We start from the raw sequence: 288,358 nt of genomic DNA on the forward strand, positions 1-288,358 counted from the left end.
ATTCACAACACGTCTTTAAACTGAGGCATTATTTTCAGAAAAACACTGTTAAAATGTACAATGTGCTTCAAAATGGAAGAAAGAATTTCAACCCTCTCCATGGTCATATCACCACAGGGTCTTTTGTGAAATGAGCTGAACACAGCTTAGAAAATTCAGTTATTTATTCAACAAGTATTAATGCCTATTGTTGGCCTGTGTGGCAAACACTGATAGACTTTGAAGTGAACAAGATAGCAATGCCAAAGCACTTCAGTATGGATTTCTCTCACTAATACAAAGAAACAGACAAGTCAATAAGCAAATGATAATATAAAGAAAAGTGAAAATGAAGTCGCTCAGTTGTGTCCGACTCTGCGACCTCACAGACTGTAGCCTACCAGACTCCGCTGTCCATGGGATTTTCCAGGCAATAGTCCTGGAGTGGATTGCCATTTCCTTCTCCAGGGGATCTGCCCAACCCAGGGATCGAACCCAGGTCTCCTGCATTGTAGACAGACGCTTTACCATCTGAGCCATCAGGGAAAGGTTATGATAAATTCTCTGAGGGAAATAAACAAAATTATGAACAATGAGTGTGATAGAAGTTACATCAATAATCCTCAATGAACCACATCTCCTTATTCATGTCCTTGCAAGGTCCGCTTCCATAATAACTCTGAACTTGGCCATGTGGCTTGCTTTGGCCAATGCAACATGGAAGAACAATGTCAGCAGAGGCTTCAAAAGTGCTCGTGCAAGTTGTTGGAGGTGAGGTGGGGGGGAGGTATTAATATTTAAGATAATATAGTCACAGAATACAGGGAACCCTGGAACAACACAGGTTTGAACTGTGCAGATCCAGTTATAGGTGGATTTTTTTTTTTCTTCCAATAAATACGTACTACAGTACTACATGGGCTTCCTCAATCGCTTAGCAGTAAAGAATCTTCCAGCAATGCAGGAGATGCAGGCTCAATCCCTGGATCAGGAAGATCCCTGGAGAAGGAAATGGCAATTCATTCCAGTATTCGTACCTGGGAAATCCCATGGACAAAGGAGCCTGGCAGGCTATAGTTCATGGGGTGCCAAAAGAGTCAGATACAACGGAGCAACTAATCAACAACAGTACTACATTATCCAAGGTTGGTTGTATCCATGGATGCAGAACCTTGGGGTACTGAGGGCCAACTGCAAAGTTATATCAGAATTTTCAACTCCATGTAGGGTGGGCATCCCTAACCTCTGAGCTGTTCAAGGGCCAACTGAATGCAGGAAGTGATAGTTAAATCAAGACCTAAGGATGTTAACCCTAAGAACAGAAATTTCAGAAGGAAGATGAGTTACAATGCTGAAAAAGGAAGGACTAGAGCAAGCTTAGCCCTGAGGACCAGGGAATCTAGGCTTGGAATTTATGGACTCAGGAGAAATTTTTGCATAATTTCTGCTTGGACTGGCCTTATCCAGATACCAAACAAATAAAAAGAAATTATTAAGGTCTAAGAATTTTCTAGACAGATTCTTCACTTTATATAGAAATATAGAAAATTGCTTAGTTGAACATAAGCAACAATTTTAAAAAGGTCTGACAGCTTTTACCTTTGTGTCCCTGGAATCCTTGGCTGCTATATAAAAATCTGTTTACCCTGCTGGAGAAGCCACATAGAAAGAGTGCTCTACTTTCAATTTTTCATTATACTGAGAGACCATGTGCGGGGTAAAAGGATGAGAGATGATCTTATAGAGAGAGAAGACCCAGCCACCTCAGTATCCCAGCTGAGGTCAGCCCCACCTACCTCACCAAATAAACACAGCCATATGAATGACCACTGGCAAGAACAGCAGAGGAACTGCCCAACTGAGCCCAATCTAGATTTCAGAATCATTAGCAAATCAACTAGTTGTTATTTTAAGCCATTAAGTTTAATAAAAAAATATTAATAAGTAATAAAAAAATATCTCGGACTTCTGTGGTGGTCCAGTTGTTAAGAATCCACCTGCCAGTGCAGACAACATTTGTGCCCTGGTCCAGGAAGATGTCACATGCTGCAGGGCAACTAAGCCTGTGTGCCACAACTACTGAGCCCAACTCTAGAGCCTGCAATTTGCTACTACCGTTCCCCCACACAGCAACTGCTGACGCCCATGTGCCCTAGAGCCTGTGCTCCACAGCAGGAGATTAGCCCCGACTCTCAGCAACTAGAAAAAGCCCCCAGGCAGCAACAAAGACCCAGCACAGCCAAAAATAAATAAAATTTAAAAAAAACCTTCAACCAGTGGGTCTTGCCAAAGGGAAATTTTGTCCCCCAGTAGATATCTGGCAATATCCAGAAGCAATTTTCACTGCCACCCTGGAGGGAGAGGTACTATAGGCATCCAGTGGGTGAGTAGAGGCCAGGCCTGCTGCTAAATATCCTGCAATGTCCAGAATAAGAATTCTCTGTTCCCAAATATCAATAATGCCCAGGCTGAGAAACTCTGACTTCAAAAAGGGTATATGCATTTATGATTTTATAGGTAATTGTCAGACTATTTCATAGAAGCTATGCCAATGTATTTTTCCAGGAGCAATGTATGAGAATACCTATTTCCCTATTACCTCACTGGCAGTATCACTATATATATATATGTAGATATACATATAGATGTAGAAATATGTACCCATCTTTGCCATAGGAACAATATCATAACTTTAACGTATATTTACCTAATAATTACCATGGATTATTGCTCAAACTACCACACAATTGCACTCATCTCACATGCTAGTAAAGTAATGCGCAAAATTCTCCAAGCCAGGCTTCAGCAATATGTGAACTGTGAAATTCCAGATGTTCAAGCTGGTTTTAGAAAAGGCAGACGAACCAGAGATCAAATTGCCAACATCCGCTGGATCATGGAGAAAGCAAGAGAGTTCCAGAAAAACATCTATTTCTGCTTTATTGACTATGCCAAAGCCTTTGACTGTGTGGATCACAATAAACTGTGGAAAACTCTGAAAGAGATGGGAATACCAGACCACTTGACCTGCCTCTTGAGAAACCTATATGCAGGTCAGGAAGCAACAGTTAGAACTGGACATGGAACAACAGACTGGTTCCAAATAGGAAAAGGAGAACGTCAAGGCTGTATATTGTCACCCTGCTTATTTAACTTCTATTCAGAGTACATCATGAGAAACGCTGGGCTGGAAAAAGCACAAGCTGGAATCAAGATTGCCGGGAGAAATATCAATAGCCTCAGAGATGCAGATGACACCACCCTTATGGCAGAAAGTGAAGAGGAACTAAAAAGCCTCTTGATGAAGGTGAAAGAGGAGAGTGAAAAAGTTGGCTTAAAGCTCAACATTCAGAAAACTAAGATCATGGCATCTGGTCCCATCACTTCATGGGAAATAGATGGGGAAACAGTGGAAACAGTGTGAGACTTTATTTTTGGGGGCTCCAACATGACTGCAGATGGTGACTCCACCCATGAAATTAAAAGACGCTTACTCCTTGGAAGGAAAGTTATGACCAACCTAGATAGCATATTCAAAAACAGAGATATTACTTTGCCAACAAAGATCCGTCTAGTCAAGGCTATGGTATTTCCAGTGGTCATGTATGGATGTGAGAGTTGGACTGTGAAGAAAGCTGAGCACCGAAGAATTGATGCTTTTGAACTGTGGTGTTGGAGAAGACTCTTGAGAGTCCCTTGGACTGCAAGGAGATCCAACCAGTCCATTCTAAAGGTGATCAGTCCTGGGTGTTCTTTGGAAGGACTGATGCTAAAGCTGAAACTCCAATACTTTGGCCACCTCATGCGAAGAGTTGACTCATTGGAAAAGACTCTGATGCTGGGAGGGATTGGGGGCAGGAGGAGAAGGGGATGACAGAGGATGAGATGGCTGGATAGCATCACTGACTCAATGGACGTGAGTCTGAGTGAACTCCGGGAGTTGGTGATGGACAGGGAGTCCTGGCGTGCTGTGATTCATGGGGTCGCAAAGAGTCAGACATGACTGAGCGACTGAACTGGACTGAACTGAACTGAACCATGGATTTGGGAAGATCCCCTGGAGAAGGGAAAGGTTACCCACTCCAGTGTTCTGGCCTAGAGAATTCCCTGGATCCATGGGGTCTCAAAGAGTCGGACATGGCTGAGCGACTTTCATTGCGCTTCACTTCAACCATGGATTAGTGTCTTTTCACATATATGAGAGCCATTTGTAGTTCCTTGTCTGTGACTTTTATGTTCATATCCTTTACTTATTTTTCTCTTTAGCTGTTTCTCTTATTGTCATTAATTTGTAAAAGCTCTATAAGTATTAAGGAAATTATTCTTTTGTTTGCTATTTGAGTTGAAACTATGATTTCCCAGTTTAGTAGACTGCTTTAGAGATGGTAAATAGCTAAAAACCAAACAATACCAAAAAACCACACTTAAGTGAAAAAATATGTTTGTAAGCTGCAGTTTAACCAGTGTCAGAAACTAACAAATGATGTGTTGAGGAAAGAAAAGTACCATTTGCTGCCAAGAACCACACAATGGGGCACAGAAGAACCAGCACATGTGAGCAGGGGGCTGAATGGACAGGGATCTGCATTCAGGGAAGGAGGGAGCCTCCTCTGAGGCTAGACTGTGAATCCAAGACTAAATTTCAAATTCTAAGCAATCACTTAAAAAGGTAGATGATACCACAAGTCAAAGATCAGTTCAGTCTCAGCTCCACTTCACCTTCTGGACCATTTGACTCTTGTCCCTCTCCCAGCCCCTCCCAATTTAAAAATAGCTACCGACCAAGGACCCTTAAACAAGGGTCTGGAGTCATACTGTTTCAAACCCTTAGCGATACCACTTACAAGCTGTTTGGACAAGGTATTGAAGCTCTCTGTGCCTGTTTCCTTGTCTGTAAAATGGGAATAATCACATCCACCCCACAGAGCTGTTACGACAGTAAATGAGATAATAAATGTGAAGCATTTAGAAGAGTACCTGCATATAGGCATACCGTTAAAGTTATTTAATGTTATTAATATGTACTAATATACACACACAATCTATTTCAGATAAGTAACACAATATCTTAAAATTTCAGTCACCTTTTGTGGATAATTATCTTCATTTCACAAATAAGGAAACTGAGGCTTGGACAAAGTAAATAAGACCCACTTTTCTCATCACCTTTGAATCACCTTCCAATATTAAAGAAAGCAGTATCTTTACAAGGAAACGTGGAGGGAAAAAGTCTTAGTTACACAAACGACTGGAAAACTATCTTCAAGTATATGAAGGGTTACTGTAGGGACCAGAAATTAATATTGTTTTGCTGCTCTAGAGGGGAAAGTGATATATCAACAGGTAGAAAGTCAAGGGATGCAGAATCTGGTCCAGTCTTATGAAGAAACTGCTGTCCTGACTTTCCATTGTATCCCTAGTCCCTAGCTGGTTGACAACAGCTCTCAATAAATATTTATAAATAAATAAATGAATAAAATAATAAGTGTATCCAGAATGAAACAGGCTACCTCAGAAGCACTCCATTCTGGTCACATGTAAGAAGAAGCTACAGCTAAGCATCTGATGGAGAGTTAGAATAACCTATTGGTATCTAATTATCCTGGGTTTCCCTGATAGTTCAGCTGGTAAAGAATTCTCCTGCAATGCAGGAAACTCCAGTTCTATTCCTGGGTCAGAAAGTTCCCCTGGAGAAGGGATAGGCTACCCACTCCAGTATTCTTGGGCTTCTCTGGTAGCTCAGATGGTAAAGAATCTGCCTGCAATGCGGGAGGCCTGGGTTTGATTCCTGGGGCTGGGAATATCCCTTGGAGTGGGGCTTGGCAAACTACTCCAGTATTCTTGCCTGGAGAATCCCCATGGACAGAAGAGCCTGGCAGGTCTCAGTCCATGGGATCAAAAAGAGTTGGACACAACTGAGCAAATAAGCATAGCACAGCACATCTAATTATTCTAGCTGAATCTTCAGGAAGAAAAATGACCCTAGTTCAAATAAAGAATATTTTCAGAACCACTAAGGGACTGACTTTTGACTTTAAAACTTTTTGTACAACAGAAGAAATCAACTTGAAAAGGGATTCTTGTCAAATACTTCTCTATCTGGCGAGTCATTGTCTCTGTGGACACTGGTGACTGGAGCAGGACTATGCTACTGATATTTCATTTAGGTAAAACTTAGTAAGGAAGGCGTGCATGCTCAGTCACTTCAGTTCAGTTCAGTTCAGTTCAGTCGCTCAGTCGTGTCCGACTCTTTGCGATCCCATGAACCGCAGCACACCAGGCCTCCCTGTCCATCACCAACTCCTGGAGTCCACTCAAACCCATGTCCATTAAGTCGGTGATGCCATCACTTCAGTCATGTCCAACTCTTTGCGACCCTATGGACTGTAGCTCTCCAGGCTCCTCAGTCCATGGGATTCTCCACAAGAGTACTAGAGTGGGTTGCCATTCTCTTCTCTAGGGTATCTTCCCCACCCAAAGATAGAACCCTGGGTCTCCTGCATTACAGGCAGATTCTTTACCACTGAGCCACCAGGGAAGCCTAAAGAAGGCACAACGTGGTAAATCAACTCTATTTCAGTTGAAACAAAAGGGGTGGCAAACAAAGAAACCTAGTAAAGTAGATGTTGTAAGCAGCCTACCTCAGCAAGGAAAAAAAAAAAAAAGAGGGAAAGAATGGTTCAAACATATAAAGTATTAATGTAACTTAACAATGATAATTCCTATCATTTGAGAACTTAAAAACCAGAGTCTTAATGGGAAAAGGGCAGTTACCTTCCAATAATTAAAGATATTGAAGCCCCTAAGAGGCCCAAGTTCAAATTCTGACAGGATCATTGTTTAACTCTGGGCAAATTTCTTAAACCCTCTATACTTCAGTTTAGTCATATATAAAGCAGTAAAACGAGGATAAAAAATTCCACAGGACCTAGTACGTTTGGGGTACTACCTTTCTCTTCCTCCCCCCACAATATAAGGAGCTTGTACATGATAGTTGGAATAGACCAACAATTAAATGACTTGCTTCATGAAATAGGGAGTTATCCATCCCTGGAGGTGTTTGTACAGAGGCTGGACAGCTTCATATAAATTGTTAACACATATAATGCTTCCTATGAGCCAGGAACTTCTGTGTATGTTTTACAGGTATAGATAGATAGAGACAGAGATAGATCAGATCAGATCAGATCAGTCGCTCGGTCGTGTCTGACTCTTTGCGACCCCATGAATCGCAGCACTCCAGGCCTCCCTGTCCATCACCAACTCCCGGAGTTCAGTGATGCCATCCAGCCATCTCATCCTCTGTCGTCCCCTTCTCCTCCTGCCCCCAGTCCCTCCCAGCATCAGAGTCTTTTCCAATGAGTCAACTCTTCATATGAGGTGGCCAAAATAGATAGAGATAAATTCAGCTGATCTTCATATAAGAACCCTAGGTAAATGCTATTATTATCCACACTTTACAGATGAAATGACTAAGAGCAACTCAGTAATTTGTGTGAGTATACAGCTAGTAGGTGCCAGGAGTTTGAATTCAGGAAGTCTTGCTCTTCCAACCTTAAGTATACACAAGCAATCGTATGATGGACCTTTAACTATTAATTGGGTGGGTGCTGGCATCAATGACCTTGACGTTCCTTCCATCACAGAGATCCCAGGAGCTCCTAATATTAGTATGGGGTGAGCAGCTAAAGGGAGTCACCCTGGACAGACAGGAGAAAGGAGTGTAAAATGAGAAGCAGTGGATGCCCACCCAGTGGTGGGGGCCAAAGGCAGCATTTATCTTCCAAGCTCGGGAGAGCACGCCAATCACTCTGGCTCAGGCTTTAGGAGACAGGGCAGTGAACCAAGAATGTTTCCTAAAGCCAAACCCTAGGTGTTATCGTGTGACAGGGCGACCAGCCATCCTTCCACTCTTCTGCACTTTTCAGTTCACACAGGAAAATAACAAAGTCAGCAGCGCTGTGGCTCCTGCTTGCGCTGCGGGGCGCTGACGCACGCAGGGCGGAAAGGAAAGGGAGTAGGTGAGAGAGAGGCGGTTTGTGCCGACACGTTTCAGTTGCATCTCTCTTCCAGTCCGGGGCCACTTCTGCCGGCTGCTCCTACAAGGCTCGGGCTGTTTGGAGGGGAAGTTGGGGTGCCCACATTACATATTTGAAACTATGGTTTGAAGAGTTATTTTCATGGATTTAGATTTGGGGTTTGGATTCTGAAAGGATAAGGAAACAGGAGGATTAATGGGTCATAAGAGGACTTTTCTTCTTTTTTTCTCCTCTGCCTGTGGCAGCATTTAGAATTAATGTCTCCTGTTAACTCTCAAGTTAAAAAGTCATTATGCTGGATAAAATAATAATGATAATAATCCGGACTTACATGCACATGCTTGTGAAAAAAAATGCTTTCACAAACTCTGTCTTGTTTGATCCTCACCACACCTATGGAATAGACATGACAAGGATTATCATCCCAATTATATAGATGAGAAAAGTGAGGTTCAAATATTAGACTACTCAAATCAGTAATCAGTTTGTCTCTAAGAAACAAAAACATCACCTGTTTGTTTGTTTTTTAATTAAATTCATCTCTATGATTAGCCCATATTGTATACAAAGACAGCCTTATTCAAACTTCTTAATTAACACTCCCCCCCAAGATTATCTCTGCTGGACACAAGAGGAAAAAGATTACAACGCAGAGCAAGAAAAGAAACAGTTATAGATTAAAAGAGACTTAAATAATAAGCAAGTGTAATGACTGGATTCTGATTTGAACAAATCAGTGAAAGACACATTTGGGAGTAAATGAGAAAATCTGAATATGGACTAGAGATTAGGTGATATTTATTGCTAACTTTGTGAGGTGTGTTAGTGGTGCTGTAGTTATAAAGAAAATTTTTTTATTTTTAGAGTCTCTCACTGAAGATTAGGCATTAAATGTTAAGACATCTCTTAAAAATTTAGCAAAAAATAATAAGGAAGCACATGTGACACTATAGTTATAATTGTTCTCTCTAGCTTATGGATTTATAGGTGTTTATTTCACTTATTCTATTTTTCTATGGACTTACATTTTCGTAGTGAAAGAAAAACTGTTGAGGAAAAGTGACACATTCTCCTTTACATGTAAATATCTTTTTAAAGAGTTTTTTTGTGCTTTTACCTTTTCCTTGGCTCCCTTTCAGTGTATAAAAACTGTGTGACACCTGAATGGAGGAAAAAGCCTGACCTCATATTTGACTGAAATTTTACAGTTATAACTGTCTTTGGACACATCCCACCCTGCAGAATTCCAGATTACAACTGGGAGCTTAATACATTGAATGTGAAAAAGATTTCTCAGAAAAGAAAAAAAAAAGATCCTCTAAAGGGTTGTTTTTTTCTTTCTTGCTTTTCATTTTTAATTTCAAATTTACAGGAGTTGCAAGAATGCTAGGAACCACCCCTGCGTATTCTTCATTTATGTTCATCAGTTATGAACACTTTGCCACATTCCTTCATCTCTCTATCTACAGATTACCTGTATTTTTTCTGAACCTTTTGAAATAAATGATGTGTTGTCATGCCCTTTTACCCCTAACTACTTCATTGTATATCTCACGGAAACAGAGACTTTTTTTTACAGAACAACAGTGTAATGATCAAATTCAGAAATTTTGGCATCAGTTCAGTTTAGTTCAGTTGCTCAGTCATGTCCAACTCTTTGCAACCCCATGGACTCTGGCATGCTAGGCTTCCCTGTCCATCACCAACTCCTGGAGTGTGTTCAAACTCATGTCCATTGAATCGGTGATGCCATCCAGCCATCTCATCTTCTGTTGTCCCCTTCTCCTCCTGCCTTCCTTCAATCTTTCCCAGCATCAGGGTCTTTTCCAACGAGTCAGTTCTTCACATCAAGTGGCCACAGTATTGGAGTTTCAGCTTCAGAATCAGTCCTTCCAATGAATATTCAGGACTGATTTCCTTGAGGATGGACTGGTTGGATCTTCTTGCAGTCCAAGGGACTCTCAAGAGTCTTCTTCTCCAACACCACAGTTTGAAATTTTGGCGTACAGTCTGTATGCTAATTTCTCCAGCTAGGCAAACAATGTCATGTACAGAACTCCACCCCGCCCCCCAATCTGAATCCAGGATCCAGTCTAGAATCATCCATAGCCTGTCCTTGCCACTGGTTTCTTTAGTTTCTCCTACTCTGGAGCAGTCCCTTAGTCTTTCATTCCTCTTTCTGGATATGAACAACGAAGAGTACAGGTGAGTTGTTTTGTATAATCTCCCTTAATATAGGCAAAATAATAATAATGATAACTCTCATTGACTGATACCAAGTATTTTATCAATTCAATCTCTATCTTCTCCAGGAAAAGCTAGAATTACATTTATAAGAGAAGAGAAAGTTTTAACTGTTAAACCTTGAAAGTATATATAATGAGCATTATTCTTTGACAGACGGTTCAGAGAGGCTCCACTGGTGAATAAATTTATTTAAATAAATTTGCATTGCAATAGGGACTTTCCTGGTGATCCAGTGGCTCCACTCCCAATGCTCTGGTCCTGGTTTGATCCCTGATCAGGGCTGCCTAGGTGGTGCAGTGGTAAAGAATCTGTTTGCCAATGCAGGAGACCTGGGTTCAATCCCTGGGTCAGAAAGATCCTCTGGAGGAGGAAAAGACAGCCTATTCCAGTATTCTTGCCCAGGAAAATCCCATGGACAGAGGAGCCTGGCAGGTTACAGTCCATGGGGTAGCAAAGAGTTCAACACAACTGAGCAGCTCAGCACAATAAAATACCATACAAGATGGGGAACTAGATCCCACATGCCACAACTAGGAGTTCACATGCCTCACCAAAGTTCGAAGATCCTGCATGACATGACCAAGGCCTGGTGCAGCCAGATAAATAAATTAGTATTTTTTAAAATTTTACATGGTAATATCAGGTTTAAACTAGGCAAAAAGATAACCAATGACTATAATAATTAAGCACTAAAACATATTACTAAGGGAATTTCTAGTGATCTCTAAATGTTGAGGTTTCTTTTCTTTTAATTGAATCAATTTTAATTATCTTACTTTTAAAAATAGTGGAAATATTTCCTTACCTGATATGTGTAAGAAATGTTTATGGAAAAGCAAGAAATCACATTATAACTTAAGATATTTTTCAGAATATGAATTCTTAAAAAGAACCTTAGATATCATCCAATTCCGCTTCTTGTTTTACAGAAAAGGAGACTAAAACCCAAAACTACATCCAACAGAAATAATCAGACAGGTGCACATGGGTGTCTTACAAGGATATGCATCCAGCACTGTTTAGAATAAGGAGAATGCTGGGAAGGAAATGATCTCAATGTCTATCAATGAGGAGTTGTTTTTTTAAAATTATTTTGTCAATACGTTAGATTCTTTCTAGCTATTAAATAATAATGCAAATATATATTTAATGGAAGATGGCCATCATATATGAAATGGAAAAGCAAACTCTAAAATAGTATGTGTAGTATATTTCCAGTTTTGTAAAAGTAAATGTGTATGTGTGTGTTTCTGAGAGAGTTGAAAATGTCTGGAAATAAATATACCAGAATATCACTAGTGATGGCCTCTAAGGAAGACTAGAACTGATTTCAACTGACTTTTTCATATTTAGTAAAGTGTGGCTATTTGCAAAATAAAGTTATTTTCATTGCAGGAAGAAGTAAATATCTTTTTTCATTTTCGCTTTTACTAGTGAACATTCACCACCAGCAAAAGTGTGTTGAACAATGTTACAAACTTCTTACTGGAGCCATTATTCTTAATGTCCAAGATCAGAAAAGATAGCAGGGAAGAAAGTTGTACCAATAGTGTATTTGAAAATGGAATTATGTCATTAGGGTTAGAATCTGAAGAGAAAACAGAATGTGTCTGTATCAATTGAGAAATGACATGCCATTTGGAAATTTTGGATGGATGGACTTCAACATGTATAAATGTGCATGGAATATTATTCCATAAAGAACTAGAGGTCAGTGGGAGGACAGATGGACTGCTAGATTTGATCCTAGGCTTTTAGACTTTAGTATTTATAGCCAACTTTACAGTCACTCACCCTGCTTATTTAACTTGTACGCAGAGTACATCAGGAGAAATGCTGGGCTGGATGAAGTACAAGCTGGAATCAAAATTACAGGGAGAAATATCAATAACCTCAGAGATGCAGATGACACCACCCTTATGGCAGAAAGTGAAGAAGAACTAAAGCGCCTCTTGATAAAAATGAAAGAGAAGAGTGAAAAAGTTGACTTAAAACTCAACATTCAAAAAACTAATTTCATGGCATCTGGTCCCATTATTTCATGGCAAATAGATGGGGAAATAATGGAAACTGTGACAGACTTTATTTTGGGGGGCTCCAAAATCACTGCAGATGGTGACTTCAGCCATGAAATTAAAAGACACTTGCTCTTTGGAAGAAAAGTTATGACCAACCTAGACAGCATATTAAAAAGCAGAGATATTACTTTGCCAACAAAGGTCCATCTAGTCAAAGCTATGGTTTTTCCAGTAGTCATGTATGGATGTGAGAGTTGGACTATAAAGAAAGCTGAGCACCAAAGAATTGGTGCTTTTAAACCATGGTGTTGGAGAAGACTCTTGAGAGTCCCTTGGGCTGCAAGGAGATCCAACCAGCCCATCCTCAAGGAAATCAGTCCTGAATATTCATTGGAAAGACTGATGCTGAAGCTGAAACTCCAATACTTTGGCCACCTGATGTGAAGAACTGACTCGTTTGAAAAGACCCTGATGTTGGGAAAGATTGAAGGCAGGAGGAGAAGGGGACGACAGAGGATCAGATGGTTGTATGGCATCACTGACTCAATGGACATGAGTTTGAGTAAACTCCAGGAGTTGGTGATGCACAGGGAAACCTGGTGTGCTGCAGTCCATGGGGTCGCAAAGAGTTGGACATGACTGAGCGACTGAACTGAACTGAACTGATACTCTCTTTGGGCTTCCCAGGTGGCACTAGTGGTAAAGAACCTGTCTGACGATGCAGGAGACAAAAGAAACACAAGTTCGATCCCTGGGTTGGCAAGATCCCCTGGCGTAGGAAATGGCAACCCACTCCAATATTCTTGCATGGAAAATCCCATGGACAGAGGAACCTAGTGGACTACAGTACACAGCAAGCTACATGTCCACAAAGAGTCAGACTCGACTGAAGCAACTTATCATGTATGCACACATACTCTCCTTAGGAAGAAAAGAGAGAAATTCAGGCCTCTGCTATTCCTCAAGCCTCTGCCCAAGCAATAGTCCTATATTGGCAACAGAGAGTGGATAAAGGCATGGTGTATGGTGATAACTGTCATGATATGAGGAATTCTTAATCTCTGTATGAGGCATTAGATCTCCCTTAAAATCCAGAAAGATGCACACACAATTCTGACTTAACTCCAGGAGATTCTTGAGTCCCTAGAATCCCATCCATTAATTTAATCAAAGTTCAGCAACTCCATGTGAAGAGTCCCTTATCCAAGTTGTAGCAGGAGGTGACCAGACCTGGTAAGAATAGGCAGAATTGACAGTAAAACTTTGGAGGTCAAGCCCTTGTTTCTGTTTGGAATAGGGGATCTTGGTTGTTTTAAATGTAGCCAGAGCAACTGGACCTTAAAATTAAAAAGGAAGAAAATGGAAGTTTATACATTTTTCTGGTTAATATTTTGAGTTAAAATGATGCCTTTCAGAATAAATAATTCAGCATAGTCCCAAGTGGTGAATTAAGGACAAGAGTTCATGATTCCTTACAAAGAAAAAGAAAGAAAACTGAAGATGCATTCATTTATTCAACAAATCTATATTGAGTTCCCACTATATGCTAGGCCTTGTTCCAAGAGCTGGAGACATAACAAAATAGAAAAAGTGTCTGCCACATGGAACTAGCTTTCTTGTGGAGGTGGGGGAAGGAGACGATAAACAAGTAAACAAACAATTACATGCTATAATGTCACACTGTGCTAAGTACCAGAAAGAAAAACTGCAGCAAAAGAAAGAAAGCAGTGGGGAGGTTGTTTAGCAGACGGCAGTGAGGGAAGGCTGAGAAAGCAACACTTGAACAAGTGCCAGGGTGGAGTGAAGGAGCAAGCCACACAAGCATCTGGGGAGTTTTCCAGGAAAACAGAACAGGAAATGCAAAGGCTCCAAACGGGAATGTACTCCATGTGTTTGAGAAACAGCTTGGAGGCCACTGTGAGGTGAGTAAGGGAGGGAGCAGTGGGAGGTCCGGGAGGCATCCTGGAGTCAAACCTCATAAAGGCTCGGAGGCCACAGGAGGGGCTTTGAGTTGCGTCCTAAAAGTTGTGGGAAGCCACCATCGAAAGGTTTTCAGGAAGGCAGTATCATGATTTGACTTAGTTTATGATATGTCACTCCAGCTGCTATGTGGAAAAGAAAAAGTAGGAGGATGAGTGTGAAGGCAGAGAAGAGGAAAGGAAATGCTTATTTTCCAATTCCACACGGTACCCAGGGTTTTATTTTGGGCCTAGGAATAGAACATAGGTACAAAGATTATTGGGATCAAACTGTATTCTTTATGTGCTAAGTCGCTTTGATTGTGCCTGACTCTTTGCAACCCTATGGACTGTAGGCTGCCAGGCTCCTCTGTCCATGGGATTCTCCAGGCAGGAATACTGGAGTGGGTTGCCATGCCCTCCTCGAGAGGATCATCCTGACCCACGTCTCTTGTGTCTCTTGCATTGGCAGACGGATTTTTTACCACTAGCGTCACCTGGGAAGCGCCCAGTTCCTTCTACCCAGTATGTCACTAACATCTAGCTGGTGGGTCCTAGGAGAGAGACAGCAATCACCCACCTAACATTAGCTGTGATATTATGATTTATAATAAAAAATAAATATTTGGTCTTCATCCCCATGCCTGGCATACAGTTCCAAAAACCCTTAGAGTTCCTAAGTGATGAGAGTTAAGTATCTTTTGTTGTGTTAATGAGCTGCCTTTGGGACCAAGCCTAAGGAGAGCCAACCACAAGATTAGAGGATTGAAACTCCCCTGTCTTGGGGAAGGGAAGAGGGGCTGGAGGTTGAATCCGTTATCAATGACTAATGCTTTAATCAACCATGTCTGTGTAATGAAGCCTCCATAAGAACAGACAGGGATCAGATTTGTGAACACATGGGGATTCAGGGAGCATGGTCAGCTCAGGGGGGAGCATAGTCAGCTCGGGGAGAGCATGGGAGCTCTGCACCCCTTCCTCACACCTTCCTTATGCATTTCTTGCATCTCGCTGTTCCTGAATAGCATACTTTTTTATAATAAGTTAGTAACCTAGTAAGTAGAATATTTTCTGTGAGTCCTGTGAACCCCTCTAACGAATTAACCCAACCGAAGGGGGTTGTTTTGGGAACCTCGCATCTATAGCTGGACTGAAGCTCTGAAGACAAACTGGACCTGCCATTAGCATCTGAAGTGGAGGGTGTGGAGCAGTCTTTTTAATGCTTTTTAAAAGAAATATATTTTTATTTGTTTATTTATTTGGCAGTGCCAGGTCTTGTTGCAGCATACAGGATCTTTAGTTGCAACATGTGGGATCAAGTTCCCTGATCAGGGATCAAACCTGGGCCCCCTGCTTTGGGAGTGCACAGTCTTAACCACTTGATCACCAGGGAGGTCCCAGGGGATGGGCAGTCTTGTAGGACTGCACCTTTAACCTGTGGAATATGACATTATCTTTAGGTAGATAGTGTCAGAGTTGAGTTGACTTGCAGAACACTCACGTCAGCATGTCTGAAAAGTGCTTGGTATTATGTGAGAAACCACTCCTGACATTGGTTACCAGAACACTGTTAGCTTTATGCAAATAATGCCTTGTCTTTTCCTCAGTCTTCCCTTGTACAGGGCTTCCCTTGTGGCTCAGCTAGTAAAGAATCTACCCGCAATGCAGGAGACCTGGGTTCAATCCCTGAGTTGGGAAGATTCCCTGGAGGAGAGAAAGGCTACCCACTCCAGTATTCTGGCCTGGAGAATTCCATGGATATATAGAGTCCATGGGGTCTCAAAGAGTTGGACACAACTCAGCGACTTGCACTTCCCACTGCAAGGGAGATATGGTAGCTAAGACACAGCATCCAAAGTCCTGGACTTGGGATCAGAAGACCTGGGTGCAACACTTCATAGGACCTGCATAGTTTAGGTAAGTCACATAATCTCTCTAGACCTCAGATTCTTCATCTGTAAGATGAGAGTAACACTAGCTTCTTCACAAAACAGTTATGAGAAGTAAAATTCCAAAATGTATTTGAAAGGGCATTGTGAATCCTAGGCAAATGTAAGGAATTATTTTTAAAACCTTACTCCTCTCCAATTCAGTCTTAACCCAGCTCAGACTTAGAAGCCACTAAAAGAAGGACGTGACAAAACAAAGAAATGGTTCTTGGATTCCACTCTTGGAGATGGGGGAGGGGGTTTGGGGCATGGAGAGGGGTGTGGGAGGACAGGTTAGGATTTTACAGAGTAAGAAGAAAAGAGAAAAAGTGAATGGAAGAGAGAAGCTTGCAGGCAGTGCATGAAGAAAGGTGAGTCTGTGTAGCAGAGAGTCACTGCTCAGATTTTCCTTCATGTCTGGCAATCAGCAGACACAGCCTCTGCATATCAGTCCCTCTGGGTCTGCCTTGGCTGCAGAGAGCCTTAACTGAGGGGCTCCTTATCTGAGGGGCAGCTTGCATCTGGTGACTGACAGACAAGTGTTATAAAGGCCTACCCATTTTTGCTCACTGATGGACAACTGTAACAGTAACTTACTCCAACATTGCCAGCTGAGTTGCTGGAAACTTTGTCAGGCTTACATCAAAGATAAATTTCTCCCTCTGCTTCCCCTTCCTTACAAAAGTGTTAACCGCAACAAATATCTTGCAAGCCAAACTGTCTCAGCATCTGCTTCCAGAGAACCTGGGCTGTACCAGAAAAGTTCGGAAAGAACAGATGATAAAATGGGATTTAGAGCCAGATCACTCACTGCCCAGACTGGAGATAAGGACTCCATCATTGGAGCACAGATAATCTCTGTCATAAACTTTCACCGGTAGTGAATCGAGAAAGGAACGCACTAGCAGACGTGATGAACCAGGCATATGAGACATATGGAGGAAGTAGAAGCTGTAAGGGTAGCCATATTGAAAAGCTATTGCTAAAAACTATTGTTCTATAGAAAGACAGAATAACTGAAGGTAAGAAACAAGGCATTGGAAGTCAGATGTGAAAGGAGTAGGGCCTCTTGCAGAGAAGTTCTTATCTCCTGAAGCTGGAAAGTCTAGAAAGTCAAGGTCCAAGCATCGGTCTTAATAGAGTGCTTGAACATCAGAGATGATTAAAAGCCTAACCAAGGAAACTCTGTTACACTAAGGTCAGAGCTCTGTTTGGGGAACTAGGGACTCTGACACATGAGCTGGAACATCTGGGCAGACATCCCCCAAAATTTTGATTCCTTAGATTTCTTTGAACTTCCTCAGGCTGCAGATGTTGCCTATATCCTGTTATTAAGAAACAAACAATATTGCATCTTGGGCTTCCCTGGTGGCTCAGACAGTAAAGAAGCTGCCTGCAATGCAGGAGACCCGCATTAGATCTCTGGGTCAGGAATATCCCCTGGAGAAGGGAATGACAACCCACTCCAGTATTCTTGCCTGAAGAATTCCACGGACAGAGGAGCCTGGTGGGCTACACTCCATGGGGTCGCAAAAAGTCATACACCACTGTGCTATATTGCATCTTAGGACCTACAGTACTTAAGGATTGTAGTCTTTATCACATTTCATTAATTCACTGGTCTGTCACTTGCAGAATGGATCCAGTAGGATAATTGTAGACCACTAACAACTCAACTAAATAATAGTCTAATCACAGATGCCAGGCCAGATGTGATAGTTTTGATTGAGGAGATAATATGGCCTCAGGAATATAGACTGAAGAGGACCTATCAATAGATTTTGGTAGACACTTCTGTTGGACACATGTACTCAGCAATATCAATTGTGAGCACAGATGATGATCTAGCTTGACGCTGAGACAAGACCTTTGAGGTCTAAACCAATAAAACCTTACTTTGGAATGACAGCTGAGTCAGCAGCTAAAGTCTCTTTTTCTCCCTCTAGTCTGGAAGAATATCAAAATATCTTTGTGTGGATCAAGCTTAAGTGCTTGATTGTTTTTGTATTACTTTCATAAATATTCCTGTCCACATTTTACTTCAGTGTTGGCTGTGGTTACCAAGTATCCATAACCCTTGAATTTCTAGACAGTATCATCCTTTTCCAAGACAGCTGTATACCCAAAAACTTGTGCTAGAGTGTATAACATCTGTACACATGTTATATTGGCTATCTGCAAATATCCCAGAGAAAAACACTACTTGTGAGATTTCCCTGGTGGTTCAATGTCTAAGACTCCTTGCTCCCAATGAAAGAGGATTGGGTTCAATCCCTGGTCAGGGAACGATATTCCACATGCCACAATTAAGAGTCTGTATTCCACAAAAAAGATCAAAGATCCTGAGGGCCACAACTAACACGTGGCACAGCCAAATAAATAAACGGGGGACTTCCCTGGTGATCCAGTGGTTAAGGATATTCCTTGCAATTCAGGGGACACAGGTTTGGTCTCTGGTCAGGGAACTAAGATCCCACATACTGCAGGGCACCTAAGCCCTAATGCCTCAACTAAGACCCAACAGAGCCAAATAAATAAGTGTTTAAAAAACATTTCTATGTACATTACTGTAAGCTTCTTCAATAGTTGGGACAATGGCAATTCAGAAATTGACTTTGACTTTGCAAATGTGTTTTTTTCTCTCAATCAGAAAAGAAGAAACAGAAAGTTTCAATTCTCATGTAATTGGCAAAAATACATATATTCAGTTTCTCCCCAGGGATATATTAACTCTTCTTCTGTTACAATATAGTCCAAAGGAATCTGGAGAACCTGGGCATCTCACAGAACAACACATTGATCCATTATTACTGGTGATGATGTGTTGATTGAACTGGGTGAGCGAGAAATGGCTAGCACTTCAGAGGGCTTTGTAAGATACGTGTGTTCCAGAGAAAGAAACCCTGTGAAGATTCAGGGCTTGCCATATCTACAAAATTTCAAGGAGCCCAATTGTAAGGGATATGTCAGAATCTCCCTCCAAATTGAAAAGATTAATCATTGCATCTTCTCTCCTACCACTGGCTGTTAAGTGTCTCTTCTGTAGATTCTCTCTGGTAGATGCTAACATTTGATACACTTCATGCCCACTCCTATGTCTATCCATATGCCCTACTCCAGACCTCTTTGTCTGCAAGCTTCCTAACTTATTTATCATTCCATCCAGATCACTGGCCAACTGGCCACACTATTTGCCACTGCCCTTGAGTTCATATATATTCTAACCTCAGATTACTTTTCTTTCTGTATAAAATGAATGTTCAAGTGTACCACTCTGCACTCCATGTACTGGAGGATTTTCTATTTACATTGTCTTTCAAGGCCACTTCTGAGGGAACTACAGAGAAGCCACCTTCCATTTCCAGCTTGCATTCACATATGCAAAGCAAACCCAGACTCTTTTCTCCTCCTTCAGTTGGTCATGCCAAATCCCCCATACAGCTTCATGTGTGAGCTACGAGGCAGTATGGAAGCAACAGTGGGAGGTACCATGGGGATGTTCAGGCTACTGTTCATGCAGCTTGCTTGTGCCCTCTGGTCTTGCTTATGCTCAATCCTGGATGTAGCACCTTTTTTTGTGAGGTATTGCTTCTCTTATGACTTGGTTGATCAGCTGCAGTGCATGATAAGATGTTTCACTATGTCACTTAGTGACCGCTGACAGACTTTCTGTCTTTACTAGGGCCTGAAAGCATGGCAGGATACTTTTTTAAAGGCATGTGATTCTCTACTGCAAATAACATGGCCTTGCTCCCAATTCCCAAGGCTCTGAATTGTGATTCTTTGCCACAAAATCCATACAGCATCTTTTCCTGCTGCTGATAGATCCAAAACCACGGAGACTGTAGGGTCCTGGGGCTCAAGTGACAAGGCTGCTCACACCTCAGCCTGGACCTGCTGCAAAGTGATTTATTGCACAAGGTCCCCAAAGCCCAACATGCACATCACCGAGCATATGAGCTGGAGAGGTAACTAACACATACATATGCCTTCAAGCATTCATCTGTTTTTGATAAACATGACAGTGAAAGTAGTTGAACACCAGGGGACCCAGCAGAACAATTTCAATTTGTATATAGGAAGCCAGCCAGAGTAGGTAAAAACTACAGAATACAACCCCAAGGTCATCTAGGACCTTTTTTTTTTCCTTCCCAAGACATGCAAAAATCAAACTTTCTAGTTGATTAGCCAGGTGTGAAAGGTCTACCTTGACAAGAAAAAAGTACATCCTGTTGTCTTCATTTTTTTTTTATCACAAATGGGGTCTTGTCAGATACTAATACATTACAATTCTTTAAACACAGGAAGTGGCAAGAACAAATTTTCTCAAAGGCTCAGAATGGTACAGTGTTGTTCCTCCCCTGCCCCTAACACACAAAAGATATCTGAGAATATACCTGTCTGTTATGTGTAAATTTTCATTGACTCAAGTCTGCTAGAAGGGTCTAAGCAGTATATAGCATTGTTCTATTATAAATAAAAGCTCAGGACTTATTTGCAGTTATTTTAGGGGCATTCACTTTGGAAAGTATTCATAAAGTTCAAGAGTAGTTAGTGCCAGTCCTTGGTACCAAAAAAGTTGGAGATCAGTGTTCTATACTATGTCTTTTAACTTTTTTCTGTATTCAGGCACTATTATCCATTTTTAAATATATTTTGCATTTTCAAACTTTTATTTTTAAATACTATTTTACTTCTATATTTAAAATATTTATATTTTATTTTTATACTTAAGCTATCAAGTCATTAAAAATGTGGAAATCTTAAACACACATTATTAAATGGAAGAAGCCAATCTGAAAGGCTATGTCCTATATGACTCCAATTATATGACATTATATGACATTCTTGCCTGGAAAATCCCATGGATGGAGGAGCCTGGTAGGCTGCAGTCCATGGGGTCACGAAGAGTTGGACACGACTGAGCAACTTCACTTTCACTTTTCACTTTCATGCATTGGAGAAGGAAATGGCGAGCCACTCCAGTGTTCTTGCCTGGAGAATCCCAGGGACGGAGGAGCCTGGTGGGCTGCCGTCTATGAGGTCGCACAGAGTTGGACACAACTGAAGCGAATTAGCAGCAGCAGCATATGACATTCATGGAAATAGTAAAAAAGATCAGTGGTTGCCAAAGGTTAAGGGAGATGGAGGGATGAAAAGGCAGAACAAAGAGAATTTTTATGGCAGGGAAACTAATTTGTATGACACTACAAAGGTGAATAGGTGTCATTATACCTTTGTCCAAACTCATGGAATGTACAGCAGCAAGAGCTAACAACAGTGACTTTTGAGTGATAATGATGTATCAGTGTAGGTTCATTAATTATAACAAATGTATCACTCTGGTTGGGGATGTTGATAATGTTGGGGGCTATGAACATGTAGGGACAGAGGGTATATCAGAAACCTCTGTACATGCTACTCAATTTGACTGTGAACCTAAAACTGCTCTAAAAAATAAGGTCTACTATATATACTCTAAAGAAAAATCAGTGAGTGAATGCATGCTTAATGAATATGTTATATCAATAAACTAGTTATAAATTTTAAAAATGATATATGAAAGAAAAGTAAGGAAATTCAGTTATGCGGTTTTGTTTGCTAGTTTCTTTGCTTCTTTGTTTTTATTTTCTTTTATGAAAAAAAGTACCAAGTAGAGGCACCAAAAAGAAAGTTCCCAGATTGGGAATCTTTTACTGCTTTCCATTAAAATGTCTTTGCTACTTTTCAGTAGAGGAAAAAGAAAGAGAGGTAATGGATCAAAACCTGTGTATGAGAGGCAACTCTCTTTCAGTTTCATCACAGGACTGAAGGAGTCACCCTCTGAGTCATAGCACACTAAGTGTTTACAGGACCAACAAACATTTGACTTTAGTAGCTTCACATGGGAAAAATCCCTGACACGGCTCTCAGGTTGAAATGAATGAAGAAATAACATACAAAAGACACAAAAATAAGGTCACCTGTAAGAGCCCTCAGGTTGAAATGAAGAAATAACATACAAAAGACACAAAAATAAGGTCACCTATAAGAACTGTTTCATGGCTATTAAAGCACAAATACAAAAGGATAAACATATTATCTTTTTTAAAAAAGTTCAATCTACTCTTACTTCCTTTTACAGTGCAAAGAAACTACTTTGTAGCACGGTCTACACAGTACATCCTGAAAGATTCTTGCATTTGATTTGCATGGCAGAAAAAGATGTTCTCATAGAGCATTATTTACACAACAGTACAACAAAATATTTGATCAATTAACCAATCCAAATAAAATTAGAGCCCATTCACGATTCATCTCAGTCTCACTTGTTTCCCATCAAATTATAGAAGCTTTGTATAAATGAAATCAAGTTTACACTTAAGGAAGGAAGTCAGTGGTTATTTCAACCACCTCTTAGCCCCTATGTCCTTCCTTTTGTCTCCCCAAACAATGCTTTTATAACCAACATCCTGCTGTAAGTCTCGCTGAAAATTTCAGCTTCTTAATTTACAAATGAAGTGAGCTTTAGCAAGTCACTTTAACTTTCTGGGACTTAGTTTCTTCATCTGTAAAATGGAGATAAGAGTAATACTCGTCTCATGACATGGCTGTAAGGATTAAATAATACAGTGCGTGTTAAGCTCTCAGCATACTTCTTAGCATATGAAAAATGCTCAGTAAGTTTTGTTTTTCATTGTTGTCATAAGGGCCATTCAGTGATAGATGACAATCCTTTTTGAACTGTGTGTAATCTATTAGGACAGATGTTTTTTGTTTCTTTTTAACCAAGAGCATTTATGCAATGCTAGCATCATTCTTATCTATGGAGCCTGGATATTGAGAAAGTCATGGGGAAAACCATGTGACACCTTTGGTGCCAAATGTCTGGAGTATTGGGATCCACCTGGGACTTTTCCAGTGCTCATGGGTGACAGCTGAATGTCACAGGATGCCAGGAAACAAGGAGACTAAACACCAGTTGAGATCCTGGAAATAATTTTGGAACTAGGAATGGGGGTTCCATTTGCTGGCACTTTCTTACAAGCTTTCCTGATAAAACTTTTGCTTATTTGTCAAGTGGGTTGCTACGGTGATGGGATGATGGGAAGGAGTTATGCAATGGACAGTCCTAATCTATGTAAACTTTTCTAACGTATATTCCTTAGAGGTGAAACTGTGACAGCACATACCTAGCTGCCAAAATTTTGGTGAGCATCCTGAGACTACACTTGCCTCTATCTCTCCTTCCTTTCCTTGTGACCCAGGAAGGCCACGACTCAGGCCCACTAGAAGGGTTCAGTGAGGGGTGATGGGTGTTGGCAGCAGTAAGTTTCCTTATGAAAGTCTCTAGCTTTTTATTGTGAGAATCACTTCACAATGTATATAAATATCAAATCATTGTGTTGTACAACTAAAACTAATACATGTCAATTATATCTCAAGTTTAAAAAAGCAATCCAGGGAGATACCTGGTAGTCCAGTGGTTAGGACTCTGTGATTTTACTACCACAGCCCAATTTCAGTCCTTGGTTGGGAACTAAAATCTCTCAAGTGACGTGGCAAAAAAAAAAAAAAAAAGGAATCTAGAACCTTTTACTCTAAGGTTGTAGAAAGAGCTTGAGGTTTGTAGTCACAAAAATTAGGAGTTGAAAGCTTGCCTCTACCTCTTAATAGCTCTGTGTCCTTGCATTTGTTAGCTTACCTCTGGAACCTTATAAAACAGGTCAATAGTGTCTATTTTCGGAGAAGGCAATGGCACCCGACTCCAGTACTCTTGCCTGGAAAATCTCATGGACAGAGGAGCCTGGTAGGCTGCAGTCCATGGGGTCGCTGAGGGTCGGACACGACTGAGCGACTTCACTTTCACTTTTCACCTTCATGCATTGGAGAAGGAAATGGCAACCCACTCCAGTGTTCTTGCCTGGAGAATCCCAGAGACGGGGGAGCCTGGTGGCTGCCGTCTATGGGATCACACAGAGTCGGACACGACTGAAGTGACTTAGCAGCAGTGTCTATTTTCACTACTTTAGAGTTGTTAAGAGAATCAAATGAATCAACAAATGTGGAAACATAAACTGTCACATGTTATAATAATATTACAGCACTATCTAAATGACAGCTTTAGAGTGAAGTTTATTGCAGTCTTTTCAGAGAAGGGAATTTTCTGCCTCCCAGAATGAGCTGAATGAACTGAGTTAGAAGATGACACTCCCTAAACAATCCCCCAATTTATGAGCACCCTAAATGAGAATGCTGGAAAAGTACTACATTCAGTATAATTTCTTTTAAACCTGTTATTTACCTCTTGTCAAAAATTTCTCAGTAGGAAACATTACATTCGAAATTAAACTACAGAAATTAAAGTTCACCTGAGAGAATTCTCTGGAAGTCCAATGATTAAGACTCCACTGCAGGGGACAAGGTTCATCTCTGCTTTGGGAACTAGGATCCCATATGCTGCATGGTAGGGGTCATGGTGCAGCTCAGGCCGCGCGCGTCCCGCGCCCCGGCGTCGGCCTCGGCGATGGTGGACGAGGGCCGGCCCGCTTCCGAAGAGGAGGCGGGGCACGGTCTCCTGCTCGGGCTTATTTAAAAAAAAAAAAAATTTAATAATAATAAATAAATAAAAATTAGAAGTTCACTTAATGTTTAAAATTAGTCACAGTGTGGTCATTTCTTTGTTAAAAAAATAAAACAGATTGAAATGAGTACAAGTCCCTTCATATCTTACCTCAACAGAAAGAATCAAGCTGTGAAATTTAGTGACAGTTTGAAATAGGATTTGTAGGAGTAATAGTAGTATCTGTAAGCCCTTAGACTTCCCTCTATGAAAGGGAAATATAGGTAAGGTTACTAACTATTTTTTTCAAGCTGATTTTTTAAAGGTTTGACAGGCTATGCCTCAGTCTTTTTGCAGTACATGTTTCAAGTTGTTAACAGGCAAAGCTCAAGAGTTTTGTACTTGGGCTTTCAATTTTTAATAACATTAATAATTTTTAAAATGACATTAATAATTTTTGGTAACATGTCAATAGCTTTGAGATTTTTTTCAAATTAGGATATTAGGGGCTTCCCTAGTGGTTCAGGTGGTAAAGAATCTGCCTGCTATGTAGGAGACCCAGGTTTGATCCCTGGGTCGGGAAAATCTCCTGGAGAAGGGAACGGCAACCTATGCCAATAGTCTTGCCTAGAAAATCCCATGGTCAGAGGAACCTGGCTGGCTACGGTCCATGGGGTCACAAAGAGTCAGACATGACTGAGAGACTAACACTTTCACTTAGGACAGAGAGACTTATTTTTATTAATATTATTAGTGGCTTGTCTTTGAATATTTATTCAACCATGTGAGATATTTGCCTGAGCACTTTAACAAGAGTAGAGCAAGCCAAATTTCAGCATACGTGATACTTGTAGTTGCCTCAGATCATTTTTTTAAACATATGCTTCCATTTTCTATCTGTTCTATTTTTGAAGATACCACATTCTTTGTACAGAGCATAAAGAAAATAGAATGCGTGGCATATTTCCATCACTGTAAAATATTTTTTACTTCATTGACACCTAATATATAGACTTGTAAGATTGTTAGTGCCTATATTAAGCTTTAATCTTTTTTAAAAATTTTTTTCATTGAAAAGAAACAGTATTTTTCATCATATGCTATATTTTACAAGGCTTGCAACATTTTGCTTATTTATTAAAAATGTTCTGGGGAAATCAAACTATTTTACTGAGGTGCTTTGGGGGAGAGTTGAAGGACTTGGAGGGGAATGAGATCTGAAAGTGAAGACAATGAGATCCAAAAACAGAAACAACATTTTTAAAAGAATTTTCTTCTCAGAGTGAATAGCCTTTTTTCTTCTTAGTTATGCAATACATAGAACTATACAAAAGAAGCCATTAGTATAAAAATACAGGGCAATATAAAAGCCTTTTGTTTTCTCTTGCTTTAGGGAAATTCAATATAGTGTTTCAGCAAGGTTGGCAGGGGTGCCAATAGAGAGGGCGCCTTGCCCCACTTCCATGTGTTTGAAACTGCATTTGCTTTCTAGGCCATCTACTATTGTGGCAGGTAAGCCCTTGAATTAGAATATTTTACTCGATAAAGAGAATCCTTGCTTATGGAAATGTTTCATGACATGTATGGGAAATTAAAAAATAAGATGGAAGCAATTCTTCCCACACAGCGACATCAGGCTACTTGCTGCAAATTCTTCATGTCTCAAAATGCGGTAGTCCTCAGTGGTGGGCTGTGGGATCATGGCAGGCCTCTGTTGGCAATGATATCATGAAAGGAAAATACAAAGTGGGTATGGTTATTTTGCTGCAGTCTAGTCACGAATGGCATGCAGATTGCCTCTTCAAATCTGGTTCTTTGTCAAATGACTCATCAACTTTGGCTATTATGCTAATACATGTCTATACCAGCACAAAAGAGCTAGGTATTCATCATGATTAAGAACAGAATAGTTTAATTTATAAAATAGCAAATGGCATCTATTTTTTTGTGTAGAATACAGTTTGAGTTGTCGCATCTTAATTTGTAGCATCATTCAATTTACTCTGTAAATAACTGCAGGTTCAGAAGCTAGCGTTGTATAGGTGGTCAACTAATAACTCAAGGTAAAGCAGGAGATTTTTCCTCTCTGAAAGAGCTGTCTGGGGTGCCTGTTGCCCTAGCATCAGAAGAGTCTGTTGGTCCACTGGGTGTACTAATATACGTCATTAATATTGTTTGGGAGGAAGAACACTTTATTTTCTCCTTCTAGATTCTTCTAACTAGTCTAAGAATTAATTAAATTGACATGAGACAGATTAACAAAAGAAAATAAAATTTAATTTTGTACATATGGGAATCCAACATACATAAGAGTCAGAGACTTCCACACATGAGAGTTTTTAGACAGAAAGGTAAAATGAAGTATATATGCCATCCTGAGCCAAGGAATGGAATAGGGGCTTGGGGCTTCCAAGGCCAGGAAGATCATGCAAGGGATGATAAGGCAAGATGGGAACTTCCCTGGTGGCCCAGTGGTTAAGACTCTGCCCTTCCAATGCAGTGAGGCACAGCTTTGATCCCTAGTTGGGAAACTAAGATCCCACATGCCACTTGGCCAAAAAAAGAGCATGTATTTGGTAATTAGATGTTTACCTTGCCATGTAGCTGGGGCCACTTAGATAAAATGCATTTCTGATAACATTTTTTCTGGAAAAACCCCCAATTAAATTAAGAGCAGTAGTTTCTCTCGAGTTCACAGAGTCTTCTTTGCCTTTAGCTCAAAATAATCCACATGCCAAGGTGGCACATCTTGGGGAGGCCTGTTCCAAATGCCTACAGTATCTTATAAAAGAACTAATAAAACATTACAAGAATGGATACCTTCCTTTTAAATATGTGAAGAGATCGAACATGCATGAATATGTAAGATTTCCCAGCAATCATCCTGAAAGTTACCACTTTTTTTTTTTTTTTTTTGTCTGCTTGGCTTGTAGGATTTTAGTTTTCCTGACCAGGGATAGAATCCCGGACCACTGCAATGGAAGCCTGAGGTCCTAATCATCGCACTGCCAGGGAAGTCCCCCCAAAGCTACTATTCTCCCATGTAGAATAACTTTTAAAAACACATTGACATAGATCTTAAGAATTACTCATATTTTTGATAGGAGTGCTGAATAATTACAAACAGTATGATGCATTTGAAAAGAAAATATAAAGAAGCTGGAGGAATAGACCTGTATTTTGGAGGTAATGACCCTCTTAACAGATACACACCAGCATTTGTCCTGCACAAAGGAATAGAGGGTGGAGTCTAGCACATGTGGATGGTTTCACCTTTCCAGCAGCATCCCTCAACTAGTTTTGTATATGATGAAGATGCTGTTTTAGAACTGAGTTAAAACTGTAAACTGCCGAAAGGTTTAATGCATGTACAATAAACTTGTGGATCCACCATACATATGAAAGAAAGAATTTGAAGGGGATTGGAGCAAACTTCTGCTTGAATAAGCAGAATACTTTTTATAAGAAGTAGATGAAGTTCAGAGAGGCAGTGTGATGAAAAACGGCGGATTTCTAAAATTGTCATTTTTAAAAATCCAATATCCATATGTTAAACAAATGCTTATTTAGAATGTATCTATTTTACACTAGTATTTATGAGTTAGCTTTCATGACTGATCAGACATTTATTATACATTGTTGTTACTATTGTTTAGCCACTAAGTTATGTCTGACTCTTGGTGACTCCATGGACTGTAGCCTGTCAGGCTCCTCTGTCCATGGGATTTCCCAGGTAAGAATACTGGAGTGGGTTGCCATTTCCTTCTCCAGGGGATCTTCCTGACCCAGGGATCGAGCCTGAGTCTCCTGCGTTGGCAGGTGGATTTTTTACCACTGAGACACCAGGGAAGCCCTTATCATAAATAAATATCTTAATTACAAATAAATACTATTACACATATGTTAGAGACTATGAAAAAGCACAGAAGTGAAATATCTGAAGTATAATAAAATTTAAAAGTCACTTTAAAGGTACAAATTCTGTACCTCAAATACTATTTAAGATATAACTCCAGTGACATAATTTATTAGGTGTATAATTTTTAATTATATGAAGACACTCCAAGCCTTTCAGGTATTAACTATTACTGCAGACTTTTGGAATGAATCTTTACATTTTCTGTGCATTATATGCAAACTTTTTCTACACAGTTGCTTTAGTCATCTTTCTACAATGGCATTTGGACATTGAATATATTGTTGGTAAGGGAAATCTGAAGATAGTACCTGAAAGTATAGTTTATGTCTTTTTGAAAAGTATAGTGTGTATTTGGCTTCATCTTCTTCTTTAGCAATTTTTTTTTTAGTTCTACCAGTTTATTGCCACCAACCCATCTCCTTCCACCCTCATGCACGCAAGCTCAGTCATGTGCATGGACTGCAGCCCACAGACACCTCTGTTCATGGACTTTTCCAGGCAAGAATACTGGAGTGGGTTGCTATTTCCTTCTCCAATAGCATTTTTAAAAGAAATGTGTCCCTAATATAAATAGCTTGGTTTTTATTAGCTTTATACTAACATCACACTAAGCAAATTCTTCTGAAGAAATTTATGATTATTGTTAAACTTCATAATGATTAACTTTATTCCTTTTCTATGTTGAAAAATGTCTAAAAGGATAATATGATGAAGTATACATAAAAGGAATATTGTAAATTATTTTAGACTGCTATAGAAATTTGCATTTTAAATTACAAATATAAGTATATTGCTTTCCACCTAACTCAAATAAAATTCATAATAAATACAGAGGCAGGTGGAAGATCTTAGGTGCTATAGAATGATTTATTTGAGTACCCAAAGCCATCAGCAGTCAGATTCTCTATCCCCTTTCTGGAAATGCTCTGCTCTGCCAGGAGAGGGCACCATTGCCTATCAGGCAAAGAGAGCCAAAGGCTTATCATTCAGTACTTCTGCTTCTAGCTCTTGGTTTCTTTCTCTCTGAAGTAATAACCCAGCCAGTGTGGGTATGATTGAGGGTAGGTTGCTACAGCACCTGTGTGGAACTTTAAGCTTTTCTAAAAATGCCCCTGATCTTTTCAACACCCAGAAGATCCTAAGTTCAGCCTTATCCCTGCTGAGAAAACAGAATATAATTATAATTGAATTACTGTTTTTAGGGGCTGCTGACAAAATGGATAAAGAGTGAGAGTTGAGGACATATCTTTGAAGTAGATCACACAACAAAAGTCAGACAAGGCCTGGGGTCAAGAGACCTGGTTCTCTTTTCAAGCTAGACCAATTCCTGAGTAACTTTGTACAAGTGAGGGAACCAAGTTCTATATACTAGAAGCTTTGCCTTGGCTTTTAATATTCATGCTCAATATGAGGACTCATATTTTTTTTTACTTTGCTGTTATAATTATGAAAATTTGTATTTATATCATTTAAATATTCATTAAATATTTGATCTGGAAGAATACATTCATACTTTTTATATTCATAGCATATTTAAAGACTTAACTACAGCTACCATTCACAATGTAATATTAATATAATACAGAATTACCTAACTGATTTTTAATCTGGCAGAAGACAGATAGCAATGGCTGAATATTACAGAAATTTGCAAACTTGTGCATATTCGATTCAATATTTCTTTGAGACTCTCCTAAAAATAGGCATGCAATGCCTCAAGATAAAAATGCTCATATTTCCAGAGGCAGAATTTTATATGAAGGGGAAAAAAACCACATTGTTGAATTGTTCAAGATATTACACAAAATGTATATGAAAGGGCTGGTACATAATAAAGGATTTCCTTCCTATTTATTCATAACATTATTTTATGAGTGGTGGCTGCAATTGAAGTAACTCTCTCTAGCTCGTAAGTCTAACCTGAAAACAAAGAGACCATCTCCTGTCCTAGTTCATTACACTGTCATGTCTAAAAGAAAGACCAATCCTGCTCCAGCGAGCAACCAAGAGTTATATAGATTTTAACTCTGGGTCTCATTGCACAACACAGAGCAAAACTTTATAAACATTTTCCTTGGTAAACACCCACCTATTCTTTCCTTTTCCCCAGTGTCAGTTGCTTTAACTTCTTGAATCATTGTCCTTAAAACACTCACCATTCCAGCCTTCCTTCTCAATTCTCCTCTTCCCTATTTTTTCTTTCTTTGGGTAGTTCCCTGTGCTTGCTTCTATAGCAATAATTCAGTTTTTTCTTCAGCATTGCATCTTTTCCATTCCCTCTCTCAGCAAAAGATGTCCCTTGGGAACTGAAGAAAAGGGAAAGACTGTATTTCTATCTATACCACCTAAGAAGTGATGGGGGATTCCTTGGTAGTCCAGTGGTTAGGACTCTGTGCTTCCACTACAGGGAATATGAAGACTCATATTTCTTTTACTTTGCTGTTATAATTATGGGGCATGGGTTCGATCCATGGTTGGGGACCTAAGATCCAACAAGCTGCTTGGTGCAGCAAAAAAAAAAAAAAAAAAAGTGATGGAAATAGCGTACTGCCAAAAAGAGAAGGGAAAGAACAGAAGAAAAAGAAACTACTTCTATAAAGAGATACTTTGCAAAATGATGTTTGCTTTAGTTAGATTTGACATCAGCCAAATTTGGTACCACCTAGCTAAACTGCTTTATCAAAATCACAAATAGAGTCAGGAACTCCTTGACATGAAAGAGATCAATAAGTCCAATCCAACATTTTACAGATCAGAAACTGAGACTCAGTATTGGGTTGTCCAAAATTCCCTCACTGGTCATAAAGGTGGGATCAGAATTTAGATCCATTGATCCCTCCCTCTTTTGTCCATTTCAACATATTTTCTTCAGCTAAGGGTTTAGGTGAAGAATTGCCAACATTCACTGTATTATAGAGAAAGCAAAGGAATTTCAGAAAAACATCTATCTATATTTCATCAACTATGCTAAAGCCTTTGGCTGTGTGGATCATGACAAACTGTGGAAAGCTCTTAGACAGATGGGAATATCAGACCATCTTACCTGTCTCCTGAGAAACCTGTATGCACGTCAAGAAGCAACAGTTAGAACCCTATATGGAACAACTGACTGGTTGAAGAGAAAGGAGTACAACAGGGCTGTTTGCTGTCACTCTGTTTGTTTAACCTACATCCTGAGCACATCATGGGAAATGCCGGGCTGGATGAGTTACAAGCTGAAATCAGTATAGGCAGGAGAAACATCAACAACCTCAGATATGTGAATGAGTGAATGATACTATTCTAATGGCAGAAAGCGAAGAGGAACTAAAAAGCCTCTTGATAAGGGTGAAGGAGGGGAGCGAAAGAGCCAGATTAAGACTAAATATTAAAAAATCTAAGATTATGGCATCCAACCTCATTATTGCATGGCAAATAGAAGGGGAAAAGGTGGAAGTAGTGACAGATTTCCTCTTCTTGGACTCCAAAATCACTGTGGACAGTGACTGCAGCCATGAAATCAGAAGACGATTGGAAAGTGACTACAAACCTAGACAGTATGTTGAAAAGAAGAGACATCAATCACTCTGTTGACAAAGGTCTGTATATCAAGACGATGATCTTCCCCCTGGTCACCTACGGTTGTGAGAGCTGGACTGTAAAAAAGGCAGAATGCCAAAATATTGATGCCTTTGAACTGTGGTGCTGGAGAAGGCTCCTGAAAGTCCCTTGGACAGCAAGGAGATCAAACCAGTCAATCTTAAGGGATATCAACCCTGAATATTCACTGGAATGACTGATGCTGAAGCTGAAGCTCCAGTATTTTGGGTATCTGATGCAAACCGATGACTAATTGGAAAAGTCCCTGATGCTGGGAAAGATTGAGGGCAGAAGGAGAAGAGGGCATCAGAGGATGAAGTGGCCAGATGGCATCACTGATGCAATGAACATGAACTTGGGCAAACTCTGGGAGGTGGTGAGGGACAGGGAGGCCTGGTGAGCTGCAGTCCATCAGGTCGCAAAGAGTCGGACACAACTGAGTGACTGAAGAACAACAACAACAAAGTGTTTACCTACAGTATTTGTATTATAGTGAGATCTTCCATAACACAAGAAAAGCCAAATTCTTAAAACAAATAAAATCATCTTTCTTAGGATTTTCTCCCCTTGTTGCAAGTATAGAAAAACTTTTCTATCTATACAGAGAATAAACATTCAATATTAAATAAAGTATTTATTAATTGCAAACATTTTTCATCCAAGTGAAAACTATAAATGCTTTGGAAATATAGTGCATATATTTTTATAAAAGATGATTTTGCAAATACTGGGGAAGCCAAAGGTAGCTAACATTACATGAGTTTACTTAAAATAAAATTTTAATTTAATCATCTCCTTTTCTTTGATATACAATAAACTTTTTTTCTCCTTTACCATTGATGGTTTTGTTTTCAGATCAAGTACCAGCTTTCATGAGAAGTAGTGAATTCTGAGAACATGTTTTCCAGCACTAGGAATATGAAGATGAGTATGTCATTCTCTTGAGCACAACAACCTAGCCATATTTACTCCTGACTATTGAAACCTCCAACCAACCAGAATGACTTGTTCCTCTCTAACAACTTATAAATAATTCCACAAAAATGTTTCAAGTTTTTCTTCCCAGAAAGTGAAAAAAAAGTCTACTCCAACAATACCTCTACTGTATGAAACATTTCATTCTTATCAAACTATTGCTACACAGAATTTACCCTGACTTTACTGGCAGCCTACTTATCATACTCATGAAATAAATATTTGTTGGAATATCCTTATCATAACTGCAAAAGGCAGAATAACCACTTTTCTTCTCCAAAAAAAGAAAAAGATATAAAACTTTATCTACTCCAAGATGAGTATTATTAGCTGCAAGCTGAAAAACTGAGTCTGGGATGGCATCATGACTTTTGTGCAAGGAACAAGAAAAAAAATTATGCATATAGAAGTGGCTCAGCTATGATTGTCTCTGGGAACAAACCTGACTGTGTATGAGTCTTTGTAACTTTTGTTGTTGTTTAGTGATTGAGTTGTGTCTGACTCTTTTGCGACACCATAGACGGTAGCGCCTAAACTCCTCTGTCCATGGGATTTCCCAGGTAAGAATACTGGAGTGAGTTGCCATTTCCTTCTCCAGGGGATCTTCCCAACCCAGGGATCAAATTTACATCTCCTTCATTATTAGTAGGCAGATTCTTTACCACTGAGCCACCAGGGAAGCCCTCTTTGTAAATTTAGCTTGGTTTAAATTAAGGAAATGTATTGTGGTCAACTACCCATATTTAAGTGTAAAGGTAAAATGCTAACATTTTGCACTTATCATATCGGCAAAGATTGTACAAGCTAACTCCCTGTGTTAGTCGCAACACTGAAAAACTGGCTCTCTAATACACCATTGGTGGGAATGTAAATTGGCATAACCTTGCTGGAAGGCAATTCAGCAGTAGATAGCAAAGCTTTAAAACTAGAAACTAGTCGTGCTATGATTCAACAACTGTGCTTTAAAGACTCTGCTTTTGAATACAGTCACAGTTAAGGTTTATCACCACATTACATTAAAAAAAAAAAAAAGCTAAAGAGCATTTAAATACCCAGCAATAGAGTTATCAGCATAAAATGACTATGCAAAACTGCTAAAAACAGTGTTAAATAAGATTTAATGGTATACAAAAATGTTTATGATGTATTTTAAGAAAAAAGAACATAATATTACATGTAGAATCCATATATATATGTTTTAAAATCTGTAAAGAATATATATAATATGGAATTCCCTGGCAATCCAGTAGTTAGGGCTGTGTACTCTCATTGCCAAGGGCCTGGTTTCAATCCCTGATTGAGGAACTAAGATCTCACAAACTGTGTGGTGTGACCAAAAATAAATAAATAAATTACATTTTAAAAAAGCACTTCCTGATTATTCCCCTGGAATAATAATCTAATAGTTGGCATTTATTTTCTTCTTTGTATTTGTCTACACTTTCTAAATTTTCTATAATAATAAAGATGTAGTACTTTTGTAATTCAGAAAAAAATTGTCTCTTTTCTTTAAAGTCTGGTCTTTCTCAGTTGGTTGTCCCAATGTGGTGACATGTATTTAGGAGAAAGTTTGCAACAGTGTGCAATTCTGTTCAGATCATAACTTCCTGTTGCACATTCATGCGAGCCATTTGTCACCCCTGGCTCTGGAGCTCAACACAGAATTTCCTTTCCTTTAGCAACATGTGATCAATCCGAGGAGCAGGAGTGCCTCAGTGGACTGGCCCTGAGCCACGTAGCCTTCCAAAACCCTGTTGGAGGAAGAGAAATGGAAATTCCCCCCCTAACAAGCAGATGGTGAAACATCCTCTTGGCTCTTGTAAATCCAGCCATCTTGGTTCAGACACAGCTGGAAAAAAGGCAAGCAAGTTCTCCAAGGCCAGGCAAAATTAGTTCTCTCTCAAAGGAGTTTTGTTTCATGCCAGCTGGCATTTCCTGCTATGCCCTCAGCTTTTTTCAAGGATGGACAATGGGCAAAAAAGTAGAGGTCATAAACTTGAGACCTGAGCATCTCAGCTGCTCAGGAGATAGGCATTGAATACACTGTCAGGAAGCAAATGATTCATATTGCAACAAAGTAGAAAGAACTCTGGATTGCTTAGGTGCCCTGGGTGCTAGTCACTGCTTCCTTATTCCACTCTTCAAATTTCAGTTCCTTTTATAAAGTAGTAGGGTGGGAGGTAGATAGATTAAATGAGCTAGAAAGTTGCTTCTAGCCTAAAAACCTTTATAATGATTTATAATGTGGTTATACAATATATTTCATTCAATAAAAATTTACTCAATGCCTATTATACCAGGCAAGCGGGAGCCAAAGTAAAAAAAAAAAAAACCAACAAATTGCCTACCCTTGGGGTTCACAGTCCAGAGCATTGACAAATTTCCCAGTTCTGATATGTACAGTTACTCACTATACCATTTATTTTAGAGAATATTTTTCAGAAAGATTGAATTTTCTCTGTTGCTAATACAGTTCCAACCTGTCAAACCTAAAGGAAATCAGTCCAGAATAGTCATTAGAAGGACTGATACTGAAGCTGAAACTCCCATACTTTGACCACCTGAGTTTGAACCAACTCGTTGGAAAAGACCCTGATGCTGGGAAAGACTGAAGGTATGAGGAAGGGGATGACAGAGGATGAGATGGTTGGATGGCATCACCGAGTCAATGGACACGAGTTTGAGTAGGCCCAGTAGTTGGTAATGGACAGGGAAGCCTGGTGTGCTGCAGTCCATGGGGTCGCAAAGAGTGGGACATGACTGAGCGACTGAACTATACCGAATATAGTTTCACTGTCGATAAGCAATGTGTTTACTATGTACTAGCAGTCAATATAGACGTGGGTTAAAAGCATGAGCTAGAATCAGAATTCCAGTTAAATCTAAGCTTTACCTTTTGCTAACTGGATGACCTTGGAAAATAACTTAAATACTCTCTTCAGCTTCCTCAAGAAGGAATCTACTACTTTCCCCAAATTTTTAGAATTTTAGATTAAAGGCGACCTTCAGCCAGTTCAGTTCAGTTCAGTCGCTCAGTCGTGTCCGACTCCTTGCGACCCCATGAATCACAACACACCAGGCCTCCCTGTCCATCACCGTTTCCCAGAGTTCCCTCAAACTCACGTCCATCCAGTCGGTGATGCCATCCAGCCATCTCATCCTCTGTCATCCCCTTCTCCTCTTGCCCCCAATCCCTCCCAGCATCAGAGTCTTTTCCAATGAATCAACTCTTCGCATGAGGTGGCCAAAGTACTGGAGTTTCAGCTTCAGCATTATTCCTTCCAAAGAAATCCCAGGGCTGATCTCTTTAGAATGGACTGGTTGGATCTCCTTGCAGTCCAAGGGACTCTCAAGAGTCTTCTCCAACACCACAGTTCAAAAGCATCAATTCTTCAGCGCTCAGCTTTCTTCACAGTCCAACTCTCACATCCATACATGACCACTGGAAAAACCATAGCCTTGAATAGAAGGATCTTTGTTGGCAAAGTAATGTCTCTGCTTTTCAATATGCTATCTAGATTGGTCATAACTTTTCTTCCAAGGAGTAAGCATCTTTTAATTTCATGGCTGCAGTCACCATCTGCAGTGATTTTGGAGAAGTAATCAATTTCATTTCAATTCTCTCATTTTACAGTAACTCAAAGAAGTTGAGTAGGGCTCTTGGACCTGTTACTCTCTTTATACATCTCACAAATTATTTAAGAAACGTAAGTTTCCTAAATTATGCAGAAATTATTTCTATAATTTCTATTATTTTGAATCTTCCATTTGCCACTTACTGAAATTCAACTGCTGTTTCAGAAAGTCTTTCCAAAAAGAATTTGGCATTTTGGCTTAATAGCTCACTTGATCCTTGCCCCAGCTTCTCCAGGTAAACTTAGAATCTCCCTCTGTATGTGTTTTGATGCAGCCTGTTTTCTCTCTTGGTTTTTCTAGCCACTCTTTACTAGTTAGAGAAAAACAGTTTCAGGTTTAGATAAGCCAGGTTTGTTTAATTGACTCCAATCAGACAAAAAGACCTTCTCTGGAAACCAAGTCTCTGGATATTCAACAGTGTCTGCAGGACAATAAGATAAAAGAAAAGGGAGCTGATAGAAAATAGAGAAAACAAGATAACATTTATCCCATGCTTTCCATGCGGCCAGGGATTCACTTAATCCTCACAACAACCTTATGAATTAGGTATTACTATCCCCAGTGCAGGTGAAAAATCTGAAGGCCAGAAAGCAACTTGCGTGAAGTCACTCAGACAGGAAATAATGGAGTCTGAATTTGAACCCAGGCCAGTCTGTTTCCAAACTCTTTCCAGTAAAGCAGCCACATTCTCTCCTATCCCTGATCTTTATGACATGCAATTGATAGAGTATTTCTTAATGCAAACAATAAAAATAAATAAATAAAGGATCTCTGCAAGATGGTATAGTCACATATTTGGGAGAAAGAGATCCACTAAAAGTATGTTTAAGGTCTAGAAGCTGTTACTAAGGCATTGTACTTCAATCACTAAGACTTATCCGAAGTCTGAATGACTCTTTGGTCTTTCCTAATAAGATGTGCTCGTATTATGTATATGATTCTAATAGTATAAGGAGAGACTTAATGGGTAAAGACATAGAATTGTATATATTTTATTTCTATAACGTTTTTTCTCTAAATTCAATCTCCAATTGATTGAATCATTTTCCACGGCCTTTGGAAGGCAAAGGTTTTGTGTTTTCCTTCACCTCCCTCTCTGGCTTTTTTTCAAAGCATTTTCCCAGTCCACTTACAGTTCAGAACAGATGTAGATGCTGGCCTGCTCCCAGAACCTTGCTGCTGTATCATGACTCCACCATTCCCTGTGGACGTAGTCGTGCCAAAGTAGAAAATGACTTCAACCCATAGCAGTATCTGTGTTGCAGGCAATCCAATATAAGCCCAAAGGAATTGATTCTGTTTGCAGTTGTTGTTTTTTTTTATTTTTCATTTCAGTTTATGCTGAGAATATGTAGTACATTGCATTTTGATGATTTATAGACTACTTTCCCCATCCCCTACCCCATCCCAACATTGTCATTTGTTAATTCTTCAGACTGAAGAGAAGCAAAAAAGACAAAAAAGTGTTCAGAAAATCTGAGACAAGCAGATAAACAGGAACTTGACAAGAAAATAAGAAAATAACTGCAAATTATTTAAAATGTGAATAGAGTATATGCACCAAAAGACTAATACGATATAACTTTGAGTTACTTGATGTATACTAATGTTAGCAGTAACATTTTCCCAACACTGACAAGTATAGGGAACTGTATAATGTTGACAAAGACAAGATGACTGTCAGTAATTCAGCCTTTTATTACAGCAAAACTACTCTAGAAAACCCTGACTCAAAAATTATAGTGTGCAACAAACAGCAGGAACACAAAGGGACCAAAAAATATTGCTACCACCTTCAATTCCAGAAACATTTGGAGAATATCCAATTGAAAAGCCCTATGCTGGTTACAACTGATCATCTTTATTATAGATCAAGCAGAATCATCAAGTGGCTTCCAAACGGGAAAAATTTGAATCTCAAAGAACCTGTCTCTTCAGAGGTGCCTTCATTTGCCTCAATATATTTAGGTTCTTTAAATTCTGACATTCCCCGCAATGAGCTTATTTACCTCATTCACTTATCCATTCACCAAATATTTGCTGAGCTCCTACTAGGTTTGTTACAACAGGCAGGTAGATAGATATGAGGAGAGAAAGGGGCGCAGGGGCCAGGTGGCAGGAAATTATACATCTTGTGGACAGCAGGGGTCCCTGGACAGAAAGTGGAAAGCAGGAACCAAGTGGCAGACAGAGAAAGGTGGGAAAGGTGGGAATATCCTGTGTCCAAATGTAATCCATTGTTCATTATGCTCTCATTGCAATAAAATTAGTCTTACGGATAACAAGTACCCATCAGGCACCAATGCCATGAGACTTCTGATCTAAGCTGAATAAGGACAAAGATCCCTCCTCTCCTCAAGAAATGGCAGCTGAGATGAAAAATCAGAGAATATGATCCCAAAACTCCTCCTTCCCCAGTAATTATTCCACCCCTTCATCTGTATGTTCCTTATAGCCAGCTTGTCAAGGAGGCCTGGGGCTGCAGCTCCGCACCTGCCTGCCCACTCTCCCTCTGAAGCATATCCTTATTAAATAAACCTTCACTTTACCCCACTCCAGTACTCTTGCCTGGAAAATCCCATGGGTAGAGGAGCCTGGTAGGCTGCAGTCCATGGGGTCGCTAAGAGTCTGACACGACTGAGCGACTTCACTTCACTTCACTTACTTTCTTAATCTCTCTGCTTCATCTCCAGTTTCTTTCCTGACAAAGAAAGAATCTTAAATTCACAGGCAGCAGGGTCAGGCACTGTCTGAGGCACCAGAATCAAGTGTTGAATAAGAAAGACACGGCGTTCATTCCAGAATCATACCTCTTACGTTCCCAACAGACAAAGTTTAAGCATGTGATCTATTTTGTCAGTGTAGAAACTACTCAATCTTCACAAGGATATTTCAAAACGAATGTGTTTTTACTGCCAGTGTCCATGTTTTTCTTCTTCAAGGGATCCCTGCATTTTTTAGCCACAAAACATATTGTCTTAAACAGTAGTAAAAACAAGCAATGAAAATATGGAACTTTTAGAATAAGAGTCATTTATAGCTGTAAACTGTGCTAAGCTTACCCTACTCTAAACTCTCCATAGAATGAAAACACAAAGAATCCAAAGGAGCACACTGGTCTTTGACTCATATAATGCTCAAAAAATAACTTAGTTTTCTACTGATAACTGATGAACTTTGACAAATTAGCATAAAGGACTAAATGAAATGACCTCTTTTAATAGAAAGCCTAAGCAAATGGAGTAGAAAATGACATGTAACTGAAAGGGAATAGAATTTGCCCCACCAAAATATACCTCTTTGGCATAAAGATTATCTTGAGAAGCTGTAGACAGTGGAACATCTCTGAAAGCAGAGCAAAAGTTGCCCTTTTGTGAAGGATATTTACATGTACAGGGAAATCTCCATTTGTAAGGATTTTTCCCTTTATCACTAGGAAGAGAAGGATAAGACTTGTAATCTCTAGAAACTCTTTACCAGTAGACAGGATTTCATTTAAATCTGCATAACAACCTTATTCTTGTTTACAGTGTTTTTCTTTTGTTCTTGCTCAGGCACTTTGTCATGTCCAACTCTGCAACCCCATGGACTGCAACACTCCAGGCTTCCCTGTCCTTCACTACCTCACAGTTTGCTCAAACTCATGTCCATTGAGTGAGTGATGCTATCAAAGTATCTCATCCTTAGTTGCCCCCTTCTCCTTTTGCCTTCAATCTTTCCCAGCATCAGGGCCTTTTCCAATGAGTCAGTATTAGAGCTTCAGCTTCAGCATCAGTCCTTTCAAAGAATATTCAAGGTTGACTTCTTTTAGGACTGACTGGTTTGATCTCTTTGCATTCCAAAAGACTCTCAAGGGTCTTCTCCAGCACAATTCAAAAACATCCATTCTTTGGCACTTAGTGGTCTTTATTTACCCCCAGGATTCTTGCCTGGAAAATCCCACAGACAGAGGAGCCTGCTGGGCTACAATCAATGGGGTCACAGAGAGTTGGACATGACTGAGAACTCATGCTTTATGCTTTTTTTTCACATCTGTAGATGACTACTAGAAAAACCATTGCTCTGACTATACGGACCTTTGTTGGCAAAGTGGTCTCTCTGTTTTTCAATATACTGTCTAGATTTGTCATGGCTTTCCTTCCAAGGAGCAAGCATCTTTTAATTTCATGGCTGCAGTTACCATCTACAGTGATTTTGGAGCCCAAGAAAATAAAATCTCCCACTGTTTCCATTTGTCGCCTTCTATTTGCCATGAAGTGATGGGACCAGATGCCATGATCTTAGTTTCTGAATGCTGAGTTTTAAGCCAACTTTTCCACTCTCCTCTTTCTCCTTCTTTGTGAGATCACATGGGATTTTTCTTTGTGAGATCACATGGGGTTCCCTGGTGGCTCAGAATGGTAAAGTATCTGCCCGCAATGCAGGAGAATGGGGTTTGATCCCTGAGTCAGAAAGATCCCCTGGAGAAGGAAATGGCAACCCACTCCAGTACTCTTGCCTAGAAAATTCTATGGATGGAGGAGCCTAGTGGGCTACAGTCCATGGAGTTGCAAAGAGTCAGACACGACTGAGCGACTTCACTTTCACCTTCTTTTTCGTTCATCAAGAGACTCTTTAGTTCCTCTTTGCTTTCTGCTATAAGGGTGATGTCATCTGCGTAACTGAGGTTATTGCTATTTCTCCCTGCAATCTTGATTCCAGCCTGTGTTTCATCCAGCCTGGCATTTCACATGATGTACTCTGCATATAAGTTAAATAAGCAGGGTGACAATATACACTCTTGACATACTCCTTTCCCATTTTTTAACCAGAATCTGTTGTGCCATGTCTGGTTCTAACTATTGCTTCTTGACCTGTATGCAGGTTTCTCAGGAGACAGGTAAGGTGGTCTGCTCTTCCAATTTCCTTAAGAATTTTCCACAGTTTGTTGTGGTCCACACCGTCGAAGGCTTTTGCATAGTCACTGAAGCAGAAGTAGGTATTTTTCGGAAATTCCCTTGCTTTTTCTATGACCTGACAAATGTTGGCAATTTGATCTCTGGTTCCTCTGACTTTTCTAAACCCAGCTTGTACATCTGGAAGTTCTCAATTCATGTACTGCTGAAGCCTAGCTTGAAGGATTCTGAGCATAACCTTATTAGTATGTGAAATGAGAGCAATTGTAGGATAGTTTGAACATCCTTTGACATTGGAATGAAAACTGACCTTTTCCAGTCTTGTGGCCACTGCTGAGTTTTCCAAATTTGCTGACATATTGAGTGCAGCACTTTAACAGCATCATCTTTTACTATTTTATCCATGGAATTCTCCAGGCAAGACTACTGAAGTGGGTAGCCATTCCCTTCTCCAGGAGATCTTCCCGGCCCAGGGATAGAACCTGGATCTCCTGCATTGTAGCAAATTCTTTACCATCTGAACCACCAGGGAAGCCCAGAAGGTCTTTTAGAGCTTCATAGAACAGACAACTTTAGCTTCTTGGCCTTAGTGGTTGGGGTATAGACTTGGATTACTGTGCTGTTGAATGGTTTGCCTTGGAAACGAACAGAGATCATTCTGTCATTTTTGAGACTGCACCCAAGTACTGCATTTCAGACTCTCTCATTGACAATGAGGGCTACTCCATTTCTTCTAAGGGACTGTTGCCCACAGTAGTAGATATAATGGTTATCTGAATTAAATTCACCCATTCCCGTCCAATTTAGTTCACTGATTCCTAAGATGTTGATGTTTACTCTTGCCATCTCCTGTTTGACCATGTCTAATTTACCTTGATCGTGGATCTAACATTCCAGATTCCTATGTAATACTGTTCTTTAAAGCATTAGACTTTACTTTCACAACCAGACACATCCACAACTGAGCATCTTTCCACTTCTGCCCAGCCTCTTCATTCTTTCCCAATTGAAGAATGGAATTCTTTCATTTTTTCACTCTTACTCTTGTTTACAGTGGTTTTCCTGGTAACCTTTCATTTCAGGCTCCCCCAGGGCTTCCCAGGTGGTTCAGCAGTAAAATAATCTCCCTACAGAGCAGGGAGATTTGATCCTTCCATTGGGAAGATCCTCTGAAGAAGGAAATGGCAACCTACTTCAGTATTCTTGCTTGGGAAATCCCATGGACAGAGGAGCCTGGTGGGATACAGTCCATAGGGTTGCAAAAGTGTCTGACATGACTTAGCAACTAAACAACAAAAACAATACTCAACCCCAAATGTCTTTCTTATGTCACTAGCTGAAGATGGCATTTAAGATGGGCTTCCCTGATAGCTCAGCAGGTAAAGGATCCACCTGCAATACAGGAGACACTGAAGATGCTAGCTTGATCCTTGGGTCAGGAAGATCCCCTGGGGAAGGAAATGGCAACCCACTCCAGTATTCTTGCCTGGAAAATCTCATGGACAGAGGAACCTGGAGGGCTACAGTCCATGGGGTCACAAAGAGTTGGACATGACTGAGTGACTTAGCACTGGGCCATTTTGAAGAGTTAATCAGATTTCCTGGGTTTCTCCTATGTATACAGGAGGTATACATGTTATTCATGTTCTTTGTTTTTCTCTTTGTAATCTGTCTTTTATTACAGAAAGCTATAGGGGAGAAAAAATAATTTTCCTTCTACCTTTCTAGATTCTTGGCCAAGAGCCCTCATTAAAAAACTATCTTCCGCTAAAGACAAAACAAAGATGTTAGGAGGTGGAGGAAGCTGGTTATGGGAGTTTACCAAGAAAACCATGGTAAACAAGGGTGTGCTTATTGTGTAGATTTAAGCAGAAACTTCTGCATTCATAGTTTCTAGAGACTAGAATCTCATCTTTCTCTTCCTGAGAGGGAGACATTCTCACAAATGAATATTTCCCTTATAAACGTAAATGTATCTTACAAAAATGTAACTTCTAATACTTAGTTTTCTGAGCTTTTCCTATGTCTGCTCTTTCTTAAAAATCACCTACTCAAGATAATCCTTATGCCAAAGAGGCATATTTTGGGGTAGCATATTCTACTCCCCTTCAGGAGTCTCAGCCAAGAATGCAGAAGGGTAGAGGAAAAATTTTTCTCCCTTATTTTATTCTCTTATAAGAGATATTAGACTAAAGTGTACCCTTTTTATAGATGGCAAAATTGAGACTTCCAAGAGATAAAGTTTCTGTCTCCTAGTAAAGGACAGAGGTCACTAGGGTGGGGAGATCTTTACAGTAAAATGATGACCACTGGCTTTCAGCTCCTCATCAGTAAAGGTTCACTTCCTTCTCATGGAGGAAGAAAAAAAAAAAGATGGACAGCAGCCAGGAGCCAAGTTTTAGCTAGGAATAACAGGAAGCAGCAACACATGAAGAGTCACTGTGGCTACTTCAAAAGGCAAAAGGTGAGGAACCGGCATGGCCTAGCAATTAAGTATGTATCTCTGAGCACAGGAAGACAGAAATCAGGATTTCAGAATCTGGAGTGCAATAATGAATAAGACATGGGGGGAATCTGTTCTCCAAGAACTCTAAGTTTAATAGCAGAAACAGATACCTTGTGAGTAAAGAGCATGTAAACTTAAAAAATATTTATGACCTAAAAGTTGAGAGTTATTTTTTTATATATATAAACAGGATCTTTTAAACATTTTTTATTTATTTTATATTTGGCTGTGCTCGGTCTTCATTGCTGAATAGGCTTTTCTCTAGTTGTGGCAGGCAGGGGCTACTCTCTAGCTGTGGTGAGCTGGCTTCTCATTGTAGTGGCTTCTATAGTTGCAGAACATGGGCTCCAGGGCACTCAGGCTTCAGTAGTTTTGGCTCCCAGGCCCTAGAGTGCTGGCTCAATAGTTGGGGCACACGGCCTTAGCTGCTCTGTGGCATGTGGGATCTTCCCAGTTCAGGGATGGAACCCATGTCTCCTGCATTGGCAGGTGGATTATTTACCACTGAGCCACCAGGGAAGCCAGAGAGTTATGTTTTATTTGGTAGGAATTTTTTTTAAGACTTCAAGACCAAGAGACAGCATCTCAAGTAACTGAGAGAACTGCTCCGAGGAGGCAAGGGGAGGAGCCAAGAGGAAGAGCCAGATTACATATAGAAATTTTGCAACAAAGGGCAGGTAGTCAATGTCAAAAGATTGCTGTAGATTAAAGTCAGATAACCCAAGTTAAGGAATTTAGAACTTTTCTATATATGGGAAGATGCAAGAGTCTGGACTCGTTGAAGTCATTCACTTGATTTTCATCTCAGCTATTTGGGGCCAGTTTCCTCAGGGCTCACTGTGAGAAGTGGCTGTAATCTGAGATTTGCTGCTGCTGCTGCTGCTGCTAAGTCACTTCAGTCGTGTCCGACTCTGTGCAACCCCATAGACGGCAGGCAGCCCACCAGGCTCCTCCATCCCTGGAATTCTCCAAGCAAGAACACTGGAGTGGGTTGCCATTTCCTTCTCCAATGCATGAAAGTGGAAAGTGAAAAGTGAAAATGAAGTCACTCAGTCGTGCCCAACTCTTAACGACCCCATGGACTGCAGTCTACCAGGCTCCTCCATCCATGGGATTTTCCAGGCAAGAGTACTGGAGTGGGGTGCCATTGTCTTCTCCGTGATATTTGCTGGATGACAAGTATTCTTTCCTTCCTGAGATCCCTCAGGGCTACCAGCTCACCATCTGTTGTGGCTGCAATTGTCGATGACTGTGACATCTGTTGTTGACTAATATGGTGGGAAATATTCCATTTCTCAGGCACAAGAGTCAAAATGAGAAACACAGTCCAGGAAAGTCAGGTAATTAAGTCTGTCAAATAACATAGGCATCAGACAAGAGGGATTATATACTGGGTATGAAAGTATAAATAGGAGTTTTCTAGGTAGAAAGTAGATGAAGACCGTAGCATTCTAACTTAGAGAACAGCAAGTGTAAAGGTAATGAATTGAAATCATGTATTAAGGGCTTCCCAGGTGGCACAGTGGTAAAGAATTCACCTGCCAGTGCAGGAGAAGCAAGAGATGCTGGTTCAATCCCTGGATCAGGAAGATCCCCTGGAGTAGGAAATGGCAACCCATTTCAGTATTCTTGCTTGGAAAATTCCCTGGACAGAAGAGCCTGGTGTTCTACAGTCCATAGGGTCACAAAAAGTCCAACAAAACTGAGCAACTGAGCAACTGAGCACACACACGTATTATGACTGAAGCTTAAACACCAGAGAGAAAAGTAGCAGGAGGTGAGTCTGAAGAAGTAGGTAAAGACCTTGGACATTATTCTGAGGAAGCCAATGATGTTTTTGCTTTGATTGCTTAATTTCATTTTTAAAATTATTTCAAACTTATAGAAAAGTGGCAACAGCAATAAGAAAAGTAATAGAACATCTGCATATCATTTACCAGATTCATGCTTAACATTCTGTCCCATTTGCTCCATCATTCTCTCTCTCTCTCTGAAGAACAGGAAGGAATAGAATCCAGGTCTCTCTCTGAAGGACAGGGAAGAATAGAATCCAGGTTTTGAAAGTGGGTAACTAAATAGCGGAGGTGCTGCCAAGACAGACAGCAATCACAGTGGAATATTACTCAGTCATAAAAAATGAAATATTCCCATTTGTAGCCATGAGGATGAACCTAGATAATATTATACTAAGTGAAGTAAGTCAGACAAAGACAAATGTATGATATCACTTATATGTGGAGTCTAAATCATAATACAAATGAATCTATATACAAAACAAACAGACTCACAGATGTGTGAAACAAATCTATGGTTTCCAAAGGGGAAAGGGAAGGGAGAAGGGATAATATTCTAATTTATAGGATTAATTGATACAAACTACTATGTATAAAATAGATAATCAATAGGACTTACTGTATAACACAGGGAACAGTTTTCAATATCTTGTAGTAATCTTATTGTATCTATATTCAATATCTTTGTTATAATGGAAAAAAAATCTATCTATCTATATATATGTAAAACTGAATCACTCTACTGTACACCAGAAACTAATACAATATTGCAAATCAATTATACTGCAATTAAAAAAAAGAAAAGGACAAGAAAAATGTGGGGGCCATGGGTCAAGAGACTATCTTAGAAAATCTGGAATAGTCATCCTTTAATAACATCAGGAGATAGCTTGTCACTCTCTAAACCTCCAACCTTAGCTTGAATGCTAACGTGAAAAGTTAAAGTGAAAGTAAAAGTTGCTCAGTCATGTCCAACTCTTTGGGACCCCATGGACTATACAGTCCATGGAATTCTCCAGGCCAGAATACTGGAGTGGGTAGCCTTTCCCTTCTCCAGGGGACCTTTCCAACCAAGGATCGAACCCAGGTGTCCTGCATTGCGGGCAGATTCTTTACCAGCTGAGCCACAAGGGAAGCCCAAGAATACTTGAGTGGGTAGCCTATCCCTTCTCCAGCAGATCTTCCCAACCCAGGAATCGAACCAGGGTCTCCTGCTTTGCAGGCAGATTCTTTACCAACTGAGCTATCAGGGAAGCCCTTGGATGCTAAAGATTACATTAATTCTATATGTTTGTAATACTGGAAATTTATATATATATATATATATATATATATATATATATATATATGGATAATAGAGTTTCAGCTCACATAGGAGAAAATTAAACCCAAAATACCAAAAAGTAAGAAATGCTTTCAACCACAAATTTATTTCAAATTATGAAATAAAATTAGATATGGAAATGGAAAATCAATTTTATTTGTATTTTAATATTCAAAGTGGCTTTAAATCATTGAGATGTAAATCAGTATCTCCCAGGCACCACTTTTTGTCTTGGTTTAGTCAATTCTAAATCGACCCTGATGGACAGACTTTACCAGGAGAACTTTATGGAATAGTTTCCAAAGTTGCATCTATGATTAGAACAAGGTAGGAGAAGACCCATATTTTTATAAAGCTCTCCAAAGTGATTTTGATGACCAGCCAGCGTAAAAACTGACAGCTTAAAAATTATCTTTTTTGTTGCTGTTGTTTACCTGAAACAATTTTAGATACAGTTTTTAGAACAAGAAGGAAACTTAGAAATCATTTTGTCCAGTGGCTTCATTTCACTTGTGAAGAGACTGAAAATAACGCTGTAAAATGACTTGTCCAAGGTCACAGAGAAAGTAAGTGGCCAAACCCAGAGCAGAACATAACATTTCCTGGCTCTAAATTCAGCATGACTACTTGGAACAATGCAGTCTAATTCAATCCATCTCCACTTGTTTACCCCTTAACTCCCGAGAGTTCAATAGTACCATCACCCTCCGCAGCACTTCTGACTAAGGAGAGCGTGGGCAAAGTTGCTAACAGACATTCGTTGAAGAGAAATTCTTTCCTTTTTAATATTTGGCATATTTTAAAGATTGATTTCTAGGAGGCAGGGGAAATTAAGCAGGATAAAATATTCCCTATAAGACAAGCCACCTCTCCAGGATTTATGTCAGCTTTGAAGGACTCAGCAGGAACCCCTTTCCTCAAATACCAAAGTATTGCCTCTTATTCCACGTTAAAGCTAATTGTTCTTTGGGTCTTGAAATTTGAAACAGCAGTTGAAAATACAACTTACAGGGAAAGTGAAGTTGCTGAGTTGTGTCCGACTCTTTGCGACCCCATGGACTGTAGCCCACCAGGCTTCTCCATCCATGGAATTTTCCAGGCAAGAAAAGTGGAGTGGGTTGCCATTTCCTTCTCCAGAGGATCTTCCCGACCCAGGGATTGAACCCAGGGTCTCCCGCATTGCAGGCAGACGCTTTACTATCTGAGTTTACAGGGAAGGGTAACTGGAAAAACCACCTTCTAGTCTGCCCCTAGGCGAGGATTAGTGAGTTAAACTGAAGAAAGATGGACTGAGGCATGGGCAGGTGCTGAATGAGAAAATAATTTGCAAAGTAGGGAAATAGACCTGGCAAAGTTTGTCTACTTCATCATTTCCCAAGAGTTAGATCTGTTTATCCCCAACATAATTACATTTCTGGGATTCCTTTTGGTCCTTTCCCTCTGGTCTCTTTCAGAATCCACATCAACTTTGAGAAGTTCTGGGCTCATCTAAAACCTTGCCTTTTCAAAATTCAGATGAGCAGCCTGGGTATCTCCTGGGAGCTTGCTAAAAATGCAGAATCTTGAGCCACACCCAAAACCTACTGAAGCAGGACTGGCATTTTAACAAGATCCCCAAGTGATTCACACTCATATTAAGGTTTAAGAAATACTGTTTTAAAAGATAAATTGCCAAATACAAATACTGTGGCTGGAAGAGAAACAAAAGTTTTCCTAGGCCAGTTCAGAGTTTTCTCAACTGTATTAAAACCTAGGGTTTCATGAAATGTTTCCATGTTCCAAGAAGCATAATTATGTTTTGCTGAAATTGTTGAATGTATAAATATTTTAAGCTTCAGGACTATATCAGAATCCAGTTTCTCTCTTCCTTTAAATTATACTCAGCTTCTTTTTTGCAGTGGGGCATTTGATTCTAAATGCAATGGAAAAGGATTCAAGCATTGTCATTCGAAGTAGACACTTCAAGAAGGTGACAACGGCTCTCAGCATGTAATGAGTTATGTGGACTTCAGCAAATTACATGGTTTTCTTGAATATCAGTCACCATATCAGTAAGATTGAGACACTATTGTTTACCCTGTATACCTCCCAAAAGAGTAAAAGATCAAAAGAATTCCTAGTTTCTGGAAATAGTGGTTCAAATCAGAAATGTGGAAGCTATTTTTTACTTTGAGATCCATCATCAGTTGTTCTCAAACTTATGACTTCCCCTCCACCCTTCCATTTCCTTTTCTCACCGCAACTAATCAAGACCAAGCCATCACCTATTTTTTCCTAAATCATGGCCTCCTCTGTGTGACCCCTGACCCTACTGCCCTTCACATTATCATTTACTCTGAAACTGGAAGAGTTTTTCAAGAAGCACAATTTTGATTACAAAATTTCCCTACCTAGAACTCTTTACCAGCTTTCTAGGGCCTAGAAAGGCCTTTCCTTTATGAAGTGAAGTAGCTCAGTCGTGTCCAACTCTTTGTGACCCCATGGACTGTATGTAGCCCATGGGATTCTCCAGGCAAGAATACTGGAGTGGGTTGTCAGTTCCTTCTCCAGGGGATCTTCCCGACCCAGGGATCGAACCCAGGTCTCCCACATTTCAGGCAGACACTTTAACCTCTGAGCCACCAGGGAAGCCCTTTCCTTTATGGGAAAGTCCCAAATCCTCCTATGACTCATTCTGCCTTCAGATCTGGCCTTTGCCACCTTCTTTACAACCTCTTCTCTTGCTGCTCTCTAGTTCTATCATTTTTGAAAATCAGAACATCATCTGGAAACAGTATCTGTCTCCCACTGTCTCTTTAACCTGTTTCTTCTCTCATGCTTGGATGAAAATGCCTGCAGTATCAATAACTTTTCAGTTCCCTATTGGGTAATAGAAAATGTTATGGTCACTTCCAGTGTCAACACATTTTCAGTTCAATATTTCAAAACATCAAGTTGCATATAACACTGAAAACACTCAACTTGATTTAAAATTGAATGGTGCCCCTCCCTCTTGCTGGATTCCAGTGTGGGCTGGCTGCTTATGAAGGAAGCGGGTGGGTCATAGTTGCTTCTTTTTTTCTCCCACATATTGCTCCCAACTCTCACATCCCCTCTTATGTGCTAAGTTTGGTTCGAGGCAGGGAAGAGAGGAGAGGTAAGAAAAGGATTAAACTTCTTTCCCAGCTCATATTGTCTAAAGACGCCATACCAAATGCAGACTTCAAGCTGATGCCTGTTGACCTCTTTCCTGTCTCCATAACTGCATTTGACTCCAGTTTTTAAAGCATGAGTTGATGTCAGTTCACCATGTCTCCTAAACTCCTCAGTGTACGTATTAACTCTACTTGTCCCACTGAAGTCTTCCTCTCTAATCATGCGGTGAAAGGAAGCATCCCATCTGCCTCTCCCTGGGAGGGAGTGGTGGAAATAACTCTCTCTCCAGTCATTTCCACAAGTCATTTCCTCACTTGGAATTCATGAGTTAAATCACTAGTTTCTGGATATATACTTTGAAATTACTATAGCCTAGTCTGTTTAGAACTTGCTTCAAATTAAGATCTCTCTTACCTTAAAGTCAAAGCTTCCATTTTAGCATCGTATAGCACGGATGTTCTATTGGCTTCTCAAACACACCACATTTTCAGTGATTTCTGGCCTTTCAGTCACGGTGTCTTCTCTTCTTGGAACATTCATCATGCCCATTCCTTTTCATTTGCCTCAGCACTACTCATGTATCTCCAACTCCTCACCTACATGTGGATATAAAAGGATTGAGAAAGTAAAGAGAGATATGAACTGTATTTACTTCATAGATAAGGAAATCAGAAAAGCCAATAAACACATGAAGAGATGCTCAACCATATTAATTATGTAGGAACTACAAATTAAAATTAATAGATAGCACTTTCCACCCAGCAGACTGGCAGACATAAGAAAGGATGACAACATCAAATGTTGGGAGGATATGTAAATACTTAGCTCTTGCTGATACCAGTGTAAACTGGTCCAAACTCTAGAAAAGAATTTATCATTGCCGTATCAAGGTGGACATGTGCATACTCTGTGACTCAGAAATTTATATACTTCTAGGCAGTTATAGGGAGAAGGCAATGGCACCAATACTCTCGCCTGGAAAACCCCATGGACGGAGGAGCCTGGTAGGCTGCAGTCCATGGGGTCGCTAAGAGTCAGGCATGACTGAGCGACTTCATTTTCACTTTTCACTTTCATGCATTGGAGAAGGAAATGGCAACCCACTCCAATATTCTTGCCTGGAGAATCCCAGGGACGGAGGAGCCTGGTGGGCTGCCGTCTATGGGGTCGCACAGAGTTGGACATGACTGAAGTGACTTAGCAGTAGCAGCAGCAGCAGCAGGCAGTTATAGAGTGATCAAGAGATATGTATAAGGATGTTCAGGATAGCAATATTTGTAATGGTCAAAAATGGGGAACAATCCAAATGATCACTGACTCAGAATGGCTGCGATCCAAAAGTCTACAAGCAATAAATGCTGGAGAGGATGTGGAGAAAAGGGAACCCTCTTACACTGTTGGTGGGAATGCAAACTAGTACAGCCACTATGGAGAACAGTGTGGAGATTCCTTAAAAAACTGGAAATAGAACTGCCATACAACCTAGCAATCCCACTGCTGGGCATACACACCGAGGAAACCAGAATTGAAAGAGACACGTGTACCCCAATGTTCATCAGGACACTGTTTATAATAGCCAGGACATGGAAGCAACCTAGATGTCCATCAGCAGATGAATGGATAAGAAAGCTGTGGTACATATACACAATGGAGTATTACTCAGCCATTAAAAAGAATACATTTGAATCAGTTCTAATGAGGTGGATGAAACTGGAGCCGATTATACAGAGTGAAGTAAGCCAGAAAGAAAAACACCAATACAGTATGCTGCTGCTGCTGCTAAGTCGCTTCAGTCGTACCCAACTCTGTGAGACCCCATAGACGGCATCCCACCAGGCTCCTCTGTCCCTGGGATTCTCCAAGCAAGAACACTGGAGTGGCTTGCCATTTCCTTCTCCAATGCATGAAAGTGAAAAGTGAAAGTGAAGTCACTTAGTCCTGTCCAATTCCTAGCGACCCCATGGACTGCAGCCCACCAGGCTCCTCGGTCCATGGGATTTTCCAGGCAAGAGTACTGGAGTGGGGTGCCATTGCCTTCTCAGTATACTAACACATATATATGGAATTTAGAAAATGGTAACAATAACCCTGTATGCGAGACAGCAAAAGAGACACAGATGTATAGAACAGTCTTTTGGACTCTGTGGGAGAGGGAGGGGGGGGGGATGATTTGGGAGAATGGCATTGAAACATGTATAATATCATATAAGAAACGAATTGCCAGTCCTGGTTCGATGCAGGATATAGGATGCTTGGGGCTGGTGCACTGGGATGACCCAGAGGGATGGTATGGGGAGGGAGGTGGGAGGGGGATTCAGGAGTGGGAACACGTGTACCCCCATGGCGGATTCATGTTGATGTATGGCAAAACCAATACAATATTGTAAAGTAATTAGCCTCCAATTAAAATTTTAAAAAAATGATCACTGGCTCAAAGAATAGATTAAGGTATATTCATATAATAGAATACTATGCAGCAGTAAAAATAAATGAACCACAGCTGTATATGACAAAATGGATTTGTTCTCAGAAACATAACGTTAAATTGAAAAAAAAAGCAAGTTGCAGAAGAATACTAGAAGTATATATAATAGCTTACATATAAAGTTTAAAAACAAAGTTAATAATATATTTTGTACATGCATATACATAGACTTGTAATAAAGCCATAAAGAAAAGCAAGAGGAAAATAAAAATTAAGATAGTAGCAATTTCTGGATAAAGAGATACTTTACATATAGTATATACATGCTGCTGCTAAGTCGCTTCAGTCGTGTCCAACTCTGTGCGACCCCATAGATGGCAGCCCACCAGGCTCCCCGTCCCTGGGATTCTCCAGGCAAGAACACTGGAGTGGGTTGCCATTTCCTTCTCCAATGCAGGAAAGTGAAAAGTGAAAGGGAAGTTGCTCAGTCGTGTCTGACTCTTAGCGACCCCATGGACTACAGCCTACCAGGCTCCTCCATCCATGGGATTTTCCATGCAAGAGTACTTTTGATATATAAAGAAATTTTATTTATATGAGTAGTGGGCACATAATGTTTATTTTATTATATTCTTTATAACTTGTCTATATTTTATTAATATTTTATATATAAAGGACACCCATAAATTATTTTTTATCTATAAAATATTTGATTTAAAAAGTATGGTTTTACTTATTTCTCCACTTATCTGCCATAATCAGTTGTCCCTGTCTGTTATTTCAAGGTAGGACATATGATTCTCGAACATCAACCTATTTCAGGGCTACAGTCTGAGCCCCGGTTCTGAGGAGACATTTTGCTCCATACTAAGAACCTGTCATTCTCCATCATGAAAGCAATAGGTAAGAGTCTGTGTTCAAAATGGTGAGCAACCATCACTGTTATTTACAAGCTAAATTGAAGTCTGGGCACTGCTTTAGTTAACTCACTGTTTCATTTGACAACATTCATTGAATGATTACCTGCACCAGACATTTTAATGATGATTGGTAGCTTCAATCCCACAAGTGAAAAATAGCATTTGTTCTAACCTTAAGGCTAGGCCTAATGAGGAGGTTTCTGACCCAAGTCATGAATGGAGTTATAGGGACTTAGGCTGTGAGCAAGTAAAATATTAAATAAATATGAAAATACAACTCTTGGTGCCAGCATGGTACTCAAGGCCATTCATACTCAACTGCCATCTGCTGAGTCATTGCTAAGCTGGGGAAACATGAGTTTCTGAAGCTACCCAGAAGGCTGGCTATGTCATCTCTTGTTGAAATGAATCCCAAAATACATGTCACCTCCTCACGTGGTGGTGGTAGGAGGAGAGGTTTTAACTCCTGGCAAGTGAGATATTACTTTGTTCCAGTTTGCAAAAATGACCTATTAGACTCCATTCCCAGAAACTGTCTCCTGAATGACTTAAAGCAAGACTGAAGAAACAGAATGCATATTTTTAATTGATTCTTTCTTTGAGCTGAACTCCAAGTTGCCTAATAAATTTTTTAATTCCCAAAGAGCTAGATGCATTCAGAGTGACTCCAAAAAAGATGTTCTATTTTGGAATGTCACAGGCATTACTTCCTTAAATCATCACAAATAAAACTGCTGCTTTGACTAATTGGGGGCTATATGAAGAGGGCTGACTTCTTTGTCCTCTTCTGCCTTCTCCTTCCCTTTATTGGATATCAGTTCTTAGAATTAGGGATATGAATCTGATTTATCCACCTATTAATAATTCAGGTGTCAGGTCATAGAAGGACCATAGACTTTCAGAACTGGCAACTGGATCTCAGAGTTCTTACCTTACTTCCCGAGGTTACACATCTTAATACAGTGGTTCTCAAGCTGTAGTGTATAATAGAATCACCTAGAGGGCTTGTTAAAAACACAGATTGCTGGGTCCCATTCACAGAGTTTCTGATTCAGTATGCATGGGGTAGGGCCTGAGAATCTGCATTTCTGACAATTTTGAAGATGTTATTATTGATCTTTCTGGTCCAGGCCAGAGTTTGAGAACTACTGTCAGCTAACTGAAGGACAAGATATAGAGGCCACCCCTCAAGCAGCCAGTACTTTCTCCTAAGTGGCTTTCCTGTGTGTGTGTGAATGTATATCCTGTCTTTTATAAAGTTACAGAATTTATAAAGTTATAGAAACCAGAGTTCTTCTTCTGAAAGGGGAGAACCGCACTGGATGGAGAGCTAAAAGCATGAACTTTGGAATCAGACAGGCCTGGGTAAGAGAGCAGCTATTCCACGGTTTAGTTTTGTGATTTGGGGCAAGTTACTCAGCTTATTTGAGTTCCAGTTTTTTCATCTGCATATTAAAAATTATTAGTTCTACTAATGATTGGAGACTTCTGAGTGAACAGTTCAAAGACTATTTGACATAGAGTTATAGGATTAAAAATCATTAAGAAAGCATCGAATTTAGCTTGTTCACTTTCTAGATATGGAAGCAAAGATCCAGGGAAAGTAAGTGTCTTAACTAAGATCTCACAGCATAAGGCAAAGGAGGACCATGAATCTCGGACTTTTAATGAGTTTTGTTTTTCTTTAATCCATCACAGGATTAAATATGTCTCCAGATTTGGGGCTTCCCGGGTTGCTCAGTGGTTAAGAATCCACCTGCAAATTCAGGGGACATGGGTTCAATCCCTGGTCTAGAAAGATTCCACATGCCACGGAGCAACTCAGTCTATGCACCACAACTATCTAGCCTGTGCTCTAGACACCAAGAGCTGCAATGACTGAGCCCAAGTGCCGCGGGTACTAAAGCCCCTTGCCCTAGAGCCTGTGCTCTGCAATAAGAGAAGCCACTGCAATGAGAAGCCTGCCTATCACAACTAGAGACTAGCCCCTGCTTGCTGCAATTAGAGAAAAGCCCACACAGCAACAAAAATGCAGCACAGCAAAGAATAAAATAAATAAATAAAATTATAAAAAATAAGTCTCCAGATTTTATTTTATTTTTACTTACAGTGGAATTTCAATAAAGAGCCTTCTTGTGACATGATGGTGTTTTGCAAAAGGGGTGTGGCTGTTTATAGAATTCTGGCCTTTTGTTAAAATTGAGTACATTTGAAAAAGGAGAATTAGCAGTTGGGAAATCAATTTCCACATCAAGGAGAAAAAAAGTTTTAAATGTATTAGGAAAATTATAGTGAATGTTTAAAAAGGAAATACAAAGCAACTCAAAGAACATCACATGCTCAAGCTATACTTGTTGGGGATGTATAAAAATTCGAGTGAGGGCTAGCTTAAACTCTTCACCTAGTGGACATGCAACCTGGGTTGCAATTGTGCTGACTTGCTAAACTGAACAAACAGCTTTGGCAAAGAGGAGGATGGAGCCCAGTTCAGTGCTTCTGGCAGTGACCAGTTCATCATCACTTTCATTTTTAAAAATAGTAATATTTTCTAAAATATTAATATTTTGGTGAAGCCAGAAATAAAGGGTCAATGTTGTGGATTAAGAAACCAGGGTGTGCTTTGGTGTTCTCTTGTTATTTGTCTTGATGTGAGCCAACTGTTTACATCTAAATCAGACTTGGCTTACAGTAAGACTAAGACCAACATATTTTATAAAGCTTATTTGTTCTAAGGAAATTAAAGCTCTTATTCTGAGAAGAGATATACATCCACTTAGCGGCCACTAACTGTTTGGTTAAATAGGCAAATGCTGGGCCTCTTCTCACAACTCTTTAGTTTCCTATTTCAACCTTCGGTATCCAGATTTAATCAGTGCTGCAGCCATTCAAGATGGCAGAGATATCCAATTACCCTGGAAGCATATACTAATGTGTCCCATGATCAGAGCAGGTAAGGCAGAGGCTTTGTTCACAGCTAAAGGATGGGGGACTGTGTCTATCAGAAAGCCTAGTTTATCTGCCCAGCATCTAATAATGAACAGTCCTCACTAGCAGGAAGGTGCAGTCCCAGGAAGATAATGGAAATCCATTTAAAGAGCCAGTTTGACTCTTACCAAAATTTGCAATGCACCCTACCTCAGATGATTTAGAGCTCATTTTAAAAGGCCTGAAAATCTGAAAACAAATTATTTTGAAGTGATGAGATAAATTATGTATGAGTATCAATTGAATATTCAAGTATAATGAGTTTATGGAATACAAGAGAGCGTTTCTTTTGAGATGCTGCAATACTGCTATTGTTAGATTCAGAACCCAGCTGATTGCTTATAGGGAGCCTTTGTGCAAGTTTGAAAAATGCACCCCCTCTGAATGATGCAGCCCTGTGGGTACATGGTTTGGCAAGAAGAGCCTCGGCTGGATCCTAGCTCCCTTTTGTCCCATTGGCTGGGTGCCTTCATGCAATGTACAAACTGCAGTTCCTTAAGTGGCAATCCCAATTGCTATTTGAAATATGTGCCAGCAGCAAGGATTTCAAGGCTTGAAGTGCTTGCACTGGTTATTAGAGAGTACATGTGAAATGTTAAAAAGTGATGGTTCCTTCTCTTGTCCCAGTGCAGAATTTATTTGCAGAGATGAAATGTCAGTTAAGTTCTAAAATGCCACAAAAGCAGGTAAAGTCTTCATGATAGAGAATAGAGATCTTGTCTTGGCAGCTATGTTCCCTGAAGAAGCATAGCTAGTGAGCCACACTTTCCAAGCCAGAGGCAAACAACAACACCTGGGAAATTTAGATTTCTGGCACCAGAATTGTCTCATTTCCCACCTGCTGCGCTCACACTGGAAGCAGAAAGCTGTTGTGTTGGGTTCAGAGGTAAAACCTTTTACATCCACGCAGATGTACTGGGACTCAGGGGTAGTGAGCAATAAAAGTATACAGGCTCAAATGTTCATTTTCCTTCTTGGAACAGCTGCCTTACAATGCCATGGCAATGAGAATAGAACTGTAGGGATTTAATATTGAGTTTCCAATTCCAGGGCAAAAGAGTAAACATATATCTCTTTGCTCCTCTGAGCTGGCTAAGGACAGCTAAAGGCCCTGAACATTGTATATAAAACAAATATAGCCCAGACTGGGTTCTGGAGAAGCAGGCAGCCTGGAAACAGGTATAGGCAAAAAAAAAAAAAAAAAATCTCCAAGAAAAAAATCATTTATCTGTAGCTACTGGAAAAGAGAAGGGGCAGCCTAGCAAAATAAAACTTTTAGACAATAACTGCTCTTCTTCAGCCAAACTCCACAGAAAATTATGAGTGGAAAGCCTAGACATATGTCCTTGCCCAGCTATATCAAGGCACTTCTCTTCCCTTCCAGAAGGGAGTTGAGACTTTTATCCCCACCATATGGGAATGAGACTACCCCCAACCTCTGCCCCAGGTTGTCAGTAAAGACCAGGTGGGGAGCCAGAACATTCCACTGCCACCCAGAGGGCTGGGTGGAAGCTGGGACCTTTACCACAGTCCAGCCATAAGTAGGCTTCCCAGTCCCCTGTAATGTCAGCACAGGTCTAGTGGAGAGTCTGAACTCCCACTCCTATCCAGCAATAATGAGAAGCCCCTCTGCTTTCCAGGGTTCAGTACAGGCCAAGTAGGGACTATAAGCATCCATGTGACCTGATAGTGATACAATAAGACATCACCATCCTTCCTAGTGCTGTGCTTAGTCACTCAGTTGTGTCCAACTCTTTACGACCATACAGACTGTAGCCCACCAGGCTCCTCTGTCCATGGGGATTCTCCAGAATACTGGAGTGGGTTGCCATGCCCTTCTCCAGGGGATCTTCCCAATGCAGGGATAAAACTCAGGTCTCCTGTATTGTAGGTGGATTTTTTACCCTCTGAACTACTAGGGAAGCTCCATCCTTCCTAGCAGACCTGCTAAAATGGAAGATTTAAATATGATCCAGAATCTCACAAGATAATAGCAAAAATGTCCAAGATACAATTGAAACTCACTCATAAGGAACCAGGAAAATCTCAAATGAGAACAGATAATCAACAGATATCAGTTCCAAGATTACGTTTATGCTGGAATTACCTGACAAGGATTTTAAAGCAGCCATCATAAAAAGTGCTTCAACAAGCAATTACAAACATACTTAAAACCAATTAAACAAATTAAAAACCTTGGCAAAGAAATGGAAAATATAAAGAAGAACCAAATAGAAACTTCAGAACAGAACAAATGCGAGAATCAAAACCTTCATCAATGGGTTCAACAGTAGAATACAGAGACCAGAGGAAAGGATCAATGAACTTGAAGAGAGAATAACAGAAATTACCCAATATGAACAACCCTAAAGAAAAAAAACAGAAAGAAAAATGAACAGAACCTTAGGAACCTGTAGGACTATAACAAAGGATACCATATTCATGTCATCAGAATCCCAGATGGAGAGGAGAAAAAGGGCAGGGCTGAAAAAAAGTACTCAAGGAAATAACAGCAAAAATTCCCCAAGTTTGGCAAAAGACATAAATTTACAGATTTAATAAACCTAGTACACCACAAAGAGGAGAATCTTGTACTAAGTTTTGTCATTAGGAAAAGCTCTAAAAGAGAAATCAGTTATACAGTCAGATGAGTCACATTAAAAAAAAAAGTTTAAGACCATTGTTTTTATAGCATCCCTGTCATAGGGTTAGGTTTAGTAGACATCAAAATATTTGAGGATTAATGGCTTAGTTTCAGAGAAGTTTGTAACTTCTCTGACAGTAATGTAACTCATTCAATCAGCAAGACACTGAAGTGGTTTCAGGGGGTGACTTTTGAGGGGAGACTTTGTTTCATAAGCCACCAGTATGACTTGTTTTTCACAACTATCACAACAAAAAATGTTTTCCATTCTCTAACTAGGTTGAGAGCAAACAGTATGTGAGCATTTAAAACTAAATTGTTGCTATTTATTTAATGTACTATTTTAGTACAGGCATATCTTGCCTTATTGTGCTTCATAGATACTGCGTTTTTCACAAATTGAAGGTTTGTGGCAACCCTCAGGGCATATGCAAAAGATTTTCAGCAAGGGTTCGGTTGTTTCTCACCTTGTTCACAAGAAGCTAGTCTAGGAGATTTTAGTCCCTTCCAAGACAGTGTGACCTGAATCTGCTAAGGGTTGTGGCAGACAGTTTGATTTGAATTTGATTTTAGTTTTTCATATCTTCTTCAGAATCTTCTCATTCTCTAAAGTTTTTTATTTTTTTCAAAAAGGCTAAAGCGTGGACATGACTAATTGTGTTTGAATTAAAAACATGATGTAACCCCATGTCATATTGGACATGATAGTGACAGGGAATGTCCTGTCATGCCCTCTTACTTTATTCACCAATCAAGCTGAAAGCATGATAATAGGAAAAAACGTATTCTCTCTGTACTGTTTCTACCACATGCTTCTTAGACACACTTTTTGAGGGGTCCAAATTCTAATCAGCTAATTTAAATAAACAAAGCTGGCCAGCCCTGCCCCACCAACACAGCTGCGTTAGAACAGGTTGGACTCTGTTTAACCTCACGGTGAATAAACAAATCAGTCATTTCCTGATACAAGAGATTTCACTTTTTGCCACGAGATAATAAACATGGATTATTTGGTGGTTACTGTTTATTTTTATTTTCCAAGTAGGAATGATATAACAACTTGGTAAAATGTTCCTTTGTTAACTTAGGAGAGACGATTTTAAATGGGATTCAAATGAAAGAGAGGAAAGTGAAGAAAGAAAGGCAAGACAAGTGGTAAAATTAAAAATAAAACACATTTCTTCATGTGTTTCAAGGGGAATGTGGAAAGAACACAGCTATAGAGAATAATATAAAAGTTAAGTCAAAGGTTCTTTGATATAAATTTAGTGCCTTTAGCAGCAAAAATGTGTTTCTTTTTTATTCTGATTAAAAAGCATCAATGAGGGAACTCCCTGGTGGCCCAGGGGTTAGGAATCTGCCTGCCAATGCAGGGGACACAGATTCAATCACTGTTCTGGGAAAAGTCCACATGCTGCAGGGCAACAAGCCTGTATCCCACAACTACTGAAGCCTGTGTGCCTAGAGCCCGTGCTCTGCAGCAAGAGAAGCCACTGCAATGAGAAACCCACGCATCGCAACTCGAGAGTAGCCCCTGCTTGCCGCAACTAGGGAAAGCCCACATGCAACAATGAAGACCCAGGACAGTCAAAAATAAATAATCTCAAAAAATGCCTCTAGGTAGCGTTGCTGGGTTTAACAAATCATATCCAATATTATGTTTTTATATATATTTATACTAAGAAATGATTCGCTATGTGTGTGAAATTCAAATTTAACTAGGTATTCCGTATTTTATCTGGCAACCTTACTTCCAGGCAGAAAATTGAGGGCTCACTTCAATTTTTTCTCTTCTCTTCGAACCACAGTCTTGAGTACACTGTGATCCCAATGTCTGAAAACAGTCTTTTCACATGTGTTGTCCAGTTTTCTCGGTGCTGACTGTGGCAGGGCAATTCTGTACCAGTTACTCCTTCTTGGCTAGAAGTGGCTGTGTACGGTCCACCTTTAAGGAAAGCAGGCAAACAAACAAATAGGACAGCCGCCCTGACGGGAATTGTTCAAGAATCACTAAGGAACAGTGAGTAAATGTGTCACTTCTACCCACCCTGGAGTATGTCACATCAAGTTGCGTATGTGAGAAAGAGCTCAATTGTAATTCAGAGTATCTGCCTTTTATCCAAGGTTCTTATTTGAAATCCCCATTTCTTTTCTGCTTTATGGTCTCCACAGGCTTTAAATTTACCTCAGTCTTAGCTGCTACAGACCATGTCAACCTATCTCTTTGGGATGTCACAAAGCATCCCGGAAGGTGAATTCTGGGGACTTCACACATCCTAAAACCCCCTCTAAAGTAGTGAGATGCTGTGCAGCCATCTCCACATGAGAGAGTTCATTTTATTTGCATAGATTACAACAATGACTTATCATTTCTTGGGAAGTTCAAAGAGATGGTGTTCATCAAACAACAGTCACACAGATAGTAGAAAGAACCTGTGCCTTGTGAGGATGAGAGGGCAACCAAAGCTTATTGAGTATCTATTATATGCCAAGTATTTCATATTCAGTGGTGTGCTGGAGCCAGCCTGTGCCAGCTCATATGGGCTTGTGAGAGGCAATTGTTAAATATTCAGGAATCTTGCCAGCCATTTTTTAAACTGTTGAAATCTTGAAACTGACACCAGGAAGAATATTTATACCATGGAAATCATTAGATGGTACAAATTCTAGCTCCTTCATCAACTCCAAGAAATAATTGTTATGCATTTACCAGCACATTACTGTAATTCCATTTTTCATTTTATCTTATTCTCTGAACAACTCTGTAACGTATTTATTAGAATGTGAAGTTTAAAGATGGAAAGAAGACACAGGTTCAGTTCAGTCACTCAGTCGTGTCTCTTTTTTGCGACCCCATGGACTGCAGCACGCCAGGCTTCCCTGTCCATCACCAACTACCAGAGCTTGCTCAAACTCATGTCCATCGAGTCAATGATATATCACCCTGCCATCCCCTTCTCCTCCTGCCTTCAATCTTTCCCAGCATCGGGGTCTTTTCCAAGGAGTCCATTCTTCACATCAGGTGGACAAAGTATTGGATCTTCAGCCTCAGCATCAGTCCTTCCAATGAATATTCAGGACTGATTTCCTTTAGGATTGACAGGTTTGATCTCCTTGAAGTCCAAGGTTACTTAAGTAATATGCCCCAATTTTCCCAGAAAACGTACAAAGTCAATTCTGTGTAACTTCATGTTCTTTCTGCTTTCAGCTCCACACCTTTGAGCCAGGAGACTTAGACAGAGTTGTTGCCTTAACACTAACTGACTTTATGAGGGCAGGACTAGTACCTGCCCTCTCTGGATTATCATTTGTTCATCTGTGAATTTGGGAGTAATGGCCTAATTAATACCCATGGTCTCTTTTGGAAGTAGTTGTGTTTGTTGTCTACTAGTTCTACCCCTGCCCGATAGTGGCAGAACACTAAGAACAAGTTCCTACCAACTGGCTGCTAGAGAAAAAAGTTTGTAGCAATAGGGGCATCCTGAGATGCCCTATTAAAGCTATGATGCTACTAGATTTTCTTTGCTCAAATGTCTACCATTAATGAGATGTAATAGAAGCTTTGTGAGGTTTGAGTAAGAATGATTGACTCTGATCTTTCAGTACATTCTGATGATATAGACCCACAGCCACCTTGGGCCAAATTCAAAGCAATTCTGCCCAGCAACCAGAAGATCCTGTGTAGTATGCACACACAGCATAGCCCCCAGAGTAATCTGTGCTACACTCCCTTGAAGGAATCATAGTGTGGCATTTTGGGGGATGGCAGGCTGAAATTCATACCTGTCTACCCACTGCCTCTGGCTGGCCTTCTTGCAGTACTGGGTACCCAAGGAGGGTGGGGAATTGTGGACAAGGAAGAGCCAGTGTTGTCCTCTCGACCCCTGTACAAGCAGTAGCAGCTGCACCAGGGCTTTTTAACTTCTCCCCAGCCTCCAGGGGTCAACAGTAGCATTCTCCATAGTTGTTTTCAGTTTGGTAAAGGAAAATAGCCAGCCCTGTGGGCCAAGAGGCAACCCTAGGAAAAGCCCCAGGTAATAAGGACCTCCCTAACAAAACAGAATGAGGACATTTTGTCCAAGTTCAGGAAAAGGCACTGGGGAAACCCGAGTGCGAAAGGATCCCAAGGTAGGTATGCAGGGGGTGACTTGACCTCTTCCAGTGAGTGCTAGTTTCTCTGAAGTGGGCTGGGGAGCCCACTGAGCCACTCATAAGACTAGGAACCCCATTAGCAGGAAGATCTGTGAGCTGCTGGCAAGAACAGGGAACATACTCTGCCTGATCTTCTCTCCTTTCTCTGCTTGTGAGGTGAAGCTTGGGTGATTCTTTATTGACTGAGCTCCCAAGGGCTCTCCCTAGCAAACTGGAAAGTATCCCATGGGAATCCCTCATGCTCTTAGCTCTCACTCAGCAGGAAGTCCAAAAGCCCCTCCTTTTTGGAGCAAAGGAGGAAAGAGAAAATTCCCACCTTACATAGCTGTGGCACTCCTTAATGGACAAGTTGGTCAGGAACTAAAGTGACCAAGTTGCTCTGGCCTGGAGGCAGCCCTGTCTAACCTCCTGTGGGAAGTTCTGACTGAGGAGGGACTAACTATCTCAAGCACAGGCCACTACAAATTCAAGGGGGACCGTCGGTTATATCAGAGTCCATTCCATTTGGATATTTCCTATTTTGGTCTTTTGAGGAATCCATTAACAGTTTAGTGCTGGTTCCAAACTTCATAAATGGGAAATCTTATTTGGGTCAAATCTTTCGCCATTTGTGTGCCAACAAATCAATCACCAACAAATCCAATCACCCCTCTCAGTAGTTTGAAACAAATCCAAAACAGAACATCTAAGGTTCACCATACCAAAGAAGCCCATTAGGGTGCATTATGCAGACCTGGTAGTTTTTTCGATAGGTATAACCTTGCAGGTAGGTATTCAACAGGTATCACCTGCCCATGCTAACTGCTAACAGAAACTCTTCGGTGAGTGAAGAGGCGAAACATTTAATCTTGCTATGTAATACAGTCTAGCCTCAGTGCCAGTTGGGAGACTGGGAAATCGGACAGTCAATGGAAACCCATAAATCTCTAAATTAAAATATCATTTTACAATTGGACATGCTATGCCAGAGACAAAAGAAATGGGATGAAATTCTGTGTCCAGTTTTTTATGGCCTTATTTCAGAACATGACCTTCAAATCAGATGTGGTAATCCAACAACCCTCCAGGAAAAATATTCCCTTTAAGGCAGATCCCTGATGGAGAAGGAGGGCTCATCTAGGTTTTCACGTCTCATTTGCACTTCTCCCACCACCCCCCACCCTGCCCCATCCCACCCCCACTGACTAGGGATTGAACCTGTGCCCCTTGCAGTGGAAACTTGGAGTCTTAACCACTGGACAGCCAGAGAAGTCCCCCATTTTCACTTCTGATCTATATAATTGGAAAAATCATGATAAGAGGTAGAGGGAAGATCCAGAGGGATTCCTGAATAATGGTAATCTATCAGACCCATGACCCAACCTGGGCTGACATCCAGAGCCTTCTCAGTGTACTCTTAACAGGGGAAGAAAATTTAAAAGCCTGGGAGGAAGCAGACAAAAAGAACAGAAACAATGCAGGTCATGCTATTTTCAGAACAAAGAATCAAGTGGTCCCAGATTACAAACCCACTTGGGATCACCAGGACCATGGGGAAGGGGTTGGAAGACAGAGGCTGACTCATTATAAAAATATCATCCTAAAGAGAATAAACTCAGAAACTGGAACTAGACCCAGATACCTATCTCCTACCTGGTCAAGGGTACCTACCAGTGTTTAATAACCAACATATAGAGGAGGAAAAATCAGAATAAAAGGCCCAATGGCCAACCTATCTACTAGTTGTTGCCCTCCAATGTCAACCAGTTGGCAAGGGAATCTGTACTAACTGCCCACAGAGACTCATGGGTGAGTGATTCCTGGCATCCACCATGGGATAGCAAATCAAGATACTAGGACCTAATCATTGCACCATATGTAAGCAAGAAGGACACTGGAAGAGAGGATACTCTCACTACCCTGAAGGGGGATGGAAATAGCAGATCCCAGCTACCACCCTTGAAGACAGATGGTCCAAATAGTTGAATAACAGGGCCAGAAGGCTCCTAAAATGTCACTCCAGTTGATCCCCAAGGAGCCCTGACTGATATTGGACATAAGGGAAAGCCTGTCAAATTCTTAGTTGACACTAGAGTTGCCACTTACCCAATTCTGAACACCAAGTGAGGCAAACATGGTAACAAAAATTATAACTCATGGGTGTGTCAGGGAAGGCAGGAAAGTGACACTCATAGAGACATTAGAATGTAAATTGAATGAACACACTCTCAACCATTCCTTCCCGAATGTGACGAAATGCCCTATACCTAGGGTAGGACGACATATCCTACATAGATGAGGGGTACTAGCCACCTGCTGCTGCTAAGTCTGCTGCTAAGTCGCTTCAGTCATGTCCAACTCTGTGTGACCCCATAGATGCCAGCCCACCAGGCTCCCCGTCCCTGGGATTCTCCAGGCAAGAACACTGGAGTGGGTTGCCATTTCCTTCTCCAATGCATGAAAGTGAAAAGTGAAAGTGAAGTCGCTCAGTCGTGTCCGACTTTTAGCCACCCCACGGACTACAGCCTATCAGGCTCCTCCATCCATGGGATTTTCCAGGCAAGAGTACTGGAGTGGGGTGCCATTGCCTTCTCTGACTATCCACCTAATGGGAAATAAATTGGAGATCAGTGTCCCCTTAGACAAAGGGCACAAGATGATCATGTTAATGGCTAAGGACAAACCTCCTTGGACAAAGTACGTTGCTCTCCCCAAAATAAATCCCAATATCTGGGCCCAGGGACAGGTGGGACAAGCTGTAAGAGCCATCTAAAATCTGGACATAGGCTTCCCTGTTGGCTCAGTGGTAAAGAATCCGCCTGCCAATGCAGGAGGCATGGGTTTGATCCCTGATCTGGGAAGATCCCACTTGCTGTTTAGCAACTAAAGCCATGCGCCACAACTATTGAACCTGTGAACCTGTGCTCTAGAGCCTGGGAGCTGCAACTACTGAGCCCATGTGCCCTAACTATAGAAACCCGAACATGCTAAAGCCCATGCTCCACACAACCAAACCCACCTCAATGAGAAGCCCTCCCACCGTAACTAGAGAGTAGCCCGTGCTCACCGCAACTAGAGAAAAGACTGCACAGCAACAAAGACCCAGAATAGTCATAGTGAGAGTGAAAGTGAAGTCGCTCAGTTGTGTCCGAGTCTTTGCAACCCCATGGACTGTAGCCTACCAGGCTTCTCCATCCATGGGATTTTCCAGGGAAGAGTACCGGAGCGGGTTGCCATTTCCTTCTCCAGAGGATCTTCCTGACCCAAGGATTGAACCTGGGTCTCCTTCATTGTAGGAGCCACCAGGGAAATAAATAAAATAAAAAGTGAAACCTGGACACACATGGCCCAGTAGGAAACAGTACCCTTTCTGTCAGGAGATCTTTTGGGCACTGCCCCTGCTAAACAAGGCCTGATTGACCAGGGCCTTACTAGACCATGCCACTCAGTTTTTAACACCCCCATTCTCCCTGTGAGGAAATCCAATGGGGATACCAGATGGTACAGGACCTAGGGCAGTCAAAGAAGTCCCAAGGATATGAAGCTAGGAGTCCCTAACCTCTAAACCCTGCTGGACCCTCTACTGTCCACCAGAACCTAGCATTCTGTATTAGATTTAAAAGATGTCACTTTCTTCTGCATTCTATTAGCTCCAGAGTCACAAGAAATTGTTGCTTTTGTGTGGCAGGACCCAAACTCACAATAAAAACAATACTGCTAGACAGTTCTACCCCAAGAGTTCAAAAATTCCCCTGCCATTTTGGGGGAATTTAGCTAAAGATCTAGAAAATCTACATCTGGAAGACAGATTCCTTTTCCAGTTGTAAATGACATTCTGATCACCAGTCCTACTAAGGAGGTCTCTGACAAAAATACGGTCACTACACTGAAACACCTAGCTGATAAACAATATAAAATGTCCACAGAAAAGGCCCAAATATCTCATACTAGGCTGACCTACCTAGGCTTCATTCTCACAGAAGGTTAGAGAAGGCTACCCCAGGAGAGGGAAGAAGCCATTTGCAGCCTCACTACTCCTAAAATGGGAAGATAGCTTAGGGGTTTCCTGGGGATGGCCTGTTATCTGGATCTCTAACTACGTATGGACTAGTAGCTAAGCCTCTATGGGAAAAGTTGAAAGGAAAGGATGACGATCCTTTTGAATGGAATTCAGAATGGAATGAGGCCTTTCAAGAATTGAATAAGCAATTACTTTAGACCCCTGCCCTGACCCTTCCAGAGTTAGCTAAACACTTTGATCTTTACATTCAGGATCAAAGGAAGGTAAGAGCCTCTTACATTCAGAAGAGAAGGGCTATCACCCCTGGGGTATTAGCTCAAAAACTGAGACCCCTTACCTGGGTGGTTGCTTATTTCTCTAAATAGTTAGCTCAAACTGCTAAGGGCTTCCCTGATGGCTCACATGGGAATGGCAACCCACTTCAGTATTCTTGCCTAGAGAGTTCCATGGACAAAGTATCCTGACAGGCTACACAGTTCATGGAATCTGAAAAAGTCTGGCATAATTGAGTTTCTAACGTAACACTAAGTGGTTGGCTTCTTGACTATGGGCAGTAGCAGCTACTGCAGCCCTGCTAAAAAAGGCTGAACAGTCAACATTTGGTCAGCCAATCACTATATTGACACCACACCAGACTTTAATAAATTCTAATAGCTATCAGAATAGCTATCCCCTGGACAGTTGACTCACATTCAGGCTATGCTTTTAGAGAACCCAGTGTCTACCATAAAAACCCTGCCGTGTACTGAATTCCACCACCCTGCTACCTACTGAAATGGGACCCCTGGAGTATGATTGTATAGAAACCATGCTGCTGCTCCTGCTGCTAAGTCGCTTCAGTCGTGTCCAACCCTGTGCGAACCATAGACATGATCTATTGCAGTCACCCTGGGGAAACAGTCTCTTGGAGGGCTCAAACAAAACCTTGTATGGACCATGACCCAGGAGAAAGGAGCAGCGACCCCACAAGAGATTGACCCAGACTTGCCTGTGACTGTCCAGGAGTCTCCAGGGGAGGCATGGGTCGGTGGTGGACTGCTGCAGGGCTGGGGGTACTGAGTGAGTAGTGCCTGCATGGGAACTTTTGAAGGAGGCCGCCATTATCTTCATTACCTCCATCATAGTTTGGCCTCAGGTCAAATAACAGGGAGGGAAAACAGCCCCTCCATTCAACAGAAAATTGGATTAAAGATTTACTGAGTTCAGTTCAGTTCAGTTGTGTCTGATTCTTTGCGACCCCATGAATCGCGGCACGCCAGGCCTCCCTGTCCATCACCAACTCCAGGAGTTCACCCAGATTCACGTCCATCGAGCCAGTGATGCCATCCAGCCATCTCATCCTCTGTAGTCCCCTTCTCTTCCTGCCCCCAATCCCTCCCAGCATCAGAGTCTTTTCCAATGAGTCAACTCTTCGCATGAGGTGGCCAAAGTATTGGAGTTTCAGCTTCAGCATCATTCCTTCCAAAGAAATCCCAGGGCTGATCTCCTTCAGAATGGACTGGTTGGATCTCCTTGCAGTCCAAGGGACTCTCAAGAGTCTTCTCCAACACCACAGTTCAAAAGCATCAATTCTTCGGTGCTCAGCTTTCTTCACAGTCCAACTCTCACATCCATACATGACCACAGGAAAAACCATAGCCTTGACTAGACGAACCTTTGTTGGCAAAGTAATGTCTCTGCTTTTGAATATGCTATCTAGGTTGGTCATAACTTTCCTTCCAAGGAGTAAGCGTCTTTTAATTTCATGGCTGCAGTCACCATCTGCAGTGATTTTGGAGCCCAGAAAAATAAAGTCTGACACTGTTTCTACTGTTTCCCAATCTATTTCCCATGAAGTGATGGGACCAGATGCCATGATCATCGTTTTCTGAATGTTGAGCTTTAAGCCAACTTTTTCACTCTCCACTTTCACCTTCATCAAGAGGCTTTTTAGTTCCTCTTCACTTTCTGCCATAAGGGTGGTGTCATCTGCATATCCGAGGTTATTGATATTTCTCCTGGCAATCTTGATTCCAGTTTGTGTTTCTTCCAGTCCAGCATTTCTCATGATGCCAGGCTTCAACAGTACGTGAACTGTGAACTTCCAGATGTTCAAGCTGGATTTAGAAAAGGGGAACCAGAGATCAAATTGCCAACATCCGTTGGATCATCGAAAGAGCAAAGAGAGTTCCAGAAAAACATCTACTTCTGCTTCATTGACTATGCCAAAGCCTTTGACTGTGTGGACCACAACAAACTGTGGAAAATTCTTCAAGAGATGGAAATAGCAGACCATCTGACCTGCCTCCTGAGATATATGTATGCAGGTCAGGAAGCAACAGTTAGAACTGGACATGGAACAACAGACTGGTTCCAAATAGGGAAAGGAATATGTCAAGGCTATATATTGTCACTCTGCTTATTTAACTTATATGCAGAGTACATCATGAGAAATGCTGGACTGGATGAAGCACAAGCTGGAATCAAGATTCCAGGAGAAATATCAATAACCTCAGATATGCAGATGACACCACCCTTATGGCAGAAAGCAAAGAACTAAAGATCCTCTTGATGAAAGTGAAAGAGGAGAATGAAAAAGTTGGCTTAAAACTCAACATTCAGTAAACTAAGATCATGGCACCTGGTCCCATCACTTCATGGCAAATAGATGGGGAAAGAGTAGAAACAGTGACAGACTTTATTTTCTTGGGCTACAAAATCACTGCAGATGGTGACTGCAGCCATGAATTAAAAAGGCGCTTGCTCCTTGGAGGAAAAGTTATGACCAACCTAGAGAGCATATTAAAAAGTGGAGACATTACTTTGCCAACAAAGGTCTGCCTAGTCAAAGCTATGGTTTTTTCCAGTAGTCATGTATGGATGTGAGAGTTGGACTATAAAGAAAGCTGAGCACCAAAGAATTGATGTTTTTAAACTGTGGTGTTGGAGAAGACTCTTGAGAGTCCCTTGGACTGCAAGGAGATCCAACAATCCATCCTAAAGGAGATCAGTTCTGAATATTCATTGGAAGGACTGATACTGAAGCTGAAACGCCAATACTTTGGCCACCTGATGTGAAGAACTGACTCATTTGAAAAGACCCTGATTCTGGGAAAGTTTGAAGGTGGGAGGAGAAAGGGACAACAGAGGATGTATGGTATGGTTATGATTGGATGGCATCACCAACTCGATGGACATTAGTTTGAATAAACTCCGGGAGTTGGTGATTGACAGGGAAGCCTGACGTGCTGTGGTCCATAGGGTTGTAAAGTGTCTGACATGACTGAGTGACTGAACTGAACTATCTCCTATCATGAATTACTTAATGAGCCTCCCTGATGGCTTAACCATCTGCAGATTGGGGAATGAAGAATTGCCCGTGTTTATTAACTATCCACCGAGGGCCTCCTAGATCTCTATTGGAGTCCCATTTGGGGGTTTGTGTATACTGGAGAATAATCGGCTGGGTGTGAGGAGATGTTGTTGGTTTTAATGTTGTGTCCTTCTGGCAACTGTGTTCAGCTTATTGTTTCCCTTTATTCCCTCTGCATCCCTCATTTGGTGACCCCTAATATGAGTCACTGCCACATTTTTTGGAAGCTGTCCTGCTAAGAGCTACAGTGTGTTTTGCTTTGGTAGTTTTATTTTTGTTTGTATTTTATTTGGCTGTAGTGGGTCTTAGTTTCAGCATGTAGGATCTTTAATTGTGGCATGCAGGATTTTTTTTTTTTTTTTAATTACAGCATGTCAACTCTTAGTTGCAGTATGTGAACTCAGTTGCAGCATGTTCAGGATCTACTTCCCTGACCAGGGATCCAACCTGGGCCCCCTGCATTGGGAGCATGGAGTCTCAGCCACTGGACCACAGGGAAGTTCCCTAAGAGCTTCAAAATGTTCAAGCCATGTTTCACCTGTTTATTCTTAGCAGTCAACATATCTCTTCCCTCCCAAGTAGTGCTGTGTACGTGTAGGATGGCATATCAGGAATCTGTACAAACAATGAAGATCTTCCCTGACCTCCAAGATTTAGAGGGCTATCAGTTCCATCTTTTGGGAAGAAGTCCCCAAGGGTAGATTTCTTGCTTCAGAGACTTGAGTCTGAGTCACTCTGTGTCGCACTAGGCTTTTCCCCTCTCCCATCTGTGGATCATTTTTCTCTTCAGTGTTTGGGAGAGGCTCACTTCCTAGGTGAGTTCAGTTCAGTTCAGTCACTCAGTCATGTCTGACTATTTGTGACCCCACGGACTGCAGCACACCGGCCTCCCAGTCTATCACCAAATCCCAGAGTTTACTCAAACTCATGTCCATCAAGTCAGTAATGCCATCCAACCATAACCATACCATACATCCTCTGTTGTCCCTTTTTCCTCCCACCTTCAATCTTTCCCAGCATCAAGGTCTTTTCAAACTGGTCAGTTCTTCACATCAGGTGGCCAAAGTATTGGAGTTTCAACTTCAGCATCAGTCCTTCCAATGAATATTCAAGGCTGATTTCCTTTAGGATGGGCTGGTTGGATCTCCTTGCAGCCCAAGGGACTCTCAAGAGTCTTCTCCAACACCATAGTTCAAAAGCATCAATTCTTTGGTGCTCAGCTTTCTTTATAGTTGAAGTCTCACATTCATACATGACTACTGGAAAAACCATAGCTTTGACTAGACAGACCTTTGTTGGCAAAGTAATTGTCTCCACTTTTTAATATGCTGTCTAGGTTGGTCATAACTTTCCCTCCAAGGAGCAAGCACTTTTAAAATTCACGGCTGCAGTCACCATCTGCACAGTTTGTTGTGGTCCACACAGTCAAAAGCTTTGGCATAGTCAATGAAGCAGAAATAGATGTTTTTCTGGAACTCTCTTGCTCTTTCGATGATCCAACGGATGTTGACAATTTGATCTCTTGTTCCTCTGCCTTTTCTAAATCCAGCTTGAATATCTGGAAGTTCACGGTTCACGTACTGTTGAAGCCTGGCTTGGAGAATTTTGAGTATTACTTTACTAGTGTGTGAGATGAGGGCAATTGTGTAGTAGTTTGAGCATTCTTTGGCATTGCTTTCTTTGGGATTGGAACAAAAACTGACCTTTTCCAGTCCTGGGGCCACTGCTGAGTTTTTCAAATTTGCTGGCATATTGAGTACAGCACTTTCACAGCATCATCTTTTAGGATTTGAAAGAGCTCAACTGGAATCCCGTCACCTCCACCAGCTTTGTTCATAGTGATGCTTCCTAAGGCCCACTTGACTTTGCATTCCAGGATGTCTGGCTCTAGATAATCATCATGATTATCTGGGTCATGAAGATTTTTTTGGTATAGTTCTTCTGTGTATTCTTGCCATTCCTTCTTAATATCTTCTACTTCTTTCTGTCCTTTATTGTGCCCATCTTTTCATGAAATGTTCCCTTGGTATCTCTAATTTTCTTGAAGAGATCTGTAGTCTTTCTCATTCTACTGTTTTCCTCTATTTGTTTCCTCTATTTCCTCTATTCTTATCTCTCCTTGCTAGTCTTTGGAACTCTGCATTCAAATGGGTATATCTTTCCTTTTCTCCTTTGCCTTTAGCTTCTCTTCTTTTCTCAGCTATTTGTAAAGTCTCCTCAGATAACCATTGTGCCTTTTTGCATTTCTTTTTCTTGGTCTTGATCCCTGTCTCCTGTGCAGTGTCATGAACCTCCATCCATAGTTCTTTGGGCACTCTGTCTATCAGATCTAATCCCTTGAATCTATTTGTCACTTCTATTGTATAATTGTAAGGGATATGATTTCAGTCATACTTGAATGGTCTGGTGGTTTTCCCCTACTTCCTTCAATTTAAGTCTGAATTTGGCAATAAGGAGCTCATGATCTGAACCACAGTCAGCTCCTGGTCTTGTTTTTGCTGACTGTTTAGAGCTTCTCTATCTTTTGCTGCAAAGAATATAATCAATCTGATTTTGGTATTGACCATCTGGTGATGTCCATGTGTAGAGTCTTCTTTTGTGTTGTTGGAAGAGGGTGTTTGCAATGACCAGTGCTTTCTCTTGGCGAAACTCTATTAGCCTTTGCCCTCCTTCATTCTGTACTCGAAGGCCAAATTTGCCTGTTACTCCAGCTATTTCTTGATAAATATTATCTTATCTCCTCAAGATAAGCCCTGTATAATTGATTAGTTGATGCTATAGTATCTCCTGACATGAAAAGTATCATCAGTAGGATAGTTGAGACATACCCCATATGCACAATGAACACCAGATGTCTTAGAGGCCCAAGAAGGCCCATTCAGACCAGGGGAACATATCCTGGGAAAGACTGGGAGATTGATTTTATTGTCCTGCTGAGAGTACTAGGCAATTTCAGGTGGTGCTAGCAGTCATATTTTCCAGATGGGTAGAAGCCTTTCCTGCTAGAACTGAACTATCAGCTGAAGTGGCTAAGGCTAAAAGAAATAATTCCCAGGTTTGGACTCCTAGGATCCTGACAAAGTGATAATAGTCCAGCATTTGTGTCTCAAGTGATGAGGGGATAACAAATACCCTGGGCGTAAAATGGACCTTGCTCTCAGCCTTGAAACCCCAATCATCCACTGGGGAAATTGGAGAGATACAATCAGATCTTGAAATGGGCCTTAGCCAAGCTACATCAGAAAACTCAAGAAAATTGGATTACATTGCTTCTGATTGTTCTTTTCTGCATGGGGTTAGCCACAAAGGATAAGTTAAAGTTAAATGCATTTGAACTGATGTATGGTATACCCGTTCCATAAGCCCAACAAAAGGAATATCTTAACCTCCTTGGGCCATAAAGAAAGCTGAGCATCGAAGAATCGATGCTTATGAACTGTCGTGTTGGAGAAGACTCTTGAGAGTCCCTTAGACTGCAAGGAGATCCAACCAGTCCATCCTAAAGGAGATCAGTCCTGAATACTTACTGGAAGAACTGATGCTAAAAGCTGAAGCTCCTCCAATACTTAGGCCACCTGATGCGAAGAATTGACTCATTAGAAAAGACCCTAATGCTGGGAAAGATTGAAGGCAGGAGGAGAAGGGGATGACAGATGAGATGGTTGGATGGTATCACCGACTCAGTAGACGAGTTTGAAAAAGCTCTGGGAGTTGGTGATGGACAGGGAAGCCTGGCATGCTGCAGTCCATGGGGTCTCAAAAGTTGGACACGACTGAGTGAATGAACTGAACTGAACCCCCTTGAAATGAAACAATTCAAGTATGCCCTCCAGGTAGAAGAAATCATGAAAGCCCTCACTGAATATGGCGACCAGCTGTTGCACCTGGTGCTTTACCCATGAACTGGCCCTCCACTCCTTCCATCCAGGAGACTGAGTGAACCTAAAACCTTGGAAAACTATCAGCTTGAAAAACCAGCTCACCCTAAGTGGGAACAGACCCTTGGTGATCCTTAGCAGCCTTTCTACCCTGAAGTTGCAGGTACTTCTTGGGTACATCACACTCGAGTGAAGAGGGTCTCCAAGCCCCAACCTCCAGAGAGACAGTCTGTGGCAATGGACTTGCTTGACCACTCATGTGATCTTCCTTTAACCTGAAGTTTCTCTTCTAAAAAACAACAAAAGTGTGACAAGAGAGATTCAGTCCTGGCAGTAAGCCTCAACATCAGGGCACACTTGCCTTTAGGAAAAAGACATAGAGACTTCTATTTTAGGAACAATTTGATGTGTGACCATTATTCTCTTGCTAATATTTGGGCCATGTATCTTAAATTGTCCCTTGTCTCTGAAAGGTTAAACAAATGGTGGTCACTCAGGGATACAAACAGCTAGGGCTGAAGCCTGGGGACAATCAAACAGGTCTAAAGGCAGCTGGGGGAGAAGCTCTGCCTTTCTGCCTGGGGTTACTAACAGCATCCACTCAGCCAGAAGTATTACTAGTAACAGAAGCCAGACTTGAACCCCTCAGTGCTCCTCAAGAATGAGGGGAAACACAGAGGGGAGATTTGTCTCCAACAAAGTCCATTAACAATTCCCAGGAAATAAAAATAGAATCTGGGTAACAAAATTTAACCTATTCTTTTTCCTTCATCTTTAGTCTAGTTTCATTTGCTCATAGGGTGCTGCGTGCAGAAGCCTCACCAGTACTTAGAATTTGAATTTACTTGAATTCTCAGCCCAGAATTTCAAATACAAAACAGATGCACCCAACACCTCTGCTTGGCAGATGGTGTGCAAAAGCAGAGCTGTGCATGGTCTTGTAATTCAAGATGGACACCACTGACCAGGTGAGGAGACACTTTGGTCTGGCGTTGGAACAGCTCAGCTGTGCCTGTGCTGTGAGAACTCAGCCCCCACCTGTTTTTCCTCCCCATGGTCGAGATCTAATGAGGCAGCTATGCCCACAGCTTATGGGGAGAGCCTGTGCTCCAGAGAGAGAAGTCCCACCTCTCCACTCTTTGATTAGAGAATAATGCTTTTCCTTTGCTTCTGATACAAGCTCAGTCTCAAGCAATACCAAGCAGGAGGACCCTTGTTGGGGACTGACTCAGGAGGGTCAGTAATACCAGCATCCTCTGGTCCTAGCTGGATAACCAAGACTTTGTGTCACTGATGGGTTTTATTCTTGAGGAAAACTACATAGATCTTTGTTTTTAAAGGTTGAGGGCTTCTCTCATGGCTCAGATGGTTAAGAATCCACCTGCAATTCAGGAGACCTGGGTTTGATCCCTGGGTTGGGAAGATCCCTTGGAGAAGGAAACAGCCACTCACTCCAGTACTGTGGCCTGGAGAATTTCATGGGCAGAAGAGCCCGGCAGGCTACTGTCCATGGGGTCACAAAGAGTCGGACATGGCTGAGCAACTCTCACTTAAGGAGATTGAAAATGGAAGAAAATGAAGGATGAGTACTTCAAAGGTAGAAGAGGAAAATAATCTTTTTTAAGAAGATGGATATATTCCTAAAAGCTGGGAGAAGAACTGAAGGCTTGTAAGGTTCAGAAAACTAAGTTTATGGGTTGTTTATGGGAAGGACTTCTGGGTTGCCCACATGGAGTAGGCACTGAGAGCCTTGGCCTAAGTATTCTAGCAAAGTTTTAATAGCAGGGCACTGACAGAGTAGAGCCTCTAGAACCACTGAGAAATGGACTGAGAAATGACTTCTGAAGTGAGCATAGACAGAGCTGCTAATTTGGCTTCAGAGAGAGGAGTAAGCTCTCAAGATTGGCTATTACTCGACTTTGGTGTTTGGACCTTAGACCAGGTTTAATCTAGTTGTCATGGACAAATGAAATCTGTTATGTACAAATACATATGCCATAATAGCCAAATATCACCAGCTGTTGGAGGAGGTTATCGAGATGTGACTGCCAGTTTGACCTGACTGGTGGACTTGGACAATTAGATGCTCCTTACCCACTTCCCTGTCCTTGGATTATGTACTCTGATTGCCTTCCCCATCCTAGTAGCTGCCAAGGACACAGCCTCACAAAAATGTTGTGGTGTTGAGATAGTCAGGTCTGTGTGCGTGACTGAACTAGTTAACATGACTACAGATAATTTTAAGGTTTGGACGGTGGGTGCAGAGATCTACTCGTCTCTCAGTGACTCAAGATAGGCCTGGTAAATAAGTTCCCTTGCTTATTGAGGGTTTCCCTGGCTGGCACTAGTAGTAAAGAATCTGCTTGCCAATGTGAGAGATGTAGGCAATGCAGGTTTGATCCCTGTGTAGGGAATATCCTTTGGAGAAGACAATGGCAACCCGCTCCAGTATTCTTGCCTGGAAAATCCCATGGATAGAGGTGCCTAGCAGGCTACAGTTCATAGGGTCACAAAGAGTCGGACCAACTGAGCCTGCATGCACGGTTGCTGATTGAACCTGCCACCTACCAGTCAAGAGTGGTCGACCTTTTTCTGCAGTCTCTTCCTGCCCTCAGCACATGGCAGGTAGTTTCAGATTTCACCCAGGAAATTCTGGAGGGGGCTCATGAGCCAACATCAACGATGAGATTCTAGGATTATACCTAGAAACTAGGTGTAGCAGAATGAAGAAAAATGATCTTAAATGTTGGTATCATAATTCTTAATTCTTTCTAAGAAGTATCTTAGTTCACGTTCCAAGAAGCAGATAAAGTTATATATGTAATAGATTTACTGGGAAGAAAAATGTGAAGGATAAAATGGAGAAGGGCAAAGTAGTCAAGGAGAGCCTTCAGATTGTGATGAAGATGCAAAACCTGTGAGAGTAGACCAGAAGAAATAATTTGTAGCATAAGCCTTCAACTGAAAAGTCTTGACCAAGTCAGCAGGGGAATCCTTGGTCAAAGTTTCATGGGACTCTGTGGAGAGGTCCTGTGTCAAGCAAGAATGCCTCACTCCAATAGATTCACTGTGCACTCACTGGCTCGAGACATCTTAGAGGAGCATAACCTCAGTGTGTGTAGGTATGTGTATGTGTGTGTGTAAATCAAGGAAAACAATCTAAGCTCCATCTCTAGATCAACAAGATACAAAACAAGGGTATTATGCATGGAAAAGAAAGACAATTTATAACTGAGTCAATTCTATAGAAAGAGGAATTTAGAGCCAGGTTGGTCACTAGAGAGCATAATCTCCCAGAATTCCCCAAAAGCTTGGGGAGAGCATTGGAAATCCAATAGATTGTGCAGTGAGAGCTTTGGATTGATCATGTCTGCCACAGTCCAGGAAGATTGACTGCAAGGGTAAGGCCCTCATGCTTAGCCACTACCAGGAGATGTATGAGATGTGAAAGAGTGGTAAGATTAAAGAAGAGAAGCCAGGAAATTATGCTGCTCTGCAGGTTTCCCTTGCCTCTCTGCTCCTTGTCTTCTAGGCAATTTCTAGTGAATCTTGCTAATATCTCTCTTCTCCTTCTGTGTACCTCTTCTCCAGCATAGAATGGCATCCATAATCTATCACATAGAATCCTACTCTTCAGACTGGGCAGGGAAGAAATTGTGCAGTCTGTAAGGTACTATACATTATTTTTCTGATTCTGCAAGCAAATTCTTTAATTCTAGCTGGTCTAATTAGCACTATCCCATAACCAGTTGCCTGCTACAGACCTGAATTGCCTTCTTTCTCACTTATTCCAATTTCAACTGGTGTTTTGAAGTTTTCCTGAATTAATTACAACAATAATAATCTTTGTATGAATATCTATCTATCTTTTTATGTGTATTATCTGATTAGATCTTTGAGAAGACCCAGTAAAGAAAGCTGGACAAATGTTATATTGCAACCACTCACTGATGAGGACACTGAGGTTTAGAGAGGACTGCATAAAGTCACAGAGCTACTAAAATCATTTTAAGTTGGACATTTCTTGCTCCAAACTCCTCCTTCTTTCCATTGTACATTTTTCGAAGTTTCCTTCTATGTAGGTGATTTCCGTGATTCCATGGAGGTACAAATATATTTTAAGCAATGACAATATCTTTTTAGGAATATCCCAGATGTAGACTCTGAGACAGAAAGTTGAGTGCAAGTTGTTTATTTTGGAGATGAAGGAGAACCACAAGAGGAATGGGGAAGTGAGGTGGAGGGTGGGGAGGAATATGTAGCCAATAAAGTCTATGAAATCAAGTCAGCTAGGACTGTGGTGACTGGAATTTAATCCCTTAACCTCTCAATGGAAGCATCAATAGAGTATTTCATATACAGTCATCATACTCAATATTATAATCATCATTCCAATTTCTCTAACTGATATTGTAATCTCTAACCAATATTATAATCATTATCATCAGAACACAAAATAGCACAACAAATTTAAAAGTCTTTTCACATATTCTAAAATACTTCTTTGATGAAAGTAACATTGTGCCGATGAAAAATCTAGGTAGGAAAAGTAACTTTGCCAATTGTATTGAACACCTTAGGATGATTACATTTTATCTCCTTCTTGAGTATTTCTTATGAATTTAAACATGCTTTTCTTATACCTAGTTGATTATTCCAAGTTTTGGTTTTCCCTATTTTGTGAATTTGCAAGCTTTTTTTGATGGGGCAGCATGGAAGTAGGGAAATTGAGGAAGTATGGGGAATGAAAAACATTCTTTGGACCCCCGATCTAAAATCCTCTTCTCAGAACTAGATAAGTTAGAACAGTATATTAGAACCTCATTTAAAAAAAAAAAGAAAGAGAAAAACAGGTATCCATTGTAATTGGAGAAGACAAGCCATGTACAGATAAAGTTTAAATCAAATAAAATTTGTTCACTTATGTTATGTCTATGTAGTAGAAGAAATACTCACTGCATTAAATAGTTTAAATCAGAGTGTTCCTCCTTCCTCCTCCTTTGAGTTCTGGGGAGATGAGCTTATTTAAATAAAGTCACCACTGAGAAGTATTGGGAGAACTCTAGGACAGCTGAAAGGAGAAGACTTCTTATTCATTAGCTTGTATTCAGGGTAGTTAAGTGAACAGTCACTTTGCCTGGACAATTCTTTTAATGGGATTGGCCCTTCTGGGTAGAACTGCTGTTTCAAAAAATGCTGTCATTCAAATCTGTTGGTTCCCAGATAATGCAGAGGAGTTACCCTGCTGCTAACACATTATAATGAGAAAACAAAGGACACAGATTAGGAAAGGAACTTGCAAAGTTTCTTGTAGGTCACACTTTTGTTTCCTTATAAAGGGAAATATAATATTATTTTTAGAAATTATAGGTTTATATCTCAATCATCCATAAAAGAGATGAAAACTTACTGTTTATTAACATGTTAGTAACTTACTCAAGTTAAACATCAAATCGCTAACAAATTAAATTTGAATACTTAATTTTTATATCAGTTGAGAAGCACTAGGATTTAAAAGATGTATTCAGGATTTTTTTTTTTTTAAGTGAGCGCTAAGAATTTACCATTATGGAGTAAATCTTTTCCAAAACCATGAGATTTTATTTCAGCTGACCCAGTGTTGTTTGTCTTGCTTCCAGCCTTTCTAGTCTAACACTCAAAACTAAGAACACAAAGGCAGCATGTTTGGGGACAATAGGACACTTTGGAGCCAAAGTGTCACAAGTGCAGGGAAGGATTGGACAGGACAAAAGGTGCATTTGCTCCCATTTCTATGGTTCATCCAGCTGTTGCTGCCTTCCTGGCAGGATCATCATTTTAAAGCACAACAGACAGTAACTTGGTTGCCTTAGATTCTGTCAGTCATGTAAATACCACCGAATAAGAAATAAGCTAGCTTTTATCACATTGCTGCCTGGACTCAGAGTGTTCTCTGCAAATTCATTAGTAAACTGGCATATTATCAAGAATAAAAATTCCCTAAAAATTACCTATAAGTTGTTCATGGCCTGACCTTCTTCATTGCTAGACAGATCCAGTTAGAACATAACCCCTTATATTTTTATATTTCTGTAGAGCACTAAATATATTCCCACTTAGGATTATTATTTAACCTTCATACGAAACCTCCAAGGACAATAGACTGAATATTATTAACATCCCCTTTGACCGATGATGAAACTGGGGGCTCCAGGAGATTCATTAGTAGGTCTGAATTTTCCAAATCGACCTACGCTCTCTTCTCCCCTTGTACTGTTAATTTTGCTAATTTCTTCCCTTATTATAATAAAGACAAAAGGAAAATATGAAGTCATAGCTCTGAATTATGAGGCTATTCTATAAAACTTTCAAATGAAGAAAAGGAAAGTTTTACTTCTTCAGAACCTTTCCTTCCTTCATATTAATTTAGAAGTCAGGAAGCTTTTAGTGACCAAGGAAAAGGTAAAGATATATAAACAGGGAAAGAGATGGTCTCAGCCCTTCAGAGACTTTCAGTCCAACAGATAAGAAGGGAGAAGATAGCTTCTTTTAAGGCAGATCAGTGTCTCTGGGAAGCTCCTTTCTTTTTTTTTTTTTTGACAATCCTCTGCATAACATGCTGTATAGAGAACTACCTAGAACTGGTAGGAATAAAAGGGACGGTGTTCAATATGTATTCTATCTCACTTCAAGTGTTCTTAGGAACTTAGATGACTTCTGGAACACACTGGAAAGGATGTGAAATAAGGTGCAGCCACAACAGCTATTGTTATGCCTTCCTTACAAGTCCTTTTACATTTTTTTAATCATTATTTTTACTTATTTCTCTTAGGTTCTGAAGCACAAAAATACAGAGACAAAATGTGACCAAAATAAGGGCTTAATGAACACTAAAGAGGTAATGTGCTGTGCTAAGTCACTGCAGCCTGCCAGGCTCCTCTGTCCATGGAATTCTCCAGGCAAGAATACTGGAGTGGGTTGCCTTGCCCTCCTCCAGGGGATCATCCTGACCCAAGGGCTGAACCTTTCACTAGTGCCACCTGGGAAGCCCTCTACACTATTACTCACATTCAAATTAATTATTTACCCTTTTTCTTTTTGTCAACTACAAATTGGTGCTCACCAAGGGCATTTGCCATCCGTAGAGGTAGAATTCCACATGGAGATGGAATTCTTTGTGGAGATAGAATCCCGTGCTGCTGCAGCTGTTGACTTTAGACATGCCCTAAAGGGAGTTCAGGGTAGAGAATGAGACATTCTGTGCTCCAGGAAAACTGGTTTAACAGGTCTTTGGATAGTTAAGATCTTTTCAGGAACTGATTTTATGATCCCAATCCTTACATCTCCTCATATCTAGAAAAGCACTAAATCCTTTCATGGTGATATCAGCTCCTTGCGACTAGCAGAAAATCTTTTGTAAGGTAAGCACTTGATTGCGTGAATTCCCACTTCACCAAAATCATATATATTGTTCTTTCCTGCTACCTCTAACTTTGGAGTTTTTCAGAGCTATCTGAAGTGCTGTCTCCTGGATTGCAATCCTCATTTTGCTCCAAATAAAGCTCAACTTGCAACTCTCATGTTGTGCATCCTTTTGTAGTTGACATTTTTTTTTCAGTGTTCTTCAGCTATCTCATGAATTGCAAAATATTTATTTATTGGGCTTTCTCTGGTTGCGGCAAGCGGGCTTCTCATTGCACCAGCTTCTCTTGTTGCAGAGCACAAGTTCTAGGGCACACAGCTTCAGTAGTTGTGATGCTCGGTCTTATTTGCCCCACATGTTGAATGTTCCCAGACCAGAGATTGAACCTGTGTTCCCTGAATTGGTAGGCAGATTCTTTAACCACTGAACCACCAGGGAAGTCCATAAAATATTTAATTGACAGGATATTTGGACTCTACTTATACTTACCCTGCCTTGCTCCTGATTATGCAGCTTTGTTTGGAAGGAAAGTTCTATTCCTTATTCCCTGATGTTTTATTGCTTAACTTTTTGTCTTCATGCTTCTAAGAGAGTACTTTCAAATCCATCATCCTAGTCAGTGATGGCTATTAAAAAGTGCTAAGCTCAAGGCTGGTTGATGCATGCTACCACTTCTTATGGTCTCTTCAGATTCTCAGATTGGTAATAAGTTATTTAGAAACTACTGTTTCAACATTGGCAAATGTTGGAAATGGTATTGCTGCAGGAAGGTGGACCCCTTCCAGGGCCTGAAACTGGGCTCTTCTCTAAATTGGAAATGAATTGTCCGAGGAGACACATGTGCTGACAAAGCAAGAGATTTTATTGGGAAAGGGCACCCGGGTGGAGAGCAATAGGGTAAGAGAACCCAGGAGGACAGCTCTGCCATGTGGCTCGCAGTCCCCGGTTTTATGGTGATGGGATTAGTTTCCAGGTTGTCTTTAGCCAATCATTCTGACTCAGAGTCCTTCCTGGTGGTGCGTGCCTTGTTCAGCCAAGATGGATGCCAGAGAGAAGGATTCTGGGAGGTGGTCAGAGATGTGGTGTCTCCGTTTAACCTTTCCCGAACTCTTCTGGTTGGTGGTGGCTTATTAGTTCCGTGTTCCTTACCAGGACCTCCTATCGTAAAACAACTCATGCAAATGGTTAGTACGGTGCCTGGCCGGCGGGGGGTGGGGGTGGGGGTGGCGGTTTCAGTCAGTGTGCTTCCCCTAACAGTATGTCGCTCTGTTTCTTGAAAATTCATGATTTAGAAACATAGAAGGCAACAGCAGTAACATTCACCAGAGAGCAAGTTTTGCCATAAGCCCTAGAAATCTAGATCTTCTGGGTAGAACCCTATCCCCAAGGCAGCCAACAACTAATTGTTACCTCAGAGTGGGGAAAGACTCAGTCTTGACTGTCTGGCTGTAGCTCATAGCATAGTCTTTCAGGGTCTTAAGCAGAGCCACGTTGCTCTTAATTTAGACATAATTTAATAAGTTCAGTTACCTGTTTTTCTAGGTCATCTGAATAGAAACACCAGAAAGAGCAAGTTAGAGAAGAAAAAACAAACTCACAGTAGCATGCAGTGACAGTTAAGAATGTGAAAGGACAACAGAGGAAATTGGAAAGCAAACACAGAATCTAAAAAGTAAAGCAGCCTGGGGCGCATTAACATAAGAGCAGATGACTAATTCTGTAATCTTTGCAGCCCTTGAACTGAGAGTACCAAGAGAGGAGGGAAGAAAAAAAACAGCTTGAAAAATGGCAAAAATTTCCCATGTTTATTGAAAAACCATAATCTCCACATCCAGGAAATTCAACTAGCTCCAAGTATAAATGCAAATAGACATATCATAGTACAAAACTCTGAAAGGCAAAGACAAGGAGAAAATCTTGAAAAAACCTAGAGGAAAGCTGTGCATCACTTAGAACAAGAGAGTTTACTTCTGGATTATTAAGAAAATGGTAAGAAAGAGAAAATACACTTACAGTACTATCTTTATTGACCCCATAAGTTTGTACTGTCTGTTTACAAGATGAATCATCTTTCTGTTAATACCTACACCAGTATTGTCTTATACAATATAAAACATGGTAGATGGTATATGTACTACTAACACTAGGTATCAAAAATGAAAAGACAATGTGAAAAAGAAATTCATATTTATTTACAGGTATAATGATTCATACACTGATAACAAAGAAACAGCAATGTGATTGCTTTATGGTGGTCTAGTGTAATTGGCACAATTGCTTCAAGGTAGACCAACCTATCAAAAATCACTGCAGATAGTGATTGCAAGGATGAAATTAAGACGCTTACTCCCTGCAAGGAAAGTTATGACCAACCTAGACAGCATATTCAAAAGCAGAGACATTACTTTGCCAACAAAGGTCTGTCAGTCAAGGCTATTGTTTTTCCAGTAGCCATGCATGGATGAGAGAGTTGGACTATAAAGAAAGCTGAGCATCAAAGAATTGATGCTTTTAAACTGTGGTGTTGGAGAAGGCTCTTGAGAGTCCCTCGGACTGCAAGGAGATCCAACCAGTCCATCCTAAAGGAGATCAGTCCTGGGTGTTCATTGGAAGGACTGATGTTGAAGCTGGAATTCCAGTACTTGGCCACCTGATGCGAAGAGCTGACTCATTGGAAAAGACTCTGATGCTGGAAGGGATTGGGGGCAGGAGGAGAAAGGGACGACAGAGGATGAGATGGTTGGATGGCATCATCGACTCAATGGACATGGGTTTGGGTGGACTCCAGGAGTTGGTGATGGACAGGGAGGCTTGGCGTGCTGCGGTTCATGGGGTCGCAAAGAGTCAGACACGACTGAGCGACTGAACTGAACTGAGACCAACCTATAGACTAATGAATAAACATTATACAATTTTTATGGCATATAGTATTATAGTCATATATCCATTATACAGTATTAGAAACAGTTACTTAAAAAAAAAAACTCCACTTACCTGTGATAAGCTGATATGCAGTTTCTCCAATTATGAGAGAAGTATAAGAACACTACTGTACCGCAGCATAATTCTTTGAAAGCAAAGTCATAAATAAAACAGTAAGAAAACTGTTAATAATTTTATATTAAATATCACTCACCTTATGCCTATGTAAGGATAAGCTACCCACTCACTTCAGTACAAATCTTGCACAGTGTCCTACATGATGGATACTTAGGCAATGAAAATGATGACACAAAAATATCTCACACAGTTCTTATCCTACAGTTACTAGACTTTCACATGAAGACACTCATATGCATACATAAGTTTATAAACTGTATGACTTGGTTATTTACTATTCATTAAGAGGAAGTGAACAATCATAAAGGTCTTCATCCTCATTGTCTTCTTTTCTGGTAGGCTGAGGAGGAGGACCGAGAGCAATGGCAACCCACTCCAGTACTCTTGCCTGGAAAATCCCATGGACGGAGGAACCTGTTGGGCTGCAGTTCGTGGGGTCGCTAAGAGTTGGACACGACTGAGCGACTTCACTTTCACTTTTCACTTTCATGCACTGGAGAAGGAAATGGCAACCCACTCCAGTGTTCTTGCCTGGAGAATCCCAGGGACGGGGGAGCCTGGTGGGCTGCCGTCTATGGGGTCGCACAGAGTCGGACACGACTGAAGCGACTTAGCAGCAGTAGCAGCAGCAGAGGAGGAGGAGGAAGAGGAGTTGGTCTTGTTTTCCCTAGGATGGCAGAGGCAGAAGAGGTGGAGGTGGAAGGGGAAGCAGGAAAGGGAGGCACATTTGGTGTAACTTCATGAAAATACATTGTAATTACTGATTTTTGCTGTTTCTTTATAAATGTTTCAATGTGGCAGCAGTCCCCAACATTTTTGGCACCAGTACTGGTTTCGTGAAAGACAATTTTCCCACTGACTGGTTAAAGGGGGAATGATTTGGGGATGGTAGCTCAGCTGGTAAAGAATCTGCTTGCAATGCAGGAGACCCGGTCCAATTTCTAGGTTAGGAAGATCCACTGGAGAAGGGATAGGCTACCCACTCCAGCGTTCTTGGGCTTCCCTGGTGGCTCTGTTGGTAAAGATCCCCTGGAGAAGGGAAAGGTTACCCACTTAAGTATTCTGGCCTGGAGAATTTCACGGACTGTATAGTCCATGGGGTCGCATAGTCCGACACGACTGAGCTACTTCCACTTCTCGTGCATTACATTTATTATGCACTTTATTTCAATCAGCTCCACCTCAGATCATCAGGCGTTAGATCCTGAAGTTTGCGGATCCCTGCTACATGGCACCAATCCTTCTTCTACCATTTGCTTTAGTTTCAGTGCCCATCATAGAAGGTCCATGTTGTAAAAGAAGTCAAAACCATCATGAATAACCAGAACTCTTCTGACAATTTGTTTTCTGGCACTGCTTCTTCTACTTCTTCCTCATTGTCTGGCACTGGTTCAGAAGCACTCAGCCCCATCAAAGTGTCTTCTGTGAATTCCCTAGGTGTGGTGTCTATTAGCTTTTGAATTTCTCCAAGATTCATATCTTGAGAATTTTCACCCCCACTTTTTTGCAATGGTCACAGTCTCTTTCATGATTTCCATGACTGGTTCTCTCATAAATTCTGTGAAGTCATGCACAACATCTGAACAGTTTTCTCCAGCAGGACTTTGTTTTGGGCTTGATGACTCTCATGGCTTTTTCTGTGATGATAGCATCTTTATGGTATAATCTTTCCAGACTTCCATGATGCTCTTTGGACTTCTTGTCCATAGTGTTGACAATCCTTTCCATAGAGTACCTTATGTAATGAGCATTAAAAGTCCTTATAACCCTCTGATCTAGAGGCTGTATTAGAGATGTTGTGTTTGAGGACAAGTAAACCACTTTGAAGTCTTGAATTTATTGGGTTCTGGATGGCCAGGGGCATTGTCCAACATCAAAAGAACTTCAAAAGCAGCTCCTTACTGGAGAGGTACTTTCTGACTTCAGGGACAAAGCATCAATACAACTAATCCTGAAAAAGGGTTCTCATTGTTCAGGGTTTCTTATAGTACAATCAAAAGATTGGCAGGTGGTATCTATCTCTTCCCTTCAAGGTTGGGGGTTCAGCTTTAGAGATAAGGGCATCCTGAAACATAAACCGGACTGCATTTTCACAAAACAGTAATGTATCCCTTCTTGTCTTAAATCCTGGTGATCATTTTTCTTCTTTACTAATAAATGTCCTCTGTGGCACATTTTTTTCTCCTTCCATAATGGGGTACTTTGGTTTACATGAAAGATCTATTCAGGCAGATATTCTTTCTCCTCACTGATATTCTTAATGGCATTTGGGAACTTGTGTGCTGCCTCTTGGCTGGCAGGAGCTGCTTCTGTTATCTTGACATTTTTAAAGCCAAACCATCTTTCTAAAATCATCAAACCATCCTTTGCTGACATTAAATTCTCCAGCTTTAGATTCTTCAACTTCTTTTTGCTTTGTCGTATATTAACTTTGCTTTTTCCTCAAATCATATTGGAGTCTCTAGGTACGCCTTTCTTATAATAATCCTTCATGCACATAAAGGCTGTATTTTTCAACACGAGATAAAAAGATATTTTGCACAAAGTAGAGGATGTTCACGCCTGCTGGTGTAGCCACAGCATGTTTTGTGAATTTCCTTTTCTGCTTTTATGATGGTTCTTATGCTGAAACAGCTGCATACCTCAACCTATAGTTAATGGTACATAGCAAGCAACTCAATTTTTTCTTGTAATGTCATGACATTTTTCTGCTTTTTGGGTGCACTTCATATATGTCCCAGAGTGTTAGTCAAGGTTTACAGTATTGTACAAACAAGAAAAATATGTGAGAATGACAAGTGATCAATTTTTACTGCTCTATGCAATTCACTGGAGAGATGAACTGCTGACATAGCAACTTAAGCAGATGCTCACTTTAGCTCACAATATCAACAGGAGGTGGCTACAAAATTAATACAGTAATAGTGCATGCATTGGAGAAGGAAATGGCAACCCACTCCGGTATTCTTGCCTGGAGAATCCCAGGGACAGAGGAGCCTGGTGGGCTGCTGTCTATGGGGTTGCACAGAGTCAGACACTGAAGGGACTTAGCAGCAGCAGCAGCAGCAGCAGTGTGTATTATGAGTTTACTACATTTTATATTTACATTTCTCTCAATGAGAATGGCACCGTGGATGGTCTGTTTAACTTTTGATAAATTTTAAGTTTTTATAATAGATTTATATTTTATGATAGTAAAAGATAAAAGACTAGTATTTACATATTTATATGCTTTTATGACATACCTCTTTCTTTTTTAATTATTTCTAAGTTATGTGGTTTGTGTTTTCAAGTTGTCGCAAAGCTCCAAAAAATTTTCAATATATTTGTTGAAAAAACTCTGCATATTAAGTGGAGCTGTCCAATTCAAACCCATGTCACTCAAGTGTCAACTGTGTAACAATGTGTAACTTTATAGTTTATAAAGTTTGCTTTATAAACTATAAATATATAACTAAAATACTTTAGACTTGGTAGAAAGTTTCAGATATTATACAATTTGTAACACTCCCTGACTTCACCCCCACTCCCATAGAACAAAACAAAACTGGCAATATCTGCATATTAGGTAGAGCTGTGTAATTCAAACCCATGTCACTCAAGGTCAACTGTTTAACAATGCATTGTTGGGTTCGCTTTATAAATATATAACTAAAATACTTTAGACTTGGTAGAAAGTTTCAGATATTATGCAATTTGTTACACTCCTGACCTCCCCCCACTCCCATAAAACAAAACAAACCCGTCAACATCAGGCATTACCCAAATACGAGGAATATATTTGCTGTTCTGAGAGCCAGGCTAAAAACATTTGAGAGTTACTCTAACTGGTTAATACTGGGATCCTAGGATTTCTTAAAAAAGAATCAGTTTTTCCCAGTGAAAATAAAAACCATTAAAAATCATAAAAGATAGCATAGCAACACAAAAGATAACTTTCTAAGAAAAGGAAAATATTCACCCATAATCCTACTGCTGCAACATAATAATTTTTCATTTTATTTATTCCCTTCTGGTTTATTTTCATAGGCATTTACATTTTATTGAATATAACCATTTATATTTTTCTTTTTACAGTTGATATTACAGTAGCTACTAAAGTATAAATATCATTTTTGATAGCACTACATGTATTCAGGGATATATATATATAAATATATATATATATATTTTTTAATTTTCTCATGTCTCTCTCCCACCTGCCTATTCTATCAGTGAACTTAGAAAAACTGCAACACAAGATTTTCAGACTCAAACCAGCTAGGAAAAAAATACCAAAATCTCAAACTTTAGAAATTAAAAGTTTTGATTTATAGTCTGAAATCCATGATACTTTGCAGGTAACCTGGAAAAGAGCAGTACATTTAAAATTTTTGACTCAGATGCCCTTATACTCATAAACCTATTTGCTACCTTTATTACTTCAATTAATATACTGTGTTAAGCTGTAACTTGGGGGAAAAAAGTTTAACTATTAAAATTTCTGTCTAGAAGCATTATAATTGTATTATGCCAGTTCAGTACATGGTGGCCTACAAGAGGAAATAAAGACAGAGAAAAATAATTTCAGGACCATCTGGCTTCTAATGTAAGAACCAGTTTAACAGACTTTAGCTTACTGATACTTATACTCTCATTATTTCCTGCTCCTCCCTTTCTGTCCCCCGACCAACTAATGTCAAGTGGGTCATTTCCAGGATAGAGGTATTTGCTTCCTTCCTTTGCATTACTCATTCAATTAATTCAGTCAGAGGCATAACCATTTATAGATGTAGTAGACATCTCTCTATTCTGCAAATTATAACTCAATTTCAGCTGTCATATGCATAGTTCCTTTTTTGATTACTCAACATTTGGGATATACATTGGTAAAATGTGATATGCTATCATGGTATATTGCCTGTTTTAAACCAAAGCAACAAATGTAAAAGCCTGTTCCGTCACCAATTAGCAGTAACTGCTTTGATGCTTTTTTTCCCCAACATTAACTGCCTATTCTTGGCATGTGATATAATTTGTAGTAAATGTGCTGCTGAAGGAAGTATTTGTTTGTTCATGTGACTATAGTTAAATTGTTAAATCTTCATCAGGTTTTAACACAACCAAATAGCTATTATTGAGCCTTGTAAAATGAATTAGTATTAAAGACAGAAATCATTAGAGGAATGTTCAAGGTATAACCTACCAATTTACTATTCAATGAATTAACTAGCTGAAAGAGAAATGTAGAAGCCTCTTTAAAAATGCTTATGATTAACACTGGAGAACAAATAAGTTTATATTGTATTACAGTTCAAAAGGACCATTGGCATAGTAGTGCAGATAAATTTGGTCAAGAGAAGATAATGACAGTACAACTCCTGACAATTAGATTGTAGACCTTGCAAAGTAACTTCTCATGTTTGGGCTTTCTCACCTGTAAAATGAAGGGATTAGGCTTTATGACACTTAAAAGTTTTCAAGATTTAAGAGTTTATCTGGCTTCTCATAATACCTGTTCTTGAAGTTTTTGCCATAATGTCTACTTGCACCTAAGAACATCCTATTTACATGACAAATGTCTTCAGTTTACAACTTAAAATTTTTTTTCATTTATCAAGTTTTCTTAAAGTGAGCAACACCTATGTATTTATAGAAATCACCAAGAAAAAAACTACTGTGGAATATATTCTTAGGTGGAATGTAGGACTGATGAGGAGAAGTGTGAAGATGACATACCAATTTAACTTCTGATTCTTCTTTTTTGTTATGTATACTGCTGACCATTTTCTCAGAACCCAAGACTACTATCCAAACTGTACAGTGTAGATATGCATAAAAGCCACATATCAAAATATGCTGTTTGGTGCTCCTGTTTGTCAAGGAAGGTTAAAAATTGATGAGACATTAGATATGAGTGGCGCTAAGAGGTTTTCACATTTCATTAGGAATGTAAGGGATCAATCTGTGGCATCTTTTCATTTCTAGTAGTAAGCTATGGTCCAGTGACTTTCCAAGGTCACGGATCTATTAATGTCATTTGAGAAGAGCGCACAGATATGATTGCCAATTCTACATCATACTGTCATTCTTCTAGATGTCAGAGCAGGAGATGCTCTGATTAGGCAGAACTCTAAATGAAATATAATATCTTAAAGACACTTTACAGATGGGCCATCTAGCTCAATTTCTCATTTAAAATCTGAAATTTCTTCTGTAGCCCTGTGTCAGATGTCATTCAGCTTCTGTGCCAATGGTTAAGATACTCACTTATCCTTCAGAGGTGTTCCCTTTCCTTAATGGACACAGAACCATAAATTCTTACACTGAGCTCTAATCTGCTGTTTCGCAACTTTCACCTAGTTTTACGGAGTCAAAAAGGATAAACTGTACATGCCTATCAAATATTTGAAGACAGCTATCATTCCTTAGTCATGTAATTCTTTGGTTATTCTTTGGGTTTCGGTTTATGAGACCCTTCCCAACTTGGTAAAACACCCCAGGATTTGCTCTAATTTGTGAATGTCCTTTCACTGCATCTTGAAATTAGTATTGCAGATGTGGTTTAACAAGCATTTTGTACATGAGATTATTTCTCCATGATCAATTTTTCATTACCATGAACTTACTTAAGGTTGTAATCAACTGGCTCACATGTTATTTCTTGCAAGCTACAATCTCCAGGTATTTTTCCTCCATAAGCTCTTTATAAGTATAGTTTCATATTTCTATCAGTGGCTTTCTGTTTCCAGAATAATCATACCATGTGCAATTGTGCCCCTAACTAGCTTGCCAGCCTCATCCTTATGACATCCTTTCCCCTTGACCTCTGACCAGTCTTCTTAATTTCAAACACACCATATCCTTCGTCTAGGCTTCCACATACTGTTCCCCTCAGCCAGGAATGTTTTTTTGGGCCACTCAGGTCTAGTCTTTTCTTAAGTTATCCTTCAAAGCTCAGTTCAGATACCACTTCTTTGTGGGACTCCTCGACTTCTCCCTCCCCATGTTCCCTCTCAAGAATGCCTTTTACCTATTCTAATACCCTATAAATCTTCTTCAGTCTTACACAAACAGTAATAATACTCATGCAATAGAGTATCTGTCTCCTCAGTTATACTGTGAAGTCTCTGAGGACAAGGTTGATGTCTACCTTTATTTGGCATAGGGTTTTGAATGATTTAAACATTCAGTAAGTACCTGGTGAATGAGTGAGTAAATACTGAAGTAGTATGATCAATATTTTGATTTTCCCAGGTGATAATATATATAGATATAAAAAAACCCACTTAGCCAAACTCTGGGGTATGTTGTACAAATAAGGAACTATCTAGGCTTCAAGACAATCATAAGAAGGAAAAAGTCTCTTTAAAAGAAAGCAATAATAATAAAATTTAGAAAACTATAGATCTATATACTATAAAGATCAATGGTATTTTTTTCCAGTCCTTATTTTAAGTAGGAAGTGAGGAGCATGGAAGAAGGAAAACAAGCACAGCTGAGTGGCATATTTTTGTTTTACTATTAATTCGACACATCTGAACCAAAGCATTCACAATACTTGATATACTTTGAAGAGAATCATATACTATAGTCTTAGACATAACCACAGAACAAGCAGAACAATTAAAACTACATAAGGCCTTAAAATATATCCACAGTGTGTATATTCATTCATTTACAAATTAGACTACATACCATTAATTTTAATTTTTCTTTCATTGTTTTATTCAAGCAGTATTCATTCAAGGAAAGGCAACTTAGTTTTTGTGTGTGAGCTTTATTTTTTTTTTACTACATTGGTTATTATAAAAGTTATGAATTAAATGTTTTCTTATCTCCTGCATCCAGGAGTAAATCCATGAAATTCTCAGAAAGTAATTCAAAACAACAGGTCTTATTCTTAAAAATAGTCAGAGTGAAAACGGATTGAACAGCCAGTCTGTGTGTAGTCTTAAGGAACATCTAATGGACTTTCAGATTTTCTAATAATGATAGTATTGCATTTCTACGGGATTAGTCAAAATTTAAAACATTGTGTACAAAATCATTCTTGAAGCTCTAAATGCCTTTTAAATTACTAATTTGAAAATTTTAAGTAGTTGCCTCATAGTACCAAACTTAAAACTCAAAACTAGTTCAAATTCAGTTCTATCGTGACTTCTCATTTAAAGGTAACTAGTTGGTAAATTAACAGATGGCATAAAAATTAAGACTTACATCATTTTTTTTTTTTAAGGAGAAAATGTATGATAACCAGGGAGTACAGAAAATTCAATGTATTTTACAATAAAAATAACCTTTTAAATCTCTATCCCTGTACAACAGGGTTTAGGTCATCTTTAGTGAACTTGCATGTTTTCATATAGTTTATTATGAGTACTTGAACTGTTTTAGATATACAGCTTTTTATTGAAAGAATATTACATTTTTATACCAGGATAAGATTTAGTACATTGAGATGTTTTAAAAATATTTATAAATTTGTTTCTGATATGCAAAAGCATTTGGCAATACTTTTATAGCATTTGATTTTATAGAATTAAAATTTCATACAGTACTCATCTTGATGTTTAAAAAAAAATTCACAGAAAAAATATAAATTACATAGCCTGACTGCATGATACTGTTATTTCCAGTTTTTAGTTTGGTAATTAAAACCTTCATTAAGTCTGTTAACAAATCATTACCTGTACATTTATGAAGGCAACTGACATGATTTGCAAACAAAACCTTCAGGTTTTATGTTATTTACCAAAGAGTGCAGTTCAGCAAGAAAAGAAAATCCAATATGCAAATTTACAGAATATTTTACAAATTTACCAGTTCCTGTGACACAAACTGTTTCAATCTTTCAAGGTATTGTCCATAAAGTTCCACATCATTGTGACCTGCCCCTTCAACCCACAGAGGCTCCACAGGTCTTTGGCAACGCTCAAACAATGCGAGACCATGTGAAAAGTCTATTACTTCATCTTCAGTCCCATGAATTATTAATACTGGAGAGGTTATCTTAGAGATTTTGTCAATGCTGTAGGAAAAGAGAAGGGGGAAGAAGTCAACAAATTAAGTATGAAAAGGAAACATAAAACAGATTTTCTTGTGTTATATTAGATAATTCAAACATCAGAACCACCTGTAAATCAATTCAGAGGGATAGATACCTTTTAGATCAGAAATAAGATTCAAAAGTCATCTTTACATTACTCCCTGCTTTAAGATTATCTGAAGATGTTAATTTCATGCACTTCTGTTTGAGAGAATGACTCAATTATTACAGTCACCTTAGTTTGCTTTTCTACAGATATTTTTTCTTTTTGGCTGTTCTATAGCATGTGGGATCTTAGTTCCAGAGCAATGGGAAGTGCAGAGTCTTAACCACTGGACTGCCAGGGGAGTCTCTCCTTTCTACAATGTTGGTATTTAGAATAGAAACTTAGGTTGCAAGGAGAGGAGGAAATCAAGGGCTATTTCAGCTATGTGCTAACTTAATACCTCTCTGCACTCATATTTTTTTCTCCCTCCTAATCTCTTACTAAAATGATAGCAAAATATATTTTTTTAGGGTATTTACTCACAAAAATTAAAATAAAATACAACATTTTGGAACAGGAAAGCAGATGAGTATGTGAGAAAATAGATTAAAAGTGTAGGAGAAAACACAATTTTAAGAGGATAGAAGGGTAAAGTGAAGAACCAGCCCAATTTGTACTACGGAATACTCCAGAAGGAACTGACATGGGGATGAAGGCAGGTGATTCAAATCTATAGAATTTGTTCAAAGTCTCTTTAAGAAGTAGTTGGCCACCCCTGCCCCAGTTCTGTTCTTTCCCCTCGCTTTTGCAGCTGGGTGACTTCCCTGTACCTAGTGGACTAGGGGATTACAGACACAGTTTAAGGCAGAGATATCAAATAACAAGTAAACATATACATGCTGGCATCCAGGCCTTCATTCCTAAGGCATAGATGTAGGAAGAGTCTTCTTTGGAGACTATATATTTGCCTTAAGAGGAAAGATAAATAAATTCTGATGAGCAGCATGGGAATCCCCAACTAATCGGCTTGACCAGATCACTGGATAGTGAAACTCAGTCAACAAGTCTTAATCACCCACTTCAGGTCAGCTCTTTAATTCCTTACTTTTCCATATGAGCACATAACCAAGAATTATCAGACATCAGAGGAGAATACTTTAAATGTAACACAAGGATCAAAATAAACAATAAAAAAAGGGCAATTTGGAAGAGACAAACTATACAAAGAAGGCTTACAAATAACAATTCTTTAAAAATTTCCTGAGAGAGAGAGAGAGACGCCAAGGCATTTAGGTATTATAAGCATAAAATGAGGATAGAGTCTTGAAAAAGAAGACATCAATGAAATAATTCAAGGCAACATTTGGTAAGGAGAAATGCTTGGGTATATTATTTGCTGCCAACTATTCCATAATAGAGGAATTAAACAAAAAAGGAAATGTATGTTTTTCAAACAGTTTACTGTTAGTGCTTCTGTTGGTGTAGCTAAAACGAAAGAGGGTGTCAGACAGACACATAACTTGGCAGTAGTTTACCCCAAATGTCTCCCTATCATTCCAACCATTCAGCAAAACAGTATAACACATATACCCTCCAATCTACCATTTTCTAAAACCAAAACAAATCCCCAGTAAGTGTAAAAACCAAAAAACCCCATAGGCTTGCTCTGGTGATAGGATCATATGCTCCCATAAGCTTGCCTACCAAAGTAAGCCTTTAGGCTAATGAAGAAAAAATGGTTTTGAAATGACCCTTGCTGTTCTTATAAATAATTGAGTGATGTTTTGGCCTTTGGCCCATCTATCATTCACAAAAAACCTTCGTATTGCTGCCCATTTGAGAAAGAAAGTAAGACTGAAATTTGCCAGGCTCTCACTTCTTGCCTTTTCCTTTTATTGGGAAAAACAGGCCATCAATTTTTTTGTAATGATGAAGAGGAGCTAGCACGAACTATCATTCTACGTTGAGAGACATGAAGAAATGTAGTCCTCCTTTTAAATCTAACACTTATGTTTGCAGACTTATGGGGCAATAATTATTCTGGTTCATTTAAGACAACATTTTTGCAATTCATTTCTTTTGTAAAACATATCACTAATGAGACATCATTCACTTATTTTTATGCACATGTATCTCCTTTTCCTCTACTTGGTCCTCTTCTTCAGTATTATGCACCTCACTGGATGGCACTATCACCCATTAGCAACTCAACAGAAATCTGGGGGGACCTCCCTGCTGGTCCAGTGGTTAACTCTCTCAGCTCCCAAAGCAGGGGGCCCAGGTTCGATCCCTGGTCAGGGAACTAGATCCCACATGCTGCAACTAAGACCTGGTGCAGCCAAATAAATGAATAAATATTAAAATAAAAAAAAAAAAAAAGAAATCTGGGAATTATAGTCAATTTCTTTTGTTTATATACAGTCTAACATTTATTCTATCAATTTTACTTCTCAAATTCATTCTCTTGTCTCCAATACGAGTGCCACTGTCTGGGGAATAAGGCTCACAGCACTTTTCACCTAGGTTACTATTGCGCAAACATTTCAGCCTGTTGACTGGTGTCCTGCCACCACCCTCTTCACAGATTAATTATTTCACAATTTCGATAATATATGTAAAATATTAATAGGAGTTCAAGGCTGAGAGAACTGTATCATGAATACCTTGAGCGATGGAAAAAAATTCCTTCTAAAATTTTTTTGAATTAAACTACTTGCATATTAATACTTACTTTGGGAATGCATCAAAACAGTAGGTCTTCTTGGTATCAGGAAAAGCAACTCGCATTCCTGAGGTCAAAGGAGAATGAAGAATAACAGCAGCACTCTCATACCGAGCAGCAAGATCCACAGATGGTACTGTCCCTATACTCTGGCCATATATAATCACATTTTCAGGGCGAATGCCATATCTACATAGTACAGAAGTTTAAAAAAAAAAAAAGGGTTGTAGAGTCAGACTGGTATGAAATGTTCAGTCACTAGTAAGTACTTAATCTTACAAAAGAATGACTTAGAATGAGACAATGCCAACAAATTTATATTTAAAATTTAAGTTTCTTAGTCACCACTACCATATCTAATGCCATAATAAAATCTATATTCATTTATTTCATCGGTTTCCATTCCATCTTTTGAAAAAATAGTAGCTGAGGTCTCTAACAATGTTAACCGTAAAGAATGAATTTATTAAATCATTTATACAATTCAATGTAGCTTACTATTAAATATATTTGGAACATACTATGTCACTAATATTTTAATGGAGATTCAGTTTTTATATTCCATTCAATGTAACAGAGGTTCTTTATTTCTCTAGGTATTAAAAGTGGCTCTTTTTATTTTCTGAAGTTGGTCATAGTTAACAGTAGGGAATGAATAAAATATATGTATTATAGCCTAGCGCAAACTACTTATTTTCTTGAGATTTGCATTTATTCACCCATAGAAATGGACTAATGTGGAAAAAGATCAACAGATGAATGGGAATTTCAAATGCCACATGGTTTGGTGATTTATGAATAGACTTCATGACAAAATCTCAAGAGAACTACCTTAATTCCTTTAAAAATGCTTCAGTAATACTGGATACACACTATGTTTCTACAATATAATTGTCCTAACTATAAACTACTGGCAGTGTAAGTGAGGTACTGTGGGAGCTTATGAATGTGCGATTAAGGGCTAGAGTCACATCAAGTACACTGCCTTTCCACTTTAGTGGTCTGACAGCAGTCATTTCTGGATGCTGACAGTTATCTGCACAACAGTTTTTAGTTTTGTGAAAAGGTAAAAGAATCTGAATATTTACCAGGAAAAAAGTAAGATAAACCCTTGTGCTTCCTATAGCTCTTGCCAGGGGCACAAGACTATTCGAACTATCTAGGTGGTGACGTACCGCCTTACAATTTCTTCAAATCAGTTCTACACAAGAATTTGGACCCTGGCCCAGAGACTGGGTTCGAGTTACTCCAGATTGACTCTAAATGTAACAAAACTAAGAAAAGTTTTTTTTTGTTTGTTTGCAACAGACTTAGCTTTATAGGAATGAAGGAATTAGGAAAATGAACATTTGGTGGCAATGACGGGTTTTAGGCTAAAGCTAGCAATGGCAAGGCTCCAAAGTAGCAGAAGCAGCTGCCAATTTAGCATCAGAGGACTTGAGGCAGAAACAGAATTTCAGAATAGTACATGTTGGAAAGGACTTTAGAGACCATCTAATCTAGGTCAGCTGCTTACTGAGCAGATGTTCAAAGTCAGAGTAAGTTAATGACAGACCTATAATTAGGCTCAGGTATACTGACTCCAGGTCCAGTGCTTTTTCTATTACAGCACACAGATAAGGAGCTCAGAGACTGTGGGGGAAAGGCCACAGAGTGAGTATTAGTCCCTTATTTTCTGTTGATCCATCAGAAGTTCAGTAATGTGGGTTATAAATATTCAATTACCCTTAAAAGGAAGTTACTCAAATAATAATTAAGCTCATTAATTATTTTTTCCCTTCCTGTTACTTAAACCCTAACTTTTTACTTTAATCCAGTAAAGGAAATGAAAGGCATGCATTCTAATTACACATATTTTATTAGATGATAGAATTCAAGAACTGGAAAGAATCTTGGAGATGATTTAACTCAACCTCTTCATTAAGCAAAGAAACAGAAAAGTTAAAGTTTTCAAGACTTCCTATACTTACTAAGTCCTCTAACCATATTTAGGGTTCAATGTAAGAGAAATTACAAGTCTGAAATTCTATGGTAAACGAGTATGTGAGATAATTTACCTATTCTGTTCCTGCTCTTCCGTCATACTGGTCAAATGTATAAAAAGATTAACCAAGATAAGAAATCATTTTAGAACGTTTCTTTTAAATTGATATCAGAGAAAACTTAAAAAAGAAAAATAATAAAGCTGACCACTTACAAGAGGGGATTCTTTTACGTAAACATAGAAAGAGCACCTGCTAAGTCACTTCAGTTGTGTCCGATTCTGTACAACCCCACAGACGGCAGCCCACCAGACTGCCTCGTCCCTGGGATTCTCCAGGCAAGAACACTGGAGTGGGTTGCCATTTCCTTCTCCAATGCATGAAAGTGAAAAGTGAAACTGAAGTCGCTCAGTCGTGACCGACTCTTAGCGACCTCATGGACTGCAGCCCACCAGGCTCCTCCATCCATGGGATTTTCTAGGCAAGAGTACTGGAGTGGGGTGCCATTGCCTTCTCCGAGAAAGAACACCTAACTGGATAATAATGTTTTACTTCAATAAATTTATACTTTTGTTTTACTTAGCACTAGTAAGGAAGGCTTTCTGCTTTTAGCACTATACTAATTCACTGAAGTTGATTATAGTATGTGAATTATATTGCAATAAATCTGTTATTTAAAAAATTATATTTTCCTGACAAGTATTATACTATATTCAACTGGCTGACTCTGAAAGGAGGCACTCACTTTTGTTTGTATGCCTGAGGGGATTGATACCAGTGTAACTGAAGCAGATTTTGCAGTCATTTACGGTAGTTTGGATGTTTATAAATATTTACCCTTCTATGCCTGCCTCCCTCCCACCCCGAAGCTACTTAATTACTACTTACCATCTCTTTTTTTTTTACTTATTAGAAATATGTTCTCATATCATTTCAATTGACTTAATCTCCTTTATACACTTCTGTCCAGTTCTTTCCCTGGACAGAACTCTGCTATGAGACCATAATTCTATTATACATCTTGGGGGAGGGGGGTAAATGTTTCTAAAGACATTTTCTAAAAAGATTATACCTACTAATAAAATTGAGGAAGTTCTTCCCAGCCAACTGAAACCATTAATATTAATATTTAAAGATTAAATTAGGAATGGGAAGTTTTCTCTATGTACTCTAAAATACTCTGGAATTCAGGCAGCTTATTAATGTATAATGAGGAATAATTTGTACTAAGGTATTATTTCTATTTAGTGTACATTATCTGTCTGATGAGAAAATGCACTGAAGTATACAAAACTGCAATATTTTTCAAGAAAAAATTGTAAGTATCTTGGCGACTAAAAGATGATTAATGTAATTTCTATTTATTTTTAATTATATAAAATAATGCAAATCCTGCTTAGGATCTGAACAAAAGCAATCTAGTCTCTTATTCTGTTAATGACAGATGAAGTGAATGATTATTTAAATCACTGTTTTTTCTCTCTTGAAATTCTGCAACTTTGAATAAACATTTTAATACCACAATCCAGTAAGTTTTCTTTTTCTCTAATAAGTTTCTAAAGCCAAACATTTTTCATTGGCTTAAATACATTTTTAAGAATCTCTCTCTCACACACACACATAATTTATCAAACTCTTTTATGCTATTATACAAAATTTAAAATTATAATCTAAAACTGTAACTATTTATAGATTTATACAGGTAAATATAATCTCTACTTAGTACTTCAAGGTGTATTACAAAAACATATTATTCTTACACAAGACAATTTCAGCGTGTGGAAAACAATTTCCAATCACTATTTACCTTGTCCTAAGAGCAAGCCAAGCAGCTTCTATGTCTGCATAGAGGTTCTTCTCTGTTGGTTTCCCAGAACTTGCACCATATCCAGAATAATCATATGAGAATATATTACAATTAATCCGTGATCCCAGTCCTATGTAAAAGCTGCTCATCTGACCAAGATCAACAGCATTTCCATGTGAGAAGAGTAAAGTATATTTGGCATTGGGTGAGCAACGCACAAACATGCAGGCAATTCTGTTGCCTTTACTGGTTCTAGTCATGAAACATTCAATGGCATCTTTTTCTCTAGAAGAATATTGCCAGTCTGCTCGTTCTGATAGGTGTAAAGTCCAACGGCTTCCACTTTCATCACACATCAGCGTATAAGTTGGATCAGGTGGCAAAAATGCTAACTTTGAAGCAATTTTCCCTGGACAAGGTGGACAGCAGAAGAGGCAACATAGCTCACTGAACGAAAGATTATTCATCTTCTGAAAAAGAAAATAGTCAATGTTTTAATCACTGAATGTGCATTCTGCATTTACATACAATAAAAGTTAAAACAAAGACACCAACCAGTAAATTCTACTAGTGGTCAGTGTCTACTACTGTTACATGAAGTATCCTTGCCCCAACAGATTTTTGGCATCTTTGTAGAAACACATTAAATCCTGAGGTGAGGCAAATACTCCTGAGCAGAAAACAGATTCAAATACTACATGACACATTTCAAATAGTAGTGATATCTTGTAATACTTAACCAAAATATGAAAAATGATATTCATACCAGAGAATAGGGGTATAAATTTGATATTTCTCCACAAAAAACAACAAAGGAGGTATGAAATATCTTTAGTTTGTAATTTCAGTGAAAATTTTCAGAATCTCAAGAGAAGTTAGGGATTTAACATAATAAACATATAATAATAGCACTGATGAAGCACTTACTGTCTATCAGGCGCTGTGCTAAGTGTACTATGCCTTTTCGCATGTTTAATCCTCTAAGCAGTCCTCTTTGGTAGTCTGAGAAAGAAACCTGCACAAGGTCAATCAGCTGCAGAGCCAGGATTTTACACCAGGCTCAGGCATCGTCCTACATCCCTAGGTCATACTGCCTCAAAGGCTGAGAACACTACTTGACTCAGAAGCCTATTATTTCAGCCATAGTGCCAGCGGCCTAAATAACCTATAAGACATTAAAATCAATATATGTTATGTATGTAATTATTGCCCAAATCAAGAAGGCATTATTATGGAAAAAAAGGTAAAATCTGCTCAAGGAAAACTTTCAAATGGTTGGACAGAAATAAGTGGAACGTTTGAAGTCAGAGTTGGGGGTAGCACTTGTTAACCATATAACCTTGAGCAAATTATTTACCTTTTTGACCCTTATTGTCTTCGTTAAGTAAATGCCTACAATGAACAGACTGGTCGTGAAGAACAAATACAATGATATTGTTAAAGCATTTAACATGGTAATAATGGCTATAGTCGACACTCAGAATGGTCCACTTTCTCCTGTGCCTTTTTCATCAATATTTTAAAAGTATCCACAGTTCATATTAACTCAGGAACATAAATAAAGTACTACTTGTTTGCCCTACCAGCATTTCCTTCTAATTATCCTTTCTTAAATTCTTATCTCTTTTTATTGGCAGACCATTACTTAGTTCCAGTAAGAAGGCATTCAAAACAAACACCTTCCAGAGTAACCAGAGGTCTCTCTGGTCTGGTCTAATGTCATCTAATTTTCTCTAAAAAATCTAAATAAAGGATAGGAAAAAAAGTACTTCATTATACCAAAAAAAATGAAAAAAAAAAAATCACTCAGAAGAGTGACTAAAGTGTTGAATACATAAAGAAAGGGATGCCTATTTCATTAATTACTGATTCAAAATCTAGTTTATATTGCTTAATACAAATGTGTTAATTTCCATGTATAAATTGAGTAGGTAGAAAGAAGCAGCAGAAACATCAGAGAAAGAAGCAAGCAAGGGTAGGAGTGATATGAAAGCCTTTAAAAGATGAGTAAAGTAAAGGCAGAAAGGGAAGCATTTTACTTGCATTTCTATCTTTATTCCCTTTCAGCCTTCAAAATGAATACAACCTGAGTAAGTTAATGTCTTACTGTGGTTGGAAAGAGTCAGATAGAGCAGAAATGACAACTAGTTGTCATCTATGATGATAGAAAATTCTAATTGGTTCCATGAAGGGTTGTGCTGAGAAGGATTCTGAGGGGATACCCAGGGTTTGCCAGACAAAGAATGTGCGACAAATTAGTGATGTCTACTGCAGAATTTGGTTACAAATCTATTATCCTGGCCAGGTGAACAAAAGATCTGGCAGGGATGGTAGAGAAAGAAGTTCAAAGGGTCAGTTACAAAGAAGATGATCTGGAAAAAGATGAGGTAGAAGATACAATATATCAGTGCCATCTGTTTAATACTCTGCCTATGGTTATTTCTCACTTCCAATTACCTTACATGCCACCAACTGCTCACTCTGAACAGCCTATTAAAAGCTTATTGGCTATACTATGTTCCTGTAATTTACTTCTTGAACATGAAGACTTTTATATACTATAGTAATTTTGAAATAAATCTGGCTGACTGAACACACACAATGCTGCAGAGATGCTTCTGAAGATAAACACCAAAGAAAAGATGAAGACGAGAAAAATCTGCTGTGCCACGGTCAAGTCTAATGAAAGAACCTAATTTTTTCTTAATGGTGGCAGAAGAAATTATTCCCACCTCCACTGCCTTGAATCCACATAACTAGTATCCACTTAATAACAAAACCTTGGAAATTATTGCTTTCCTAATAACAGCTCTGATAGGGCAGCAACCCAGACTTGCTTAAAAGTTATTCTCTCCTTTCCTATAAATGTGAAATTTTTCCACAACAGAAAATATAAATAAAACAAACCTAAGTTTTACTATGATCAGAACTGAGCAAACTACTGAGGGAGAATATCTTATTCTTGATAAGTCACTGAAATATCTTGTTAAATTTAGATAATTTAAACCCAATTTTTTTATATAACTCACTTGAATATAAACATGTCATTTACCAGTTATTTCTTGGCAACAAAATAATCACAGGTAGAAAACAACAGTTATGACCAAACAAAAATAGGGATTTAAAATAAGTTATAATAAACTTATTTACAGAGAGAGAGAGAAGAGAAAACTTAAAGATGAAGCAGAAAAAAATGTCAGAAAGAAAAATCCAACTGGAATCTCTGCAATAGAAAAATCAGTATCTGAAACAAAGAATTACACTGGTGGATGGGTACAAGTATCAATAAGAGTTTAAGAACACATTAGTGAACTGGAAAATCAGGATGAGGAATTCCCAAGTACAGAAGCTTTCAGGAGGATAAGAGATGGAAAATAAAGAAGAAAATTTAAGGAGGATGTAAGTAGAAATAAAAACTAATATCAATATTATATAAGAATCCCTCCAAAAAAAACAGAGGATAAAATAAAGACAATCTTAGTAATTTTTCAGAATAAAAGAAAATTCAGACCGAAATAGCTCAGAATGCCAAGAAGGTATTTAAGAAAACATTCACAGTTAGACAAATTACAGTTGATATTAAAACTGAAACAAAAATCTGAAAGCTTCCAAAAAGAAGAAATTACTTACAATGGAACAAGAATCAGATGAACATCTAACTTGTCAATAGTGATGCTAGAAACCAGAAGACGCTGAAGGGATAGGTTTAAAATAAGTTAAAAACTTTGAAGCTAGAATTTCACAGAGAGACAACATACCAATTTAACATGAGGACAAAATAAAGATATCTGCAAGAACACAAGAACTCAGATTAAACCGAGATCCTCTTTGAAAAATTTTAGTAAAAAGGAAAAGAAATCCAAGAGAAGTCTGAGATATGAGTTAATATAACATCTGTTTCTTTTAGTAAATAAGCAGTGAAGGAAAAAAGCAACAAAGTATATCCCTAATAATCCAGAATCAAAACTTCAGAGAAATACCAATATGGAGAGGATTGGAAATAGTACAAATGTGCAGGGGCACTGTCATCTGAACTGATCAGAATATTAATATTGATGAGCTTAAGACACAGAAGAAAAGCATGAATATAATTTCTTTGGGGAGTGCCCCATCACAGGGCATGCAGGATCTTAGTTCCTTGACCGGGGATTACACCCATGTCCCCTGCAGTGGAAGCATGGAGTCCTAATCATGGGCTGACAGGGAATTCTGAAATATCTGACAGTTTCTAAGAAACACCTGAAGTAATTATAGTCATTTATTACAAATGTTTAGCTTTATATATTTATCAGGATGTTAAACTTCAAGAAGGCATATAAACACAAATAATTATGGTAAATTAATGGTAGGTATCAACAAAATAGAGAACAAAAAGCAACAGAAAAATTAACAGACCAAAAAAAAAAAAAAAAAAGATTCTTAGAAAAGGCTTCCACTACTTCTAACAGCAACTAGCAGTAACTGAGGGTTTCCCTTGTGGCTCAGCTGGTAAACAATCTGCCTGCAATGTGGGAGACCTGGACTCGATGCCTGGGTTGGGAAAATGCCCTGGAGAAGGGAAAAGCTACCCACTCCAGTATTCTGGCCTGGAGAATCCCATGGACTGGATAGTCCACGGGGTCGCAAAGAGTCGAACATAACTGAGCGACTTTCACTTTTCATAGCAGTAACTGAGCACTTACTAATCCTAAAGTGTCAGGCACTGTACTAATCCTTTTCACATATTAATTCACTTAATTCTTTCAATAATCCTCTTACATAAAGACTACCCTTATACTTGTTTTCCAATTGAGGAAAGAGAGGCACAGAGTAGTTATAAACCTGCCAGGGGTGACACAGCTAGTAAATGGTAGAACTAATAAGTGGCAGAATGACTCTGGAACCTGTATTCATAATCATAGTTTTATGGAAAGAATATTCAGACAAGACTTATCAAGAGAAAAAGATGTGCAAAATCTAAAATGCTAAATGAAAAAGAAGACAGATTTATAGACAAGCTTTAAAAGTAAAAAATATCATGAATAAGTTAAATGACTGGTGAAATATATTAATTTCTTGAGTAACAGAACAGCAACAACAAAAATACCCAATAAAAAATGAACAAGATCTGAAAAGACATTTTCCCAAAGACGATATCCAAATGGTGCATAAACACATGAATGGATGCTCCCCATCATTACTCATTAGTGAAATGCAGTTCAAAGCCACAACATACCAGTTCAATCCCACTAGGATGGCAATTGAAAAAAAAAAAAAAAGGTTGACAAGGATATTGAGAAATTGGACCCTTCATAACACTGTTGATAGGAAGTAAAATGGTACAATTATTTGGGAAACACTTTGGCAGTTCCTCAAAAACTTAAAACACAGAGCTACCACTTGACTAAGCAATTCTAATCCTAGGTATACACCCAAGAGACATGAAAACATATGTCTACACAAAAACTTGTAAATGAACGTTCACAGTGGCATAATTCATAATAGCTAAAAAGGCAGAAACCATCCAAATGGTCATCGTCTGATAAACAAAATGTGGGATATCCATATGATGAAATACTGAATAAAAACAAGAGCCAAGTATTGATGCATTCTACAAAGTGGATGGATCTTGAAAGAAGCCAGTCACAAAAGATCATTTTATGATTCTATTTATATGAAACATCTAGAATAGGCAAATCTATAAAAATAGAAAGAGATTACTGGTTTTCAAGCACTGTAGAGCATGGAAAGTTGGGGAACAATGGCTATAGAGTATGTATGGGGTTTCTTTTTAATGAAAACACTCTATACTCGACTTGGATGGTGGTTGCACAGCTTCAGTAATAGTAACCTTTAAAAACTGTATTAAAAAAACCCAAAAACTAGTTGTATCCTTACCTCTCGGTATGTAGAACACAAACTCCAGATGGATTATAACTCTAAAAGTCAAAACTAATACAACTCAGGAAAAAAAAAATCCATAAAAGAGAAAACACTAGCAAATTTAGCTTCAACCAAATAAAGAATTTCTATTCAGTAAAAAAATGCTTTGGGAAGTATGATTTCTTCATCCAAAACCATCCAGTCAGAGGGTTAATATCTAAAATAAGAAACTTCTACATAAACAAGAAAATAACAAAAAGCTCAAGAGAGGAAATGGACAAAACATGAATAGACAGAAGGATACACAGGCTAACAAATATATGAAGAAAGGTCATTCTGTACCACTAGTGCCATGCAAAGTATCTTACACATAATGAAGTCTCTTAACATAATTTTTTAGACGAATGAGTTAATAAATTATTAGTGAAGTGAGGTGAAAGTCGCTCAGTCCTGTCTGAATCTTTGTGACCCCATGGACTATACATATACAGTCCATGGAATTTTCCAGACCAGAATACTGGAGTGGGTAGCCTTTCCCTTCTTCAGGGGATCTTCCCAACCCAGGGATCAAACCCAGGTCTCCAGCATTGCAGGCGGATTCTTTGCCAGCTGAGCCACAAGGGAAGCCCAAGAATACTGCAGTGGGTAGCCTATCCCTTCTCCAGCGGATCTTCCTGACCCAGGAATCAAACTGGGGGTCTCCTGCATTGCAGGTGGAATCTTTACCAACTGAGGTATCAAGGAAGCAATAAGTTTATTAAGATTAACTCAATTCTCCTTACCTCAGAAGTTCCCACAAAAGGCAAAAAGTTTACAAATCAACATGTTAAGAAAGCAAGCCAGCATATTTTGTGACAATTACTTAGGTGTTCTGTATGGTGGCAGCATAGAACCAATCAAATAAAAATGTATGAATCTGAATGAGGCAGGAAAAGCATTGCTAGTTACTAAAATCGTTCAGTGCATTATAAAGCACAGAATATTAACAGTCTCCCAGGGAGAAGGAAATCTTGCCCCTTTGGCAATCAATTCACAAAATGAAAGGTCAGCTCAATGTTAAAACAGATGGCCCATTGTGAAAATTAAGGTTTTCCTTTTGGCGGGGGACTCAGTTACTTTACTTTTATAGCAGAAGGAAGTTCCAAAAATTGAATGAAATAATAATTTAAGAACTTGCTTCTCCTGGTAACTTTTTCCTGCTCAATGACAATGGAAAAAAGATGAACACCTGAGTCCTTTCTCAGCAAAACAGTAAGACTAGTAGTGTTAAAGATCGTTCTTAAATAAAATGACATACTATAATCTCCTTCCTTTCTTCTGACACAAGAAATAACTGAAATGACTTGTGGCAATTCCTGATGTAATAACGTGTACTGAAAAAAAAATCTTACTTTGATCTCTTTTGTAATAGTTATGCAGACTGTAGACTGTCTCATATTACTACCATGTACAAAGGATAATTGATTCTTTTAGGGTTCAAGAGTTTGTTGTAATGAACTGAACTAGAAATTAAAGACTTATATTTTTTCAAACTGCCAGAAGAAACCCGGAAAAGTAAAAATTAAGTTAGAATTATAGCAGAGCCTGCCTAACACCAGAGATGTATAAACAAGGTAGATGTTTGAATATTAAGAGCAAGAGGTAGCAAAGATCAGAATGAAGTCAGAAGTGATGGCACAGAAGATACTCAACTATGAAAAAGAAAGGGAAAAAAAAAACAAAATAAGATTTAAGGTTGGTTCTGTGCAAGCAGGCCATGATCCCAGCACACCCCAACTGACTAATGCAAAGGAAATTACCATTAATACTACTATACCGAGGGGGTTAATCACATTCAGCTCAGTAGCCTAGGGGTGTGTCAAAGTAAGGCAAATTAAGCTCACTTCAGTCTTCCTGGAGGGCACCAAGTGACTGAGGCACTGCCGCCCTAACATCCAGCATGTTATCTGTAGTAACATTTACCAAACTGCAGCAAAAAGGAAAATATGTGTTACGGTTTTTTAGGGAGCCATATATATTACAGAGTTCAATGCATAAAGAGAAATGGAATATTCATCATTAAGGAAATTTGGCAATATACTTATTTTCCAGTCAAGACAGAGCACCCAGGACTTCCCTAGTAGTCCAGTGGGTAGGAATCCGCCTATCAATGCAGAGGACTCGGGTTCAATCCCTGGTCTGGGAAGATTCCACATGCTGAGGGGCCACTAAGCAAACCACTGACCCCATGTGCTGCATCTACTGAAGCCCATGCACTGAGAACCTGTGCAACGAGAGTTCATGGTCTGCAACAAGAGAAGCCACCGCAAGGAGAAGCTGTGCAGACTAGCCCCTGCTCGCAGCAGCTAGAAAAGCCCTGGTGCAGCAGTGAAGATCCTGCACTCCCCCGCCCCCAAAAGAGCATCCAAAATACTTAGAATGATCAAAATTTCTGCTGTTACTTAGAAATAAGGTGCTTACTATATGTTGTTTTAATTGGAGTGTAATTGCTTTACAAGTTGTGTTGGTTTCTGCTGTACAATAATATGAATCAGCTATATGTAAAAACATATCCCCTCTCTTGTGTATATGTGGTTTTTAACACATTTTCTTATTTGTATATATAGTACGTAGAAACACAGCTTGTGTGTGAGCGTTAGTTGCTCAGTCATGTCCGACTCTCTGGGACCCCATGGACTGTACAGCCCATGGGGATTCTCCAGGCAAGAATACTGAAGTGGGTTTGCCGTGTCCTCCTCCAGGGGATCTTCCCAACCCAGGGATTGAACCTAGGTCTCCCGTATTGCAAGCAGACTCTTTATCATCTGAGCTACCAGGGAAGCCTGAAATACAGCTTATGCAACTGTTATCTCTTTGAGGTAGGTTATGTTTATTTCTTCTTTTTGATCATTATAAGAATCAACAGGGCTTCCCTGGTGGCTCAGAGGTTAAGAATGTGCCTGCCAATGTAGGAGACACAGGTTCGATTCCTGATCTGGTAAGATCCTACATGCCATGAGGCAGCTAAGCCTGTGGGCCACGACTCCTGACTCCTCAACAAGAGAAGCCACCACAATGAGAAGCTCATGCACCGCAGCTAGAAAGTAGCCACCACTGACAGCAATGACCCAGCACAGCCAAAAAAAAATCAATAACAGAAGTACTCCACTGTATATGAGATCAAAAGACTTGATTGAGTGACTTTACTAGGGAAAAAAGACTTAGGAAAGGAGTTTTTCAAAGCACTGTATTTTTTTACTATTTCAAATTGAAAAGAAAAATTTCACAAAACTATTCACTGAATCACATCAGTTACTTTCTAAGACAGAGTTATATAATTTTTAAATATGAATAAGATTCTAGAGAAACTTAATAACTGGACCAATGTATCATTTGAGAACACCTATGAAATGTGGTTTTTGTTGGTACAATTGAACAGATGCCCTAATAATTGTTATGTTTTAAAAATTTAGGAGTTTCTCAAATAGGCAATGGAGAAGGCAATGGCAACTCACTCCAGTACTCTTGCCTGGAAAATCCCATGGATGGAGGAGCCTGGTAGGCTGCAGTCCATGGGGTTGGGAAGAGTTGAACACGACTGAGCAACTTCACTTTCACTTTTCACTTTCATGCATTGGAGAAGGAAATGGCAACCCACTCCAGTGTTCTTGCCTGGAGAATCCCAGAGACCGGGGAGCCTGGTGGGCTGCCGTCTATGGGGTCGCACAGAGTCGGACACGACTGAAGCGACTTAGCAGCAGCAACAGCAGCAAATAGGCAAAATGTACTGGGCAATGTCAAAGTAAGTTTCCTTTCCTGTTGGTGAGAAAAGTTCAGGTTAGACACATAAAAATGTTGAGGTCTACCAGAGATACCAAAATAATCTCCCTCCTAGTGTTAGTATGACGGAGAGGGCATTGGCACCCCACTCCAGTACTCTTGCCTGGAGGGTCCCATGGATGGAGGAGCCTGGTAGGCTGTAGTCCATGGGGTCACGAAGAGTCGGACACTTACTGAGCGACTTCACTTTCACTTTCCTCCATTGGAGAAGGAAATGGCAACCCACTCCAGTGTTCTCGCCTGGAGAATCCCAGGGACGGTGGAGCCTGGTGGGCTGCCATCTGTGGGGTCGCACAGAGTCCGACACAACTGAAGCGACTTAGCAGCAGCAGCAGTGTTAGCATAATTTATTTTTTTTAGTAAAAGAAAGTTAAACTGTAAGAATCAGAAGTCAGGAAACTGGATCTATGGCATGATTATAGACAACGGAAATTAAGGCTGAGGAGCCTATAAAAGCTACGCTAAGCAAATTAATGTGCTTCAGCAGTCTTACATACAGGTCAATGCAGCCATTTCTGTAATTCTTATGTTTTCCTTTAGTTTTAAAATTCTTACTGCACTAGTACAGGAGCCACTACCTATCTATGGCTACTTAGTAATTAAAATTAAACATCCAGTTCCTCAACCACACTAGCCACATGTGCTTGTTGTTGTTCAGTCACCCAGCCATGTCTGACTATTTGCAACCCCATGGAAGGCAGTGTGCCAGGCCTCCGTGCCCCTCACCATCTCCTGGAGTTCGCCCAAGTTCATGTTCATTCCAAACCCCACAGTGCAGAATGAGGATTTCCATCACTGGAGAAAGTCCTAGCAGGTAGTGTTGAACTAAAAGAATTCAAACCCAGGCAATGCAGAACCACAGTTTACATGCTTAATATCCATACTAGCTTTCAATGCTGGTGCTCCTTCCTCACCAATCTTCCCATCAAAGTACATATAAGCAATTTTTATAGATTGTGTTGAACAAGTAACCATCTAGAACTAAATGAGACTACCTACACAACAGACTGGTTCCAAATAGGAAAAGGAGTATGTCAAGGCTGTATATTGTCACCCTGCTTATTTAACTTATATGCAGAGTACGTCATGCGAAATGCTGGGCTGGAAGAAGCACAAGCTGGAATCAAGATTGCTGGGAGAAATATCAATAACCTGAGATATGCAGATGACACCACCCTTATGGCAGAAAGTGAAGAGGAACTCAAAAGCCTATTGATGAAAGTGAAAGAGGAGAGTGAAAAAGTTGGCTTAAAGCTCAACGGTTCAGACAACTAAGATCATGGCATCTGGTCCTGTCAGTTCAGTTCAGTTCAGTCGCTCAGTTGTGTCTGACTCTTTGCGACCCCATGAATCGCAGCACGCCAGGCCTTCCTGTCCGTCACCAACTCCCAGAGTTCACCCAGACTCATGTCCATCGAGTCAGTGATGCCATCCAGCCACCTCATCCTCTGTCGTCCCCTTCTCCTCCTGCCCCCAATCCCTCCCAGCATCAGTCTTTTCCAATGATTCTCGCATGAGGTGGCCAAAGTACTGGAGTTTAGCTTTAGCATCATTCCTTCCAAAGAAATCCCAGGGCTGATCTCCTTCAGAATGGACTGGTTGGATCTCCTTGCAGTCCAAGGGACTCTCAAGAGTCTTCTCCAACACCACAGTTCAAAGGCATCAATTCTTCAGTGCTCAGCCTTCTTCACAGTCCAACTCTCACATCCATACATGACCACTGGAAAAACCATAGCCTTGACTAGAAGGACCTGTGTTGGCAAAGTAATGTCTCTGCTTTTGAATATGCTATCTAGGTTGGTCATAACTTTCCTTCCAAGGAGTAAGCGTCTTTTAATTTCATGGCTGCAGTCACCATCTGCAGTGATTTTGGAGCCCCCAAAAATAAAGTCTGACACCGTTTCCACTGTTTCCCCATCTATTTCCCATGAAGTGATGGGATCAGATGCCATGATCTTAGTTTTCTGAATGTTGAGCTTTAAGCCAACTTTTTCACTCTCCACTTTCACTTTCATCAAAAGGCTTTTTAGTTCCTCTTCACTTTCTGCCATAAGGGTGGTGTCATCTGCATATCTGATCAGATCAGATCAGTTGCTCAGTCGTGTCCGACTCTGGTCCCATCACTTCATGGCATAGATGGGGAAACAGTGGAAATAGTGTCAGACTTTATTTTTTGGGGCTCCAAAATCACTGCAGATGGTGACTGCAGCCATGAAATTAAAAGACGCTTACTCCTTGGAAGGAAAGTTATGACCAACCTAGATAGCATATTCAAAAGCAGAGACATTACTTTGCCAACAAAGGTCCGTCTAGTCAAGGCTATGGTTTTTTCAGTGGTCCTGTATGGATGTGAGAGTTGGACTGTGAAGAAAGCTGAGCACCGAAGAATTGATGCTTTTGAACTGTGGTGTTGGAGAAGACTCTTGAGAGTCCCTTGGACTGCAAGGAGATCCAACCAGTCCATCCTAAAGGAGATCAACCCTGGGTGTTCTTTGGAAGGACTGATGCTAAAGCTCAAACTCCAGTACTTTGGTCACCTCATGCGAAGAGTTGACTCATTGGAAAAGACTGATGCTGGGAGGGATTGGGGGCAGGAGGAAAAGGGGACAACAGAGGATGGGATGGCTGGATGGCATCACCAACTCGATGGACATAAGTCTGAGTGAACTCCGGGAGTTGGTGATGGACAGGGAGGCCTGGCGTGCTGCAATTCATGGGGCTGCAAAGGGTCAGACATGACTGAGCGACTGAACTGAACTGATACAATAATAATAGAAGATTATCATCTTAACAAAAATTTTACGTCTAATCCAATCTTAACTTAAAAGCCATTTTATTTAACAATGTTATTAAACGGTTCCTTGTATGTTGGAGTTGCAGGTAAACCGTAAGAAAATATTAAGAATGTTTGTGACTACTGGCTAACTGATTTCTCTGAACACAATCCATACAATATTCTAAACATTTAAAGATCCTGATGATACACTCAACCAATGCCTGAACAACTCAATCAAGTCTTCCTGTTTAAGCAGAAGGACAGTTTGATGACTTGAATATGCTAATATTACAGATTCCTATAAAACTCTTGGTGACTATAAAGTGCAATTTCAAAGTCATACCTCTACATGTTGTTGCTGCTGCTGCTGCTGCTGCTGCTGCTAAGTCGCTTCAGTCATGTCCGACTCTGTGCGACCCCATAGATGGCAGCCCACCAGGCTCCCCTATCCCTGGGATTCTCCAGGCAAGAATACTAGAGTGGGTTGCCATTTCCTTCTCCAATGCATGAAAGTGAAAGTGAAGTTGAGCATATGCTAAAATATGAACAGACACACATTTTCCTACCCATAAACATGGCATTTTGGGCACTTCTAATGAAAAACTTTCTAAAACATGCTTATCTTCAAAGTTCACAATGTACATTGGTGAAGATATTCCACAAATAAACATTATTTTCTTCATATTTATAAGAAGTAACATCTGTTTCTGGGACATTTTCCAGGTGAACACTTAAACACACTACATACCTTAAAACACCCATCCACAGCACGATATAATCAAAGTAGTTAATAAGGTTCAGAAAATACTATATTCAAATAATTATTAAATAGGCAGCATAATTGAGATGACTATGATATTAAAAAGTAACATTGCAATTTAAGACATGGTTTAAAAAAAAGTCAAACAACAAAGTTTAAAAAATAAAAAGTAGTCTCCTTCCAGGCTAAATAAAGTAAGTACTGGTTGAAAGTCAATTTAAGAATTCAGTTCCCTAGATAATTCTTTCCAATTCAGAAGACCAGAGGTTTACATTGGAAGAATCTTCTGAGGAAGCAGAATAATCTGAAAGATACAATGACACTTATATGGGAAGGGTACATGGGGAAGTTGTGGGAAGGAGAATGTAACAGTTTGGGGCCTTTTGTAAGTGGGATGTCAACATATAAGAAGTAGCAATATAATGTTATTTAGGAGGTAAATACCAAAGAGACAGAGCAGGGCTCTGGCTTGCTAATTTTTACAACAAATCTTGTAGAATCATTTGGCTCTTTAACCATATGCTTGTGTGAATTTGACAAAAATAAAGATATAGACATGATAGACAGATGCTGGTTGAATGGGTGGATAGATAAAAAAAAAAAAAAAAGCCTCTTCCCTTATTCCACCAGAAACTGAAACCCAAACCAGGCTCCATCCCAGAAATTATGATGTTGGGTCATTTGTTTTTAGATCTGATGTTTAATACCACACTCATATGTTTATCCTCCACCATCATGTTTATCATGAAAAATTTAGAGAATCTACCCTTTCTCCATTCTCTGCTCATTTTGATGTTACTTTTTAAGTTTTTATAGGTTATTTTTATAACTTTCAACATTATACTTGAATCTTCACTTCTTGTTCCACCAACTTCAGGAAGTTTCTACTGGCTTCCCATATAATCAAATACCATTATAACTGGGTATAAAAATACATTCACATTAAATTTTATATCATTTGCAGTTTGTTTTTTATAATTATTAAATTTCTGTGTTATCTATAGGATGATTTTTTTTAAACAGGTAACAATAAACATTATCTGCAGTGTTATCCACTGCCATCCAGGTAGTGTGATGTTTTAGGTCACTAAACTCCAAGTGTTAAGGTGCTTTTATAAACTCTGATAACTGCTTAAAAATAAGGCACATTTCAGTTTGTTTCATATTTGGACTTTCTGAAGAACCTTTAATTCCCTCAGACCTGTGCCTTTTTTTAGTCTTTACAAAATTCAGAAGCTTTCATAACATTTAATATATTCCATCTTCTTATTCTGAGAATTTGTGCAATAGAATCTGTGTTGTTTCTGAAGACGTTCTTAGATCCCAGTGAATTTTGTTTTAATTTGAAACAATCATGTTCTGGGACATTTCCCAGTCCAGCTGTGTGTCTATCCAGGATTTCTTTTCATCTTTCTTCTACTGTTTCATACCATGTTTTAATCCTTTTGTGGGATTATTTTTTGTTTGGTTTTGCTAGAATACACCTCCAAGCATTTGCCCTCCCTCCTTCACAAGGGCCCGGGGAAAATAAAGCATATTTTAGCGAACACTTTTAAAAAGTTCTTATTTAGATTTCACACCTACGGCAAATTAGGCATGCTTTAGAATTACAAATTCAAAAAAAATTTCCACCCCAATTTAGATTATTTGCCCACATGATAATGTGGGTTAGCATTCAATATTGATTGCTAATACCAGTCTGATTTTTTGTTCCTTTAAAACAAAAACTCTTCCCTCCAAAAAAAAAAAAATCAGATTTTCCTCTATCCTTAGCTTTGAAATTCCAGGAGACTATGTATATCTAAATGTGTGTTGTTTTTATTCATACTGTTGTATATTTAACAAGTCCTTTTGATCTGAAGCCCCAAGACTTAAATAATTTTTCTTCTACTGTTTTTTAATTCCCTCTCCATCTCCTTTCCTTTCTACCAGGAATTCCTATATAGGAATCCCAGGACTATTATACTTACAAATTTTTTCTTTTTCTCCTTCTCTTTCAGTTCTATTTCCTAGGGAATTTCTTCTTGTTCAGTTCAGATTGCTACTTTGGTACTCTAAAGTACAAAAACAATTTTTACTTAAAAACCTTTTGGTTTAGGGGTGCAATACCCTCTCAAATCTCTTAGAATACTGAGCCAAATTTTTGTTGTTCTGTCCAACTGTGTTTTTGAGATGATGCTTATTCCCTTTGTTTGTTCATCTTTTATTTTCACGCCGTTAGACTGCTTCTTCACTTAATTCATATTCACGAACAAAGAATTAAAATGAGTATCCTTTATATTTGTGTAAGCATGCTGACACAGGAGTCACACAGAAGTCACTCAAAAGCCAATGACAGCTGAGCTGAAGTTTGTAAAACAAATCAAACAGTACTATCACTGTTCACATTTAGTGATATAAATCTGCAGGTATGGTATTTTGCTAGGTTATAAAAGCCAAACTAGTGTTTATTTATCAAAATACTTATATAGCTAGATCCTGTAAAAAGAAAAAAAAAAACTTCATAAATAATCCTCATAACAACCCTATGAAAGAGATGCCTTTATCCTCCCCACCAGCCCAATTTACAGATGAGAAAACTGAGAAGTTGGATTTCCCCAAGATAACTATAGTGAAGCCAGGATTCATACTTAACAGTTTGACTCAGAGTCCATGTTTTTAATCACTGAGTTACGATTAGTCTTGGGAATGAAATGTTTTGCTATGTATGGTGTAGACATGGAAAGACTATAATGAGTCTAGTGGACGAAGAAAAACAATGAGGAAAAGACCTTCCCATTTCATACACAAAACCCAAAATCAAACCACATAAAACTTAAAAATTTAAGACTATGTGAAAAAGTTTTTTGGGGGTTCAGAAGGTAAGAATATGTACCTGGGGCAAGTAGGAAGTAGTCTTCACCACTAGATGGCAAAAAAGTACAACCTGAATTGGCATTTATAAATTGACAGCTTTGATGTTCTTTTCTGAAGATTATGAGTCACTGTTTAAAACAGGAAAATTTTACTTGTTACATGAAAGAAGTGATATAATTTAGTTCAGTTCAGTGGCTCAGTCGTATCTGATTCTTTGCAACCCCGTGGACTGCAGCTCACCAGCCTTCCCTGTCCATCACCAACTCCTGGAGCTTACTCAAACTTATGTCCGTCGAGTTGGTGATGCCACCCAACCATCTCATCCTCTTTCATCCGCTTCTCCTCCTGCCTTCAATCTTTCCCAGCATCAGGGTTTTTCAAATGAGTCAGTTCTTCGAAACAGGCTGCCAAACAATTGGGGTTTCAGCTTCAGCATCAGTCCTTCCAATGAACATTCAGGACTGATTTCCTTTGGGATGGACTGGTTGGATCTCCTTGCAGTCCAAGGGACTCTCAAGAGTCTTCTCCAACATCACAGTTCAAAAGCATCAATTCTTCGGTGCTCAGCTTTCTTTCTACTCCAACTCTCACATCCACACATGACTACTGGAAAAACCACAGCTTTGACTAGATGGACCTTTGTTGGTAAACTAATGTCTCTGCTTTTTAATATGCTATCTAGGAGAAGGAAATGGCAATCCACTCCAGCACTCTTGCCTGAAAAATCCCATGGACGAAGGAGCCTGATAGACTACAGTCCGTGGGGTCGAAAACAGTCGGACACAACTGAGCGACTTCACTTTCACTTTCAGGTTGGTCATAACTTTTCTTCCAAGGAGCAAGCACCTGGTAACTTCATAGGCTGCAGTCACCATCTGCAGTGATTTTGGAGCCCAAGAAAATAAAGCCTCTCACTGTTTCCATTGTTTCCCCATCTGTTTGCCATGAAGTAATGGGACTGGATGCCATAATCTTAATTTTTTGAATGTTGAGTTTTAAGCCAACTTTTTCACTCTCCTTTTTCACTCTCATCAAGAGGTTCTTTAGTTCTTTGCTTTCTGCCATAAGGGTGGTATCATCTGCATATCTGAGGTTATTGATATTTCTCCCGGCAATCTTGATTCCAGCTTGTGCTTCATCCAGCCCAGCATTTCACATGATGTACTCTGCATATAAGTTAAATAAGCAGGGTGACAATATACAGCCTTGATGTACTCCTTTCCTGATTTGGAACCAGTCTGTTGTTCCATGTCCAGTTCTAACTGTTGCTTCCTGACCTGCATACAGATTTCTCAGGAGGCAGGTCAGGTGGTCTGGTAGTCCCATCTCTTGAAGAATTTTCCAGTTTGTTGTGATCCACACAGTCAAAGGCTTTGGCATAGTCAATAAAGCAGAAATAGATGTTTTTCTGGAACTCTTTTGCTTTCTTGATGATCCGGCGGATGTTGGCAATTTGATCTCTGGTTCCTCTGCTTTTTCTAAATACAACTTGAACATCTGGAAGTTCATGGTTTACGTACTGTTGAAGCCTGGCTTGGAGAATTTTGAGCATTACTTTGCTAGCATGTGAGTGAGTGCAATTGTGTGGTAGTTTGAGCATTCTTTGGCACTGGAACGAAAACAGACCTTTTCCAGTCCTGTGGCCACTGCTGAGTGTTCCAAATTTGCTGGCATATTGAGTGCAGCACTTTCACAGCATCATCTTTCAGGGTTTGAAATAGCCCAACTGGAATTCCATCACTTCCACTAGCTTTGTTGGTAGTGATGCTTCCTAAGGCCCATTTGACTTTGCATTCCAGGATGTCTGGCTCTAGGTGAGTGATCATGCCATCGTGGTTATCTGGGTCATGAACATCTTTTTTATATAGTTCTTCTGTGTATTCCTGCCATCTCTTCTTAATATCTTCTGCTTCTTTTAGGTCCAGACCATGTCTGTCCTTTATTGTGCCCATCTTTGTGTGAAATGTTCCCTTGGTATCTCTAATTTTCTTGAAGAGATCTCTAGTCTTTCCCATTCTACTGCTTTCCTCTATTTCTTTGCATTGATCACTGAGGAAGGCTTTCTTATCTCTCCTTGCTATTCTTTGGAAGTCTGCATTCAAATGGGTGTATCTTTCCTTTTCTCCTTTCCATCTTTTCTCAGCTATATTTCAGTGGCCTTCAGATGTGTAAGGACTCTAGGAGTCTTTGGATACATTCTGCAATATTGTCAAATTTCTTTCTTAAAATGTACCCAAAATGGACTGCCAAACTGCTTTCAAAGGTGGCATTAGTTTGCAGGAACATCTCTACAATCACCCATGGAGACTGTCATTTTGATTAACTTTGATACTTAATATTCTGTTGAGATGTTTTTGAGTGGCAGTGAATCTAGAAATCAATTTGGGAAGAACTGAAATCTCTGAGTGTTTGTATTCCTGTATTCTATATTTATTTAATCTTTAAAAAAATACCATGTTCTAATTCTTTGTTAATGTATAGAAATGCAAACATTTTTCTGTACTGAATTAGTACGAACAACAAGCTAGCAATAGTCCTTCGTGCTCAGGTTGAAGGCATATCCCCAGGTCAGGAATAAATCGCTACCAGAATTATAATCTGGATTGTGTGCACTGCTAAAATGGAAAAAAGAAATTAAAGTCAGTAATATAAAGTAGAAATTCTCATCTAGAGCTGAGAATACTAATTATATAGAAGTGAAATTTGTGATAGAATGAGCATTTATAGAACCAAGGGGTATAGGTAGGTTATAAGACTTAAAAAGCATAAAATGACTATGTAATAGAAATTCTAACTCGAGTACTACCAGATTTTTGAGAAGAGAGATTTCAGGTCATTCTGTAATTTAATGTTTTAGATCCCCTTTTCTAAAAATTTTACATACAGATTCAGGGTTTATAGAACCACACATAGTCTTAATAGTGCTATTAGTATCCAAGGTAATTTTCAGGTTTGATCCCAAGTTGATAGCACATTAACTGCTTTTACATGAGATTGATTAAATAGTACCTAGCTCACAACCATCCTGATAAGGGTTTGTCTAATATCAATTCCTAATTTTTTGTGAGTGTGGCTGCACCATGAGGCATGCTATGGAACTTCCCTGACCACGCATCAACCCTGCACCCTCTGCCATGGAAGCTCGGAGTCTTAACCACTGCGCCTCCAGAGAGGTCCCTGTCCCATGGTCAATTCTTAAGAGAAATACATTATTACATGATCCAGATACACTGCCATTTGGGGGTAGAAGATGTTAACAAGAAACAGTTCTACCTTGAAACACTGAAAGGTGGCATGACAGGCACTGAGAGCTTGACACATTCTTCAAATTGAAAATAGAAGCAGTCCAAACTTGCATATATGTATTAAATATCAATTCCCAAAATGACAGGCTATTCCACTAGATCAGCTCTAGATTTAGCGTCCTAAAAATGCTAATTTGGTGAAGGAGTGAAATTTAGGTTATTTAAATTAAGTTGGTTTTATCCTACTTATTTAATAAAGCAGTACAGAGAAGTAAAACAGATATAAATCTGTTTAAGCATGCAAGGCGGAGAAGGCAATGGCACCCCACTCCAGTACTCTTGCCTGGAAAAATCCATGGACGGAGGAGCCTGGTGGGCTGCAGTCCATGGGGTCGCTAAGAGTCGGACATGACTGAGCGACTTCACTTTCACTTTTCTCTTTCATGCATTGGAGAAGGAAATGTCAACCCACCCCAGTGTTCTTGCCTGGAGAATCCCAGGGACGGGGAGCCTGGTGGGCTTCCGTCTGTGGGGTCGCACAGAGTCGGACCTGACTTAAGCGACTTAGTAGCAGCAGCAGCAGCAAGCATGCAAGGAAAAAACAGAAAACTACATGGTTTCAGGGTGGATCAGAGTACAATTTTAAGTGTTCCTACAGACACTATTTTGAAAGAGGTGTTTTTGTCAAGCATTGGGACAACCTGTGGGTTTCCCTGGTGGCTCAATGGTAAAGAATCCATCTGCACTGCAGGAGACGTGGGCTCAATCTCTGGGTCAAGAAGATCTGCTGGAGAAGGAAATGGCAACCGACTCCAGTATTCTTATGTGGAGAATCCCATGGACAGAAGAGCCTGGGGGGCTACAGAGCCGTGGGGTCACAGAAGAGTCAGACATGACATTGGGACTAAACAACAGCATTGGGACAATAGAAACACATTATTCCTTGTATCAATCCCTGATGGCTGGGAGAAATATTAATAACTTCAGATATGCAGATGACACCACCCTTATGGCAGAAACAGAAGAACTAAAAAGTCTCTTGATGAAAGTGAAAGAGGAGAGTGAAGAAGTTGGCTTAAAACTCAACATTCAGAAAACTAAGATTATGGCATCTGGTCCCATCACTTTGTGGCAAACAGATGGGGAAACAGTGCAAACCGTGAGAGACTTTAATTTTTGGGGCTCCAAAATCACTGCAGATGGTGACTGCAACAATGAAATTAAAAGACACTTGCTCCTTGGAAGAAAAGTTATGACCAACCTAAATAGCATATTCAAAAGCAGAGACATTACTTTGCCAACAAAGGTCCGTCTAGTCGAGGCTATGGTTTTCCCAGTGGTCATGTATGGATGTGAGAGTTGGACTGTGAAGAAAGCTGAGCACCGAAGAATTGATGCTTTTGAACTGTGGTGTTGGAGAAGACTCTTGAGAGTCCCTTGGACTGCAAGGAGAGCCAATCAGTCCATTCTGAAGGAGATCAGTCCTGAATGTTCATTGGAAGGACTGATGCTGAAGCTGAAGCTCCAATACTTTGGCCACCTGATGCAAAGAACTGACTCATCTGAAAAGACCCTGATGCTGGGAAAGATTGAAGGCGGGAGGAGAAGGGGATGAAACAGGATGATATGGTTGGAGGCCATCACTGACTCAATGGAGATGAGTCTGAGTAAACTCTGGGAGTTGGTGATGGACAGGGAGACCTGCTGTGCAGCAGTCCACGGGGTTGCAAAGAGTCAGACACAACTGAGTGACTGAACTGAACTGATGTGGGGAATTCTGGCATTTAAGCAGCCTCAGTGCGAGTACAATATTTCTTAACAAATATCAGTACCTCTCTTTACACAGATTGGGTAACAAGCCAGTCAATCCTTACTCTTATGGCCTTCAATTTGTCTATCAATATAAACTGCTACTTTCACTTCCTTTTTCCGTGGTTGCCAGCTGCTTTTCTTTAGCTATACTCATCCATAAGTAAAGGTTTGAAGAAATACTACCACTCCTAGAAAATGTGTAATAAACACTCAGTCACTAGAATTTGTCAAAGTCAAAATAATTTGTGCTTAATATCTTTCTGGCCTCAACAAATCAACATTTTGCCACTGTTTCTTCAAACATGGAAATTTTGTGCAACTAGAATAACTATGTCAAAGAAGAAATGCTCATATGTCTAATAAATGAAAATAAGAACAACACATTCAATAGGCTAAGAGTCAGTTTTAATTCTCTAAGATCTTGGACAAATCATTTAACTGCTTTGTTTCTTCATTTGAGAAATACATGGTAATAGGGCTAATGTTCATTCAAGTCTGTTAATTCTTAAACTCCTGTGCTCTTTTGTAAATTGGTCATCAGAATTTTAATTGTATTATAATGAATGATATATATATTCATTATTAATAAACTGATGTTCTACATCATTGAAAAAGATTCTGATGCTGGGAAAGATGAAAGGCAAAAGAAGGGGGTGGCAGAGGATGAGATGGTTAGATATCATCATTGAATCAATGGATATGAATTTGAGAAAACTCTGGGAGATAATTAAGGACAGGGAAGCATGGTATGCTTCAATCCATGAGGTCCCAGAGTTGGACGGGACTTAGTAACTGGACAACAAAATGTTCTACGGGGTCTTTTCATCTTATCAAAAGTAAGTGCTATGTAATATGGGGTAGACTTTAAACTTCAGGAATCAGATAAAAGTAGATAATACTTAGGAAAGACTTTATGAAGAAGTTATAATTTGATAGTCAGTAGATATGATTTCCAAAAGGACAGGGAAAACCCTCCAGGCTAGGAGAGCACTACACATAAAAGTATCACAGTCAAGAAACAACTAAGGCAAAGGGTACCTGGTGGAAAGGAAGAAAAGACCTCAGAGAAGGAGGAGGGTTAGACAAACTTAAAAAATAAAGCTCTGTTTAACAATGTGTAGAAAACCATTGTAGTTCTTTACACATCATTTAGGCAACCGCATATAGACCGACAATGACTTGGATTTACATTAGAATCTGACAATACTGATGACTTTGGAGCACGGTAAGTTGTGTACTATATAAATCTTAAGCTTTCAAAAACAAATATCATGACAGGCATACCCTTCAAACTGCTACATGGAGGTATGTCAAACACACTATTTAGAAAGTAGAAAATTAATAAACAAATGGCTATATAGTGCAAAATGTATAAACCACACATCATTTAATTAAATATCAATATGTGACTACATTTAAAAGTAATTGTTTATAACTTTCTACCACACAAAATAAACTAAAACTAATCTTGATTTACTGGATATTTTAGTTAATATAAATTTTGTCTTGGACTTCCCTGGTGGTCCAGCGGTTAAGAATCCATCTGCCAATGCAGGGGACGTGGGTTCCATCTCTGGTCTAGCAAGATCTCACACCCTACAGAGCAACCAAGCCCGCGCGACACAACCACTGAGCCCGTGCTCCAGAGCTTGCAGGGTGCATCCCAGAGTAGACCCCGCTCACCGCAACAATGAGAAAGCCCGAGGACGGCAACGAAGACCCAGAGCAACCAAAAAATAAATAAGTAAATATTTTGAATAATTTGTCTTTAATTCTCCTTTTAATGAGGCAAGCAGCAAGTAAATATTGCGGACCTTTTTGTTGTTGTTGCATTTTCTTTTAGAGATAATTTCTAGAATAGGTTTGAAAAGTATTTTAGTCAAAACTGATAAGAGAACAACGATGTTTCTGACACTGTACGCCAAGTAATGCAGCCGGAGAAAAGTAGGACAGAGGGAAGAACAGAAGCTTGCAAAAACCAGTTGAGGCAAATCCTTGACATCTGATTTGAGAAGAATCTGATCGCTAGTTTCAGATATATGTCTAGTGTACCTCCAGTGTAAATACTTTTTTGGGAGGAGAAGAAAGCAAGCATTAAAGATGGGTAATCCACTCACCCTTTCAAATGTCATCAATTGGGTTATTAAATATCACCTTAGGCATGAAATAGTAAACTCACCTAATAATTTTTGGCATTTCATACAATTTTTACCTTTTGAAGAAGTCTTGTTTCACATTATATGTACCTCATTTTTATAAACTAAACGAATGGTAGAAACAGCACCAACTCAGGAAATTAGGAAACTCAGGTTCCAGTTATAACTCAAGTGAGCTCTTGTGCTCCCAACTATCTCAGTTTTAATGTGAGAAGATTAAACTAAAAGATCTGGAGCTTTTCCAGCAAGAATATTTTATTATGCTAAATCCTAGATCTCCTGTGTAACCTGCCTGGATTTTGGGGGCATCATATCCCATATTCACACTGTTGCTCCTTATGCAACTGGATATGATTCCTTTAGTCTCCTTGACCATACAGAAGGAAAAATCTGATTGTATATTCTACTGCTGCTGCTGCTGCTAAGTCGCTTCAGTCGTGTCCAACTCTGTGCGACCCCATAGATGGCAGCCCATCAGGCTCCCCGGTCCCTGGGATTCTCCAGGCAAGAACACTGGAGTGGATTGCCATTTGCTTCTCCAATGCATGAAAGTGAAAAGTGAAAGTGAAGTCGCTCAGTCGTGTCCGACTCTTAGAGACCCCATAGACTGCAGCCTACCAGGTTCCTCTGTCCATGGGATTTTCCAGGCAAGAGTACTGGAGTGGGGTGCCATTGCCTTCTCCGTATATTCTACTAAAAAAATACCAAAAATGTAAAAATAGCCTTTAAAACATAACACTTCTAAAGAGAACACAAAATGTGAAACCTGCGGGAACATTACTGAAATTAAAACAGTATCAAACAACAGGTAGTTTTCAATGAACTTGACCTCAATTATCATAAAATCTTTATACTAAATAGAGTGTTCAATTGGGAAAAACAATCATTTGTTGTCACCCTTAATTGTAGACCACATGCAATTCTTTTGATTTACTGAGGTTACCTTTCCCACTTTTTTGTAGTAATTCCAAGCTTTTACAAATGAAAGGACAGACCAGAGTTACCAAGAATAAGACAACAGAAGGAACAACTCAGAATGTGTGTGTAAACAAATAGAAAATATTTGAGAGTAAATGTGAATTTCATTCATATATTCTCCTAACCTACAATTTCTTTTCTACATAGCCTACATGACCAGATTACCTTGGTCAAGAACTCCTTGATAGCTTCACTCTGTACTTGTAGTAAAATCTATTTTCTCCATAGGTCCTTAAAGGCCTTGCGTGATCTGGCCTTTCCCTACTTGTCCAAACTTATCTTGATACCTTCACCTCTATGACTGTGGTTTTCCGCACCCTCTTTCAATTTCCTGAAAGCTGTATCCAACTGTACTTGCACACGTGCATCGTTCGCTTCCTCTGACCTCTAGCATTCTGGTCTCAAATGCCACTTTTTCCAGAAATCTTGTACACCTCAAATCTTAATCATGCCATTCTTTTTCTTAGCATGCAGTTCTTTTTCTTTACAGGTGAATACTGTGCTTAATTGATTAATGCCTACTGTCTTTACTATGAGGTCAGTGACCATGTATTTTCTTCAGTAGTATACAGGCAGTACCTGATCAACAGCAATATACTAATGCAATGAAAAAGATATAAGATTAAAGAAAATAAGAACTTGCAGCTATATCTAAAGACCTGACAGAATATAAACTGAGATAATGCTAAATATAATTAAAATATGTTTTGTTATTTTGAACCAGGATTCACAACACCAGTGTATGTAATTTATGGCTTGAATCTTTCTGGAAACCATAATAATTGACAAATTATGTTTCTATTTACATTGTACTCTATGCATTAAAAAAACACCTTCTGATATATTTAAAATCCCTGTGAGAGGCAGTTAAATAAACAGACCAGTAAGTTAAGGATAATTACTACATGTACAATTTACTAATGTGCTAATGTTCTATCTGGCTAATAATCATTATCTGGAATAGCAAATCCATTTACTGATTATAAAGCTGCAACACTATATTTTTGCATATTAAGCTGTTATCACCAGTGTCCTTGGACAAGGCTAGAAAATCCTTTTTCAAAAGACTTATTTGAACGGTGGCAAAAGAAAAAGAAAGTTGAAATGCTTCCCAGTTGATTAATTTGGTAACCACGTTAGAGAGCCTAGTATTCATGAATTACTCTGAAGAGTTAATTTAAATTTTGTTTTGGCAAAAACTGAACATTCTCTTCTATTGACTGAGAGTTTCTTTTAAAATGAAATGTGTGCTACTAGGAAGGATTTATACTCTTATTCACTTTTAAATGATTTGGGACAAGAGTGATTTGCTATTGCAGTCCCCAGGTAGAACATACTGCCCCTAAGTGATAAGGTATCAGTTAGTGCCCCACTGTAAGCCCTTGAACACTAATTTTCCCCCTGTTATACATACTCTTCCTGCTTTCCAGTGCAATCATGGGCAGCAGAACCTCAAACTTAAAGAGAAGATGGAACTTAGCTCAGTTCAGGTTGGTAGAAACTCTAAGACTAATGTTAAGTTACACGTGTTGATTAAAGATGTACCATCGTAAGTGAAAGTGAAAGTGAAGTCGCTCAGTCGTGTCCGACTCTTTGCGACCCCATGGACTGTAGCCTACCGGGCTCCTCTGTCCATGGGATTTTCCAGGCAATAGTACTGGAGTGGATTGCCATTTCCTTCTCCAGGGGATCTTCCTGACCCAGGCATCGAACCCGGGTCTCCCGCATTGTAGACAGATGCTTTACCGTCTGAGCCACCAGGGAAGTCCCACTGTAAGGCAATATTCTCTCTTCTACAAGCAAATGAATTTATGTATATAGGATAATATTCCCAAAGTAGGACAAGGTAGGTAAGCAATGGTACAAGATCTGTTAGAGCAATTTGATTTTCTGATTCTTAAAGTATTTAGATTTACATTGGCTTTTAGCACTTCAAAAAATAACCTCATAAACAAATCCTAGAAATATCTAACAAATTTACAAAACAGTTTGTGAATTAATGCTTTGAATTTCTTGGAGTTTATCGGTGATTTTATTAACTTCTTAAAAGTTTGGAAGTGAAAACCCATAGAGATCAATTTGCAGCAAACCAAAATATGTTTCTAATATGTATAAGTTTCTAATATGGAGGAAATATTTAGTTCTTTTGAACACAAAACATTCAGCTATAATAACTAAAGCTTGTTATAAAATGATAACACTGTACTTTATTTTTGTATATAAAGTTTCATTTCATGAATCTTTGTTGGCATGGGTAGTGTGAGGACTGGTGCTACCCTATGATGGGCTTCCCAGGTGGCTAAGCAGTAAAGAATCTGCCTGCAATGCAGGTAATGTGGGCTTGATCCCTGGGTCAGGGAGATCCCCTGGAGGAGGGCGCAGCAACTCATTCCAGTATTCTTGCCTGTAGAATCCCTGGCACGCTTACGGTCCATGGGGTTGCAGAGTTGGACATGACTGAAGCAACTGAGCACGCACGCACTAGCCTACACAAGTTTTTATCATTCTTCAGCAAAATGAGAAAACTTAAGGACAAAAGTAGTGAGTTAATAAATTAAGATGGTTGCCATCTATTTGGAGATTAAATCCTTTCGACAATTTTCTAACAAAAACATCTTGTTTCTGAAAGATGAAAACTCTTGTAAGAAACAAAAAAATGGTAATAGGTACCAAGTTTTTATTTTTGAAGTGACTGTACTGGGTGAAACTTACATTGGAAGCCTCTTCCCTCTTTTTGGAAATTTGGTTTGTTCTTTCAAAAATAAAAAAATTTTAGAACTACTGGGCTTTAAAACTAGATATAAATGCAATCAAATCCCAGCTCAGTTACCTTCTAAGTTGTGCAGCTTTAGATAAATTACAGTACTTCTCTGTGCCTCAATCTTGTTAATATTTGTAAACTGTGCAGAGTTGCTGGGAACAATAAATGAGACATCTAAATTCCTGCTATGCTAGATGCAGAAACAGATGTTCTTCACTACTTGGAGAATGCAGGCATGTATCTGATCTCTTTCTGGACCCTAGAAATCAATCACATCCTGACTTCCTTCTCACTGCTAAGTTTCCTTTTTCATGAAGAACTTCTCCACACATATCCTGGAAAGTTCAATGTATCTGTTCAGAGACCCTGCCTTATCCTTGCTGATGTTTCCTTTATCTTCAGCTTCTCCTGCTCTTCTATTTATTTCTACTATTTATAAACATATTTAAGAGTCTCCTCTTTAAAAAAAAAGTATGTATCTATATCTAGATTCTACTACTTCTCTGACTGTCTTTCAGAATCTAACTTCTCTACTCATTTTCCACTATTTCCCATGAGGCCCAAAATGAATTGTGACCTAACATCTATCATGAAGTTGTTGATTGTTTGGGATTACTGGTAACTTCATAATTTTAAGCGCATTAGGTATTTCTTAGTCTTCCATTTATACAATCATTTGTGCAATTAAACACCATTGTGCTCTCTTCTCCTTGAAATTAGGTTTTTCTGGTGATCTTTCAAAGGTTGTACTATTATTATTATTATTATTATTATTATTATTAATAGGCCTCCTAGGTAGTACAGTGGTAAAGAATCTGCCTGTCAATGCAGGAGACATGAGATGCAGGTTCAATCCCCTGGAGTAGGGAATGGCAACCTACTCCAGTATTCTTGCCTGGAAAATTCTATGGACAGAAGAGCCTAGCGGATTACAGTCCATGGGGTCGCAAAGAGTAGGACACGACTGAGCACACACTATTATTATTATTACTATTATTTACAGGTCAGCTTCTTTTATCCTCTTCTTATCTTTTGTTTAACTCACCCAAATCCAGGATTTATCTACCACTTTGGTCTTCCTGTCTGTTGTTCAGAGCCATATCCCTGGCTTCAACTATCACTTATACGCCAATGGTGTCTAAACCTAAATCTTTAGCACAGACCTCTCTCTTAAGCTATAGACCCTGAATATCTAAATCCATACTCTCTTCCCTCCTCCTCCCTTTCCCTTTTATTCTTCTAACTCAATCAAGGCCCAACTCCTACGTATCTCTCCATCACCTAAGTTACATTTTAGCTAAACTACTTTTCAATTTAATGTCATAAAGTCACTCAGAAATATCTTATTTCACACTCCTCTAATGCACATGCTACACTGCTGTCAACAAATTTCACATTTTTATTTAAAATTCTTCAATGGGTCTTATATTGCTCTTGGATAACCCTAAATTCTTTAGCATGTCATACATGATTGTCCCACCCTCTTCCCTTCCTTTTTTTAACTTAGCAGTGGCCACAGGATTGGAAAAGGTCAGTTTTCATTCCAATCCCAAAGAAAGGCAATTGCCAAAGAATGATTAAACTCTCGCACAATTGAACTCATTTCACATGCTAGCAAAGTAATGCTTAAAATTCCCCAAGCGAGGTTTCAACAGTACATGCACCAGGAACTTCCAGATGTTCAAGCTGGATTTAGAAAAGGCAGAGGAACCAGAGATCAAATTGTCAGCATCTGCTGGATTATAGAAAAAGCAAGAGTTTCAGAAAAACACCTACTTCTGCTTTATTGTCCATGCCAAACCCTTTGACTGTATGGATCACAACAAAACTATGGAAAGTTCTTAAAGAGATGGGAATACCAGACCACCTGACCTGCCGCCGGGGAAATCTGTATGCAGGTCAAGAAGCAACAGAACTGGACATGGAACAACAGACTGGTTCCAAATAGGGAAAGCAGTACGTCAAGGCTGTGTATTGTCATCCTGCTTATTTAATTTGTATGCAGAGTACATCATGTGAAATGCAGGGCTGGATGAAGCACAAGCTGGAATCAAGACTGTCAGGAGAAATATCAATATCCTCAGATATGCACATGATACCACCCTTATGGCAGAAAACAAAGAGGAATTGAAGAGCCTCTTGATCAAAGCGCAAGAGGACAGTGAAAAAGCTGACTTAAAACTCAACATTCAAAAAATGAAGATCATGGCATCCGATCCCATCACTTCCTGGCAAATAGATGGGGAAACAATGGAAAGTGTGACAGACTTTATTTTCTTGGGCTTCCAAATCACTGCAGATGTGACTACAGGCATGAAATTAAGACGTTTGTTCCTTGGAAGAAAAGCTATGACCAACCTAGACAGCATATTAAAAAGCAGAGACGTTACTTTGCCAACAAAGGTCCATCTAGTCAAAGCTATGGTTTTTCCAGTAGTCATTTTATGAATGTGAGAGTTACATCATAAACAAAGTGAGTGCCAAAGAATTGATGCTTTTGAACTGTGGTGATGGAGAAGACTCTTGAGAGTCCCTTGGGCTGCAAGGAGATCCAACCAGTGCATCCTAAAGGAGATCAGTCCTGAATATTCATTGGAAGGCTGACGCTGAAGCTCCAATACTTTGGCCACCTGATGCAAATAACTGACTCACTGGAGAAGACCCGGATGCTGGGAAGATTGAAGGCGGGAGAAGAAAGGGACCATGGAGGGTAAGATGGTTGGATGGCACCACCAACTCGACGGACATGAGTCTGAACAAACTCTGGGAGTTGGTGATGGAGTGGAAAGCTGTGGTGTAGTCCAACGGGTCGCAAAGAGTCGGACATGACTAAGTGACTGAACTGATACTTCTCTTCCTAATATCTATCCTTATTTCTGAGCAATTTCCTTTCCATTCATTCTACTAAACATTTAGATAATCTCTTAGGGGCAACTTTTGTGTGAGTGCATACGCATGTATTAGGTCATAAAAGCAAAACTTCTCATGGATTTTAACAAATAAAAATTGAAAGCCATTACCCTAGGGAATTCTATCAGAATGTCCTCCATGTATATTTAAAGGTCCTCCTACTCACATTGACTTCACCGCCCCAAATCTTCATTAATAAAAGTGACATTGAGGTCTGTTAAAAAGCTGTGAATGAAATGTAACTTGTAGTGTTTCAGATTTATAAGCTTGCCAAACCAAGTTACTGAATGGCATTATTTTCTTCTTGATAGCTGATGTGGGGAAATTAATTTTTTACTTTTAGAAGTGAAGATGGCAAAGCTAAAGAGTGAAAAATTATCAGTACACCAAGCAGGATACTAAACAGAAACAAAATATCTAGGTCGTCTGCTAATGCCATTTTGGGGGAAATTTTATTACAGGAATTATTTCAATTGATTTTAATTTTCAAAGCACATTTAAGAATAATCTAAAATCAGAAGTCAAACAAATTTGTTGCAATTGGTAAACTGATAATGTCTTCTATTTTTGTTCCTGGAGGCATTTGCTTTTATTTCAGGTTTGTTGGGATTGGAATGCAGACTTGCCTATACCAGGTTAATGACGTTTTCTTCAACCCCCACTCTTCTTCATCCTGACCTACGTCAAGCATATACTAATGCTCTTAATCCTATTCTTTTACTGTGGGTATCTTCTAAAAATAAATCTTAGTTATGCCAAGACAGACATAATGAAAATAATTTCTTTGCAATATGTATTTTAAGGGTAAAAACCCCTAACTCTATTGCCAATTCTAGTACCACCTCCTTACACACTGTAAGAAGCTATACAGGGAAAACTGAAAAGAAAGTCATAACTAAAATAGCATTTGCATCTAATGATTTTCTAAAGGCCACTAATTTAACAATATAACAAACTACATATTTTTGCTTTTATGCTTTAAAGAGAGTCAACTTAGCAATACTGCACAAAGAAAAAAAGAGCATAGAGAAAACATAACCATAATCAGATTTGGCCCAGATTCTCCTTGACTTTTTGTGTAACTTTATGCCATTTAGCAGTTTCAATTCCTTCAGGTACAAGATGATACATTTCTACCACCTCCATCACAAAAATGATGTGTGGTGATTAATGAGCTAATGCCTATAATACAATTTGAAGCTCTAGCATAAAGACACTATAAATAAAAACACTTTCCAACAAATCTGAATGAAATAATTTTCAAATTAAAAAAAAAGTTTAAAGGAAGGTACAGATGACTATATGTTAATGGTATATATTATTGGGTTGGCCAAAAAGGTTGTTCGGGTTTTTCCATAAGACAGTATGGAAAACTTGAATGAATGTTTTGGCCAACCCAATACTACACTGACTGGCTCTTCTCATTATTTCACAAGAGGTGAGATAAAATTTATCAACTGACACAGATTATTATATATACTGTGACAAATGCTATAAAATAAAGTACAGAGTCACACAGAGTTGGACACAACTGACGCGATGCAGCAGCAGCAGCAGCAGCAGCAAAATACAGAGTGGTACATGAAATCTACATGGTGAGAGATGAGGGAAGGAGGTAGGTGTTTTCAATTGTTATCTCCTTTTATCTTTTTTAAAATTTTCAGTTGAGTTCAATCACTCAGTCATATCTGACTCTTTGCGACTCCATGGACTGGAGCGCACCAGGCCTCCCTGTCCATCACCAACTCCCAGAGTTTACTCAAACTCATGTCCATTGAGTCGGTGATGCCATCCAACCATCTCATCCTCTGTCATCCCCTTCTCCTCCCGTCTTCAATCTTTCCCAGCATCAGAGTCTTTTCAAATGGGTCAGCTCTTCGCATCAGGTGGCCAAAGTACTGGAGTTTCAGCTTCAACATCAGTCCTTCCAATGAACACCCAGGACTGATTTCCTTTAGGATGGACTGGTTGGATCTCCTTGCAGTCCAAGGGACTCTCAATGAGATTCTTTCTCCAATACCATGGTTCAAAAGCATCAATTCTTCGGCACTCAGCTTTCTTTATAGTCTAACTCTCACATCCATACATGACTACTGGAAAAACCATAGCCTTGACTAGATGGACCTTTGTTGGCAAAGTAATGTCTCTGCTTTTTAACATGCTGTTTTAAATTTTATTTTTATTTATTTATTTGTCTGCACTGGGTCTTAGCTGAGGCGTGAGGAATCTAGTTCTCTGACCAGGGATCAAAGCCAATTCCCCTGCATTGGAATGGGGAGGCTCACTCACTGGACCACCAGGGAAGTCCCTCTCTTAATCTTAATAATACTTTTCTCAGAATATCATCTTTCTATATATGAAGAAATCAGGGCTTCAGGTTGTTATATCAATCAACTTGTCCAAGTTCATCCTCTTATTAAATGGGAGAGCCAGGAACACAGTTTTAACTTAACACTATATTCTGTCCACTCTTCCAAGACTATGTGCATGGTCAAGGCCCTCACTGCTATCTCATATTTCCGCTTATTCTCCCCTTCTGAAAGGTCAAAACCGCCTCATTTGATTCCCCCTTACCACTCTCTACCTTTTCTTTAAAAGTATTTATCACTTTCTAACATATTAGATATTTATTATGCATATTGTGTATAATCCTCTGCTAGGTGGTAAGCTCTAGGAAGTTAGGGATCTTTGCTTGTTTTGTTTACAGATGCAACCCCTCAAACCTAGAACAGTGACTGATACTCAGTAGACACTGGCCCATTCTTCCTTTCCCTTTTTTCATCTTTAACAGTATGAGGATGTGTTTAACCATTTTCACCTTTAATTCCTGGGAAAACAAAACAGTTAGGACCTATATCAGAGCTAAATTAACATTAAAATAATATTTGAATTTTGTCTGAAATTATGTTAAAAATTAGGATCATAAGTATTATTTAAAATATTCTAGTCAGAATAAAAAGAGATGACAAGACACATTAAACTGTAAAATGTAGAGATGCAGATGATGAAAGATTAGTACCTAAGAGTACCTGATCATTTTCAGTGATGTTTTAGATGATGAATGTGAGGCAAACATAAATAAAAAGGAATCAGAGTACTCTAAAAGCAGTAGTTCTCAAACCTTTTATTAAAATCCAGTCAAATTTTTTTTAAAAAGTTGGAATGACAAGAGTTATCAAATTTATGTTACAAACTAAATATAATCTAGTATCACTATAATTTCATAAGAGCACATTAACATAAAAATAATTTCAGTATAAAGGGTAGTCATTTTTATTAAGTAAATTTAGATTCACAAATATCTCATTATATATAAACAGCTCCACACGTATTTAACATCTAAATGTGAAAAAGTAAAACTTTTACAACAAACTATAACAATCTTTACAATCTCAAGAGACTTCCTTTACAGAGAAAAAGTACCATCATGAGAGAATAAATTTGCCATTAAAATTAAGAATGTCTAGTCATCAAAAGATACCGTATTTAAAATGAAAAGGCATTGTAAAGACTAGAAAATATTTCTAAAGCCTACTAAGTACTATTATCCTAAATACATAAAAAGTACTTACAAATCAATAAAATAATCTCAAAGAAAAACAGAATAGGCAATTCACAGAAAAGGAACATGAATCGCTGAAAACCAAGTTAAAGTGTTCTTAACTACACAACTAACGGGGGAAGATATATATGAAAATTACAATGAGGTAACATTTCATATTCCTTAGAATGTCAAAATTTAAGAAGTCTTAAGTATTTGGAATGGTGAATTTAACTCAGATGACCATTATGTCTACTACTATGGGCAAGAATCCCTTAGAAGAAATGGAGTAGCCATCATAGTCAACAAAAGAGTCTGAAATGAAGTACTTGGATGCGATATCAAAAATGACAGAATGATCTCTATTTGTTTCCAAGGCAAACCATTCAATATCATGGTAATCCAAGTCTATGCCCCAACCAGTAACGCTGAACGGTTCTATGAAGACCTAAAAGACCTTCTAGAACTAACATCTCCAAAAGATGTCCTTTTCATTACAGGGGACTGGAATGCTAAAGTAAAAGTCAAGAAATACCTAGAGTAACAGGCAAATTTGACCTTGGAGTAGAGAATGAGACAGGGCAAAGGCTAACAGAGATTTACCAAGAGAATGCACTGGTCATGGCAGACACCCTCTTCCAACAACACAAGAGAAGACTCTACACATGGACATCACCAAATGGTGAACACTGAAACCGTATTGATTATATTCTTTGCAGCCAAAATGGAGAAGCTCTATACAGTTAGCAAAAACAAGATCGGGAGCTGACTGTGGCTCATTCATGAACTCCTTATTGCCAAATTCAGACTTAAATTGAAGAAAGTGGGGAAAACCACTAGACCATTCAGGTATGACCTAAATCAAATCCCTTATGATTATACAGTGGAAGTGACAAATAGATTTAAGGACCAGATCTGATGGACAGAGTGCCTGATGAACTATGGACGGAGGTTTGTGACAATATACAGGAGACAGGAATCAAGACCATCCCCAAGAAAAGGAAATGCAAAAAAGCAAAATGGGTGTCTGAGGAGGCTTACAAATAGCTGTGAAAAGAAGAGAAGTGAAAAGCAAAGGAGAAAAGGAAAGATATACCTATTTGAATGCAGAGTTCCAAACAATAGCAAGGAGAGTTAAGAAAGCCTTCCTCAGCGATCAAAGCAAAGAAATAGAGGAAAACAATAGATTAGGAAAGACTAGAGATCTCTTCAAGAAAATTAGAGATACCAAAGGAACATTTTATGCAAAGATGGGCTCAATGAGGACAAAAATGGCATGGACCTAAAAGAAGCAGAGGATATTAAGAAGAGGTGGCAAGAATACACAGAAGAACTGTACCAAAAAGATCTTCACGACCCAGATAATCACGATGGTGCGATCACTCACCTAGAGCCAGACATCCTGGAATGTGAAGTCAAGTGGGCCTTAGAAAGCATCACTACAAACAAAGTTAGGGGTAGTTATGGAATTCCAGTTGAGCTATTTCAAATCCTAGAAGACAATGCTGTGAAAGTGCTGCACTCACCATGTCAGCAAATTTGGAAAACTCAGCAGTGGCCACAGGATTGGAAAATGTCAGTTTTCATTCCAATCCCAAAGAAAGGCAATGCCAAAGAATGCTCAAACTACCGCACAATTGCACTCATTCACACACTAGTAAAGTAATGCTCAAAATTCTCCAAGCCAGGCTTCAGCAATGCATGAACCATGACTTCCAGATGTTCAAGCTGGTTTTAGCAAAGGCAGAGGAACCAGAGATCAAATTGCCAACATTCACTGGATTATTGAAAAAGCAAGAGAGTTCCAGAAAAACATGTACTGCTGCTTTTTTGACTATGCCAAAGCCTTTGACTGTGTGGATCACAACAAACTGGAAAATTCTGAAAGAGATGGGAATACCAGACCACCTGACCTGACTCTTGAGAAACCTACATGCAGGTCAGAAAGCAACAGTTAGAACTGGACATGGAACAACAGACTGGTTCCAAATAGGAAAAGTGTCACCCTGCTTGTTTAACTTATAGGTAGAGTACATCCTGCGAAATGCTGGGCTGGAGGAAGCACAAGCTGGAATCAAGAGCGCCGGAAGAAATATCAATAACCTCACATATGCAGATGACACCACCCTTATGGGAGAAAGTGAAGAAGAACTAAAGAGACTCCTGATAAAAATGAAAGAGGAGAGTGAAAAAGTTGGCTTAAAGCTCAACATGCAGAAAACTAAGATCATGGCATCCGGTCCCATCACTTCATGGCAAACAGATGGGGAAACAGTGGAAACCATAAAAGACTTTATTTTTGGGGGCTCCAAAATCGCTGCAGATGGTGACCGCATGCATGAAATTAAAAGACGTTTACTCCTTGGGAGGAAAGTTATGACCAACCTAGATAGCATATTCAAAAGCAGAGACATTACTTTGCCAACAAAGGTCCGTCTAGTCAAGGCTGTGGTTTTTCCAGTAGTCATGTATGGATGTGAGAGTTGGAGTATAAAAAAAGCTGAGTGCCGAAGAATTGATGCTTTTGAACTGTGGTGTTGGAGAAGACTCTTGAGAGTCTCTTGGACTGCAAGGAGATCCAACCAGTCCATCCTAAAGGAAATTAGTCCTGGGTGTTCATTGGAAGGACTGATGCTGAAGCTGAAACGCCAATACTTTGGCCACTTGATGCGAAGAGAGGACTCATTTGAAAAGATGCTGAGAAAGACTGAAGGCAGGAGGAGAAGGGGACAACGGAGGATGAGATGGTTAGATGGCATCACTGACTCAATGGACATGAGTTTGGGTAAACTCCACGAGTTGTTAATGGACAGGGAGGCCTGGCATGCTGCGGTTCATGGGGTTGCAAAGAGTTGGACACAACTGAGTGACTGAACTGAAGTACTTGGAAGGTGGAGAAACAGATCCTTTCATTCATTACTGATATACTCTGGAGAGAAAACTGATTGTATCTAATGAAGGTGAAGAAGCAGCTCCTATCCTATGTTCCAGCAGTCTGATACTATTGATAGATTTATATCCCAGGGCAATCTTTCTCAATAATGGCTTTTTAGTTGTAACAAATGGGGGGCACTACTCAATAGATGCCAGGGACACGACACACTTGTGGTATGTAAAGATAATGCTGCCCCATGTCCAGTGACTTCTGAACATTCTGCTGGACACTCATTTAAGGGACCAGAACGAAAAACTAAGGTCAGATATTAATAAATAGGACTTAACACAAAGTATAGTTGCATTGTTTTAACAAAGATTAAGATGTAAAAGAGTGCAACCCCCGTGTAAAGAGAGAAGACTGCATTTTTATTTCTGTTCAAACTTTACTGAAATTATAGTTATTTCAGAAACTTATCAAATCAAATCCCTCTATCGCTATTCCAGTGGCCAACTAAACACATGTGTTTAATCTACTTTTGCAGCTGTCCTAGTCAAGGTGATCCCATCTGTTTAAAGTATCTGACTACTACTATGTCTTCTAGCAGCGCTTCTTAGACTTCTAGGTACACTCAGTTCACCTGGGAATCCTGTTAACATTCAGCATCTTAGTAATTAGGGTAGGACCTGAGGTTCTGATTTCTAACCAACCCCCAGAATTCTGATGTTTTTGGTCTATTATTACACTTGGTAGCAAGATTACAATGTGGGTGAACCTCAGCATTTCACAGTGCAATACATTACTTTGTTATAAATTATTTCTTTATTTTAGTAAGCATATTACTTTATTTAAAATACCAACTGAAGTTTATTATTATGAATTTCATTTAGGACAGTATTGGGGAGGTTGTAAAATATTTGTATAAAAATGAGATATAGGTTCAAGAGCCACTCTGCAGGAAGTCTTCCACTTTACCTAAATAAACATATACAAGAATATTCCCTATGCTGTGTTTAATAAGAAAACAACTGGAAACCACTAAAATCACTAACAGAAACGTGATACAGTCACGTAATAAAACACATACCAAATGACAGTAATAATAAACTAGAGCTACCAGAATCAGCACAGATAAATCTTGGCTTGTTCAGTGAAGAAAGCAAGCTACAGATATAAAAACCATACTTAAACAGTCTTAAACCAATAAAAGAAAAACCATATAATGCTCATGGATATAAAGGAATGTAGTAACGTATAAACACACGGATAGGAAGGATACATGTCAATTTGGGGTTTGTTGTCGGGAGTGTGGAAATAGGATTTAAGAGGGGTACCAAGTATAGGGGAAGCTTTGTTTTGTAGTTATAACTTTCCAACTGAGTAATGAGTGCATGAATATTCATTATGTTATAAGTTAACAGTACTTCTAGTACTATCTTATTTTTCACTTCACCTGAATTGGCAAAAACTTCCTAGACAGAAGTTTGGAAAACACTGCTCCAAAGGAAAGGACTCAGAATCAGAAGTCAGGAGACCCAGATTCAAGTCTCAGTTCTGGTTCTTAAAAATTGTGTAGCTTTAGACAATTCAAATAATTAAACTTCTCTAGGCTTCATTTGTAATAAAGTCATAAAGCATCATTTTTCCTCTCCGACTCAGAAGTCTGGGTTTGAGAGGCATATTGGTATGCGAGAAATCTTTAACAGCATAGGAAAAGTAGGAGTAATTTTTGAGAATTAAGAGCAAAACCTTGGATATAGTAGAAATAAAATCTATCAGTAAATCAACCAACTCAATCTATCACCCTACTTTCTTGTCATCACTGATTCTAAAGATATGACACCAAATTATATATTCTTAACACTGGAGAAAATTAGAGTTTATCATTCCTAAGTGATAGCATATGGATAGAGCCTCCCTATTATAACTATGTTTATCCTAATTCTTCACCAAGAAACTGAAATTCATAATACGAAAACAAACTTAGAGAATTGCATTAAAAAGTACTGTTATTCACGAAAACAACCAATGTAACATAACCAGAAGAACTGTTGGTTCTCACTGCCCTTTCCTCACAGTGAGCAGGTGGCACATTTTATTAGCCCTATATCACAGATGGAGAAACTGACTCAGATGTGAGATAGCATGCCTGGAGTTGTAGACCAATTCAGTGACAAAACTTGGAACAGACACTAATTGCCTAGTTCTTCTGTGTTCAGTAAATTGCCCAAAACATTACATTGCCATGATGCTTTATGGTAATTCTGTTTGTCACAGGAAATAGAATATTCTTTGTCAGAGGTCATACACATTTCAAAACCGGCAAAGATACTCAAGGAGCAAGCCACTGATCAACTACAGTACTGCACAGCAAGAGACAAAATTAAAACTGCCTAGCCTGCTAAAAATCTAATCCTATCCTTGCCAATTAACCTTATTAATACTAGAGTAGGAGAAAAGCGAGGTCAAAATATGGGTGAGAGTGCTATTTATTTCTTCCTGGATCTCAAGTAATATAGTAATTATTGCCCAACAGGGACCTTAATTCCTTTTTAAGTTGAAGCATGGCTATCTCCACTGCTCTTCTCTAAGTCAGCCTCCACCCCTACTTCCAACAAGCAAAGAACTGGGTACCCAATTAGAACACTGTCAATTATGATAATTACCAAAATATTGGCTACGATTAGATATTAGATAAATCATCCAAATGAGTTTATGCTATAAACATATGAGACAAACTCTTTACCAAAAAACCCTCATTTTATTACGTCTTCTTGTTAATGTAAACAGATGAATGTTATTACAACATGTACCTGACTTTTTACTCAGATTCATTAGGTAGTTTTAAACGCTGACACAAGAACTCCAAAATTCTTTTTACTTACTGGAGCCTTAAAAAAAAGAATCAATGAATTATCTTGCGGATCAAGAACTGTATATCACAAAAAAACTATTAAACATGAATACCTTTTCATAAGCTAAGAGCAAAAAATTAAAGGTCACCCTCCCTGCATTCCGTTACTCACTCTTCTGCTTAACAAATACAGTTCACACTGACTTTGATAAATCAACGTGTCGTTTTAGAAAGTTGTGTCCTGGCATTGGCAGAAATCACCATGGATCAAAGCTCTGAACATTTCTTTAAAAAAAAAAAAAAAAAAAAAAGCCAGGGTTAAACTCTCTTTAAAACACCTCTTCACAACAGTACAACCTAACTTGACAGAACTTTTCGTTTCAGGGTTCAAAAAATTTCAACAAAACACTAATTTTTCAATTCAAAAACAATTCCTGGTGAGCTTATCCTAGAGTTCGAGTGAAGCTCGATCACCGAGAGAAAAAGACCCTAGAAAGGCCGGACCAGAACACACAAATCACCAAGGACCCGGCATGATTCGATCTAAAAATGAAGGCTGGCACATTCGAGGACATTCAGGAGACAGTTTTCAGGCGACGCGAATTTCACAATGAGCGAGGGTGGGAATGTGAACCTGACCCCATCTTTCCGTCCAAGGGAGAAGAGCAAAAAATGAAATGAGACTTCTCTGCAAGGAGGACCCAAAACCTTCCCCAATCGATCTGTCCGTCCCTCTCCCGCCCTCCGACTCCCGCAGCCTCATCGACCGCAAAGACTTTCCTACCTCTCCCCTTCACCGAACCAACAGACAATCTTCTCAAAATCCCAGATCCGATCGGGAGTGGCTTCTGAGCCTTTCCCAGCGCCTAGAGGAATCCCGGTCGCCAACAACAAAGACGCCTCCCGTTCCCCTCCCCCCGCCCGGCCCCGGCTCGTCCCTCCCGCGCTGCGTCTCCCGGCCCAGCGCCCCCTCCTCCAGCCCGGCCGCAGAGCCCAGGCCCCCACCTCCCCGCCGCGGCCCCACGCACCTGCACCTGAGGGCCGCAGCCAAGGCGTCAGGCTGAAAGGGCCGGGAGGGAACCTCTGCCGCCGCGCTGTCCTCTGCGAGGCGCGATCCACGCTGCTGCTGCTGCTGCCGCTGCCGGACTCTGCCCGCCTGCGGGCGGGCCCGGCCGAGAAGCCGGGAAGAGGGCTGCAGCCCCCGGCGCCGGGACGTGGAAGGACGGCGGCGCCCGAGGGGGCCGGCTTAAGCTCCTGAGTCTCGCCTCGCGCCGACCCTGTTCCTCCACACGGGCTCGCGTTCTGCTGACTAACGGCCCCGGCGCGAGGCGCTGGAGCGGCCGCCTCCGCCGCCGCGGTCGGCTGCTCTTGGGCCTCACGTCCCGCGCGGCCGTGGTCGCAGCTGCCGCAGCCGCCGCCACCTCCCTTTCTGGCACTGCAGACACCACCCAGACCCAGCCAGATCTTTTCTTTTTTCTAATTCTCTTTTCTTCGCTCCCCTACAGCCTGATGGCCGCGGGGCTCGCTCTCGTGGCGGGAGGCTGGAAGGGAAAACCTGGGGTTTGCGGAGAGCTCACTAAGCTAGGAGTTGGTCACTGACTGTAGGAAGATGCCAAAGCTGACCCCGGCTCCAGCCTGCGAGCGGGCAGGGGGAGGGACGGAGTCTAGTTTAGCCCGACTTCCACCAATCACAAGCAACCCGGAGGTGTAGCGCTCCGGAGAGGCTGAGCAGAGTCGGCAGGAGGCGGGGATTGCGGAAAAGGAGAGCCAATAGAAGCAAGGCCTCCCCGCCCCTCGACTTTGATGGACTGCCACATTCGGACCAATGGGGGAATTCTCGCTTCGAAGACAGCGGGATTTTTACGCCGGGATTGAGAGAGAGAGGCTGAGCGAAGGGGGAAGGATCGAGACTGGGCGGTTTTAAAAGGGCCTTGAGGAGGCTGAGAGGCCTGAGGGTGTCCTTTGACCCCCTCGAGGAGTCACGTGGGTAGGCCGGGGGCGGGGACAGACAGGCTGGTTAAGTTCCTTCCGGGTCAGTAGTAGAAGCGTGAGCTCCGTGGGATAGTTCCTCGCAACTTACTCTTGCCTGCACCTTCCTTGTCCCAGAACGAGGCGATTGTCGTTTCTGCGATGAGCTCACAGAAAGGGAACGTGACTCGTTCCAGGCCTCAGAGGCACCAGAATACTTTTAGCTTCAAAAATGACAAGTTTGATAAGAGTGTTCAGACCAAGGTAGGAACCTGCCTGTTGCACTAAATCTGACTCCAGGGAGGAATGGTTCAGTGGAGGGGAGAGAAGGAGGAGTTGGCGAAGCCAAATGTGGACCGCAGCCCGGAGTTTTGGCTGCACTGCAGCCCTTTCTAAAATGATATTCCCACGTCCTTTCTTTGACCTGCATGTGTTGTCTCCTCGTAAATATTTATATTTGGCAGTCAACATTTAACTAATTGTATAAAGTGAACGGGACCCTCATCAAATTTAAAATGCAATGGGAAAATCGCGTCGTTGAACGTTCCCAATCTGGATTACATATTTGCAGTAGGAAAACGACGTTTATGGCGCGAGTGTCTTTTTTCAAAGGATGCACCAAGTCTATGCAGTCACTATTTCTTTTTGGAAAACCCCAGGCCCATAGGTTTGTAGGGAGAGTGTCAAAGTTCTTAAGGGCTCTTAGCCCTAGTATCTGCACCAACACAGTGGGAATTTCTCTCTCATTTGTAAGATTGTTTTGAGAATCAAATTATTTGATCAATGTAAAAATGCTTGTTTTGCTGTTTATATTTCTTTAGAAGATTTCTTTAAGCTGGAAGCAAATTCAGACTGAATAGATAGCCAAAAGTCTTGGGTTATATGCACCTACTGATTTGCTGTTAAGTATTTCCCCCTCCTCCCTTAGCTGTAAGGAGTGGAGATAATCGAAGACAAGAGCAGCTTGGGGGCAGCCTCCAGTATATCAGGTAAACCTGATATTAACATAAACTGGAGCCCAGATTTGCTAGATGTATGGCTTAAGCAAGTTATGTAATATTTAGTTTCTTTGAGTCTTACTTTGATCACAAATGAGAAACCTGCCAGTATTATTGTGAAGTTAAAGTAAATCCATGTATATGAATAATCTGGATCATAATTAGTGTCCGACAGGTGATTAATTTCTCAACATTAGCTGCTGCTGCTGCTGCTAAGTCGTTTCAGTCCTGTCCGACTCGGTGCGACCCTATAGACGGCAGCCCACCAGGCTCCCCCTTCCCTGGGATTCTCCAGGCAAGAACACTGGAGTGGGTTGCCATTTCCTTCTCCAATGCATGAAAGTGAAAGTGAAGTCCCTCAGTCGTGTCCGACTCTTAGCGACCCCATGGACTGAAGCCTACCAGGCTCCTCCATCCATGGGATTTTCCAGGCAAGAGTACTGGAGTGGGCTGCCATTGCCTTCTCCCAACATTAGCTACAAAAGCAAAATGACTGTTTAGGGTACCCAGGGACTTCCTTTTCCTTTCCTCTTTCTATTTTCACTATACAGATATTTAAGGGGCATCTCTCCTGTTCAAGGACCTATTACATGTGTATACAGTGTTCAAAAGAGTTGACTTCAAGGAACTTACGGTTTTCTGGGTCATGGGACAATAAGCACAGAGATGTATAATTATAAATTCTGATGAAGGGAAGCACAGTTGAGTGAAGAGTAGGGGGGATTATTTTTGATTGGATGCTCAGAGGCCCTCTCCTTGCTCTTAATTTGGTTCGAATTCAGAAGGAAAACCTGGAGCAACATTTGGGAAGACTTTACCAAGTTTGTGCCTGTCATCAATAGGTAAAACAGAGTAAAAAGCTGTGCTGTTCCAAATAGATGTCTGTCTTGTCCTGTATTCTTACTCTAAGTTTTTGTACAAGCATTTACTTCTATTGTTTTTCATCAGGTGATAAAAAGCAGTTTGTTTAATAAGTGAAAGTGTTACTGACTCTTTGCAACCCCATTAGCCTGCCAGTCCATGGGATTCTCCAGGCAAGAATACTGCAGTGTGTTGCGATTACCTTCTCCAGGGGATCATCCTCATCCAGGGATTGAGGCTGATTCTTTACCATCTGAGCCACCAGGGAAGCCCTGTTTAATAAGTAGCGGCAGTGTAGCTTACTGTGCTTCTTGTCCTTGTAAGTACAAGGCTTCTGGAACTTGTACTTCTTGTCCTAGCACTTCTTCCTGGACTTCCTGTACTTTTCATTGTGTGTTTTCTAGTATTATCTAACAACCTTGTCATTATGGTTTCAAATCTTTTCATGCATCTCAAGTTCAGTTGATAAGTTTCATTCTGTTTATTACTTTTATCATTCATTGCTTTGTCTCTATTAAGTTGTGAGGAAGTCTCATTTGTACATTGGTGGAACCACCAGGTGCTTTGTTATTGAAGGTGCTAACAAAAACAGCAAGAAATATTTTACTGAGAAAGGATCATCAGGTTGATTGTTCCTGTGTCTTACGGAGGTATAGTAAGGAATGCCACTGTATTCATGGCAAATTCTTGAACCAGCTATGTTCAGCTGTCGAAAGCCAGGATTTTTTTGTAAGCATCTGACGGTGTCTTCATTCCTGTGCTTTACACCAGAAAGGTGTTTGACTCTAACAAAGGAGTGCTAAGATGTGCATGGTTCTCTGTAACTCTCCATGGAGGATTATAGTAACAACTGACTACTTTGTACCTCATTATTTTGTGGGAGTCTTGCAGGATAGTTCCCCTTTTCCTCTGCCAAGTAGTTTATCAAGACTGAAGTTAAAAGTTGGATAATGAGATGTTTTATTGAAGAACAGCTTATAAATTTCAGACAGTATCCCAAAAAGACACAGATGATAGTTGTCTTAAATATATTCTCAAAGAGGAGAGAAGCTTGGCATTCCAAATGCCAAACTTGAACCAGTGAGTCAAAGTAAAAGAGACAGGTTTCAGCTCAACATAAGGGAATTGTCTAATAGTGATTAGCATGCACTAGAATTTTATAACCTCCCTTTCTCTGGGGTTATTAAAAGAAGCCTCTATGGCCATTGGTCTGCAGTACCCTCTCGTGACTTGCAAAGGTGGGTGGAAATGGGAGTAGTTTCATATCTCTTCTAGTCCTTGGTACTAAAACATTGATTATATCAAGACAGGCTTGTGTCCCTTACTGGAAAGGCACTGATGTGTAGTGGAAGGAACCTTGGACCAAGAAAACAGACCCACATTGTAGCTCCTGTTGTGTTTATTTTGCTCTGTGATTTAGACAGTTTACATACAGCTGTTAACCTATGCTACAGGGGCTGATATTATCTTTTGTGTTACCTTCCTCTCTCAGTTTCTGCGGAGATGATTACAAGAAATATTTTTAAGAAATAGTGATATAAATATGCACTAAACATCAGTGTATGATCATTTATATGGACTTGCAGTTGCTCAAAGCATAAAAAGTTGATTAGAAATGTTTGTTGAAAAATACTGAAACACAGAAATGTGTAAAGTAAGTGAAAGTACCTTTTTCCAGGCCTGTTCGTCTTCAGATGTAGTCATTGTTAACAGTTTGATGTGTGTGTTTTTAGACATCTAAGCACAATATAGTACATATGAAATAAAATACATTTCTCCTTTTTCATTAGGAAGATTGGGTATGTCAGAACATAGAGATTAAGCTCTTTCTTTTTTAATGGTTGTGTACTATTCTGTCTTACATATGTAGAAGCTTAATTACTTTTCCTATTAGTAAACTTTTGAGTTGTTTTCAAATTTTCACTGTGACAAATGAAGCTGCAATGAAATTCTTGTATTCATGTTATTTGTTCCACATCATTTATATGGTACGAAACATTGTGGTAGATACTAGGGGTATAAGGTTGAGTGTAATATACAGCCAGGCCTTTAATTGAAGCATATAGTTTGGTGGGTAAGGTGACAGGCATTAAGTAATCTTTTGAGTATGTTAAATATGAATGGAAGTAAGAGCTGTGAAGGAAAAGTCCAAGGGAACCTTGAGAGTGTCTAGCAGAAAGTCTTGATTAAGTTAGGAGGGTTTAAGAAAGCTTCCCTGAGATCTGAAGGATGGATAGCATTTAACTGAGTGAAATGGGAAGAGCATATATCATCTTCTTAAGGATGCTATTTGTTTCATACGTGTAGTCAACATTGTTTTCACTAGCATGTTCGAAAGCCTTAGAACCCCAGGATCACATGATCTTATTGATGGGGCAGGAGTCAGTTTTGTGGTCAGTACTAGATCTCACTTTTAGGGGGTAATAGTGCCTGCAACACAGGAGATCTGGGTTCTATCCCTGGGTCAGGAAGATCCCCTGGAGAAGGAAATGGCAACCCTCTCCAGTATTCTTGCCTGCAGAATCCCATGGACAGAGGAGTCTGGCAGGCTACAGTCCATGGGGTCGCAAGAGTCGGATATGACTTAGTGACTTAAACCGCCAGTGTACGTTACTTAGACGTTTTGCAGATTAAAAAAAGTGATTTAGCCAAAACTTGCTTGGCTGTGCACTTTGGTTTACATAACGCCAGTTGCACTTGAATTAATTTGGCGGGGAACACATTTAACGTGAAGTAATTTGGAGCAGGGGAACACATCCCTTTCAGGAAACTCTTGTTATTACCTTGAAAAGGAAAAGGAAAATCTGAGGCTATATTCTGTAATTAGTTTTGGAAATGAGGTTTTGTTAATAATAGCTAATGCTTTGTACTTAAGTGTATTAGCAACTGTGAATACTTGATCTAGATTATCTAATTTGATCTTCAAAATAACCCTAAGACAGATGCTACAATTTTCCCAGTTTTGCCTATTGGGAAATGAGTGCCCAGAATTGTGTTACTAGTATGTGGCTATCCATTGATTAGGTGAGGTCTGTGCTGGGAGACCGAAAAGAACAGGTAAATCAAAAGCCCCTTTTAGTGTATGTGTGTTGGCTGTTGTTTTTTAAGACTGTGTTTTTGTCTGTAGTAGGGGCATTGTAACATTAGATTAGGGTTGGAACAGAGACGAGCTTTAGTGCCACTGACCCTAAACACTGCCTGTTTGAAATGTTCCAGGGAAGGCGTCTCTCCTTGCAAAGTGTTGCCCCTGGAGTGTCACATAACACAGGTGTAGGCTGGTTGGATTGGAGTGGGTCCCGTCTAGTCAGCCAGGGCTGTGGAGCAGGGATAGGGCTCTTCTCACTCATTTTGTGTGGAAACAGATGCTAGTTCTGTCAGGTCCCTCAGCTTCTGGTTTAGACAGAAGTTTAAAGGTGATATGATTACATTTATACAGCAGAACAGGATTCTATGTTTACAAGCACCTTTATTCACAATAGCCCAACAAATAAAAAAATACAAATATCCTTCAACAAGAGAATAGATAAACAGATTGTGTTTATCTGTTTAACAGAGAAATACTACTCTGCTGTTTTTTAAAAGCTCCTGATAGATGGCAGACATGTAGATAAGTCTCAGAAACATTGTGTGAAGGGAAGGAAGTTGGGTATTTCTCACATCTATAGAAATCTGAACAGTAGTTTGCCTTGGGTGGTGGGGGAATTGACTGGAAGGGGCTCAAGACAACTTTCTGGAGTGATGGAAACATGAAGATCACAAAGCACTTATTGAAGCGCATTGAATTGAGCCTTGAAGGTCTGTGCATGATACATAAATTTTACATCAATTAAAAATAGATATTATAGTAAAATGACTGATTAACCACTCAAATATTGTAAAGTTCTGTTTTTGTTGTTTGCTTTTTTGTTTGGGCACATTGTAGAAACACTGCCTATTATCAGTATTTTTTTAAAAAGAAAACTATTTTATTAACTTCTCTATAAAAACAAATGACAGGTCAGCATTCTAACATACTGAATATCTTAGCTAACCACAAGTCAAAATAATTCTAGTAGTTGTCTTCTAATATTTTGTAAGCTTGTAAGCTTTTATTTACAAACTCCAGTCATGACACTTAAGTATTGTCTCTCTGTAAGAGGAATTCAGATGATCGTTACAAAGTGGATCTTGGGAATTCCCTGGTGGTCCAGTGATTAGGACTCTGTGCTTGCAGTGCCGAGGGCCTGGATTTGATCCCTGGTTCAGGAACTAAGATCCCAAAAGCCATGTGGTGTGGCCAAAAATAAAAAACAAACAAAAAACCAAACGAAAACTGATCTTGTTCATAAGATTACTGAGTCTGGATCTTATTGAACAGGGTCGAGTCATAGTAATTTAGTTGGCCATGATGCCTGCTCTGTAAGATGAGTGAATAAAACCCTATTGTGGAAAAGGGGACTAGTGGTAAGGCTCGTTTTGTTCAGGGTAGCTTGGGCTCAAGTGATATGGGATCTTTGTCTTATCTCCTCTAGCCCAAATATGCTGTGCTTTAGGAAACGGTCTCATATTGGTTTAGGTAATCTCTGGTGTGAGTAATTTTGGTATGAGAGATAAAGTGCCAGTATGAGAATAAATGTTATTTCCTAATCTGTGAGTTTCAACAATTAAAGTTTAAAGAAGTGAGTAGCCATTAAATAAATCTTCAGCTTGGCAATGGTTTCCATTATAGTTGTAAGGTAACCATCTTTGGCACTCTGGAGATCACCTGGGACTCCTTTTGATCTTTTTTCCAAATTGGGAAATGTTCTTGGTATATTCACCAATGCTGTCTATTACATGTTGTTTAGTTGCTAAGACGTGTCTGACTTTTTGTGACCCCATGAACTGCAGTGTGCCAGGCTGTCCTGTCCATTCGCTTTCTCTCGGAGTTTGCTCAGACTCATGTCCATTGAGTCAGTGATGCCATCCAACCATCTCATCCTCTGTCACCCCCTTCTTCTCCTGCCCTCAGTCTTTCCCAACATCAAGATCTTTTCCAAAGAGCTGGCTCCTTGCATCAGGTGGCCAAAGTATTGGAGCTTCAGCTTCAGCATCAGTCCTTGCAATGAACATTCAGGATTGATTTAGTCCTCCAACACCACAGTTCAAAAGCATCAATTCTTCGGTGCTCAGCTTTCTTTATAGGCCAACTCTCACATCCATACATGACTACTGGAAACACCATAGCATAGCTTTGACTAGACAGACCTTTGTCAGCAAAGTAATGTCGCTGCTTTTTTAATATGCTGTCTAGGTTGATCATAACTTTTCTTCTAAGAAGCAGACATCTTTTAATTTCATGGCTGCAGTCACCGTCTACAGTGATTTTGGAGCCCAGGAAAATAAAATGTCACTCTTTCCACTTTTCCCCTCTATTTCCCATGAAGTGATGGGACCAGATGCCATCATCTTAGTTTTCTGAATGTTGAGTTTTAAGCCAACTTTTTCACTCTCCTCTTTTACCTCATCAAGAGGCTCTTTAGTTCCTCTTTGTTTTCTGCCATTAGTGGTATCACTGGCATATCTGAGGTTGTTATTTCTCCCGCAATCTTGATTCCAGTTTGTGATTCATCCAGTCTGGCATTTCACATGATGTTCCCTGCATAGAAGTTAAATAAACAAGGTGACTGAATACAGCCTTGATGTACTCCTTTCCCAATTTTGAACCAGTCTCTTGCTGCATGTCCAGTTCTAACTCTTGCTTCTTGACTCACATATAGGTTTCTCAGAAGGCAGGTAAGGTGGTCTGGTATTCCCATCTTTTTAAGAATTTTCCACAGTTTGTTGTGATCCACACAGTCAAAGGCTGGAGTGTAGTCAATGAAGCAGAAGTAGATGTTTTTCTGGAATTCCTTTGCTTTCTCTATGATCCAACATGGATTTAAGTTAAAAGTATCCTCCCCCAGTTCCCTTCTTATTATATTCAGCATACTTTTTTACTTGACAAGGTAATTTAATCTATGATGTACTGAGCATTATAATATGTAGGAATTTTGTACTAATTAAAAGTCTTTAAAATTTTTTTAAAAAGTCAGTGCTAGTGAGTATTCACTACTTTGAATATTTTTAAGTACTGTGTTCTCTATCTTTTACACAAAATAATCTCATCCATGTTTTGGGATATTTGATTTACCTACAATTCCAAGGTGCCTACACTTGGGCAGGATCAATAAATCGATCCTGCAAGTTCCTTAGTTTTAATGCCTGCTACAATATAATTTTTCTACATCAACTGTATGTTTTAGACATTTCACTTTATGCGTAATAAATGACAACTAAAATGACTTTGTTTTGATTTGGTCTATGTGTTAAGGCATAGTACTGTACTCACTGTTGGATTATAAAATTTTATAATTACATTGTCAACACTTGTTTCTGCTGCTGCTGCTAAGTCTCTTCAACTGTTTTCTACATGAAGGTAAATACTGCAGTGTTAGAAATACAGTATTCTCAGAATTCTTCATCTAGGTAAATTAGTTCACCTGAGAGAGAGAGAAGGAGTCATAGTGGATATTAACTCTTCCCCAAACGGGGTCATTTTCTGTTTAGAGAAAAGCTGTGTAGTTGGGGTGTCACCATTGGACAGAGAACCTCAGGGCTGAGAGGTACGGGCTGCTGCAGCATTCATTAGGCATTTGTTATTTTAAGCTGTGGGACTCTTTCCACACCTGCAGAAGTGTTACTGTGAGGTCACAGGCAAGTTTACAGAGAACCTTGCTTATCCTCAGAACAACCTTGCTGTCAGCTCACTCCATTCTCAGTTGTTATTGGTCTTTTGCTCACCACTGACTTTTGTGAAAGGAAGAAATGAAATGAGAAGGGGATAAACGAATAGCTAGCATGCCTAAAATTCCTTTCTGAAATTTTCCCTATCACTCCAGGGCAAATAGCACTTAAATACATTGAATGAATTAAAGAAACATTCCTCTTCTCACCTTGTCTGTGTGTGCAAGGCCCTCTACATGATCAGATCAGATCAGATCAGTTGCTCAGTCGTGTCCGACTCTTTGCGACCCCGTGAATCGCAGCACGCCAAGCCTCCCTGTCCATCACCAACTCCAGGAGTTCACTGAGACTCACATCCATCGAGTCAGTGATGCCATCCAGTCATCTCATCCTCTGTCGTCCCCTTCTCCTCCTGTCCCCAATCCCTCCCAGCATCAGAGTCTTTTCCAGTGAGTCAACTCTTCTCATGAGGTGGCCAAAGGACTGGAGTTTCAGCTTCAGCATCAGTCCTTCCAAAGAAATCCCAGGGCTGATCTTCAGAATGGACTGGTTGGATCTCCTTGCAGTCCAAGGAACTCTCAAGAGTCTTCTCCAACACCACAGTTCAAAAGCATCAATTCTTCGGCGCTCAGCCTTCTTCACAGTCCAACTCTCACATCCATTCATGACCACAGGAAAAACCGTAGCCTTGACTAGACGAACCTTTGTTGGCAAAGTAATGTCTCTGCTTTTGAATATGCTATCTAGGTTGGTCATAACTTTCCTTCCAAGGAGTAAGCGTCTTTTAATTTCATGGCTGCAGTCACCATCTGCAGTGATTTTGGAGCCCAGAAAAATAAAGTCTGACACCATTTCCACTGTTTCCCCATCTATTTCCCATGAAGTGGTGGGACCGGATGCCATGATCTTCGTTTTCTGAATGTTGAGCTTTAAGCCAACTTTTTCACTCTCCACTTTCACTTTCATCAAGAGGCTTTTGAGTTCCTCTTCACTTTCTGCCATAAGGGTGGTGTCATCTGCATATCTGGTGATTATCATTAGGATTCTTTAATTGCTAAGCCAAAAGGGAGTTTATTGAAAGATACCGAACTGCTCTCATGAAGCTTAGAAAAGGTATTTATTAGTTTGTTTTGGTTGATTTTTTTAGTGATCAAGGTTCCCAGGTTGGCCATTATTGCTGGGAAATTTTATACTCATTTGACTTCGTGTAGATTCTAATTTGCAGTCTTTGAACTTTTCAATGCCGTCTTCCCTAACCATTCCAATTTGCCTTCTGGAATTGATAGTTTACTATCATCAGAGACATAGTGTTGAAAATAAAATTTCTTTCACTTTCTTGCCCTGACTTTTCCTGGGAACTCTGTTTCCATGTAGTCTTTAAGTAACGATGTTTTTTCACTCTGTATCTTCAACCCATCCTTTAGAACCCTTTTTCCCATTTACTTCTTCAGTTCAAGTTTTCCTTGCTCAAAACCCCACCTCTTCTGAGATACATGGTATCAGACTGTTGATCTCCTCCAGATCTATCCTTATATCCTCTTGAGTATCTAGCTCACTGCCTTTCCTCATTTTCCTGCCATCTTACTTAGTGATTGCTACCGTCACATGGATAATCAAACATCTGATCTCTCAGTTTCTATATCCCCCACCTCAGAAATCTCTTCCCGTGTTCAAATATTAAACCCTCATTGCTGGTAACTGCTCCTCTTACAAACTTGAACAAACAACAGAAACTGACCACCATCTACTTATCTGGTTTTCTTATTCCTCAAATAATTTTTTAAAATTCCACTGGGTACTCAACGTGCATTAGCTTTCCCACTTTTCACTGTACCTCATCCTTGCCCTTTTTCCCCTCCTTATCCAGCATGGATACCATGTTCTATCAGTACAACTGCTCTTTTGCATATTCTTCAAATCCCTTATTTTTCTTCCCTTCTGTGGTACTTGCCTGACAGAATCCTAACCTTGCTTAGATCCAGCTTTCTATCCACCATTACATCTACCAAACTACCCACATCTGTACCCTTACACACTCCTTCCTGGTATAGTGGATGAAGTGCCTGGCCCTCCCAGAGACTAGTCCCTTTACTTGCACTGTGGAGCTCATGTATTCTAGCTTACCTTGTGATTTAAAAGGCTTAAGACTCCTCAGTTGTCCATGTTCTGTTGTGTCATTAGTCTTTCCATCTGTAATGGGTTATTTCTGTTTGTTTGTTTTTAAATCCTCTTTAGATAGAATCCCTGTTCTTTTCTAGCTCCACCCTATTTCTTTCTTCTTCTTTATAGAAAAGTTCTTGATCTCCATTTCTTTACCTCCCATTTTTTTTCAATCCCCATTTAAATAGTTTTTGCACACCTGCGTTCTAAGTTGCTTCAGTTGTTTCCGACTCTTTGCATGGGATTCTTCAGTCAAGAATACTGAAGTGGGTTGCCACGCCCTCCTCCAGGGGTCTTCCCAACCCAAGGATGGAACTTGTCTCTTATGTCTCCTGCCAATGCAGGAGAGTGCTTTACCTCTAGCACCACCTACACCATTGTGAAAACCACTCTTGTCAAGGGTCATTGATCTCTGCGCTGCCAAATCCTTGTGATGCTCAGTACTCACCTCACTCACTTGACTGGCAGCATTTGCTTCTCTAGCATTCTCCTGAAATAATTTTTTAGTTCAGTCCATGACTTTAAATACTATCTTTATGCTGATGCCTTCCAGATTTGGAACTCCAGGCCAGCCTCTCTCCTGAGCTGCAGAGTTGTTGTATATTTAACTACCTACTTGACCTCTATTCTTGAAAATCAAAAAGCTTAACATGACAAAGAAATAACTCAATTTTTGTCTTGCTCAAACCTTTTTCTCCTTCTGTATTCCCCAACTCTGTTAACAACTCCACTATTTACTGAGTTCCTCAAACCGAAATATAACAATTACCTTTGACTCTTGGCCTTTTTGTACATTCTGTGTTTCAGGTTTGTCAGTAAAACTGTCAACTGTTTAAATTATGTTTAACTTTTATAACCTTCTTATTACTTTTAGTTAAAGAGTATGATTGACTAAGACCTTTTTACCAGAAAGGATAGTCAAATAGACTGATTTCAAGCTGTGACTTAGAACTCTAGTACTGTCAATTTAGGCCATCATTCCTATAAGTGGATGCAGTCTGTTTTGGTTTTGATCATTTTACTTTGAAGAATAAAAACATTTTGAAGTGTATATATTGGATAGGAAAAAAAAATTTTGTCAGTTTTCAAATATGTGTTTTTGGGCTTTGGCCAAAGGTGCGTGCATACGTGTGTGCTAAATTGATTTAGTTGTATGCCACTCTCTGCAACCCTATGGACCGCAGCCTACCAAACTGCTCTGTCCATGAGATTCTCCAGGCAAGAGTACTGGAGTGGGTTGCTGTGACCTCCTCCAGGGGATCTTCCCAACCCAGGGATCGAATCTGTGTCTCTTATGTCTCTTGCATTTGGCCAAAGGCATCCATCAATCTCTTATTCAAGATAGTGGCAACGTGATGTGGTAGGAAGGTATTGATATTGGAGTCCAGAGATTTAGGTCAAATTCCCTAGTATTTACTTGTTCTGTAATCTTGGACAAATTTCTTAAGTAGTCAAGATTTTAGTAGGTCTAGTTATATTGTGAAAGTTAGGTAAGGTTTATTCAAAGTTTACCTCACGTGATACCTGGCATGCAGTGTTAAGCATTCTGTAGATGCTATTCTGTAGATGCTAGTCCATTCCTTCAGTTTATAGGATGTTCATCATGCTCACATGCTACTCCTGCTCACATGCTACTCCCTCATTTATGCACTTCCTGGTTAATCCCACTGGAATGTCTCCCTCCTTCCTGGTGGCATTTTTTGCCCTCGTGACATATATGATGCATGTCTTAGTAAGTATTGGTATATATGTCTTGGCTTCTTTCTCTTACACATACATCACAAATGCCATCTGTCTCTGGCAGGAGGGGCTCAAGTATTTTTTTAAACTACTAATGGTGTAATATGTATGTCTAGTAGCAGTTCAGTGCTGTGGGATGAAGGAATGGAAATCAAGTAGTTCTTACTTACATTTTGCAATTAATTGTTGGTCTGTGTTAACTCATCTGTCTTTATTGACATCTGTTTTATTGTTATATAGCAAGCATTTGCAAAAGATGAGTATGATATGAATCCTTCATTCAAGAATCTCATACTAGTAACTACTCTAAAAAGTGAAAAAAGATAAATATGGGGCATTTTCATTTATTAAACTTTTGTTGAAGTATAACATACAATGTGTGCTGCTGCTAAGTCGCTTCAGTCGTGTCCGACTCTGTGTGACCCCATAGATGGCAGCCCACCAGGCTCCCCCGTCCCTGGGATTCTCCAGGCAAGAACACTGGGGTGGGTTGCCATTTTCTTCTCCAATGCATGAAAGTGAAAAGTGAAAGTGAAGTCACTCAGTTGTGTCCGACTCCTAGCGACCCCATGGACTGCAGCCTACCAGGCTCCTCTGTCCATGGGATTCTCCAGGCAAGAGTACTGGAGTGGGGTGCCATTGCCTTCTCCGAACATACAATGTGTAGAAAAGTGCAAAAATCATAATAGAATTAAATGAATTTTCACAGACTGAACACAGTCATGTAATCACCACTCAGATCAAGAGAATGTAACTGGCCCCTCCTAATCACTACAACTCTCTCCTCTAATAACGATTATCTTGATGAAGATGAAGTATTTTTGAATAACCTTAAAGTCATGGCTTTTGGAGTCAAAGGAGAGGTTATAGGTGCCTGGATAACCAGCCTTTCTTTACAGAAATAGTATTAGTGGGTGTAGACAAGCATCCTGATGGATCATATTAACTACTTAAATGTACAACAAGACTTCATATAATCCTTCTTTGAAATGTAAAAATTGGTGTGATTTGATTTTCTGAGTGATTGATTTAGTCCCTATAGGATTCCTGACTTCTAAAACTATCAAGAGTAAATTTGAACTTTCCTTTAGGTTTGGAGCTGGTTATTTCAACCTCATCCTAAATCTCTTCCACTTGATCTACTTCCTCATGAGGTTGAATTGCATTTTAAGAACTTTATGGTGGACATTTTCTTAGATATTTTATCAGGTTCACTCCTAACTGGAATAGTTGTATTCCAAGTATATTAGTTATATTCTGAAGATAATGTGATTCAAATTGTCCTTATGAAACTGAGTTGTAACACATTTTGTTTTTGTTTTGGCAGAGTTATATGTTATTAACAAAGAAATATTCTTGTAGGTGATAGAACTATGTAGGTAGAATAATGTTCAGTGGTGATTCATTGGCATTAGAATTCTGTTATAACTTTATATTAAGCACACCTGTTTTGAAGGCCATTTTCAACAGGGATGTGAAATACCAAGCTAAATTAGGGATTATTTTAAATGTTTGTTGTCCTATAAAGATTTATATATTATTAAATGCTCCGCCCTGTCTTACCAGGTGGCTGACTTATTTGTTTTGACATTACTCATGACCCTGAAGTCATCACATTGAGTAATATATTTGACATCATGGTATATACTTGCAAATGTGAATATTCTATATACCATCATTAGGCTTTATCACAAGACATTGTGGTAATATGATATCATGTTTCCTGTAAACGTGAATACTTGTAGGACATAATGCTGGATCTAATTTTTAATAAACTTAGAATAGTCATGTGGGATAAGTTGTCATTTATCATCCATATAAAATGATATTAGGGTTACTTTTACATATGTGATGCTTTTGCTCTAATTTAAACTCCTCATTATCGAACCGTGGGTGGTTCTTTGACCCTCATATGATGATTTCAAGGTCAACTGTTTCCTAGTATATTTAAATAAAAATCTCTGGTTTCTTGTGATAGTTAATTCTAATCTTAGAGATTCTCTAGGGACACCTTTATTAATGCCTTCATTCTCTACCCAGTAAGAAAAAAATCAGTCAAATTTTACTAAGGCTTCTAATTCAAAATGACTGACTGAAAACATGCATTTATCTTTCTGTTTTTAAAATGAAATGACTGAGGGAAAAAATAAAGTTGAAACATTAGAAAAACTGAAAAAACAAAAAGAAATTTAAGATATAAAGTAGATGAGATTAGACTGATTCAACTAAGCATTTTTTGAATCTGTGTTATAATACAGATGGAAGTCAAGGTTTTTCCAATAAAACTCTGGAACAATGTCAGTGTCAGAATTAATAAGATCTGTACCAATTTTTTGCATCAAGTGGCTTTCTCTATCATTTACCCTCAAGATAAGGTCAGAAGAGCAACTCTCTAAACTGGAGACATGCCATGAAAGACAAAGTCAGAGCAATATTCTTGATCATTTCTAGTCTCAGAGCTTAACGAGGAATCCCTAGGCTTAGAGGCAACATGCTTCCTGTGCTGCTAAAGCTATCAAGCGGTTAAGTTTTTTCCTGTCAGCCAGAGGCAGAGATTGTATAATGTTTGGATTCCAGAACAGTAGCATTTCTCAATTCTGCTCTAGTAACCCATTCTATATCTGTTGATTATACTATAATAGTACTGTCCAGAACAACTTTCTATGATGGTAGAGATATTTCAGAACAGTTCTACCCTGTACGATAGCCATTAGCCACATGTACCTGTTGAGCATTTGAAATATGCCCAGTGGAACTAAGGAACTGAATTTTAATTGAAATTCCATTTTAATAGTTACATGTGGACAGTGGCTACCATACTGGATAGTGCAGATCTAAACCCTCAGTTATAAATACGAGCAGACTACTGAGCAGCACTAAACTTTTTAGGAAAACCAATAGACTGGAAACCCTACCTCCTGTGCCTGGTTAACAAAGGTAATAGAAGACACAGAGGAGAACTTCGAAAAAGTGTAATTGGTATCCACATTTAATGACTCAGAAAGCTCTCAAAATCCATAAAACAAAGATAGATTGCTACTAAAAACAGCAGCAGCAGCTGCAGAAGCCTATGACATTTTGTAAAAATGACAGTTGTGGTTACAGAAATGTAAACATCTTAGGTGGCTAAATAGCAGTACGGACAAGACTGAAGACTAAATTGGCAGTTTGAGAGATCAAGCCATTGGATCTGTCTAAAACCTAGTATGAAAGGTCAAAATGATAAAAATTCTGAAATGAAATTTCAGATAAGGAGGATCAAGTTAGGAAAGCTACTATCTGAGTAAAAGAAATCCAGAAGATGAGGAGGGTGAGGAAGAAATGTTAAAAAGTAATGGAAAAAAACACAAAAATTTTCCAAAGTTGACAAAAATCTTAGGCCTTCAGGTAGCAGAGTTCTAGACCTATCACGGTTATATTTTGGAACGCCAATCGTAGAAGTGCAAAGAAATTCTACAGGCTTTCAAAGAGAGGGGAAAATGAGGTTACCCATAAAGCAACTGTGATCCTATGAGCATCAGACTTCTCATCTGCTACTTGGAAAAAAAATAAAAGGTATACAAAGTGTTATAAAGAAAGTATTTTAGAATTATTATTTTTTTTTAATATTTATTTATTTATTTGGCTGCACCAAATCTTAGTTGCAGTATGTGAGGTCTAGTTCACTGATGAGGAATCAAACCTGGGCCCCCTGCCTTGGGAGCACTGAATCTTAGTCACTGGACCACCAGGGAAGTCCTGAATTAAGAGTTCTTTATAGAGCTAAACTATGGCTTGGAAATCAAGGCAAAAGAATCATCCAGACTAAAAGTTTGTCAAAAATAGCTATATTGTAAGTAATGTACTCCAGGGTATTAGGAAGATACATGGCAGAAGAAACAGCAGTAAAAGGAGACCTCAGTAAAATTAAGTTAACTTTTCAGTAAACATTCAGTAAACATAAATACTGTTATATGTGAATCATAAAACAGAAGAGGTAAACTATTTGGAAGACAAAATCTATACTCATTTCAGCCACACTTGGGAATTAAAAACAAAAGCAAGCTAAAGGTCTTGTCTTAGGGTGGTAGAAAAGCCATAGAGAAGAGAAATCAGTATCATTATTAAAGTCTAAAATGCCTGTTATTTGTTTGGTGTCTGTGCTGAACTACTGGAGATGAAAATAAGACCTTGTTCTAGCGTTTATGGTGTTGCTAGTGTAGCTGGAGAGTTAAGACCAGTGTACAAGAAGTAATAGTGAGCAAACTGGAAGTTTTACTAGCAATTTTTGGAAGGGCTGAAAAATATGATCTGTGTGAATATCTGTAGATAATCTCTCCTGCTTCTGCTTGCAGTTGAACCCAACTTCTGGTTCTAATACTCAACTGGTAGAAGTACAAAGAAGGAATGAAAGAAGATGAGTTGCTATTGTTTTAAATCAAGCCTGTGTGTCACGTTAGACTTTGATCTGCAACCTTTTGAGGACTTATTTTACAAGATTTTAACAGTGGTCTTTGAAAACATAAGATGTCTTTTTTTGTAACAAACTTTGCAAATTTGTCATGAGTAGTAGGGATATATATCTTCCTCTATGTTCTGTTGGGTTGGGACTGAATGAAACAATAGAGTTTTTGAATCTGCAAGGCTACCAGTAAGCCTTGAGTCTCTGATGACTCCTCCACCTCCCAGTCTGTGTGTGCTGTGTCCTAAATCGCTTCAGTTGTGTCTGACTCTTTGCAACTCTATGAACTGTAGCCTGCCAGGCTCTGTCCATGGGATTCTCCAAGCAAGAATACTGGAGTGGGTTGCCATCCCCTCCTCCAGGGGATCTTCCTGATCAGGGATTGAACCCACATCTCTGATGTCTCCTGCATCTGCAAGCAGGTTCTTTACCACTAGTGCCACCTGGGAAGCCCCATCCCTCAGTCTAAATCCTTCCAAAAGCCACCTTTGAAGAAGCTTGCAGTTAATCTCTTATTTTAAACACCCTTTTAACTCTTGACAGTATATTGCTCACTATTCAGATTTACATCATGCCCTTTACTTTTGTCTCCCAACTAGATTTGAAGCACTAGGAGGAAAGAACTGTGTATTGGAAATCTTCTGAATCTTTGTGTTGCCTAGCATGGTACTGAGTAGACACTAGCTCGTACTTTTTTTCAAATTGTTCCTGTAGACAGCAGAGATGTGGTCATGATACATCCTGTACTTACTTCTAAGCTGTGATACATTTTATAATTTGACTGTTTGAAAGAGTCCTAAATTTGGAGTCAGGGTAGCACAGGAGTAGACACTTCGGATTCCTCCCTGTGTGGCTGTGGAGTCGCTCTTTGACCATAGGTAAGTTATATCAATGCTCTATAAATTAGAATAGCAATAAATAGCAATACCACTTCTTTCCTTCCACACAAGGCTGATGTGAGAATTAAATAAGAACTGTAGGACAACTTTAGATTAAAAAAAAAAAACTATAGAAATAAAATAGAGTAGTGTTTTGTTGTAGGTGACTTGTATCTTTCATTTCAGAACATACTTTAATTTTAATACCTTAGCTTGTTCTATTTTTGTCATAAAAAATACCTTTCTTTTTAAGAATGAGAAAATGCTCTCAACTGAAGTTAAGTAAGTCACATGTGAATAGCTGGACTAAACGAATCATGGCACAAACCTAATTTTTTCCTGATGTGACTTGACTCCTCAATCAATCGTCATCAGGTACAGATTATTCTTAGGACATTCTAATGTGACCAGAACAAGGCAACTGTCTTTGAAGAAGTTAACTAGCTTCAGTATGGCAATTGCCCTTGTATCCTGTCCCCAAGTAAATGATGTACAATGCTGATTTATTTTAAAAGATAAAATCATTTGGTTTGTGGCCACTGCCAATTATTATGCTTGGAAGAGTTAATTCCATAAATTCCGAAAATATGCTATTAGAAGGAAATTAATATCATTGTTCTTTTTTGTTTAATACATGTTAAACAATTGTTGGTTAGTAGTTTTGTCTCTCTTAAGATCACTAACTTGGGGCATACCATACTGGTTGGACAGGATCTCGAATTGTAACTAACTTTTAATGAGTGCTTATAAAAACACATGTGTTGCCTCATGACACTACATGACTGCTGATTGAGCAGGGCTTTTTGCATTCCAGTTGGATTGTACATAGTTGGCCCGTGTAGCGCACTACTTAGTTTACCTTTTATTATTCAGGGTTCAGTGTGCTGAGAATCTGTGAAGAACAAGGTAGAAAAGTAAATCCTCCTCTTTCAGAACATGGCTTAGCAAAGATAATATTTTCTTTCCTAAATGAATTTTTCTAACTTAGGGATGTTTTGTGCCTTTTAAACAAATGATATATAATCCTGCAAGGTTCCTTAGGAACAAGCCAGCAGGTTTGGCCCTATTTGCAAAACAATATACCAGTGTTAGAATTTGAGTCAAAACATAGGACAAAAACGTAGACAAATTTAGCAAAATTTTGTGCTTTTACTTTTTTTTTTCTTTACTATTTAGAAAACCTTGAAAGCTATAGGGGAACACTTTCTTCTTCTAACTTTAGTAGAATGCCCTCAAATATAAGGCATCTTTTTATGAGTTCTGCCTCTGCTGTCCTGATTAATTGTGTGACCTCGAGCAAATCTCTTAATTCTCTAAGCCTCAGGTTTCTCATCTGCAAAATGAAGATAATTATGCCTGCCCCTAGCCACAGGAATGTTCTAAGAATAGCAGCAGGGAGAATTTTTATGAAGGATTAGATGTGTGATTTATAGATTTATGATAGCAGTCTTTTATGTAAAAAATATTTAGTTTGCTATTATTTTTATAATGAAAACCAAAAAAGACCTGTTTTATAGTAAACCACATAGATAAATAACTTTTCCTGAAGCATGCTTTTGTCCAGACACCTGACCAAAGTACAGACATATCCCATAGATATAAAATCACTCAAGGACTTGCGTAAGCAAAAGAACATTGACCATAACTGTAAACAACCAAGCAGGGAATTAAATGATAAGTATAGTAGATTTCTTGAGAAGATAGAAATACACGTATTTAGCTCTGTCTCCTCTAGTTCTGATAGAGACATCCTCTGTTGGAAAAGAATGTATCAGGATCTCTTTTCCCTGTCCTTCCCCAAAATGCTCATTACTTTCCTGTTAATTAAGTTGTATTATTTTCTGTATTTGATGATGAGAGTAACATGGGGATGTGAATAGTGGCAGGAGAAACAAAAGTTGATAATTACTGATCTAGAAATTACTCAGATTTCCCAGCATGTTCAGTAAAAGCATCTGTCTACAATGCGGGAGACCTGGGTTCCACCCCTGGATTGGGAAGATCCGCTGGAGAAGGAAATGGCAGTCCACTCCAGTACTACTGCCTGGAAAATCCCATGGACAGAGGAGCCTGGTAGGCTACACAGTCCATGGGGTCACAAAGAGTCGGACACGACTGAGCGACTTCACTTTCCTTTCCTTTCCTAATATTAGATTCTGTAGCTAATTGAGATTTAGTCTGATGTTTAAATTTTATTAATAGCTAAGGCAGGTAGGTGTTCTTTGGAAGGAATGATGCTAAAGCTGAAACTCCAGTACTTTGGCCACCTCATGCGAAGAGTTGACTCATTGGAAAAGACTCTGATGCTGGGAGGGATTGGGGGCAGGAGGAGAAGGGGACGACAGAGGATGAGATGGCTGGATGGCATCACCAACTCGATGGACATGGATTTGAGTGAACTCCGGGAGTTGGTGATGGACAGGGAGGCCTGGAGTGCTGGGGTCACAAAGAGTTGGACACGACTGAGCGACTGAACTGAACTGAACTGAAGGCAGGTTTAAAACACAGGGAAGAGCGAAGAAGAATTTCCCAGCTTTCAGCATGTTTAGATCTGGCCTAAATTCCAGAAACAGCAATAAAGGCCAGAAACTATTTCTATAAATTCTGTTTTTCCTGACCATGAGGAAGTCAGAGTAGAAAACAGATGGTTTCTATACAGTGCCGTAGCAGTGTGAACCATGTCTGAATTAAGAGACTCTAAACATACAGGCTGAGAGTCTAGGATAAATTACATTTGGTATGATGTCTTTTGATATTAGACTTTGGAAAAGCTTCTTAAATAATAGGTCTTCTGGATTCTGGATATGTGTCTCTAACATAGCTTTTCCTGTCAGTTTTGAGGCTATTCTGGAGACTCAGATATTTGATACATTAGTATACAAATAGTCTAGTCAAAACTGTACATTTCAAAGGTTCCTTTTAAGTTACTTGGTTGGAAATCAAAGTGCATCTTCCCAGTGTAGAGATGCTCTTGATGGAGAAACTAGAAATCAGACTCAGATTCTAAAAGAGAGACAGTATAGAATGGTGGAGCAAAATGTAGAATTTGGAGTTAGAAGGTGTGGTCTTGAGCCCTGGTTATATGACTTTGTAGGTATGTAAGTGTAGGCAGATTGTCAAACCTGTTGTATTTTTCTCTTCGTCTGTAAAATAGAAATAAAACTTTTTCCCCTAATGTCTTGAGGAAATGATATGATTAACTGAATATTGATTAAGATGATACTGAATGAATGAATGAATGTGAAATGGCTCAGTCTTCTCCAACTCTTTGCGACCCCATGGACTGTAGTCTACCAGGGTCCTCTGTCCATGGGATTTTCCAGGCAATTGTACTGGAGTGGATCGCCATTTCCTTCTCCAAGGGATCTTCCCAACCCAGGGATCGAACCCAGGTCTCCCACGTTGTAGACAGATGCTTTACCGTCTGAGCCACCAGGGAAGTCCAAGATGATACTATATAAATATTATTGTTCTCACTTACAGTAACCAGTGGTGTTTCAACTACAATAATCAACTTTTTTTCTAAGGAAAAGCATTTCACCCCCTTACTAGTAGTACTCTCAGTAGCAAAGGTAAGGTTGGGAACATATTATTCTCTCTGGAAATGTCAACTTGCTTCAGCTGCCTGTGGTTCTTAACCTTTGACATGGTTAAGAATCATCTGGAGAGTTGTATAAAATACAGATTTTATCAATCAGTAGATCTTGGGGTTGAGTCTAGGAATCATCATTCTAAACAAGTAGCTCACAGGAGGGAGAAGGAAGTGGCAACCCACTCCAGTGTTCTTGCCTGGAGAATCCTGTGGATGGAGGAGCCTGGTGGGCTGCTGTCCATGGGATCGCACAGAGTCGGACATGACTGAAGCAACTTAGCATGCATGCATGCATTGGGGAAGGAAATGGCAACCCACTCCAGTATTCTTACCTGGAGAATCCCAGGGATGGGGGAGCCAGGTGGGCTGCCATCTATGGGGTCGTACAGAGTCGGGCACGACTGAAGCAACACAGCAGCAGCAGCAGCTCACAGGAAATTCTAACGTACATGGTCTTCAAACCACATGGTCTTCTGTTAATTACCTTCTCCTGTATTTGATGCTCAGATTGATATGCTTGTCTGTGTGACTAGCTTTCCAGTGATCTTTCTTTCCTCATTTGTACATTAGGTCTATCTGAGGAAGGTGGGAGGGGCTGCTATCACAGGAGGCTATTGTCTGAGCTCTTTTTCGCTCTAGGGCATTCCTCATCACTTTACCACAGGTTCTTGCAGTGTGGTCTATGCAACGGAAACTCCTGAGTTACAAATCACAATCTCAGGGAGTAGTGGGGCCTGGAAATCTGATTTTTAATATGCTTTCGGGTTGGGTCTTATGTACCTTAGAGTTTGAGAATGGACTTAAAAGCCATTTTTCCTTAAAGGCTTGGTTTTGCCCTAATTCTATTCTGGTCATCATTTCTCTAACTACTTACTGAACCTAGATCATTTTTTTGTCCTTATTATCTCCCATGCCTGTACCCATCTTTCTGTCCCCACTGCTACAGCCAAATTTAGTGTTTTAGTATATTATTTTTCTACTATAGCAGCTTCCTTACAAATCCCCATACTTCCCTCTAGTCCTGTCTTTAACTGCTGCTTAGGATCTTATTCAATCAGATTCCTTTCCTGTTTAGTACTCAAAATTCTTTAGTTGGCAAACATGTTCTCTTATAATTTAGCTCATTCCTTCCATTCTCCTCACACCCTGTTGTTTGGCTCTTCTGACTGCTCGCAGTTTCCCCAAAGGGCCATATACTTTCTCATACTTCATGTGTCCTTCCCTTGCAGTGGCACTTGGCCTTTGTAAGGTAGAGGATGATCCCAAAGCACCATTTGTCTCTCTGTGTTTTAATTTCCACACTGCCAAAGCCATCTCTCTGTTTGACTGCTTACTAGCTCAAGGATAAAGACTTTACTTCTCTCTTGTACCCATATATCTAATATATGCCTGGCCATTCATTATAGGCCTTGTGTACATCCTTTAAATTGAACGAGATGGAAAATACTACATGGGATTTTGGAGGGTTGTTTGGAACACAAACCTAGATTTGAATGAAGAATTGAACTTCGACATGAGAGTGTGGTGCAAAAGGACTGGCAGAGCAAAGGCACAGGAGGAGGCAGATTGTGGTGTCTGCCATATTTGTTTACTTGGGAGTGCCCAAATGCATAGGCAAGAAAGACAGGTGATAGGACCAGAAAGGAAAGTAGAGATCATATTGTGGTGAGGTCTCAATTTCAGTCTTCAGTTCAGTTCAGTTGCTCAGTTGTGTCCGACTCTTTGCGACCCCGTGAATCGTAGCACGCCAGGCCTCCCTGTCTATCACCAACTCCCAGAGTTCACTCAGACTCACGTCCATCTAGTCGGTGATGCCATCCAGCCATCTCATCCTCTGTCGTCCCCTTCTCCTCCTGCCCCCAATCCCTCCCAGCATCAGAGTCTTTCCCAATGAGTCAACTCTTGGCATGAGGTGGCCAAAGTACTGGAGTTTCAGCTTTAGCATCATTCCTTCCAAAGAAATCCCAGGGCTGATCTCTTTCAGAATGGACTGGTTGGATCTCCTTGCATTCCAAGGGACTCTCAAGAGTCTTGTCCAACACCACAGTTCAAAAGCATTAATTCTTTGGCGCTCAGCTTTCTTTGTAGTCCAACTCTCACATCCATACATGACCACTGGAAAAACCATAGTCTTGACTAGATGGACCTTTGTTGGCAAAGTAATATCTCTGCTTTTCAATATGCTCTCTAGGTTGGTCATAACTTTCCTTCCAAGGAGTAAGCGTCTTTTAATTTCATGGCTGCAGTCACCATCTGCAGTGATTTTGGAGCCCAAAAAAATAAAGTCTGACACTATTTCCACTGTTTCCCCATCTATTTCCCATGAAGTGATGGGACCAGATGCCATGATCTTTGTTTTCTGAATGTTGAGCTTTAAGCCAACTTTTTCACTCTCCACTTTCACTTTCATCAAGAGGCTTTTGAGTTCCTCTTCACCTTCTGTAATAAGGGTGGTGTCATCTGCATATCTGAGGTTATTGATATTTCTCCCTGCAATCTTGATTCCAGCTTGTGCTTCTTCCAGCCCAGTGTTTCTCGTGATGTACTCTGCATGTAAGTTAAATAAGCAGGGTGACAATATATAGCCTTGACGTACTCCCTTTCCTATTTGGAACCAGTCTGTTGTTCCATGTCCAGTTCTAACTATTGCTTCCTGAACTGCATATAGGTTTCTCAAGAGGCAGGTCAGGCAGGTCAGGTATTCCCATTTCTTGAAAAATTTTCCACAGTTTATTGTGATCCACACAGTCAAAGGCTTTGGCATAGTCAATAAAGCAGAAATAGATGTTTTTCTGGAACACTCTTGCTTTTTCGATGATCCAGCAGATGTTGGCAATTTGATCTCTGGTTCCTCTGCCTTTTCTAAAACCAGCTTGAATATCTGGAAGTTCACAGTTCACATATTGCTGAAGCCTGGCTTGGAGAATTTTGAGCATTACTTTACTAGCGTGTGAGATGAGTGCAATTGTGCAGTAGTTTGAGCGTTGTTTGGCATTGCCTTTCTTGGCGATTGGAATGAAAACTGACCTTTTCCAGTCCTGTGGCCACTGCTGAGTTTTCCAACTTTGCTGGCATATTGAGTACAGCACTCTCACAGCATCATCTTTCAGGATTTGAAAGAGCTCAACTGGAATTCCATCACCTCCACTAGCTTTGTTTGTAGTGATGCTTTCTAAGGCCCACTTGACTTCACATTCCAGGATGTCTGGCTCTAGGTGAGTGATCACACCATCATGATTAACCGTGAATTTCAGTCTTAGGAATGCCCAAGGAATGTAAGTTTCTGACCAGAGGAGGCATATGGACAGATGTCTGTTAGACATAACTGTTGACAGCTTGGTCTCCATTTATCTTTTTTAGTTTCTAATCCATCTTCTATTTGGGAGGCTGCTTTAGCAGTACAGATAGAAATGAGGACCTGATATACAGAAGTAGGGGGGATGTAAAGTAGAAGACAAAGTTGGAGACATTGTGGAAAAATTAGTTTTGTCAATATTGGCATTTTGGTAGGAGAGGGAGGAGGAGTCAAAGGTGACCTGAGATTTTATACCTCAGACTACAAGAAGAGTTTAAGATGACGTTTGGGACAAAGGAGAAACAGATTTTACTGCTAAGATTGTGATTGTGATTCAGTCCACGGATTTGAAGTGTTTCAGTGATTTCCATGAGGAGGAAAATGGATTTCCTTCATGCAGACTGATATATCAGGACCTCCAGAGAAGCATTAGGATTGTGCATTGTTTTGGAAGTAATCTTCATTGAGCTCATTACTGAAGCTGTAGTTATAGGTTATGTTGACCGTGAGTGAAGAGTATGGAAGGGATTCCCTAGTGGCTTAGACAGTAAAGAATCTGCAGTGCAGGAGACCCAGGTTCAATCCTGGATCAGGAAGATCCCCTGGAGAACAGAATGGCTGCTCACCCTACTGTTCTTGCTTGGAGAATTCCATAGACAGAGGAGCCTGGCAGGCTACAGTACATGAGGTCGCAAGGAGTTGGACATGACAGTGAGTAACACACACACACTCACACAGAGTGTGGAAAGAAAGGAGCACAGCACAGACATCTAAGTTGAAGAAGAGACAGACACAGGGAAGGCAGATCAGTGAATTAGCTGATGACTAAATATTGAGGAATGGATCGTTTTAAGGGGTAATCAGAGGAAGAAGTATTAGCAAAGGATCTTGAGACGGAGCAAATGAAGTTTGAAATACAATCCTACTTTGTAAGGTGAGTCTTTTTTTCAGGAAAGACAAAAATTTCTGGATAAAACCATTGACGTTTTGACCATTTACAGCAAAATTTTGAGAGAAAAAACTTAGCTCCCATAAAACTACTCTGACAATAAAGCTATTTCCACTTTAGAGAAGTTATTTTTGGGTTATTTATTCATTGAAGTCCTGTAGTTAATAATGAAGATGGCTTAAAGATAATTAAATGTACATTATCTTAAAATACTAAATACCCAATGTTTTTGTAGGGCAAAATTTCTCTTGTCTTCGGGAGATTATTCTATGTTCTTCTTATAATTTGTTCTTAGTGTTGCAATGTGAGTCCTTCTATAAATTTTTTTTTAAACATTCATAACATATCCTCCTGAATTGTGCCTTTTAGTGCAATATGGAGAGAATTAAAAATCTTTATACCAGAGTGCTCTTTGTTCCAACTGACCACACCTTTTAAAAGATGTGATTGGTTTATCAGTGCAATGATTTGGTGGTTCAAATCCTTCAGAAATATTTGCTTGTTAAAATTCACAGCACCGACTTATTTTAATTTTTACTTAAAAGTAAATGAGTGAAATATACTTTGGAAAACAGAAATGGCTTTCTTAATAGGTTTTGCTACTGCCAGAAGATACTGCAATAGCATGTTTCTGCCTGTAGGCAGGTGTGGCTCCATTTAAGTGTCCGTTTGCAGTAAGCTTGTCAGTGAGAATATGAGTAGCTTGCATGGCTACTGAAATAAATCAGTAGGTAGTTTGTACATAGACCCTCTCTGTATAATTGTAACAGACAATAGCTCTACCCACTTTTTGAGAGAATAGTCCTCTGTTTAGGATGATCAGGGCCCATTTTATATTCAGTCTTTGGATGAAAATACAATTGTTTGTTTTTGCAGATGGCGTTTGTTATAGGTTTCAGCAGTAAAAAAAAAAAAAAGTGAGCGAGGGAATCCAATATCGTTTCTTGACTAAAAACGCTAATATTGTAAATATTAGAATAGAACAAGAGGAGAATTTGAGTATTTTTAGTATATATTTTCAATTCTCTGGTTGGTATTGGTGTTTTAAGGGCTTAGATGAATATAGTGTGAAGGAGACAAAGATGGGCTAGACTTCAGGGGAAAAAATAATTATTTTAGCGTATAGTAGAAATATAACTTATTTTATCCCCTAGGTATCTCTTAATTGGAATTTTATATTGTGAAAAATCAAATATTGGTAACTGAAACATTTATGTATTTTGATGTCCATATGTATTTATATAAAATATTTTAGAATTTTAAAGTTATAGTTTGCTTATAAATGTTGAGAGCCAGTCTCTTTAGTTACATTGAACCAATGTAGTTTCTTAAAAAGAAGTAAGCCTGTAGTAACTTTGGTTTTCTATTTTTCCTTAAATGACAAACGGATTTTATTACTAGAACTCACTTCAAAAGTATTTCTGGTCTATTTATATGACTAGCTCATTTTGTGAAATAATAAAATACATAAAAATAGTAAGACTCAGTAACTTGTCCAAATAAGGTATTTCTGAGAGTAATAAGCATTCAAACTATTGCTTCATATCACACTGAAATAGTTTGTATGTTTGAAAGTTTTAAGTGACTAGAAGTCAGTGTTAATATTTTGGATCATATAGTAGTGTTCTATCTCTAGTAATTGTGGTATTGTTGATTATAGCAGGGATTTCTATTTTCCTTTCTTGCCTGAGCCGCTCAGTGGTGGGGTCTTAGTCCCTGACCAGGGATTGAACCCAGGCCCATGGCAGTGAAAGTGCTGAGGCCTAACCACTGAACCACCAGGGAATTCCTGGCAAGAAGGATTTTTAATTCCCTTTTTGAAAAGAAAAATGGCAGTGTCTTCTGTTATTTTTAAAATTTTAACTGCCAGGATAAGAAAACAAAGCAAATTTTTATAGACAGGACTAGGAAATATTTGCTTTAATGTCCAAATAATTATGTACTGCACTTGATTTAAGAAGGGGACAGTTATTTTTTACCATGAGTTTTCACCTGTGCTAAAATTCCTGTCATTTTTACTCTTTTATTGAAATGTGATCAGAAGTTGTTATGTGTAAATATAATGTGATGAGAATTTGCATGTTCATTAGAAGTTTTCTGGTATTTATAACATAATACATTGAAAACCATATGTATTCAGTCAGTTGGAAATAAGCAAACTATCAGAAAATAGGTTAAATGGAAGTATTACTCTGAAAGAATATAATATACAGTCAATAAAAACATGTTTTAAAAGTATATATACTAATATGAAAAAAAATTGGTGAGAAGTTATAAAACACCATGTAGATAAAAATACAAATTTCTATAAATATATATGCTTGAAATTCTGAAAACTGTAGAATCCCTGAGGGATAAGATTTATCCTCTTTTTAATTTTTATAAAAATTTCTATAATTGAATATTTATATATAGATGCTCATATAGTTTTAAATCTTAAAACTGATCACTAAAGTTATTTTTTATCCACGAAAGTAATAAATTCTTAGCATAAGAAATTTATATAATAGAGTATACCATTGTTCATACACAGTGGGAAAAAAGTTCTAAAGGGAAAAGACTAGTTGCAAAACCAAGTGGTAAGGAGATGAACAAAATTTACAGACTGCTGGACAGAATACAGAAGAGATTTCTGTGTGAAGTTTGAACTCTGTTTTTTCCCCTGCCCCATTCATAATTTATTGAGTGATAAATTCTATTTCCTAAAGTGTTATGTAATATAATAAACCAAAGGCCAGCTGTAAGCATAAGTAATTTAATTTCATCTAGTTAGGATAAAATTTTTCTCAGTTTGTGACCAAAAACCACTTTTAAACATATAATTGTACTTAGGATTATTTAAAAATAAGGACTTGAGCTTATTCTACAGGATGTGTTTTTTTATTTCTGGCTGCGTTGGGTCTTCGGTTCAGGGTGCGGGGTAGATGTGGCGAGCAGGGCCTGCTCTCTGGTTGTGGTGCGTGGGCTCATTGCAGTGGCTTCTCTTGTGGAGCATAGGCTGTAGGGCTCTCAGACTTCAGTGGTTGCAGCTCGTGGGCTCCGGAAGTTGCGGTGCATAGGCTCACTCCTTGGCATGTGGGATCCTCCCAGACCAGGTTTTGAACCTGTGCCCTCTGCATTAGCAGGCATGTTTTTAACCACTGGACCATTAGGGAAGCCCCTATAAGATTTTTAATAGTCCAGTGTTCTTCTAACATATAGAAAATCTTTACTTATATTTTAAGTCCCTTTAACCTTTACTTGAATCCTCTAGCAACTGAACTAAACACTGAAGCCAGACAAAGATATTAAAATAAACAACTGTGGGCCAGTATTCCTCAGTGTAGAAGGCAATGGCAACCCACTCCAGTACTCTTGCCTGGAAAATCCCATGGACGGAGGAGCCTGGTAGGCTGTAGTCCATTGGGTCGCACAGAATCGGACATGACTGAGTGACTTCACTTTCACTTTTCACTTTCATGCATTGGAGAAGGAAATGGCAACCCACTCCAATGTTCTTGCCTGGAGAATCCCAGGGACAGCGGAGCCTGGTGGGCTGCCATCTATGGGGTCGCACAGAGTCGGACATGACTGAAGGGACTTAGCAGCTGCAGCATTCCTCATTGAACATAAACACAAAAATCTTCAGGGAAAATTAGCATATTATATTCACCAATAAATAAAAAGGATAGTATACCTCAGACAAGTGAGGTCTATTCCAGGAATGCATTGTTGATGGATTGGAATATTTAACATTGTTAAGATGTCACTTCTCCCCTAAATTTATTTATAGTTTCAATATAATCCTAATTGCAATCATCACAGGCTTTTTTTGTTGTTGTTGAAATTAACAAATTGATGTTAAAATGTATACAGTAAAGCAAAGGAAGTAGAATAGCTAGATAGTTTTGAAAAAGAATAAATTTAGCGGATGCACAGTATTGATTTCAAGACCTTAAAGCTCCAGTAATCAAGACAGGGCAGTACTGAAGAAAAAGTAAACATAGATTAATATGATAGAATATTGAGTCCAGAATAGACACACATATTTAACTTTTGACGATAAAAATACAATTCAGTGATGCTAGAAATTGGACACATAATTTATAAAGAACCTCCTACCACTATTTTGTACCATGTGCAAAAATGAACTCAAAATAGATCATAGACTAAATGTAAAGCCGAAAATTACTGAACTTCCAGAAGAAAACATAGATGAAAATCATGATTCTTCAAAGACTTCTTAGATTTGACATTAAAAGCATTGTCCATAAGAGAAAAAAAGAAAAAAAGTTGTCCTTCATTGGAATTGAAAAGGTTTTCTTTTAGAGAAACATTGTTAAGATAATGAAAATAAAAACACATAAAGCAAGCAATGAGTTAAATTACACCAAGATAAAACAATCTGACAAATATAGAATGTGGAGTATTCCCGAAGATAACATGCCTGGTATTTTCAAAAACATCAGTGTATAACTGATTCACTTTGCTGTATACCTGAAACTTACACAACATTGTAAGTCAACTATATTCCAATAAAATAAAAAAATAATAATAATTGAAAAAAAAAAACAGTGTAGAGGATAAAAGAGGGAGATCCCGCTAGACCAAAAGACAGAGAACAAACTGAACTTGAGTACTGATTGGAGTGTGGGGCGGTGAGGGATTATTGAGGAAATTTCAATGTAGACTGGCTACATTCAATGGTATTAGTGATTTTTCGTTTTTCTGAGGTGTGGTTTTCTGTATTGTGGTTAAGTAGGAGAAAGTCTTATTTCTAGAATATATATGACTGAGGTGAAGAATCTTGATACTTGCAATCACCGACTCAATGAACATGGGTTTGTGTGAACTTCGGGAGTTGGTGATGGATAGGGAGGCCTGGCGTGCTGCAGTTCATGGGGTCGCAAAGAGTTGGACACGACTGAGTGACTGAACTGAACACATGAAAAGTGAATAGGTAAGGTGGAAAGTGTTAACAGTTGTCTCTAGATAACATATGTGATCATGCGTTAGTATTGTTTTAATTTTTTCTGCATGTTTGAATTTTTTGTAATAGAGATGAGGGTATTTAGAACTCATTTGGGAGGATGTATTCTTTGAAGATGGCCTTATGATTTGCAGTGCATTTCTACAGATCTTATGAATATCAGATATCTGTATTTACATTGTGTACCTGAAAAATACTTGTAAAGAACCCGCCTGCAATGTGGGAGACCTGGGTTCAATCCCTGGGTTGGGAAGATCCCCTGGAGAAGGAAACAGCTACCCACAGCAGTATTCTGTCCTAGAGAATTCCATGGACTATAGTCCATGGGGTCCCAAAGAGTTGGGCATGCCTGAGTGACTTCACTTTCACTTTCACCTGAAAATAACTTTTTACTAGACTGCACGATATAACACTGTCTACTTGAGCACTAGGATAGAAAACAGCTCTGTGAAATGCTTTGTAGTGTAAGGATGCTTTTCGAGAGCATTGTTTACTGTATCGTATGGTGTTGTCTCTGGGAAAATGAAACTTCAGGTTTTAATAATAAGAAAAGATGTGCTGCTTCTGAGAAACTGGATTTTTGGCACGTTACAGATCTTGAGTCAGGTAAGTGAGCAAAACGTTTTTTGTGGCTACTGGAAAATTCACATCTCACTGTGGCCTATACCAGCAGGTGCACTTCCCAGCTGTACTTCTGGCTGCTCTGTGATTTTCCCTCCCAACTCTAGTTTTTCCCTTAATCTGATTCCCTCATCTGTTTTTTGGTTATATTTATTTTGTAAGATGCTTTATGTCCAACAATAGTCTAGCCATATTAAAAGGATTTAAGAAAATAACAGGTAATAATTAGGAAGTCACAGACCCAAATACTGATTTTCACACTTATTATTATTAGTCATATAATATCTTGCTCCTAATTTCAGAGATTCTTTATCCTCTAATCAAATTTATAATAAAAGGAGTATTACTAGAAAATTTAAAAATATATACTTTTAAGTATAATTAAATATGGAGTAAAACGGTTGTAGGTATATTGGCAGCAAATACCTTATTTTGGTGTAAGGCAGGGGAGAGACGAGGTCATTCTGTTCCATGGAAATGGAGATTCAGCTGCAGTTAGAATTGGCATTTTTCTTGAGAATTTCATTTTTTAATTTCTTTTTTTTTCAACTAATGAAGGGAAGTAAATGTGCCGTTGTTTTATCTATAGCATTTCTGAAAGGATTATGATGTACAAAAAGTCCTAATGAAAATTATATTAGTTGCTCTTGAATGATATTCGAATTCTTCCCCTTCATACACAATAGTATCTCCCTTCTATTAAATGATACTTTATATTTTATAAAATATTCTTCAGCATCAGCATATTGATAACAGATGTTATATTTACAATTTGCTCTTGCTACCTTCTTGGGAGTTGAAGTCTTCACATCACGTAGTTCTTTTTGGTGATTAATGTTTTATATTACCACTGATGCATCGTTGGACAGCAGAATGTTTAAAAACAACACTATAAAATATGTTGTATGAATTAATAACAGCTAAGACGGTTTTTAGGACTTTATGTATATATATGACGTAGGAGTGTCCTCTGATACATGTTTATGATATTTATTCTAACTTTAAAAGAAGTATTCATTGATAAAGGTTTTCTTTTTTTAGCTAGGATTCTTAAGTCCAGTGGAATCTTCCACTGATGATTTTTTTTCCTTTAAAGATATGAGAAGTAGCTTGTTAAACTAAATTATCTTTAAAGGCTTTTATAGTTAGAAAACTAAGTTTTGATTTTATATTTGGACATGCTTAAATCTTTACCTTAGTAACCTATTATTTTCTACCATAAGGGACATGCTAAAATGAATTGCCAAAATGGGCAGGGTTAGTTGTAAACACAGTTGTGAGTAATGTAAGATTGCCAGCAGCAGCAGCAGCAGCCACCCCCTTTGCTCCAGGCAGAGTGATTCCTTAAAAACTAGGATTAAGCTTTCCTCACTTATGTCTCTGGAATTCACTTTTTCTAGTTTGCCAAAATACAGCAAAACCAAAGTACACAGTTTTCTTTCTGTAGCACTTTTAAATGAAAGTTTTATTCATTCTCATTTATTCATTCATTTCTTTCTCAATGACTTCTTAACACATGAAAATCAAGTTTAATTTTGTAGTAGTGCCTGCTGGTCATGTGAATGCTGTACAACATCTCCATTTATACCGCTTCACACGTCACTCACAGGACAAGTTCCCACAAAGACCTGTTTTGTTATACTGTCAATCTGTCGATCCACCCTAAAGAAACCAGTTTCTAAACTATGCACAGCTTTGTAAATCAAGATGAACTGGTCAGAAATTGGATACGAAGCAAGCGAGAAACCAAATAATGCTCACCAGTTAACAAGTAAAATGTGTTGTATATAATAAAATTGCAGGTAATGAAATGGTGTGCATTCTAAGAATATGCTAGCTAGAAAGTTTATGTCACATTCATACTATAATCATAGATCATCATTAGTTTATATTTTATTATTGTTGGAGTTAGGAAAATATAAGCAGTGCTTTTGGTAAGACATTCTAGGCAACAGAGGGCAGTGAGAGTAAAAGATGAAATGGGAACCTTAGTTCTGGGTACTTCTTGGCAAACTCTGTAAGCGATAACTAGGTGCCAATGTTGATAAGAAGAGGAATTTGGTATTAGGCAGATTTCCTTCTTTCTAGCAACAATGAGCCACAGAAAAGAGGGGATATAATGGCATGCAGGATTTATTTTCCCAGGGACTTTACATCTAGATCAGGAAGAAAAGAATACCCATACACAATTCATAAGTAACAGAATATGTTTTTTACCACAGAATTAAATTCAATCATAATGTATTCACAGCTCAATTTATGGTTTTTTGAAAATACCCTTGAAATATTTTCTCTTTGAATAAATGTTTTGTTATTATTTTACCCTCTTGTTTAGAGCATTAAAGAATATCAAGCACTGTGCAGAAGTTTTGTTTTCTTTCAGATGATTTCTAAACATTGTGCTTTTAACTCAGTATTCAAATAACCTTCCAGAGAACCTGCATTTTTTGAGATGCTTTGTTTTTCTCCTTTTGAAAAATTTAGAAAAGAAGCAAAGAGAACGAGAACTTAAACTATCCTTTTTTCATTATTCCAAGAGTAGGCAAAGACCAGGCTTCCACAACCAAAACAAGTTAGAGAATTCTCAGAGTACTTAGTGAAAATATGCAGTCTAGGTCTTGAGTCAAATGAACATGTTACAGAATACAAAGCTGTTGTGAGAACACATGACACATTAAAAAATTTTTCTTCCTTCTTATTTCCCAACACATTTTGAGAAGAATATTATAAGGAAAAAAAATTGTTTTCCTCATAAAGCCCGTTTTCTACCAGTCATATGCACATACTTATCTTCTGTTTTGAAGAAACCAGGTTATCAAGGTAACTTTTCTAAGACATCTTTACATGAGAATACAGAAAGATTAAATTGAATAATTATATATCTCCTTGCTTCCAGCTGCTTCTCCCTGGCTCTCCTTTCTCAAGTTGTTAAGTCTCTGCCCTCCCCTGCAGACTACAATTCAGGATTATCTAATATCTCAGTTTAATTTCTCATTTCTCAGTAGTAAGACTTGAGTTGTCAAAACAGTAGGCTTAAAATATGATTGGATTTTCTTCTGCTTTTTTTGAGATGTAGCTTATATACAGTAAAGTGCATATGTCTCAACTATATAGTTTGAATTGTAAAATGAATATGCATCAGAATCAGTGGGGATGATGTGCTTAAAATACTCCTGCCAGGAAATTAAAAAGTTCCCTAGATGATTCTGAGCTACATCCTGAGTTAAGAATCTTTGCCTTCATAAAAAGCCAAATTGATGTACATAAAAACACATAGTACACCGTAAAATGTTATGCAGGTTAAATTTAGATTGCTGTTTAAAAAAAAAAGCTTAAATTTCTCATATGCCATTTGGGGTTTGTAATGCTGACTCACTAGTGAAATTCTCAATTTGTTTTTCTGTTTCTTTTTAAGAAAATTAATGCAAAACTTCATGATGGAGTATGTCAGCGTTGTAAAGAAGTTCTTGAATGGCGTGTAAAATACAGCAAGTACAAACCACTATCAAAGCCCAAAAAATGGTAAGTTAAGTTCCTTAATTACCTCACCAGTAGTATCAGTATCATATTACTTCATTTCCTGATTTTCAAAATTGTGTCCAGATAAATATTAGGGGGAATAGAGAAAAAATTTCCATTCTTCCATGTGGACTACAATTTCATCTTACATGCTGCATCCTGGCTTGTGAGGCAAATAGATTGTAAAGGTAGATTCATCATTCCTTTCCCCCTTCTTCCCTAAGTAAATAATACACCATTTTTGTAGCATCCTGTTCAAAAATGAGACTAGGGTTTTTATTTTGCAAGATTCTATCTCCCAATGACAAGATAATGATATTTGCTATTTAATTTACTAAATTAAATAATTTTTACCACAGGGGATCTTTAAAAGCATCTAACCTTTTAATTGGACCCATGAAGATTACTGAAATGGCTTAAATTGAGTATCATGAGTAAATCACTAGATTGATAACTTATAATTTCATTCCTTTGAAATTTTGCATCTACACAAAAAGACACTGGACTTTGTTTCTCATTTTTCTGTCCTTTACCTTCCTCTGTAATGTTGGGATTCTGTTTTATCAGCTTTGTGTATATCCTGATGCTGCCTCCTCACATCCTTTGGCTCAGGCTGAGTAAGGGCCATGCTGCTAAGTCACTTCAGTCGTGTCCAACTCTGTGTGACCCCATAGACAGCAGCCCACCAGGCTCCCCCGTCCCTGGGATTCTCCAGGCAAGAACACTGGAGTGGGTTGCCATTTCCTCCTCCAATGCATGAAAGTGAAAAGTGAAAGTGAAGTTGCTCAGTCGTGTCCGACTCTTTGAGACCCCATGGACTGCAGCCTACCTGGCTCCTCCGCCCATGGGATTTTCCAGGCAAGAGTACTGGAGTGGGGTGCCATTGCCTTCTCCGGAGTAAGGGCCATATTGGAGGGTAATTATAATTAGTGCCTGAAAGAGAAAACTGATCATTTTAAAAATAAGAATTAGCATGAGTATGTGTGATATTGTTTTGACAATTATGAATTTTAATTTGATAATTTATATAGGAGCTATTTGAATGCATTTGTTCATTGTTGCTTTATTTTCCTTTTAGCTATTCAGTACTGACATCTTCCTTAAATGTATTCCCTCTTCCTTTTTGGGAGGAAATGTTAAAGTTTGGAAGATTAGTCTAAATAATAAATATTTAGAAATAAATGAATAACCTTTGCTGTTCATTTCTTTTGAAAATTTATGTCAACTTTTTTGTGGATTTTTAGCTCAAGCTATGGGGTAATTTGTTTATTTGAGAATAACAGCTTTGAATGTTTTAATTTGGGCAATTTCGTTTGCTCAAGATGGTTCTTTTTAATACTAAATGGTTAAAAACCTCAAGTAAGGATAGACTAACTTCAGCTTTTTAGAATTTTTATTTTTGTATTGTTCTTTCAGAGCAAATTTTTAGTATTTATTTTAGGTATAGTTGACCCCTTTAAAAATAGCTCTGCATTTTTCTCTCTTCTGTTTTCCAGCCATTTCTTTGTATTCTGTAGCATTTCTTCCCCAAAGAAAACACATCTAAAGAAAATTTAAAATTTATGCTCATTGGCCCAAATTAGCAATAGGGAAATTTGGCAACTGTTTGTACTATTCAATGCTAGATTTCCATGAATAAATTAACTCTGTCCCCTACCATTGAAATTAGATGCTGATTCACAATTAACCATGTAGTTTTAGTTAATAGGCCTAACACAAAATTTGTAGTTTTTTGAATATTTTCAACGGGTCTTTTTTTTTTTAATTTTTATAATATAAAGGTATTTTGAGATTTCATCACCAGTCTCCATTTTTCTCTTGTAGTACTATTTCCTAAAAGAATTTGAAGTATAGGTAATAAGTATCTATATAGCCATAGAGTTGTAGTAGATTCATGTTATAACAAAGGAAATCATTGAAAAATATTTGTTCCTTACCCATTATCTGTGTTTTAATCTCTTTAATTTGTGCTGCATCCTTATGCTTATGTTTATCTTCATTGAATGTGCCAGCATGTAAAAGAGCATATCAATTATACATTTTCCAGATGGTATAACTTGCTGTAGAATTTGTGAACTAAGTAATTTTACATAGCTCTGGAATTTTCACTCTTTTTGTGTATTGCTTATGGTCTTAATATTTTTATGGCTCCAGAAGAATTTGCATACTATAAATCCTAGAAAAACAAATATTTTATTCAAATATAAAGACTCAGTTAAAAATAAATGTAAAAGGAAACAGTATTAGTAGCAAGTCTTATGTTTAATTCTGGAGAACTTGTAACACAATAACCTAAGAATGATTGAATGTAGACACATGGACCCAAAGGTCAGCAGCTCTGTCCTGTCTTGGAGTCACTGGAGTTAGGGAAGCTCATGGTGATGCTGCTAGTACTGGTAGTATGTGACTCAGAGGCCTTGAGATGAGAGCTAGAGAGGAGCTGCTGTTCTGTATCACCCTGAAGCAGATGAAGTCAGCCATAGAATAGCTAACGGTGAGTGCAGAATGAAGGAGATACAATGTTGTACAAATACCAAAGTACAGGTAACAAAACTTTAAGCCTGAAGGAAGACCTCTAGTAACAAAGAAGCCCAAACTAATTCAAAACTGATAGAGCTCTTGAGAGACTTAAGAAACTGCTAGTTAAGACAAGGTCTGAACATGTTACCTAGGAAGTCAACTTGCCTGGCCTAGAGTATCATGGATTTCAGATTACATTAGAATTCTAGATTATATTAGGCATTTTAGAAAGCCTAGCTTTCAAACTCCAAACCAAGATTGAGAGTGTTCTGAAGAGTATAAATCACCTATGTATACTTTGTTGTCTCTGCATATCCTTGACCAATATTATAAGGATTTAAATCCATTGATAAAAGATGATTAAAGTAGCATAATTTATTTAAAATTTTAAATGTTTTATTCAATCTAATCATTTATAAATTAAATTTGTCCTTTGTTAAGATTTGTATAGGAAGTTTACTTTGACACTAGATGTGTCTTTGTGTAAAGATTCCTTTTCCAGCACCCTGAATATTCCATTCAGTTAAAATGTTGAGCATTGTTTCGCTTGTCTGTCTCATGCCACAGATTATGTAACCCAATGGGGTACATAAAAAAACGTTCAGCAGAACATAAAATGTAGGAGAAAATGCTGTTTATAAGTAATAATTCTTTTAGAATGAAGTAATATTCTGAATATTGGGAAAATTAAAGCATTTTCTCCCATTTGTTTGGCATGTGAATCATCAAAAACTACGCACATCTAGCAAATATCCATTGCCTGTGGGATATGATATCAAACGTTAGATTCAAGGAAAAAAAAGTTTGATATCTAAACTCCTCAAACTTCTTTGATTCATGGGAAGCAAAAATTGTATGGTGTTTGTAAGTGGCAGAAAATATTTTCATGTTTCTCTTTCACCTTCAGTAAGGTGATGTGCTGCAGGATTTGTATAAGCATGTTCTCCCAGTTACTGGAAACAACCCTCGACCATCTGAATAGATGTCTGAACTTGAGTTAAAAGAGGAAAGAGTTGAAAACTGTGTATTTGCTAGAAAGATGGGAGGATGGCTGTGAGGGAAAGGGGATAAAATGCATGTCACCTATTAGTAACGTGTGAACAATGGGATACTAATACAATACTACCCTTTGATAGGATAATTTTAAATGTCATTGAGTATACAAAGCTTTAGGTCTTTATAGAAATAAAGTGAAAGGCTCATAAAGATAATGTTTAGTTTTTTATAGCTTCTCATCTCTGTAAAAGCAATGAGATGAACTGCCATCCTTGTTTTACACTCTGCGCCTTAATCAGAGGTCAGCGTAATTGTACCAGGATTTCCCTATCATTTTGGCTCATATCTTTTGATTTTAAAGCAAGAAATTGCTACTCCCTGGTGGAGGGCTGTTGTGGTGCTGCAACAGACTTCTCCCTTGACACCTGAATAGTATAATCATTATTAAGATTACTATTAGATGTAAGAATTGTGGTTCAGAACAGGACTAAATCTTTTTGTATAAAACCTCATCTTTCAAGAGGAATTCCCTGGTGGTCCAGTGGTTAGAATTCTGCACTTTCACTGCCCAGGGCATGGCTTCAATCCCTGGTTAAGGAATTAAGATTCTGCGAGCTGCAAGGTATGGCCGGGGAAAAAACAAGCAAAAACATCTCCTCATTTTTCAAGTGTCCTGTTTTTAACTTTTGGAAAATAAAAACCCAAAGATAAATTAAAACCATTTGTAACCATTCCCAGTCAGTCCCAGGCCCTTTATGAACACTGTAAATAATTTTAGGTGTAGAGCTGAAAGTTACTGGAAAAGCAAGAAATCTTAAAAATGATTTGTATAATCACTTATACGAAGTGATTTGTCTAAGTCTTAAAGAAGAAGGAATCTTGATATTCTTCATTTAAAACTCATTTATAGACGTTTATATTATTTTCCAGGCACTATAAATACAGATGGTTAAAAACTGCCCCCTTCCTCAAGCAATCTAAGGAAATGAACTCTTACATATACTCCTTTCTTTTTTTTAATTCTGGGCTCAGAGGGATTAAATGTCTACCCAAGATAAGAAAGTAAAGCAGATGGAGTTAAGATTCAAATGCAAATTGTCCTATTTCAAAGCCCCCTGTTTCTACTCTCCCACAGTGAATTCTCAGTATTTTATTATTCACTTAAAAAGTCCTTTTCCCTTCTTCACCTGAGCCTAATATTAAATTTAATAGAAGTCATCTATGTTGTTTATGGAAGTTTCCAATTTCTGAGTCCAACATATATAGCCCTGCTTTTTTTTTTTTTTTTTTTGAAATAACATGTGTCTATAGACAATAGATTTTACTTTGAGGTCCTGAAATGCCTAAGTTGTTACCTAGAAACTTCTTATGCCTTTTGTTTCAGGTAACCAAGCAACCTTTTTCTCCTGTTAATTTCAAAATGTGGCATGCTAATACCTACATTTGTGTTAAAATCTCTATCCTGCTTTCTTTTCTCTTTCTACCCATTAAAAAACAAATCACCAGTGTATGTAGTAATAGCTCATGTTTAACATTGCCATGGTATTAGAAGAGAAAGGAGAAGCTAGTGTAAAATAGCAACAGGCCACAAACAGATTAGAGTCTGGGAGGGGAGGGTTTTGCCTCCCAGGGAACTTTTGGTGAGGTCTGGAGATATTTTTGGTTGTCACGACCAGACCATCTGTGAGGGATGCTACTGGTATGTAATAGGTAGAGGCCAGGTATAGGCTTAGCATCCTACAGTGTACAGAACAGCCCCCACAACAAAGATACATCCAGCCTGACATGTCAGTAGTGTCTTGGTTGTTGCATACAAAATAGATGGATACTCACAGGGTCGAGCCACTGAAACTTCATGTGTATTTTAGTTCAGTGGTTTTCAAACTTTTCAGCTGTAGAATTTTTGAATAAAACAAAAGCTTACACCAGAGTCTATAGAATATGATAGGCCAAAGTGGAACTGTCCTGAATGAAGAGAGGGAGTCAAGACCTTATGTGCCGTAAGAAGAATGTTGATTGAAAGTAGATTTCATCCTAAAAATATTTCAAGTAAAGAGGAGAACTGGTATAACATATCTTAGAACCACACTGCTGTGGGGATGTCTGGACAAGTAGTTTCAGGACATGTGAGTACTTTATGCTTAAAACACTGCTACAGAGTCACTCTTCCTGGTCCTCACATTCAGCTATTGTACTCCTTGATAATTTTGAAGTGTATTGCCTCTTAATTTTTATCTCCACAGACCGCCCTGGTACAACCCTTATGTCTTCATACTTGATTGCATTAAATAAATGCATTGTCCTCTGTCTCACCTCTATTCCCTTGCTCCAGATGAATAAAATAGTGTTTTCAAAAGGTTTACTTCACATAAATATTTCAAGGGCCTTGTGGGGGAAGAGTTAGGTCTCCAGTAGCAGAGAGCTAAGTTTTATATGTTTGCTGTTTTATGTTATATTGGAGCATAGCCAGTTAACAGTGTTGTAATAGTTTCAGGTGGACAGCAAAAGGACTCAGCCATACATATAAATGTGTCTGTTCTCTCCCAAATTCCATCTGTTCCAGGCTGCCACTCAATACTAAGTAGAGTTCCCTGTGCTATACAGTATTAACTTCTTTATTTTTAAAGGGAAGACGTATCATACTCTTAAAATTCTGTCTTAATAAAGAGTACCACTGCCCTCATTTTCCAAAGAAAGCAAATTAATGCAAAAAGAAAGCACCAGGTATATCCACCAGCTAACGGTTAAATCATGACTACCTAGCACTCATTCTTTGGTGCTAATTATTACATTTGTCCATCAGCTGGCATTTATTACTTGCATTTTTTCATTGAGCAAACACCATAACATGAATCTCCTTTAACCAGTTATAAGCATATTTTAGATAGATAGATTCCATTTGTAAGTATCCCAAGTTGTACTTGCTTTCAGTGCTTAGAAACTGAGCATATTATTTAGTTCACCATGAGGTACCTGAAAAATAATGTTTGCAGTATGCAGTGGTCAGTCCAAATTGAGCCCTTATTCCTCCATATAATCTGAATTTATAGTATCTGAGTGAAGATCCATTATTTAGGTGGCTAATTCTACAATCCACAAGTTTTAAAACATTTTGCCTTGCCTCTCTTGATGTATTGTAAAACTAAGCACACTTATCAGTTCTTTTTATTCCAGAAGCATAGCTTCTGTTATTAAAATAAACCTTTGACAAGTCTCTGAGCCATCATTGGCATAAAGCTATAATGCATGCAAGGAAGAAATAGATTCAGGGGCTTCCTTGGTGGCTCAGTGGTAAAGAATCAACCTGCCAACGCAGGAGACACGGGTTTGATCCCTGGTTGGGGAGGATCCCCACATACTGTGGAGCAAATAAGCCCTTGTGCCACAGCTACTGAACCTGTGCTTTAAAGCCTGGGAACTGCAGCTGCTGAGTCCAGGTGCCTCAACAACTGAAGCCCAAGTGCTCTAGAGCCCAGGAGCCACAATTTGATTGTATAATCAGATTTTCCTTATTTAACCTCCAAAAACCAAGAAACCTGCTGTGGATTTGAAAGATAATTTAGCAAAATTTGTATGTTACTTTGGGGCTTCCCCGGTGGCTCTGTGGTAAAGAATCCACCTGCCCATGCAGGAGACACAGGAGATGTGGGTTTGATCCCTTTGTTTGGAAAATCCCCTGGAGAAGGAAATGACAAGACCCTCTCCAGTATTCTTGCCTGGGAAATCCCATGGACAGAGGAGTCTGGCAATCTGTGAGGTTGCAAAGAGTTGGATACGGTTGAGCAACTGAGCACACACACACATTTGTGGGTGTTAGAAACAAAATTCTCTTGAGGAAGAGTCCATGGTAATGATGGAGAATATTACCCCAAGCGTAGTTCTTTTCTGACAAAGAAATGGGATTGCTAGGGATAACAGATAAGAAATTTGGTTCAGTTTGCAGTTATTTTGAATAGCAACTTCACTGTATAAGACACTGCTATGTATTACAGAAAATACGAAAATGACTCTCTGATACTAAGAAATTCCTAACCTGTTAGGGGAAGTGGGCCTACAGATAACTCATCGAAAGATTGCAAGTGCTAGGTGTAAGTAAAAGGAGACAGAGACCAAAAGGATGCAAGTTAAGACTGCTGAGGAGTAATAAAATGAAAACAGGAGAGATAAATCTAGAAAAGGTAGTGGGTGCTGTAAACAGTGAAGAAAATGGCACCCCACTCCAGTACTCTTGCCTGGAAAATCCCATGCACGGAGAAGCCTGGTAGGCTACAGTTCATGGGGTCGCGAAGAGTCCGACAAGACTAAGCGACTTCACTTTCACTTTTCACTTTCATGCCTTGGAGAAGGAAATGGCAACCCACTCCAGTGTTCTTGCCTGGAGAGTTCCAGGGATGGAGGAGCCTGGTGGGCTGTCATCTATGGGGTCGCACAGAGTCGGACACGACTGAAGCGACTTAGCAGCAGCAGCAGCTGTAAACAGTGTTTACTGGAAACACTATGAGGAAGGCAACAGGGAATGGAGGGAAAATGGACAAGAACCCCCTGTTCTCTTTGATGCACATGCAGATACTTACGAACTGTCTATATGTCTTGTTTTGGAGTCTACATAAGTGGCCATTTGTTCATTTATTCGCTCTATGTTGCCTGTCAAAAGAAGATATGCTTTGCATATACATTTAATGAAGAGAAAACAAGATAGGATTTTGGTTTAGTCATTGGATTTCTAGCTTTAAAAAGTGTGTTGATTAGTATTTCTTTGATTTTTTAAATAAAAATAAACATTGTTATATACTACGAGATGATCCTCTACTTCTGCTTCATTGACTACACCAAAGCCTCTGACTGTGCAGATCACAGCAAACTGTGGGGAATTCGTAAAGAGATAGGAATATCAGACCACCTAACCTGCCTCCTGAGAAACCTATATGCAGATTAAGAAGTAACAGTTAGAACCAGACATGGAACAACAGACTGGTTCAAAATTGGGAAAGGATTATGTCAAGTCTGTGTATTGTCAGCCTGCTTATTTAACTTATATGCAGAGTACATCATGTGAAATGTTGGGCTGGATGAAAATCACAAGCAAGAATCAAGATTGCTGGGAGAAATATCAACAACCTGAGATATGCAGATGATATCACTCTAATGGCAGACAGTGAAGAGGATCTAAAGAGCCTCTTGGTAAGGGTAAAAGAGGAGAGTGAAAAAGCCAGCTTAAAACTCAGCATTCAAAAAGCTAAGATCATGGCGTCTGGTCCCATCACTTCATGGCAAATAGAAGGGTTTGGGAGATTTTCTTGGGCTCCAAAATCACTGCAGATGTTGAGTGCAGCCATGAAATTAAAAGATGCATGCTCCTTGGAAGAAAAGCTATGACAAACCTAGACAGCCTATTGAAAAGCAGAGGCATCACTTTGCCAACAAAGGTCTGTGTAGTCAAAGCTATGGTTTTTCCAATAGTCACGTATGTATGTAACAGTTAGACCATAAAGAAGGCTGAGTGCCAAAGAATTGATGCTTTCGAATTATGGTGCTGGAAAAGACTGTTGAGAGTCCCTTGGACAGCAAGGAGATCAAACCAGTCAATCCTAAAGGAAATCAACCCTGAGTATTCATTGGAAGAAATGATGCAGAAATTGAAACTCCGGTATTTGGCTACCTGGTGCGAAGAACTGACTCATTGGAAAAAACCCTGATACTGAGAAAGACTGAAGGCAGGAGAAGCGGGTGACAGAGGGTGAGATGGTTGAATAGCATCACCGACTCAATGGACATGAGTTTGAGCAAACTCCGGAAGATAGTGACAGGAAAGTCTGGTGTGCTGCAGTTCGTGGGGTTGCAAAGAGTCAGATACGACTTAACGAGTGAACAACAAGATGATCAGTCCCTCCATATATACCAGTGTATGACAAGAAATTATATAATATGTATATATATGTGTGTGTGTGTATATATATATTTACAGACATATATATGTAGTATTTATGTATGTACACACACACACATACAGAGTGTGAGCTTAACCTCTTTGTTTTAGCTCTTCAGCTCCAGCATTGCTTATAATAGTTTGAGGCTCTTACAATAGTTTGGTTAATCAGTAATTTGAGAGTTGTGTCACCACATTCCAAGAGTATTAAAATGTCCTAGAGTGGAATTTTAGTCACAGGCCATTCTATGTCATATCATAGTACAGTGACTGTAAACCCTGGCTTTATTAGTCCATTAGACTAAAGTCCTTGAGTTTTAGTCCTCCTTATTAAGGAGAGTCTTTAGTACTGTCATCACTTGTGCACCTGTGCAAAAAGCCTACTTTTTGACATTAATATTGGTTGATATAGCAAGCTTTGATTTTAAATTGCCTGCTCCAAGTAATAGTTTTGAGAAGTAATTTCCATTTTCTCTTTTTTCTAAACTACTGTTGGTCGGAGGTGAATATTTTGTACTCTTCTAAGAATTCTTCTAAGTCAAATCCATTGCAATAAGAAGTAAAAAAAAAATCTCCATTTATTTCAAATACATTAACTATGAAGAGAATTAAACTTCTACTGAAAGTTCTTGAGATCTGTAGACATTGTTTCCTTAAAAACATTTCCTAAGTAGCATATGATGTAATTCCTTAGTATGGTTTCCGATTCTTTTTATGTTAGCACAGATTACTTAGAGCCACTATAGGAACTGTCACTTTATAGAGCTCTGTCGGTGTTCAGTTCAGTTCAGATGCTCAGTTGGGTCCGAATCCTTGTAACCCCATGGACTGCAGCATGCCAGGCTTCCTAGTCCATTACCAGCTCCTGGAGCCTACTCAAACTCATGTCCATTGTGTCCGTGATGCCATCCAAGCATGTCATCCTCTGTCATCCCCTTCTCTTCCTGCTTTTAATCTTTCCCAGCGTCAGAGTCTTTCCCAATGAGTCAGTTCTTCGCATCAGGAAGCCATAGTATTGGAATTTTAGCTTCAAAATCAGTTCTTCCAATGAATATTCAGGACTCATTTCCTTTAGCATTGACAGGTTGGATCTTCTTGCAGTCCAAGGGACTCTCAAGAGTCTTCTCCAACACCACAGTTCAAAAGCATCAATTGTTTGGCCTTCAGCCTTCTTTAGAGTCCAACTCTCACATCCATACATGACTACTGGAAAAACCATAGCTTTGACTAGACGGACTTTTGTTGGCAAAGTAATGTCTCTGCTTTTCAATATGCTGTCTAGGTTGGTCATAGATTTTTTTCCAAAGAGCAAGCGTCTTTTAATTTCATGGCTGCAGTCACCGTCTTCAGTGATTTTGAAGCAAAGTCTCTCACTGTTTCCATTGTCTCCCCATCTATTTGCCATGAAGTGATGGGACTGGATGCCATGATCTTCGTTTTCTGAATGTTGAGCTCGATAAAGGACATGAAATGTTCCCTTGGTATCTCTAATTTTCTTGAAGAGATCTCTAGTTTTTCCCATTCTGTTGTTTTCCTATATTTCTTTGCATTGATCGCTGAGGAAGGCTTTCTTATCTCCTTGCTATTCTTTGAACTGTGCATTCAAATGGGTATATCTTTCCTGTTCTTCTTTGCCTTTAGCTTCTCTTTTCTCTGCTGTTTGTAAGGTCTCCTTAGGCAACCCTTTTGCCTTTTTGCATTTCTTTTTTCTTGGGGATGGTTTTGATCCTCAGTGTAGTTTCTATTATTTATCCACGAAGGGTGGAGTAGCACAGCTCACTGTTTACGAAAGTACCTAGTCATCTCATGTGAGAGGATTATAAGTGGAGCTGAATTATCATAAAGGTTAAAGTGTAGTAAATAAAACCAGGAAATGAAGGCAGTACCAGAAAAGTTGTGGCAGAAAGTCCATTCCAGAAATACTAAAAATATCAGATCAGTTATTTTCCAATTGATGTTTATTGTCTAGATCAGTGGTTCTCAAAGCTTTTGTTGTCAGGACCTCTTTCTTTATATTGTTAAAAATTACTGAGAACCCAGATAGCTTGATTTATATCAGCTTTTATGCATTATATCTAATGGTATTTATTAGATATAATGATATTTATTGTTTTAGATATAAAAATGCTATGCTCAGTCGCTTCAGTCGTGTCTAACTCTGTGTGACCCCATAGACAGCAGCCCACTAGGCTCCCCTGTCCCTGGGATTCTCCAAGCAAGAACACTGGAGTGGGTTGCCATTGCCTTCTTCAATGCATGAAAGTGAAAGTGAGGTCGCTCAGTCATGTCCGACTCCTAGCGAGTCCACTCCTCATGTCCACTCCTCCTAGTGGGTTGCCATTGAAAACTGAGACTTAAAAATAATTAATTTATAAGTAATGTGAATATAAGCAGCCGTGGAGAAGGCAGTGGCACCCCACTCCAGTACTCTTGCCTGGAGAGTCCCATGGAGGGAGGAGCCTGGTAGGCTGCAGTCCATGGGGTCGCTAAAAGTCGGACACGACTGAGCGACTTCACTTTCACTTTTCACTTTCATGCATTGGAGAAGGAAATGGCAACCCTCTCCAGTGTTCTTGCCTGGAGAATCCCAGGGATGGGGGAACCTGGTGGGCTGCCATCTATGGGATTGCACAGAGTCGGACATGACTGAAGTGACTTAGCATAGCATAAGCAACCATTAAAGGTTAATGTCGTGTTGCTAGTATGGGTTGGAAAAGAATTTCCAGACATGAGACAGAATGAGAGGGAAATAAAGTTCATTAGAATGGGAGACACTGTTAGAACAGCAGGCCAGCTCAAGGGAGAATTTCATTGAACAGTGGTTCTTAGTCCACTTTTATACCCATGGTTCAGGGAGTGGGCTAGGGGTCTTGTGGGTTATTTGCTGATTGGATGAGGCATGTATACTGGGTGTGGGAAGAAGGGGAAGCAAGCCTGTGTGGGTTAGGAGGGGAGACAGGTTATACTGCTCAGGAGGACCTGAAATCCCTTAATAATTACAACACGGGGGAGGGAAGGATTATAAGGGCCTGGTTTTTCTGTCCCTGCGTTCCAAGACCCTTCTTGGTTTTATCTGCTCTTTTGTCCTTGTCCTGTCTTTTGTCCACATTTAATAATAATAATTTTATATGAAAAATAACTTTTGAAACAAAAATATTAGTGAGACAAGTGGCATTGTTTTCTATATTTATGAATTTCATTAGTGTCTGACTAGTAGAAGGAAAATGAAGCAGTACATTTTTAAAATAGTGTAAGTAAATATTGATGAAAGTAAAAGAGGAGAGTGAAAAAGTTGGCTTAAAGCTCGACATTCAGAAAACTAAGATCATGGTATCTGGTCCCATCACATGTTTATGGCAAATAGATGGGGAAACAGTGGAAACAGTGTCAGACTTTATTTTTGGGGCTCCAGAATCAGTGCAGATGGTGATTGTAGCTATGAAATTAAAAGATGCTTACTCCTTGGAAGGAAAGTTGTGACCAACCTAGAAAGCATATTCAAAAGCAGAGATGTTACTTTGCCAACAAAGGTCCCTCAAGTCGAAGCTATGGTTTTTCCAGTGGTCATGTATGGATATGAGAGTTGGACTGTGAAGAATGCTGAGCGCCAAAGATTTGATACTTTTGAAGTGTGGTGCTGGAGAAGACTCTTGAGAGTCCCTTGGACTGCAAGGAGATCCAACCAGTCCATCCTAAAGACCAGTCCTGGGTGTTCATTGGAATGATTGATGCTGAGGCTGTAACTCCAATACTTTGGCTACCTCATTCGAAGAGTTGACTCATTGGAAAAGACCCTGCTGCTGGGAGGGATTGGGGGCAGGAGGAGAAGGGGATGACAGAGTATGAGATGGCTGGATGGCATCACCGACTCGATGCACAAGAGTTTGGGTGAACTCTGGGAGTTGGTGATGGACAGGGAGGCCTGGCGTGCTGCGATTCATGGGGTCATAAAGAGTCGGACATGACTGAGCAACTGAACTGAAAGGAACAGAAGTAAATATTAATAACCTTTTCCAGATAATTATAGAAATTCATCTTTGATACGGTGTAGAATCTGAAACCATATCAGTAAACACTTCTTATACTTCAATCCATGGGTCTGTCTTGCAGTTGAATGGATCTTTCACCCATGCATGGTTTTGTAACATTATGCATTTTGCTAGTTTGGAAAATATTAATTCATTTAATTATATAGATGTTGCTGTGTTTTATTATGCAATTTAAAATGTGTTGATACTGGAAGGATGTCATTTAAAAGTGTGGGTTTTTCATTTTTGCTAGTTAGCTGTGGGTTTGTGGAGGTGACAAATACAGTGATTACTAATACAGTTTGGTGCTGCTGTCTTTGTTCTTGCTAAGTTTCAGCACTTTTAGTAACTATTATAAAAAATGACACTCAAAGAAGTTAAAGTGACTTTCAGTGATTATATGCCAAGGATATGTCAAAGCTAGGCTAGATCTAATTCTCTTGCTTCCCAAATCAAAATACATAATATTTTCTAGTATTTACACTAATCTTGAAAATAAAATTTTATCCCTTAAATGGATAGTAAACATTTTTTAGCTTTTATTTTCTTTTATCTTCTTTCTAAGGGCCAGGGTGACTGGCCCTTAAGAAGAACCATTGTCCTCCCTTTCTTACGGGGTCCTTCTTATACCCCACCAATGAAAAATACTCTGAAGGGATGGTTAATTTTTAGCCTGTAATTGAGTCCTGTAGCCGGAGGTCTGGAATCTGGTGGTCTCACAGCTTTGAGAAGATGCACCAGTGGGAAAGCAGAATGTCATTTGAGCAATTTGGTCAAACTCAAGGATCACTGTGATTTTATTCTTAGTTTGCAAGGTCAACATAATGAGCCATCTTATCAGTGAGACCCCAGATGGGCCCTATCAGTTAGTAAATGTGGTTCATAGGAGTAACCTGTGGTTTTGTTTGACCAGGTTCCACTAAAATGGTTAGTTGTGGTGTATGCATGGACAAGATTTATTGTTTCTGGGAATTGTAGTCCATGAAAATATGAAAAGAAGGCCAAGCCACCATTATTTTAACATCTCTGCAGTTCTCTTAGTAATGAACTCATAAAATATTCAAAATATAGCTATTTTCAGGGGAAATTAGGTTAAGTTTATATTTAGGTCAATTTTCAAGTTTTTCCTTACCACTCGTTTTGTAAGAAAAAATAAGAGTGATTATCTAACTTACAGGTGTTTTTAAAGATGTTTCAAGATAACTGCACAAGTTCTATGACAACTTGTAATGTATACCTTTTATCATTAAAATAATGTCTTAAACCATCTTGTCCTTAAGATCAAGGTTCTTAGGCTGGACAAATGTGACGTAGAAGAAGAAAAACGCTGAAACTCGAATTACTTTCACATCTTCTCTCTCTCTACTCCCCATGAAGACATAAAGCCTAGGTTAAGAGGTTTGAAAGCAGAGGGGCACAAATATCTCAAGTCTGTGATTGAAAAACTTGAAGGTTGTAAACATATAAAAAATGTATATAATTTACCTTTCAACAAACATTTCACATTTATGAAAAGGAAACATTTTAAAAATGTGTCTATGTGTGTATTTCCTTAGAGGTAGATTTATATTCACTAGCCTAATACAACCTGTTTTTCCAAGTGGATTTAAATTTGAAAAGAGCATAATTGCTTACAGCAACAAAATTCCTTGTCTTCTCAACCAGCTTTGGGGATATTGGAAAATTCCCCTATCTAGGCAGTAGTACTTTGATGTGGTCAAGAGTTCTCAAGTGCTTAGGTGCATGAGAATTTCATGAGTTTGTTAACTTGTTAACAGACAGATTCTTGGGACCCATCCCCAAGATTCTGATTATGTAAATAATGGGTGTAGCCCAGGTATCTGCATTTTAATAAGCTATGCCAGTGTTTGAGCCAGTGCCAAAAGTCACTGTCTTGAGGATTAGATGGGCCAGAGAGTGTAGAATCTGCTCTCTTTTGACTCTAGATTCCAAAACAGGATATCCCATTTTCGAGCCTATTTTACATGTAAATTTTAACATTAACAGTTCTATAAATACAGTTTTATCCTTGAATTAACAATTTGAATACTTAAGGATTAGTTTACCCTGGGAGTCCCTGTTATAAAACAGCATATTCATAGAAATGAATTTCTTTGAAGCCTCAGAAGAACCTAACCAAAACAGTTTCTTTAAAATTATTTTAAAAACTTAAAAAAAAAAAAAAAACTTAAAAAAATTGAATCCAAAAAATACTGAGATTTTTTTTTTCTAGTCCATTTGTATTGGTAGGACTTTGTGTGTATTCTAATAGCATGAAATTTTAATCTAACTTTTATTTCAAAGTAATTAAATAAAGCTGTTTGGAAAGTCAAAACACAAGCATACCAAATAATTTAGCAAACAATTTTCAAAATTATTTTCACTTTGATTGTGAAGACTTTTTCTTTTTAATTCTAATTTATATTCCCCAAAGCTCTAACATGCAGTAAAATATACATGTTGTAATAAACAATGTTAAAAAACAAAATTCAACTGAGTGACTTTTAAAGATTTTATTGACTTTGTCTCATTTAGAAGATGGAAAGGATCTGTGAGGAACTGTAGAACATGAAAGACTTTTGTAGGTAGAAAGGAATGGTAACAAGAAAGTCACACTAGACAGAAAAGCAGGTTGGTTATTGCAAAGTCACTTTTCTTTAGGGAATAACAGGAGTCTTATCAGCCTTATCAGGTCTTCCCTGGTGGCTCAGATGGTAAAGCGTCTGTCTACAATGCGGGAGACCTGGGTTCGATCCCTGGGTCGGGAAGATCTGCTGGAGAAGGAAATGGCAATCCACTCCAGTACTATTGCCTGGAAAATCCCATGGACAGAGGAGCCTGGTAGGCTACAGTCCATGGGGTCACAAAGAGTCAGACATGACTGGGCGACTTCACTTACTTACTTATCAGGCTGAGTACCCAGCTTGTGCTGATCAGACAATTCGTGATTGATTTAAAGGGCTTCCCCAGGTGGCTGCAATGGCAAAGAATTTCCTGCTAGTGCAGCCTACTCAGGAGACATGCATTGGATCCCTGCATAGGAAAGATCTGTTGGAAGAGGAGATGGCAGTACACTCTAGCGTTATTAGGTGGACAATTCCATGTACAGAGGAGCCTGGTGATCCATGGGTTCACAGAGTCAGATATGACTGAGCATGTATTCAGGATTGGTTTAAAATTCCATTTCTGGGAGAGCCAAAACTGAAATTAAGTCTCAGTTTGATGATTTGGGGGGCTTCCCTAGTGGCTCAAATGGTTAAGAATCTGCCTGCAGTGCAGGAGACCAGGTTTGATCCCTGGGTCAGGAAGATCCCCTGGAGAAGGAAATGGCAACTCACACCATCATTCTTGCCTGGAGAATCCCATGGACAGAGGAGCCTGGTGGGCCCCAGTTGATAGGGTTGTAAATAGTCGGACGTGACTGAGTGACTAACACTTTGACTTTTGATGATTTGGGGCTTAGCCTAACTAAGTCTATATGGGGGCCAGTTGTTTTGTTTTAATAACAGTTTTGTAAGTTTTGACAAATGAATACGTCTTTGAGAGTGATATCACAGTTAAGATACAAGACAGTCCTATTACCCCCTAACATTCCTTTATGCCACTTGGTATCCTGCTGCCTCACTCCCAGTCCCTGGCAAACACTGATCTGTTTTCTTGCCTTCTTGCAGAATTCATATATAGGACTCACATAGTATATGGTCTTTGAGGCTGACTTCTTTAACTTAACTTAGTGGATTTGAGATTCATCTGCATTGTTGTGTAAATTAGTCAGATCAGATCAGTCGCTCAGTCGTGTCTGACTCTTTGCGACCCCATGAATTGCAACACGCCAGGCCTCCCTGTCCATCACCAACTCCCGGAGTCCACCCAAACCCATGTCCATCGAGTCCGTGATGCCATCCAGCCATCTCATACTCTGTCGTCCCCTTCTCCTCCTGCCCCCAATCCCTCCCAGCATCAGAGTCTTTTCCAATGAGTCAACTCTTGGCATGAGGTGGCCGAAGTACTGGAGTTTCAGCTTTAGCATCATTCCTTCCAAAGAAATCCCAGAACTGATCTCCTTCAGAATGGACTGGTTGGATCTCCTTGCATTCCAAGGGACTCTCAAGAGTCTTCTCCAACACCACAGTTCAAAAGCATCAATTCTTCGGCACTCAGCTTTCTTCACAGTCCAACTCTCGCATCCATACATGACCACAGGAAAAACCATAGCCTTGACTAGACGAACCTTTGTTGGCAAAGTAATATCTCTGCTTTTCAATATGCTATCTAGGTTGGTCATAACTTTCCTTCCAGGGAGTAAGCGTCTTTTAATTTCATGGCTGCAGTCACCATCTGTAGTGATTTTGGAGCCCAGAAAAATAAAGTCTGACACTGATTCCACTGTTTCCCCATCTATTTCCCATGAAGTGATGGGACCAGATGTCATGATCTTCATTTTCTGAATGTTGAGCTTTAAGCCAACTTTTTCACTCTCCACTTTCACTTTCATCAAGAGGCTTTTGAGTTTCTCTTCACTTTCTGCCATAAGGGTGGTGTCATCTGCATATCTGAGGTTATTGATATTTCTCCCGGCAATCTTGATTAAATCAGTGGTTGGGCCTTTTTATTGCTGAGTCGTATTCCTTCAGGATGTATCAAAGTTGTTCATCTGTCCCCTGGCTCATGGTCATTTAGGTTTTGCTTATTTTTGGTGATTGTGAACTATCCTGCCATAAACATTCATATGCAGGGTTTTGTGTGAATGTATGGTCTCATTTCTCGTGAGTAAGTATCTAGTAGTCAGCTCACTGGGTTTATGTTAAGGGTATGTTTAGAATAAATTGTCCAACTATATTCCATAGTGGCTGTATCATTTGCATTCTCAATAGCAGTGTGTGAGAGTTCCAGATGTTTAACATGCTTATCAATACTTAGGATTGTCAGGTTTTTTTTTCCCCCTTGAAGTCTTGCTTTGTTCTTTTTGAACCATAAGTGTGAATAGCTCTATCTCATTTTGATTTTAATTTGCATTTTTTGATGACCAATGATGCTAATCATCTATTCCTGTGCTCATTTTGCATCCTTATTTCTTTTTTTCTATACATATATTTAGCTCATGTTTTGATTAAGTTGTTTTGTTTCACTTATTACTGAATTTTGAGAATTCTTATATATTGTAGGTGCAAATCGTTGATCAGATATGGGTTTTACAAATATTTTCTGCCAAATTCTGACTTATGTTTTATCATTTAAGAGTATCTTAAAGTGGAGAAATGTTTTATTTTGGTGAAGATCTGTTTCATTTATCAGGATTTATTAATTATTATTTTCTTGTAGGTAAAAAATCTTTGGTTAGTATCACAAATACTTTTACTGTGTTTTCTTCTAGAAATTATGTAATTCTTGGTTTTATATTGGGTTTATGGTCCATTTTCTGTTAATTTTTTGTATATCCAACTGCTCTGTGGTCATTTGTTTAAAAGTCTCTCCTTTCTCCATTGAATTACCTTTGTACTATGTTGAAAATCAATTGATTATATATGTTAGAGTCTGTTCTGTCCTATTAATCTACTTTCCACCAGTACCACACTACCTTGATTACTACAGCTTTAAGATAAATCTTGAAATCCAGTCTTAAAAGTGTTCCCACCTTCTTTTTCTTTTTTCAAAATTGTTTCGGCTAATATTTTTCCTTTGCTTTTTCTTGTAACTTTAGAATCAGCTTGCCAATTTTATTTCTAATACTTTTTTGGTATATTCTGTGAGATTTTCCTACATAGACAGTGATTTTTTAAAAAAATGAAGACATGAAAATTCCCTGGTGGTCCGGTGGTTTGGACTTGGCTCTTTCACTGACATGGCCTGGGTTAAATCTCTGGTCAAGGAACTAAGATCCTACAAGCTGCATGGCACGGCCCAAAAATAAATAAATACAATTAAGTGATAAAAAATGAGGACAGTTTTATTTCTTGCTTTCCAATCTCCTGCCTTCAGTCTTTCCCAGCATCAGGGTCTTTTCCAATGAGTTGGCTCTTCTCATCAGAAGACCAAAGTATTGGAGCTTCAGCTTCAGCATCAGTTCTTCCAATGAATATTCAGGGTCGATTTCCTTTAGGATTGATTGGTTTGATCTCCTTGCTGTCCAACGGACTCTACAGAGTCTTTTACAGCACTGCACTTTGAAAGCTTCAATTAAGTTTTGTCAGATACTTTTTCTGCATCTATTTAGATAATCATGTGGGTTTTCTTTCTTAGAACATTGATTTGATGAGTTAACATTTATTGATTTTAATATAAAATCAGCCTTTAACATACTTGGATAAACCCCACTTGATCATGACTGAATCCTTTTTACATATTGCTAGATTTTATTTGCTAACAAAGTTTCATACCCATTTTTATTACCAATAGTCATCTGAAATTTTGTCGTTATCTTGATGTTAGGGTCTCATCAAGTGAGTTGGGAACTGCTTCTATTTTGTTTTCTAGAAGCAGTTGTATACAAAGGAAATGGAAACCCACTCCATTGTTCTTGCCTGGAGAATCCCGGGGGCGGGGGAGCCTGGAGGGCTGCCATCTATGGGGTCGCACAAAGTTGGACACGACTGAAGTGATTTAGCAACAGCAGCAGCAGTACTATCTTTTAAATGTTAGTAGTTCAGTTCAGTCGCTCAGTCGTGTCCGACTCTTTGCAACCCCATGAACCACAGCACGCCAGGCCTCCCTGTCCATCAGCAACTCCCGGAGTCCACCCAAACCCATGTCCATCGAGTCCGTGATGCCATCCAGCCATCTCATACTCTGTCGTCCCCTTCTCCTCCTGCCCTCAATCTTTCCCAGCATCAGGGTCTTTTCAAATGAGTCAGCTTTCTGCATCAGGTGGCCAAAGTAATGGAGTTTCACCTTCAACATATGTCCCTCCAATGACACCCAGGACTGATCTCCTTTAGGATGGACTGGTTGGATCTCCTTGCAGTCCAAGGGACTCTCAAGAGTCTTCTCCAACACCACAGTTCAAAAGCATCAATTCTTCGGCACTCAGCTTTCTTTACAGTCCAACTCTCACATCCATACATGACTTCTGGAAAAACCATAGCCTTGACAAGACAGACCTTTGTTGGCAAAGTAATGTCTTTGCTTTTCAATATGCTATCTAGGTTGGTCATAAATTCCTTCCAAGGAGTTAGCGTCCTTTAATTTCATGGCTGCAGTCACCATCTGCAGTGATTTGGGAGCCCAGAAAAATAAAGTCAGCCACTGTTTCCACTGTTTCCCCATCTATTTCCCATGAAGTGATGGGACCAGATGCCATGATCTTCATTTTCTGAATGTTGAGCTTTAAGCCAACTTTTTCACTGTTCTCTTTCACTTTCATCAAGAGACTCTTTAGTTCTTCTTCGCTTTCTGCCATAAGGGTGGTGTCATCAGCATATCTGAGATTATTGATATTTCTCCCGGCAATCTTGATTCCAGCTTGTGCTTCCTCCAGCCCAGCGTTTCTCATGATGTACTCTGCATAGAAGTTAAATAAGAGAGGTGGACAATATACAGCCTTGACGTACTCCTTTTCCTATTTGGAACCAGTCTGTTGTTCCATGTCCAGTTCTAACTGTTGCTTCCTGACCTGTATATACATTTCTCAAGAGGCAGGTCAGGTGGTCTGGTATTCCCATCTTTTCAGAATTTTCCAGTTTGTTGTGATCCACACAGTCAAAGGCTTTGACATAGTCAGTGAAGCAGAAATAGATGTTTTTCTGGAACTCTCTTGCTTTTTTGATGCAAAAAGCAATTTGATCTCTGGTTCCTCTGCCTTTTCTAAAACCAGCTTGAACCCTTACAAATAGCTGTGAAAAGAAGAGAGGTGAAAGGCAAAGGAGAAAAGGAAAGATATACCCATTTGAACGCAGAGTTCCAAGGAATAGCAAGGAGAGATAAGAAAGCCTTCCTCAGTGATTAATGCAAAGAAATAGAGGAAAACAACAGAATGGGAAAGACTAGAGATCTCTTCAAGAAAATTAGAGATATCAAGGGAACATTTCATGCAAAGATGGGCTCAATAAAGGCAGAAATGGTATGGATCTAACAGAAGCAGAAGATATTAAGAAGAGGGCAATACACAGAAGAACTGAACAAAAAGATCTTCATGATCCAGATAATCATGAACGTGTGATCCGTCACACTCAGCTAAAGCTGGGCATCCTGGAATGTGAAGTCAGGTGGGCCTTAGGAAGCATCACTACGAACAAAGCTAGTGGATGTGATAGAATTCCAGTTGAACTATTTCAAATCCTAAAAGATGATGCTGTGAAAGTGCTGCATTCAATATGTCAGCAAATTTGGAAAACTCAGCAGTGGCCCCAGGACTGGAAAAAGTCAATTTTCATTCCAATCCCAAAGAAAGGCAATGCCAGAGAATTCTCAAACTCGCGCACAATTGCACTCATCTCACATGCTAGTAAAGTAATGCTCAAAATTTTCCAAGCCAGGCTTCAGCAATATGTGAACTGTGAACTTCCAGATATTTAGTAGAATTTAGCAGTAAAGCCATTTGTGCCTAGAGTTGTCTTTGTTGGAGAGTTTTTAAAGATTATAAAGTTTTTCTTTAATGGCTAGGGTTTTTAGATTATCTGTTTCATCTTAAGCAGGTTTTTATACTGTCTTTCCAGAAATTTGTCCATTTCAATAAAGTGGTTGGATTTATAGGCATAGCGTTGTTAGTAAATTTTTCTTATTCTTTTAATATCTGTTGCATCTATAGTGTTGTTCCCTTGTTCTTTCCTGAAATTGGTTTATTGTGTTCTCTCCTTTTTTATCTTGGTCTGTCTGGTTATATGTTCATGAATTACATTAATCTTTTCAAATAGCCTGCTTAGAGTTTTATTGGTTTTCTTTTTTTTTCTGTTTTTCAGTTTCATTGATTTCTGTTCATATTGATATTGCTTTGAGTTAATTTACTGTTCTTTTTTTGTTTTCTTAAGGTGGAAGTTTGGATAGTTCTTTTGCCTAATATAAACATTTAATTATATAAATTTCCCCAGAATGTCTTTTTAGCTCTATTCCACAAATTTTGATGCTATATTTCATTATTATTGAATCAAAACATTTTCTAATTGCTCTTGAGACTTCCTCTTTAACCTATAGGTTGTTTAGAAGTGTTTTAATTTCTGTATATTTGGATATTTTCCAGATGTTTTTCTTTTACTGATTTCTAGTTAATTTCATTGTGGTAAAAGAATACACCTTATATAAACTCTGGTTTTTGTTCTTAATTCATTGAGGTTGGTGTTATAATTCAGAGTATAGCCAATTTTAGATTCTGTTCCATGTGTGCTTGAAGAGACTATATTGCTCTTGTTAGGTAGAGTGTTCTATAAATGTCAGTTTGATTGATAGACTCTGTCGACCAGGTGTTGTATAGTTTTGCTGCTTTTTGTCTACTCATTGCTTCACTTATAAAGAGAGAAGCATTGAAGTCCACAGTTTTAATTGTGGATTTGTTTGTTTCTCTTTTTGGTTCAATGGTTTTGCATCAGTTATCTCAAACCCTGTTTTTAGGTGCATAAATAAATATTTAAGATATTGCATACTTTGGGAAAATTGATTCCTTTATTGTCATGTAATAGTCTTTCTTAAGCTTAACAATTTTTTTTTCTTTGCTTTGAAGTCAATTTCAATAATAATGTAGTTACTCCAGCTTTCTTCTGATTAGTGTTTGCATGTTTTGTTTCATTTTTTTCCTTTCCTTCTACTTTTAACTGTATACAGGCATATCTCAGAGATATTGGGGGTTTGATTCCATGCCACCTCAGTAAAGCAAATACTGCAATAAACTGAGTCACATGAATTTTTTGGTTTCCCAGTGCATATAAAACTTACATTTGTACTATACTTTAGTCTATTAAGTATGCAGTAGCATTATGTCTAGAAAAATCAATGAGCACTTTATTTTAAAAATACTTTATTGCTAGAAAATGCTAACCATCATCTGAGCCTTCAATGAGTCATAGTCTTTTTGCAGTAGTAACATAAAGATTACTTATCTTAGATCACTGTAACAAATATAATAATAATAATTTAAAAGTTGAAATATTGCAAGAGTAACCAAAATGTGACACAGAGGCACAAAGTGAGCAAATATTGCAAAAAATGATAATGACAGACTTGCTCAACAGAAGGCTGCCACAAACGTTCAATTTGTATAAATAAATGCAGTAGCTGCAAAGTAAAATGAGGTATACCTTTTTACATTTAAAGTAGATTTCTTGTATCTTGTATCTTTCACTCCATGTTTTTTTTAATTTCTAATATTTCCATTTGTCTTTTTAAAAGCAAATTTATTAAGGTTTAATTCACATACTGTATAGTTCATCCATCTAAAGTACATAGTTTAGCAACTTTTAGTATGTCATAGAGTTGTATAACTCAGTTTTTTTATAACACATCAGTTTTTGAACATTTTCTCATCTCAGAAAGAAACCTTATACCTGTCAGGATTCAGTCTCCATTCCCTCTCCCCAACACCAACGGTCTCCCCTCCCTTGTTTTCTGTCCCTGTAGATTTACTTATTTTGGACATTTCATGTAAATAATCAAATAATATCTAGACTTCTGTGACTGGTTTCTTTCACTTTGGAATTTTTTTCAAGCATGTTGTAACATTTATCGGTGCTTAATTTTTATTAATAAATAATGTTCCATTGTAAAGATATGTATTCTTATTTATCCATTAATCAATGTTAAGTACTATTGAGTTGTCAGCAGTTGTCTAGAAATGCTATATAATTAAGCTAAAGTGACATATGAGAGAAATACCTTAAGAGTTTGAGGCTTTTCAGCTATACGCTTAGCCACACCCCCTTATTTCACTAAATAAATCTTAGACAATTAGTAAAAATTAAGATTTTATTTTCTTTTCCATTTTTAGTGTTAAATGTTTACAAAAGACAGTGAAGGATTCTTATCATATAATGTGTAGACCATGTGCCTGTGAACTTGAAGTTTGTGCCAAGTGTGGAAAGAAAGAAGATGTTGTTATTCCGTGAGTATTTCTTTTTATGTTTGGGATTTACTCTTTTAGTAAATGGTATGTGAATTTTCTTTTAAGGAAACACTGAGTAGCTCTGAGAATCTTAAGATACAGTATATCGCAGTAATGTAGACTTTTTCTACCCAATAGGAAAAAAAAAATCTTAATTATTCAGTGTTTCTATCATAATGAAAGCAAAACATCATTTTTAGGAAATTAAAATATTTACCTGTGAGAGTCACATTTATTATACATTACAAAAGAATTATTCATTGTATAACTTCTTTTCTTTAATGGACAGCACAAATTAATTTGTTTGATCATGCTTTATTGACAGCAGTATTATAATTGGTTGGTTCTTCAATTAAGTTAATCTTCAAGGATCTTTTCCTTTTTATTTCATTAAGCTCTTTATTAATCAAGAAGTGTAGTGTAAAAGTCTTTTCAGTCTACAAAAACAATGCAATCTTGAGAAATAAGAGGTTTTTTCCTTCTATCTTTAGGTTTAATAAAGAACCAGAAAAGACAGAAAATGTTGAAAATAATTTACGTTCCAGCCATAGAAGAAGCTGCAGAAGGAATGAAGTAAATGATGATGATTTAGATTTTGATATTGATTTAGATGACACAGAAGAAGAAGACAATTAATATAACTGTATTAAAAGTCAGTTTTAAAACATGAAATTCTGACCATCCTTTAAAAAATTTTTTTTCACTCTTCATTTTTGGCTGTGCTGGGTCTTTGTTGTTGCACGAACTTTTCTCTGGTTGCAATGAGTGGGGTCTTTCTCTAGTGGCAGTGCTCAGGCTTCTCACTGCAGTAGCTTCTCTTGTGGAGCGTGAGCTTCAGTAGTTGTAGCATGTGGGCTCTAGAGCACAGGCTCAGTAGTTGTGGCTCATGGACTTAGTTGCTCCCCAGCATGTGGGATCTTCCCAGACCAGATCAAACTCTTGTCTCCTGCATTGGAAAGCAGATTCTTTACCACTGAGCGACTAGGGAAGCCCTCTGAACATCTTTGAGAGACATGGTAGTGCTTAGTCACTCAGTCATGTCCAGCTCTTCTCAACCCCAATGGACGGTAGCCCCCAGGCTCCTCTGTCCTTCGATTCTCCAGGCAAGAATACTGGAGTGGATTGCCATTTCCTCCTCCACGGGAATCTTCCTGACCCAGGGAACAAAAATTGGTCTCCTGTATTGCAGGCATATTCTTTACCTTCTGAGACTTTGAGGGTTTAAAAAAAACAAACTGTGGAATCCTAGTAAGAATATTGGAAAAACCTATAGAAAATACATGGACATTATGAATTGTGTATATTTGAATAATGATAAAACTTTTATCCAGAGTTTTCTTATAATACATTTTAAAGTAGTGTATGCTAGTATTATCTGCCAAAATGAGTATTGGAGTATCATATTGCAGTTTATGAAAATTATTTAGAAGAATACACTATCTAGTATCAAACTAAACAAGATTCAGAATTGATGGTTGTATAAGAACTATCTCATGGAAAAATAAAATGACATTCTTATGTTACTAGCCTCAAAAACTAGTCTTAAGGAGGTATCTTTTGATAGACTGATCTCAGGTAAACGTCCCAAATTTTAAAAAGCCCTCTTGCTTATGCTTGCTTATTATAAAGCAAAAGTTTATTATTTTTAATAGTAATGTTTAACAAATCAATTCAGTCAGTCGTGTCCGACTCTTTGCAGCAAACTCTTTGCAGTTGTGTCCGACCCATGGACTGCAGCAAACCAGGCTTCCCTGTCCATCACCAACTCCCAGAGCTTGCTCAAACTCAGATCCGTTGAGTTGTTGATGCCATCCAACCATCTCATCCTCTGTCTTCCCCTTCTCCTCCTGCCCTCAATCTTTCCCAGCATCAGGGTCTTTTCTAATAAGTCAGTTCTTCGCATCAGGTGGCCAGAGTATTAGAGCTTCAGCTTCAGCAGCAGTCCTTCCAATGAATATTCAGGATTGATTTCCTTCAAGATGGACTGGTTTGATCTCCTTGCAGTTCAAGGGACTCTCAAGAGTTCTCCAACACCACAGTTCAAAAGCGTTAATTCTTCGGCACTCAGCTTTCTTTATCAGGGCTTCCCTGATAGCTCAGTTGGTAAAGAATCTGCCTGCAATGCAGGAGACCTGGGTTCGATGTCTGGGTTGGGAAGATCCCCTGGAGAAGGGAAAGGCTACCCACTCCAGTATTCTGGCCTGGAGAATTCCATGGACTATATAGTCCATAGGGTCGTAAAGAGTCGGACACAACTGAGCAACTTTCACTTTCACTTTCTTTATAGTCCAACTCTCACATCCATACATGACTATTGGAAAAACCATAGCTTTGACTAGATGGACCTTTGTCAGCAAAGTAATATCTCTGCTTTTTAATATGCTGTCTAGGTTGGTCATAGCTTTTCTTCCAAAGAGCAAGTGTATTTTAATTTCATGGCTGTAGTCACCATCTGCAGTGATTTTGGAGCCCAAGAAAATAAAGTCTGTCACTGTTTAACAAATACATAGCAATTTTTCTTTGAAAGTGTTTTTATGTATTTTATTACATTATTTTTACATTTTTTTCTCGTGAAATTTACATATAGAAAAAATGCATAAAATATGTATAGTTTAATAAATAATTATAAACAAATATCATCTTTCTACTTTGAAAATGCACAAACCTAAAAAGTAGCAATGTGGTACAATGAACCTTTGTATACTCTTCGCTTAGATTTATAGTTAACATTTTGCCATACTTTCTTTATATTTGTATAGATATATGTGGATATATTTTTTATTTGCTGACACAGTTGAAAATAAGTGTCAGGCACTGGTTTTGAAGTTTATGTGAACAGACTTATACTATGCCTGTTAGTTTGTTCTTATTTCTTCATTATGAAATTTGTGAGATTGATCCATGTTGTTGCAAGAGCTCTAATTTTGTTAGTTTTACCTTAGTGTTTTTTCTATTGTATTTACATACCACAATTTATCCCCTCTAATAATGAGGGACATTTGAGTTATTTAAAAATTTTCCTATTACAAACAATACTGTTTCTTGGTATAAATGTCTTATTTCTTGCTACATTTTTTAAGTATGTAATAGAAGAAGATTGAAATGTTTTTTGGTATACTTGTTTCTCACTGCTGTCGACTAAAAAAATATACTCACAATCTGAAAGTAGAGAGTTATTTTATTTGGTGGGAATGTTTAGGACTCCAAGCGTGGGAGACAGCATCTCAGTAGCTCTGAGAAAACTGGTCCAAGAAGGCAGGAGGGTAGTCAGGCTGTATACAAGTTTGCAACGAAGAGAGCAGGTAGTCTTGAACATCAAAGATCAGGTATCATGTTAAGGAATTTAGCATTCTCTGGAAAGGTGCAAGCCTCGGGGCTCACGGAATTCGTTCCTTTCAAATGCACCTCAGATACCTGGGCCCAGTCCTGTCCCCTAGTTCACCTGGCTTCTTGCATTCCCTCAGCTCCTCAGCAGTCAGTTGGAGCTGGCAGCATCCTCCTGATCACAGCCTGGGGTGCTCCCGTTCACTTTTGGAGGCCCGAAACCACTGACGGCTGTGGCATTTTTTATTGATTAATATGACAAGAAATATTTTCATTTCACACTACATTTTCTGTTAGGTATATCTAGCAGTGGTAGAGGACATAGGTATATGCATGTTCACTATTACATGTGCTACGTAATGCTGTCTTTCCAGAAGGATTATTACCTCCCTTCCCTCTAGCAATGTATTAGAGTTCCTATGCAACCTTTCCAACACTTGGTATCATACTGTTAACATTTCTGTCAATTTGATGTGTGTGCAACATATGCCTTCATCTTATTAATTTGTATTTCACTAATTACTAATAAGCCTGAGCCCCCTTTAATTTTTTTTTTTTTTAAATCATTTATTTGTTTTAATTTGGCTGCACTGGGTCTTAGTTGCTGCATGTGGGATCTAGCTCCTTGTCCAGGGCTCGAACCCAGGCCCCCTGCATTGGGAGCGCAGAGTCTTAGCCACTGGACCACCAGGGAAGTCCCCCCCTTTAATGTTTATTGACTATTGACTTTTGGATAATTGATGATATTAAGGAATCGTTTAATTAATGGTAGAGCATGATGTTATTTGAGCAATACATATTGAAATATTAAAGGGTGTATGGTCAATTTACTTTAAAATATTTTAGCATAAAAAAAGTAAAGATACAGAGTACATTTCAGTGATATCAAAACTTTGTTTCTTAGGAATAAATTTTAAAAACACTCAAGAACTCTTGACAAAAATTAAAATCTTATCAAGACATTAAAATTAAATGGAGACATAAATGGAAAAAGATAAAAATAAATGAAGGGAGATCTCATGTTTGTGATATAGAAGCCTTTAAGTTTACAGTCTACAGAAATTTTTTCTACCATAAATTTGTGTGGCTTACCTTTTGTAAATTTGTTTTCTGAACTGTGTAACTTTTGTGGTTAAAGAGCCAACTTAATTATTATTAGACCTAGCATAAATTCTTTCCCATGTGATTAAGTATAATTCCTCAGATTACCTTTCTGAGAGAGAAGTTTAACAAAGAGCATCACCCAGTGACATATACTAATATCTGCATTTCATTCTTCAATGCTAGGAAAAGTTTTTTTTTTTTTTCAACAGACAAATTTAATTGTTACATTTAGTTCATTTACATATCTTTAGATAGTATCCTTTCTAATCTAAAAGTTATTTTTATTGGAACTCAGTATGGATCTAATCCTGGCTCTGCCACTTACTCTAGCTGTATGACTTGATACCAATTAATTAATCTTTCTGTGCCAACTAGGAGAGCACTAAACAACTGATATTATTATTGCTACTGTGATTTTTATATATGTATTAGTACTGAATTAGTAATTACTGGAAATGAAATAATTAGTAATGAAGATGTCAATTTGGTTGTTTGCCTACATTCTTCAAAAGAGTTATATATGTATTCCATATATATGTATATAAATATCAAATGCAGAATGTTAGAAGGTGAAAAGTTCTATGGAAGAAAGGCATGGTAGGGTGATTGGAAGTCTAAGGGCACAGATGGGGTGGGAGTGAGGGTGCACAAGTGGATGGAAGTGTTGATTTTTAAATAAGGTGCCTAGAAAAACATGTTGGGGAAGAATGTTCCAGGAAGAAGAAACAGCCACTGCAGAGCCTCTAAAGCAAGACTGTGCCAGGTGTGTTTAAGGAACAGCAAGGACTGAGTTATTAAGTTGGAGAGTTGAAAGAGATAAGATCAGGAAAGTAATGGGAGGCCATATTATATGCAACCTGTTTTTCTTTGTTTTTCAGTCGTTTAACTGATTTCTAAGGTATGGAATTTTTTTAGTTTTATTGAAGTATAGATGATTTACACAGTTGTGTTAATTTCTACTTTCCAGTAAAATGACTGTTACCTATATATTCTTTTTCATATTCTTTTCCAGTACAGTTTATTATAGGATATTGAATATAGTTTGCTGTGAAAAGGAAGTGTTGCTAGTATGCCTTTATTTATTTACTTATTTGGCCATGAGACTTGCAGGGTCCTAGTTCCTTGACCAGGGATTGAACCTGTGCCTCCTGCAGTGGAAGTGTGGAGTCCCAACCACTGGACCACCAGGGAATTTCTGCTAGTATACTTTTAAATCCACCTCAGTTCAGTTCAGCCGCTCAGTCGTGTCCGACTCTTTGCCATCTCATGGACTGCAGCATGCCAAGCTTCCCTGTCCATCACCAACTCCCAGAGCTTGCCCAAACTCATGTCTGTCAAGTCGGTGATGCCATTAACCATCTCATCCTCCGTCATCCTCTTCTCCTGCCTTCAATCTTTCCTGGCATCAGGGTTTTTTCCAGTGAGTCAATTCTTTGTGTCAGGTCAGATACTGAATTTTGCAGTTCCAAAATGTTCATTTCATTCTTCTTCTAAATGTTTAAAAACTGAAATGTTCTGTTCTACCTCTCTTCTACATCTTTTTCTCTATTATTTTAATGATTTAATCACAGTTGCTTTGAAGTCCTTATTTTTTCTTGCTTTTATTGATTATTTTATCTCTTGGTTATTGGTCATTCTTCCCAGCTTTGCACATCTAATAATTTTTATTGTGTGCTAGCAATTGTAGATGGCACATTATAGACTTCTTCTGAAAAGTAAACTACTGCCGATCACCTGCTGCTGCTGCTGCTGCTGTGTCACTTCAGTTCTGTCCGACTCTGTGCAACCCCATAGACAGCAGCCCACCAGGCTCTGCCATCCCTGGGATTCTCCAGGCAAGAACACTGGAGTGGGTTCCCATTTCCTTCTCCAAGCCACTCACCTGGATCCCTTCAAAACTTGGGTTTAAGCTTTATTAGGGGTAGTCTGTTTCAGTTTGATGCTTATTCCTGTCTCTTTCCCCTCGAGTTTTGTCTTTATTCCTAGGCATCTATTTTCTGAGGTGTTAATGCTATTGGTGTTCACCAAAGGATCTCCCCGCTGGGTAAGCCCAAATGGCAACACTGGGTGACCTCTAAAGTATCTGCCTAGCAGCTGTTCTATGCTAGGATTCTGGAGGTGTGTCCTGCATGTGTATAGCTTAGGAGACTAAGGAATACTAGAGGAGAACCACGGAGAAGGCACTGGCACCCCACTCCAGTACTCTTGCCTGGAAAATCCCATGGACAGAGGAGCCTGGTAGGCTGCAGTCCATGGGGTCGCTAAGAGTCAGACACGACTAAGCGACTTCACTTTCACTTTTCACTTTCATGCATTGGAGAAGGAAATGGCAACCCACTCCATTAGCAGCTGACAGTCTTTCTCACTGCCATACTTTAATATTCTATTATTTGAAAAAATTTAGAGCTTTTCTCTCTTTTTTTTCTGAAGAACTTTTGGGTCCCAGATATCACTGCTGAGAGTGCTTAAGTTTTAGGCGACTGCAGCAAAGAGTCGGACACGACTGAGCGACTGAACTGAACTGAACTGAGATGTGGTGGTTTAGTCGCTAAGTTGTGTCCAGCTCTTTGTAACTCCATGGTCGATAGCCCACCAGGCTCCTCTGTGCGTGGGATTTTCCAGGCAAGAATACTGGAGAAGGTTGCCATTTCCTTTCCAAGGGATTTCTTCCCACCCAGGGATTGAACTGCCTGAATTCACATCACTTTTTTGTACTTTCTTCCATGATTGTTGATTTCCATATGTGAAAATGGGGCTTCCCAAGTGGCTTTAGTGGTGATACTTGTAATCTTTCTAATTAGTGATGTTACTTTATAGTGAGACCTACTTGAACAATGGAAGGGATATAGGTATTTACAAGCAATTCTGAATATACGTAATAGCTGTATTGGGAAGGTAAGTTGTAGTGATTATCTCCTAATATGGTAATAGTTATTAGAAGAAAAAGTTGTTACATGTACTTGGTGCATATATTTTTTATATTGTAAAAGATAAACAGTAGTGTTCTTAGTAAGTGTTCTGTGTTTTTCAGATGACTTAATAACTAAGGCTTGAGGTTAAGTAACTTGCAAAGTCAAAATGATAATAAGTAATAAGCCTAAGGTTCATATCAAGTCTATGTGACTCCAAAGCTTATATTATTTCAACCACATTTATGCAAAATTACAAATATTCCATGTTCTTAAATGCTTTTCAAGCTACATTAAAAAAAAAAAAACAATTATAGATATCCTCCATATAACTTGTGGCACAGAATTTTTGTCACTCATTATGTTCAAATATGTCTAATATTGAATGTTGCAAGACTATTCCACAGTTTTTACTGCCAGCCCTATGGAGTCAGGGATGTGTGTTGGGATTATTTATGCTAAGGAGCTCCACAGTTTCATCAATTATGGAAAAATATGCACTTCTGAATCTCATAAGACAATTTTTAAGTAACTAAAGCATCAGGCTTTCAAAAGTTATCACTACATAAAACTACACATGAGGTTATTGGAAATTCTTGGATAGGGGAGAAAGAAAAAAATCTTGATACGAAGTTCCTATACACTGAAAGTAAGAGACAAATCCTTCTGATGAAAGTGTTTGTAATAAGACGTCACGCTTGCTATTGGCTATTTTTAGTATTTGTGAGGGATAGGCCATTGAATAACAACATCTGCCAATTTGTGAATACAATAGCAAGCTTTAGAAAAAATATTTCTGGCAGTAGCAACTTTATAAACTGCCCTTCATTTCTTTGTTAAAACTAAGTAATAACATATTGCCAACTGTAATTAATATCACAGAAAAACAGAATCTTTAGTAAATCAAAGGATCAAAATTTTATATTTTTAAGATTAGCTAGTGAATTAAAAATATAAATTAGAAAAGCATATTACATGACACTGAACTTTAAATTACAAATTTTTTGTGTGCAGTTGAGCATGACCTTATCCTACTTTTTATTTTCACTTATTTAGTCGCAAATTTATTTGCAGAGTAATTTTCTTCAATCTGTAAAACAGTTGTTTTTTCTTTTAGTATTATGAAGAGGAATTACAATAACATGGAGAACAATGACCTAAATGACTGATAGAGGAAATGAATTGGCTCTGGGGAAATGGCCAGGACCAGCTGAGATTAGGAAGGATGGTCTCCTACAGCACAGAACTGACGTCCCGTAGCAGAGGATATTACAGCATGTCCACAAAGTCCAGAAACATAAACTGACTTTTAAACAATGTTATTTACACTTTCAAATAGTATACTCATGTGTTTTCTGTTGAAATGCTCTAAACTTAAAGCAATAGGTCCAATGGTTATTCTAGAAAAATACAATTGATACACTATACAGTGTCCAGAACATCTAGAAAACAGGGAGAAAGATGTATTTATTATACTTCATCCCAAAGTATATTGAACATACTATTTGGAAGTACAACTGAATAGTTAGATGCTATTTAAAAATAAGTTTCTCTTACGTTTCCCGCCTTTGCAACACTTGTGGCTACCAGCTGAACAAGGCAGGTGCAGCAAGAGTGGCTGCCAGTGTATAGTCATGAAAACAAGACTTACTGAAACAAGTGTTTCTTATAAATAATTTGGAAACAATTTTGGAACCCATTTCTTGGCAATGGTAATGGTACATTTCAGATCCCATTAAGAGATTGATTTATATGTGGGAAATCCTCAACTGGTAGTTCTGGAAATACTTAATGATGTTATGCCACTGTCCATAAAGTTGAAAGGATATCCCTACAGAAAATGAAAATCCCAGAGGAAGGAAGACGTGTGGGAGCATGCCGTCTCTGCATGGTCACAATTACCTAATAACCAGGTTTGTACTGGAGAACTGTAGTGACATGCCCAGTTACAACTGAAATGGGCCCTGGAGACAGATTTGAGACAAAACAGAAATCCACAGAACAGTTTCATTATATGTTTGAACAAGCATCCAACCAGGCAACCTTTCTCTCTTTTTCCAGTCATAGGACTTCCTCTCTTTCTGTGATCCACCTAAGTACATTTTGTCCACGTGTTGGACATACCTATCCTATAGCCCAAAAGTCAGGCATATTCTTCCCAGCTGTAAACTGATGACAAAGATAATTACCATAGAATTGAACTTAAAGTAGTAAATTTGTCTTGGGTATTTTTTTACTTAAAAAAGTCTGCATGATGAAGATTTTGAAGGAGTTTCAACTCGGCTGCTGACCCACCAGTGTTCAAGAAGCCTATGAATCCACAAGTGCAACTCTGCATTGATAGTAGACTGAATAAGTAATATGTCTTACATGTGTATCTACTGTTCTTTTGTGTAGATGTGGATTAGTTAAATGCATAAGTTATTAATTATTTTATAGTATTCTTAAAATTATATTTCCTCAATTTATGCCAAAGTTTGACTCATTTATATAAATAGGCAGGGCTGTCACTGTCTTGGAACAGTGATTCTAGTCTTGGAAATGGCTGAGAATCATTGCTAAAAGTATCAGCCTTCACTGTGCTAAAATTCTGTAAAATTCTGTAAAAGCTTTTCTCACAACAGAGTGATAATTCCATCTCTATACTTTTTAAGTGCTTTATTGAGGTATAATTTATATGTTAATAAAATTTACTTAAGTGTATAATTTTATGATTTGGTAAGTTTACAGTGTTGTACATTTATCATCACGATCTAGTTTTAGTCTGTTCGCATCACTTCAAAAGGATCCGTCATGCTCAGTTTTACTCGCTCCCCATTCCTATTCCCAGCCCCAGGCGGCTAATCTTTGTATCTATAAAATTGCCTTTTATGAACCTTTCAGATAGCTGAAATTATAAAATATGTAGTCATTAAGTTTGGGTATTTTCATCTCACATAACATTTTTGAGATAGATCCATGTTTTAACATGTGTCAGTACTTCATCATTCTTTTTTGCTGGATAATATCCCGTCATATGGGCATACTGATTTTGTTTACCCATTCCAATTTGTACTGTTTCCACTTGATGGCTATTATGAGTAATGCTATCGTGAACATTTGCCTTGTGTTTATGTGGACATTCTTGAGTGTTCTCACCTAGGAGTGAGATTGACGGATCCTATGGTAAATTTATATTTAATTTTTAAGAAACTACCATACTTTTTCAGAGTGGCCTCACCATTTTATAATCCTGCCATCAGTGTCAAGGGGTCCACATGTTCCACATGTAGGAGTTCCACATCCTCAACAACACTGTTGATCCATGTTGATTTGCCACTGTTCTAGTGGGTGTGAAGTTTATTGTGGTTTTAATTTGCATATTCCTAATGACTAATGTTGACTCTGCATCTTTTCATATGCTTATCAGCCAGTGGTATATCTTCTTTGCCTATTTTAAAAATTGGGTTGCTTTTATTACTATTGTAAGATTTCTTTATATATAGTCTATATACAAATCCTTTATCAGGTATAATGTAGAAATACTTTTTTTTAATTAAATTTGTAAATTTAATAAAAAAAAATAAAAAGACCAAAAGCTTTGTTACCACCTGAGGCCAGGGCAGACCACAGTCCATCTTCCCTCATCCATTTCTAGCCTGTTCCCATGCTTTCGGCACAGAGTCATCCACATGAAGAACAACCCTGTTTCCTAAGCTGGGGTTATTTTTAGCTCACCACTGAGAAATACTTTTATACCAGTCTGTGGCAGATATATAAATATAATTAAGTTTAAAAATATGATTATTCACATTAAGGAATTATCAGTGTAGAGACACAATAATCCCTCAGTTGCTACGGAAGCTTGCAGTTCTGAAGCCTGACAAACTGTCCACTGCTCCTCCCAGCTACAGGCTACATCATTTATGAAAATTTTAGAACAACCTTCGTGCATGCAATTTTGTTTGGGTAGATATTTAGAACTGGAAGACATACAGAGAGCATGTATTAGTTTAGCACATTGCCACAGAAGGTAAGTTAGTATGAAATTTCGTGTTAGGAGTTTTTATGGTGATTATACTGTGGGCATGTCCAGTATGACTGGGGAAAAGAGGGGAGCGGCATCTGTTGAGAATGTGAAGAAATGGCTTTCACTATCTTTAAGTCAAAGTGGGATTTCACTATTTGGTTATGTGTATAAATGTGTGTTGGCTTAAAGCTCAAAAAAGTTGGCTTAAAGCTCAACATTCAGAAAACGAAAATCATGGCATCCAGTCCCATCACTTCATGGGAAATAGATGGGGAAACAGTGTCAGACTTTATTTTTCTGGGCTCCAAAATCACTGCAGATGGTGACTGCAGCCATGAAATTAAAAGACGCTTATTCCTTGGAAGGAAAGTTATGACCAACCTAGATAGCATATTCAAAAGCAGAGACATTACTTCGCCAACAAAGGTTCGTCTAGTCAAGGCTATGGTTTTTCCTGTGGTCATGTATGGATGTGAGAGTTGGACTGTGAAGAAGGCTGAGCGCCGAAGAATTGATGCTTTTGAACTGTGGTGTTGGAGAAGACTCTTGAGAGTCCCTTGGACTGCAAGGAGATCCAACCAGTCCATTCTGAAAGAGATCAGCCCTGGGATTTCTTTGGAAGGAATGATGCTAAAGCTGAAACTCCAGTACTTTGGCCACCTCATGCGAAGAGTTGACTCATTGGAAAAGAGTCTGATGCTGGGAGGGATTGGGGGCAGGAGGAGAAGGGGACGACAGAGGATGAGATGGCTGGATGGCATCACCAACTCAATGGACATGAGTCTGAGTGAACTCCGGGAGTTGGTGATGGACAGGGAGGCCTGGCGTGCTGCGGTTCATGGGGTTGGAAAGAGTCGGACACGACTGAGCGACTGATGTGATCTGATAAATGTGTATGTCTGTAAATAAACATGGTTGGAGGAGGTGGTTCAACCAGGCACTTCATGAAGGGTCCAAAAGAATAACTGGATCTACCTTCAATAATGAAAACTGTATACAGCAAATCATAAAAGCCAAATGTAGATTCTCATATCAGCTTCTGGTTCTTCCTAAGAAAATGGTGTATAACTGTTTTAGTAACTGGAATCAGTTTGGTCCATCATGAGACTTATTTAGTCGCTTTATTTTCAAGGTGACTCTTGCCCACCACTGGATTGGATGGCCACTTTTTGCCGTGCGTCAGAGAACTGTTAAGTCTTTGCCTATGTTCTTATTCTAAATGAGTCTGCATCAGTTGTTTTCTATAGAAAACATTTAAAAAATGTCACATATAAAAATGCCCTACTCCTGCAGTCTGCCTGATGAAGTTTTTTTTTCTCTTCTTTTTTAGAATGAATTTGTTCCTATTTGAATCCTGAGCTGAAAATATTTTCTCCACTGCTCAAAAGTGTGGACACTAAGATCGCTGTATCATGCCAGTAACCATACCCTCTGTCAAAAAAAAAAGCAATTGAGATGTGATATTGGGTAGTGGTCCCCAGACCTGGGTGTACATTAGAATCTCCTGTGATGTGTGTTAAAGTACTGATCCTCCAGTCCGCTAGGCAAAGTTCTACAGAGTTGATACCAGCTAATTTGGGGAGCCAGTAGGGAAGGCAGAAATGGCTCTGCAGGCCAGGGTCCATTTACGCTGTCAGTTGTCATTACAGTATGATTAGCATAGCTAGGAGGATGCACTCGCCCTGCTGGACAGCCTGGCACTACTAGCCCTCAGGCACAGAGCTGTTTAAACCTCAGATGTGGAGACAAGCTAGCCATATTTGAAAAAATTCTATTGTAAGGGGCAAATATGGGTGACATTTAGGATCCATGGGGAAACAGGAGGACAGATTAAATCTTGTGCTATGTGAAAGATGTGGGAGAAACAAACTATTGGCAGGAGTCCCTGAATCCTGACGGAATGGCTTGTGGCCATGTAACCCATTTGGGTAGCAGCACTTAGCCTTTGGGAGGTAGCTGAAGGAGGGAAGAAGTGGGAGGGATACTGAAAGGCAAATGCAGCCTTTCCTGGGCAGGGGTCAGTGTTCAAGCTGCTAAAGGCAACCCCATAATCTCCGTTCCCCATCTCTCCTACCCTCCTCAAGTCCTGGGTCTAGAGTATATGATCTACTCACTTGCTCAGCATTCTTAGGTCTTGCAAATAGGCTTGTGAAAAAAGGTTACCTTCACCCACCCCTTAAATGTCTCCTTATTTTGTTTTTCGGTGGGTGGAAGTCTCTCTTTTCATGTAGCTTCAGATTACATAGCATTCTGAGATATCCAATTTTGGTTCTATCAGATGAAAGGAAAAGTGATTGTGAGGCTCCATTCTAATTATAACTTTGTCACTAACTGGCTCCATGACTCCAGTAAATTACTTCAACTGCCTGGCCTGTAATTTCTCCTTATGTAAAATAACAGAGTTGATCTAGATCAGTAGTTCTCATCATGTAGTCCCAGGACAAGCAGCATCAGCATCACCTGGGAACTTGTTAGAAGTGCAAATTCTTGGGCATCACCTCAGACACACTGAAATACACTTGGGATGGGGTCCAGCAATCTGTGTTTTAGCAAGGCCTCCAGGGGATTCTGATGTTCGGCAAAATTTTGAGAACCAGTGATCTATATCAGTAGTTCTCAGTCATGGCTGTGCATTAAAATCACCTAGGCAGCTTTTGTAACCTACCAGTCCTGAACTTTACCCACCAAAGAATCTGATTTAAATGATTTCTGGTGGGACCCAGACATTGTGATGTGGTTCTGATGGACATCTAGGTGCTGTCTGTTACCACTGAAAGTTACTATTTCCAAATGTAAATGTGGGCATCCAGACCCACAGCCTTCTTAGGCCACTAGGTGTCGCTATAATAGAAAGGCATTTTCAAAACTCTTCTCCTGGATGGGCACAGAGGAGGAAAATGCATTTTTTAACTTCTGGGAACAGGTAATTCTGTGATGTAGTGGTAAAGAATCTGCCTGCCAGTGCAGGAGATGCAGGAGTTTGATCCTGAGGTCAGGAAGATAACCTGGTGTAGGAAATGACAACCCACTCCTGTATTCTTCCCTGGAAAATCCCATGGGCAGAGGAGCCTGGCAGGCTGCAGTCTATGGGGCTGCAAAGAGTCAGGCGCTACTGAGCACACACACACACGCTTTATTAAATATTCATCTGCAATTTGTTCAATTTTATTCAAAGGAAAGCCCATCAATGATAGAATGAATTGTAGTGTATGCTTACAATAGAATGCTGCTGCTGCTGCTACTGCTAAGTTGCTTCAGTCGTGTCCGACTCTGTGCGACCCCGTAGACAGCAGCCCACCAGGCTCCCCTGTCCCTGGAATTCTCCAGGCAAGAACACTGGAATGGGTTGCCATTTCCTTCTCCAGGGGATCTTCCCGACCCAGGGATCGAACCCAGGTCTCCTGCATTGCCGGCAGACACTTTAACCTCTGAGCCACCAGGGAAGCCCCAAGCTTCAGAGTACAGTATATCAATCTCTGTGACTCCAAGTTAAAAAGGTCATGGCGTGATCTCTGTATATTTAAAACTCTTGTTTGTTTTGAATATTTGTATGTGACCAGGGTGCCATTGTGCAGCAATATACTTGGGTAATTGATTCTCTTCGGGAGGGCAACCCTCTGCTATCTCTTCCTTGTTCTTCAAATCTTGTAATGAATCTAAGAAATGAAACTGCCTGTTCTTTATTATCTGCAGAAAGAGACCTCATCACCTTTCCTGTGAGTGTTAGGAGGTCAAATGCATCCTAACAAATCGAGGTGAGATAAGAAGAATCAATCTATAGCAGAGACAAACAAATCTTTGCAAATTGTACTAAGCCATTCAGTGTCAAAATAAGGCATATTAGAAGGGCATTTAAGGGAAGAAAAATGTGTTGGGGAAATGAAAACCAGAGTCACTTAGCAGAATGCACAAAAACCCATTGGAAGGGAGCCTTATCATAATAGATGGGAAATTACCATCCATTACTCAGCTATCACTTTAAAGCCACACGCTGAGTGATATGATTTCATCTTAAGCCCTGCTAATCAAAAGCAGAGGCTGGACTGGCTGCCGCCTACCTATGAAATCACTCAAGGAGAGCTGAAATCATTCAAGGAGAGCTGAAATCTTTATTCAGCTGGGACTACAGTAAATGCTGTCAGAGTTTTCCCTGAGTCAGTCATTTTGAAATGCTGTGCTCTGTTTCATTATGCTCCAGTCACTTTGATGTCCTTCCATTGGAATTGGGCAGAATACATAGGGCAGATTTTTTCTTCAGATAATTTGTTTTTATCATGCCTTATAAATGGATCTGTGGACATGTTATGGCACAGCTCTGAACATTGAAGTACTGTCATTCATTCACTCATGCTAAACTGTCCCAGGTGCTATGGGAGAATCCATGAAAGGGTAAGACAGTTTCTGCCCCAGGTAGTTTAGCATATTAAAAAGCAGAGCCATTACTTTGTCAACAAAGGTCCATCTAGTCAAGGTTATGGTTTTTCCAGTGGTCATGTATGGATGTGAGAGTTGGACTATAAAGAAAGCTGAGTGCCGAAGAATTGATGCTTTTGAACTGTGGTGTTGGAGAAGACTCTTGAGAGTCCCTTGGACTGTAAGGAAATCCAACTAGTCCATCCTAAAGGAGATCAGTTCTGGGTGTTCATTGGAAGGACTGATGTTGAAGCTGAAACTCCAATACTTTGGCCACCTGATGCGAAGAGCTGACTCATTTGAAAAGACCCTGATGCTGGGAAAGATTGAGGGCAGGAGGAGAAGGGGATGACAGAGGATGAGATGGTTGGATGGCATCACCGACTCGATGGACATGGGTTTGGGTGAACTCAGGGAGTTGGTGATGGACAGGGAGGCCTGGCGTGCTGCAGTTCATGGGGTCACAAAGTCAGACACAACTGGTGACTGAACTGAACATAAAAACACAAAAGTTAAGTTTTAAAAACCATGAGATATCTTCCCTTTGTTCCCCTAGGTTACCGTATTCTGCTGCCCCTGCACTGTGACCTGGGAGCCTGACCTTAAGGGTTGTGCATGAATGTCCTTACCCTTGGCCTTCCTATTAGATTCCTTCCATGTGTATCCTTGAAAGAAGAGTTCAGATTATTCCCCTGATTCCCTCCCTTTGGAGTCTCCATGGGCAGGCTGAGAAAAAGCAGAGAGAGGATCTGATAGTTCTCTGTGTGTAGACGTCTCTGCCTTCCAGTTTTCTGCCTTCCAGTTCTGGAAAGACATTCTCATATCTCCTTCGGGTCTAGGGTGGTAACGATGCCATGCTGTTCCTAGCCTCAGGGCACAATCTGTGCTCTGTAGGTTCCCTATACTCAGCTCATATCCTTATAGTCTCTTAAAAACTCTCTTTAAATTATCCAATTTTAGTGAGTCATCTGTTTTTTTCTGGAATCTTGACTGACATAAAAATTGCTCTCTTAAGTAACCCTGCTTCTGCTGCTAAGTCGCTTCAGTCGTATCCGACTCTGTGCGATCCCATAGACGGCAGCCCACCAGGCTCCGCCGTCCCTGGGATTCCCCAGGCAAGAGTGCTGGAGTGGGTTGCCATTTCCTTCTCCAATGCATGAAAGTGAAAAGTGAAAATGAAGTCGCTCAGTCGTGTCCAACTCTTAGCGACCTCATGGACTGCAGCCTACCAGGCTCCTCCGTCCATGGGATTTTCCAGGCAAGAGTACTGGAGTGGGTGGCCATTGCCTTCTCCAATAAGTAGCCCTAGTGTCTAGGAAATAAACACTCAGAATAGGTTCTGGGCCTGGGTTGCACATCTATTTGAAGAAATAGAGATACTGTATTTGTCAATGGCAAATGGGAAATATAATTCCATATTAAGGCAGCATCAAGATTATTCAGATTATCACTGTGTGGACATGAGATGAAGGACAGGAAGAGAACAAGGCATTGGGAGATCAAGTAGCTGTTGCATTCAGTCACTACAGCGATCAATTCAGTTCAGTTGCTCAGTTGTGTCCAACTCTTTGTGACCCTGTGGACTGCAGTATGCCAGGCTTCCTATCCATTACCAACTCCCACAGCTTGCTCAAATTCATGTCCATCAAGACGGTAATGCTATCTATCCAATCATCTCATCCTCTGTCGGCCCCTTCTCCTTCTGCCTTCAATCTTTCCCAGCATCAGGGTCTTTTCTGATGAGTTCGTTCTTAGCATTCGAAGGCCAAAGTATTGGAAGGCCAAAGTATTGGAGCTTCAGATTCAGCCTCAGTCCTTCCAATGAATATTCAGGACTGGATGAAGCACGAACTGGAATCAAGATTGCCAGGGGAAATATCAGTAACCTGAGATACACATTCCTTTCCAAGGCCCCTAGGCCTTTCATTGTGGCCTACCCATACTGACCCTCAATTGATACTGTTCTTCTCTTTTCTCGTGGTGTTTCAATCATACCAGCCATTGCTATCCCCCAACCACACTGAGTTCATTCCTCCTTTAGGATCTTTGTATTAACTGCTCCTATATCTCCCCTGCTTTTGTCTACCGAGACCCCTCTTACTCTTCAGGTTTCTTTTTTTTTTTTTAATTTTATTTAATTTTTAAACTTTACATAATTGTATTAGTTTTGCCAAATATCAAAATGAATCCACCACAGGTATACATGTGTTCCCCATCCTGAACCCTCCTCCCTCCTCCCTCCCCATACCATCCCTCTGGGTCGTCCCAGTGCACTAGCCCCAAGCATCCAGTATCGTGCATCGAACCTGGACTGGCATCTCGTTTCATACATGATATTTTACATGTTTCAATGCCATTCTCTCAAATCTTCCCACCCTCTCCCTCTCCCACACAGTCCATAAGACTGTTCTATACATCACTGTCTCTTTTGCTGTCTCGTACACAGGGTTATTGTTACCATCTTTCTAAATTCCATATATATGCGTTAGTATACTGTATTGGTGTTTTTCCTTCTGGCTAACTTCACTTTGTATAATAGGCTCCAGTTTCATCCACCTCATTAGAACTGATTCAAATGTATTCTTTTTAATGGCTGAGTAATACTCCATTGTGTATATGTACCACAGCTTTCTTATCCATTCATCTGCTGATGGGCATCTAGGTTGCTTCCATGTCCTGGCTATTATAAACAGTGCTGCGATGAACATTGGGGTACACGTGTCTCTTTCCCTTCTGGTTTCCTCAGTGTGTATGCCCAGCAGTGGGATTGCTGGATCATAAGGCAGTTCTATTTCCAGTTTTTTGAGGAATCTCCACACTGTTCTCCATAGTGGCTGTACTAGTTTGCATTCCCACCAACAGTGTAAGAGGGTTCCCTTTTCTCCACACCCTCTCCAGCATTTATTATTTGTAGACTTTTGGATCGCAGCCATTCTGACTGGTGTGAAATGGTACCTCATAGTGGTTTTGATTTGCATTTCTCTGATAATGAGTGATGTTGAGCATCTTTTCATGTGTTTGTTAGCCATCTGTATGTCTTCTTTGGAGAAATGTCTATTTAGTTCTTTGGCCCATTTTTTGATTGGGTCATTTATTTTTCTGGAGTTGAGCTGTAGGAGTTGCTTGTATATTTTTGAGATTAGTTGTTTGTCAGTTGCTTCATTTGTTATTATTTTCTCCCATTCTGAAGGCTGTCTTTTCACCTTGCTAATAGTTTCCTTTGATGTGCAGAAGCTTTTAAGGTTAATTAGGTCCCATTTGTTTATTTTTGCTTTTATTTCCAATATTGTGGGAGGTGGGTCATAGAGGATCCTGCTGTGATGTATGTCAGAGAATGTTTTGCCTATATTCTCCTCTAGGAGTTTTATAGTTTCTGGTCTTACCTTTAGATCTTTAATCCATTTTGAGTTTATTTTTGTGTATGGTGTTAGAAAGTGTTCTAGTTTCATTCTTTTACAAGTGGTTGACCAGATTTCCCAGCACCACTTGTTAAAGAGATTGTCTTTAATCCATTGTATATTCTTGCCTCCTTTGTCAAAGATAAGGTGTCCATATGTGCGTGGATTTATCTCTGGGCTTTCTATTTTGTTCCATTGATCTATATTTCTGTCTTTGTGCCAGTACCATACTGTCTTGATAACTGTGGCTTTGTAGTAGAGCCTGAAGTCAGGTAGGTTGATTCCTCCAGTTCCATTCTTCTTTCTCAGGATCGCTTTGGCTATTCGAGGTTTTTTGTATTTCCATACAAATTGTGAAATTATTTGTTCTAGCTCTGTGAAGAATACTGTTGGTAGCTTGATAGGGATTGCATTGAATCTATAAATTGCTTTGGGTAGTATACTCATTTTCACTATATTGATTCTTCCAGTCCACGAACATGGTATATTTCTCCATCTATTAGTGTCCTCTTTGATTTCTTTCACCAGTGTTTTATAGTTTTCTATATATAGGTCTTTAGTTTCTTTAGGTAGATATATTCCCAAGTATTTTATTCTTTCCGTTGCAATGGTGAATGGAATTGTTTCCTTAATTTCTCTTTCTGTTTTCTCATTATTAGTGTGTAGGAATGCAAGGGATTTCTGTGTGTTGATTTTATATCCTGCAACTTTACTATAGTCATTGATTAGTTCTAGTAATTTTCTGGTGGAGTCTTTAGGGTTTTCTATGTAGAGGATCATGTCATCTGCAAATAGTGAGTTTTACTTCTTCTTTTCCAATTTGGATTCCTTTTATTTCTTTTTCTGCTCTGATTGCTGTGGCCAAAACTTCCAAAACTATGTTGAATAGTAATGGTGAAAGTGGGCACCCTTGTCTTGTTCCTGACTTTAGAGGAAATGCTTTCAATTTTTCACCATTGAGGATAATGTTTGCTGTGGGTTTGTCATATATAGCTTTTATTATGTTGAGGTATGTTCCTTCTATTCAGGTTTCAAATCAAATATCCCTTCTTCAGAGAGGTCTTCCCTGACCTCCTTATCTGAAGTATTCTTCCCTGCTGCTGCTGCTGCTAAATCGCATCAGTCGTGTCTGACTCTGTGCGACCCCATAGACGGCAGCCCACCAAGCTCCCCTGTCCCTGGGATTCTCCAGGCAAGAACACTGGAGTGGGGTGTCATTTCCTTCTCCAGTGCATGAAAGTGAAAACAAAGTGAAGTTGCTCAGTCGTGTCTGACTCTTAGCGACCCCATGGACCGCAGCCCACCAGGCTCTTCCATCCATGGGATTTTCCAGGCAAGAGTACTGGAGTGGGGTGCCATTGCCTTCTCCAATTCTTCCCTAGAAACTACATTTCCTCATCCTGTTTTTTTCTTTTCCTAGCATTTTTCAAAATCTGTGATTTTCTCAGTTACTGACATTCTCATTGACTGTTGTCTCCCTAGGCTCCATGAGGGCAGGCAGACAGTTTGGTTCCCCAGTGGACCCCAAGCCCCTCGAATAGGGTCTGCATATGGTGGGCCCTCCATAAATATGAAATGAAAGAAATGGATGAACTCAAAGACATGTCATTATCCTTTTGCAAATTAAATGGCAAAAATTATGAGAAAGATATGGCATACAATGCATGTTTTAACATAAAACATCTTTAAAGAGATTACTGTGATGGAACTTCCCTGCTGGTCCAGTGGTTAGGTCTCTGCAATTCCACTGCAGAACACAGATTTGACCCCTGATTGGGGAACTAAGATCTCGCAAGCCACATGACATGGCCAAAAAAAAAAAAAAAGAGAGAGAGAGAGATTACTGCAGTAATCCCAGGGTCTATGGCAGGAAATAGTTTCCCTTAGGCCACTAGAGGAAATGGATACTTAAGCCACTGAGTCTCATTAGATTATGGACAACAATAATTCATCATGAATGTTCACCTTTGACTGTCTTGATCCACCAGGGCTCTGTTTTATATGTGCTACTGTTGCTTTATTTTTCATTACCATGAAATAGATTTAAGTAAATTGTTAATAATTTCCTGCCTTAAAAAGTAAAACAGACAGAATCCATTTCATTCATTTATTTGTGATTAGAAGTAGAAGGTTCTGGGGTTTGTAGGCAGAGGCACAAGAATCTTAAAGAGTTTTTGAAAAAACTCTAAAAATATTTTTTAAACTTAGTAAAGAGTTTTTTAACTGGATGCATTTTTAGAGGTCACCTGGTTTAACCTATTTTCCTGGAAGACTTAATAGTAATGTGGAAAGACACTGGTTTGTAGACTGACACTTAAGAGCCTGTGTGACCTTCAACTGACTATTTAATCTCATGGAGCCCACTTGCCTCAACTGTAGAGAAGAATCAAATTTAGGGACTGTTAGTGGTTAAATCTGGAGAAGGCAATGGCAACCCACTCTAGTATTCTTGCCTGGAGAATCCCAGGGACAGAGGAGCCTGTTGGGTACCGTCTATGGGGGTCACACAGAGTCGGACACGACTGATGTGACTTAGCAGCAGCAGCAGTGCTTAAATCGGAGAAGGCAACGGCACCCCACTCCAGTACTCTTGCCTGGAAAATTCCATGGACAGAGGATCCTGGTAGGCTGCAGTTCGTGGGGTCACGAAGAGTCAGACACCAATGAGCAACTTTACTTTCACTTTTTACTTTCACGCATTGGAGAAGGAAATGGCAGCCCACTCTAGTGTTCTTGCTTGGGGAATCCCAGGGACAGGGAGCCTGGTGGGCTGCCGTCTATGGGATCGCACAGCTTCCGACACAAGTGAAGTGACTTAGCAGCAGCAGCAGTGGTGAAATGAGACAACTTACAAAGTGCCTAGCACATCAAAGGGCCCTAATAAGTGATAACTATCAACAGTATTTACAGATGAGAAAACTAAGAAATGAAAAACTGTGAACTAAAATATAACTGTTATATTAATATCAAATTTGGCATTAAAAAAGAGTGTTCTCCAGCTGGTTTTTCTCAAACATGCTTTCCATACAGTCACCTGGGAAGATTCAGAAAATCCTGATGTTGAGGCTCCACCCTAGATCAGTGAGGTCAGAATCTCTGGAATTGGAACCCCAGGATCAGTATCTTTTTCTTTTTTAAAAAAGCTCCACAGATCATTCCAACATGTGGCCATGTTTGTTGCATTTATTAAAAGCACAAATTTCTGGACTTGATACCAAGTACACTATATTAATTTGTGAGGGCTGCCATGACAAATACCACAAGTGGGTGACTTAAGCAAGAGAAATTTCTCACAGTTCTGAAGCTGGAAGTCCCAAATCAAAGTGTGGGGTCAGCTGGGCTGGTTTCTTCTGAGGCTCTGAGGGAAGATCCTATTCCAAGCATCTCTCCTTGGCTTTTTTTTTTTTTAAGTTTATTTATTTGGTTGTAGTGAGTGGGATCTAGTTCCCTGACCAGGGATAGAACCCAGGTCCCCTGCATTGGGAGTGAGGAGTCTTAGCCACTGGACTGCCAGGGAAGTCCCCTCCTTGGCTTGTTGATGGCTATTGTCTCTCTGTCTTTGCATCATCTTCCCTCCATGGGAGTCTCTGTGTCCTAATTTTCCCTTTTTACAAGGACACCAGTCATATTGGATTAGGGCTCACCTTAGTGACCTTATTTTTACTTGATTACCTTTGTAAAGACTCTATCTTCAAATAAAGTCACCTTCTGAGGGACTTAGGGATTAGAATGTCAACATATGAATTTTAAGGGCACAGTTCAATCCATAACATTCCCTAAATCAGAATCTCCAGAGAAAAGGCCTGAAAAACCTAACATTTAGCAAGCACAGCAGAAAGGTCTGGGAACACGATCTAAGGCAGAAATAAAAATGAAAATAACAGCAAAGGCCAGACAGGCCAAGGACTGGTGGAAACTTCAGCTCCTGTAGAGCAGAAAACTGAGATGCTGCAGTGTGGTCATTCAGGAATGAGGGACCCAAGGTGCTTGTCCTTACTGTTTTGTTTTCCAAGATGTTGAAAATTTGGATTTTTCTTTAAGTTTTCAGTAAGTGTTCTGCAGACCAAACAAAATATATCTGTAAGCCTGATTCAGCTGATATTTTACATAGCTTTGGGTTAGAAAATCATTGAGTTTTTACACTGGGCTCAAAAACCATTGCTGGCTACTGCTCAGTGGCTGGAAAAGGAGGGGAGAGGAGGGCAGGCGTCATGGGGAGAAGCAAGAAAGAGAAGACAGTTTGGCCCAGGTAGTCTACCATGACTGCTGCAGGTGAATCCCTTAATTAATTAATTCAGCTGTTCAGTTGCCTTTGGAGAGTTTTCAGGGTATTAGCAACCAAGTTGTGCTTTAAGTCATGACTGAGTTTCAAGTCTCTCCTGGGGGACTGCTCTTTTCTTTGGCCTGCTATGGGTTTCTCTACTTTTATTACGCTAAGAACTCCCACTGTTTTAGTCTGATGGCTTGTGTCCCCTTTTTGCTGTTGCTTCTGGAGCTATTAGGAATTCATTCTTTTAAAAATATTTTTTTTTCTGTCATTACAATGGGATTTAAACCAACGGTGAGTGAGTACATGTTCTCATTCCATCATCTTTGAAAAAAATATGAAATACAAAGACAAGTGTAATAAATCCCAGAGCCATTTAATACATAAAATGTTTCCAGGCTACACCCATGTTTCCCTTCCCTGAGAAGGATCCACTATTCTGAATTCATGTTCTGTCATTCCCATTCACTTCTTTTTAATTTTCCCATATGTCTGTGTATTCCTAAACCACACACATGTGCACAAATGTGTTTGCATACTTTATATACATATACATGTATGTGCATATCTTTTTTGCCTGGTTTTATACTTTATAGAAATGGTATAATATTGCACACTTTTTTTTTTTTTGGCTGTGCCAGGTAGCTTGTGTGGTCTTATTTCCCCGATCAAGGACTGAACCCAGGCCCTCGGCAGTGGAAGCCCAGAGTCCTAACCACTAGACTGCTGGACAATTCTCACATCTTTTTATAATCTATTGTTTTTACTCTGGTTTGTTCCTTTTCACTGCTCTCAAGAGTATTTCATTTAACTTCTTCAACCTGGTATTTTTTGGCTTGAATTCTGTTTTGCATTACTATAGCTACAAAAGCTTTTATTTTGGTTAGTGCCATATATTTCAGTTCTTTTACTACTAGTTTTTCCAGTTTGACAATCTCAGTCTTTTAACTGGTAAATTAAGTTAATTTTTTGTGTGTGACTCCTGATGTACCTAGATTTATTTCTGAGTTATCTTTTGCTGTCTCATCCTGCTGTTTCCCATATTCCCTCCCTTTTTCTACTACTGCTTTTCTTTCTGACCCTTTAGAGCTGGAACCCAACAAGGGTCTTCCTGCCCAGTGTGGTTGGAGCCAGTAGAATGAGACCAAGCTTGGTTCAGAAGCAAAGGAAAGTTTTATTCCTCTGTCAAAGAATGGACACACGTTAGAGTACTTGCTCTCCTGAGTAGCTGTGGGTGGGGCTACTTTATAGGGTTCTTGTCCCTCAGGAGGGGAGGGGAGGGGGTGGAATTCTTACAGATTGGGTGCAGCTGTGCTGCTCAGGCTCCAGCTCCAGGCCCAGCGTCTCTGCACACGGCCCATTGCTGCCATCTTGGGTTCAGGCCTCCTGCCCCTACGAGGAAGCATAGACCCAGCCATTTCTCACTGGGAGTGTTGGTTGCAGGGCTTCTGGACACAGCATCCTACAAGCAAGTGAATGCCAAGCACAAAGGAAAAGAAAAAAAAAAGGTTAGACTTTACTTTATTATCCAGAATGGGCTTTGTTGGTGATACTTCCTTCAGAATTTACTTTCACTTTGACTTTGTTTCGTCTGTTTTGAATTTTATGCACTCATTTCTTTTTCTTTAGTGAATAACTTTACTTATTTTGTCAAACAGTCAGAAATGCATAAAAAATACTGTAATATCTTGCTACAGAAAATGTGGTCCATGAAGCAATAGCTTTGGTATCACTTGAGTGCCTGTTAGAAATGCAGACTCTTAGGCCTAGCCCAGAACTGCTGAGTCAGAATCTGCATGTGAACAAGACCCCAGTTGATTCATGAGCATGTTAAAGTGTGAGAAGCACTAGTTTAGTGAGAAAACATCTTTTATGTTTAACAAATACTAACCTTTTGCCATAATTGCTTCATATATTTATTTTTTCTTTACATATTTAAAAGTAAATTGCAAAAAGACTTGCTTTTTATTTTTTATTTTATTTTTTTAAGACTTGCTTTTTAAATAGTTTAATGGGGGTCTCTTAAAAATAAGAGCCATTTGTACATGTTTACAATGTTATCATCAAAACTTAATGATATTAACTATAATTCTCTAATATGACTTAGTACTAAATTTGTATTCAGATTTCTCCAGCTGTTTCCAAAAGAGCTTTTGCACTTACTTAGCTTGTACTAGGCAGAGAAGGCAATGGCACCCCACTCCAGTACTCTTGCCTGGAAAATCCCAAGGATGGAGGAGGCTGGTAGGCTGCAGTCCATGGGGTCGCTAAGAGTCAGGCACGACTCAGCGACTTCACTTTCACTTTTCACTTTCATGCATTGGAGAAGGAAATGGCAACCCACTCCAGTGTTCTTGCCTGGAGAATCCCAGGGACGGGGGAGCCTGGTGGGCTGCCATCTACGGGATCACACAGAGTCGGACACGACTGAAGCGACTTAGTAGCAGCAGCAGTGTGTACTAGGATCAAATCTTGGTCTCTCTGTAGCTTTTGGTCCTTATGGTTTGTGTCTCTTAAGTGTGTCTGAATCTAGACTACTCCTCTCCTCCCTCCCACACTCACCTTTTGTTTTTATGACATTGTCTAGTTAAAGACAGGTCAGTTGTCTTGTAGAATGTCCCCAGTTCTAGGTTTGACTGCTTCCTTGTAGTCATGTTTAACTCGTTCTTCTAGTCCCTGTATTTCTTGTAAATTACAAGAGCCAAAGGCTTGATTAGATTCAGGTTAAGCATTTTTGGCAAGACTATACATCACAGACAGTAAATATTGTTTACTTCCCATTGCATCATGTCAAGTTGCACATAATGTCTCATTCCATTAAAATAGTGACGAAAATATTTATCATTCGGTTCAGATGGGGTAAGCCTAATGCCTTCAACATAGTGTTTGGTTTTTCCTCTTGTGACTCACAAATGACCCATGAAATATTTACTTTGCAAATATTTCATTCTCTATCGATTTTTTAATGTTGTTTCACTGTTCATTGGTAATCTTTGCTGGATCCCTTTTTTTTTTTTTTTTTAGTTAGGGGCTGCAAAATGGTCACTTTCTAATTTTTTATTTCTTTTATATTTACTAGCTGAAATTCTTTGATAAGGAAGAGGTTTCTTTTTAGCTAGGGCTATTGGGTTATTCTTAAGTGCAGTTCTTTTTTTTTTTTTTAAAATTTTAATTGGAGGCTAATTACTTTACAGTATTGTAGTGGTTTTTGCCATACATTCACATGAATCAGCCATGGGTGTACATGTGTTCCCCATCCTGAACCCCTCTCCCTCCTCCCTCCCCATCCCATCCCTCAGGGTCATCCCAGTGCACCAGCCCTGAGCACCCTGTCTCATGCATCGAACCTGGACTGGTGATCTGTTTCACATATGATAATATACATGTTTCAATGCTATTCTCTCAAATCATCCCACCCTCACCTTCTCCCACAGAGTCTAAAAGTCTGTTCTTTACATCTGTGTCTCTTTTGCTGTCTCACATACAGAGTCATCATTACTATCTTTCTAAATTCCATATATATGCATTAATATACTATATTGGTGTTTTCCTTTCTGACTTACTTCACTCTGTATAATAGGCTCCAGTTTCATCCCCCTCATTAGAATTGATTCGAATGCATTCTTTTTAATAGCTAAGTAATATTCCATCATGTATATTATATGTACCACAGCTTTCTTATCCATTTGTCTGCTGATGGACATCTAGGTTGCTTCCATGTCCTGGGTGTTGTAAACAGTGCTGCGATGAATTAAGTGCAGTTCTTACTTCAAAGATGGTATAAAGTTTTAATTATTAACTGTTAACCCTTATAATCTTAATATGCATATTTAACAAAATCTAAGTTAATCCATGTCCCCCTCCAATTTAAGGATCTTGGCATTTTTCTTACACATTATTTTTGTCAAAGTTTTAATTCTATCTTCTTTTATTTCCATCCCCCCACCCCCATATTAGACTTTATTTTTACTGACTTATATAGTCAATCTCTATGTGTTTATATTTAGCAGGATCCTAGCCTGTTTCTTTTTTTTTTTAATTTTAATATTTTTAATTTAAGGACAATTGCTTTACAGTATTGCATTGGTTTCTACCAAACATCAACATGAATCAGCCATAGGTTTACCCATGTCCCCTCCCACTTGTACATCCCTCCCACTTCCCTCCCCTTAGCCTGTTTATCCTCTCCTTTCTATCTTCAGGAATGTCTTAATGTTTCTCTAGTCTTTTGGTGGTAAGCAATGCAAATCTTTTCTAAAAAGGAAAAGAGATTTACTGAATATGTGGTTCTAGGTTGACTATTGCTGTCCTTAGTCCCCTTGGTCCATTCTGAATTGCTGGTCACCACTCTGCCTCTCAGTTCTGTGACCTCCTTTGGTGGGGTCCCTGTTTTTTGTATTCCATACTGCCTTCCTTTGTTGTTGTAACCCCTTTACTGAAACGCATATTATAGTAGCTTCTTAAGAAAGGACACTTGAGCTAAATTTTTGGTGCCCTTGCTTGTATGAAAGTGTCTTTATCTTCACACTTGGCTTCCCTGGTAGCTCAGTTGGAAAAGAATCTGCCTGCAGTGCAGGAGACCTAGGTTTGATCCCTGGGTCAGGAAGATCCCCTGGAGAAGGAAATGGCAAACCAGTCCAGTATTCTTGCCTGGAAAATCCCATGGACAGAGGAGCCTGGCTGGCGACAGTCCACTGGATCCCAAGAGTGGGACACGACTTAGTGACTAAACAATGCCCATCACCACCACAAAATTTGGCTGGCATTGTTTGTTAAATATTTGGAAGTAATTTTCCTAATACCTTTGGTGTTGCTTTTCAGAATCAAATATCGTTTTGATTCCCCATCCTTTGTTTGTGACTTGTTTTTTCCTGTTCTACTTCCTATATTTTGCCTGTTTCCTCTGGATTCCCATTTCTGTGTTTGATTTAGGCCTCTATTTTTCCTTTTCCAGTCCTGTGGCCACTGCTGAGTTTTCCAAATTTGCTGGCATATTGAGTGCAGCACTTTCACAGCATCATCTTTTAGGATTTGAAAAATAGCTTTTAGGATTTGAACTAGCTGGAAAAGGTCAGTTTTCATTCCAGTCCCAAAGAAAGGCAGTGCCAAAGAATGCTCAAACTACTGCACAACCACACTCATCTCACATGCTAGTAAAGTAATGCTCAAAAATTCTCCAAGCCAGGCTTCAACAGTACCTGAACCATGAAACTTCCAGATGTTCAAGCTGGATTTAGAAAAGGCAGAGGAACCAGAAATCAAATTGCCAACATCTGCTGAATCATCAAAAAAGCAAGACAGTTCCAGAAAAACATCTACTTTTGCTTTATTGACTATGTGAAAGCCTTTGACTGTGTGGACCACAGCAAACTCTGGAAAATTCTACAAGAGATGGGAATACCAGACCGCTTGACCTGCCACTTGAGAAATCAGTATGCAGGTCAGGAAACAACAGTTAGAACTGGACGTGGAACAACAGACTGGTTTCAAATCGGGAAAGGAGTACATCAAGGTTGTATGTTGTCACCCTGCTTATTTAACCTATATGCAGAGTACATCATGAGAAATGCTGGGTTGGATGAAGCACAAGCTGGAATCAAGATTTCCAGGAGAAATATCAATAACCTCAGACATATCAATAACCTCAGAAATATCAATAACCTCAGACACTACCCTTATGGCAGAAAGCAAAGAAGAACTAAAGAGCTTCTTGATGAAAGTGAAATAGGAGAGTGAAAAATTTGGCTTGAGGCTCAACATTCAGAAAACTAAGATCATGGCATCTGGTCCCATCACTTCATGGCAAATATATGGGGAGACAGTGGAAACAGTGACAGATATTATTTTTGGGGTCCCCAAAATCACTGCAGATGGTGACTGCAGCCGTGAAATTAAAAGATGCTTGCTCCTTGGAAGAAAATTTATAACCAACCTAGACAGCACATTAAAAAGCAGAGACATTAGTTTGCCAACAAATGTCTGTCTAGTCAAAGCTAGGAGAAGGCAATGGCACCCCACTCCAGTAGTCTTGCCTGGAAAATCCCATGGACAGAGCAGCCTGGTGGGCTGCAGTCCATGGGGTAGCTAAGAGTTGGATACAACTGAGTGACTTCACTTTCCCTTTTCACTTTCATGCATTGGAGAAGGAAATGGCAACCCACTCCAGTGTTCTTGCCTGGACTTGTTCTCAGTGTTCTTGAGAATCCCAGGGGCAGGGGAGCCTGGTGGGCTGCCGTTTATGGGTTGCACAGGGTCGGACACGACTGAAGTGACTTAGCCACAGTCAAAGCTATGTTTTTTCCAGTAGTCATGTATGGATGTGAGAGTTGGGCTATAAAATAAAGCTGAATGCCAAAGAATTGATGCTTTTGATCTGTGGTATTGGAGAAGACTCTTGAGAGTCCCTTGGACTGCAAGGAGATCCAACCAGTCCATCCTCAAGGAAATCAGTCCTGAATATTCATTGGAAGGACTGATGCTGAAGCTGAAACTCCAAAACTTTGGCCACCTGATGCAAAGAACTGATTCATTCTAAAAGACCCTGATGCTGGGAAATATTGAAGGCAGGAGGAGAAGTGGACAACAGAGGATGAGATGGTTGGATGGCATCACCAACTCAATGGACATGAGTTAGAGTAAACTCCAGGAGTTGGCGATGGACAGGGAAACCTGGTGTGCTGCAGTCCATTGGGTCGCAGAGTCAGACACGACTGAACAACTGAACTGAACTGAACTGTTTATTTTTTTATTTAGTTAGATTTGGATGCACTGGGTCTTCATTGCTGCTCATGGGCTTTCTCTAGTTGTGGTGAGTGGGGGCTACTCTTTGATGTGGAGCACAGGCTCTAGGGGTGTGAGTTTCAGTGGTTGTGGCTCACAGGCTTTATTGCTCTGAGGCATGTGGAATCTTCCCATACCAGGGATCAATCTGTGTCCCCTGCATTGGCAGGTGGATTCTTTATCTACTGTGCCTCCGGGGAAGTCCTCTAATTCTTGATTATTGTCTTTCTTTTAACTTGGGAGGAGAGAAGTCCAAGCAATCTTGATTTTTTAATAAGGTGACTATGCTTTCTGGGGTGAGTATAAATTTAAGCATATTTTTGTGGGAGGCTTTTTATAGTATTGATTGTAAGGGGATATATTTCTTTGTCATAAGTCTTGGAGGAGCCAACATTTTGCCCATACATACTTTCAGGCAAGCACTAGACTATGAATTAGGAGGCCTGAGTTATAATTTTTGGTTCTTGCTGGGTGATCATTAGGGTATCACTTACCTCCTCTGAACTTCAGTTTGCTTATGTATAAAATTATGTTCATTTTTCTTACTCTGCCATTATGGAGATCAAACGTGATATACCAATTGTCTTCACTCATAAATTATTAGTCAAAAATTTCTTACATTCCACAAAGATCTGCAAGCATAATACTTGCTCCTCAAGGTTATTTGTGGCTGAGGGTTGGCAAACAGCTGCTGCATTTTAATATCTTGTGATTTCTTTATGTTTCTATGACCTGGTCTAGGAATGAAGGAATTGTTTCAGTTTGAATCTGGATGAGAATCCTGAAGCTATAATCTATTTTATTAAGGCTTTGCACTTTATTTTTAAACCTGGCTTCATGAAGTTGATGTCAGAAACTTGATATCAGAAATGTGACGTTAGTCCATTAATCACCTTGGGTGGACGAGACAGGCGGCCACTGCAAGTATAAAGGAAATACTAATCTAAGAGTGACTAAGGCTAAAAGTAATCCCCTTCGGAACTAGGTTAAGCAGTTTTATTTAGGGCTTAGGTAGTGAATCAGCCTGCGGAAGCTTGGACTTCCAGGGTGAGGGACTTGCAAAATGTTTTGGGGAAGTGTGTATGTGTAGCTTGGTTGGAAGAGTGAATCATCTTTTTAAAAGACTCTCTCTGCATCTCTCTCTCTTGTTCTCTGTCCTCTTCTTATTTTCTCTTGCTCTCACACTCTCTAAGACTCTCTTTTGCTCTTCATCTTAGACCTGCTTGGACTCCAGTTTCTTCCTGGCATGTCCTTTAAAGATCTAGAGCAAGGGTTTTGCCTGAGACTTGACGGGTCTGGGGAAGGAGAGGACTGGTCCACCCAGGACCACCACCGGGGGAGCTGGACCTGCATCCCTCTAGCACTCTTCTATCCATTACTTTGAAAGTGAAAGTCGCTCAGTCATTTCTCACTCTTTGTGACTCCCTGGACTGCACAGTCCATGGAGTTCTCCAGGCCAAAATACTGGAGTGGGTAGCCATTCCCTTCTCCAGGGGATCTTCCCAACCCAGGGATCGAACCCAGGTCTCCTGCATTGCAGGCGTTTTCTTTACCAGCTGACCCACAAGGGAAGCCCATTTATTACTTTATCTTGGTCTTTATTTGGAACTCAGTGATATCCGCAGAGAAACGTTACTGTCTCTAGATGCTGCAGTCATCTCTTGTCATTCTTTAATTCCTCCTACTCCTGCTTTAGTCTACGTTTTGAAGCCTACTAGGCTTTTGGAAATATTTGCATGCAAGAAAACAGGTGGTTTTACTGGTCCTCTATCTGTAAGAGGCACACAACCACACACAAAAAAATGGATAAGATGGGAAATAAAAGTGGTGAAGTTTAATTTTTGTTCTCAAGAAGATAATAGATGGCATTAAAGGGTAAATAGTCACTGATGAACTTCAAGGAAGAAATTTTTATGCATGTTTTTCTTCAAAAACAACCCACAGTCGTGACAAGCCATGACAACTGAAATACATACTGTTAATTAAGCACAGGTTTCCAAGATAATGATCCAGAAAGAGTACAGAGAGATGGAAGAATAAATCTGTATGTTTATTGAGGTTGTATATGATCTGGAAAGCTGTAGCAATGTGAAAAATGACAAATGATTCCAAGTACATTTGGATAAATACAGCTGGTTAAGAGCAACATCAGAAAGGAAGGTTGTGCTTCTATGGGTGGAGAGATGTTATACGCCATAACTCAGTTCACTTCTGACATTTATGAGGTGCATACCAGGACAGAGCTCAGCTCTAAAAACTGGAGGGAGCTACAAAATAAATGACACTGTTAAGGAAAAAAATAAAAATAAATGGACAGGGACGCCTGGCATGCTGCAGCCCATGGGGTAGCAGAGTCAGACTCAACTGAGTGAATTGAAGGAATAAAGACTTCCTGCTGTTTTATATGTGTCACATTTGATCAGATTAAGGAATTCTTATTTTGTATTATGTTATTTTCTCACTGGTTTTGTTCCTGCTAAGGCTGTGCGGTGAAACAGCTTACTGTCTCTACATGGCATGTGCCTCTGCCCTGAGAAAAGGGGCTGGAGAGATGCCAGATCTGTTGGAAAGCTGGAACTCCGAGGGCACGCAGAACTCAAAGCCACAAAATATAAGCCACATTATCTGGTTGGGTTTAGTTCTGGGTTTTTCTGGGGGTTTTGGTTTGGTGTTTATTTTCCTCCTGGGTTTTTAGTATGGTCTCTTTTCAAAGATCTGTCCTTGCTTCACCTGTGCTTCTGAAAACACAGAAAAGGGTCTTTGATCCTTGTGAGCAGTCGTGGAAAGCACACTTTCCAAAGTGTGGTCTCTGGACCAGCAGCATCAGCATCTACCTGGGAACTCATCAGTAATGTACATTCAGAGGTGCCATCCAGACTTATTGGATCAGGAACTCTGGGGGTTCCTGATGTGATGTGATGTGTGTCTTAAGCCTTCCAGTGGATTCTGAGGCTGGATCCCTGAGAACTGAAGGAGAACAGCTCCCTCTAGAGGTCATATGTTAGAGCAACTATGTGTGTGCTGTGCTGTGCGTGGTCAGTGGTGTCTGACTCTTTGTGACCTGATGGACTGTAACCGGCCAGACTCCTCTCTCCATAGGGATTCTCCAGGCAAGAATACTGGAGTGGGTTGCCATTTCCTCCTCCAGGGGATCTTCCCAACCCAGGGATTGAACCCAAGTCTCCCACATTGCAGGTGATTTCTTTACTATCTGGGCCACCTGGGAAGCAATTATGGGAAAAACTAAATCCAGGGGGAAGTGTGGGGAAAGTCCAAGTTCCCAAGTCCAGCTGTCCCTCCCCACACAAAGAGATTTCTACCACAATCAGCTTTGGAGGCTATGAAAGAAAGTGAAAGTGAAGTCGCTCAGTCATGTCCGACTCTTTGCGACCCCATGGATTGCAGCCTAAGAGGCTCCTCTGTCCATGGGATTTTCGAGGCAAGAGTACTGGAGTGGGTTGCCATTGGAGGTTCTGGGATGATATAATTGATGAGTATTGCTGTTCTCTTTTATAATAGTCTAGGCTCTGATGATGGTTGAATTCTAAAATGAGTATTTACTGTTCTATTTACTTTTTCCAGTTCTGGTCTTCATTTCACTCTTCTATTCAAAAACCTTCAGTGCTTCTCCATTAATTAAACACTGCCCTCTGCCAGGTCTTCAGTGTTTTTGCAGCAGGTCCTGTTTCCTCCCTCATGTCTTTCCTACATGAAAAAGTTTTCTTTCCTATCTTCTGTGCTCTTGTAGTTCTGGCAATGTCAGCACAGTTTGTAACTGTCCCCGCTACAGGCTGAGCTTCTTGAGGCCAGGGACCGCATTCAGTTCCTTTTTATCCCCAGCATTTAGCCCAGTGCCTGGTTCACAGTAGGTGATTGGAAAATGGTTTCAAAATGAATAAATGGAGTAATGTAACTCAAGGTCTAGTTATTTAGGTTGCTGTCCCTGAAGCTTCCTGTCATCTTCCTGCAGTCCCTTTCGATGTGAAATCCCTCCCAGCTGCATCTCTAGCTTCACAAAATTCCACCCATCCTTTAAGATTCACTCATAGTGACTGCTCAGTGAACACGAGAGAGTGAACTGTAGAGCTTGGAATGTTCACTTGATCAGGCAGGGTCATCAGCTGGCAAGTTTACTAAGTTACCCTTAAGTCACTAAGTTCCCAAGGCAAGTGCATCCACAATAAAAATAGCACAAATTTAATGATAACAGTAATCTATAACATTCTTGGGTTATATTAATTGAATTCTTGCTGCTAAGTCACTTCAGTCGTGTCCGACTCTGTGTGACCCCATAGATGGCAGCCCACCAGGCTCCCCCGTCTCTGGGACTCTCCAGGCAAGAACACTGGAGTGGGTTGCCATTTCCTTCTCCAATGCATGAAAGTGAAAAGTGAAAGGGAAGTCGCTCAGTCGTGTCCGACCCTTAGCGACCCCATGGACTGCAGCCTACCAGGCTCCTCCATCCATGGGATTTTCCAGGAGAGAGTACTGGAGTGGGGGTGCCATTGCCTTCTCCGATAAGCAACTGCTTTTCCCAAAACTTGAGTCTTTGACTCAGGAATCAGCGTTTGTCCCAAGATATACATCACATCCTTCCAAGTGAGGTCATAAAGCAGAGTAACACCTTTAAAAGCTCAGGAAGCCTTTTATATATGTTATTAAATTTTCAAATTAGCCTGTGAAGAAAGTATTATTATCTATAAAACAATAAATGAGGCCCAAAGGGACTAAATAATTTGCCTGGTCATATAGCTAGAAATGTCAAAGCCAACATTAAGATCCAAGTCTGGTTAACCCCAAAGCATTCAGTCTTCATCTGGAGCTAAATAGATCACTGACAAAGTATATAGATGTTAGAGATGTTGATGGTATGGAATCATGAATACACAAAGACCATTAAAAACCTGAACTCATGAACCAGTCAATGAATAAATTGATATTTATTGAGCACCAACTGTGGGATGAGCCTTGTTATAGGAGCAAGAGGATACAGAGGGTGAATAAGTCAGCCAAGATCCCTGCTCTCAGGGAATTTACTTTCCAGTGGGAGGCCCTCTTGGAAGAGATGACATTCAATCAAACTCTGGATGAGTAGGAGTAGCCTATCTGGGAAGACTCTGCTCCAGCCAAAAAGAAGGAAATGCAAAAGCCCCAAGATTAAGGAAACTGGTGGAAGAACCAGCAACCACAAACAGCTGAGGGGAACTGATTGAACTTTCTGGGCACACGTGCTGTAAGGGTAGGAACCAGACCCAGGTTGTGAGTAGCCCAGAATGCGAAGTTAGTAAGCACAGGGAGCCAGTTACCCTACCTGGGAAGGAAAACTGAAGAGGGTCTTTTGTAGCTCTGAATCTTTTCTGTCTTTCCATCTGTGCCACTCACACTATTCACAGTACCTGAAAATGAATCAAATTATGTGTGACTTTGAGGCAAAGGCAAGCATCATCATTAAATAGAATCAACACTAATTAAAAAAAGCCCAATGAAGTACATGACATATTCTAGGAAGAATTTTCTTTTTAGAGGCATCATACTGACTGGGTTCTGCACATCAGACATCTCCCTACTTTGTTGTCATTTAAGAAGAATTGAGCTGCATTTTCATGAATGTTCCAGTGGCAGGATCTGGTTCCCAAGGTCTGTAGAGATACAGTCAGAATCAGAAGGGAGGCCCAAATGAGAGCAAATCTTTTGATGAAGACACACAATTTAAAAGCAATAATAAAACAGACTAAAATTCCATCTGCTCTTTATTATCACTATGCCTTGACAGTTACATACGAGGTTGATGATGAAGGACGTTTTTTGGGGATGAACAGTTCGCCCCTCCCCTCCACCACATGTTTCTGATTCCAAATCCAGTTTATGGTCCATCTTTGCTCCTTCTTTGGCCCCGCACTTGATGACTTTCTTGTCCCCTGCGTCTTGTGATAGGTGCTGTGAGGAGCTTCCTCTCTTTTTTAGGAGGGCTCACAGCACTTCTCTCCTCAGAAGGACTTCCCCACATTGTGCTGTTTATCTGCTTTTGTCTAAAGTGACCTTCTAGCCAGTCATTTTTTTGCATGTTTTCTCAATGACAGTCTGACCCATTCAATACTTACTGTCTTTCATATCTCTCAAGAGGCAGGCATATGGTAGCTTTGTTTTTTGGCCAAGAGAATTACATAGTCGTGTAGGTATATAAATTCTTCAGCTCTTACTTCTCTGAATATTTTTGCATATTCCTCATTAGTCTTAAATTTGTTTCTTATGATTGTTCTCTAGCTGTCAAGTCTTAACAAATATATTATTAAATGAAAGTGTGTATGTATATGTTTGATGTTGAAGGGACTATTTATAATGACTATTGTATGCTTACGTTGGATTTTTACCATATCATTTAATAACCATGAAATTTGTACAGAAGCAACTATGAAATCTACAGTTTAGTGCCAAGATAATTAACATTTTAGACAATAAGGTTAAGATATAATAGACCTATTGAAATCTTAGTTAAATTGGTACCTGTATTTAACCTTGCTAAAAACTCACTGAAAATTTCTATTGCCTTTTATTTTAGGGCTTTCTAGTCTTATGAAGAGAACTGATACGGAGCTTTAAAATGGCCTATTTCATTGAATCTGTGCAGTCAACAGGTAGTATTAACATGAGTTCAGTTCAGTTCAGTTGCTCAGTCGTGTCCAACTCTGCGACCCCATGAACTGCAGCACACCAGGCCTCCCTGTCCATCACCATTAACATGAGTAAATTGTATGAAAACCCCAAAATTTTATGAATATTTTCTATTAGCTTATGATTATGAGGGTCTTTTGGGGTAAAGAAATAATTTATGTCTACAAGACTCAGAATCCATGAGGTTATACTTTTCTGTAGATTATTAATTTAGTTAATACTAAGAGGTAAAGCACCCCTCACCCAAGTGCAGCCTGGAAGTGAGGAGAGTTAGTGGCCCCAGGATCAGTCCTCAGCTGATGGGGGATGGGAACCAGTGAATAAATGCTACAGCCTTCCACCCTTCAGGTGGAAAGTTCTCCTTTCAGGAGGTACCCAAAGAATCAAGATAGGACCATCATTGACAGTGAACACTTATGTTGGCTTTTCTGTCTTGATTTATTATTAATACGTTTCCCTCTCCTCTCCTCCTGGTTTTTAGGCTCATTTCACAAATGAATGACCTGCACTCAAGTCCTAGTCTCAAGTTGTTCTTTAGGGAGAATCTGAACTAAGATATTTGTACCAGAAATAGCCCTAGAAAACAGACCCTGGAAATGTCTTCCTGGTGGTTGGCTAGTGGTTAGTGGGTGATGTTGTCCTTTGCGTGCGGTAGCATCACAGTTGCTAAGGCTCTCAGTGTGGTGGTTGGGTGAGGTATAAATGAATGGGGTGTCACTGAGTAGTTCAGAAGCTCAGCACCTGAGTGGTATGGGCAGTAGCTATTATAAAGATGATGGAGTTGGCTGGATGTCTGCCTCAGAATCTTTGAAGGGAAATAACAAATCCAGGTCAGCCAACTGTCAAGGGAAGCTGTAAGAGCCAAAAGTCTTGCTTGGCAGCATATAAAGAGTCTTGTCTCTTGCAGCTGTAGGGCAGCCTGCACTAAAAGTTAGGCCCAAGATTTAAATAAGGTGGCAGGACTGCAAAGAACACTTGTGCACAGCCTCCACCACTCTCGTGTGCTAAAGTCTGGGCTCCAGGATAAAGACATTTGCAAGAATGTGTCTAAGAACCTTAAATCCCTCCCTGTCTTCCTCTGAACCCACTGGGCTGGCAGAAGCAACCGTCTTCTCTTGCCTGGAGACCATGCAGAGACTTCCCCTTAAGTGGCTGTGTTGCAGGATGATATTTGTTCTCAAGCTCTGACACTCACATCCTCATTCAGGCCAATAATTAGGGTTAGGTTTCAGCAGAACCCCAAGAGAGAAGGTTTAAAACTTATTGTGGTAGAAATAGGTATTCACCCAAATAATTGTGGAGAGTGGCTAGCATGTACTGTATAGAACCAGAGGAGCATGTGTAGGAATGGATTTTAACAGTATCAGGATGGGTGAAGTGGTGGAGGAACAGAATATAAAGCTAGATGGGGGAGAATGAAATGACACTGGAGCACTCTCCATAACTTGGGATTAAATGTCCTGGCAAAGAAATGTGCAACTGGTCCCAATATGCTCTGGGAAGGGAAGATTGAACATGACAGTGACCTTCAGCAAATAAGGGGGAGATGCTAGAATTGATGTGGGCACATATGGAGGAAGGAATTGGGTCAGAGAGATGGGCTTGCAGGATGGACTTGTTACATAAGACCAGAGAAGCCACCTGCTGATTAGATCCTCAAAGAGGGCCCAGAAAAGTACTGCTTTTATAAAAGTGATAATGAATGTACTAGTAAGGGGCTGGATGAAGCACAGCCTGGAATTCCACAATCTGGAATCAAGATTGCCAGGAGATATATAAATAACCTCATATACACAGATGACACCACCCTTATGGCAGAAAGTGAAGAGGAGCTAAAAAGCCTCTTGATGAAAGTGAAAGAGGAGAGTGAAAAAGTTGGCTTAAGACTCAACATTCAAAAAACTAAGATCATGGCATCTGGTCCCATCACTTCACAGCAAATAGATGGGGAAACAATGGAAACAGTGACAGACTTTATTTTCTTGGGCTCCAAAATCACTGCAGATGGTGACTGCAGCCATGAAATTAAAAGACACTTGCTCATTGGAAGAAAAGCTATGACCAACCTAGACAGCATATTAAAAAGCAGAGACATTACTTTACCAACAAAGGTCCGTCTAATCAAAGCTATGGTTTTTCCAGTGGTCATGTATGGATGTGAGAGTTGGACTATAAAGAAAGCTGAGCACCAAAGAATTGATGCTTTTGAACTGTAGTGTTGGAGAAGATTCTTGAGAGTCCCTTGGACTGCAAGGACATCCAACCAGTCCATCCTAAAGGAGATCAGTCCTGAATATTCATTGGAAGGGCTGATGCTTTGGCCACCTGATGCAAAGAACTGACTCACTGGAAAAGACCCTGGTGTTGGGAAAGATTGAAGGCAGGAGGAGAAGGGGACGACAGAGGATGAGATGGTTGGATGGCATCACTGACTCAATGGACATGAATTTGAGCAAGCTCCGGGAGTTAGTGATGGACAGGGAGTCCTGCAGTCCATGGGGTCGCAAAGAGTCAGACAAGACTGAGCAACTGAACTGACTAAGGGGTACCAAAATCACTGGAAGCTCAGAGGTGGCATCCTGGTAGGCAGGGGTTAACAATTGTAGGTGCTTTTGCAAAATTAATCTACCTAGAGTCAATGGGAACAGTAAGATTTCAGGGTAACAGAGGCCAGTGGCAGCACGTTAGCATCAGATGCAAAATATATATAATTATCAGAATTAACAGCAAGGGTGGGTATCAGGCAGAGCACCCTGACCTGCAGGGATCTGTGGTGATGGTTGATATACTTGCTCTGTTTTTAGGGCAGAGACAGTGGGTTGCCAACCGAGGAGGTGCTTGACTTGTATAACTAGAAAGAGATTAAGAATTGGTGAGCAAAAGACTGATGTTACTTCTTCACTATAATCTCTCTCCCAGTTTTTGTATTTGAATGGTTCCCAGACCCGAAGCCCATTACTTCAAGGGGGAGGGGAGTGGTGCCTGGAGGTAGCTTTACAGCAAGTATATACAATACACATACCTTCAGTTCTTCCCCAAATATAAGTATATACTGAGAGAATTTGTATATGAGTCCTGTCCATGTAGATACAGGGTCTGAGCTCAGAATTATAAAGGTTCCCAATTGTATTCCTTTTCAACTCAACTGCAGACCCCTGCAAAAACCAGATGGATTGTTGCAATAAATATGGACTATATAGACTTAAACAAAGGTCCCTCCAATTATAGCTGCTGTACTGTGTATGGCATCTTTATTATAGATCTGCCACTCGGTTTATGGCTATTGGTCTGAGGAATGCATTTTCTTTCAATTCTTTCAATCACCTTCCACGTTTTCCACATTTTCACAATGTGGAAAAAACAGTGATACACATTCATTGACTTAGACCAAGGCTATATTCACTCTCCTGATCTGTGACACAAAATAATCTTCATAAACCTTAATCACCTTGATATTTTTAGCATAATGCACTGGTCCATTATATCATTAATATAATGTTAATTGGAGCTGGTGAACAGCAAATAGCAAATATTATGGATGCTTTAGACATATCTGGTCCAAAGGATGAAAGATAAATTGAAAATGATTCAGGGGCCTGCTGTATTGGTGAAGTTATTAGGGGTGCAGTAGTCTGGGGGTATGTTGGGATATCCCTTTAAGGAGAAAACCAAATTATAGCACATTATGCCCTCAATCACTAAGAAAGAGGTTCAGTGCTTGTGGGGCCTCTTTATATTTTGAACATAGCCAGTTTTGAGTGGAGACCATAGCAAGAAAGGACTTTATCACAGATTAGGGTTGCATTGCAGTTGTGCTAAATGATCCAGCAGACCAATGGTGTTAGATGTACCCATGGATACTATAGGATACTGTTTAGTCTCTGACAAGCTCTGATAGGAGAACCATAGGACAGACCTATACATTCTGGACATCATTATGCCTTCTGTGGCAGATAACCACTGACCATAGTAAAACAAGCTCCTCGAGGGCTACTGTGATATTGGAGAGATGAGGCAATCTGACCATAGGATGCCAAGTGACTATAAGAATGAATTTGCTCACCATGGGCTGGGTGATATCATTACCAATGAATCATAAGGTGCTATCACAATCCACTGCATGATGAAAATTGCTCATGAGGATCAGGCCCAAGCAGGTCTCGAGGGTATGTCACCTTGGTGGCATAGAATCTCTTCTTCAGTTTATGCATGTGGTGTCACGGCAGCTTCCAGATGATCCAGTGGTGGAAGAGGACATTTCTCAGGTCTGGTTCATACGTGGGTTGAATCAGTATATTGGGAGAAGAAGGAAGTGAACAGTTGTCACATTATAGTCATTCAATATTGATCTTCAAGGACAGAGTGGGGGGAATCTCAATCCATATCTGGGACTTCATTCTGCTTAAGGAGAGATACAATTGTTTTATTAAAAGCATAAAGAGAATCCATAAATATCTTTGAGGTATTTCTGGTTTAAGCATAGTTACTGACAAACCATTTGGCCTAATTTCCTTAGATTCCCCCTTTAGTGGACATGAGGTGGGACAGTGAGTGAGCTGTTACCATTCTCCAGGGGAAAGCCTTTAAAAAAAGATTCTAAATGGCTTCTTCATAAATAAAAATCCCAATCCCAACTTCTCCCTTAGGTTCTCCTGCCTGTCTAAACTTCCTCTAAATTTCTAGCACTCATTAATGGGTATAATAAGAGTTTGTCTAGTCTTAAGAAAGGATTCTAGCATTAATTAAAGCAGCCAATGGCTGGGCACTTCCTGCCTGCTAGCCACTAGACTGGGTGTTTTGCATGAAGTATTTTACTGTCTTTCAGAACAATTGTACAGGGCAGATATTATAATCATGACATTGTTTATGAGGGCACCATGGATTAGAGAAGCCAAATCACTTGCCTATAGATATGCAAGTTGGTCAGTTGTGAAGCTAGGATAGAACCTGGTTGTGGTCCTCAGCAATACATATAGGATTCTCACTTGAGTTTTGAACTTCAGAATTATATAACCCAGTGGGTCAGTTGAATTCACTACCTCCCAAGAATTACTCTCCCTCTGTTTTTTCTCCCTATGTTTTATACCCTTTCTCCTTCTGTCAGGTTTCAAACCACCTCCACAGGCACAGTTATAGATTATGGTTAGTTAATTTGCCATAAAGACCAGTTGGCATACATTTTGATAACTCAGTTATTTTGCCTTGCATCACTTGGTGCAGGATACTGGGACCCAAAAAGATAATAAATAGAGCAACCTGGCTTAATGGATACAGGCAAGACACTTCAGGTAGTCCACAAGGAGTGACTTCACAGTGCAGTTACCACTATTAGCCACCAGATGGCAGAGATACTCAGGGAAGCGCGGCATGGAGGCTACAGGTGAGCTGGCGGCCTGGCTGACTCGGGGCTTCCCACAGGCCTGAGAGTTGAAAGCAGAACGGTTTGTTAACACCGTTCTAAGCAGAGAGGGTCAGTTGTTTAGGCACATATAATTAAGAAAGGTTTAAAATAGAATTCACTGGTGAGTTTCAAAGAGGCTCACTTTGGATCTGATGGAAAATTAATGCCATAAAAATGAAATGTAGAAGACTATGTGTGTGCACACGCATGTGAGTGTGTGAGTGTGTGTGTGAGAGATTCGGAGGTGTGGCTCACTGGAAAGCGTATTTTCAAAGAAACAGCATCAAAACACAATATCAACAGTTGAACTGGAGAACGGGGTGAATACAATTATCAGGCAGGATTCAGTCAAAATGATTAGTATTTTAGTATGAAGTATGTAATGTGGATTCTGCTGCAATGAGGTTCTAGAAGGGGGTTCTTAATTTTTTTTAATGCCATGGGCCTCTTTGACAGTCTGGTGAAATGTATAAGTCCTATGGTAGATAATATTTAGCAAAAATGGCCTCAACCATATTTCAGATCTCTTTTTCCAGAAGCTTAGTTCTTCCCCATCAGGAAGCAGAGCCTATGTGCTCCTCCCATAAACCTGGGTGGATCTTCATGACTGCCTCAACTAATAGAGGACAATAGAAGTGACTCTTGTGACTTTTGAAGTTAAGTAACAAAAGGTGTTACAACTTTCTGCTGGCTACCTCTGTCTTGGGTTTCCAAGTGGATGTGTGAGGAGTCCGGCTACCTTGAAGCTGCCATATTAAGAGAGACCATGTGGAAAGACTCATTGTTTTGTCTTGGGAATGGTAGATTATGCTGCTGCTGCTCAGTCGCTTCAGTCGTGTCCGACTCTGTACGACCCCATAGATGGCAGCCCACCAGGCTCCCCGTCCCTGGGATTCTCCAGGCAAGAACACTGGAGTGGGTTTCCATTTCCTTCTCCAAAGCAGGAAAGTGAAAAGTGAAAGTCAAGTCACTCAGTTGTGTCCCACTCTTCGAGATCCCATGGACTACAGCCTACCAGGCTCCTCCGTCCATGGGATTTTTCCAGGCAAGAGTACTGGAGTGGGTTGCCATTTTCTTCTCCATAGATTATACTATGAGACTGATATTCTCTTTGTCAGTAGTTTATTTAACACAGGTTTGTTGCAGGAATTTCACAAGCCGCTAGCATATAGGGTAATGTCTCTTAATGAGCCCATAAAGAAATAACATACTCCAAGCCAATGACAGATTAATCACACTATTGTTCTGGACAACGGGAGAAGGTACACATACAGTCCAAATTAAGTTGAGATATACCTTCATACAAATTTTGTTTCTCAGGAGAGACGGCTTAACCAGTGGGAGCTGACTTTCAGATTCGAGACAGTCTAGGCTGCTCCCAGGGTAATCCCTCCAGGGACGTTTGCCTGCCTTGTGCTTCTGTGAACAAGTGCTCAAGATGGGAAAAGATGTCCCTTCTTTTCCTAAGGCTGCTGTATGGTTTAACGGCACTGGTGACCCAGAGCACCCTGGCCATGGAAAGAGCAAGGAGCTAGGTCATCAACTAAAAGTTTGTAGCTTTTTTGCCAGATCGAAACTCTAGGATATTCCTCACAAACTCTCAGTGTTCACAGTCTAAATGCTTACTTGCCATAATCCCCCTGCTTCTCCGTGTGCTCTGATTGATAACCCCCAGCAGGACCCATCAGCAGCTGTGCTCATCAAAGATAACTGATGTGATGGCGACATCCTGACACAACTTCTAAAAACAACTCTTTTTAAGACACAGATGTATAGAACACTCTTTTGGACTCTGTGGGAGAGGGAGAGGGTGGGATGATTTGGGTGAATGGCATCGAAACATGTATAATATCATATATGAAACGAATCGCCAGTCCAGGTTCGATGCATGATACAGGATGCTTGGGGCTTGTGCACTGGGATGACCCAGAGGGATGATACGGGGAGGGAGGTTGGAGGGAGGTTCACGATGGGGAACACCTGTACACCCGAGGCGGATTCATGTTGATGTATGGCAAAACCAATACAATATTGTAAAGTAATTAGCCTCCAATTAAATAAATTTACATTTAAAAAAATCCACACACAAAAAAATAAAAACAACTCTTTTTGGTCTTTGTCATAAACAAGTGGATTTGAAATCATGCCTAACCAATACACAGCACTGGTAGAGATGGAGATGCTGAGTGAGCCCACCTGTTCTTGGCCCTGGTGGTTCAGGTCTTCCCAGACTGGGAGCAAGACTTGTAAACAGATGGTTCCAGCCCCAGCCACTTTGTTGTTATTTTTCAGTCGCCAAGTTGTGCCCAATTCTTTGTGACCCCGTGGACTGCAGCTCGCCAGGCCTCTCTGTCCCTCACCATCTCCTGGAGTTTCCTGACTGTAGTTCTATGAGAACCCCTGAGGGAGACTGGCTTGCTGCTGCTGCTGCTGCTGCTGCTGCTGGAGACTGGCCTAGGGGAGGTCAGTCAGCCCCAGAACCATGAGAGATAACAATAAAATGATTGATTGTTGTTTTAAGCCACAGTTGGGTGGTGATTTGTTCCACAGCAATAGGTAACACAAACAGACCCCATTTCAGAATAATGTTTCCAAAGGCTAAAATGTTGGGTTGGCCAAAAAGTTCATTTGTATTTTTTCTGGATACAAATGGAAAAACCAGAACAAACTTTTGGCCAATCCAGTAGCATATATAAGATTACAGAGGCATATTGAAAGATTAAAAACTCAATATATGATAATACATGTGCTTTTTATCAATGTATTAAATGAGATTTATGTTGCATATAATGACTGCTATAATTTCAATGTGTTGATGAATGTTTGGACATGTCCACCCAATGAAAATTTTCTGTGATATAAATGATATAAAGATATTGGCTACTTTTTTGATAAAGTCACAGGTACTTCTAATACTGTTGCCAAATGCAGCTTTTATTTATTATGGAAGGAAAAGCTAAATTTCAGTTACAGATGAGTGAAAAGAAAGGAATGGAGGTTTTTATTTATTTACTTCCCGTCCAAGTAATTTATTCCTCTTTCTCCCCCACACCCAACTGAGAACCATAGGAAGCTGATGCTTGTGAGAATCTCAGGAATTATAAACCAATCCTGCCTTTCCCCTATGTTGGAAGTGAGGGGTGTGACATTAAGTCTGATGACAAATTGAGATTATAATGGAGTCATCATAACTCAGGCATGTAAAAATGGAGTGGGGTGGCCATTTAGAATCTGCTCTCAGACATTCCCAAGTTCACCCCTGAGAACTTGAACTTGCTGTAAACTGTACCTATGCCAAGGACACCAGCCATTTTAAAAACATCTGCTAATTGCAACCTTGAGTCTCAAGGTTTTTCCCCTTATAACTGATTATGCAACCATTTCGGACCCCAACCAATCCTTACTTAATAAGCACCCTTGCTTCTTGCCCATTCCAATTATGATTCTTAATAAGCCACTCTTCTAACTAACTGTAACCTTGCAGTTTTTGCCTTTATAAACCTCCTGCATTTTGTAGTTTGGTGGAACATGATTCAAACTTGAATCATGTGTCTTAAATCTGTGTCTCTTGGGCTGCAGTCCTAACAAACCCCGAATAAGCATCTTTAATTTCAGTCATGTTTCTATTTCTCAAATTTTGGTTAACAAGTCTTTGCTCAGTATGAGTGGCTGTTTGGGAGTGGTGTATTTTCCCAGGCCACTCCTCTGCTCCCCTTCTCTGGAGTTGTTTGTCTTCTACACTCCCTTTCATAGATCTGTTTGCAACTCTTTTTCCATGGCTTTGTCTTCTTCTGTGACCCTTATTAGTCTTGAAATTAAAGGAAGAGCTTTAAAATTAAGGCTGTGTGTATACTCACTTCTTGATCTTGCCCACAATTCCAGAATTCATTTCTCAGTTTTCTCCTTTACATGCTATGATTTTTCATGTGACCCCTCTACTTAAACAGATTGTGAATCCATGCATATCCCTACAACCTACCCCTAGAATGCTTTGTACATAAATCCTCCTCCACTTATCCAAATTAGTGTCTCCTCCGTATGAGTCTGAGCACTGCTTGTAGAAGAATCATGTGGCCCCACTTCTAACCTAAAGACTACCTGGAGGCAGGTCTTAAGAACTTGCTTTGTGACAAGCTGCTCTGGGTGATCTAATGGCCCTAATGGTTTGAGAGCCCCAGATCTGAGCCCCGCTCTTGTCGAAGAAGGTCCATACAAATTGCAGTTTTTCACTGTAGCCTCTTCTTACTGTATACCCTCTTCTACTTACCATAGCCTCACCTGCCTCTGACATTCCCATTTTCAGAATTGTTATTTATCTTACCATGCCCTGCCTTCCTGATGGAAACTTTAGAGCAGGGAGGAAGAAGAGAATCAGTGGTGAGCACTAATCATGTGGCAGATACTCTGTGAGATCCAGTGAAGTAGATGTTATTGACCTTGTTTTACAAATAAGAATATTAAAGTTCAGAAAGTTGAACAACTGGTTCAGGGTCCCACAGTTACCAAACATGGAAATAAAGTTCCAGCCTTGATCAATTTTTTTTAAAGCCCCAAAGCCTCTTTTCTTCTCCTGACACAGATCCTATTCAACTGTACGTCAGGGTTAGCACTTTTCACATGGTAAGTCCCAATGTATGTTCCTTTCCCCCGATAACCTGAACTTTCCCTAAAGCCTTTACAGATTTTTCCTCATTTTATGCACCCCTCCCCACCCAATTAATGTATGTCTTTCTAAAAGTCCTGCATTGGTTTCATCTCTTTTCTCTTCCTACTGACCTAATTTTTTTGACCTGTGTGCTAGATGCTCATATCCATCTCAGCTCAGATTTCTTTCTTGAGCATCAAGCCCGTATACCCAGATGGCTAATGCCATAGGTATGAAAATTCAATAAGCTGGACTGTACTCCTTGATCCTACTCCTGTCTACAAACCATCTCAATTACTGTGGCAGATTCTAAGAAAGGGCTCATGTAACATCTCTCTCAGCCTCTGTCTATTGATCTCTCTAATGCAGAAACCAGAATACTCCTTCTCTTTAACTCTACCTCTAAACTCTTCAGAGCCCAGGGTTCAGTCCTGCACTTCTACCTCAGGTGTTCTTTGAGTTCAAAGGCATTCAGTAGCATAGATCTGCTGACAGATCCAGAATCTATCTATTAGACCTCTCTGCTGAGGTTCAGATATTTGTATATTGAATCTCATACCAGCAGTCTCTATGTGGGCATCCAAACAGCATCTCAAACTTAATGTGTCCAGCAGAGAACACTGAGATCTCTGCTGCCTGCAATGTCTACCTTCCACACTGTACATGACTTACTGCTCTATCTGCTTCAGATCTCTGCTTGGAGATGCCTTTCTCCACCCATCCTATCTAAAATAGAGCCTGCATCATCACTTTGGGCTTCCCTGGTGGCTCAGATGGTAGAGTCTGCTTGCAGTGTGGGAGACCTGAATTCAATCCCTGGATTGGGAAGACCGCTTTGAGAAGGGAATGGCTACCCACTCCAGTATACTTGCCTGAAGAATTTCATGGATAGAAGGGCCTGGCAGGCTACAGTCCACAGGGACACAAAAAGTCAGACACTATTCACTGCTGTATCTATGGTACCTTAAAGGGTTCCTGCATATAGAAGGGCAGGAAAAATTTCTCATTTTTAGATGCCCACTGTCTCTTTCACAGCATAGGCCACCAATACCTCTCACCTGGCTTTCTGCAAAAGCCTAAATGTTCTGCTTGTCTCCAGTTCCAATTATTTTTCAAACTGAAGCTGCTGTGCCCTTCCTAAAATGTACAGTTGTTCATCTGCTGTCTTCTTTACAGTTTTTGGGGGAATCTGTGTTCATCTGGACCCTTATCTCAAGTGTCAGATCCTCAGGTTGCTCAGTAAAAAAGAAATCCTAGGGCATAAGGACCTAAGAAACTGTTGTCACTAAAGTGTGGGATGAGCTGGGATGCAGCTGGACTTCAAGAACAGAGGGGATGGGGGAATTCAAATACTCTCTCTTCCCCATCTCACAGTGATATTTCTGTTATCAATTTCATTCTCTCTCCTTGCACCCTGGTGTCTTTCACAAACAGGAAACACGTCTGTTAACAAGTTACAGGTTTTCCATCCCATTGTACAAATAGTGATGCTCCCTTTCATTTAGTTTAAAAATTTCAAGCCAGAACTCCCATTGGCCTGTTTGGGTCCTATACCTAATCCAGAAACAGTAACAGTGTTCAGGGGGTAGAGTAAAACATAGGTATTTTCTGTGGAAGCTCTTTGGTTGCAGTGTGGGGCTGAGGCCCAGTTCCCAAAAAAGGGTGGAGAAGTGCTAGCCAGACAAAACCCAGTAGGCTGACACAGTCCCTTGTTATTAGAGGAGAGGCAAACTCCTGGCACACTCCAAGACCCTGCCATGGCTGGCCCTGCTGCTTTTTCAGCTCAGCATGGGTCTTCCCCCTCCACCCCAGCTTTACTGAGATACTGTTGACTTACAACATCTGTGAGCTGAAGGTGGACAGTGTGCTGATTAGATACATGTATATAGTGTCAGACTTTATTTTTGGGGCCTCCAAAATCACTGCAGATGGTGATTGCAGCCATGAAATTAAAAGACGCTTACACCTTGGAAGGAAAGTTATGACCAACCTAGATAGCATATTAAAAAGCAGAGACATTACTTTGCCAACAAAGGTCCATCTAGTCAAGGCCATGGTTTTTCCAGTGGTCATGTATGGATGTGAGAGTTGGACTGTGAAGAAAGCTGAGTGCCGAAGAATTGATGCTTTTGAACTGTGGTGTTGGAGAAGACTCTTGAGAATCCCTTGGACTGCAAGGAGATCCAATCAGTCCATTCTAAAGGAGATCAGTCCTGGGATTTCTTTGGAAGGACTGATGCTGAAGCTGAAACTCCAATACTTTGGCCACCTCATGCGAAGAGTTGACTCATTGGAAAAGACTCTGATGCTGGGAGGGATTGGGGCAGGAGGAGAAGGGGACAATGGAGGATGAGATGGCTGGATAGCATCACCGACTCGATGGACATGAGTTTGGGTGAACTCTGGGAGTTGGTGATGGATGGGGAGGCCTGGCATGCTGTGATTCATGGGGTCACAAAGAGTCGGACACGACTGAGCAACTAAACTGAACTGAACTGATATAAGGCAAATGATCACCATGATAAGGTTTGTTAACATCTTCTTCCTTTCACATATTTACAATTTTTTTTTCACGTAGGTGGTGATAACATTTAAGATCTACTCTCTTAAAAACATTCAAGTATATAATACAGTATTGATAATTATATAATAGCATGCTGTGCATTTGATCCCCTATCTTATTTATCTCGTAGCTGGGAAGCAGCATGAATCTCGATCTCTCAATCTGGCACCAGCTCTGCTTATGCCTCAAAGGTCCTGGCACATGTTAATCCCTGTATTTGGAATCTGTATCAATTAGTTCTCTAGGGAAAGAGAACCAATACGATGTATATGGAGAGAGATTTATTTTGAAGTGGTTAACTCATGCAGTTATGGGAACAGGCAAGTCCAAAATCTGGCAGGTTGGAAACCCAGGGGACAGTTACAATTCGAATTGGAGGCCACCTTCTGGCAGAATTTCTTCTTCCTTGGGGGAAGTCCATCTTTTTATAATAAAGCCTTCAACTACCTTCTGCATTATGCAGGTTAATCTGTTTTATGCAAAGTCTACTGATTTAAATATTAGTTCCACCTAAAAAAATACCTTCACAGAAACACCTAGAATTATAATTGACCAGATCTGGATACTGTGGCCTAGACAAGTTGACACATAAAATTAACCTTCAGAGAATGTTTTCCCTCCAGCCTCCCAGCTTTTCTGACTGATTCCTATCTTTCAGATTTTAGCTTAGTCATACCTCCTTTGAGAGTCTTTTGTGACCAACATTGGAGTAGGTACCTTTCTTTGGAACCCTACATATCAGCCTGTATTTATTAATATGACAGACTTACTATATTACAAATGCCAATTTTTGTGGTCTCTTCACTTGCACCAGGAGTAACTGCATGAACATCAAAATTATTCTCTCTTGGATCTTTATGACTTGCATTGTACCTGACATGTTAGGAATTGCTCAATAAATATTTATCAGATTAATGAATTCTATGTGCTTCAAATTTCTACCCTTATTGACTACATCTTTTTTCTCTTTCTTCCTTGTCTGTAACTAGATCTGTAACTTGACCTGGCATTACACTTTTGTCCTAAGGCTCTGAATTTTAGTGTGTTAATTTTTAAATAATTGTGCAATTAATTCAACAACACAGGCATGTAGTGTCACTAAGTTTAACACCTAGTTAGCAGAGAAGGCAATGGCACCCCACTCCAGTACTCTTGCCTGGAGAATCCCATGGATGGAGGAGCCTGGTGGGTTGCAGTCCATGGGGTCGCTGGGAGTCGTACATGACTGAGCGACTTCACTTTCACTTTTCACTTTCACTTTTTACTTTCATGCATTGGAGAAGGAAATGGCAACCCACTCCAGTGTCCTTGCCTGGAGAATCCCAGGGACGGGGGAGCCTGGTGGGCTGCCGTCTATGGGGTCGCACAGAGTTGGACATGACTGAAGCGACTTAGCAGCAGCAGCAACAGCAGCAGGAATAATTAGCTAAAACATGAACTATCAGATAGCAAGTATTATCAATAACACCCATATGTAAGCCAAGGTATGTATTGCAAAGTTAATTTGAGGGCATGTTTTATGCTTGCCCTGGCACCAAAATGCATAGTTACAACACTGCTGGGAGATCCACTCTACACAATCATTTCTGATGGCAACTCTAATAACTATATTCAGTAAGTGTGGGGATGATAAGGCATAGAATATACTCACACCAAGAAGTATGGGAAGGACGGATTATGGACCTGCCTTTCTGTATTTGTTCTGCTATTTGAAGCATTAGGATTTGAGGTTCAGCCAGAAAAGTTTGAAGAATTACTTCCTGGTGGTGAGATGCAAAGATCAAGGAAATGTGCAAATAGGAGAAATGTGTCCACCAGGTCAGCTACCTCTAATGCCTTTACTTGTAGAATTTGCAGCCATATGGGTCTGCCACTGGGAGAGAGCATGTGAGCTACTGTAGACAGTCAGAGCTGTAAAGACCCCAAGTATTTTACCATGTCTCTGACATTGTACTAATACATCAGCCTAGAGTTTTAGCCATAAATATATTAGCACATGAAGTTCTTCAGTGCAGAAAATAAAAATTTTAGAGAGAGCTCCCTGTTTATGTAGCTTATAATATTCAGCACTTCAGATTTTGCTCCATCATATAACTGAATATTTCTTCCTATCCAAAGTCCTAGTCAGACTCAGAGTTGCTTATGGAGCTCAGAGTTTGATCATCAACCATACCATTGATGTTGATGTCTGTCTTTGCTTCTGTACTTCAAAGACATTAAGTCACATTTCTCAGAGACCCACTGTTGCTGCTGCTGCTGCTAAGTTGCTCCAGTCATGTCCAACTCTGTGCAACTCCATAGACGGCAGCCCACCAGGCTCCTCTGTCCCTGGGATTCTCCAGGGAAGAATACTGGAGTGGGTTGCCATTTCCTTCTCCTATGCATGCATGCATGCTAAGTCGCTTCAGTTATGTCCGACTCTGTGGAACCCATGGACACCAGCCCACCAGGCTTCTCTGTCCATGGAATTCTCTTGGCAAGAATACTGGAGTGGGTTGCCATTTCCTTCTCCTCAGAGGCCTGCAGCATATGCTAAGGAGTCAGGGTCATATTCTCCCAGAGGCTCAATTTACTGTCCATCTATGTGCTTCTCCCCAGGGCTGGCATTTGTGGAGGGGTGAAGGTCATGTGGACATCACAGGAAGGTCCCCCCTCTGCCACCTGTCAGCTATGTGGGGGTCTCAGACTCCTCATCTGTAGAGTGGGGAAAACAGCAATGGCCATATTGATTATAAAAGTTGTGCTTTTAATAATGAGTAAATAAAATAATAAAATGTGTGCTCTCTAGAACTTCAGAAGACCTTGTAACTGAGGGCCAGCAGTGTTATCATCCCTCCTTTGCTAATATAATCATGTTCCATCTCTTCTCTGCCACGTCCTCCAGATGTCCCCAATTTATCTAATGCAGAGTTTTCGTTTAAATGAATTAAGAGGCATTAACCCCTGAGGTTTCTATTTCAGCTGCAGAAAGAAAATATAATCAACAAGGAAGCCATCCTGGGATTCAGAGGATCAAGGGAAGTCTATAGATTTATTAGCACTTCAGTCTAGTGTCTTATAAATAGATTAAAAGCAGGCTAATCTGGTATCACTTTGTTTTTAGGTATGGGTGATAGGAAAAAAGTAAATTTGTTAGCTGAAAAAATCTTGAATGGATAGGGGCTTGAGTGGGAGGTGTAAAATGAAAAGGGGCGACTGCATGGTTCTAGGCCATCTGTGTGTTTCGAGGGAAGTTATCACTGAGAAATCGTTAGAGTGAAAGGAAGACAATATGACACAAGATGCTGCTCTTGAAATCAAACCAAGTATTGGGTGTGTCAACCTCGGGAGAAGGGAAATGCCACAGCACTCCTCACATGATCGAATGTGTTTCCCATGGCTGCTTTAACAAGAACACAAGTTACTTTACCATTTCGGAAGTCACAAGTCTAAAATGTGTCCACAGGGCTGCATTTCTTCTGAGGCTCTAGAAGACACTATGTCCTTGACTTTTCCAGCTTTAGAGGTCACCCACATCCCTTGGCTTGTTTCCCCTCTCATCCATCTTCAAAGACAGCAGCAAAGCATCTTCAAATCTCTCTGACTCTGCTTCCACCATCACATCTTGTCTGACTCTGACTTTCCTGCTTCCTTCTTAACAAAGACTCTTGTGATTACAATATTGGGGGCCACCCAGTTAATACAAGATAATCTCCTTATTTCAAAATCTATGAGCATCTGAGCAAAGTCACTTTTGCCCCATAAAGTAAAATATTCATAGTTTCCAGGGATTAGAACATGGACTTCTTTGAGGTCATTACTCAATGTACCAGTTCAAGGATCAGATCAGATCAGATCAGTGGCTCAGTCGTGTCCGACTCTTTGCGACCCCATGAATTGCCAGCACGCCAGGCCTCCCTGTCCATCACCAACTCCCGGAGTTCACTGAGACTCACGTCCATCGAGTCGGTGATGCCATCCAGCCATCTCATCTTCTGTCGTCCCCTTCTCTTCCTGCCCCCAATCCCTCCCAGCATCAGAGTCTTTTCCAATGAGTCAGCTCTTCGCATGAGGTGGCCAAAGTACTGGAGTTTCAAGGATAGGGAAGTTCTTTTTGTTCCCATGGTGATTTTGGGGTCAAATTGACATACAGCTAAACTGCTTCAACGATGGTCAGTGCTGTCATGGTTTGCATTTCTCCTTCAATTTCATGGAAGATACAAAGCCAAGTGAGTATTGGTCATATGCTGCTGCTGCTGCTGCTAAGTCACTCAGTCGTGTCTGACTCTTAGTGACCCAGTGGATTGCAGCCCACCAGGCTCCTCCATCCATGGGATTTTCTAGGCAAGAGTACTGGAGTGGGGTGCCATTGCCTTCTCCAATTGGTCATATATTCAGAGCCTATTTCATGGTCTGTATTTGGCACCAAGTCTTATTTTTAACGTAAGAAAACAATAGCAAAGAGGTGTTAGTTAATGTTGAGTTGTGTATAAGTATGCCTTGTTTTATTGTGCTTTTCTTTATTGTAGTTCAGAGTATTGCATTTTTTATAAGTTGAAGATTTGTAACAACTGCATTGAGCATCTATCGGTGCTACTTTATTCCTTTTAACAGCATTTGTTGACTTTATGTCTCTGTGTCACATTTTGGTAATTATTGCAATATTTCAAATGTTTTCATCACTTTTATATTTGTTTTGGTGATCTGTGATCAGTGATCTTTGATGTTACTGTTGTAATTATTTTAGGTGCTATGAATCATACCCCTTTAAGATGAGTGAACTTAACTGATAGGTGTGTATATTCTGACTGCTCCATTGAATCAGTATTCCCTCATCTCTCTCCAACTCCTCAGGCCTCTGTATTCCATTAGACACAAAAATCTTGAAATTAGGCCAGTTAATAACTCTATAGGGACTTCCCTGGTGGTCCAGTAGTTAAGAATCAGCCTTTCAATGCAGGGAACACAGGTTCAATTCCTGGTCAGGGAACCTGACCTGGTCAGGGAACGTGTGGGTCAAGATCCCACACGTCACAGGGCAACTAACCTCAAGTGCTACAACTAGAAAAGCCTGAACACCACAACTAAGACCTGACACAGCCAAATAAATAGACTAATAATAAAAAATAGTAAAATACTAAAATAAAAAAAACCTTCTAGATTAGCCTCTAATTGTTCAAGTGAAGGGGAAGTCACATGTCTGTACTTTAGATCAAATGCTAGAGATGAGTAAGTTTAGTGAGGAATACAAGCCAAGAGGCTGAAAGCTAGGTCTCTTGCATCAAACAGACACATTGTGAATGCAAATTTCTTGAAGCAAATTAAAAGTGCTAGTCCAGTGAACACATGAATGATAAGAAAGTGAAATAGCCTTAATGTTGCTATAGGAAAAGTTTTAGTGGTCTGAAGAGAAGAGCAAACCAGCCATAATATTCCCTTAAGCCAAAGTCTAATCCAGAGCAAGGCCCTAACTCTTAATTCTATGAAGGATGAGAGAGGTGAGGAAGCTGCAAGATAGTTTGGAGCTGGCAGAGGTTGGTCTATGAGGCTGAAGAAGCCATCTCCATAACATAGAAGTGCATGATGAAGCAGCAAGTGCTGATGTAGAAGCTGCAGCAAGTTATCCAGATCTAGCTAAGATAATTTGGAGAAGGTGATGGCACCCCACTCCAGTACTCTTGCCTGGAAAATCCCATGGATGGAGGAGCCTGGTGGGCTGCAGTCCATGGGGTTGCAAAGAGTCGGACATGACTGAGCGACTTCACTTTCACTTTTCATGCACTGGAGAAGGAAATGGCAACCCACTCCAGTGTTCTTGCCTGGAGAATCCCAGAGACAGGGGAGCCTGGTGGGCTGCCGTCTATGGGGTCGCACAAAGTTGGACACAACTGAAGTGACTTAGCAGCAGCAGCAGCAGCTAAGATAATTAATAAAGGTGACTACAAACAAAACAGATTTTCAGTGTAGATGAAACAACCTTATATTGAAAGAAGATGCCATCTAGGACTTTCATAGCTAGACAGGAGAAGTCAATACCTAGCTTCAAAGCTTCAAAGGACAGTCTGACTCTCTTGTTAGGGGCTAATGTAGCTGGTGACTTGAAGTTGAAGTTAATGCTAATTTACCATTTTGGAAACCCTAGGGCCCTTAAGAGATATGCTCAATCTATTCTACCTGTTCCCTAGGAATGGAATAACAAAACCTGCCAGCATATCTGTTTACAACATGGTTAGCTTAATATTTTAAGCCTACTATGGAGACCTACTGCTCAAAAAAAGGTTCCCCTCAAAATAGTTTTTATTACTGTTCATTGACAGTGCACCTTGTCAACCAAGAGCTCTGATGGAGAGGTAGAGGGAGATTAATGTTGTTTTCTGCGTGCTAACACAACATCCATTCTGTAGCCCATGGTTCAAAGAGTAGTTTCAACTTTCAAGTCTTCTTATTTAAGAAACATATTTCATAAGGCCATAGCTGGCTTAGACAGTGATTGCTCTGATGAATTTGGGAAAAGTCAGTTGAAAATCTGGAAAGAATTCACCATTCTAGATGCCATTAAGAACATTTATGATTCATGGAAAAAGGTCAAAATATCAACATCAATATGAGTTTGGAAAGAGGTTGATTCCAGCCCTCATGGATGACTTGGAGGGTTAAGTTGAAGACTTAAGTGGAGGAAGTAATGGCATATGTGGTGACAATAGCAAGAGAACTAGAATTAGACGTGGAGCCTGAAGATGACTGAATTGTGGCAATCTCATGATAAAACTTTAAGGAATGAAGAGTTGCTTCTTATGAATGAGCAAAGAAAGCGGTTTCTTGGGATGGAAACAACTCCTGGTGAAGATACTGTGAAGACTATTGAAATGACACCAAATTATTTAGAATATTATATAAACTTAATTGATAAAGCAGTGGCAGAGTTTGAGAGGATCGACTTCAGACTGGGTAAAATTCTGTGGGTAAAATTCTGTCAGACAGCTTTGCATCCTATAGAGAAACCATTTGTGAAAGGAAGAGTCCATTGTTTTCTTATTTTAGGAAATTGCCACAGTCACCTCATTATCACTCACCCCAGTCTATAGCAACCACCATCCAGCAGCTATCAGCATGGAGGCAAGATCCTTTACTATTAAAAAGATTACAACTTGCTGAAGGCTCAGATGATGGTTAGCATTTTTTGACAATAAAGAATTTAATTAAGGAGTGTATTTGTTTAGACATAAAGTTATTGTACACTTAATGGACCACAGTGTAGTGTAAATATAACTTTTATGTGCACTGGGACATCAAAAAATTCATGTGACTCTCTATATTGCAATATTTGTTTTAGTGGCAGTCTGGAACTGAATCCACAATATCTCTGAGGTATGCCTATAATGTTAGAACTTGAAGGGATCTGAGAGATCATGTGATTCAGTCCTATTCATCTTATACATGAGGAGAATGAGGTAAAGAGAGACCAGAGAGACTTGGCAAGGTTATCGGCTAATTGGTAACACAAAATAGTAACACCTGCACCTACTTCCTAGTTATTATTTTTTTAGGCAAAACATTCTTTGACATAAATCACAGAAATATCTTTTTGGATCTACTTCTTTTAGGGTAATAAAAAGAAAAACAAAAATGAACAAATGGAACCTAATTAAACTGAAAAGCTTTTGCAGAGCAAAGGAAACCATAAATAAAACAAAAACCCCACAGAATGGGAGAAAATATTTGCAAATGATGCAACTGACAAGGGATTAAACACAGCTCAGTATCAAAAAGTAAGCAATCTAGTGTTTTCTCATTCCATCACTTGGGTTGTGAATTAAGCTTGGGAAGCCCTCTGGAATTAGTCACTGATTATCTGATCTTGTCATTCTCCTCCCTACCCCCACCCCGCCTCCCAGTTTACTTATAAACTGGGTAAACAGCATTGCTTACACTAAAGAAAAAGTAAAATCTCCATGTGGAGAAGGCAATGGCACCCCCACTCCAGTACTCTTGCCTGGAAAATCCCATGGATGGAGGAGCCTGGTAGGCTGCAGTCCATGTGGTCGCTAAGAGTCAGACACGACTGAGTGACTTCACTTTCACTTTTCACTTTCATGTATTGGAGAAGGAAATGGCAACCCACTCCAGTGTTCTTGCCTGGAGAATCCCAGGGACGGGGGATTCTGGTGGCCTGCTGTCTATGGGGTCGCACAGAGTCAGACACGACTGAAGTGACTTAACAGACTTAGTAAAATCTCCATGAAGTTCACTGATTTAGAATAACCACTGTTTACCAATGTAGCTGATTCATAGAGTGATAGAATAATAACAAATGGATTTAAATTTCAGGATGAAGAAATTTTTTTTGTGGTTTCAAAAATGTGGTCTAAGGAATATAGGTAAAATGAGTGTAGAGGAAAATATCTAGTTTCCTTGGGATTATTTTTTTTAATGCTTTTTTTACTTCAAAGTTTATAGAAAGGCATTTGTTAAAGGCCCACTGTGTATAAGATGTTGCCCTAAGTTCTGAGGAAAAAAAATAACATAAGAAGGTTTTATTGAGACTTATTATTTACCATTTAAATTTGTCAAACACCTGGAAATACAGAGAAAAATAACTACAATTTAAAACACAATAATCTTGAAATTGCAAAAGTAGGGCATTGAATGAGAATAATTGAATATGTGGCACATTAAAAAATCCAAATTGCAGTTAAAAGTATATTTATAAACCTTTAAAATTTCTTGTGCAGGGAAACCCATTTCCCTGCTTCAGTTCAATTGCTTAATCTGCCAAAATTAGATTAGCCAAAGCACTAATGTGTGGTTGAAGTACGGAAATCCAAAATTTTGACAAATTTTAACACAGATGAGAAAAATAAGTACGAACCCTTGCACCTGCCTGAGACCTTTGCCGTGTGAGTCCATAGTTCTTACCCCGGTTTGCTGACCCCGCTTATTTTTCCTGCAGTATTTGTTAAAGCCGTTTCCCCTGTGCAATAAATTGACCTGAAAGCGCAGGGCGGTTTGCTTTGGAAACCAAACCAACACTTTCAAGTCACTTGGTATCTTGTGATACAACTCATTGGTAACTGTTTTTTGGAGTATGGAAATATTTAGGAAAATTAGTAAAGTAGATATCACATGCATAATTTGACTCAGAGAGTCACTCACAGTTTTGCTTTTTGGCTTTGAAATCACTGAAAGGGGAAATAAACAGAAAGAGGAGAGAGGAGAAAATGGTGTAGGAATGGATGTTTCTGAGATGAGGTGGATGTTGGGCACATTAAGAGCCTTGGTTTCAGACCATAACTCCTACAACCTGCAGGTTTGAGGCTGTTGCAGAGGGCTGATTGATGGTAGTTGCCATCTTGGGATGACTGGCTCAGGCTTTGAGACTGACTGATCAGTGAACCAGTTTAGATATGGGCCCCTGGCTCAGAAATTGCACAAAGGACGATGGCAGCAGTGAGTAGAGTAAATCTGATGAGATGTCAGGATTCTCCGAAAACACTGGTCTTGGCTTTCTGTGCAGCCTTCAATTGTATACCAATGAATTCCACCTGAGGGAAACAAGAGATCATGGTAGAAGAATCCCTTAGAGGGTGCAACTGACCTGGCTTCAGATGCTTCAGATAACTAACAGGTTAAAAAAAGGAAAAAAAATGTTCATCTGTACCATTTTTCTAGATGCCACATATAAGCGATATTATACGATATTTGTTTTTCTGAATTCACTCTGTACAACAGTGTCTAGGTCTATCTACATCTCAGCAAACAGCACTATTTCCTTCCTTTTTATGACATATATACATTACTATGTATAAAATAGATAACTGAGAACTGACTGTACAGCACAGGGAACTCTATACTCAGTGTATGATGATGATCTACACTGGAAGGATATTTTAAAAAGAGGGGAGATATATATCTATATATCTATATATATATATATCTGATTCATTTTGCTGTCCGGCAGAAACTAATACAACATTGTAAAGCAACTATACTCCAATTAAAAAAAAAAACAATAACAACAAAGGAAAACAAAGTGAAAGCTCTAGATCTATGAGAATACAATCATCTTGCCTTTTAAGAACTCCCACCTAAAGTTATTCTAGTTGGGTACATTACAATACAAAGCTTTGAAACTGTAAAACAAAATAGCTTTCAAACTCAGTTGACAAAAGCCATGCAATTGCCTTTCACTATGTAGAAGTTTCTGAAATGTTGGCTGTTTAGAGACTTCCTAATAATCATCGCTCAGTTTTACCCAGGTCATGAGCTACTCAAAGGGCTGAATCCACATAAGAGTTGTTTAAATGTGTAAGTGCTTCTTAGGAATGGAGGCATGTCCTTGACCTCATTTAATTTTCCCCCAGTTATAAGTAGTAATACATGTTCACTGTAGAAAATGTGGAAAATACACAGAAGTACAAAGTAAGTGACAGTACTGTCTAGTAACTCCCCCAGTTGTATGGGGGAGAACACCAAGAACATTTCTCTAAAGGGAGCAAAACATGACTCTTTGGAAATTTGAGAAAACAGCAGTCTTTTTCAATTGGGAGTAATTTTGCTCCCCAACCTAAGGACATTAGATAATGCCCAGAACCATTTTTTATTATTGAATTTTAAGAATGACTTATATATTTTGAAAATGAATCCTTTATCAGATATTCTTCCAGTTTTTTACTTTTCATTCTTCTAACAGAATATCTTTCTCATTAAAAATTTTGTTTTGGCTGCACTGCATGGCTTACCCCAATAAGGGATCAAACCCACACCCTCTGCATTGGAAGGCAAAGTCTTAACCACTAGACTGCCAGGGAAGTCCCCAGAAACATTTTTATTGTTACAACTTAGAAGACATTACTGGGATGAAGTGAGTATAAGCCAGCAATGTGCTAACCATTCTACAAAATAGCCCTATATAACAAAGAATTATCCTGTGAAAGTGTCACTAGTGTTGACAAATTGTTGATAACATCATCAAAAGCCTAAGTTCCAATTGTATTTGTTTTGCGTCAGAGTGAAATGGCAGACTTTCCATGTTGGAAAACTGTTCTTCCTACAACATTGTAATTATTCTAGGTCCTTGACCCAACCTAGAGATATATATTGTCAAGATTTTTCTGTATAAGCTTCCAGGCTTTTATGTGCAGAGTTTTTATGATAAGCTGACTAGAGGTCTACCTGTACACATTCAGGAAGAGAAGAGCAGTCACTGAAAGCTAATATTTCAGGGCTCTGGGGGTGGAGGGACCTGGCCCCTTTCCTCTTTGATAGGAAGGGGCTCTTGATTGGCACAGGTGAGAGACGGTACTTGGAATTCAGAGAGGGGATGAAGGTACATTGGTTGAACAAAGCTCAAGTAACCCTATTAAAACCAGCACCTCAGCAGGCATTACCCCAGATTCTCTTCCTCTCTCTCAACTGACTCTGATTTCCTCTCATTTTTTCCTCCTCTTCCATTTTCATAAAGAATTTTAGAGTTTTGCTTTGTGGATTTTTATACATAAGTGGTATACTACACATATTGTTTTGCCCCTGACTTTTTTTCTGTCCAACAATTTCAAAAATATTTTTTCATGTTAACAGAGGGATCTGTTCATTCTAAGTATTGCATAGCAATCCATGAACTGAATATATCATAGTTTAACAGTTACCTATAGACATTTAGATAATTTCTGTTACTGTCCTATTAAACATAATGTTGCAATAACCTTGACACATGCTTTTTTGTGTTACATGTATTTCTCTGCAGTAGATTCCAAGAAATGAATTGCTTTGTAGAAAATTGAGCTCATTTAAAATTTTAACTGAAATTCACAAATTGTCTTAAAAAAGCCAAACCAATCTAAACTGTCATTAGAAAATGTATGAGTTCCCATTTTCCTGTATAGTCACTAACCCTTGATATTACAAAACTCTTGTAATTTTTAGCAATCTGATGGGTTAAAAATAATATTTTTGTAATTTGAATTTCTTTGACATTTACTCTCAGGTTGAGCAGCTTTTCATGTTTTTAGGGTAAGTCATTTATATCTCCTCTTCTGAAAATTACCTTTATATCTCCTTTAACAATTTTGTTTCTTTTTGATTGTTGGTCTTTGAAAAATTAGTTTTTTAGAAGTTATTTATTCTAGGCAGATATTAATACTTTTTCTGTTATTTATTTCCAATTATTTTCACTCACTAAAGATGAGTTTAACCCTCATCTTTTTAATTTTGGGGTTATCATTCATTTCATAAATTTTAAAATATTGATATATTCAAATCTATCTATTATTTCCTTTATAATCTTGCCTTTTGGATGTTAAGGAGGCCTCCTTTCTTTTAAGCTTAAAATATGTCCTCCAATATTTTCTTCTAAAGTTTTCATCATTTGCATTTTTGTTTCTTTCTTTAACTCATGTGGACAAGGTTGGGTTTCTGGACATGAAACCTATGTGATTGCACAGAGCCCTACACTTAGAAGGAAATTATGTATTAATTTTTTGTGAGGATGTGAATGATGTGAATGAGGCAGTATATAGATTTCTTTAGGAATGCATGCTCTGGAATTAAACACTCACATTTGAATTAGACAGCACTGCTTAACTGTGTAACATCATGTAAATTTCTGCTCAGATTTCTCATCCTTAAATTGGGAATAGTGACAAGATCCAGCTCAAATCATTGTTTTATTGATGTGATGTCATCCAGGCAAAGCCCTTAGTAAAGCATCTAACATGTAGTAAATGCTCATTCAATGTTTGCTCTTATGTAAGTTTTCCTGTGTTCATTTTAATTAAAGATTTTTTAAGTGTCATGACTTACCTTTAATAAGGACCTCTTTTATACAGTACTGTCCAGGTTTTGTTCTGCACGTTCCAAAGTCCAAAAGACATCCATGAAAGGGGATTGAGAGGTTGCATTGTCTACAGATCACACCTCCAACAGCTCAAGTACAGAATAGGGAAAATAGAGATAGACATCAGAGAGGGAAAAAAAAAGAGAGAAAAGAATAATCCAAAAATAAAGTCGTGATTTTCAACTTTAAAAAGTAAACAATATTTTATAAATTGATTCTAATAACTCATATAAATTTAAAATATTTTATTTTTGGAATTTAATGGGGGGAATTTTATAACATATGCAACATTAAAGAAGTGAAAGCACTCTGAACTAATTAAAAATGAAGCCAGGTGGGCTAAACAACTTAGTTGGTTAAAATAAATTCAGAGCCTAATTAAATTAAACCAAAGTTATTTAGCCAGAATATTTAATTTCAGCCATATATTCACTGTTAGGCCTTTGTTTCAATGTCTAAGGCTGTACATTATATGTAGTAGGTTCTCTTTGAGCATTTATTGCTTAATGTTTAGGTATTGTTGTTTAGTTGCTAAGTTGTATCCAACTCTTTTTCAACCCCATGGACTGTAGCCTGCCAGGCTCTTCTGTTTATGGGATTTCCCAGGCAAGAATTTTGGAGTGGGTTGCTGTTTCCTTCTCCAAGGGATCTTCCTGACCCAGGGATCGAACCCAGGTCTCTTGCACTGTAGGCAGCTTCTTTACCATTGAGCCAAAAGAGAAGCCCTGTTTGCACATTGGTAGCTTCTAACTCAGGTTCTGTGGAGGCTGTGAAAATCTGTGTTCATTTTATTTTGGCTTAAAAGAGTTATTTATTTTCGTTATATGGAAGTAGCCCAGAGACTCTTGAACTTAGTCAACATAGGTGAGATTGGAAGACATTAACTTGAAGATCCCTTTTCAAATCTGACTATGCATCAGATTTACTTAAGCAGTTAAAATGAACACAGATTTCCACAGCCTCCACAGCACCTAAGTTAGAATCTGTAGGAGGTGGGGCCCAGGAATCTGTATTTTAGGTGCCCAGAAGCAATGGAGGACTTGTGATTTGAATGAAGATGTCTGGACCGGTTTTTGAGAAGCACTGGTTCTACTGAATTCAGGAGCTGCCTTTGTAATAACCCCTGCAGGAAGCCTTGGCTTATGATAGAGAGCTCATTATCATTAAAAGAAAAAGCTCAGATTGTTAACGGAGTCTTCAGAAATTGAACTAAAATTTGTCTTATGTTCATTGTTCCAATCTTTTAATATATGAAAACCATTGCCATTCCACTCCTATTCACTGATTAACTCCAAAGAAACATTTATGAAATATTTTGTGCAAAGTATTTTTAAAATAATCTTTTAAAAATATTTATTTATTTAGTGCGCCAGGCTTTAGTTGCAGCACGTGGAATCTTCAGTCTTCCTTGTGGCATGTGGGATATTTAGTTGCGCCATGCAAGCTCTTAGCTGCAGCATGTAGGACCTAGATTCCAGGGATGGAACCTGAGCCCCCTGCTTGGGGAGCTTGGAGTCTTAGCCGCTGGACCACTGGGGAAGTCCTGTGCAATGTATTTTGTATTTCTGACATATTGGGAGTTGGAAGAGATCACTTTTAATAGAAATTAGTCTGGCTAATCGGAGAAGGCGATGGCACCCCACTCCAGTACTCTTGCCTGGAAAATCCCATGGATGGAGGAGCCTGATAGGCTGCAGTCCATGGGGTCTCTAGGAGTCGGACACGACTGAGTGACTTCACTTTCACTTTTCACTTTCATGCATTGGAGAAGGAAATGGCAACCCACTCCAGTGTTCTTGCCTGGAGAATCCCAGGGACGGGGAGCCTGGTGGGCTGCCGTCTATGGGGTCTCACAGAGTCGGACACGACTGAAGCTACTTAGCAGCAGCAGCAGCAGTCTGGCTAATGAGGGTAATTAATCTCTGTTGACCACTCTCTCCAGTTTCAAACTCTTTTCAAGACATTTTGGTTTATTTGGTTCACATTAGTACTTTCCCTGAACATGACAAACTTTCAATCTATAATCAGTGATCAACCAGCAAATATTTTTAAAAGAACTTAGTTTCTGCCAAGGAGCCTGTTAAGCAATTTACATGCATTAGCCCAGTCATTTCCCACAACTAAATTTTCAGGCATGTACAGTTTTCTATATTTCCCACAAAAGGAAGCTGAGGTCATAAAATTTTAAGTAGTTCACTCCAAAGGCAGAGACAGGAATTAAAAAAGGTCTATTTGAATCCAAACCCCTTGTTTTGACCAAATACTCCATGTCACTGAAGCTGCCTACCTTTGTGTATCCCAAACCTTCTGATGTCACCTTCTTCTTGCTGGAGATTTTGATTCTTCTGAGATTTAGGATCAGTTACCTGCCCAGAGTACTAGAGCTGCTTGCTTCTTCAAGTCACGCCCAAGTGAATTTTCCTCCTGGACTCATGATTTCTCAATTTACAACTTGTCCTTAGAGATCCACTTCATGGCGCAGTGGCCCTGCATGCTGGGGAGCTTACATGATGCTGGATCTTTCTCCGTCACGCCCAAGGCCCCTGGCTTGTTTCCTGGATGAGATCTGTTATAGTTTTTCTCTCTCCTTCCTTCTGATTCCACACCCAACATCGATAGCCCTCTTCCTAAAAACTTGGCCCTGATATTCTTTACTGTAACTGAAGACAATGCCTTAACTTTTAGGCTTTTTGTTGACTGTACTTGTTCCATTGCACGACTACTTATCAACATATTCACAGATCCCATATCCTTTCTTCCAGTCTGTTTTTGTCTGAAAATGTATTGTTGGTTTTATTAATATAACTACACATGATATATTCCAATTTGACAACTAAACTCAAAGTTTCAGGTTTTATATTAAATTAATAGTTTCCTCACATGATTAATTCTGAAGTATGCTACTTTATGACCTTATTGTGGGGAAAACCTAACAGGCTATATTTAATTATTTAAATGCATATTAAAAAAATATATATATGTAATTACTTAAACATTATAAATCACAATGATGGTGACCTTTCTAAAATAACCATCCTTGCTTCATGGGCACTCCTTACTTCAAAATTTCTCTCTATGCTGAATCCTCTTCTTTAACCCTCACATCTTTTCTATGTATCCAACAAAATTAATACAATCCCCTGACTGAATAATTTTCTTCATGATAACCAAAAGACAGGAAAGCTATTCTCTTGAAAATTTTCACCTATTCCAGTGTCCCCTACACATTCTTTACAGAAGAGGAGTATAAAGACTTCAAATACAGCAGAGACCCTAGCAGTTTGAGTTTGCTCCTGTACTCTGCAAGGGATAATCAGAACTCTGTTGTGAATTGTATTTAGTAATGAGGGCAGTGTGGGAAGCAGAGACTACAAATGGGTGGTCCAGCAGCTAGACCTGGTTTGTTTAACTTGGGCCATATTTATAAAGGCTTCCTGCCTAGTTTGGTTAGTTCCAGTTTAATGATAGTAATAGCAACTTCTGGGCCACCATCTACCGACTCAGTGTACTCATATATAAAATGAGAAATAATAGCACTTAACTCTTAGGATTATGGCATGGTTTCAGTGCATTAATACAAATATTTATTTTTTTAAATACAAATATTTAGAACAGTACCTGGCATATAGGAAGTGCTGAATAAATGTTAGCTCTGGGTTCGATCCCTGGCTTGGGAAGATCTCCTGGAGAAGGGAAAGGCTACCCACTTCAGTATTCTGGCCTGGAGAATTCCATGGACTGTATTACAGTCCAGGGGGTCACAAAGAGTCGGACCCAACTGAGTGACTTTCACTTTCTTATTATTAAGGGTTTACTTAAGCTTTGCTATAAACATCTTAAATACTTTAAGATCACCCTCCACTTATAATCCTGCAGTTTCTTGAGTAATTTTTCCTCTTTTTGATTTATGTGTTCTTAATGACTTACCACCTAAGAGGCAGAAAAAGATAAAAGCACCATTGAAGACAGTCCTCATTCTAAGATTTCTAGCCAAAAAGAAGATGGAAGGAAAGACATGTACCACCATTAAATCTTTCGTGGGGAAGCAATAAAGTTGTACATTTGTTAGCTATTATAAAATGGGAAATGACTAAAGTTAATTTATTTCATTAAGAAGGTATAAATAAGTTCACTTTGTAAAGGAAAAATAATGTATTTGTCAAAAATTCACTGTAAACTTCTCCTAGTTCCAGAACATTTTAAGTGTCTTCTTCTTATCAAATGCCATTCCCACCGTCAATAATTTCCCTGAATTGCAAAACTAGGAAATGAAGTAGATAATGTTTCTAGAATAATATCCTGTTAAAAATACTTTTAACTATTAGCCAAACATTTTTATATATGCTTCTTCACAAATTAATGCTTTCATTGCAAATGATCATATTTATAAGGAAACATGATAGTTAACAATAGTTAATATTTATTAAAATGAAGGGAAAGAAATTGTCAGGTTGGCTAAAATATAACATTTCAGTTATGTATGACTTACCTGGCTTCTTTATTAATATGTTGTGGAAATTTTCTAGGTCTTAACGTCTTTAAAGGATAAGAAGAAAAATTTCTGATGTAATAGTTTGTTATAACTGAAACCAGTGAGGCAGGTCTCTGATCCTCTAGATTCTAAACAGTTTAAACAGTAAAAATTAACCAAGTAAACAGACATAAAAATTTTCACCTGAATTGTCTGATCTATATGGAACTTAACATAATAAAACTAAGTCAGGTACCAGTTAAACAAATTAACTATAAATTTGGCTAATAATTTCTAAGTTCCCTATGCTACAGATTAATTGGTTCATGTACACATAGCCATATGGGCATTTTTATCTGTTCATTACATAAAGTACTTGATCTTGATATTAAAAAATATACCATATAATCTTTACAGTGGAACTTGATACATTCAGAAAGCAATTTGGTTTTTAGAAATGTTTATTTCTGAATTAATATATAGTTCCAAATTAGTACATTCTTCTTGAAGCAGATTATAATATGAAGACTGTTGAAATCACTTTGGAACATGTTCCCACCAAATTGAGTGTCTACCCCAAATGTAACCATATTAAATATGTTGAGTGTCTTTTTTATTCTGAGCATTTTTATACTGCATCTGTAATTTGGGAATATGTATAATATTCAGTTCAGTTCAGTTTAGTTGCTCAGTCGTGTCTGACTCTTTGCGACTCCATGAATCACAGCACGCCAGGCCTCCCTGTCCATCACCAACTCCCAGAGTTCACTCAGACTCATGTCCATTGAGTCAGTGATGCCATCCAGCCATCTCATCCTTTGTCATCCTCTTCTCCTCCTGCCCCCAATCCCTCCCAGCATCAGAGTCTTTTCCAATGAGTCAACTCTTCGCATGAGGTGGCCAAAGTACTGGAGCTTCAGCTTTAGCATCATTCCTTCCAAAGAAATCCCAGGGCTGATCTCCTTCAGAATGGACTGATTGGCTCTCCTTGCAGTCCAAGGGACTCTAAAGAGTCTTCTCCAACACCACAGTTTAAAATTGCTTTTTGTAAAAACAGTATCATATACTACATATAATTTTTCCCTTTGTATTTCACTCAAAAGTATGTTTAAAATCTTTTGAGGTCAGCCTTTAAAACTACTTCTTTGTTTTTTTCATTGCTATATAATATTTTTGATATGGATATACTATATTTATTTAGCCATTCCCGGGTTGATTGAGCTTCCCTGGTGGCTCAGACAGTAAAGAATCCGCCTGCAATGTGGGAGACCTGGGTTCAATCGCTGGGTTGGGAAGATCCCCTGGAGAAGGAATCGACTACCCATTCCACTATTCTGGCCTGGAGAATTTCATGGACTGTATAGTCCATGGGGTCACACAGAGTCAGATATGACTGAGTGACTTTCTCTTTTGCTTTCACTTTTCCTGGTTAATGAAACATCAGTTCAGTTCAGTCGCTCAGGCATGTCCAGCTCTTTGCAACCCATTGAACTGCAGCAAGCCAGACCTCCCTGTCCCTCACCAACTCTTGGAGTCCACCCAAACCCATGTCCATTGAGTCGGTGATGCCATTCAACCATCTCATCCTCTGTCGTCGCCTTCTCCTCCCCTCAATCTTTCCCAGCATCAAGGTCTTTTCAAATGAGTCAGCTCTTCGCATGAAGTGGCCAAAATATTGGGGTTTCAGCTTCAACACCAGTCCTTTCAATGAACACCCAGGACTTATCTCCTTTAGGATGGACCAATTTGATCTCCTTGCAGTCCAAGGTATGATCAAGAGTCTTCTCCAACACCACAGATCAAAAGCATCAATTCTTTGGTGCTCAGCTTTCTTTATAGTCCAACTCTCACATCCATACATGACTTCTGAAAAAACCATAGCCTTGACTAGACGGACCTTTGTTGGCAAAGTAATGTCTCTGCTTTTTAATAATGGCTCTGCTTTTTTAAGTTTTTAAAGTTAATGGGTTGATCATAACTTTCCTTCCAAGGAATAAGCGTCTTTAAATTTCATGGCTACAGTCACCATCTGCAGTGATTTTAGAGCCCAAACAAATAAAGTCAGCCACTGTTTCCACTGTTTTCCCATCTATTTGCCATGAAATGATGGGACCAGATGCCATGATCTTAGTTTTCTGAATGTTGAGCTTTAAGCCAGCTTTTTCACTCTTCTCTTTCACTTTCATCAAGAGGCTCTTTAGTTCTTCTTCGCTTTCTGCCATAAGAGTAGTGTCATCTGCATATCTGAGGTTATTGATATTCTCCCGGCAATCTTGATTCCAGCTTGTGCTTCTTCCAGCCCAGCGTTTCTCATGATGTAGTCTGCATAGAAGTTAAATAAGCCGGGTGACAATATACAGCCTTGACGTACTCCTTTTCCTATTTGGAACCAGTCTGTTGTTCCATGGCCAGTTCTAATTGTTGCTTCCTGACCTGCATACAGGTTTCTCAAGAGGCAGGTCAGGTGGTCTGGTATTCCCATCTCTTTTAGAATTTTCCACAGTTTATTGTGATCCACACAGTCAAAGGCTTTGGCATAGTCAATAAAGCAGAAATAGATGTTTTTCTGGAACTCTCTTGCTTTTTCGATGATCCAGCAGATGTTGGCAATTTGATCTCTGGTTCCTCTGCCTTTTCTAAAACCAGCTTGAACATCAGGAAGTTCATGGTTCACATATTGCTGAAGCCTGGCTTGGAGAATTTTGAGCATTACTTTACTAGCGTGTGAGATGAGTGCAATTGTGTGAGTTTGAGTATTCTTTGGCATTGCCTTTCTTTGGGATTAGAATGAAAACTGACCTTTTCCAGTCCTGTGGCCACTGCTGAGTTTTCCAGATTTGCTGGCATATTGAGTGCAGCACTTTCACAGCATCATTTTTCAGGATTTGAAATAGCTCAACTGGAATTCCACATAGGCTCTTGTTTTGTTTTGTTTCAATGACAAACAGTTTTACAATGTGTGTATATGTCCTTGGGCACTTATGCAAGTAGTTTTTCCAAGACTGATTCTGAGAAGTGGAATTACTCAGGGTGTATTTGTGTGATGTTTTAACGTGCTGTGCTTAGTAGCTCAGTTGTGTCCGCCTCCTTACATCCCCTTGTACTGCACCCTGCCAGGCTCCTCTGTCCATGGGGATTCTCCAGGCAAGAATACTGGAATAGGTTGCCATGACTTGCACTAGGGGATTTTCCCAACCCATGGATGGAACCCAGGTCTCCTGCATTGCAGGTGAATTCTTTACCAACTGAGCCACCAGGGAAGCCCAATAAATACCATCAAATTGCCCCTGAAAGTGACTATCGATCTTCTTACCACCAGCAGAGTTTGAGTACCTTTTTCCCTCATTAATAATGAGTCAAGGATTTGCAATATAATGTTAATTAGTAGCTAAAAATCTAAAATAACAGTATACTTTAGCCTATCAATTGGACAAAGATGAAAAAGTTATTGACAAAGGATATTTTGAAATATGCACTTTTAATTACAGTGTCAGGAAATGTAAATTAATGTGTGGGTGTGGGGTATGTGTGTGTTAGTATCTACATGCTATTAGTACATTTACTCATATATGCATACATTAGTGTATTAGTACATATGGACTACTAGTACATTTACACATACAAACACAATAAATACTTTGTATTACATCATATATAGTATAGATTTATCAGTTCAGTTCAGTCGCTCAGTTGTGTCCGACTCTTTGCGACCCCATGGACTGCAGCACGCCAGGCCTCCCTGTCCATCACCAACTCCGGGAGTTTACTCAAATTCATGTCCATTGAGTCAGTGATAGATTTATAGTTTGCTTTAAAAAAACTTTTTCATATTTTGAATATTTATTTTGTCTTTAAGTATTCCTTAAGAATGCATTTTTATAGGTTCTGTACTATTTGATACAGTAAGTCAATGGGTTTACTATAATTTATTTAATAATTCCTACATGTTTGTATATTTCTCATTATATTTTTGTTATGTTTGAATAGGTTTTGGGGATAAATTTGTAGAAATAGAATTATAGGAATAAAACATAAATCTTTTATAAGGCTTCTGATACACAGTAGTAAATTGTTTTCTGAAAAGTAATGCCCAATTTAGAACTATAGTGTGGTATATTCACTTAAAATTTTTTTTAATGAAATACAGTTGGTTTTCAATGCTGTGTTGATTTCTACTGTACAACAAAGTGATTCAGATATACCTATATGTGCAGTCTTTAAAAAATTCTTTTCCATTAGGGGTTATCACAGGATATTGAATATAGTTCCTTGTGCATATACTAGGACCTTGTTGCTAGCCATTCTAAATGTAATAGCTTGCATTTACTAACCCCAAGCTCCCAGTCTGTCTCCCCTCCCCCCCTCCCCCTTGCAGTCACATGTCTGCTCTCTGTGAGTCTATTTCTGTTTGTCAATAGGTTCATTTCTGTCATAGTTTAGATTGCACATGTAAGTGATATCATATGGTGGTTTTCTTTTTAAGACTTATTTCACTTAGTATGAAAACCTCTAAATCCATCCATGTTGCTGCAAATGGCATTACTTCATTCTTTTTTTTATGGTTGAGTAGTGTTTGATTTTATATCTATATATGTACAACATCTTCTTTATCCATTCATCTGTCGATGGATATTTAGGTTGTTTCCAAGTCTTGGCTATTGTGAATAGTGCTGCTATGAACATAGGAGTGTATACCTCTTTTTGAATCAAGTTTTGTCTGGATATGCGGAATTTCTGGATCATATGGCAACTCTTAGTTTTTTGAGGAACCTCCATACTGTTTTCCACAGTGGCTGCACCAACTTATAGTCCCACCATAGCATATTCATTTTTAAATTCCCAGTGCTTAGCTTGCACTGTGCCTAGAGCACAATAAGCTCTCAATTAATGCTAATTTTTCTTCCATTTCTTTGGATGTTTTCCTTTTGATCATATATCTTCCTTGTAAGTTTGTTTTTGACTTTGATGAACCATTATTGAAAAAGTGTTTCCTTGAATCAAGGTAACATTATCCAATTAGTCAATCCATAACATATGTTTACACAAATATAAACTCTTAGATATTAATTATGAGGACATTTTCTTTAATAGATTTTATCTATATCTCCTTTCCTTGAGTGAGAATTTTTTTTTTACTCTCTCTAATTGATACCTGTAGGAAATAGATTTTGGCAGAAGCAATCAGTATGAAATGTGGGGCTCTGAAAGTGACCACTGGGTGTCTTGGAGTTTCGGAATAAAAATTTTCATCTGAGATGCCCTGGAAAGGTAACGATACAAAATATTGATTCTTAAATCAATAGCGACACATGCTGTATGATTGCACTGAACACATGAAACTCAGGTACAGGCAACATGAGTCTATCATAATTGGAGATGGACTAGTGTGGTTAATTCTGGGAAGAGAGATGGACTTTAGAAGTGGCATGAGAGAACTTTCTAGGGTGAAATGAAAGTGTTCTATATTTGATCTGGGTGGTAGCCATGTGTTTATACAAATATAAAAACTGAACTGTTCATCTTAGATTTGTTCATTGTGCTGAGTAATACCTTCAGAGGGCATATGTTTTCTTTCCCCTCCTCATTAAGAATGAATCAATGGGAGCCTTTCACAAGCATCTCTATATGAATCCAGAATTTACTGAATAGTATAAAGGAGTGACATTCTGAAAGAGATGGGAATACCAGACCACCTGATCTGCCTCTTGAGAAATTTGTATGCAGGTCAGGAAGCAACAGTTAGAACTGGACATGGAACAACAGACTGGTTCCAAATAGGAAAAGGAGTACCTCAAGGCTATATATTGTCACCCTGTTTATTTAACTTCTATGCAGAGTACATCATGAGAAATGCTGGACTGGAAGAAACACAAGCTGGAATCAAGATTGCCAGGAGAAATATCAATAACCTCAGATATGCAGATGACACCACCCTTATGGCAGAAAGTGAAGAGGAACTAAAAAGCCTCTTGATGAAAGTGAAAGAGGAGAGTGAAAAAGTTGGCTTAAAGCTCAATATTCAGAAAACTAAGATCATGGCATCTGGTCCCATCACTTCATGGGAAATAGATGGGGAAACAGTGGAAACAGTGTCAGACTTTATTTTTTTGGGCTCCAAAATCACTGCAGATGGTGATTGCAGCCATGAAATTAAAAGACATTTACTCCTTGGAAGGAAAGTTATGACCAACCTAGATAGCGTATTCAAAAGCAGAGACATTACTTTGCCGACAAAGGTTCATCTAGTCAAGGCTATGGTTTTTCCTGTGGTCATGTATGGATGTGAGAGTTGGACTGTGAAGAAGGCTGAGTGCCGAAGAATTGATGCTCTTGAACTGTGGTGTTGGAGAAGACTCTTGAGAGTCCCTTGGACTGCAAGGAGAGCCAATCAGTCCATTCTGAAGGAGATCAGCCCTGGGATTTCTTTGGAAGGAATGATGCTAAAGCTGAAGCTCCAGTACTTTGGCCACCTCATGCGAAGAGTTGACTCATTGGAAAAGACTCTGATGCTGGGACGGATTGAGGGCAGGAGGAGAAGGGGACGACAGAGGATGAGATGGCTGGATAGCATCACCGACTCGATGGAAGTGAGTCTGAGTGAACTCCAGGAGTTGGTGATGGACAAGGAGGCCTGGCGTGCTGTGATTCATGGGGTCGCAAAGAGTCGGACACGACTGAGCGACTGATCTGATCTGATATGATCTGATAAAGGAGTGATGTTATTCAATAAGTATTTATTCAGTTTCTACTATGTTGCAGACATACTGATTTAAGTTTTTTTTCCTATATCATTTTGGTAGAGAAGTGAAAGGCTGGCAAAGGTGAGACTGGAGACAGAGAGAAAGTTAGGAAGGCATTGCACTAGTTCAGTTAAGAGATAATAAAGCCTGGAACCAGGGCAACAGGAGGGATGCAAAAGAGGAAATAGATGAGAGAAATGCCAAGGACTAAGTGTTCACTATCTTAATGCAAACTGTCTTGAGTCAGGAAACAGCTCAGTCCTATCTTTTTCTGCAATAATACTACACTTAACACACTTTAAAAGAATTATGTCTTTATATTCTCTCTCGTCAGAGTGTTATCTTCTTGAGTGAAGAAATGCCATCTTGTTATCTCTAGGTTCTAGTAGGATGCCTGGCACATAATAGGTGTTTGATAAATGTTTGCCAAATGAATGGGATATCTTTAGTGGAAGGAAGATCAGAGAAAAGAATCCCAGAGTAGTAGCATGAAGATAAGAGATTGTGGGAAGGATAAGTGGCAAGGATAAGCCATGAAATTGAATGGACTCTCCTTGGGCTGGTGTAGACTGAGGTCCTAGGTGCTGTATTGGGCCTGAGGAAATGAGCAAACTCTGGTTTTTTCAAGGGGTTGCTTGGTTGTCTCTTAAGATAGTTCTCCCCTGGCAGTAAGAAGGAAGAAGTAGCTGGTTCCTAGGATTCAACCTTCTGACTGAAATCCTAGAATCCAAGCTAGCTACAAGTCCAGAGTCTTTAAAGTCTGAATATGCTGGAGAACCTTGGGAAAGCTCTATTCAGGCAAATCAGGACAGGATTGTCTGTCTCTAGGGATGGTTACCTCTGTGGTAATACAAAGACATTTAATGACCTTAAATAGTTCACTTCATCATACTGAGCCTTGACTTCCTCACCTCTATAATGAAGGGTTGGATTATAGTGTTCTGTGGTTCCACATGGACCGAAAAGCCTGGCAGGCCACAGTCCATGGGATCACAAGAGTCGGTCACGACTTAGCGACTAAACCACTGCCAGCTCCATTTTAGTCCTCCAGTTAGTGAACAGAAGGAGAAACTCTAAAATCACAGGTTTGGATAAAGCCTCCTTAGTAGCAAGAAATGACATTTGTATTCTATGAACCTTGATTTCTCACCATAGTAAGAGGAATGTGTATGCATATAGATGGGCTGGTGCCTATCACATCAGCTGCAGTGTGACACACAGATACACATGTTGCAGAGTACTACTAGTGAGTCACATTTAAGACACTCTCCTCTATTTTCCAGTAGATTTTGTGATGAAGAAAAATGTGAAATACATAACTTTAACATTATGCCCAGGAGGGTGACAGCAGGGTTTAAAAGCACTCCAATGCTTACTGTAGGATGGTTTACCTGTAAGAGCCACTGTTGTCCTGATCTCTGCTAAGAACTAATGCTGAATTATATTACTTTGAAGCTAAAAAAATATTGCCACCAACCTTGGTGGCTTAGGGATAAAAACTTTTTATTCCCATTTGGGGAGATTCAGAGAGATTACAAGATTTCTTTATATGACTTATTAAGTAAATGAAGATTTGGGACCAAAAAAGCCCAAGTGTCCTCGTTCTCCATGAGGATGTTTCCTCAAATACCGAACGTGAACTTCCTTTATGGGTAACAGAGATGTTACAGTAGCAAATGAACATTATAATTTATATGCAGTAATAACTAGAATCTATAGCAGTTTAAGATTCTAAACCAAACTTTAGATGTTGCCATTTATTCAATAATTACTTATTGACCTCTTAGTATGTGTCAGATACTATATAGTTAAAGCAAAAGCAAAAAAAAAAAAAACTTGCTATCATGCACCTTTATTCTATTGAATATTCTATTCTTATTGAAAGAAAAAGAAATGAGAAAGCAAATATATGTACATACAAATAAAATAATTTCAAATAACAATGAGTACCATAAGAAAATAAAATAGGGAAATGTGATAAACATTGATGACAGGTAGGAAATATCTATCAGAGTCCAAAAAGGTGTTATGGGTTGAATCATGTCTTTCCAAAATATGTATGAAATCCTACCCCAGGACCTCAGTTCAGTTCAGTTCAGTCACTTAGTTGTGTCTGACTCTTTGTGACACCATGGACTGCAGCACACCAGGCTTCCCTGTCCATCACCAACTCCCAGATCTTACTCAAACTCATGTCCATTGAATCAGTGATGCCATCCAACCATCTCATCCTCTGTCATCCCCTTCTCCTCCCACCTTCAATCTTTCCCAGCATCAGGGTCTTTTCAAACGAGTCAGTTCTTCACATCAGGTGGCCAAAGTGTTGGAGTTTCAGCTTCAGCATCAGTCCTTCCAATGAATATTCAGGACTGATTTCCTTGAGGATGGACTGGTTGAATCTCCTTGCAGTCCAAGGGACTCTCAAGAGTCTTCTCCAACATCACAGTTCAAAAGCATCGATTCTTCAGCACTCAGCTTTCTTTATGGTCCAACTCTCACATTCAAACATGACTACTGGAAAAACCAAAGCTTTGACTAGATGGACTTTTGTTGAGAACCCCATGAACAGTATGAAAAGTACCTCAGAATGTGGCCTTATTTGGAAATAGGGTCATTGCACGTCCAATTAGTTAAATTCCATCATTAGAGTAATTTCTAATTCAATATGACATAAAGGAGAAATTTGGACAGAGATACACAGGCAGAGAACATCATGTGAAGATGAAGGCAGAGATTGGGATGATGCTTTTATAAGCCAAGGAATGCCAAAGATTGCCAGCAAAACTTCATCAGCTAGGGGAGAGGCATAGAACAGATTCCCCCTCACAGTTCTCAGAAGGAGCCAGCCCTGTCCACACCTTGGTTTTGGATATCTAACTTCTAGAATTGTGAGACAGTAAATTTCTGTTATTTAAGCCACACAGTTAGTGGTACTTTGTAATGGCAACCCTAGCAGACTAATACATAATACTAATACATAATACATAAGGAAATGGATGGCATACTCAAGGTAAAAGAGATTTTAATGAAGGTAAACAAACAAGAGATGATGAAACCACCCTAGACCCCAAAATAGGCTGTTGCTCCTGATCTTAAAGGGATAAAGGGAAGGAGCCATGAGTGGAACCTTATGGGAAGTGATGGCTATAGAACTTTGGTAAAAGAACATGGCCACCACCAACCAATAACTCAGCATGGGGGGAACCAGGAAAATACCTAGATCTTTCTTTCCTTCTGCCCTTCTGTTTCCTGCCGTTGCTTCCCACTGGCAAAACCCAACAGAAAGAGAGACCAAAGAGGCCTGGTTGATACATCTTGTGAAGGTCAGCTTCCTGGGGAACAGGGGGTAATGGAGAACAGTAGACATTATGTTTGGAGGAACAAATGACAACTATCTAGCAGGGTTAGGGAAGAGATGGCAGTTGAGCTGAGAACTCAGTGAAACAGCCATCATGGGGAATTATGTTCCTGCAGAGGGAACAGCAGGTGTAAAGGCCCTGAGGTGGGAGTGAACTAAGTGATTTGAGAAATAGAGAGCCAGAGTGCTCAGGTGTGTTGAGTGCAGGGACACACAGACTTGGTGAACTCAGAGAGATGGGCAATTGTTATAACATTTAGGGCCACGTTTAGGTGTCAATAAGGTTAGACTTGTAATGGGAAACAAATGGAGAATTTTAAATTATTGAGAAGTGATGTGATTTGCATTTTGAAAGGATCACTTTAACTGCTTTGTGGAGTCTCTGGTTTTAGAAGGGTTAGCGTAGAAGCAGGGTGCTTACTTAGGAGGTGATCAGATCAGATCAGATCAGATCAGTCGCTCAGTCTTGTCCGACTCTTTGCGACTCCATGAATCGCAGCACGCCAGGCCTCCCTGTCAAATACCAACTCCCTGAGTTCACTGAGACTCACGTCCATCGAGTCAGTGATGCTATCCAGCCATCTCATCCTCTGTCGTCCCCTTCTCCTCCTGCCCCCAATCCCTCCCAGCATCAGAGTCTTTTCCAATGAGTCAACTCTTCACATGAGGTGGCCCAAGTACTGGAGTTTCAGCTTTAGCATCATTCCTTCCAAAGAAATCCCAGGGCTGATCTCCTTCAGAATGGACTGGTTGGATCTCCTTGCAGTCCAAGGGACTCTCAAGAGTCTTCTCCAACACCGCAGTTCAAAAGCATCCATTCTTTGGTGCTCAGCCTTCTTCACAGTCCAACTCTCACATCCATACATGACCACAGGAAAAACCATAGCCTTGACTAGACGGACCTTTGTTGGTAAAGTAATGTCTCTGCTTTTGAATATGCTATCTAGGTTGGTCATAACTTTCCTTCCGAGGAGTAAGCGTCTTTTAATTTCATGGCTGCAATCACCATCTGTAGTGATTTTGAAGCCCAAAAACATAAAGTCTGACACTGTTTCCACTGTTTCCCCATCTATTTCCCATGAAGTGGTGGGACCGGATGCCATGATCTTTGTTTTCTGAATGTTAAGCTTTAAGCCAACTTTTTCACTCTCCACTTTCACTTTCATCAAGAGGCTTTTGAGTTCCTCTTCACTTTCTGCCATAAGGGTGGTGTCATCTGCATATCTGAGGTTATTGATAATTCTCCTGGCAATCTTGATTCCAGCTTGTGTTTCTTCCAGTCCAGCATTTCTCATGATGTACTCTGCATATAAGTTAAATAAGCAGGGTGACAATATACAGCCTTGATGTACTCCTTTTCCTATTTGGAACCAGTCTCTTGTCCCATGTCCAGTTCTAACTGTTGCTTCCTGACCTGCATACAGATTTCTCAAGAGGCAGATCAGGTGGTCTGGTATTCTCATCTCTTTCAGAATTTCCCACAGTTTATTGTGATCCACACAGTCAAAAGCTTTGGTATAGGCAATAAAGCAGAAATAGATGTTTTTCTGGAACTCTCTTGCTTTTTCCATGATCCAGCCGATGTTGGCAATTTGATCTCTGGTTCCTCTGCCTTTTCTAAAACCAGCTTGAACATCAGGAAGTTCATGGTTCACATATTGCTGAAGCCTGGCTTGGAGAATTTTAAGCATTACTTTACTAGCATGTGAGATGAGTGCAATTGTGCAGTAGTGTGAGCATTCTTTGGCATTGCCTTTCTTTGGGATTGGAATGAAAACTGACCTTTTCCAGTCCTGTGGCCACTGCTGAGTTTTCCAAATTTGCTGGCATATTGAGTGCAGCACTTTCACAGCATCATCTTTCAGGATTTGGAATAGCTCAACTGGAATTCCATCACCCCCACTAGCTTTGTTCATAGTGATACTTTCTAAGGCCCACTGGACTTCACATTCCAGGATGTCTGGCTCTAGGTCAGTGATCACACCATCGTGATTATCTGGGTCATGAAGACCTTTTTGTACAGTTCTTCTGTGTATTCTTGCCATCTCTTCTTAATATCTTCTGCTTCTGTTAGGTCCATACAATTTCTGTCCTTTATCAAGCCAATCTTTACATGAAATGTTCCTTTGGTATCTCTGATTTTCTTGAAGAGATCTCTAGTCTTTCCCATTCTGTTGTTTTCCTCTATTTCTTTGCATTGATCACTGAGGAAGGCTTTCTTATCTCTTCTTGCTATTCTTTGGAACTCTGCATTCAGATGTTTATATCTTTCCTTTTCTCCTTTGCTTTTCGCTTCTCTTCTTTTCACAGCGATTTGTAAGGCCTCCCCAGACAGCCATTTTGCTTTTTTGCATTTCTTTTCCATGGGGATGGTCTTGATCCCTGTCTCCTGCACAATGTCACGAACCTCATTCCATAGTTCATCAGGCACTCTATCTACGAGATCTAGTCCCTTAAATCTATTTCTCACTTCCACTGTATAATCATAAGGGATTTGATTTAGGTCATACCTGAATGGTCTAGTGGTTTTCCCTACTTTCTTAAATTTAAGTCTGAATTTGGCAATAAGAAGTTCATGGTCTGAGGCACAGTCAGCTCCTGGTCTTGTTTTTGCTGACTGTATAGAGCTTCTCCATCTTTGGCTGCAAAGAATATAATCAATTTGATTTCGGTGTTGACCATCTGGTGATGTCCATGTGTAGAGTCTTCTCTTGTGTTTTTGAAAGAGGGTGTTTGTTATGACCAGTGCATTTTCTTGGCAAAACTCTATTAGTCTTTGCCCTGCTTCATTGTGTATTCCAAGGCCAAATTTGCCTGTTACTCCAGATGTTTCTTGACTTCCTACTTTTGCATTCCAGTCCCCTATAATGAAAGATAGCAGTACTCAAATGAGATATTATGGTGGCTTGGACAAAAGTGGTAGATAAGAAAGTGGAGCACAGGGGACAGAGTGAGGCTCTAGGTTGAAAATAGAGAAGAAAGGACTTGTACTTCAACCTATGTGGGAAGGAAGGAAAAATGAGGAGTCAAGGTTGACGTCTGGGTTTTTTGGCTAGAGTAATTCAGTGTTTCATATATACTGAGACAGGGAAATCGGGGAAGAGCAGATCTGAGAGGAAAACTATAAGTTCTGATTGGGATACATTAAGTTTTAAATATCTTACAAACTTCCAAGTAAAGATTACAAGTAGCAGCTGGCAGTGAATCTCAAGCTTAGGAGAGAAGTTAGGGCTAGAAATATAAATTTGATGTGTTATTTGAAGCATGTATATGAAATTGGATAGCACTGCCTATTGCAAGATTATACACAGAGAAGAGAGGACTTTTTCTGGCAATATGGAAAGCTAGAGATTCTGAAACCCATGTCTGCTGCGTGACATCTAAAAATACTCAACAACAATGAAAAAAAATCCTTTTGAAATAATCAAATACTCCCTTTAAGAAACTAATGAAAATTCACCAAGGTTAGGAATAAAGAGGAACAGGAGAACATGGAGGCAAATGTTGTGGACTGAATATTTATGTCCTCCCAAAATTCATACTGAATTTGAAGTCTCAGGCCCCAGTGTGGCTATATTTGGAGATGTGGCCTTTGAGGAAGTAATTAAAGTTAAATGAGGTTGGAAGTGTGGTACTCTGATCTGACTGGATTAGTGTCTTTTTAAGAAGACTCTGGAGACATCTGACTTCCTTTACCCACTTCCTCAACCTGAAGAGGCAGTGAGAAGGCTGCTGTCTGCAATACAGAAAGGGTCCTCACCAGAAGTCAAATCTGCTAGAATGCTGACTTTGGACTATTAGGCTCTAGAATGGTGAGACAGTAAATTGTTTAAATTACTCAGTCTGTGATGTTTTGTTATGGCAGCCTGAGCAGACTAAGACAACAAATGAACTTTGAATCCTTTGCATATATTGAAATCACTGGATATGTGTGGTCTAGAGCTTTGGAACATAAGGGATATTGGAGACAAAGTACTGGGTCAGTGCAGGTCATAGATTTATTAGAAACCACTTTACATAAATCCAGGAAGTAAGCCAGAAAGAAAAACACCAATACAGTATGAGATCAGATCAGATCAGTTGCTCAGTCATGTCTGACTCTTTGCGACCCCATGAATCGCAGCACTCCAGGCCTCCCTGTCCATCACCAACTCCCAGAGTTCATTGAGACTCACATCCATCGAGTCAGTGATGCCATCCAGCCATCTCATCCTCTGTCGTCCCCTTCCTCCTCCCCAATGCCTCCCAGCATCAGAGTCTTTTCCAATGAGTCAACTCTTCACATGAGGTGGCCAAAGTACTGGAGTTTCAGCTTTAGCATCATTCCTTCCAAAGAAATCCCAGGGCTGATCTCCTTCAGAATGGACTGGTTGGATCTCCTTGCAGTCCAAGGGACTCTCTAGAGTCTTCTCCAACACCACAGTTCAAAAGCATCAATTCTTCGGTGCTCAGCCTTCTTCACAGTCCAACTCTCACATCCATACATGACCACAGGAAAAACATATGGAATTTAGAAAGATGGTAACGATAACCCTGTATGCGAGACAGCAAAAGAGACACAGATGTATAGAACAGTCTTTTGGACTCTGTGGGAGAGGGCGAGGGTGGGATGATCTGGGAGAATGGCATTGAAACATGTATGATATCATATGTGAAACGAATTGCCAGTCCAGGTTCGATGCATGATACAGGATGCTCGGGGCTGTTGCACTGGGATGACCCAGAGGGATGGTATGGGGAGGAAGGTGGGAGGGGGGTTCAGGATGGGGAACACGTGTACACCCGTGGCGGATTCATGTTGATGTATGGCAACACCAGTACAATATTGTAAAGTAATTAGCCTCCAATTAAAACAAATAAATTTATATTAAAAAAAAGAAAGAGCTATGTCCTTAGGTAATGGGTGAACTAAGAAAAGAAAACTCCCCTCTCAGAAGCAGACAGCAATATTGGGTGTGGTACTGGAGGGAGGTTAAAGAAAAGAACTGTCTCCTCTGACAATATCTTTCATATTTGGCTGAATTTATATTATTTTCGTGGTTCTAAGAATGATAGGCTAGGGACTGTAGTTTAAAGGAGATACTGATGTCCTCAGGCACAGAGCAAACCAACACAAATACTCCTTAGAGGACTTTCCTTTTGTTTTAGGCTTTAGAGAGTTCCCACAAAGTTCAAGAAAATTTATTTTATTTTTTTGTTGTTGAAGTTTAGTTGATTACAATGTTGTACCAATCTCTGCTGTATAGCAAAGTGACTTAGTTATCCACATATACTACTTTCTTTTTTTATATTCTTTTCCATGATGGCTTATCACCAGCTGAGTATAGCTCCCTGGGCTCTACATTAGGACTTATTGTCTCTCCATTCTAAATATAATAGTTTGAATACCAGCCCTAAACTCCCAGTCCGTCCCTTTCTCTTCCCCTCTCCCCCTCGGCAACTACAAGTCTGTTCTCTATGCGTCTGTTTCTGCTTTGTAGATAGGTTCATTTATATCATATTTAAGATTTTATATGTAAGTGATGTCATATGATATTTATCGTACTCATTCTGACTTATCTCACTTTTTAGTATGATAATCTCTAAGTCCATCCATGTTTCATTCTTTTTTTATTCCATTGTATAAATGTACCACATCTTCTTTATTCAGTCACTTGTTGATGGACATTTAGGTTGCTTCCATGTTTTGGCTATTGTGTACAGTGTTTCTGTGAATATTGGGGCTCATATATCTTTTTGTATTATAGTTTCATCTGAACATGTGCCCAGGAGTGGGATTACAGGATGATATGGCAACTTTATCTTTAGGTTTCTGGGAACCTCCACATGGTTTTCCATAGTGGCTGTACCAACTTACTTTCCCACAGTAGTTTAGGAGAGTTCCCTTTTCTCTACTCCGTCCCTAGCATTTGTTATTTGCAGACATTTTAGTGATGGCCATTCTGACTGGTGTGAGGTGGTACCTAATTGTAGTTTTTATTTGCATTTCTTTAATAACTAGTGACGTTGAGCACATGCAAATTTAAAACACACAAGAAAATGAACTATGTTGAACAAGGGTGGTGGAAACAATAAGCAGAATTAGAATGGTAAGATATTAAAATTTGAAATTATTAGATATAGAATATAGAAGTGTATGTTATTGCTTAACAAAATAAAAGGAGGAAATAAAATCTGACAAAGAAATAAAAGACTACCAAATTGGATAAATAGGTTGAAAAAAAACCAAATTGAATTTCCAGGAATAAAACATATAATCATAAATTAAATGTTTAGTGTCATATAACAGACACGGGGCTTCCCTGATACCTCAGTAGTGGGGCTTCCCAGATGGCTCAGTGATAAACAATCTGTCTGCCACTGCAGGAGATGCAGGAAATACGCAGATGCAGGAGATGCAGGGTTTAATCCCTAGGTTGAAAAAATTCCCTGGAGGAGGAAATAGCAACCCACTCCAGTATTTTTGCTTGAAAAAATCTTATGGGTTGCAGAGTCAGACACGACTGAACTACTGAGCACACACACACCAGACACTAGTGGTAGGGTTTATTGCAATGAACATAATAAACACAAATACTTGACCTCATGCAACTTACCCTCTAGGTAAGGAAATAAAAGTTAAAACATACTGGAAGGGTTCAAGAGCAGACAATTCAAGCTGAAGTAAGAATAAAGTGAAAAATAAATCTAAAGAAATAACAGAATTCTGCCTAGAAATATAAGGATATGAAAAATGTGACAGAGATTAAATGTTAGGTAGGATAAGTAAGAAAGTAAAAAAGATTGTAAAGTTACAAAAGGAGATAAGAGAGTATGTGAAAACCAATTTCAAAAGTTAATGGTTGGTACTTTGTTAAAAGCCATGATTTTTCAGGATTGTGTTACGGAAGGAAGATGTTAAAAGTAGCCTGAGAGAGAAGACATTTCATAAACCAAGGAATGACGGTGATATTGACACTTGGCCTCTAAAAAGTAGGACCCACAAGATATGGAGTAATATCTTCAGTGTGTTGAGGCAAATTTCCCAGGACCTGGAATGTATGTATATTCAGCAAAATTATATTTCAAGAATCAAAGTGTTAGTCAGTCATGTCCAAACTCTTTGTGACCCCATAGACTGTAGCCTGCCAGGCTCCTCTGTCTATGAAATTCTCCAGGCAAGAATATTGGAGTGGATTACCATTTCCTTCTCCAGGGGATCTTCCCTACCCAGGGATCAAACCTGGGTCTCCAGCATTGCAGGCAGATTCTTTACCACTGCGCCACCTGGAAAGCCCATAATCTTCAAGAATGAAGATTAATTAAAAACCTTTCAGTAATAGAAAAATGGATTTTACCAAAGAAGTGTCCAAAGCAATTTCTAAAAGATGTACTTCAGGAAGAAGGAGAAAAAATGATCCTCAAAAATGGTCTGAAATGTAAGAGAAAATAGTGAGTGAAGATTATGGTAAACATATAGGAATATATAAACAAAAGTTAAAATTAAGATAAAGCTACAATGTAGTACCACAGGTTCATGATAAGAAGTAAGGTGATTGTATTTAAAGCACTCCAAAATTTTTATATTTGTTTGTAAGGTGGATAAAAACTAATTTTATTTTCTATTAAGCTAAGTGGCCATTTATAGTCTAGTGATTAAGAAAATAGAGATAAGGTGTGTATCTTTCAAACCAGTAGAAGACAAAAAAGAATGAGAAAAATATCTACAGTCAGTTTAAATGTAAGAAGGAAATATGAGGAGATAGGAGGAATAAAGGAGAAAAACAGCAAGAAACAAAGGGCAGAAAAAATGAAAGCTTGAAATACTATGGAAAAATATATCCAAATATATCAGTAATCACAATATATTTACATGGACTTAATTATATAGTTAAAAATTATAGATTGTCAGGATAGTTTTTTTAAAAACTTTTATTTATTTATTTGGCTACCCTGGGTTTTAGTTGAGCATGTAGGAACTTTTAGTTACAACACATAAACTCTTAGTTGTAGCCTATGGGATCAAGTTCCTTGACCAGGGATTGAACCCAGGTCCCCTGCATTGAGAGCATGAAGTCTTAGCCACTGGACCACCAGGGAAGTCCCCAGAATAGCTTTTTAAAAACATACCTGTATATTATTAATTAGATTTACAGTTATGACATAAGGACAAAATAAGGTTAAGATAGAATGGAAAATATTATAAGTTATATAATCAAAAGAAATCTGGTGCATTATCATATCTGACTAGATTATGAAGAAATATATAATACAAAAATTAAAGGATTAGTATGTAATAATAAAAATTTTCAAACAAATAGTCCTGTTTGAATGCTTCCAATAATGTATTTTCCAAATATATAGATGATAGGTAGGTGCTAAAATAATCCAACAAAAGCAACAATAGACAAATATGTAATCATAGTGGGAGATTTTGCCCATCTATTTGCCATAAAGTGATGGGACTGGATGCCATGATCTTAGTTTTTTGAATGTTGAGTTTTAAGCCAGTTTTTTCACTCTTCTCTTTCATTCTCATTAAGAGGCTTTTTAGTTCCTCTTCACTTTCTGCCATTAAATTGGTATCATCTGCCTATCTGAGGTTATTGATATTTCTTCCAGAAATCTTGATTCCAGCTGTGCTTCATCCAGCCCTACATATCACATGATGTACGCTGCATATAAGTTAAATAAGCAAGGTGACAATACTCCTTTTCCAAAATGGAACCAGTCCATTGTTCCATGTCTGGTTCTAACTGTTGCTTCTTGACCTGTACACAGATTTTTCAGGTGGCAGGTCAGGTGGTCTGGTATTCCCATCTCTTGAAGAATTTTCCACAGTTTGTTGTGATCCACACAGTCAAACGCTTTAGCATAGTCAATGAAGCAGAAGTATATGCTTTCCTGTAATTCCCTTGCTTTCTCTATGATCCAAAAGATGTTGGCAATTTGATCTCTGGTTCCTCTGCCTTTTCTAAATCCAGCTTGTACATCTGGAAGTTTTCAGTTCACATACTGTTGAAGCCTAGCTTGAACATAACCTTGCCAACATGTGAAATGAGTGCAATTGCACAGTAGTTTGAACATTCTTTGGCATTGCCCTTCTTTGGGATTGAAATCGAACTGGCCTTTTCCAGTCCTGTGGCCACTGCTAAGTTTTCCAGATTTGCTGGTATATTGAGTGCAGCATCACTTTAACAGGATCATCTTTCAGGATTTGGAATAGCTCAACTGGAATTCTAACACCTCCACTAGCTTTTTTGTAGTAATTCTTTCTAAGGCCCACTTGATTTTATATTCCTGGATGTCTGGCTCTAGGTGAGTGAACACATCATTGTGGTTATCCAGGTCATTAAGACTTTGTACAATTGTTCTCTGTGTTCTTGCCACCTCTTCTTAAGTTCTTCTGCTTCTGTTAGGTCCATACCATTTCTGTCCTTTATCGAGCCCATCTTTGCATGAAATGTTCCCTTGGTATCTCTAATTTTCTTGAAGAGACCTCTAGTTTTTCCCATTCTATTGTTTTCCTCTATTTCTTTGCATTGTTTACTTAGGAAGGCTTTCTTATCTCTCCTTGCTATTCTTTGGAACTCTGCATTCAGTTGGTTATTTCTTTCCCTTTCTCTTTTAAAGCCTTCACTCCTCTTCTTTTCTCAGGTATTTGTAAGGCCTCCTTGGACAACCATTTTGCTTTCTTGCATTTCTTTTTCTTTGAGATAGTTTTGGTCACTGCCTCCTCTACAATGTTGTGAGCCTTTGTCCATAGTTCTTCAGGCATTCTGTCTACCAGATCTAATCCCTTGAATCTATTTGTCACTTCCACTGTATAATCATAGGGGATTTGATTTAGGTCATACCTGAATGGTCTAATAGTCTTCCCTACTTTCTTCAATTTAAGTCTGAATTTTGCAATAAGGAACTCCTGATCTGAGCCACCGTCAGCTCTTGGTCTTGTTTTTGCTGACTGTGTACAGCTTCTCCATCTTCAGCTGTGAAGAATATAATCAATCTGATTTCAGTATTTACCATCTGGTGATGTCTATGTGTAGAGTCATCTCTTGTGTTGTTGGAAGAGCGTGTTTGCTATGACCAGTGTGTTCTCTTGTCAAAATTTGGTTAGCCTTTGCCCTGCTTAAAATTGGCTTAAAACTCAACATCCAGAGAACTAAGATCATGACATCTGGTGCCATCACTTCATGGCAAATAAATGGGGAAAAAATGGAAACAGTGACAGATTTTATTTTCTTGAGCTCCAAAATCACTGC

The 288,358-nt window shown here is 39.3% G+C and overlaps 3 protein-coding genes and 1 non-coding gene across 6 annotated transcripts; 1 reads left to right on the top strand and 3 right to left on the bottom strand.

Annotated features, from left to right (window-relative positions):
• Nucleotides 1–92,769: 92,769 nt before the first annotated feature.
• Nucleotides 92,770–141,913, bottom strand: ABHD17B (abhydrolase domain containing 17B, depalmitoylase). Of its 2 annotated transcripts, none has more exons than XM_061425538.1 (4): nucleotides 141,050–141,913; nucleotides 100,817–101,286; nucleotides 97,037–97,216; nucleotides 92,770–94,301 (listed from the first exon to the last, which is right to left on the bottom strand). In XM_061425538.1, exons 2-4 carry the CDS (start codon nucleotides 101,281–101,283, stop codon nucleotides 94,082–94,084), a joined length of 867 nt encoding a protein of 288 aa, XP_061281522.1. In that variant the 5' UTR covers nucleotides 101,284–101,286; nucleotides 141,050–141,913; the 3' UTR covers nucleotides 92,770–94,081. The 2 variants fall into 2 exon arrangements, with proteins under 2 accessions (XP_061281522.1, XP_061281523.1); XM_061425539.1 differs by lacking the exon at nucleotides 141,050–141,913 and adding an exon at nucleotides 140,806–140,929.
• Nucleotides 141,914–142,052: 139 nt separating this feature from the next.
• Nucleotides 142,053–203,754, top strand: C8H9orf85 (chromosome 8 C9orf85 homolog). Of its 2 annotated transcripts, XM_061425541.1 has the most exons (5): nucleotides 142,053–142,253; nucleotides 176,653–176,759; nucleotides 177,835–177,904; nucleotides 201,134–201,249; nucleotides 201,741–203,754. In XM_061425541.1, the coding sequence occupies exons 1-5, from the start codon at nucleotides 142,152–142,154 to the stop codon at nucleotides 201,883–201,885; spliced, it is 540 nt and encodes a 179-aa protein (XP_061281525.1). In that variant the 5' UTR covers nucleotides 142,053–142,151; the 3' UTR covers nucleotides 201,886–203,754. The 2 variants fall into 2 exon arrangements, with proteins under 2 accessions (XP_061281525.1, XP_061281526.1); XM_061425542.1 differs by lacking the exon at nucleotides 177,835–177,904 and having other exon boundaries at nucleotides 142,054–142,253; nucleotides 201,136–201,249.
• Nucleotides 203,755–212,222: 8,468 nt separating this feature from the next.
• On the bottom strand, nucleotides 212,223–212,338 carry LOC133253539 (small nucleolar RNA SNORA65). The gene has a single exon (XR_009738328.1). It is a non-coding gene; the product is annotated as a small nucleolar RNA SNORA65 (small nucleolar RNA).
• Nucleotides 212,339–259,399: 47,061 nt separating this feature from the next.
• Nucleotides 259,400–267,596, bottom strand: C8H9orf57 (chromosome 8 C9orf57 homolog). Its single transcript, XM_061425543.1, has 3 exons — nucleotides 267,473–267,596; nucleotides 263,512–263,634; nucleotides 259,400–260,255 (listed from the first exon to the last, which is right to left on the bottom strand). Exons 1-3 carry the CDS (start codon nucleotides 267,570–267,572, stop codon nucleotides 260,131–260,133), a joined length of 348 nt encoding a protein of 115 aa, XP_061281527.1. The 5' UTR covers nucleotides 267,573–267,596; the 3' UTR covers nucleotides 259,400–260,130.
• Nucleotides 267,597–288,358: the final 20,762 nt, after the last annotated feature.

The sequence above is a fragment of the Bos javanicus genome, chromosome 8 (genome assembly GCF_032452875.1).
Source record: "Bos javanicus breed banteng chromosome 8, ARS-OSU_banteng_1.0, whole genome shotgun sequence".
In the NCBI taxonomy this organism is placed as follows: domain Eukaryota; kingdom Metazoa; phylum Chordata; class Mammalia; order Artiodactyla; family Bovidae; genus Bos; species Bos javanicus.

Bases quoted from the DNA above. Each gene is read 5' to 3' on its own strand.
- C8H9orf57 (XM_061425543.1), bottom strand. From the start codon at position 267,572: ATGGTGGTACATGTCTTTCCTTCCATCTTCTTTTTGGCTAGAAATCTT. The intron at 263,635-267,472 runs GTAAGTCATTAA...TCTGTACTTGAG, and splicing joins CTTTTTCTGCCTCTTAGGTG to CTGTTGGAGGTGTGATCTGT. The intron at 260,256-263,511 runs GTAAGTCATGAC...TGTTTCCCTCAG, and splicing joins AAAAGAGGTCCTTATTAAAG to GTGGAATTCATTGGTATACA.
- ABHD17B (XM_061425538.1), bottom strand. From the start codon at position 101,283: ATGAATAATCTTTCGTTCAGTGAGCTATGTTGCCTCTTCTGCTGTCCA. The intron at 97,217-100,816 runs GTAAATAGTGAT...TGTACTATGTAG, and splicing joins TGGCTTGCTCTTAGGACAAG to ATATGGCATTCGCCCTGAAA. The intron at 94,302-97,036 runs GTAAGTATTAAT...CTTTTCCTACAG, and splicing joins TGTTTTGATGCATTCCCAAA to CATTGACAAAATCTCTAAGA.
- C8H9orf85 (XM_061425541.1), top strand. From the start codon at position 142,152: ATGAGCTCACAGAAAGGGAACGTGACTCGTTCCAGGCCTCAGAGGCAC. The intron at 177,905-201,133 runs AGATTAGTCTAA...TTTTCCATTTTT, and splicing joins AGGAAATGTTAAAGTTTGGA to AGTGTTAAATGTTTACAAAA. The intron at 201,250-201,740 runs GTGAGTATTTCT...TTCTATCTTTAG, and splicing joins AAAGAAGATGTTGTTATTCC to GTTTAATAAAGAACCAGAAA.